Source organism: Ambystoma mexicanum, chromosome 14, assembly GCF_040938575.1.
Source record: "Ambystoma mexicanum isolate Mex_15411 chromosome 14, UKY_AmexF1_1, whole genome shotgun sequence".
Lineage (NCBI taxonomy): Eukaryota > Metazoa > Chordata > Amphibia > Caudata > Ambystomatidae > Ambystoma > Ambystoma mexicanum.
Genome location: NC_090940.1, coordinates 93,459,460 through 93,747,817, shown reverse-complemented (window position 1 = coordinate 93,747,817; position 288,358 = coordinate 93,459,460). Strand labels below are relative to the sequence as shown.

The following is a 288,358-nucleotide window of genomic DNA, read 5'->3' as shown; positions in this document are numbered from 1 at the left end:
CCAACAAAGATGATGGTGCTGGATATCCTGCTGCACCCTTAGGGTTAAATGAATGTATAGTGTCATGACGCGCACGCCATGGAAACTATGGAGGCAATGGAAGAAGGGCTGATTCCATTCCACAGTCAGCGGTCTAGTCTTCCACGCACACACGCGCGTAATGACGCATTTAAATAAGCGTCACACAAGGAAGTCGATGTGTTGCAACCTTGCTTTTCCCCACCAGGTTTACACGCTGAGTTTCCTTCATCCTTGTTCCTACCTTTGCCACCATTATTCCTCCTTGTTCCTCCGTATCCCTTCCGCTTGTTCAGCATTCCCGGTTCCGAGCCTCTCTCCCTCCGGCTCGGCTCCTTTGTTCTCCGCGTCTCCCGAGCCTCCTCCCACCCCCCTGCTCGGCTCGAGAGATTCTTTCCAGCTTTCCTCTCCGGGGTCTCTTTCTGCCCTTGCGTAGCGGCCCCGGCACGCTTCCTTTTCCGCTGCAGCCTTCAGCACTCCCGCTGCAGTCCTCTGTACTGAATCCCTCCTGGCTGCCCGCTCCTGTTAAATCTCGACAGAGATATTTCCACCTGCTTCCAGAAGTGCATCCTGGGAACTGGAGTCTACTCTTCAAACTACACCTGCAAGCCTTCCTACCGAGGTATCAACAGTGCTGTCAACATCCCAGCACTCCAGGGTTTTTTAGCCACGCTTTTCCCTGGTTTTGGGGGCAGGCTCCCTGAGGGCCCTTTTGCTTGGCTGTTTGCCAGCTTGCAAGGTGGCCTCCGGTGGAGCTCGTCCTAAACTCACAAAGAAAGGACCGGACAACCTTTGGAGAGAAAGAAGAGCAATTCACACGGATAGTTCCTCTGAAGAACCCAGTACAGGTGAGGAGGAGGAGGGGACTAAAGAGGGCATTGATCAAGAACACATTTATTCATCGCATGAGATATAGACTGGCTGTACTACCAGTCACAAATTCCACGTGTGCATTTGTTTCTCATGAATCCTGCTGCTCTTTCTTTCTGCTCTCTTTGTTTACTTCTGTTCTTCTGTGTTTATGTTTGATTTTATTTTATGTGATTTCGGCATTAGGCATTGTGAGGTTCACACGGCAGAAGGCCGCAGAATAACTCTGTGTACCTTGTTAAAGACGTGTTCCTCGTGCCAGTAGCTTCAGAATACACTGGGAAAGTCCATGGCCTGAAGCAAAACCTGCATTCCTGGCTAGAAAATAACATCCAGGAGAAAACAAAGGGAGAAAAGGAACGGGAGACTACACAAAACCAAGAGAGAAGAGCGGCAGGAGAAAAGGCAGTCTATTATTCAAGCAGACTCTGTATTCTGGTGTTGATCTGGGGTGGGGGTTCATAGTGTGCCCCACCGGCCACCTGCCTTTGGCACACCCAAGGAATCAAGCTGCAGAAAAAAGGCCACAGGTTTAGCTCTGCAGTGCAAGGCACACACATTAGAATAACCTGCAGGCTGTCAATTAGGACAATGAGGAATGGTGCCATCTCCTCCAGCTGCTCTGTGTCATGCAGTGGTCCCTAGTTTGGCATCACTGGTACAGGATCCCCCGCCAGGCCAAAGTACTGACTATCAGTGCTTTTGGGGTGCATTTAGGTGTTCTGCTTTACCTGGTGATTGAGTGCCCTATAGCCATAAAGTGGATCCACCTGCAGGTGCCCTGTAACCTTACATTATTTACACACTCCTGTGACCCCTAAAAGGAAAGGAAATGTCCCTTCTCAACCAGCCTTCCATGTACTGGGGCACTAAAGACTAGTGGGGTGTGGTGGGTTTCATCTGTCTGTGCATACCATGCTTTGTACTGTGATAGAGGGATGCCAGGGCCCTTTGAGGGCGAAACCCCCTTCGTCTATCCATGATGTGCACTCATGCGCTATAGTTCTATGTGGCAATGACATATAGTGTTTCCAAGGTTCATACCTGTCCCTCCACCCATGCCCCCTTTTCTATCGGCTACTCAAGACCCTCCTTTTCTCTTCTTCCTTCCCTCTCCCCCTTCCCTGCTAATTCTCCCTTCTGCCGCAGTGACTGGCTGCTTGGTTCCCTCTGAATCCCTGTCCACCCCCCTCCTCGCAAGTAGCATGTTGACACTCACCCTCTACCCCATGCAAACCCTGGCACTTGCCCTCCTGGCTTCCTCTTAGCACTTGTCTAGGCGCTGTGGCCTTCACCCACCCCCCCCCCCCCGTGTCCTCCACCACCCTACATCCTTTTCGCTTGCACTCACTCCTCTTTACCCTGCACTTCCCTTCCCACACTAGTACTTTGCAGTTAGCACAGACCGGCATGCCTCCCTCCCTTGCATTTCTTGTTACTGCACTTGCACGATCCGAATGTCACAAGGCCGAGTAGGACCGATATTCTCATCTTTCTCCCTTGTCCCCACCACCCTTTTTTTGTCTTGTGGCACCTTCAAACACCATTTGTTGTATAGGTGACTTACAAATATCCAATAAATACAATTTAAATAAGAGGGTCGGTGCCAGGCTGAAACTAAGAGGGATTGCCATTTTAAGGGCCCCTCCAGTGCCAGTGCTCTGCCCGTCTAGCCTGTGAGTCCTTGCTAATTATTCAGTAAGTCCAGGTGTTATCCGCCCTCACAGAACCTCTTGCAGAAGGAATCCATGTAAACGATTCTACTGAAATGCTGTTCAGTCTGGGATCCAGGTCTAGCAGACCATGTGGCTTTCTGATTCAGAAGTCCTGTGTGGAATGCTCCACCTGCTTTCCTTTTTTGATCTATAACTCCTGTCTGGTAGTGACACCTAGAACCTATGAGACATAGATCTTTTCCAGAATCAGGCCACAGCATGTGCAGAGCTTTCTTTTCCATGTGGCTTATCTAGCACCAACGCATAACATGATCAGTGCTATTTCATTCATGCACCATATCTGGAACCCAAGTGGAGAACCTGCATGGCTCATCCTTTCCAGAATTCAAGGCCTAATAGGTACATGTGTTTCAAGAAGTCTGCTCTAGAATCCAATTCTATAACATGCAGTGCTTTCTGGCTATAGGGTGTATCCAGAATACAACCCTACCTCGTGCATTCTTCTGATCTGAAGATCTTATCTAGAGCTCATTACTAGCACATGCAGTGCTTTCTGGCACACAGGGCATACACATGCAGTGCTTTCTGGCACACATGGCATCTAGAAGGTACCCCTACCTCGTGCAGTTATCTGATCTGAACACTTATCCAGAACCTAATCCTAGCACATGCAGGGTTTACCAGCACACAGGGTGTATTTAGCATGCAACCCTAGTTCATGCAGTCCTCTGAGCTGAAGATCTTATCTAGAACCCAGTCCTAGCACATGCAGTGTTTTCCGCAACACCAGGTGTATTTAGAATGCAACTTTACCTCATGCAGTCCTCTGATCTGAAGATCATATCTAGAACCCAATCCTAGCACATGCAGTGCTTTCTGGCACACAAGATGTATTTAGAATGCAACCCTACCTCATTCAGTTTTCCGATCTGAATACCTTATAAGGAACCAAATCCTAGCACGTGCAGTGCTTTCCGGCACACTGGGTGTATTTAGAATGCAACCCTACCTCATGCAGTCTTCTGATCTGAAGATCTTATCTAGAACCCAATCCAAGCACATGCAATATTTTCAGGCCCTCAGGGTGTATTTAGAATGCAACCCTACCTCATGCAGTCTTCTGATCTGAAGATCTTATCTAGAACCCTATCCTAGCACATGTGGTATTTTCAGGCACACAGGGTATTTCTAGAATGCAACCCTACCTCATGCAGTCCTCTGATCTGAAGATCTTATCTAGAACCCAATCCTAGCACATTCAGTGCTTTCCGGCACAGCGGGTGTATTTAGAATGCAACCCTACCTCATGCAGTCTTCTGGTCTGAAGATCTTATCTAGAACCCAATCCGAGCACACGAAGGGCCTCATTACGAGTCAGGCGTTAAGGGGTTAACAGCGCCGTAAACGGCGCCGACCCTTAACGCCTGATTACAAGGTCACTTAGCGCCATGGTGATTTTAACGCCTGCTTTTTGCAGGCGTTAAAATCCATGGCGCTAAGGGACCATGGTGCTAATTACGCCACCGTAATTTACGGTGGCGTAATTAGCGCCTTCCCCCCTCCCATTATGCCCTATGGGGCAAAAATGGGAATGGGGAAGGGTAAAATGGGAAATGGGGATTTACCGCCCCACTCACCTTGGAATAGGGCGGTAAATCTGCCATCCACCATGGTGTAAACGTAGTTTACACCATGGTGGTAAGGGTACGACCCAGGCGGTAACTTACCGCCTGGGTCGTAATGAGGCCCGAATAGTTGTTTGGCTATTAGATCCATCTGGAACCTTACCCTGCCGCACTCAGTGCTGTACAGTTCCTATACATTTGTAACCCAACCCTTGCATGTGAAGGACTTTCTGGTACACAGATCGTTTCTAGAACCAGACTTTGGCACATGCTGTGTTTTGGCCAAGCCCTGCAGGGTTATCCCAGATCCCCTGCCTGATGCCAGAGCAGCATATTAAGCCCATGTGAAAGTCGCCATTTTTACTGGTAGTTAACATGTGGACTGTGGTTTACACTCTGTTGTTGCCTAGGGGAGTCCAAAGCAATGCAGTTAAAGTGTCTCCGCGCCTTTTCCCGTTTGTATGGCCTCAACACGCTTTGTGGTAGGAACGCCCTCTGGGACCAAAGTCCAGGTATGGGAAAGTTCTAAGTGAAGGATTAAAATGCGTGTGTGCCTTTGGCCAAGATTAGGATTTAAGGGGCCGGCTAGGCTCCAGTCAGCAACCCAGGAGGTCTGGCATGTGGATGTGTGCTGAGGGAGGTCAGGAGACTCAGGGCCTCATTACGAGATGGGCGGTAGCCCTTAAAAACGGGGTAACGCTATTACTGCCGCATGTAAGGGTCCGCGCAAACATCTGTATGGCGTGTTTGCCCCCAGCTCAGAGCTGCTAATTGAGTGCTAATTGCACCGAAAATTCCCCATTGGATCCACTGGACCCAATGGGGAATTAGCAATTACAGTTACCGCTATTAGCGTGGGCAGTGACCCGGTGGTAATACCGCCGGGATACCGCCCAACTCATGATGAGGCCCTCAATGTGTACCCAGCTAAACTCAAATTTGTCGTAGGTTGTCGCTGTATTCTCGTGGCAGTGGTGTTGAGGCAAGTTTGGAGTTTCAGTGCGATAAAAAGGTTATGTGACCAGCTAGACCGAATTTGCCCTAGTCATATCTCCATTGTAAAGTGCGTGGATGTATAGCCATGCCTGTGGGAGATGTCCACCGAAGTGGTGCATTTATGCATACCTTGAGCTCAGATGGAGCTTATCTTTGAATTTGCTTTGTCCGTTCTTCTGTGGACCATCAAAGCCCGCTACCTTCGCAGATCATACTGGGATTTTGGGCAGGCTATCCACGGGTCAAAACCAAGTCCAGTTGACTGGCTGTCCTAAACCTCTTCTAGGGGGAGCAGGCAGGCTTCCAGAAACTAGGGTAATGGGATTCTCTAAGCACAGGAGTCTGGTTATCTTTTTAGACTTACATCTCTTCCAGGTTCTCCAAATGTAAACTCAAGGGGTATACTAAGTGCGATTTCAAGGAATAATTGCCTATGACTGCTGTGCGTTACAAAGGTTAACCTAAGTAGTTATAACTAGTTATAAGTGCAATGGAGGGTTACCAGCCTGTGGACCTCATTACGAGTCTGACGGTAGCCCGCCAGTGCTACCGCCGGGTTACCGGCAACATTCGTCTTACCGTTACCGGCGCCCAATATCCCAGTGTTATCATATCTTGGAGTGGTAAGGCGGGCTCCATTTTATGAGGTGTAAATGCTCTAACACTGATGTTTGATCATCTGCAAGGCATGGCGTTGGGTTGAGTTAGGTGGGCGGCCCATGTATATGAGAGATTTCCAGTGATTGATGTGTGTAAAGATATGTGTGTAGGGCGGGCCGGCTGGCATCCGCCATATGGTTTGTGTTAGAGAGGTTTCAGTGATTGATGAGAGAAAGACGGGCCGCTGCAACAACAGCCGGCATCCACTTAGTGGTGTTTCGGATAGAAAATGAGGCTGGCGCATGTGTGAAGTCTATGGTGATTGCAATAATTTGGGGAAGAGGATTTCAGGTTATTCTAGGGGAAGGTTTTGGTTATCAATGCGGCAGATGTGTAGAGGGAGCGAATTCCATATGGTAGGGGCTTGGATGGAGAAAGAGGACCCGCCCAATGTGGTAGAGTTGTAATGGGGGATAATGAGGGGAAGGGCAGAGACGAGATCTGAGGTTTCTGATGGGCTGATAGCGTATGAGTTTATCTTGGAGGAATTCAGGTCTGGAGTTGGGGAGATGTGAGAAACCTGAAGGTGCCTCACTCGCTAGTCCCCGGGGATCTATCATCCAGGTGGCCAGGACACGGCCATCACTTTTGGATCCTGTTCCTGGGGGTGGACCATTGCAGGAGGATCACCTGGGTGAGGGGTCTTCATGGAGGGGGAGTGGGATACCGTATGGCGAGTCACAGTATCCCCTTCCCTGTAACACCTTTACCCCCATCCTACCAAGTATGATACTTAGGAACTCAACCTCCCCCCTTTCCCAACATGAACACTTTCTCCCGGACAGCCCACTGTGAGAATAAATGGACTAGCACCTGAGCCATATACCTAACATGTCCCAATACAATGATCAGGCATGGTCAGGCCATTACTGACCATTACACACACCTGACTTCTAGCACACTTCCCCACACAGATAAAATGCGGAGCACGAGAGCACACTCTGAGCAAGGCAAAGCATGTAAGGAAGCAGTAGTTCCAAGATGGCAGTTTAATACAAGGCGAAAGACGGCAAGACCGCAGAGGATCGTAAGGAGGGGTGTTCCCATTACCTTTTCAACAAAAGACAGTTAGTTTCATGAGCCTTTGAGAAAAGGAAACGTAAGAACAGGAATCAATGCTGAAGATTCCTGCAATGTGTGTTGGAGGTACCCGGACTCTCACCTGTTGATAGTCAAGGTGGGGTGAATCGCTTGCCGCCATGGTACTGTACTTGGCTCCTACAACAAAGCAGCACCAGTGAAGTCAGCACAGCTGGTGAGTTGGGGAGACTGATACCAAACCGGTCTGTGTTGAAGCCAAGGTTGCAATCGGCAACATTCTATAGTGAAAGCTGAAGCGAACAGTGTATGAAGAGTATGTGGTAATTGACACAACCAAAATAGAACAACCAATGAGTGATTAAACTTTGAAGAATAGACGATACCTTTGACAGAGTGGTCCGGCACCATGTGTGTTCACATTCATAAGTCTCTGCAAGGTATTCAACTGAAAGATGGCCAAATCGAAAGAGTGAAAAGGAATTGTGAAATCGAAGTGGTCCTGCAATGGGTCAAGCCAAACCCTGTACACATTCGAAAGTCTTTGATATTAATAGCGTAAAGAAATCTGAGAACAAAATAGATGAAGTTCGTCCGAGCCCAGCAGAGGGAGATCAGCTGAGAACTTTTCGTTAAAGAAATTTGTGGTAAAAAGTTAATTGGTCCGAGCCCGGCAGAGGGAGATTAATTGAACAGTGTGTTAAAACGATCTGAGCCTGGCTGAGAGGGGTTATGGAGTGAACAGTGAAACACCCAAGAAATTGGATAAGTAGAAATCCTACAAACATTGTGTTAAAATGGATCTGAGCCCGGCAGAGGGGGATCCGAGGTGAATCATGAATATCCTATGAGAATTGTGTTAAGACGATCTGAGCCCGACTGAGGGGGATCCAAGGTGAATAATGAATCGCCTGAGAAAATGAGTATTTGTGAAAGCCTAAGAAGAAAATAACGTATTGTTTGTTTGTCGCATCAAGCCCTCTGAAAGAAGAGACTTTGAAAGGCAAAGAGACTTGGGCACGAAAGGCAGTGATGCTAATGATTGAACTGTATCCTCATGCTAGAGAAGCCACAGACTTTGCTAAGCTCGAGTGCACCACCTTGTCCCATGCTGAAAAAGTGGGGAAGGGAGGCCTGAGCATTCTGACATAACATTTTCTTGAACACTTCTTTCTGTTTGTAATACTGTTTCCCACACTATTTGTATTTAGAAGTAAGGACTGGCAATAGTTTTATTGGCATAGGCCCTTTTATTTTGACAAGACAAAACTATGCGTTATTATCATTTGATGGGCGTAGCTTGCTCCCATCTGTAGGCTTAGGTTTAGATGGGCATTTATCACACCCTATTTTAAGTTCAATAAACACCCTTGAACTGTGGGCACTTGTGTCTGTCTTACTGTTGATATCATGCCTTCCTTACAGAGGGCACAGCGAGTGATGCACATGGCTTTAAAGGAAGTCTGTCGACCGATAGGGAGCCAGTGCAGCACTCTGAGTTTTGGGCTGATATGTTCTCTCAGTTAGAGGCCAATGAGGAGACGGACGGCAGCGTTTTGGATTCTTTGGAGTTTCCTGAGGTGGAATGCCAGAGCTCCTAGATAGAGTCAGTTTGCATAGTCTAAGCGGGAGAGGATGATGGCGAGGATAGTTGAGATTTGGCGAGGGTAGGTGAGGTACGGGAAGATTTGCCTGAGGATGCGTAGGTGGAAGAAGCATGTTCTGGACCAGAGTTGATCTGTTGGGAGAGGGATAGGTTTGAGTCCAGCGTGCATCCTAGGTTTTATATAGATGTGGTTGTTGCAGGGTGGGGCGGGTGCTAGGGAGTGTGGACAGGGGATCAGTTGGGGAAGGAGTGCGGATTTGCTCCATACTAGTATTTCAGTTTTGCCAGGGTTGAGGAGGAGGTGGTTGGTTGTCATCCAGCAGTCAATATCAGAAAGGCAGGAGGAGAGGTACGGGACGGCGGAAGCTGACGATTTTGGGATCTTGATGCCATTGGGATAAATGGCATGACTTACCTCTCAAGTAGTCAATTTTGGCACCCCGTCCTATTTGCCCAGATACTGAACTCCTCGGGCAAGTTGAGGACAACAAGGAGCATGGGTGGATTCTAAGGCCAGACCCCTAATAACTTCAAAACAAGCATTGGCAAAGCCAACAGTTTGAGCTTTTGGGTAGGCATGGGTAGGCATTTGCTAGGCACTGATATAAAGGTACTGCATGGTCATAAGATTGCAACAGCTGAATAATGAAGTGATTACCTGGGCATATGATTTTAGTTCCTAGCAAATAACTATGCAATGTCTCAATATCTCTGTTGGCTTTGTCATTGCTTGTTTTAATAGGACTTCAGTGCAAGGGACAGGTATACATCGAGTGGCTGAAGGCACATTTGGTTAAGACTTTTGTTTACTGCACCAGTAGCCATTTACAGCTGCTATTAAGCCATTCACTCTCAGCAGATTGCTTAGAAAAACACTCCTGGCTAAAGCTTGATGTTACTGCTTGATAGAGTGACCTCAAAGAGATCCAAGGGGGATGTGTTTTGTGCAGGGAGGGGCAAGGAGTTGGTGGGAATGGCCATAGGGATTAGCATGGCTATGGGTAATCAATGGGTGTTAAATAACCAAACAACAGCGACAAGCTGTGTGTCCCTCCTCAGATGTAATCTCCCTCCTACCTGTACTGCAATGCAATAGTTTTGGCTTATAGATGGTGCTTAAGCTCCACCTAATAGCACAAACTTATGAGCCAAACTTGACCGAAATGTCTCATCAGGAAGCCAAGTCAGATCGGACACCCTGCCAGTGGCACTTCGTGAGGGACAGTTTTGGCTAGTATCTGGAAAGAGTCCTTTTTTGTTTTGACTCATCACTTTGGGGGATTCTTGATGCTTGCTGGGGGTGGGTTATTGTTTCTGCCAAGAGCTGATACCGGGTCTTATATGCCACTCCAGGCAAAGTGTCATTTATGTTATGTTAGTATGCTTTTATAGTGTGCTAAATCATCAGGGTAGTAGTTTCAACGCACCTTGCCTTGCGCTTGGCGTGGTGTATTGTGCCCTCATCACAGGGGTCCTGAGCGTGGTGTGCAGGAGGAGAGAAATTGAGGGAGGGGAAGATAAAAGGGTCGGACAGCGAGAAACAGATGCTATGAACGCAAGAAGGGAGTGATGCAGCAGGGGAAGATGTTTTGTGATAGCATGGGTCTGTGTCAGTCTTTTTTTATTGGACCATGGTTCTGCAAAGGGAAGGAGGTGACGGATATGTCCTAAAGTGTTCTGGTAATTAGACTATGATTCCATTGCAGAGATGAAGAATTTAAAGTTAGTACAGAGTGTAATAGTGGATGCTGTGACAAATCGAAGGTATTCATCCCTTCTTCTCCAGCTGTAGCGTCCATCTTTGAGGCTAGGGAGGTGAGTCCACTCCGCAAGACCCTCCCTAGGGGTCTGGACTAGTGGGACCCCTTAGGGGACACGGACTCCCGTTCCTGTGAGCAGCTCCCTAAGCCACACAACCTAGTAGCATACATGGGACTAATTGCCCCAAAGACTACTGTACTATTTACCTGTTTGGCTGAACTTAATGCTGGAATCTACCAGCGTGAAGAAGGAAATGAGAATATCTCTTTAAGAGAACATGCATACTTAACTGGGATGAGTGGAGGAAGCTGGAGAGATGAAGAGTAGCCTATGCCATGGAAGCCCCCTGACGTGAGCACACCTGAAGGAGGTGGATCAGAGAACAACTTTGGAGTCTGCACCTTTTGAAGAGTGGCTGAATGCCAGACTGAGATGCTGGAGGCCTAGCGAATCCATAATGGGAGAACCGTTGCACCACAGGAAAGCAGAGTCCTGTTGCAGGTGGTAGCAAGACCATGTCTCTACCGTGGGGGGCAGGGCGCCCAACCAAACACGCTGAGACCATCAAAGAAGACAATGGGTAACGTGAGCAGCTTCCAAGCAGTAAAGCCCATAGACAGTGTAAGAGAAGCTGATGAAAACTGATAAACACAAAGAACGAGAGAATCATTGGAAACACAAGCAGCTTCCCAACCTTCCACTTCATACATGGCAGAAGGACAGCCAAGGACGAGGGCGCGACGAAGAGAAGGAAAGAGAAACCCAGTACCCGGAGAAGAGCACCCAAGTGAACGCAAAGGCCTGTGACGTTCCACAGCCTGCAGTGAGCTAACAGAGAGAATGGGAGTGGCGGGAGGTCACCGGGGCAACGGAAGACGAGAAAGGGAGCTTGTCCCAGAACTCATGAGGAGTTACTGAATGTAAACCTATGTGATAGGAACTTTATAAAGCTGAGAAGGAGGGGATCGCATAACCCTTACTGGAAAGTCTATTAAGGGTTAAAACCAGACCCTAATAATAAAGGGAAAATACTATATGAGCAACCCGCTGCAAAGACAAGAAACTGACATAAAGACTTGTAAGAGAGAAGGACAGACAAATTTGTCAAGTACAGAAAGTGGCAACAAAGAGAGAATCCATAGGTGGAGAAATATTAAGTGTGCAGAAACCCCAGCCAAGCCGAGAGAGCATGGATCAATAGACTGTGGGAGGTCTAAAACCTCCAACCAACAAGTAAGGAAGTATCACAAGGAAGGTTGGCATAAATACTTTGCTAAAGAGAATATCAAACCCAAGAATGTTGTAGAGGAATTGCAAGAGCTACGGCACGAGATAAGAAGATCCTGCTAGATAAATAGAAACAAGAGTAAAGACATTGGGGTCATTCCAAGTATGGTGGTATCCCGCCGGTAATTCCAGTGGGATACCACCAAATGGTATTACTGTTTCCACCAAGCAGCAGAAATACCGGTAATTCCCAATTCCATGGAGTCCCATAAGGCTCCATGGGGTAATGGCTGGAATTTCCAGCACCGTTAGGAAAAACTGGTTGTTTAATGCTGGTGGGGACCTGAGTTACCTCCAGCTCTTGGCTGGAGGAAAGTCATGTAACCCCCACCGGCAAAGATGTAGTTTGCCGGTCTGGAAAAGTACTGGTAAACATGCACTTTTTTTCCCGACCAGCAAGCTTATAATGAGGCCCATTGATACAAAGAGGCCATCGAAACACACTGGTACATCAGGAGAATCAAGCCAATCTCCTGGGACAGTTTAGATTTAGTTTCTTAGGGTCAGGGTAGAACTAGATTTTGACGTGCAACTTCTCTTTCTTTGAAACTTCCTGACGACAGACGAGCACCTTTAGTTCCTTTAGATAGGTGGGCAAACCCTTTATAAAAGGGAAAGCTAGGCCGTTCTCTTATCATTGAAATAAACATAATTTGGAAAATGTCCTGAAAGCGTCCGACTCCTTCTTCCGACCCACCACAATGCATAGAGCCCCGCCTCTCATGAAATGTGGCCAGGTTGTATGTTTATGGGGCCAAAATGCTGCTCTCTGCGGCCCCTCTCAAGGCAGACACCTAGAAGTGCCTTACCGTGGCACTGTTACTGTCTATAGGTGGACATACCGTAACAGGTGTGTTTATACAGCACACGTTTACAGAATCCGGACATCTTGGCACTGATAATATCGGTCTTTTCCCCAACTCAAAGAAAATCAAATGAAAATGATGTAGAACCGAAGCAGCGTCGGATTCCGCTGATCTGCTCTAAATTTCACAACGTCTACTTGGTGCTATTCACAGATGATACTGGCGACAAGGTCAGTAATCTCATCTTGCCAAGAGGGGATGGGGACCTCTGGGATTGGAGGCCTGCCAGGGTGGAAGCCAGAGCCAATCCTACTCCACAGTGCGAAGGTGGCAGTTGAGAGGGCTCCAGGTCCTGTCCTCTGCCCATGTGCCTGCACGTATCTGAACATTGCCACTGTGAATCACTGCACGCCTCTTCAACCAAATGCTTGCCAGTCTCCTTTTCATTTTAGGCAGCAACATATAGCAAATGCCTGAGCGGACCGCCCACAAGTTAACAGTGCATTGGAGCCTCTAGGCAGACTACTCCAGTAGTCAGATCGCTCCACTCAGCACGAAGAGAGAGAGAGCCGCTGAGAAGGCAACAGAGAACCCACCCAGCCTCAAGGAACGCTGCGCGCCAACAGCACATGCCACTCTGCAGCAGCCACAATCAAGCGCAACAACATGGACCATTACAAACATGCCACTGTGCGGCTTCTGGGAAAAACAGAAATCTTCCAAACCCTTGCATGAACGTAGCCACGGTGCAGCCTGCTGACATAAATGGAACACTTCTAGCACGGGCCGCCATTTCCCAGCATGTGACAAATGGGTGGGGAAGACAGAGCAAGATTGGCCAGAGGAAGAAGAGCAATGCTTGAAGGAGGTGAGGATTAGAAGGGGGGCCGGAAACAGGAAGCTGTGGGTTGTTCGGTTGAGGTCATAGGAGGAGATAGCAGACCAAGAGTACAGAAGGAGGAAGGACAGTGGAATAGAGTGTGGGGGCGGTTTGGAGAAAAGGTGAGGCTTTGGTTGGTGAGAACGAGTGGTACTGTAATGTGAGCACACGTGTAAGGTTAATGAGTGAGAGTGTTAGGCAAAAGTGTTGAGGGTGAGTGGAAGGTGATTGAGAGAGTGAACAAATGGTGACTGGGTAGAAGGTGGGGTGGAGCAGTAGTGGAGTGCAGAGTGTAGAAGTGGTGTGGAGAGGGGAGAGTAGTAGTGGAGGGTAGAGCAGTCAGAGAGTGTAAAGGGGGAGCAGTAGTGTGGAGGGAGTAGTAGTGCTGTGGAGTGAGGAGTAATAGTGCGGAGGGAGGAGTAGTAGTGCAGAGGTGTAAGTAGTAGTGGAGAGGAGGTGGTAGTACTAGTGCAGAGGTGTGAGTATTAGTGGAGAGGAGGTGGTAGTAGTAGTGCTGTGGAGTGAGGAGTAATAGTAAAGAGGTGGTGTGTAGGGCGGATTGGTGTAGTTTTGAGAGAGGGGAGTAGTAGGAAGTAAGACTGAAGGTTGGCTGTAGACCACAGAGAAAGAAACATTGGAGGCACAGAAGAGGAAGAACCAGGGAGAGAGAGGAGGGAAAGGGTGGAGAAGGAGGGAGGAGGGTAGGATGAGGAAGGGAGAGTGACAGAGAAAAGGAGGGAGTGTAACATCAGAGCGCAGAAGGACCAAGAGAGGGGGAAGGCCTATGTGTCTGGAAGGCACAATCCTACATCCACTTTGAGAATTAACTCAACGGGAATGAACTCAACAGTAGGGTAGGCCGAGCCTGTGACTTCCCAAAGGGGAGTGAGACAGATGAGGTAGTTGCCTTTAGGCCCTCACTGAAAGTGAGTCAGAACTTAGATAGGCGAGGTTAACAAGCACTAAGTATTGATTAATCTCGGGAGTAGGGATGACTGGGTTATGGAGGGTATTGCTTCTTCTAGATGATATAGCGAGCATCGGGCCCTTCAAGCTCTACCAAGAATGTTTTCTTTACAAACCCCTTGAACTATGCAAATGCAAATGGTTCCACATGCTGTTTTTCTGCTTTGAATCGTGTATATGTTACTGCTTCTATGTTCCATGTTTGATGTTTTCTGGTTGTTATGCTGTAAAGCGCTTTGGAGTACAGCGCTATATAAACAATAAAATACAAATACAAATACAACTATTTCTAGGAGTTGGCGTGTTCTTAAGGTCTTATGTGACCCACTGCAGGGGGGCTGAATGAATCCCTTTTGAGATGTCTGACCTGAAATCCGAGTGAGCACACCCACCTTTACCTGTCTTTGATAGGCAGTTGATGAGACAGGGCCGCCTATATCTCAGGTGTGCTCCACAATGTGCGCAAGTGCTGAGATGAAGCTATAAATTCTAGACTGGGTGATGGGATTGGGGAGACTATGGGGAGGGGGGTTGCAGGTGCCACCACCTGCTGCATGATGCAAGCCCCGGAGTAGGTAAAATGAGGTATTCCCAAGTGCCCTAATCCATCACCGGCCTGAGGATTTCTGCCCACTGCAGGCCACTTAACAAGTCTAAGGGCATGGCACCCCAAAGTTCCTTAAGGTGGAAAGCACGCTAACACTCTTGCCACCCTTGTTGAGGAAGACAGGAACCCGGTAGCTATCTGGCACCAGTGAGTCACAAAAGAGAACCCAGGAGTAGGGGGGAAAGGCCTTGTTACATATGAAGAACCCCCTTGCCTGCCACAGACTGCATGCAGCACCAAGGGGAGGGTAAATACCCCATCCATTAGCCAAGCTCCACTTCCTAAAATACCCATTGTATGTTTATATCATCAGTGAGACAACTGCCCTAGGAGGCAACTCAGATGCTGGAGAGAGACTTTGCCCAGAATGTCCCCCCCCCGCAAGACCCCTCCTCCTGCCCCCTTAGACAAGCAACCACAGTCATCCACAAACAACCTGGTTCCAACCCCCAGATTGGTTTGCCAAAAGGAACTGTCAAGAGGTTGGTCCCTCTCACGCAGGCACCTGCGATCCGGGTGCAGCACGGTTTGGGGGAGTCAGTGTGGACTAGACATGGACCGCTCATCCCTCATTCTATACCAGAGCTTTCATTAGCGCTGTTTGCTTGGATTCTGTATTGCTTGGAAAGTAAATGGCCGAAGTCATGCTTGGTTAAGGTTTATTACACCAGAAGATGCTTGATTGCAGCAATTTACTCATTACTTTTCAGACAGATGCTTCTACAGGCAGACGTTTTTGTTCTAGATCACCTTTGAGTGTCAAGAATTCCGACAAGGAACATCTGAACGGTTTGTGAGGGGCCAGGAATGTGAGGCGAACCACGTTCTGAAGTTTTCTCAACAAAGGCCATTTTTTTATATTATAAGGTTGGATTAACGCCTCACTATCCCTACCCTGATGAGGATTTCCCTGCCTAAAATAAACTCTAACAAAGGATATCTGTCCTTCACACTTATACATATAACAAATAATCAAGGAAATGCATGGTAGGTACAAACATTAATGATTGAATTCACAATGTAACCACAGTCTCTCTTCATAACCTGGGCGAGCTCCCCTTCCCCAGGTTTAAACGTGATTCTGCTTCACAGTTCAAGAAAAGAACACAAAGAAATCCTGATTCGTAACCAAGTTCCAATATAGGTTGATGCAATTTCAACTGGTCAACAGAAGTTCCAACACAGAAGATATTGGAACTCTTCCTCCTTAAACAGGTTCTGAGTTCCTCAATAATAACAATCATTGTCTTGGCAAGGATGACAGGCCGCTCTGACAACTCAAAGAAATACAACTTCTTTGTAACAGCCTTGCACAGCTCTTCCTTCAGTACTACTAACAACATAAAGTGTCTCTGTCAGGACCACCTTGTAGCACTCCCTCAACTTCCCCCTGGTCTGCTTCCATGCCAGGCCTACAGTCCCCAAAAGGCTTGCCATTCAGAAATACTCGCCTGCCCGAACGTTTCACAACGGCAAATGCTTTTGTGGTCAAAGTCAACTGACAAGAGGTTTACAACAGCTTCACGGCATTCAACAAATTGTAGCTTCAAAACTTTCAACAACTTTTCAGGGAAAACAAGATTCACATTGGTGCTCTTTCATAGTTTACTGCAAATAATGCTCCTCTCCTTCTGGATATCTTTTCCCAGAAGGGCAGCCTTTCTGACACTCTTGTTTCCGCACTACATATGCAACCAAAGACTGATGGGGATAGGGTCTCTTCCTGCCTCTCCCCTTGTTTTTGCAACGTGTGGGTATCCCACCTTGTACCACATGTTGTATAAAATATGGGCAACTAGTTTCAGAGTTTATAGACCTTGCATTAGCCCCCTTCTGCTGTTGGCAATATTGGCTAGATGGTGTTTGCCTTGGTTTCAGTTTGTATTGGCTTGGGCAATATTTATTGATATTAACTCTTAACAAAGTCGCCCACACGGTTGGGTGGGTTCTCACACTTTCAAGGTTACAGTCATTTTGCTTAGATCTACTAGGCTTTTGCTGGTTTTCCCTAGTTCGGTATTCAGAATTAATTTGGGATTTACTTTCACCCACACGCGAGTGCTGCTTTTTCTGTTTTATAATAGTTTGGTATTCTAAAGTAACGCGTGAATCATTATCATTCACACACAAGTACTTCTTCTGCACCTTTGTACTCGTTCTGCTTCTACGTGAGGGCACTGGATCAGACGTGCGCCTCTTTTCCCCTTGCCGCTTACAGGACTTCCGCTGCTGTGGCTCCTCACCACCCAGCAAACTACTTTGGTAAGTCTGCCTTCGCCCACGCCACTTTCAATTGGAGCTCCTCTTGCTCCTGAGGCCCTCTGATGCAAGCATGCCACCGGAGACAGCCTCAGGATCCTTGGGTGCACGCCAGCCACCTGGGAAAGGACAGCCTCCTGCACGATTCCTGCTGTGCAGCCTCTGCAGAACAGGTCACAATGGGGGAAGATTTCCTCCTGTACGCTTCCCGCTGCACAACCTCTGTACTTCAGATATCTGGGGGCACAGACCCTCTCAGCGCCAACTGAGAGCACCAACTCTATGCTTGCACCTGAGGGGGCCTGTTAAGCCTTTCTGTCTCCCTCAGGTGTGGGCCATCTGCATTAATGAGCTGACTACTCCTACAACATTGTGCCCCTTCAGCCCTCTTCTTCGTCCCAGTACCTTGGGAATTATGGGACTTGAAGTCCCTAATGGAAACATTTGATTTTCTTATGTCTGTTTTTTTTTTTTTTACCTCAGTTTGTTTCTTATAGCATTCTTTAAAGGAACATCATAATAATTAGTCATTAACCCTGATTGCACAGGGAAAGGCAATTCTCTTACACTGGTGTTATTCACAAATTTCATTTCACTGCTCCTTAGGGTGTTAGGGAGGTTTTCAGCTTTACAGGTCTCCCGAATGTTATAAGTGTTTTGACTTCTCCCCAGGCCTAGTAGTGTATGATTGGGTTCACCCCTATTTGTATATATATCTGGTGGAACAGCAAGATGGTTATTACAACAAGCCAGTGCATACTTTGGCATTGTGAAACCATCCTCCCTAGAGGAAGACAAATACTGTATCTGATCCCACGGATTCCTCTCACTCCCCGGGGCCTTTTCTCCTCCCAGGTGATCCTCCGCAGAACACCACCCCCAAGGTCAGGAAGCGTCGGCCTTTCCCTGGTGCCCTTGGATGAGACTTTAGGCTGGGAATTAGTGAGGAAACTCTAGGATTTATCACAGGTTGCAATTAACCCATAACATTTCAGAAAAATCAATTTGGGACCAAAAATGTCTATTTTAAATCACGTGCATGTGATACGAATTTAGAGAACTCTGAGAATTTGATACTAGTCATGAAACTGGCGTATATGTATTCCTCGAAAATGCAATGCCAGAAAACGTGCACATATACTTTCTATACAAATAGATTTTCTCAAACAGGTGTCTATCGCCAGGGCTCAAGTTGAGGGATCACGTTTATCCACTTTTTTGAGAGGGTGGATGCTGTCCCCCTTGAGTGTTTAAGACATTTTAAAATAAATAAATAACAGGGTACAGAGCTGCGGCCGGGAATCAAACACAGCAAAACAAAAGCGGTGATGGCTGGAAGGTGTAGAATTAATCTTAACCTCTGGCATTGCCCTGGGCAACCCTCCAGACCATCGTTCTTCGCCTGCCAAGCCATTACAGAAGGGGAAAGACCATATGCAAATAAGGTCTCCATATCTCTCAACTCACACGCTTTTGGCCGGTGTCACCCGCCTTGTAAAGAGCTGACTCATGTGCCAAGCCTCCTGAAATAGGCTCTCACCCGCCAAAAACAAAATCTGTTTTTTTCACCCGCCTTCGCGACACAAATAGTTGAGAGCTATGGTCTCTCAACCCAAAACGGGCAGGACAGCCCGAACACCTCCCTTCTGCACAAGGCCACAAACATCCCCAGACATGTTTCAGCCTTGTTGGGCCTCATCAGTGAGTAGTAGCTTGGATTTCTAGGCCCAGCAGATACGGTACGTGGTATCCAGTCAATATGTTGAAAAGAAAAATTTGAAATACCAATACGTTGAAACAAAAGTGACACATTTTTTTTTTTCGGATTTTTTTATTTTTATAGGGTTTACTTTTGTATAGTTAGCAAAAAAAAAAGATGTTTAAAAAAAACGGGGTGCTGGGGTATTCGAATTTTTTTTCAGAACTTTTGGTTCGACATATTGGTATTTTGAAATAGTGACTGTCGAAAAAGTCACTATAAACCGCGGTACATACCCATGTCTGGGCATCCCTGTCCCACTCGGGGTGACTACATCATATGGCCTTTCCCCTTCTGTAATGGCTTGGCAGGTGAAGAACGATGGTCTGGAGGGTGGCCCAAAGCAATGCCAGAGGTGAAGATTTATTCTAAACCTTCCAGCCATCACCTCTTGTTTTGCGGGAATCAAACACTGGACTTGCATCTCAGAAATCACACACTTAACCAAAAGACTGCAGGAATCGCTCCTTCTAGGCTCTATCTAACATGTCTTATATTCACATCTTCCCATACAGGATCTCTCTTGCTACAGGGTCTTGGATTTAAAAGGTGCACACATTTTATACTTAGGCAGCAAATATAATTTAATAATGTGTTCTCTTGGCAAATGCTTCTTTGTTGTGTGTGGGGTTTTCCAACCTGAAAGACTGCCTGAGTGGCAGTTGCATAATTCACGTTGACGTCCTGTGACATCACATCCCAATGCGCGTGAGAGCATTTCATTTAGGACTTTAGCCCCGTCTATCACCACCTCTATGTGCCAAGAAGACTAAAAAGCGCTTTAACAGCAGGGGTCTCCATGAGCGCAAGGAAAATTAATGATAGATGTGTTCTCCCTGTGTGTATTCAGGATAGAGGGTCTTTCCAACACACGAAGGCACAACATTCACAAAATAGCGATTGCAGTTATACTGGATGCTATAGAAACAATGGCACACGGGAGTGCCTTTAGGCCTTGCTTACGTCACAGATATGTATATTTTTATACATTTGCTGTTGTTGAACACAAGTGTTTCAAGACGCGAAGCCTTGCAAAATAGGTGACCATTACAGCGCCCTCAGGGAGACGAATGCTTCTAGCGCATAGAGATAAAAGCCCCGAGCTCGGCTCCTTCCTGGGCACGTATCGTGTTTCATCCATTAAAAGGCTCTGATTGGCCCCTCTTGGATTTCCTTTCAGAGAACAGGGGTGCTCTTCACCCAGCCATGGAGCACCTGCAGCCACCATGCAATGCAGACCAGTCACTCAATCTCCCACGGTGTGCAAAGCGTTCGCGGGAGTGTGAGTGTGCACGCGCACGAAGGGCACGTTCGGGTGCTATTTAGCTTCTGCTTCTAACCTAGGAGATCATCTTTAGATTAACAACAACCGGAGCCAGGAGTGGACTGGCTTATAGGGCGATGTCCTGGTAGGCCTCTGAACCCGGTGGGTAACCAGTGCTTTAAGCGGAGTAAGAAATTGAGGGGGGCCCTCATTTGGGGGTTTGGTGGGCGTGGTCTAATACTTGATGGGCGTGGCCTAAAAGACGACATGTAAAAATGTCCCAGGCACCAATAAGAATGTGGCCAGCAATCAGAAATGGTAATTTGTTACTTTTCATGACAGTGTGAGTACTACCTTTGGAGGCATTTTAGTAAAATATATGTTGTCACTAGCGTATTTTTTAATGCACGTTTGGTCAATAACATTGTTCAAAATTAGCAGCTGCACAGTAAGTAACTCATTAAACTGCCCCGCTTGGCCCACACTACCCTAACCAGACGTATGTGGGAGAATGTCACTATCAGCCAGTCCTGGATTTTTAGAAGACATCACTTTGGATTCTGGGACGTGTAGTTCTGCTCTACCATTATGCATAAAGACGCACAAATGCCAGCAGTATGTGTTTGTTTGTTTGTTTAATTTATTTGTAAAGCGGTCCGGACCCAGGGGTATATGGGCGCACAAGAATATGGTTACAGAATACAGGTTAAACATTTAGTACAGTTATACAATTTACAACTACATTTTTTATACAGTTACAGTTTGCTTAGGCGATATACAATGGCAATAATATATACACAAGAATGATACAGAGGTTAGTGCCCGCAGATACATGGAGGTAGTGAATGAGAGCTAGGAAGGGTCGGTGTGTGAGGTGTCCTGAGTCACCTGTAGTGGGGTTAGTTTTTATTCAGTAGCCAGGTGATAACCTGGGTTCTGAATGGTTGAAAGGTAGAGATGGTTTTGATGTCCAGTGGAAGTGTATTCCACAGTTGGGGGGCTAGAACCGGGAAGCTGGTTCCTCCGGCTCCTTTTAGGGTGTATTTGAGCACCATCAGGCATAGTGTGTTGGTGGATCTGGTAGTTCTGATATTAGGTTTCAAGGTGAATTTGTTGGTTAGATAGGGAGGGGCAGGTGAGGCATAAGGTTTTGAGGTCAATTTTTTGTTGGATGGATAGCCATTACATGATTTTCTGATAGCAGAAATGTGTTCTCTTCTGGGAATATTAAGCGCAGCTCGGAGTGCGTTCTTTTGGAGGACCTGCAATTTGTTAATTATGGATTTGTTTGCGCCTGCATATAAGCCATTGCAGTAGTCCAGTTTGGACTGTATGAGTGAGTGAGGCTTACTATTAAAAACAATCAGGGTGGTATAAGAAAATGAGTGATCATGGGTGGTCCAGTGAGATGGAGAGCTGATCAGAAAACCAAGGAGAGCCAATTAACTCAAAGTGGTGGCACATTTTCAAGGTCGTCTGGTGGGTATTAATCAAGGCTTGACCCACCAGAATGCATCGGGACATTCGTTTAAACCGAGGGATTGTCCTGCAACCTCATCCTTAAAACATGCTGATTTTTGTTCGCCTTTAACAACCTTTTCTTTTACTTGAACCACACCCGGCACAGCTCCAGCAGCTCCCCTCTGAAAGCAGTTGAGTGCTGCCGTTCTGCATCATGTGGAATAGTTTCAATGTTAATAGGGGTATTTATTTATTCATGCAATGTTTGTCGGATACCTGTATATTTATTTATTTATGCAATGCTTGTCAGATACCTGTATCCAGGATATATTATATAAGGGTATCTGTACCGACGAAGGTCCTCCAGGTAAATAACAGGAGAAAAAACACAAATGGACCTTGGCTGGGAGGTTGGAAAGATAATTCTAACACACTTTATACTACAAATATAAATTTTATTACAAAACATATACACATGATATTTGCTCATAAAAACCGAATATGGTCCCGCAAAATTAACATCAGCAAATTAATTCCACCATTCATACACATACTTTCTATCACACATTCAATGCTGAATCTACAATAACCAGGGTTGTCAAACACATAAAACCCTTTCACTAGGAAACACAAACTGATTCAATTCTTAACACACTTGTAGATTACAAGTGTGTATATCAGTTAAATCACACACAATCGCTTATTAACATTATCTATGACAAGATAATGTTAATAAGCAAGGCCATATTTGGTTTTTATGAGTAAATATCATGTGTATTTGTTTTTGTAATAAAATGGATTTTTGTATGTATAAAGTGGTTTAGAATTATCTTTCCAACCTCCCAACCAAGGTCCATTTGTGTTTATTGTCCTGTTACTTACCTCCAGAAGTTTATTGTCGGGATACCTGTATCTGACAAACATCGAATAAATAAATAAATAATCCGGGTCCATATATCCAACAAAAATTGCATAAATAAATAAACCGGGTCACGGCTGAGGACTAACTTCCTCTTGTGACCCCTTGCATGGGATCACAAGAGGAAGTTACAGCTTGCTTTTCCTGCAGCTATGACTGACAGAAGTGCAGGCCACAGCATTGCGCTAGTGCTTTTTTCAGTCACAGGTGCTCCTCCCTATCTTCATTATGTCGGCGGGCAAATGTCCTGGCGAGGTTGCAGCTGTGGTCGTGGCTGTGGCAGGGCCGGGGGTCCCAGCTGAGCCCCGGCTCAGCTCCACTTTTTGGAGATTGCCGGGGCGCGGCCATGGCTAGCCCCTGCCCACTTAAAGTACTGGTCGTAACCTATTTTATTTATACATTTTCACATAGGAAAAGGGTTGGGCTTGCTGAAAGTATGTAATGTGGGGCCACTTTGACATTAGTTCCAGGGCCTCTTTTCGTTCCCAGTCCACCCATGCCAGGAGCTACTTTTGGCTCCCAGGTCAACTGGTAACTTCCAAGCGTGCATATGTGACTTTAACTTGGAGTGTTTAAAATGTAAGAAGAATTAGGAAACATCTAGGAAACATTTAAATATAAGTGTGCATCTCATATGGAATTTATCTTTGCGGTGCGCTGTGTACTCGCGCTTGGATCCCGAGCTGTAGCTCCTGCTTGCTGGCTATGCCAGATACCCAATTTTAAACCCTTGGGGTGTGTGTGTGCTTACAGGTCGGTATAAAACGCAGCTGGCTTATCGTAAGCAACAATGTGTTTTATTCTGTGCCTTCCCACAATCCAGCAACTTATTAAGGATTGTCTACACACAGCATCGCCACTGCTATTACAGCAGAAGATATCACGGACAGTACCAAATCCTGTGTCAATCCTGCTGAAGGCCAACACCAAAGACAGGCTCCAATCTAGCCCTCTATGGCCGAAACACTCCTGTGTTAATCCCCCGTGACACAACTGTATAAACCCCTTTTGTGTATGTTCTGTAGATAATGTTGTGTACACCCTTCTGTTAACCATGCCCTGGACCATTTTCCGTCCTGGGCGCACTCTCTTCAACTATAGGTCTACCCTACTGTCATGTGCGACTGTGCCCTTTCGTGGAGTTTTTTCCTCAACACTATAGAGGTTGATACTTACCTGTATTTGCACTGTATATAAATCACACCTGTCCGTTGTCACTTTCGTGCTTATCGAAAGTTTTGTAAAATAATAGAAAATTCAACTTCAAAAAAACATTGTGTTTTGAAATAAATTTATATGTTCAGAACCACGCAGCTGCTTGTAGGATCTCTCATCCTGATTTTTTGATATTTACATGTCCAACTGGAGGACACAGGATTCCTGTCTGGGTTGGTCCTCTGTTTGCTGTGAATCCCAATTCAGGGACTCAAGGATACGTTTTGGTCCTTGTTTTCATCTTCCCAAGCACTAGGGAGGCTGGTCCCCAACTGCAGGAGTCCTACCACATGCTAAGGTCTGGGTACTGTTGTGACCGGCAGAAAAGCAGGGCTGGTCCCAGCAGCAGGTCACCCCCAATGGTACCTGGGGCTGGTTAGAGGATGGAGCTCACCTCTACCCTGGACACAGAGTCTTCACTTCACTGATGAGGGACTTTGGAGGGATCAACTCTCCCAAAAGAGGTCCAATGAAATCTTCTTGAAAGGTAAAAATCCAAATGATTATTCGAAGATGATTCAAAGAAGTGGTGTAAGACCCCTTCCGTTAAAAGTAAAAGTCCACAGGTGATTGGACTAAAGCTAGCCAGTCTTAGTGGGCCATTCTCTGTTCTTGAAAGAAGCAGAATTTGCCCTTCTGATATCACATGAGAGGTGCTTTGCTGTAGCAGGGGTGGAGGGGAAAGGAAGGATAGATAGAGACAGAGAGAAACAAGATGGTGGAATCTTCCTTGATGTGTACAGAGCACCCCCTTTCTACATTAACCCCTTTCCTTATCAATACGATCAAAGACCCTATGAAATGCAGCAACCTGGTGTGAGACCCTTTGTTTCCTGTTCCCAGGCCAGATTCCTGTAAAGTGGCTGTATTTTGGGCAAGTATGACATGAGACAAAATGAGAATACCCTTGCTAGAGAACAATGCTCAAAGGCAAATAAATGATTGGACCAGTTCAGGTATTTGGGCTGGTCCAAACGGTTCAATAAAGGAGGTTGGTCTGCTTAGTGGCAGGTCCAAACAAGGAGTCAAAGAAATGTACAAAGTGCTCACTGTGTTCAAAGGAATTATGTACAAAAAAATTCAAAAGCAAAGATTTATTTGCTCATACAGACTAACATATAGTGCATAAATTATAAACAATGCTGTGAAATACAACATACAGATGCAAAAGCAACAATATTACAGAATGACATGAAATAACATAGAAAGAATGTAATATATACAACTTGGTGAGAATGGAGACCTATATGTTGAGTATACAGGTAGAGCTCAACAATTCCATTGTTGTAAGACAGTATGCAAGTCCTTATAGAACTGTGAATGTTTTTTGTAAAAACAATCAAAAATTGAAAAATTCGAAAAAATGGAAACAGGAGGGGCTAAAGGGCTACCCAAACTTCAAAAGAAAATCCTCATTCATTGGAGATTTCTTGTTTCTAATATGTATTTCTTCTGGTTATGACAATGAATGTTCCAGGGTCATAGAAAAAACGAGATATCTATTAAGCCTAGATATCTTTTAAGCCAAACTTCAAAAGAAAATCCTCATTCATTGGAGATATCTTGTTTCTAATATGTGTTTCTTCTGATTATGACAATGAATGTTCCAGGGTCATAGAAAAAACTAGATATCTATTAAGCCTAGATATCTTTTAAGCCAACGTGGCAGAAACTGAAAGTGCAGAGACTGGTGTGACTGGGAACCTTTCAAAGCAGGTCTTCCCAGCTCCTATCACGTTTCGGCGGAGATGCATGAGATTGCGTCCGCCTTCATCAGGGCTCCGTGGGGGCGACCCTGTAAAGTATATGAGAGGACTCCAGTGAGTATAATTATGGAACATGAGGAAAACCTTCAGTAATGCTCAAAACACTGTGCTGGCAGCTTACCTGCCGGTGCTTAAAATCCCAAGTTCTCGGTTCTGATTCCACTACGAGGCCAAGGCTGAGGAAAGGACCTTCTCCAGCTAGGTCCTGCTGGAAGCTGCGGACCCTAGTTACGGAGGGTGAACTCTACATCATAGGGCTGTGTAAAGAGTAAAAACAAACATAACGCTGTATGAGGCAAAAGGAAGCCGGACTATATTGCTACAGTGCTCCGTCATGAGAGGAAGATGCATAGTTCTGCATGACAGAGAATTTGAAAATAATATATAAGGGTACCCGTCGATCAGGCAACGAATGAACCGATGCTGGACATTGTTGGTAAAGCGTGCGGTGATGATTCTTGCAATCAACCAACTGGGAACTTGGGATGAATCCTGCATGGGTCAGGAAAACTGGGAAAAGTGAAAAGAAGGGGTAAGAGAACCGCGATGGAATGGGGAATGGAGGCGAGAGAGAGAAAGAAAGACAGGAGCATAGATGAGGCTAGGCAAGGGATATTGGCCTTCAAAGTTCATAGTGCAGAACATTATTGTGGGCAGATCCCTACTCAATCTCCCAGGATGAGGACCTCCTGTGTGTAGCAAGCGTGTCGAATCCCACGTGGAGCCCGCTGTGTAATGTTACTACGAACTAGTACAAACAGCGTTGGTGGTACGGGTGATGTGCCTAGGAGCGGAGAAAGTGGTGCACCCGGCCTTAGAGGATGTCGCCTGGCATGTGTAAATCATTTAAAAAGTACGGGGAGAAAGTGTTCAATATTTATTTGAGGAGAAACCCTGCTCGCATAAAAATCCTGTTGCCAAGTGGAACATGGAAAGGAGGTACAGTACCTGTGCTGGGGGCTCGGCCCAGATAGAACACCAGAGCAGGAAAAAACGCGCAGAAAGACTTGCATGGACAGCTTCTGATCATGTTCAGAGCGTACGCGAGCGCTGGGAGCCAGAGACTAAATGTAGGCATCCCTAGCGACCGTGCGTGCGTGAAGCAGGAGGTTCCACTGCACGAGCCAACCATGAAGGACCAGGAAGTACGGTCCGATGCGGATGCGGACGCGCGCTTCCAGCTGGTTGGTTTATCTGCAGATCACCATGGCGACGCGTGTGGAGCACGGGTCTGCAGCATATCGGACGCTGAAAGGGCGAGACTGCTGCGTGTGGTGGTGTGTGCCATAGTATCGAGGTACCCACTTTGTGCTGTATGTAAATCCAGCAGGTAAGTAGGGAAATAATGCGAACGGACCGAGGGGTGCGGTCCGGTGCGCGAGCGGACACACGCTCTCAGTGGCGAGCGGCCATGCAGATCACTATGACATCCCGTGCGAAGCACGGGTCTGCGGCGTGAAGACCGCTGCACAAAGGAAAACCCAGTAATCGTCTGTCATAGCAGATAAGCTATAGTCACGTCTGGGGCTCCTGTGCTGAATGGTATATATCGGGGTGCAGAGTGCACATGTGTTGCTGCGTGGAACCCTGCATGAGAGTTATTATGGACGTTGGACAAGGCAAGCTCGTGGGGGGGAAGGGGGAACAAAAGGGGGCAAGGGGATGCCGGGGCAAAAACTAGTTAGAATGAAAGTGTGCAAAGTTCCGCAACACATGTGTGTGGAAAGCATATCTCACAGACCACAAAGTCACGGAAGCGTTCAGAAGGGTCTGGGCTACTGGTGCCTCATAGAAAAAGAAACAATTTAAAGAAGTGGCTGAAAGATCTCATTTAAACCATGGTGGTACGTATCTAGGCGGTGAATCCACCTAGATTCTCTTTTCAACAGGCTGTAGTGAATGTCGGGCCCACCTTTGATTTTCTCCACCACCCACCACAAAATGTCGTTGGGGGTGTGGTTCATGGTCAGGTAATGCTCCACTAAGAGGGCTGTCAGAGTTTTGCATCTGATTTTGGAGCGATGTTCCAAAATGCGTGTGCTGACTGTACGCATGGTTTGGCCTATATACCTGAAGTCGCAGGGGCACTCGATACAGTAAATCACATTTTGACTTTTACATTTGGAAAGGTCTCGAAGGGTCCATTGTCATTCACCGAATTTACAGGAGATGCAGCTACCGCACGGGTGGTGACCTTGTATTGGGCGGAGAGTGCGGGAGCCAGCGTACACTGTATCGGGCTGATACAAGGAGTGTAACAAGTGTTCTTTTATGTTTTTGGCACGTTTGTAAGCGAACCTTGGGGGTTGTTCGTCTGGTAAGTTCAGGCATGCAATGTGCCAATATTTATTGACATTTCTCTTAAATTGTGCCGTGTGCTTGCCAAAAGTGACCACACATGTAATGCAATCTTCTGCTGGTGGTGAATTTTCAAGCTCTGGATGGATGAGGTTATCCCGATTTGTGTTACGGGCCCGTTTCTTGGCCTGTGCGAGTAGTCTTTTCGGGTAGCCCCTAGCTTGTAGACGGGTGAATAGTGCTTCTGCATGATTTTTATAGTCCACAACCGAGGTGCAGTTCCTCCGAATATGGAGGAATTGTCCGTAAGGCAAATTGTCCTTTGTGTGCGCTGGATGGTTACTAGTGTAATGCAATAGAGTGTTCCTGTCTGTGGGGTTACGGTATAGATCACATTGTAGGGAACCCTCTTTGTGTCTGATTATTAAGTCCAAGAAGTTAATATCGGCATCGCTATGTTCGAAGGTGAATTGTATGTTGTGATTACAGGTATTGAGCCATGTCCAGAAAGTCTTGAGCTCAATGTCGGTCCCTGTCCATATAAAGATCACATCATCAATATATCGGTACCAATTGGTGATCTGTGCCTGCCATTGGTTTTGGTTAGAGAAGATGTAGTCATTCTCAAATTTGGCCATATACAAAATTGCTAGGCTGGGGGCAAAAGCCGCACCCATAGCTGTGCCTTTAGTCTGTAAGTAAATTTGTATTTTGGTCAAGGGCATTACCCACCCTTACAAAGGAACATAGAGAGGCAATCCCGCAAGGCTACAATCCTGCCTGGGGTAGCAAAGTCCAGCCTTTCTGTTAAAAATACACATAATGTTTCCACAGCTGAGCATGGGCTCATAGGGCTGGCACATGTGTCATATCAAATTGCTGTGACTGTATTAATTCTGAGAATACCATAACTCAGACATGTCTTATATTGAAAGATTATTCTGCCTCCATGAGGCAGACTTATAATTACAGGGTTTTGGAACAGGGGTACCTATCTTTAATGCAGCCTGTGCACTGCAGAGACTTGTGGGATGGATCCTGCGTAGCCCTCACAAAACCCTATCTAAAGTCTCCTCCCAGGGGGCCAGGGAAAGGCAGCCGCTACCTGATCCAGACCCTGGGGGTGGTATTACCCGGGAGGATCACCTGAGAGGAGAAGGTCCCCCTGGCAGCGGGAGGACTCCGTTGGTAGAGACGTGGTATTCTTCTTCCTGTAATACCTGAATATGTAATGGCCTGCTGTCAGAGGGAGCTCTTCGTTCCCAACACTATGCATCCTGATGATGGTCAGATCTGTTCTCACCAATCCTATATTGGGAGTAAGAATCTTCTTCCCAAAGAAAAGCACAAATATAGAGGTGAAAGCTCCCATGTTCAGCAGGGGAATATTAAAGTTGAATCTTTAAATGTTGACTTATTAGATTCTGAGAGTCCCAATTCCCCCTAGGGAACAAAAGCATTTAGTAGAATCTTGTGACACTCCTTTTAAAAAGATAATTAAGAATCAAAGAAGCCGTGAACCCGAAATCAGCGAGCCGAGCGGATGCGCACCTCAAACCCGGTGACTTCACTTGTGTGTTGTGACCTCAGGGCGTTCCGTTACAGCCCGCTGGCCCGAAACAGGTCTTTTGAATATCAAACTAATGGAAAAAGAGTAAAGTGGCAGAAACATGTCAAGTATGTCGAACTGATGTAAAGCAGAAAGATAATTATTTTGCATACCCAGCAGACATAAAGTGGAGAAAGTAGCAGTATAAGAACTTGGCAAGTAGACCAGCAGAATATCATTGTGAATTTAAAGGTCAGAACAATTACCGACAGTCCACGGGGGCTTTATTGCTAGAAACAAACAACCATTGCTGAAGCCAAGAGGTAACTGTTAAGAAACAAGTTGTTTGTAAAACCTTTTGTCAGAGGAAGAAAGAAGCAATAGGAGGATCAGACCTAAATAAGTATTGCCTATGCCAAAGAGGAGCAGAAGTGAAGAAAGGCCATTGTCAGCACTTGTTTAATGCAAGAAGGGGAAAACAAGAGTAGCAGGAAGGCTGCCCTTCCGACAAAAAGTGTTCAGTAGGAGAGGAGCATAACCGGCATTGCGTGTGTCAATCAAAAATGTGGAACAAACAGCACCAATGTGTCTCATGTTTTCCCCGAAGAAGTAGCCTAACTTGTTGTTGATCAAATGATAAGACTCTTTGAGTTGAATGGAGACACAACTAACCCACAGGAGTACTTGTAGAAGTAGTAGTAGTTGTGCCAGTCCAGGCAGGAGAGTACACCAACACAAGGGTTCCATGTAGTTTTGGCCTGGCAGGTGAGTGGACCAGGCAGAAGTCATTGAAGTACTGTGGTGTGGTTACCAGTGTTGAAGAAGAAGTGGCAAGACCTCAAAGCCTGTTGTGATTAGTTGTGGAATCATCCTGACAAATCAATATTGTTGGTGCAAGTATTTTATGAACTATTGCAGAGTTGTCCTGGCAGAAGTATATTTGTTGATGCTGATGAAATGTGGAAGTACATTTATTTTCCGAGAAGCAGTTATGTGGAACCAGTGGAGAGATAAGAGACTTACTCAACATTTTGAACTCTTGGTCCAGTCTAATTGAAAGTATTATTGGAACTATATTGGAACATTGTGGCAAGACAGGATTTCCTTATTCTTTTGAACTGTTGGTTGAAATCCTGATTGAATCTGGGGAAGGGAGACAGACCCACGTTACAAGGATAAACAATTATTGATCTTGAATATAACTGTTAATCATGTATCTGAATCGCCATATGTTACCTTATTGAGTTTGTTGCATGTACATGTGTGAGGGACAGATTCCTTTTGTTAGAATGTTTCCTTTCGTTCATTTCAGGCAGGGAAATCCTCGTCAAGGTAGGGATAGTGAGGCGTTTATCAAACCCTTTTTGAGTTTAATGAAATGGCATCTTTTGAAACACCCTCACAAAGTTGTCCGCCTCATATTTCTGACCCCTCCACTTGGCTGTCACTGCAGCTGTCAATTGGACACCTGTGACCTCTGAACCTGCTCTGTGTCACTGGTAGAACAGGTGCTGCAGATCAGGCTACTGATGCAGCATGACACAGATGCACCCTATGCCTTTGACATAGAGTTGATGACAGGGGAATCTGATCAGCAGATTTCACTTTGAGAGATGCAATTACACACATAATTGTATTCATGTCATGAAAATAAAAAAAGCCAGGACATCTACACCTTTGCCAAATGGCAATCCGCACACAGTAACATGAAACAGATGCGTAGTTTAGGAGAGTGCATTAGCGCAATTTGAGACAGTTGCAGTGGAGAGGCAGTGCACGAGTGAAATAAGAGACAGTTGCGCATCAGAATATCAGACTACATCAGGACTGCTGTGCAGGGCTGAGGGAAGCACTTTTGGTTCCCCAAGCAAAGTGCCATTTTGGTGCCTTCCCTTACAGTGAGGCCAGATGTGATGTTTTCAGGGCCAAAATGGAACCCCTGTAACCCCTCTGCTGTTTGCACCATAAGCATCTGCAGGCGATTTCCTTATTGAAGCACTGCCCCTGCAGCTTCTGTGCCAGGGTGCTAGCTTCGCACATCAGCAGCGAGGGGGCAGCAGGGTTTGGGGGCCGTTTATGAGAGCTGCTGGACTCACTGGTTAGCTGGGATATGGTGTCAGAACAGGTAAGTCCTTCTGGGTGGGTCAAAAGAGAAGGCAAGCCATCACCTCCGGGCACACCCGCAAACGTACTCCGAAGCTGTTAGAACCCACCATCTCCTCACACCTCACGACACTGCCTGACAGTGACGACCCAAAGCCATCCTTTCCTCCTACAAGGCTACGCTCCAACTGACTATCGACCACCACGGACCTTTCAAAACCACCTCCTAGAAATAGACCACCATCCACAATTGGTTCACGGACGAGCTAGTCACCTTACGCAAACTCAAACGCGCACAAGAACACCTCAGGAAGAAAATCCCTCCACTGAACACAAGGAATCCTTCCTTTCCACAGCCAAGGACTACAAAGCTGCCAGTATCGCCACCAAATCCACACGTTTATAATACCCGAATCAGGGAAGCCGCTCTAACACCAGTGAACTCTTCAAAATCCTTAAAGAACTTGAATCACCAGCACCCCCCACTGCCAACTTCCCACAGGACAAAGCCTTGTGCACATCCGTCCAAGATGCTCTGACCGACAAACCTGTCATGCTTAGAAACAAAACCATCCTAAAGAAGTCCCTGCTCGGTGCAAAAGATGTACGTCCCCCACTAGCTGAGCCGCCCAGCATCACACACCCCTTTCCACTTCTCCCAAGTCACACCCTCAGAAATTCAAACTATCATCCAACACCTCAAACCATCAAACTGCAAAGGCGACATTTGCCCCGCTCACATCATACAAATGTGCGGCAACCGTCTGGCACCCATCAGTGCCAAATTCATCAATGCCTCCTTTGCTTGCAGCTATATCCCCAGAGCTCTCAACGGGTCACCTCCCTACTCAAGAAACCCTCACTTGACCCTCCCCTCCCCACTGCCACCCCATCAGCACAGTTCCGTACCTTTCAATATCCTCGACCGTAGCTCATATTCACAACTCCAAGCTAACCTGGAAGACCACAGCCTGATAGGTGCACGCCAGGCCGGCTTCAGACCCAGACACAGTACAGATGCTGCGCTCCGTAACATTAAGATCCAACTCGACAGCATACGTGACTCTGGAGAACTCGCCATCCTCCTATTATTTGACCTTTCAGCTGCCTTCGATCTTGTGGATCATAACATCCTCTGTCAACACCTCACCACCAAAATCAATGTCTCCCCAAAGTGGCCAAATGGGTTAACTCCTTTCTTAGTGAGCGCTCCTCAAGAGTCTTTTGCTGGCCTCTAAGCAGCCGACCCATCCCAGTACCACACAGGGTCCCACAGGGCTCTTGCATGTCGGCCACCCTGAACAACATGTACACCAAACCCCTTTTTAATCATCTCCACAATCTCAAAATCCCCTACACCAACTTTGCTGATGATGCACAAATCCTACTCAAACTCACCGGCAACCACTCTCTTGACTCTGCCACTACAGCATCATCCAGGCTTGAACGGTGGAACACCCCCTATGCCTTAAGGGTGACAAGATCAAACTCCTCATTTTTGGCTCCCCTCATTGGCTCAAACGCCTGGATCCGGCGTTCACCTCCTTTACCATTGATGGCAATATCACCGTATCTACTCATGTTAAAACCTTGGGCGTCCACCTTGATGCAGAAATGAATTATCAATGCAGAATCACATCAAAGCCATTGCATCATCTGCCGCATACTCAACAAAACTCATCAACCTCCGCAGAAAATGTGTGTCTCCTGACAACTGCCTCACCCTTGCCAGGGCACCTCCTCCAAAAACATTTCTAAGCTCCAACAGATTCAGAACAATGCCCTCTGACCCGCCTGGGGCATACAGAGAGCTGACCACATTTCCCAAGCAAGACAGGAGGCCCACTGGCTTTCAGTTAAAGCCTGCATCGAGTTTAACATCCTAACGATAACTCATTGATGCGTCCAAAACACCGCCCCAGCCTTCCTCAACCAGCGCATCACTTTAAAACCCACACTATGCTGCCTACGTTCCTCTACAGCCCTGGCCCTAGCCACACCCAGATACTCCAGAAAGCGAGCAGGGGGTGCCAGTTTCACTGTCATGGCCCCCACACTATGGGACACCCTCCCCCCGGACATCCAAGTAGAACCCTCCTAGCTAGCATTCAGAAAAAGACTAAAGACGTGGCTGTTCATCAAACCCAACTAAAAACACTCGGTGATACTCAGTAAGACTCGCACTAACCTTATATCTATCGGTTCCATGTAAAAATGTCCCCACAAAAATGTCTCCTGACAAAAAACGTGGCTGTTCATCAAACACAACTAAGAACCCCCACCCCAGCCCCCACGATACTCAGTAAGACTCGCACTAACCTTATATCTATCGGTTTCATGTAAAAATGTCCCCACAAAAATGTCTCCTGACAAAAAACGTGGCTGTTCATCAAACACAACTAAGAACCCCCACCCCAGCCCCCACGATACTCAGTAAGACTTGCACTAACTGTGTATCTATCATGTCCCTTCAACATTCCTGCGTTTCTTATTTTTCCTCTGGTTCTGGTTTCCCTGCATCTAATCAGTGCATTTTGCTCCTAGTGCAGGGTCACCTGTGGGCTGAGGCAAGGGGTCCCCCACCACTGTAGACCCCCTGAGGTGAAGGCCACCCTGCCCGTGGGCCACTAGAGCTCCACATGCCAGAGAAAATACAGTCTCTCCTCAGCTGGTGCAGGCATTAACTCGTGCACTGTGTCAATCAGCACAGCAGTCATCCTAGGCCGCGCTCTGGCGCCCCCTGCTGTCCAGCTGCCATGCACAAAATGGCATATTAGAGTCGACATGCCCCTCCCGGGAAATCCAGAGGTAGGAGTCTAGCACTGAACCCCAAAGTTTCCTTATTGTAACTTCCTAGAAGTGATTGTAGCATAATGTATTAAACTGTCAAGGGGAGGCAACAAGCAATGGATATGGGCGAGGAAATGTTCTCAGGATAATACAGGGAGTCAGCATTAATCAAGAACATGCTATCCGAAATCAATGCTGCGTACAGACTAAAATCCAAAGGGAACAATGGAAGAATAACTACAGAAGTACTAAAAGGGGCGTGGAGTAAGCAAACAGAAGCAACTGGCCATCACACTGGAGCTCAGCAAGCTCCTTGCTTCAATTGCTGGAACATGCCACTTATAAGGCAAGCAAGGGCAGGGCCTGTGATGTTGACAAGTCTTGGGGCCACATTTAAGGTAACTTAGCAACACTCAAAGGGCGAGGGAAAGGCGAAGGGGACTAGTAGTGGAATCAGGAATACTCTCCAAGAGAAAGCTGAAGAAATGGGAGGGTTCAAAGGAAATCAGTGCTAGGTCAGAAACAAGCACTGCACGGGTGCTCGCTCAGGAACAAGAGTGCACTAAACAGGGTACGCGCAGGAATCAAGGTAGCACTGCAGAGCTTTGCACATCTGGAATTCGTGAATTCAGAAATATTAGGAATCGAGAACTGGGGCTGGGGGTCAGGCATTTCAGGGACGCTGCATGGACGGCACAGGCTAAACGGATGCTTTAATGCTCCCTAGTGGGCATCAGGTGTATGCAGGCGCTAGCACTACCAACCTCAGGACTTCCACTTTCACCGACCAACCTTAGCCTGCACAGGCGCAGATGAAGCTGTGTGTAATAGATTGTGGCAACTATGATCTTTAGAATGAAATGGCGCAGGGTCAACCACAATTCCCGGACGTGGATCGAGATGGAAGTGTGGGATCTTACCTGCGATCCCAGGAATGTCAGATCACCACAGCCGCATGACACAGGGTGGCCTGGAAGCAAAGTCCAACACTGCAAAGAAAGGCACTGAGGGGCCAACCCCGAGCTGTGGGCTCTCAAAGTAGCTAATCATGACAAGGACTGCACACAGCTGAGCAGGTAGCCAGCCAGTTTCGCCTAAAAACACTTGCTGGCACATAGTGCGGCGAACAGGTGGCTCCCTCTTGGCCACCAATTGTGCAAATGAGTGAGATCCGTTGCTGAAATCTGAATGCTTTGTGGAATTGAGCAAGTGGTCATTTCTTGTTCTGTTTCGAGGGCTTCTTGCTGCACAGGAACCACATGCATAAAACTCATTGCCTCCAGGCCCACCCTTCCTCTTCCCAGTCCATACATCTTGAAGGCAATCCTGCTTCCACCAGTTTTTCCCTTATTTTACTTGGTTGACCAACCCATCTCTGCGGGTATATACTATTCAACTTGCCCATAATCCTCCTGTTTGTTTGCTCACCACTATCAGCTTTTCCATGGAAGTGGCCTGCAAGGTTGGTCTTCTCCTCTTTGGAATCTCACAGCGGTGAGCACCGACTCCCACGACCCCTGCCCGGCTTTGGTTGGGATTAAGAGCAGTTGGATGTTCCAAGCGCTGGTTGAGTCGGGGAGAACCCATTGAACTTGTGCTTGGCAGAGGGCTCGGGGGAATCCCACAAGGCTTTGAGCTTCCATGCGCGGTGGAGACCTGCTAATGGAGAGGTCTTGCCATTTTTGAGAGGGGAACGGATCCACTGAAGACTCGACGTTCACCCAAATCTCTGCATCCCGGTCATCGGGAACCAGGTGTTGGAGGTTGGCAAGTGGGTTAGATTCAGATAAGGGGCACATTAGCAGTGCTCTGAATGCTTCTCTCTCTCGCTTGCATCAGGTACCAACGACACGACCCCTGTTTGCGCTTCTACGTGCTTCCATGTTTCTGGTACGGCCAACATGGTTCTATGGGCAATCTTGGCTCTCTTGGGAAGGCCCTTGGAGAAACACATGTTTCCTGCGCTCTCCTCAAGCTTTGATTTTTGCAGCTCCACATTCACCCCGAGAAAGAGGGTGGTTGAGTCGGGGCACAGATGGAGCTCTTCGCATTTCAAGTCTGCCATCTAAGAGTGCCCCCCCCCCAAAAAAAAGAAGGAAAAAAAAGAGCTCAGGGGCTGATCCAGGGGAAGCAAATTCAGGGTATCCCTTTTTCCTCCTTGGTCCTTCTAGTCATCCTCCTACTCACCCTCTTCATTCACTTCAGACGAGGGCCTTGAGAAGGAACCAAGAAATAGTTGCTGTGGCGTCAATACTGTTGGATACGTGCCCACTCAGATGTCAGACGGGAAGCGTCCGCACCCCTGAACCCAGTGCCAAGCCCACGGTGAGGCTGTGCAAACTGTTAAAAAGGGGGCACCCTCTCTTCCAGCATCTCAAACCTGAGGACAAAATTGGGAAGGGGTAGAAGGAAAACGTTCAGATCCCTCTAGTTAGAGCTCTACCGCCAGGGTTCTCCAACTCCAGGCCTCGAGTGCCGGGATCCTGATGGGGATTCAGGATATCCCTCATTAAGATCTACCCAATCGGGGAGAGGGGGGATGTGCCTTCCCTCTTCTCTGAAAGTGCACTCCCTTCTCTCAAGCTGAACCGGCCCCCCCTCATGTCCCATAAGAAGGCTGTGGTTTGTGATCTGGAGGTTAAGAAGGTAAATGGTACCCTCCGGAAATATTAAGATGGCGCCTTCCTGTCTCTTTGTTCCTCCATGCAGGCCTCTCACACCGCGCACTAGTTGCTGGACGTTCTTCTGTATTCATGAAGGGGAGGAGCTGACTGTAGCACCACCTGGACATCATGCGTACCCACACCAAATGTTGTCATTCTTGGCATTTAGTTGGGGTTATACAGCCCCTCTCGCCATGGACACTTCTCTATGGACGTCCCCTTTAGGGGTTTGGATTGGTAGGTGGAGGCTTCTCGTAAGGAAGTGGCTTTACAACTTCCATTCCTAGGAGCAAGGCTCCTTGGGGAGCAGATGGCGAAGAGGGTTTACTAAGTACATAAGGAGAAGAACCACCTGGGCACACTTCGAAGGAAGTGGGTGTCTCATTCATTGAAGACCAGACTCTTCTCATCAAGCCTACCAAGGACACAGATATATGGAACATGGGCAGTCATATTTCGGGGGAAGGTAGACGGTTCCCTTCCAGAGGAACAGGGCTTCCACTTCTACAAAGACAGCCCACTCTCGAGGGGTGTCATCAGCTCCAGTACGAGCAGGGCTTTTGCGGATGTTTCAGGGATGATTCCAATCCACTGCAGAGACTTGGCTCCTCGGCTTCGTTCGGACAGGATACATCACCGTGTTTGACTCGTGCCAGTGCTTCTTTAGGGCCTTGTTTGGGAAGATGATCTTCTCCTTGACCCAAGCATCGCAGGGCCCCCCCTCCGCATGAGCTGGAGACTCTTGAGGAAGAGCACCATTGGTCCAGTTCATATAGATTCCAGGGGATGGGGATACTATTCAATAATAATTCTAGTCCCCAATTCTTTGGGGGACCACAGGTTTGTCCTGGACGTACAGAGGGTGAATGGCCATAGGTCGAGAAGACTCTCCAGTGCATTCTTTCCCTTGTGTCTACCGCAGAGTAGCTGACATCCTTAGTCCTCGGGTACACGCACAGGCATATTCCCTTCAGATCCTCTAACATCAGAGGTTTGAGGTTGGTGATAGGGGACCAGCCCTTTCAGTTTACCCTCCTCCCTTATGCATCAGTGATCATCTACCTTTTCTTGGATGGCCTTCTGATCCAGGGCCCATCCCAGGCGAGCATCGAGTTCAGTGTGTCCAGGTCTCGGGGCTGCTTCACTGCTCACTGATGCATTTGGGACCTCAAGAGATCACTGCTGGCTCTGGATTAGGATCTCCTAATAACCAGGGCATGGGGCAAGGTTCAGCACAACTATAGGATGAGCACTCCTTCTGTAGGCAAGGGCTGGGTGCATCAGGTCTATGATGTCTCCCCGCAGGCCTATTTCAACCAAGCCTAGTTCCGCTAGACTGGTTTCGGTGCTGCAGGGAAACATCATTCCTTCCTAGCACCCCCTCGCCCTCCCTTCTGTCACCCACTCTTGTGTGTTCAGTGGAAGACACTCTCTTTACCCCAGACTCCCATCCTGCCCTCCCGTTTCCCCGCCACACACACATGCATCCTACATATATACATATGCACATACCCACATATACCTACCCCACCCCAAACCTCCTGCTTACCTAACCGACAGTGCTGCAGTTTGTTCCGCTTTCCTCGAAGAAACAACCACTTACTGTATGCTCAGTAAGCACATGTGGTGTTCAGGCCGCCGTTCGGGGAAAATGGCCTTGAAGGGATATTTTTTAGAGGAAAGTGACACAAACTGATGCATCACGTGGGAGGATCTCACTCTTCTGTCTCCTGGAGGATGCAGCAGCACAGACATGGTGGGGATTCAGGGGCTGGTGGCAGTCTCTGTCTTTGTCACCCTAGGGCCCGTCTTCATCTTCTCCCCATTCTGCATCACCTACACCATTTCTGGTTCCCAACTGTGGAGGATTTGGAGATATTAGTCTTGGCCTTTCCTCAGAACAGGCCCACTTTGCACCGGCAGATTAATCCAGTGCACCTCCTGAAGAGGTACCTTTTGAGCCCTCCTATTTCAGCTCCGAAAACAACAGTGGCGATCTCCTTGGGCTAAGTGGGTGTACTTGACAAGAATAACTGCGCCAGGATACTAACCCCTACAGAAATCCCTTAAATCCTCGAAGAAGAACCTTTTATCCCGGTAAGAAGGCACATCATGAGAATGAAGAGCTAATTCATGAAACCCATAAGCAGGTACTTCCCTTCTTAAGCATGGGGGCTGGCATGGATTCACATGCTCATGAATATTCCCCTCCATCAGGCTGTGAATCCCCCGTAAAAGAAAAAAATCAGTTTCACTTTCACTTTAAAACTGTATTTCTCCTCTAAACCAATCACTGTCCTCTGGGTAATACTGCCCCCATCCAATGACAGTCTTCTCCCTAAGCTCCGCCTCTGGCAGCCATCTTCAGATTTTTACTGCACACTTCAGGGTTGGGACCCCTCGAGTTGCTCTCTGAGCTATTTCTAAATTTATTGTGTATATTTCGATGGAAAAAGTTACATTTTTGTTTCGAAGAGCCTGTGTGCTCTTTTCTTTATCTGCCGACAGTGGGGACCCGTTGTCGGTGAAGGTCCGCACTCTTCATGGGCGAAGATCCATCAAAGATTCTAGAAGGTCACCTTGGGTCTACTGCGCCCCCTCTGACCATGATGGAGAAGAAGGAGGTAAGGTCCCTCTTCAGGCCCTGCACCAAATGCGGGCTACAGAATGTGTTTGTAGAGGACCAGCACCTACAATGCCACTACGGCCTGCACCCGGACCATAAGGAAGTAGAGTGTGAGATATGCCTCTGTTTCTCTAAGAAAACAACAAAGGGCAGGCATAGTAGGCTGGTGGCATGACTTATCACGAACAAGGCCTCTCACCCGTGCTCCGAGCAGGTTCATGCCTCGTCCAGGACCGGCCGGTCCGAGGAGCGGTTTTCCAAGTCCTTTGAGGGTGCCTCATCTCTGGGGGCCCAAGAAAAGGCCAAGATCTGCAAGTCCGAGTCCACTGGGTTCGCTGCTGAAGCAGGTCCCAAAGTGTATAGGGTGCGATCAGCATCACCTTTTGCCTCCATTGCCAGCCCACCATGAAGCTCTTCTTCAAAGAGGAAGTCATCTACTCTGGATAAGCTACAGAAGAAATCTGCAAAGCCACAGACAGAGGAGAAGAAGGCCGAGCAGGCTTAACCGGCACAGGCAAAATCCTTGTCTGCGACTCAGTCGACGGCTACTTCTAACATGGCAGCCATGGGAGCTGATCCTACAAGGGTAGCTCCCATGGCGCAGAAAGTGTCCCTGCCACCAAGGCGCAACACCACTGCAAAGACTTTGGCAAAGTCTGCATACACACCAGAAGAGGTGAAACCGGCCCAAGTCCCGGTTCAAAATCATCGCTGGACTTGGTGGTATCATCAGCCGCGAGGAAACGGTCGACTAGCTCGTCATCTTTGGTCCTTCCGGACAACAAGGGGAAAAGAATGGGCGTCATGGGGAAGAAGGTGATTTACACTGCATCGTCCACAATCAAGGCAGCCAATGCACTGGAAATCCTGGCATGGTATGACAGGGAATCGCGGTACAAGCTACGACCGATTCTGGAGTTCCTCCCCGACGATAAGAAGATGGAAGCCCTCGCTCTCTTCCAGAAAGGGGAGGTGGCGTCAGATCACTCCATCACAGTGGCAGTGGATGTCGGCGACAAGGGGTTCTGGCAAATGGGGAACAGTGTCTGCCTTCGTCGACAGGGATGGATGGAAGCCACTAATTTCCGTCAGGAGGTCCAAGTGAGGGTGCTGGACATGCCCTTGAATGGGAAAAATGTTTTTGGGAAGGACGTTGAGGAGTTCCTCCAGGCCATCAAGATGGATACGGAGACAGCCCATTCCCTCTGCTCCCTCCAGCAGCACTGCTCCTCTTCTTTTTGCTCCTCCAGAGGAAAATCGAGCAGGTCTTCAAAAGGGTCCTCCGTGTTGTACAGACAGCTTTCCTGATCTTCATAGCCCACTCCCAGGCCTATGGTAGCGGAGGACAGCGCCACCGTCGCCCCAGGGTAGGACGCTGGCACCCAAGCAAGCCTGAACTGGCCAGGATGTCGGGTCCCCACTTGTGCACCCCGGTGGGAGGCCGGCTGACACGGTTCATCAGCGAGTGGAGAAAAATCACCACCAACAGATGGGAGCTGGACGCACTCGCCCAAGAACACACTTTGGAGTTCCAACGCAGGTGAACCCTAGGGGCCCTTTTACTCAAGGTAACATGTCGTACCTATGGATGGGACGGAGAATAACTTCTCAAACTACTCAAAAAAGACGGACTCAGGAAGTTGTCAAATAACACGGTTTTAATGTCAATTGTGTAAAACAGGGACAACAACGGACATCAACTGACATCGTAAAGAATAATCTCAATAGGTTTACAAAAAAAATCACATTTCTATACTAAAAGTTTGTCATACATGACGTCATACTATGTGGCAAACTGAGAAAACCTAGGGGAGATTGTGGTTGGCTCTAAGGGGACATCTAAGTATACTTTCTATATAGGGTAGGATCGTGATTGGGTCTCTATAGTCAGGTGAGCACTCATGCCCTCCCTTAGTGCGAGTCATAGTGCAAGTCATCTTCAACAGTAATTAAATACACAACACTTCACTGGCTCTCAAACTATAAGGCTCCTTGTTATACAGCCTTCTATAATTGGTTGGCACGCTTGTACCCTTCTGGAACATTCAATGCTCTAGCAGCATGTAAGCTGGTAGCCCAGGCGCTGGTGGGTGAACTTGACTGTATCTCCCCACCCACTTAGCCTGCCATCTCTCATCACTCATGCCATCTGCCATTCACATTGTCTTTGAACTCGGCCTTGTAGTAGCTTCTCATCTCTGGGAATATAAGGGAGTGCAACCACTCGCTATCTTCAATGTGGTGCACCATGCTCGTCGTCTATTTTAATCCTCAGCTCACGTGATCAGAAACCGTGAATTTGCTCATATTCTATCATTTAATAGTCTTAAATGAAGAAACTTGGCACTCATGGTGTTCTCTCTTTGCAACTTAACAAGGGATGCCTCGGCTTCTCACGTTTTACTCTTCTTCGCAGCTGATAACAAGTTCTTGGCTGCTTCCAGTCTTTGACACCAAGCCAATCAACCTTTTTAACCTTGCTTCGAATTTGAGCCTATTCTTTGCTGCAACACACATAGCTTCCAATCAGTCTTCTTTCCATGGAGACTCACTTACTAAATGGTATCATTGAATGTCCAGAACTCTATATACATATATGTTGGCAGCACCGCCTGCAGTCTATATATTACGTATAGCCAGCCTTATGAATACTTGGACTACTTGCTTTACAGCATCTGTACAATTGTAAAACGGCTTGTGCAATCTTCATTCCGTTCATGAAAGTCTTCTAAATTCTTTACTTTGCCATCAGATTCTATATCATCCATACAGTTTCTTCTTCCTTCCCAGTGCGTCACTCATCTTTCCGTGACTTCACCAGTTTCTTCTTTTCACGTCTTCACACTTCTTCAGGCGCTCCTCTCAGGAGACCATCAGTCTTTCAGGGTTATTTCTCATAGGGTCTTCTCAACGGATATCTTGTCTCAAAGATTCTTTGTGGTATGGGTACCATTACTGGCATTGCATATGTCGCAATTTCTGGTTTCCAGCATATAAGCAAAATTGGGGCGGGACTTCCTGTAGAGGCATTCGGCTGCTCCTCTACACAGGTGTTCGCAGATCCCTCCTGTTCCCCGTCAGGAGCAGCACATCCCTCAGGTGCTGGAAGAGGTATGAGCCATGCTACAAAAAGGAGCGATGGAGCTAGTTCCCCAATGGCTCTGGCGCTCCGTAGTCTATTCCAGATACTTTCTAATCAGAAAGAAGACAGGGGGCTGGAGACCCATCCTGGACCTATGATGTCTGAACAAATACTTAAAGTCCCAAAAATTCAGTATGGTCACGTTGCAGCATGTGCTCGGCCAACTGGAAAAGGGAGACTTCTTGACGTCATTGGACTTGGAGGATGCCTATTTCAACGTCCCCATTCCCAAGAAACAGAAATGTCTGTGTTTCGTGGTGCATGGCCAGCACTACCAGTTCAGGGCCCTACTATTCGGTTTGAAGTCGGCTTAAAGTAGGCACCAAGAGTGTTCCCGAAATGCCAGGAACCAGTGGCTGCCCAGTGGTGGCCCATCAACGACTGGCTGATATGCGCCGGCTTGTGGGAGCTGGCCGACGAACACACGGAGATGACCGTTCGCCTATTGATGGATCTTGGATTCTCTGTCAACTATCCAAAGTTCTGCTTAACGCCATTACAGGACGCACTGTTCCTAGGCGCCAGACTCAATACAGTGTCTTGCCTGGCGTCGCCCTCGCAGGAGAGGCTAGCAGCCATTTAAGGAAAGGTGCAACGGCTGTCATCGACGAAGATGGCCACAGTGTGGGCATGGTGTCATCCTGCATCCACCTTGTCCGTCTCTGCAGATCGACCCCTACAAGAATTCCTGGACCCCCGTTGGATATAGGTGTCTGGAAGCTTCACATACAAGATCCCTCTCAATGAAGAGTTCTGACTGGTGATAGAGTGGTGGGGCATTTGCTGCAACATCGCCCAAGGCAAGGAATTTCAAAACCCCCATACCAGGAGATGGTCACCACAGACGCCTCCCTGCAAGGTTGCGGAGTGCACACCAGACATCAGAAGCCTGTGGCTGCCGGAGCAGAAAGATCTGCATATCAACATCCTGGAGCTATGGCAGTGTTCTGGGCCATCAAGTCGTTCCTGCTATTTCTGAAAGGCAAGGTGGTCAGGATCTTCATGGACAACACCACCACTGTGTTCTACATCAGGAAGCAGGGGGGCACTTGATCCCCGGTGCGCTCCAAGGAAGCGCAGGACTTTTGGCACTGGGCTGTTGGATGGGGATGCTCCTCGTCCCTCTTTACCTGACAGGAGAACACCATTGCAGCCTCCTTCAGCAGGGAACTGCGCTCCTGCCATGAATGGGAACTTCCTCAGGATCAAGTGGAGCGCCCGTTCATCAATTGGGGCAGGCCCCAGATCAATCTTTTTGAGATGGCCACAAACTCTGAATGCCAGAAGTTTGCCAGCAGACTCCACCAGCTGAGGAGCCTGGGTGACGCCTTCTCCTGTTTTTGTACGTGTTTCCTCCGTTCCCTCTCCTGCTATGAGTTATCAACACAACCAGACTGTGGGAATGCAAGAAGATACTCATCGCCCTGGTGTGACCGAAGCAGATTTGGTAACCGGACCGCCTCAGCCTGTCAGCGTCGCCTCCAATCAAGTTGCCGGTGGTTCCGGATCTTCTCACCAGAAAGGGAGGCGCAATCCTTCATCATGACCAGGATCGCTGAACCTGAAGACTTGGCTCCTGCAGCCTTAGAGTGTGGAGGTTATGAGTTGCCAATGGACTGCAGGGAGGTCCTCAACAAGGCCAGGGCGTATTCGACTTTAAAGTGCTACGGCCATAAGTGGAAGCGTTTTACTAAGTGCCGGTCACAGAAGATTACCCCCTGAGGGTCACTGCTCCACAGCTCCTTCCATACTTGCTATCCTTGGCAAAGGCTGGTCTGACGCACTCCTCCATCAAGGCGCATCTGGCGGCTATCTCCCGCTACACTAAATCCCCAGGAAGATCCTTGCTTTGGTCCCACAGACTCGCCAAGGAGTTTCTCAAAGGACTTTTCCGATCTTTCCCACTGGTGAAGGCTCCTGCCCCGGCATGGGACCTCAACGTGGTTCTAACAAGGCTCATGGGGGCTCCCGTTAAGCCTATGCACCAGGCCCCACTCAAGTTTCTTTCGTGGAAGATGGGTTTCCTTGTGGCCCTCAACTCTGCCAGACATGTAGGTGAGATCCAGGCCCTATCTTGCAAGCAACCGTACCTGACTTTCCACGAATCAAAGGTGGTACTGCATACGCACCCCTCTTTCATGCCGAAGGTTCTGTCGGAATTCCACCTCAACAAGCCTTTTATTTTACCTATTTTCTTCCTGAAACCTTTGTCGCCGGCGGAAAGGGCCTTGCACTCGCTGGACGTTGCTCGTGCTACATGACACGCACAAAGAGTTTTTGGAAGACTTCACAACTGTTCATGAACTTTGGTCCTGTGAACTGGGGAAGGCCTTGTCCAAGGCTTCCATTTCAAGGTGGCTCTCCGGCTGCATCACGCACTGTGTCATCGGTTGGCGAACCAACCGCTTCCCGGCTGTCCAAGAGCCCACTCCACCAGAGCGATCGCTGCGACAACAGTGTTCCTGTCTGGTGTGCCCCTGCTGGACATCTGCAGGGCTGATATGTCGAGGTCCATGCACACCTCCACAAAGTTCTATTGCCTCGACAGGGATTCCAGGGAGGAGTACGGCAAGCAGTGCTACGCAACCTGTTTGCTTGAGGTGAATCTGTTCCAGAGGTAAGTGTTAATTGCTTCTGTTGAGCCTTGCCACCTCCCTAGGTTGTGTAATGTTGTACTGCTATGTATTCGTTATTCATGAGCATGTGAAGCCATGCCAGACCCCATGCTGGAGAAGCTTTAAGTTACTTACCTGTAACTATTGTTCTCCAGAATGGGTCTGGCATGTATTCATATGCAAACCCTCCTTGTGGCCCCTCTGTGGCTCTTCTTGGTCATACTGCCACTTTACATGTTTACCAAATCTGAAGATGGCTGCCATAGGCAGGGCTTAGGGAGAGGACTGTCATTGGGTGGGGGCAGTATTACCCAGAGGACAGTGGTTGGTTTAGAGGAGAAAACAGTTTTAAAGTGAAAGTGAAACTTTTTTATTTACCGAGGATTCCCAGCCTGACGACGGGGAATATTCATGAGCATGTGGACCTGTCAATTTCTTCTGCGCTTTCAGAACGGTTACAGATCACTTCAACCTTCCAGAGATGGAACCTTTTGCCTCTGCATCCAGCGCTAGACTCCCCCTCTTTCGTTCAAGGCATCTAGACTCAGAGCTCTGGGGTCGGGTGTTCTATCCATCCCGTGACTGTACTTGTTACTATATGTCTTCCTCGCTATCCTTCTGATCCCCAGGGATTTGAGCCAGATCAGGGATGGCAGGACTTGGATGATACTAATTTCCCTGCAGGAATTTGTGGATCCTGGTTTCTAAAACTAGCCACTTAGGAATATTAGAGAATAATGAGCAAAAACAGGTGAAGAATCAAGAGGCCAAGCTTCAAGGATGACTTACCAAATGGCCATAGATGGATAATAGGTAACAAAGTTGTTAACATTGTGAGTATGAGTTTGGGTTTGGATTTGTGTGAAACGGCAAAGAGATACACGGACCAAAATAGCCATTATAGTTAATAATGCCATCATGTTTGTGGCGTATTGATGCCATAAGCGGTACGTATCTTGGTGATAGCATCACGATACAAAATGTAAACAATACTTGTATTAAAAAATATGAGTAAGGTACTTTTTCATAGAAAAAGATAATAGGTAACAACATTTCGATATCTCATGGTTACAGATTTCATATTGGCACTTGGGCTGATAGTAAAACCCTGGTCTTCAGGGTAACGCTTTAATTTGTAATTGTAACCCATGCGAGTTAAAGCAGCAAGGTAGGTGCTGCACGCACGTGGTTTGCAGCTGATAAAAACTACGAATTCCAGCAGGATTGTAGTCCCGGAGCCTATTATCCCTACAAACCCTGCGCGAACGTGCAGGCGCGGAAGGGCAGTCTGTGGCAGTCCATGGGCAGACCGGGCAGACGGGCGTGCTGTGAGTAAACTCTTTCAGTATATCAACTGTGGCTCTGGCCCCTTTTTCCATCTACTTACATGCTACTAAGGTGCAATTGTTAGAACAAAGAACAAATTGATACATTTCCCACTGTTGTGTTATAAGTTGTAAGAATTTCCCGGGCTCACACTGGTGTAAACAAACTCTTAGGTATCCACAATGCATCATACTAAACAGGAATCCTCTAAACCCACACCAATTAAAGTCTTTAAAAATGTTGGATCTACCAAGGGGACTCCGGCTCCTAAGAAACGGAAGGTAGCCTTATTAATTACAAGATCTCTGGTAAAACACATGGTTGATATTCATGATTTCTTTTTAGGTAACAATGTGGATATTATGTGTGTTACGGAGACTTGGCTTACCGACGCACACGGCCCCACTATAGAGCAGGTGACACCTCCCCGTTATGCCTTTTTTGGTAAACACCGAAAGGCGAGCACTGGAGGTGGTGTGGCAATTATATGTAAGAAGGAACTAGGCATTTATCAATGCAAAATGGACTGTGTAGGCTGCGATCTCCTATACACTAAATTGCTTATCGGTCCTAACCATAGTATTAATCTCGTCCTAATCCATCGCCCTCCAGGCGAATACTCTAATTCTAACGACAACATTGTAGATATCACTACACCTCTGTTGACTACAAATTCTACGGTGGTGATCTTGGGCGACTTTGACCTGTGGAAGGGACATGTTAAGGATAGTAAGGTTATTGAACTTGAAAAATCTTTTAACAGCCATCATATAACAATCCACAACAATGACCCTACACATATAAAAGGACACATTTTGGACTGGGTGGGAAGTGGAAACATTTCGATTGACAACATGACCACTAAGCCATGTGTCTGGTCTGATCATTTTTCCATCTGTTTCCAGTTGACACTTCCTATTAGCCCCCCCCACGTCCCCCCGGAAGCACGACCCGATGCACAAAGTGCATAGTAGGAATATGAAAGCTGTTACCCTACCCATCCTCTCAACATGCTTGCAGGCTATAATGAACAAAACCAACAACTCGGACAGCCCAGATAGGCTTATGAACACTTATAACGATGACATTTTAAAATGTTAGATCTGGTTGCCTCTCAAAAAATTAGAACGGTCAGAGACATTCCAAACCATCACAGATCGTTTACTCCCGCATTGACAGAACTGAAAATAGCTAAAAGACAGGCTGAACATATTTGGCAAAAAGACAACACCCCAGAAAATCTAGAAATCTGGACAACCAAGGCCAAAGATTATAAGATGAAAATAGTAGAAGCAAAACAGAACTTCTACAATAATCGAATTGCCCAAGCTGGAAACCAAACCAAAGAGCTCTTTGGACTCTTGAGGTCTTGTGAAAAGCCTGCTAGCATAGGTTCAGTCATTAAACTTACCAATGACGACTGTAGGAAAGTGCAAAAAGCATTTAGCTGATAAACTAAAAAAGGATCAAAAGAAAATTCTCCAAGGATTAGTAAAAATAACTCCCACTGCCATACATAACGATTTCAGCCATAATAACACCAAGAAGACGCAGTCTAAAATTAAGACTGCCTCTAAATTTCCAGTCGATGGAGAACAACCTTTTCAATTACCCCAGGCTAAATGTAGCTTTAAAGAACACACCACGACAGAAATGTGTAACATCATGCGGGCCATGCACCCCACAAGTTGCCCGGGCGAACCGCTACCGTCAAAAATCATACTTGAACATAAGGACCTTTTCGCCCCCTTTCTCTGTCGGTTTGTAAACTCCTCGTTCTGCACAAGTCATATCCCCGCTTCTATAAAACATGTAGCTTTCACTCCACTGCTAAAAAAGGCCAGATTGGACCCTAATGACGCTGCCAACCTTAGGCCGATTACCAATACTCTTTTCTTCTTAAAAATAATGGATGAAGTAGCAACGCTACAATTACAGACACATGTGTTGGGAAATTGTATTTTTCATGAAAAACAGTCAGGGTTTTGTAGTTTCCATGGCACTGCGAGTGCCTTATTGGATCTGCAGACATATATGCTATCAGGTTTGGAATCGAGCAAGTCGGGGCTGCTGATGTTATTAGACCTATCGGCAGCTTTTGACTTGCTGGATCATGGGATCCTATTGCATCGGATGTCTACTGTGGGAGGTCTCTCAGAAGAGGCAACAACCTGGTTTAAGTCGTTTCTCGAGGGACGTAGCTGCCATGTGCATTGGGGCGAGAGTGCCTCTGATGCCGAGATTACCATGTGTGGAGTTCCTCAGGGGGCTTGCCTTTCCCCTCTGCTTTTTAACATTTATATTATCCCACTTTGCAGGGATCTTGATATCTCAGATCTCTTCTTCTGCAACTATGCAGATGACTTTCAGCTGGCACTGGAGATCAGTGGAGACCATAATAAAGACCAACACACTCTGGATCAGGCTTATCAAATGATGAAAAGCTGGATGACAACTAACTGGCTCTGCCTTAATGCCACAAAGACAGAACTAATGTTGTACCTCCCTAAACAGGTTAGAGAGAAACTGGACCCCCTGTACAGCTGTTTCCTGGTTGATGGAAATCAGATACCAGTGGTACACAAGGTCAAAACCTTGGGCACTTACTTGGAGGCCAATGTAGAGAACAGCGCCCACGTAGACGCAATCATAAAAAGTACTAATTCTCACCTGAAAGTACTCCGTCAATTGGCCCCTCTAGTTTCAGAAGAAAACCGTGCAAAATTGGTCTAGGCTATATCACCAAGACTGGACTATTGTAATGCTCTTTTGGGAGGAGCCAAGAAGATGGATCTTTAGAGACTTCAGAAGATTCAAAACTCTGCAGTACACGTTGTTTTCCAGATGAAGAGCCTTGAGCCCACATCAGCAGCCAGGAGGACTCTCCACTGGCTGCCAATCTCGGCCAGAATTCAATTCAAACTTCTGACCATTTGTCACAAATGTGTCTACGGTGAGGCACCTGTATATCTCAAAAATAAGTTGAGATTATATATTCCTAAAAGGCCACTTAGATCAGCCAAAGACTGCCTCCTGCAAGTCAATCGTTTTAAAAGAGCTGGCGGAAACCGTTGTGCTTTTCATGTGCGGGCCGCACAGGCTTGGAATGCTCTGCCGGCTCCTTTACGTAACACAGCAAACCTCCTAGCCTTTCGGAAACAGTTGAAGACATTCCTGTTTAATTAGACTTTGACTTGCCATCTGGCTTATATAGTGTCTATCCTTTTTCTTCTATGGCGCCTGAACGCCTTCGGGCTTTGGCGCCTTATAAATAAAATAACATAACAATATAACTTGATGTGTCATAAATACAGCAACAAAAAAAAGTGATTGCATACAACTGTGGCAAGAACTTCCAGGATAATTAATCAAGGCTGAAAGATAGAATTACACTATACCAGAAACAGAAAACAGGCAACTTTTCTTGTATCTATTGTAGTCATTGTAATAACATCATCGGAGGTGACTATATTAGGCACCCACAAACAGGGCGTAAAATTAAACGGCATGATTATGCCACCTGCAATTTGCACAATGTGATTTACGCTCTCAGTTGTCCATGTGGCTGATACTATGTGGGCCAAACTACACGCAAAGTCAGAGAACGATAGACAGAACGCAAATCTAACACTTGCACTGGGAACCTCAAGTCCCCTGTCACAAGACATTTCAAAGTGCATAAACATTCTTTTGCAAAACTGAGGTGTATAGTATTGGAAATGGTGCACCCACTCCCTAGAGCCGGAGATTTGTCTAAAAAATGAGCACAAAGTGAGCTATATTGGAGAGATACATTGGAATCTATTTATAGTTATCTTCTCTAAACTGCACCGTGTTTTACAATTCCAGTAGCTTGCAGACATGGACACCAATTTAGGGATAAGGCTCTATATCCAGCAAATTACCCCCATTCACTTTTTTGCTGCATTTATGATATGATATGATATGGCATTTATAACGCGCCTATACACAAGTGTTTCGAGGTGCGACGAGGCAAGGGAGGGGGAACGGAGGGGAGACAGACAACGAACCGACTAGGCCAGGTGTCATTCAGATCGCGCAAGTGCACGGGCATGCAAGTGCTGTTACGACGTCTGTAAGCATGAGATATCGAATTGCTGTAACCCATTATCTTTTTCTATGAAGTTCTACCCTACGCGTACCTTTCAGTGCAAGTGTTGTTTACATTTTCTATTGTGATGCTATCACTGACACATGTACCGCTGAGGGCGCCCTTACGCCACATACGTGATTACGTTATTTACTTCTAACGGCTATTTTGGTCTTTGCATCTCTTCGCTGTTTGACAGAAAACTGAACCCATACTCACAATGTTAGCGACTTTGTTGCCCGTTATAAATCGAAGGCCCTTTGGCAAGTCATCCTTGAAGCTTGGCCGGTTGATTCTTCACCTGTTTTTGCTCATTATTTTCGAATATTCATGATTGGCATGTTTCATTGATAACATTCCTGACATCTTTCAAGGAAGTTTGGAGCATCTCCTTTTGGACATTACATTAACGGGTACCGGAACTGTTTTTGTTACATTATTTCTCTGAAATCGAGTCCATATATTGGACTAGAACCATTAACATAAGAGGTTTTTATCTTTCTTTCAGAGAACTGGAACAGACCCTGGGCTTCATTACACGGTAGGCGGTAAGGGTTTACTGGTACCGGTAAGGGCACCGGTACCGGTAAACCCTTACCGCCTTACTACGAGTTCCCTTTGCGGGACCCGACCTTAACGGCAGGTTTTACCCTATGGGGGCAAAAATGGGAATGGGGAATTGCCTTGGTGAATGGGGAATTACCGCCCCCGCTCACCTTGGAGTAGGGCGGTAATTCCGCCATCCACCAAGGCGGACACGGTAAAATACCGGTGGCAACCATGGCGCTAATAGTGCCATGGTTACCGCCTACCGTGTAATGAGGCCCCCTGTGTCTACTTTTTCCCGAATAAACAATGCAACATATTATGCAAGGTTTATCCCTGTTATTTTGTGATATAATATTTCCATAAATATGTTAACTTGCATTTTTTGTATAATCTTTCTTATACCTAACAGATAATATACTCTATGTTCCTGATGAAGGGATTTTGTCGCGAAACACATTGAGCAAACTTTGGACTGGTGTTTACACTATTACCTAATGGAATATTCTTATGTAATCTTTTATGTTAAATTGCTCTGATAAGTATTCTTTGTCAAAATATTTGTATTCCTAAATATATAAAAATTGTACAAAAGAACAAGTTACTTTCTTACCTCGTAACGTTCTTTCGATGGGATGGTCCGACGACGTATTCCATATCTATGACGGGTAATGTCCACAGCTGTGCTGCTTCAGAAAATCTTCGGCGTCTGCATCCTGCGTCGATGACGTCGATGCGCCATCCCCGAGGACCTCCACCGACGGTCGACGTCACCCGATGTGATAAGTAGGACGCACGACGCCCGTAGCGTCAGTTGTAGTTTTTTCCCCCAGAACGTGTGACACCAGTTTTCTGCCAGTGGGACACACAAGTCCTTGCGGAACGCAAGCTGCAATTGCAAAAGAAATTCTGCAGCGGGGAAGGTAGGGAGCGAGCGATATGGAATACGTCGTCGGACCATCCCATCGAAAGAACGTTACCAGGTAAGAAAGTAACTTGTTCTTCGAGGGGATTGGGTCCTCCGACGTATTCCATATCTATGACAGACCCCCAAAGCAGTACCAAGCAAGGAGGTGGGAAAAGAATTTAGAATACAAATTTAGCATGCCCAATCAAATTGCGGAATAAAGGACTGCCTTGCCAAAGGCCAGATTCTGCCCTCGGATGCAATCGAGGGAGTAGTGACGTACAAAAATATGTACTGAAGCCCAGGTGGCTGCATCACAGATGTGACGAATAGGAACACCCCTCTGCAGGGCAGTAGACGCAGCCACTCCCCTGGTAGAATGGGCCCGCAAGCCAGCCGGAGGGTCCTTACCCACCAAGCGGTAACACTCGGAGATAGCTAAAATAATCCAACGAGACAAAGTCTGTTTCGTCACAGCTTGTCCCAAACGCTTTCCAGCGTAACCAATGAAAAGTTGATCGTCCACTCTGACCCGGGACATGCGCGAAATATAAAAGCTCAACGCTCTCCTAGGATCAAGCCTATGGAGCCTCTCCTCTTCCTTACCAGGATGTGGAGGAGGATAAAACGCCGGAAGAACCACATTCGGAAGAAAGGAAGGACGAACTCTAAGGACAACCCTGTCCTTATGAAATTCAGTGAAGGGTGGCTTAACTGAAAGTGCCTGTAACTCAATCACTCTGCGAGCGGAAGTAACCACAACCAAAAACACAGTTTTCAGAGTTAACAGTCTCAAAGGGCAAGAATGCAAAGGCTCAAACAGAGCACCCATAAGAAACTTAAGAACAAGTTTCAAATCCCAACCGGCCACCAGAAAAGGTGACGGAGGGAACACATTAGTGAGCCCTTTCAAAAACTGAGAAATTAAAGGAATCTTAAAATAGGAACATTCTTCAGACGAGCGCTTAAATATGGACAGCACCGCCAGGTAACGTTTAATGGTCCCCACTTTCAAGCCCCTGTGGGCCAAGGAAAGCAAAAAAGACAGACCGATGGGAATGTCACACTCAAAAGGATCCACATTCTTAACTCTGCACCATTCGCAGAACTTTCTCCAACAGTACAGAGACTTTGTCGCTGGTCACCTGGCCGAGAGCAACACCTCCATCACGTCTTCAGGGCGGTCCCAATCCTTATACCTCAACCTTTCAGAAGCGTAGTGTGAAGGTTGAGGGATCTGACCTCTGGATGGAGAACCTGACCCCCCTCCATTAAGAGCAGATCATCTCGGTAGGGAAGACGACGTGGAGGGCAGATGGACAAGTCGAGAAGGTTCGGGTACCACGTCCTCCGGGCCCACGCCGGAGCAATGAGGATCATCCGGGAACCGAACCTCTGCAACCTCAGCAGTACTTGCGGGATGACGGGGACTGGAGGAAACGCGTACAGCAGTGGGAATGACCACTTCACCACAAACGCGTCTCCTAAGGCTCCTTTTGGAGGAAATTCCCGCAGGCAGAACCTTTCGCACTTCCGGTTAACACTGGAGGCGAAGAGATCCACTTGAGGGGTCCCCCAAAGGGCGAAGATCTCCATGAGAATCTCCTGAGCCAGCTCACACTCGTGAGAGATCGTGCTCTGCCTGCTCAGAGCATCCGCCGTCTCGTTGTCGTCTCCGGCCAGATGAACAGCCGAGATCGAAACTTCCTGCGGGATGGCCCAGAATTCGAGCTGCATCGCCTCCCTGCACAGAGGAAGTGACCCTGCCCCCCCTTTTTGTTAAGGTAGTGCATGGCCACTGTGTTGTCAGTTAGAATCAGGACACTCTTTCCTCGCACAGTCGGCAGAAAAGCCTTCTGGGCAAGCCTGACGGCCCTCATCTCCAACAGATTGATATGGAGTCTGGACTGTCTTCGACGGCCCACCACAGAAGGTCCTGGGCGACCGAGGGCGGCACCTGAACAGGGTCCGACAGCCTGCCGGAGGACTGAGACCACTGGAGCTTGAGAGCCCACTGCATAGATCTCATCCGCAGATGAGCCTCTGGCACCAGAAGAATGCCGGATGCCATGAGGCCAAGCAGTCTCAAGAACTCGGACGCTGGGAGATTCTGGGCAAGTTGAAACTTGTACACCATCTGCTGAATGTGAAGAGCCCTCACCTGGGGAGGAAAACACTGCCCCAGGGATGTGTCGAGCACTGCTCCGATGTACTGGAGCCGCTGTGTTGGTGTCAAATGGGACTTCTTTAAATTGAGGGAGAAGCCCAGCTTGTGAAGGGAGTGGCAGGGGACGGACAGATGATCCAGGACTTGCTCGGGAGAGCTCCCCCTGATCAACCAATCGTCTAGGTAGGGGTAGACGTGAATCCCCCCTTTCCTGAGATGCGCTTCCACCACCACCATGAGGTTGGTGAAAACCCTCGGGCGGAGGTCAATCCGAACGGCAGGACCCGAAACTGAAAGTGCGAGTTGCCAACCGCGAACCTGAGGTACTTCTTGTGCTTGGGATGGATCGGCACATGGAAGCAAGCGTCCTTGAGGTCGAGAGACACCAACCAGTCCTGAAGATGAAGGGCCCGGAGGACTTGAGAGAGAGTAACCATCTTGAACTTGTCCTTCCTGAGGAGTTTGTTCAAACCGTGCAAGTCCATGATGGGTCTCAATCCCCCGTCTTTCTTTGAAAATCAAAAAATAAGGGGAATACCATCCCTTGTTCCTCTCCGCTACAGGCACCAGTTCTATGGCGCCTTTCTCCAGCAGGGCTTGAATTTCCTGCACAAGAAGCAGATCCGGACTCTTCAAAGAGAGGTTCCCAGGTGGATTGTCGTGAGGCCTCTGCCAAAAGGGAAGACAGTAGCCGTGGGTTATGATCTCCAGAACCCACACATCTGAAGTAATGGCTCGCCATTCTACAAGATGCTGCGCCAGCCTTCCCCCAACCGGCGAACCATGGGACCTGGCCTCATGACTGAGTGGTAGCGGCTGCATCGTTGCCTGAGGGCAAAGAGGCAACTGACCGAGTGGCCTTGGCACCTCGAGTACCCTGTTTTCCACCTCTGGCACTCTTACGGTGGCCTCTTTGACTGCTAGCTCCTTTCGCTTTACTGAAGGACGAGTAATAGCGAAAGGAATCTCCCCTCCATTGTTGTCCCCTAGGATGAAAAGGCGGAGGTTGTCGAACTGCAGTGCCCAACGACTTCGCTGCAGCTTTGGAGGTCTGCAACCTCTCAAGGCTCTCGTCAGCCTTGCTGCCAAAAAGATGTTCACCGTCAAAGGGCATGTTGAGGAGCTGGGACTGCACATCAGGAGCGAACCCAGACTACCGCAACCACGCAAAACTGTGTATTACGGTGCTCGCCGCCATGGACCGGTTGACACAATCTGCCATGTCCAAACCCGACTGAATGGCCTCACACATGGCATCCTTGCCATCCTGAACCATAGCAAGGAAACCATCCCGTTCGTCCCCTCCGGGAATATGTTCAGCTGCGCTAATTCAACACAGTTCCACAGAGTGTGTGTGAAACGAGACAAGGCACATATGGAGTTGGCTGCCTGAAGCGCCATACCCCCTGAAGAAAACACTTTCTTCGCCCAGCCGTCAAAACATTTGTCGTCCCTATCCGGAGGGATGGTAGGATACGACGCCTGCTTTGCCGAGGCCGTAGCCGCCTGCACCACCAAACTCTCCGGAGTGGGGTGCCTGGACAAGTAGCAGGGGTTGCTACTGGCTGGACGGTATTTTCGCGACAAAGACTTGCCCACTGCCGGGAGACTCTCCGGAGCAGTCCAAGCCGCCGCCACCCTTCTCTGCAGAGCCATATGAAACGGCAATACCAGGTCAGTGGCGGGACCAAGATCAAGGATGTCCGTAAGATCATCCTGAACTAACTCCCCTGGGGGAGCCGACCAACCCAAGTACTCGGTGACCCGAGACATAAGGCGCCGGTATGAAGAATCGGCATGAGTGCCAGGCTCCAGCCTACAAAACTCCACCTCTGGAGAGGTGTCCAGTCCACTGGCATCATGCAGTGACTGCCTCAGGGCATCAAACTGACTATGGCCCGAGATAAGTTCATCTGGTACCGTAACCGGAACCAAGCCTTCATCAGAGTCTTCATCACCCTCTGAAATGTACTCCAGGCAGTGAGAGGAAGACACCTGGGGACCAAAGCTGTGCCTGACCTTAGCCAGAGCCTTTCTAGGGGCTAATCCCGTGCCACGGGGCCTCTCCGACACCACCACCTCGAAAGGCGTCGAGGGCGCCGAACGAGTCGGCGCCGGCATCGAGAGAATCAGCGTTGGCGTCGACATCGAGTGAATCGGCGTTGACATCAGCTGCAGTGCCACCAGCATCGACGGCGTCGACACAGGCCTCGAAGCCAGAGCTCCGAGCGTGTCTCTCGACGACCTAGGCGCCGACAGTATCGATGACCCCCTCGGAGGCAGAGCCTCGAGAGAAATCGTCGACAACCTCGGCGCCACAGGCGTCGATGTCTTCCTCGAAGATGGCACAGGATCACGCGGTCTCGAGCGCGTCGAGGACCGGGACCTGGAACGGCATGGCGAGAACGGCTAGCCTTGTCCGAGCAGGACCTCTCCCGCGAGCCGTGCCGACCACCCGAGCCCGAAGCCGTATGAGCGGTGTCTCTCGCCCGATGCCGACTGACCCCACTCGGAGGCGCGGACGGACCGGTGCCCTGTGATTCAAGAATCGCTAACATCTGCTTCGCGAAGGAAGCCCATTCCTCCGGTGTCGCTTGCATGGTGGGATAAGCGACCCGCCGATGGGTGGAATCCTCGGAAGAGGACGGGGAAGGCGACCGATGCCGGCGCTTCCGGGAATGCCTTGAAGAGGTGGAGGAGTGGCAAGACCGACTCCTGGAAGGAAACCCACTGGACTTCCGACAATGACGCGGAGAGTCGCCTCTCGAGTCATCCGTCGAAAGCCCCGTAGACCTCGACTTACGGGGCTTAGACACCCGACCTACCGACAGCTTCTTCTTGCGCTCCCGCAAGGCCTTGGCCGTGAGTGACTGGCAGTCGACACAGTCGTCCGTATCGTGGGCCTCCCCGAGGCACCAGAGGCAGGCGTCGTGCGAGTCCGTGACCGACATCTTGGACCCACAGTCCCCGCATTTCTTGAAGCCTGGACGCGGGGTTGAAGACGAAGTAGACATCGCCACGAACAGATCTTCACAAAAACCGAACAGGTTCAACGAACCGAGAAGAATACAGCAAACTCCAAAGAGTCGAGGCGTACCGAGATTCACGAAGCGAACACGTTCGCGGAAAAAACGGAACTGAGGCTACGGGCGTCATGCGTCCTACTCATCAAATCGGGTGATGTCGGCCGTCGGAGGAGGGCCTCGGGGACGGCGCATCGACGTCATCGACTCAGGATGCAGACGCCGAAGATTTTCCGAAGCAGCACAGCTGTGGAAATTACCTGTCATAGATATGGAATACGTCGGAGGACCCAATCCCCTCGAATAGTGGATACCGTGATTGTATTAAGAATCAATGGACTTGATCTATTATTGACTGTGTCGAGTATATAGGTGTGCAGGGGACGGGAGTATCCCGAAGTTTAGGATAGCATTCTTTTTGCTTTGCTTGTTGACATTTCTGCCAGGGTTGATTAACTTCCCCTTCACCCCCACTTCTATAAATCCATGATACTATGAGTACATGTGATTTATGAAGAGACAGGAGAGCTGAATAGTACTATTTAGTTTAGAGCTTTCTAGGGAACCAGCAATGGGGGATGGAAGCAGAGATGCAGGAACATTTCAAGACGGGGAAGTTATATAAAGATTTTTGCCTAAAAATGCAGAAGTCATTTCAATGTTTAAAGTCTAATTACTTTCATGCTAAAAAGGTGGCAGAAAATAGGTGTCTAGTAGCTAACCAGAAGAGACCTCTTACACTTAAGTTGTTTGGACCTAATTATGGTTTTGGGGGTGCCAGCTGCCACTTACTTTCACCACCAAATTCCAAGTTTGGATGTAAAGTGTAAGACACGCGTCCAATGCTTGCCCTGGAGTTACCTGCTCCACAAAGTGGAGGAACTACCGACGGCTAAAAAACAACCCGTGGTAATTCCTCCAAAACCCCCACAGAGTTCTAGGGACTCCAAGAATGGGTATTACCACCATCATTCTGCTCCTTGACTATCCTGGCTAAGGATGATGGGAGTTGTATGCTAAAACATTTGGAGAGCCTCAGGTTGCCTGCCCCCTTTTTTTTGCGACAGACAAAACATTGAGGAAAGCAAATGGCTTCTGTGACACAAAATAATGCCAGTCAATGGTTGGGTGGGGTGTCAGGTGGAATCAGCCTGCCTGCACATTTTCCAGCGTGATGACAGATTGGAAGTCAGAGTAGCCAATCAGATTTGAGTGTTCATAGAATGCAGAGGGCGGGACTCAGGGAGACGCTCAAGGGAAAATACTTATGCTGAAGTGCATTTAAAGTAAGTTTTTCACTTCCTGGCTCTCTTTTTTTTTAGAGTTTTCTTTTTTTTAACATTTTTGGGATTTCCACAAAGCTGTTACAGTATTAGTCATCTCTTCCAAATCAGCTGTTATTTTCCTGCATATGTACTGTGCAGTCTTATCATGTAACGTTCTAGGATCCCCCATATTCCCAGGCAACCCCGAGAGCTTTGAGGCCATGCCAGGGTTAGTTGGGCTCTATAAAATCACCACATAAGGGGACATATCATTGTCTGGGCGATCTGTTAAAGTATTTTGGTGTTGGGATAAGCTTCTCAAGAGCGCTTACTACCAGGCCCTGGCAGCTTTAAAGCACTGTAATGAGCAGATATTGCTATATCTACTCAATGGCACTCATTTCATCATCCGCAGATTGGTGATATGCTGGGTGCGCCAGACACGAATCCACTGTGATGTTAGGCTGCACACAGATCTGATCCAGGCTGCACAAACTTAATCCAGGAAGCTATTTTACCAGTATCCCCGCCGCTCTAGCCCACCATCTCCCAGGGTCCAATTAGACCCAGTTTGTACCAGTACCTCCACCCCTCTAGCCCAACATCTCCCTGTGTCAACTTAGAGCCGGTTTGTTTTTTGCTGATTAAACACCCTGGTGTAAAAACCACATGCACAGCTAGTGGTTTAGGCGTTTGCCAGTGAAGTGAGTGCAGTGTTTGAACTTCTCGCAGCCTTCCTAAAGCAGATCCGTCCCAATTATTCTAAATGCTCCTGCCTCGGGACAGTGTCACAAACAGCAGGCACGTGAGAAATAGACGAATTAACCCAGCTCGGCCCCTGCCACGTGCAGGAGGAGGAGGTCGCCTTAATGAGTTTGGGACCTTGGCAGAGGCAGGCTGTGCATGTAGTTGGCCTTCATTTGTTCACCCCTCGAAGCGTTTATCTAAAAAATGATGTATTCCATGGCGCTTTGGGGGGAATGCCTTAATGACGCACGGTAATCTCCATTTCTGCGAGCCCTGCTCATCCTCGCCCCCTCATTACTTATCGGGGGATGGCGGGGTGCTTCCAGCGGGAAAAACTCGACTGCGCGATGCGCTTTCATCACCTTCGCAGCTCTTACCGCTCACAATGTGACCCCCTTCGCCAGGCAAGCCCCTGGCGATCCATCCTTCCGGTGCAAGGAGAAGGGAATGGACTCCGCTTCACGGAGGTGTTGTGTTCTGTTATTAAGGGTTTCTAAAGCGCACTGACACCACGATGTTTGACTACCTGACGCTAAGTAAAAAGTGAAAGGGCATGAAATGCTCACCAGATCCAAAAACGTTTTCAGGTGTTGTCTAAACTGCAGGTGACCAGTGTAATTCTGACAGATAATTGCGTCAAACTTAGCAGCTCGGTAATTATGCACCAACCAGAGACACCCTCAAATGCAGGGAGACTTGGCCGGTCTCTTCATAGGGCAGTAATGTAATCTGCGAGGATCCGCCACCCATTTGGGTTGTGGGTGGGACTTGGGTTGTGGGTGGGACTTGGGTTCTGGGTGGCACTTGCGTTGTGGGTGGTACTTGGGTTGTGGGTGGTACTTGGGTTGTGGGTGGCACTTGCGTTGTGGGTGGCACTTGGGTTGTGGGTGGTACTTGGGTTGTGGGTGGCACTTGCGTTGTGGGTGGCACTTGGGTTGTGGGTGGTACTTGGGTTGTGGGTGGCCCTTGGGTTGTGGGTGGGACTTGGGTTGTGGGTGGGACTTGGGTTCTGGGTGGCACTTGGGTTCTGGATGGTACTTGCGTTGCGGTTGGGGCTTGGGTTCTGGGTGGGACTTGCGTTGTGGGTAGTACTTGGGTTGTGGGTGGCACTTGGGTTGTGGGTGGGACTTGGGTTCTGGGTGGCACTTGGGTTGTGGGTGGCACTTGCGTTGTGGGTGGCACTTGCGTTGTGGGTAGCACTTGCGTTGTGGGTGGCACTTGGGTTGTGGGTGGCACTTGGGCAGTAGGTGGCACTTGGGCAGTAGGTGGCACTTGCGTTGTGGGTGGCACTTGCGTTGTGGGTAGTACTTGCGTTGTGGGTGGCACTTGCGTTGTGGGTGGCACTTGGGTTGTGGTTGGGACTTGCGTTGTGGGTAGTACTTGCGTTGTGGGTGGCACTTGGGTTGTGGGTGGCACTTGGGTTCTGGGTGGGACTTGGGTTCTGGGTGGGACTTGGGTTCTGGGTGGCACTTGGGTTCTGGATGGTACTTGCGTTGTGGTTGGGACTTGGGTTCTGGGTGGGACTTGCGTTGTGGGTAGTACTTGGGTTGTGGGTGGCACTTGGGTTCTGGGTGGGACTTGCGTTGTGGGTGGCACTTGGGTTGTGGGTGGCACTTGGGTTGTGGGTGGCACTTGGGTTCTGGGTGGAACTTGGGTTCTGGGTGGAACTTGGGTTCTGGGTGGTACTTGCGTTGTGGGTGTTACTTGCGTTGTGGGTAGTACTTGCGTTGTGGGTAGTACTTCGGTTGTGGGTAGTACTTGGGTTGTGGGTGGGACTTGGGTTCTGGGTAGTACTTGGGTTGTGGGTGGTACTTGCGTTGTGGTTGGGACTTGGGTTCTGGGTGGTACTTGCGTTGTGGGTGGCACTTGGGTTGAGGGCGGGACTTGGGTTTTGGGTGGTACTTGGGTTCTGGGTGGCACTTGCATTGTGGGTAGTACTTGGGTTGTGGGTGGCACTTGGGTTGTGGGTGGCACTTGGGTTGTGGGTGGTACTTGCGTTGTGATTGGGACTTGGGTTGTGGGTGGCACTTGGGTTGTGGGTGGGACTTGGGTTCTGGGGGGTACTTGCGTTGTGCGTAGTACAGGAGTGAACCCACTTGCTCAGATCATGAGGGTGGCGTGAGGGGTCAGGTGGTTGGAGCAAACATCCTGTGCATGTTGGTAATTACATTTTTGGCAGTGTGGGAAAATTGTTGATAAACGTGGCGGTAATTCCATTACCGCCACTTTTCCTGCACTGCCAAACTACACGTTTGCCGGCGGGGGTTACTTGATTTACCTCCAGCCAAGAGCTGGAGGTAAATCGGGCCCTCACCGGCAAAAAACAGCCAGTATTATCCGCACCGGTAATACAGCGTTGGTAATAACGGCTATTCCCTCCCGTGTAATCCTATGGGACTCCATGGAATGGGGAATGACTGACGTTGACGGCACCTGGAATTTCCCGGTAATACCGGGATATGAGACGCTGGTAACAATAGGTCATTTTGCCGGTATCCCACCAGAATTACCAGCGGGATACCAGCAAACATATAATGACTGCCATAACCTTAACTTACTATTGAGCAAGGAGGGTTGAAGTCTACGGCACTGTTTGCACTGTTGCATCGCTCATCTCAAATTACAGAAACCTTGCACCGATGCAGTGCAGATTTGCACCGTATTAGTGATTTTGCGCAAATCTATCAAGGCAGGGCTTATTTGCAGTGTGCAGTATTTGCCCCTTCGCAACTGCCTATGCCAAACTGCGCTGCACTGGTACAATTTCTATAACATGCACCCTGGAAGTTGTTCTTCATTCTTTTGCCACATACTGGGGCTCATTACGAGTCTGCCGGTCCGGATACAACAGCACTGGTAACAGAGACGTCTTTTAGGGAGGGCAAAAGGGGCACTTGCCTCTGGCCTCCACCTTGGAGGGGGGCCCCTCAAGGCTGCCTGATGTAAAGAAATCTGTTTCCGTTCACCGAACATAAATGGCACACATCAGGATATTTTATGGCATGCTGCTGAGGCCAAACCTATCGCCTGTCTGTTGTTGACAGTTCCACTCTGCTAGGATTCATTAATTCTCTAATGCTTTCTGTGTTCACTGTGGTATACATAGTTTGTGCATTCACTCCTGCACAACTCCTGTAGCATTCTGACCTTTCTGTGGGGATCATAGTGATCATGTGCAATAGCCAAAGTTGAAATGCATATTGATACATTCGATTGCTGGGATGGTTCAGAATATAGCTCAGTGTGTTAAGCACTCATTGCAGAGATCTGTGTTCATATGCAAGATTACAAAACCAAGTTCCATGAAGGCAAATTCAGACATTCCTATGTCTGAGGTTGACAACCTGCATCTATATGTACTTTGTTTGGTAGCACATCAGGTGCTATTATCAGAAATGTACCTGCACCAGATAGCGGCCGATATAAAAACAAACACAACATCAATATGGTGAGGGTCCAGAAATTGGTCTTATTACAGCAAGACTGTATAGGATAAAGGGATTAACCATGCTTATTTTGATTGCTGCGAGCCTGAATATCAAGCTATGGGTGGTCATCGCGAGAGGGGTGTGACCGGATATTTGTATCCCTCAATCCCTTTGGTTTGGTGCACAGGGCCCCAAAAGTGCTTAAGATGGCCCTGACCGGTAAGCTTGCTGGTGCCGTTGCATCCGGACAGGCAGACTATGAGTTGTGTTCGCAGTGCCTTTCTGCACGCCAGGTCGGCCTGGCGGGCAGAGCAGCACCCGCAAGCACAGCATGTCGGATGCCTAGGCATCGTTTTAGACGGTGCCGGTCCATCCGACCTCCCCATTCCCATTGAGCCCTATGAGGCTCAAATGGGAATGGGCAGTTCCTTATTACCGGCACCCGGCAATGGGGACGGACCGGGTCCGCCATACTCAGAATACCAACGTTCATCCCCATTGGCGGGTGCTATTAAAATCACAAGTTTGGCGGCAGCAGCGCTGTTTTTAACGGCACGGCTACCGCCAAACTCGTAATGAAGCCCACTGTCTTTTATGTTGTTTTGAGGCCACATTCTCTTCCTCTTCCTCCGCGTCCCATATCTTCTTTCTCCCTTTTCAAGACTCGCCTTGAAAACTATCTTCTTACTCTGTAAATCCGCTGGTTTTTAATGACCTTCTCGTGTGATTTGTACTGCTGGTTGCTTTGTACAGTGCTTAGGCATTAAGCGCTATAGAAATTCAGTAAAAATACAAAATACAGATAGAATCTGGTAAGGAAAAGGGAACTTAAGTTGTTCCAGAAAGAAAATTGACATTAAACCATAGGCTGGTGCTCTGTAGAAAAGCACCTGACAGTACTACACTCAACAAAGAGAAAGGTTTGCTTAATATTTCTCAAGCAATTATCAAGCAGTTGGAATGTTCAAATAACTGTTCCCAAGCATTGCTAAGCACTCCGAGCAGTTCACGTATTCTCTAAGCATTCAGTAACCCACCTAAACGTGCCCACTGGCTGATTATTTCGCGAATGTACATTTTCTGTGCCGCATGCGTGCCTGCGTAGGGCTTAGTTATGGCGTGTAGCATTTTGGAAGCAGTTTGCCTGCTGTGTCAATGCTTTCAACACTCCTTTCATTTTGCTTAATGCAAGCACGACTAACCAACGAGTCAAGAAGATATTGCCTGCTGCGCGCTCCGAGACTCCAAATGCATCGCGGTCAGCCCACACTTTGCCCCTGCGACCTGACCTCCAAACAAGCACCTCCCAACCTCCCTCAGAGCTCCCACCCTAGGAGCTCCCAACCTGCCTCCCCGTTTGTGCATTATCTTTATTTATTTATTACATTTGTTAAACGCCCAGACCCTTAGGTATCACGGCGTTGTTTCAGACAGCTTATAATACAGTTTACACAGTTTTAGATACAGAAAACTAAGCCATTGCAAAGGTTAATACATTTACATTATTCACAATATCCGCTATAGGTCTACCCTGAAGAGTCCAGTGAAAAGGCCTACGATGGGTAGATGTTTCATTTTGTGTGTATTTGTCTACTACTGCTTAAAGAGCCAAGTGTTTAACAATTGTTTGAAGCAGAGGAAGGATACTTGGTTTTTGATGTTAAGTGGGAGCTTGTTCCAATGTTTCGTGCCCATAACTAGGAAGCTACTACCACTTGCTCTAGAGCTTTTGAAGGGGGGACGTCCAAGAGGGACTTGTGGTTGGATCTAAGTGTCCTCTTTGACACATTTCTGCTTATTGATTTATTTAATATGGGCGCATTGTTGGTAAGACATTTGTAGGTTATACACAATGGGCCTCCAAACCGGGCTCCTTTTCCGGGTTCCTGCAATGGGGACTTACTGGGTCATTCTGACATAGGATGACCCGGTAAGTCCTCCTTGCAGGAACCATTCCCCATTCCAATTTGAGCCTCCATAGGGCTCTATGGGAATGGGGATGGAGGTAACAACGGGCACATTATAAGTGTCCCGTTGTTACCTCCTTCTTCCCCTCGCGGGACCCGGAAAGCACGCCTGGTTTTACCAAGCGCCCGATCCAGGTCCCGCGATGGGAACCCTGTAATCAGCCCTGACGGAATGAAGGGGGCCGGTCCCGTACCGGCCCCCTTCGTTCCGTGAGCGCAAGCCTCGTAATGAGGCCCAATGATTTGAATATGATTCTCGCCTTAATAGGTAGCCAGTGGGTCTCTTGCAATCAATAACAGGACACACCAATTTTTGTGGGTAGGAAAGGCCACGGCTGCTTTTTTAGGCAGGAGGTAACTTACAGGTGATCCATTTCTACCGCGCATACTCAGGGTTCTACACGGAGCATGGGGTCCTTACAATTACAGTACCCTCACCATAGGTTACCTGTACTTCTGCGTGGCTTACACCCCTCCTCAGTTTCCCAGCTCACCCAACCTCCGCCGCCCTCGCTAGTTTCCCATATATCCCACCCCCTAACGATCTTACTCAGTTTTCCCCAGTCCATCCCACCTCTTCGTCGTTGCTTATTTCCCAGGTCTTACACCCCTTACACCATTGCTCAGTACTCCCAGGGCTCCCGACCTGTTACACCATTCCCAGTACCCTAAGCTTCCAAGCCTCTTACACCATACTAGGTTTCCGAGGTCTCTGGCCCTCTTACCTAAGTCCTTGGTTTCTGATATCCTGCCCCCATATCTTCCATTTACTTAGTTTCCCAGGTCTCCAGACCTCTCATTCCCTTACTTGGTTTCCCAGACCTCATTGGTGGTCTACTCATTCCCCCAACTGCTTTAAGTATACCATTGTCCATTTTCCCAGCTCATTTGACCTCCTCCATCCACAACTTCCCTGCCCATGCCCTTTCATTCGTTTGTTAGATTTCCTGCCCTCTTCTCCAATTTGTTTGACCTGTTGCTCACCCCAGGCCCAGCTCTCCATAATCCTTGTTTCTCCCCACTTTACTTTCCCCACCACACCATGACTCTCCGATGGCTACTGCTGTCAGGGAGTCCCCCCACCCTCTTCTAGCAGGTCTGGGGGTGGGGAAATATGCTGAGTTTAATTCCTTGATGCTCCTCCTTTAAGTTATTTATTTCCCTCGTCCGACCTCCTCCCTCTTGTATTCTTACGCCATCCACCATTGCTTAGGTACTTTGATCTCTTACACATTTCCCAGGTCTCTTGACTTCTTACAACCACTCCCCATTTCCCAGGTGCTTTAACCTCTTACACATTTATTCATTTCCCAGCACTCTTGACCTCTTACAACCCTTCTCAGTTTCCCAGGTGCTTTGACCTCTTACAGTTATTCATTTCCCCCAGGTACCTTGACATCATACCCATTTCATAATTTCCCAGGTCCCTTGACCTCTTACACCATCACCTTCTACCCGGTGCGTTGACCCCTTACTCGGTTCCTTATTTCTCAGGTCTCTTGACCTTTTACACTGTCCTCCATTGCCCAGGTGCTTTGACCTATCATTTTCCAGGTCTCTTATCCTCTTACACCATTCCCTTTTGCCCCACTGTCTTGACCTCTTAATCATATCCCCATGTCCCTTGACCTCTTACTCAGTTCGTCCTTCCCCAGGTCCCTTGATCTCCTCCACATTTCCCTGTTGCCTCGGTGTCTTGCCCTCCTGCCCCTCTTACTCATTTCCCCAGGTGCCTTGCTCCCTTACTCATTTCTTCCTTTCTCAGGTCTCTTGACCTCTTACACAGTTCCCTGTTTCACAGGTACTTTGACCTCTTACCTAGTTATTTATTTCCCCAGGTCCCTTGACCTCTTACTCACTCTTTTGCATTCCCTGTTTGCCCCAAGCCGACCAGCCCTGTGATGGCGTTCCTTCAGATCATTTGTTTTACCTAGCACATGGAGTCCATAATCACCACCTTGTTAGCACGTTACCCCATTTGTGTCATCCTTCTAACCCTTTGCTCTTAGGAGAGCATCAGACATACCTAGCCCTGCCCTTTCCTGGGTACCTCTGCCGCGCCCCAAACATTCCTTTTCCTGCCCCACAGCTCCACCCCTCCCCCAATCCCTCCCCTTACAACTCCTTTCCTATGGTCCCCGTGCATCCCTACACACTCCGAGCTGGAACCCCAGGGGCGGTGTGCGTCGCGGCCAATGCGGCATACACTTAAGCATCGTGCTGCTCCGTGCATCCACCGGCACAACGTTCAGTAGGTTCACGCAGTCAGCGGCTGAGAGCTTCCTGAACACAGAGGGAGGGTTTGGGCCTCAGGTCAACACGGAACAGCGCTCCAGCAAGACAATTTTTGCCAGAGTGCAGCTCATCTTTTTCTGGCCTAGTTCCTTCCCAGGCTATGCTATATTAGCTTATGGATTTATAAAGTGTGAAACTAGCTTGGAATCAGTGGAGTGTTGTAGACTGGTGGGGGTCGAAGATATAATAGTTATATAGGATATTGACAGAATCTGAATTTTAGATAACCCCTGTATTTAGGGAGGAGATATTTAATCAAGAAGAGTTTCAAGTTTCTCGGTTGCACGCATGCGAAAGCTATCCAGTCCTGTTTCTTTTTCTTGGAATTCTAGGACTTGTACTTTTATCTTGTACATTTGAAATTGTAGGAATACAAATCCCAGAATTCTAAGAACAAAACGGGATTGGATGGCTTTCTCATGCATGAAATGGGTAAACGTGAGAGCTCTAAAAAGCACTCTTTAATTCCAAGCATGTGGCTGCTCAGGTGGCATTCAGCCGTGTAAATGGCTTTCCAAGACTGGAATGCGATGCGGTCCTGAAAGACGTAGCCGAAGGCGTCAGAGGCTTGTGATTTTTCAGAAGTTGGTAAAACTGTTGATTTTTCACCTAATGAAAATATAATGGGCCTCATTACGTCTGTGGCAGTAAGGCAACAACGGCGCCTGTAGTGCTACCGGCGCCGTTGTTACCATGCCGCCACATTACGAGTTCTGCTCGCGGGTGGCGCTCTACACACGTGATCAGCCAAGGCGTGCAGAGCGGCACCCGCAAGCAGAACAGGATGGTAGCAATGGGGGCTCAAATGGGAATGGGGACGTACCGGCTCCGGGTCCCGCGAAAGGGAAATTACCAGGCCCTCCGTGGTCGGAATGGCCTGGTAATTCCCCTTTCACGGGACCCGGAGCCGGACCCGAGTTTGGGGGGTAACCATGCCCTTGTTAAGGGCATGGCTACTACCTCCAATCTCATAATGAGGCCAAATGTGTCTTGATACGATCTTATTAAGAGAACAAAGGTAGGCTAGGATGGCCATATTAAGCTAGCACTGGTCAGGTCCAGTGGTGAAGGCCCTGCACCTTAAGGCACTCTGTCATTTCCACCAGATCCTTCTCAAAACTATAAGGTTAAACGTTCTACTTCAGTTGAATGTGACACACGCAGTGATCTTCAACGTGTGGGTGAGTTGGCTAACATCTCCCATCACCCCTAGCCAGCAGTCATTGGTAAGAGGTACTCACTACTACTTATAATCTTAATAACCTGGTCTTGTAGAGGCGGCTTCTGCCATTAGTTGTTGGCCTCCCTGTAGGTGGCTCTGTAAGGAACAGTGGGAGGGTTGTTAATGGCATAGTGGAAGAGGCAGATGTGAGGCTGGCACTGCTGATGAGTTCAAGTCGAAGTACCCAGGTCCAGTGCGTAGTGTAGTAACGTTGCTGAAAATGTTGGGGTAAGGAGGCACTTGACATCGAAATGAAAGGGGCCCAGGCCAAATGAGTGGGACAGAACAGTGTGCACAAAAGTTGGGGGGGACAAACACCCTTGCCCCCCCTAAAATGACTCTCACGCCTGTGCGCCTGTATGTCCCTATGGGGTTTGAGAGGTTCCTTGGGGTTATGTTACCTTGAAGAGAGAGCCCAAGATCTGTGAGGCTAAACAAGCTTTGGGTAAAGTTACCCCCAGTTTGGGGAGTGCAAGGGGACTAAACATGGAAACGTTGCATAGCTCCATAATGTTAATGTATTGTCAGCTCACCCTGTCCACCGTCTTCGGGGGATGGGAGTGTGTAGTGAGAGGTGGTAGGAGACTTTACAGTGAAGCTGGTTAGTTAGGAGGAATAGACAATCAGGGGGATACGAGTAGTGTAGAGAGATTTAAATGTTGGGAGCCCTGCGGGGGTGAGGAAGTATGCGCCTACTACTGAAGATAAGTGCTTTGTTGGATGTTCGTGGTGATAATTGTTCGATCCTGTTTCGGTTGGGCAGCCTCTGACCCAAGTGAGGATGCTTCTTATAGGCTTGGCAAGTGAGCATGTTTCTGATAGGCTTAGCAAGTGAGCATGTTTCTGATAGGCTTCGCAGTGGGATGTATATGGATTTCTCATCATTTTCGTAGTTTAAAGAGCCCTTTCCTTGAGGGGAGTTTGAGGTCAGTAAATGTTTAGTTGTGTAGGTTCTGGTGTTGGTCTCATTATGAAGTCCGTTGGAAAGCCAGATTCTTAGCTGCTTTCTCAAGGTTAGGTGGTCCTCTTTTGTATAGAGGTGTTTGGGTATGGACTTCCATAGCCTGGTTGCCAAGAGAGCGAACGAGGACTCTCCATCTATTTTCTGGTGGAAGTTTGGCACCCTTACTGGTGCATCATTGCTGGTTTAGAGTGCTCTTGAAGGTGCATGGTTTTAGATTTTCCTTGTGGTAGATTCCAGGACTGTGCCGTGGTAGGCGGGGTGAGCCATACATAGGGTTTTGAGGTGGATTCTCTTTTTGACTGCGAGTCAGTGAAGCATGCCGATTGAGGCAGTGATATGTTCTCATCTTTTCAGTATTTGGAGTAATCTGGCTGCTGCGTTTTGGACTTTTTGTAATCGATGACCAAGGTCATCCCTCTACTAAAACAACAAGGGACTTGTCCGAATCTACGGGCTAACTTTCGCCCTGTGTCTCTCCTTCCGCACTACTCTAAAGTGCCTGAAAGGGTTGGGTTCAACCGTATTCCAAATTCTTAGACATTCACAACCTTTGAGACCCCCTACAAGCAGGTTTCTGCTCATGTAATTCCACTAAAACTGCTCTCATGAATGTCTCCAACTTCCTCTTCTCTGCTAAGCACTCCAATGTATTCTCTACTTCCATTTCCAAAGCTGCAATGGCAGCTCGATTCAACCTTCCAAAAATTAGGAAAGTCAGGCACCTCCTTCCTTTCAACACTGCCAAGCATCTCTTAACCACTCTTGCATTCTCTAAACTTGACTACTGTGTCAGCATCCTCTTTGGTCTCCCCAATTATGCTTTCTGTCCTCTCGATAAGGTCATTAACTTTGCTACCAGGACACTCTTCGATCTCCCTCACTCCACACCTACTTCCTCATTTCGTCACCATGCTGGATGGCTGACAATGCAAAACAGGGCCAGATTAAAAGGTCCATTCCTGGTTTACAAATCTATCCATGGAAAGGCATCACTGTATCTATCCAACTCTGCAAGCCTTCCCGTAATCTCTGCTCTGCCTCCTCGACTACCCTTGTGGCTCCTCGTCGTACCTGTGCTTCCTCTCGCTTCCACTCTTTCTCCCTCTTGCTCCACTTGTATGGAATTTTCTTCCCCCTCAGACATCCGAGAAACAGTACACAACAATTTGTTCAAAACTAAACTAAGAGCCTACCTCCTCATCGCCGAGTTACTCTTTTAACCTACCGCTCATCTGCCTTCTAGCTAACATTTTCACCTCGCCTTTATCCTGTCCCGCACTTTCGACTGCCTTCACTCTAGCACTTCGACCATCATGGTCACATCCCTAACACAGCTCGCTGTACCACTTACCTGCACTTAAAATGTCCTTCATCTATGTATGTCCATCCATGTATTGTTCCCGGTGACTGTTCCATTTGCTCCCCTCCACAACCTGTTCAGAATGTCACTTAAACTCCCCTCATTGTAAGAAACTCACTGCTTTCCGTCAAATCTGATTTCTTATCTATTGTATATTCTTTTGTGATCAAAAGAGCATGCTCCGTCCCTGTATATATAAACAAAAAAATAAATAGAGATATTCCAAGAGTCCAAGGTAAAGGCTGTTGACAAAGTTCAGTCTTGATAGTACTTGAGGGATGGCCCTGTGCATAAAGGTCATATATCACATGATGTGCTGTAAAATGCAGCTTTGAAAGAATCAGCCCCTTATGATGGCTTTAGCCTGTGGTTCTAGTGAGAGGTCACCGTCTATAGTGATTTCAAGATCACTCAGAGTGGAGGTAAGCAGTGGACAAGGCCTATTATGTCTAACCAGGGGATTGCTGCAGGGGTAATTGTTTTTTCACCATGGATCGAGAGTTCCATTTTGGAAGGGCTGAGATTAAGGGCCTCATCACAACTTTGGCAGTAACCCTTAATTCCGGCGGTCGCGCTATTACCGCCGGATTTAAGGGTCTGCCAAATCAGGACTTCGGCGGATTTCGCCCCAGCTCTTGGCTGGGGGAAAATCCACTGAAAATTCTCGCTATTACTGCCGGCGGGAAATCCGCCGGCGGTAAGAGCGTGAATTTTCCCCATTGAGCCCAATGGGGAATGGGGCATTGCCGAATGGGCTCAATGGGGAATGGGGAATTACATTACCGCCAAACTCGTGATCTGGCGCTATTAGCGCCGGGGAGTTCGGTGGTAGGGCTAATACCGCCAGCATTACTGCCGAAAGTCGTGATCAGGCCCTTAGAATGGAGGCATGTACATTTACTGTTCTCTGTTTCTGTTCTTTCATTCAGGGACGTTGCAATCCAGGGGGTTTTAATCATGTCAGCCTGAGTCGGATGAGTTTGCCCCGAGACATGGGCTGGGCCTCATTAGGACCCTGGTGGCCGCAGAATGAACGGTGCTGGTAAGGGACCGGCACCGTTCATTCCGGGCCGCTTCATTACGAGGACTGCTGCGGGTCCCACTCAGGACGCCTGGCCAGACCAGGCGACCTTAGCGGGACCCGCTAGCAGACCAGGATGGTAACAACAGGCCTGTCATTAATGGGCCCGTTGTTAGCATCCTCCCCATTCCCATTGAGCTCTATGGGGCTCAAATGGGAATGGGGATTAATTTTTACCGGAGCCAGAAAAGGGCAATTACCGGGTCCGCCAAGGACAGCATGACCCGGTTATTGCCCTTTTCTGGGCTTCGGTAAAAAATCATTACCGGCGGGAGCCGTTCCCTTAATAAGGGCACGGCTACTGCCAGTGTTGTAATGAGGCCCACTGTGACGAAATTGCAGAAATTCATCCCTACTCCCCAAAAGGGATCCCTCCCCTGTGAGATTAGGGAGGTGAGTCTGCCTCATAATACCCTCCCTAGGAGTAGAGGCAAGCGGGAAACTCATGCAGAAAGACTCCCCCTGTGGGGAAAAGGACTCCAGTTCCTGTGAGGTACTCCCTAAAGAGTCTCCTAAGTTTGCCTCTTCAATCAAGCTGCACAAGGACTCTTACAAAGAAGGAACCTAAATTGTGAAACTACAATTGAAAATATTCCTTTAAGGGAAGAACTTTTATCTACTGAGACAAAAATGATGAGCAACAAAGACAAAGGGTTTCAAGAAGCCACGCAAGAGAACAGGAGAGGAGAAGCTAAGCGGGGAAGGCCCACGGCTACACCACCTCTTCAAGGTGAGGAGAATTGGAACTCTGGAAGCCTGGGAGTTTCAAACAGGCTGCCAAGCAGGGGTCGTGGAGGTGGATGCGCGGCATCCTAAGTAGTGGAGAGAGAGTGAAGCAGTAAGTGGTGGCGTGGCCAAAGCAATCCAGTGGTGGACTGGAGGGTCTGTCAAGCACGCGGATAGCGCTACGCAGATGACACCACAAAGCACACCAGACGTGGATATACTGAGCACCCACCAGAAAGGACTAAACCGAGAACGAGAGGACGCAAGAGAGAATGGCTGTGGATGATTGAAGGAGAAATCCGAACGAAACGGAAACCCAGTGATGATATTCCCGAAACAAGCAAGGTTACGGGGCAAGCGGGAGACCTTGGGAGGAGACAGTAAATCATTTTATGAACCTTGATACTCATTCCAGTTGATGTAATGAGAATATACCATTGAGAAGAGAAGAAGAGAAGTGAATGCATATCATTATATGAACATTCATGCTCGTCCCAGTCAATACAAGGAGTATATACCAGTAAGGAGAGAAGTGAATGAAAACCATTATGTATACATTCATACTCGGCCCAGTCAATATAATGGGAATCCAGCAGTAGGAGAGGTTAATGAGGATCATGATAAACTTATTTTGATTCAAACAAGTCAAGATAACCCGGAAATAGCCAGGAGAATAAGAAGAGGAAAAGAAGATTATCAGAGTACTCTGTGAGGAGTGAGAAATGAAAGTCAGACACAAAGTTGCTATGTTTTTGGTAAAAGACTTTTATTAACAAAGAAACATGTTGGGAAAATGCCTCTCCGTCCCTGCTCTAAGAGGATTTCCCCTACCTAGATCCATCCTTGCCCGGATGTCAAAATCAAAACTGACCTTGTGCCCAAACGTACTATCCTGACCCTCACACGATAAACCAAATCATAAGGTGTAATGGGAAATGTTTTTAACCTGCTGATTGCAAAAAGAGTTCATGAAGGAAAAATAGAACAGCTCCAACATAAAAGGTCTCCAAGGTAAAAGGACCTTGGTTCCAGAGGGTGGTTCCCTTCCCCTGGATTCTTCAGGACTATGCCAATGATTCTATGTCTGATAGTTCTCTATCTCTCTCTTGATGCACAGCAATCCCCTTGGTTACAAAGCTCCTTAGCCTTGTAGTTCCTTCTTTCAAAAGCTCCTTCTGTGATTCAACAAACACAGTCCTTTCTTGGGACTTCCTGTAGATTTGCACTGCCTGGTATACACCCCTGCCAGGACTTCTTATGCACTTATAATTACCTGCTACACTCGGCTGCTAGGACTTCTTATGCACTTGTGATTGCCTGCCAGGACTTCTTATGCACTTGCATCTACCTGGTTTACTTGCCTGACATGTTTTCTCATATGCATCAATAAACAGTTCATCTTTTAATTTCACTATTGCATATATCTTCTTTGTGTCTAGGAACATGATTGTGTCAACATTCGCCCTTGGCTTTCCAGAAATCTGCATTCCATGTTCTCATGTATGGCTGGGGCTAGTACTTGCAATATCCCTTCTTGGTTTGAAAACAATCTCCTTAATGTCTTTTTTCTGTTGCTTCTAAGTTTACCAATTGTGGTTGGCGCAGTCGCTGAAAAGCCCCGGGGTCCCCACTCTGCTTGGGCTGACTCACTGGCTCTGTGTGGCGTCTTCAGTCCTGTTTGGGCGTACACTGCCAAGCTTTGCTGCCCGCTTTCCACTCTGGACTGCTTCCATGTCGTTTTGGTTCCTCTCACAGCTTCCCATCAGCACCTGCCTTCCTTCAGGTCCCGGTAAGTGAAGCGTTGCTTTCTCCAGAAGCTGAACACCCAGGAATCTTCCTTTGGTTCCTGCCATGTCTGTGGTCCACCCTGCTCGCACAACGTTTCTCTGCCTGCTTGATGGAAATGGCCATTTTAGGGAGGGGGGGAAGGGTAGGAGGTTGTGGGAAGTCAACATAGATAAAGAGAAAAAAGAAAAAAGAAATAGATAAATCAGTGGTAAACATGATGTAGAACATAGTTTAAATATGCAGTCACATTGCCTTTGGATGACTGTCACTTATACACATCACACCAGGTTGAACCTTACTAGCGCATCTTACCCAGTCTTTTTGATGCACTAAATATTCTTCACAGCATTGTCATCCAGTCATGGGATAATCCCTGTTTTCCTATGGGAGAAGCCCCCACACAGCATAAGTAGACTTATACGTATTCAAGTATTGACACACAGAAACTATAATGTTTTTCTACATTGTTTTCCCTCATGCATGTGTTCCCTTGTTCGGGAAGTAAAACTCTTAAACCCTAATTAACCGTAATTGCCTTATAGTATTTCATTTCTAACTTGTCTCGTGTTACTTCGAGTGCTTGTGTCAGACTACAAGTAATTATTTATAACACTGTTGTAAAATTATATTTACCATACAATGTCTGCACGGAACTTAATTGAAATGATGGTTTACCCATTTCTCTGTAAATGAAATGGTGGCCGTGGGGCTGAGGCCACGATACGCGCGTGCAAGAAAAGATAAAATATGGGGAAATTTATTTCCTCATGTGATTGTTTACGGGCAAGGTCCACGAGGGTCTGCATGCACCTAATTCGTGTGAAATACTTTGAAAGCGAATCATGAGGTCCGTATAAAACTTACTTCCGTCCTCCTCGGTCTATACCTTTCTGTCCTCGTTCGGGTTTGTCCATTGGCTCCATGTTTGTTATAGGGTTGGGTCGCTAAGCAACCTAGTCCTTCTACTGTTTCAAACTTGGCCGCCATGTTTTGGGCTAGTGTGCTCTGTTTCTTTTTTTTAACTTCTTTTTATTAATTTTCAACAAGAAATACATTTCCCAACTCCCACAACAACCCACCCCCCCTGGAAGCAACTGCATTATGTCCTTGGTCCAGTACTTCCATGGATCACTTGGCCCTACATATAAACCAATTACACTCCCCAACTTCCCCTCCCCCCCTCCCCTGAGAGCAGTCTGACGTAGTCCCTGGTCCATTATCTCCATGGACCGGTCGCCCGTGTTCATTGCAGGTCTAACAAACGCAAGCGTTGCGGGTGCCACCCAATTCAGAAGTCGTCCCTAAGGAAATCCAGGGTCTCCTCCCAGTCCCTTGCGAAAGATTGAATATTGCTATGCATAGCGTATGTTGCCCACTCCAGTGCCACGATTTCCCAAAGTTTCCGCAACAGGTCCTGCATCAAGGGAACCTCCTTACTCTTCCACCTCTGCGCTATAACAGTCATAGCCGCAAGTATGAGAATTGCTCTTGCCTTTTCCCGAGATCTAGGTTGCCCTTCCAAGGTGTCCCGTCTAAGTCCCAGAAGAACCTCCTCAGGGGATCTCTTATTTCCCATTCTGTATGCCTGTTCCTGTACTTTCTCCACTTCCTGCCAAAAGGGCCTAATTTTTGGGCACGACCACCAGATGTGTTGTGCCGTACCCTCCATCCTGCATTCCCGCCAACAGCTACCAAAGGTGGCAGGGTATATCTCCCGAAGGTGGATAGGTGTGTAATGCCACCCAAACAGGACCTTATACCACATTTCCTGTAATGCAGGCGCTTTGACCAATATCGGGATTATCCTCCACAACCTCTCCCACTCTTCCCTCTCAATTGCCCTTCCCAGGACCTGTTCCCACCTCCGCATATACGGCCACTGGTCCCTAGTACATGCCTCGCCCAAGATTTTATATAGGTTAGATATTAGGCCCTTAGATCCATTGTTAGTTGACAGGAATCTCTCAAACTGTGTCATTCCCCTTATTGCTGCCTGCTTGATTGCAGGGTTTAGGACCCAATGGCGAATCTGCGTGCAGCGTAGTCTTTCCTCCTCCTTAATCCCGAACTCCCTCTTACACTCCTCAAACGAAAGAATTCTGTCCCCCCTAAACATGTCACCCAAACGCTTGCAGCCCCCCTCTTGCCATTGCTTGAATGCCCCCATCTCCAACCCAGGGGTAGAATCTCTGTTGCGAAACAGGGGCGTGAATGGGGAGGGGAAAGTCGTAATTCCCTTTGTTCTCACCAACTTGTCTCAGTTCTCTGCCATCAGTTTTGTAATGGTGCTCTCGTACACATGTTTAGGTCTAAGATGCCTTGGAAGCCATAAAACCGCTGCTAGGTTACGATGTGCTACAGCACTATCCATTGCTACCCATCTTTTGTCTTGCATAGCCTCCCCCTCCCGGAGCCATTCCCTAATTACTCGCAATTGGGTGGCCTCATAGTATTTTTGAAAAATCGGCACAGCGAATCCCCCCTCTCCTCTGGGAGCCATCAACAGTTGGCTACTGACACACGCTTTTTTCCCTTCCCACAGAAATTCTCTAGTCAAAAATCCCAACTCCTTAAAAAAGCCTGCAGGGACTGCCTGAGGTATTGCCTGGAAAAGGTATAACAAACGGGGGAGTGTTACCATTTTGATCGCAGCCATCCTGCCCAGCCCGACACCCTCAGGCCCCTCCATCTACGATAGTCCTGTTTGATGTCCCTTAGGATCGGTGGACAGTTAGCCTGATACACCCTGCAAGAGTTGGGGTAATTTTCACGCCTAGATATTTAATTCCCCCTGGGCTCCATGTAAATGGAGAAGCCACCCTCACTAACTCTTGGTCCCCTGCCTTTAAGGTCAGGTTCAAGAGCTCTGATTTACTAAAATTGATCTTGAGACCAGAGGCTTTCCCAAATTCCTCTAGAATGTTTCGGCTTGCGGGAATGGATTCAGTCGGCGCTGTTAGTGACAATAACATGTCATCCGCAAACGCTGCTACTTTATGTTCCGCCCCCCCAAATGGTATGCCCTTTATCTCCTCCATCTCCCTCATAGCCTGCAGGAGAGGCTCCAAGTAAATTGCATAAAGCATAGGTGACAGGGGGCAACCCTGCTTAGTGCCTCTACTAAGTTTAAAGGACCTAGACATAACCCCATTAACTGCTATTCTCATAGTAGGATTCTGGTAGTTGGCCTGAACTAGACGCAGAAACCCCCGCCTGTTCCCATCTTCTGCATAACCCTAAATAGAAAGGACCACTCCACGCTGTCAAATGCCGTTTTTGTGTCTAAAGATAGGAGGACCGCGGGAGTGTCCGTTCTATGTGCCTTTTCCATCAAATGAGACACTCTTCTGATGTTATCTGCCGTCTGCCGGCCTCTTATAAAACCTGCCTGGTCCGGGTGGATCAGGTCCGGAAGATAACCCTCTAGCCTGTTCGCCAAAACTTTTGTAAAAATCTTGGCGTCGATATTAATTAACGCTATGGGCCTAATGTGCTCTGTTTCTAATTGATAATACGTGTTTCCACCACCATTTTTACTAATGCGTATTCCCATAAGGTGCTGCGCACATTCTTAGTTTAGCCTAAACATGTTCGCATGACTTTTTTTTAAAAGTTTTTATTATTTTGAAAACAAATAAACAATACAAACCAAACTTGCAGTATTATTTACAACAAACTCGTGAACATCAATTAATGCACATTACTGCTCCCCAATCCCTCCCCCTCAAGAGCTTGTTTGCGTTTCTCGTTCTGTATCTGCTGCGTGTGGCCGGGTATCGCTTCCTTCCGAAGCTGCAGAATCCATTATTGTGCCAAACAGTCCTGTTATTAACACTCTCCATGCCATCAGGTTACCCACTTCTTCCCCGCACTTGCTACATGCCTCCTGCCATACTACCGTTTCAGCCTCCGCCCATTTTTGCAAATCCCACCACCATACCTCGATCCGTGGCCTATGGCACTGCTTCCAGCCCATGGCAATCCTTTTTGCAAGCACATATGCCAGGTCCCTCAATTTCCCAACATGTTTAGTATTCCGTGGTCTGGGAAACCCTCCCAACAGGCAGGGCCAGGCCGTATCTATGTTGAGCGTGACCCCTTTATCTGCTAGTTTTTGTGACACTTCCCCCCAAAAACCTTCAATCACTGGGCAAGACCAGAACATGTGTGTCATATCAGCATCTTCTTCATCGCATTTTGGGCATGCTTGTCTTCCTGCGTTTACAAACTTAGATATTCTCTTCGGGGTCATATAGGCTCTATGTGTTATGTATAACTGTATCTGCTGCAATCTGGCGTTTCTGGACACCTTCTTGTGGTATCCCATAGCACGCTCCCACATCCCATCGGTCATCTGTGCCCCCACCTCTGCTTCCCAGTCCAGCCTCAAATGAGTCAAATCCTTCCCCACCCGGGTCATCACCATCTCATACAATCTAGAGATCTCATGCCCTCCTTCTGATATGTCATATATTGTTCCCATTATGACGTCTGGCTCCTCCGCCAGTACAGTCTCTGGCCAGATTTTACGAATAATCTGCACTAGCCTAAGATACGTGACATATTGGCCTCTGTGCAAGCCTGCCCCTTCTCCCAGTTCTTCGAAATCCTTAAAGATCCCCTCTTGCCATACATCTCCTAATGTGACCAGCCCGACCGATTCCCAATAGGTCCTGATTATCATTCTGAGTTGGCTGTCTCCCCCAGCCAAGGCGACTAGTGGCACCTGTGGGGAACACGGGTACGGGTTCTCCATCAGTCGGCATACTCTGCGCCACATCTTCCACCCAAGCAAATCATACCCGGGCGTTCTTTCATTTAAAGTCTAGGCACCCAGATAATCTCCTTTAAGTAAAACGGAGTGCAGTCCTGTCCAAACAGCCTAAATTCAGGAGTTACCTCATCAGAAAGCCATTTGGTTACATATTGCAACTGACCAGCTACAGAATAGGCCTCAAAATTTGGCAGCTTAATGCCCCCTCTATCATGGAAGTTCTGCAGTTTCCATAGCGCCACTCTATTGCGAGTGCCGTGCCATAGGAAGTCCCTACACATGCTGTTCAGTTTGACAAAAAACTTTTTTGGTATCAAGTATGGTATATTACTGAAGAAATGTAACAGCCTGGGCAGGACCACCATTTTGAGCATCGCCCCCCGTCCCATCATCGCCAGCGGCAACTTCTCCCAAAACTTCATACTTGTTCAGATTTTTCCCACAGCCACCCTGGTATTATGCAAGTGCTCCTCCTCCACCGTATGGTACACATCTATTCCAAGGTAGCGGAAGGAATCAACCGCCCATGGTACGGACAACACCGGCAACCGCTCCAGAGGGGCTCCTCTGTAGCTTCCCAATGGGAACATGCTCGATTTTTGGGGGTTCACCGCTATGCCGGACAGTTCTGCATACCTTTCCATAACCTCTAGAATATATTAAAGATTTTCCTCCGGATATTTCAAGTATAGTAGTAAATCGTCAGCATACAAGGATATTAGATGTTTCTCTCCCCCTACCTCAATACCAACCATGTCATATTGTTGTCTGAGGTACACTGCCAGGGGCTCCAGGGCTAGAATGTAGAACATCGGGGGACCAGGGGCACGCTTGTCTGGTGCCCCTACTGAGTTGCCATCTCTCAGATATCACCGATCCTGTGCGCTCCTTGGCCAGTGGTTCACTGTATGGTAATTTTGCCCACCTAACATAGCCCAGCCCCATCCCGTATTCTTTAAGGGCCTCCAGCAACCATGGCCACCTCACTGAGTCAAAAGCTTTGACTGCATCTAGGGACATCACTGCCATTTCCCCCTCGCTCCTGTTTCCCTCTTCAATCACCCGGTGGAGTCGCCTATGGTTGTGGGTTATATTTCTGCTGGGGACATAACCTGTCTGGTCCGGGTGTATCAGTTTGCTAATAACTCTACGCAGCCTATTGGCCAGGACCGCCGTCAATATCTTGCTATCCTGGTTCAACATTGACAAAGGCCTATAGGAGCCGCAGCTATGCCCTGGCTTGTTGGGCTTAGGAAGCGGCACAATTAACGCGTCTCTAAGCGATTCCGGCAGCCGGCCCATCTCAAAAGACTCATTGAGCATCTCTAGCATAGGGGGGGGGGGGGGGGGGGGGGAGTACTTCCTCTCTATAAGTTTTATAAAACTCGCCAGGGAATCCGTCTGCGCCCGGGGTCTTACAGGTGGGTAGCTGCTTCACCACCTCCTCCAATTCCTCTAAGGTAATCGGTGCGTCCAGCTCCTCCCTTTCTTCAGCACTAATCTTAGGTAATTCCATGTCTTTTAGAGTTTCTCTAATCTCCTCTCGATTGTCCCCTCTTCTGTCCTCATATAATGTCCTATAATAGTCTAAGAATGCCTCGTTGACTCCCTCTTGGGTATCAACCACCTCCCCGTCTTCTCTAGTTAGTTATTGTCCTAATTGGGGGCCCAGGGGTTTCGCTCTTATATAACCACGCCAACAAGCGGCCAGTTTTATCCCTACCTGCATGTTGCCGCTCAACATATTTCTTATAGTTAAGGTTGCAGAGCCTTTCCCAAAGCTCTGCACACCTCTGCTGTAGTTCAAGTACAAGTTCCGCATCCCCGCCCGCCCTGTTGCTTTCCCGATCCAGTTTCTATTCCGCTTCCTCTAGCTCCGTTAGGACCCGCCCCTGTAGGCCTTTTGATTTAGCAATAGCAGCACCCTGCAATACCACCTTAAAGGCTTCCCAGAGCGTGAACGCTGAGTCCACACTGCCTGTCTTTACCTCAAAGTACTGTGTGATCGCATCCCTGATAACTTCCCTGAAGACCGGGTCCCGGAGCGCCTCCGCCCGGAGGCGCCATGTCGGTATCCGCGCCCTGGGGCGGCAGCACTGCCAACTCAGAACCAGAAGCGAGTGGTCCGACAGGACCCTCGCTCTATAGTCTATTTGGGTGGTCTCTATCACCACATCTGGCGTGGCAAAAAAGTAATCAAGTCTCGTGTGCAGTTGCTGCGGAGCTGAGTAATGCGAGTACTGTGTTTCATTAGGGTGTTTCAGCCTCCAAACATCTGCCAACCCGAAGTCGTCTAGTAATGTCTGCAATACCCTGGCTGCTGGGGTGGGCCTATCAATCTTATCATCAGATCGGTCTGCCTTTGGGTTGAGCACGCAGTTGAAATCCCCTCCCCAGATAACCGCTCCTCCCATACACGCGCCCAGATGAGTACACAGGGTTGTAAAATATGCCGCAGTATTTTGGTTGGGGGCATACGTATTTATAATGCACACCTCTCTATTCTCCACCAAAGCCTTTAATATGACCAACCTCCCCTCCGTGTCCACCACTTCTTGTGTAAGTTGGAGCGGAACGTGCGGTGCCACCCAGACCAGCACTCCCCTAGCGTAGGCAGAATACGGAGAGCCTACTACAGTACCTCTCCACTTCTTCCCCACCAGTTCCAGTTTTTGCCGGGTCAAATGTGTTTCCTGCAACAACGCAATATCAATCTTCTGTCTTTTCAAGTACATCATGACTTTGTTTCTCTTTAAGTAGCTGTTAAGTCCCCTGACATTCCATGTTACGATCTTAAGGTCCCCCATGGCTCCTGAGTGTCTTCTTGCCTTCCATGTAGCGAATCCCCCTTGCCCACGTGATACAGATACAGCTCTCCATCTTTACTTGTAGCTTCTTGTACCAGCTCAAACTATCCATAACTATGTACACAACAAATTCCCAACTTCCCTCCCCTCCCTCCACCCGTCCCTTCCCCAACACCACACACCCCAACTGCTGCCCAGCTCCGTACTCCGAACTCAGGCACCCCCACATCTAACCCTGCAAGCACCAAACAATGCACAGAGCTCAGTAGGGTGAAGTCACCCTAATGGCCACTTAACTAAGATTATTGTGGGGTAAAGAGATCCGCTCTGTAAGGCTCCCATTACTTCAATAATAATTACAGTGCTCATAACATCTAGTGCAATAGTCTGACCTTCTCTACTGAAGGCTGGGCAAATTACTATATTCAAGTCCCACGGGTCCGTGCCGCGCCATCTTGTGGCACCTTCCTCGTGCATTACTTATCTCTTCCGTGCTCTCTCTCCGTCCGAACTTCTGACTCCTGGGGACATCCCTGCGCATCGAGCCATCCCATGGCATCCTCCGGGGTCTCAAAAACAAAGTTTTGTGTTTATGTATAACTTTCAATTTTTCCGGATACAGTAACATGTATTTGTGGCCCGCCTCTCTCAGTCTCCTCTTTACCGTCCCAAAGTTCATGCGGCTACGCTGCACAGACAGGGTATAGTCTGGGTAGGCTGTGATGTTTGCCGCTCCTCGTATAATCGTTCCTCCCTTGCGGAAGTGTTCCAATATCCTCTCCCGTTCCCGGTAATTAAGAATTTTGGCTATCACCGGCCTAGGCGGGTTTCCTGGTGGCGGCCTCCTTGTAAGAGCTCTATGTGCCCTTTCCACCGCAAATCCTTGAGATAGGGCTCCTCCGGGTATCTCTTGCAGTAGCATAGACTCAAACTCTGTGGGATCGTGGCCCTCCAATCCCTCCGGCGGCCCACAATGCGGATGTTGTTTCGTCGGGCGCGTCCTTCCGCCTCCGCTCTGTTCTCCAAGTTGCCGGCTCTCTGTATCAGGGCATGCAATTCGGCCTTATGGGAGGCCCAATCCGCGGTATTTGGGCTAACTTCCTTCTCAAGGGACTCCGTGCGCTCCGCCAAGGCCCTGACGTCCTGTCGGAGTAGATTAACATCCTACTGCACCTCTCCGACCTTAAGGTCCAGTGCCGTTTTCAGTTCAGTGACGGCTAATTCGAGTTTAGATTCCCAGGCCGCCTTTAGGTCTGCAATCGCTATTAGGACTTCTTGGTTAGCGCCCGTTGTCGTCATGCTGCCTGCAGGCGGCTTATCCTTGCTCTTGGTATTGTCTTGACCAGGGGACATCTTAGCGAAGTCATCCAGGGTGGGCTGTTTCGGCTTCGGCCTCACCGTTATATTCGACATGACCCAGAGGACCTGTGTTCTGCACAAATGACAACAGCGCGCCCAGTACGCCTCTTTCGCTCGATCACCGTGTGGCCTGCTCCTTCCTTTGTTCCGGACATTGGTCGGCCATTTTGTGTCGTATTTTGTCTCCGGCGCTCCTTATCCTTTCCGCACAGATCTCTGCCGCCGTTCTTCCTACACCTTCCAAAAGTTCACTAAGCGTGGCCCAATCATTCACACACCGACATGTGTATTTTCAGCAGTCGTCGGCCCATCATTGCGCACTTTTACGCCCGGATCATTTCAGGATCTCGGGAGCTCCTCCAGATCACGTCCTCCTACATGGCCCTCGTAGCCACGCCCCCACATGTTCGCATGACTAATGAGGTGATTTTCATATGCAAACCGTACTTAGAAACTCATTATCTCTGCCAAATTAAATTACTGAAATGCAATGCATATTTTAAGTATTTTCCTCATCTTTATCTCAGTGTATGTTTGATTAATAGGAGAAAGTTAGTGCCCAGTAATATTGTTAAAAAGATCACCCTAAAATGTTTCATATAATTCAGATTAGCCCCAAATGTATGGGCAGATGATCCAATTGGATCCAATTATTATTTTTCAAGTTAACCCCTCTCAGGGATGATTTGGTCAAGGTTAGAAGACCCACGATTAGTGCGAATTACCCTTATTCTTTGGTAAATCAATAAATCCTCATATTCTTGAGTCTGAAATCTTTAAATAAAGTAGTTCACGAATTGATTCTCAATGGGGCCAATTGTTAGGTGATTAATAAGAACTTCTTTAAATCGAACAAATGTTGAGCAAATGGAATTAATTTTAGTGTTTCTAAGCTCGACTTATTTGTACATTTCGGACTACAGAATTTGGCCTAAATCAAGACCATGAGATGATACATTTTCTGTAAATGCTAACCCAAATGAACTGTTATTGAAACAAACGCCTGTTGTTAAACAACACTTACACTATGCGAATTTATATCTAGACAGGCCAGAACTACCATTGTGTCACTTTCCACAATATGTTCATTCTTGTAAACTTAAACTACCTTTTGACCTGAATCATAGTCCAGATGCCACACTCCACACAAATGCAAAATGTTAACTTTGAAAACAAACACTTGATTAGAAAGTGCAGATGCAGAGTAGACATCCTCCAAATATCTACAGAAACATACTTGAAATAATTCCTTACTGAAACATAGAATTAGATCTCTTCGACCAGTTTTACCAAAACATTTTTGGTACTAGTCAAGTTACTCCCCACACAATGTACTCCACACTATGAATCAGCACGGAGCTAAGGTGCACAAATAGTGGGGTTCACACAACCCCTAATAAATACCGTCACAATATAATAACTACGTCGAACATAATTACAGTTTCCAACGTGATGGGAGCACTTTGGGGTTCTCCCCTTTCATTGCTATGCACACTATGACAACCTAGCCCAAGACATGGCGCCCGGCTTTCCAGCTACGGGCTCGGAGCCATAGAAATTAAAGTAGGACAAGTGTTGCAACACTTGTATATATGATACAGCGCGGTCAGAAACCGCAGCCGACGCGTGGTGATTCAGTGCAACTTTACAGGTAAGCCCGTGGAACTACGATTGCCCGATTGAGCGGGCTTTCCAACAAAGGTCTACGTATCCCGTGGACCCTCGTGCCCAGACCCCACTGGGATTGAAATTGTAACTGTATGTATATTTCAGAACGTGAACCAGATGTACGGATAAAATATACATTTAAATGCATGCGAGTTCCCTAACCCCGTGGAGGTAAACTAGGGACTCATTCAATCACTGAAAAATGAATTGACTCCGATTCTCTGCAAATAATACGCGCAGAATCCAAAAACCAGTGTTCAGCTTGAAATAAGGATGAGGAGATATTCGAGAGACCGTACTTATAACTGCACGACATACCAATCTTACAATCAATTACATAATACATCTATATACAAACGGCCCTCTGTAATTTGTGTGCACCCAATAAAATATGCTAATTAGAGGGACACACCAAAATGCTCCCAAAATCTAACACTTGGTTTTAGGCAGGTTCAAACCAGCCAAAACAAACAGGGAATACAGGAATGTAGAACAGCTATTGACTCATGATTTTCATGAATTCATTTTCTCAGGGGGATGTAACCCGTGAATTATTGGCTCCTCAGATTGGAACATTTCATATGGAATTTAGGTAAGGCCCTGCATGGGCAGTAATGTTGGACAACAAGCACTCATATATTATTGTGAAAAGACCTAGGATTTTGGAATTGCAAAACGGACGTAGTGTTCTGTTTATATCCTTTTTTTCTCATTATTTTCACAACCTTAAAACCTCCACCCCTTTTACCCCTCCCTAATGTCTGTGATTTAACAAAGAATACCATAGATGTGATTTCAAAAAAATTATTTTGTATTTTATTATGTTTTTGTTTTGGATGACTCACAATTGATTTGGATTGAAACATGTAAAAGGAAATGTATTTTTTACTAGCCCTGATTTGAAAAGGACACTTATGCGTTGAAACAAGTGTTATCCTAAAGGGCACGGATTGATTATTTACCTAAATGAACCAGATTACAAAAATCCAAACAAGTTCACCTATACAAGTGTGGCGCAGTTTTTTTAAGTGTGTGGCAATTTACTTCTCTCTTTCTTTGTAGGATATTGGATGCCAGAGGTAAAACGAAGGTTTGTAATAAATCACGTTTGAAATAAAAAAAGTGCACATTTTATTCCCCAGAACGAAAATAGAAACATTCACATTTTGCTGTATTACAGGACTGCTGACTGGAAATAGGGGGGGGGGGAGTTGCTGCCTGCCCTAACGCCATCCCCTCCCTACGTCCCCAAGACTTGACGCCCTTTTCATTTGAAACGGTTGAAAAGTCATGATGCCGTCCTTGCCTGGCAGAATAACAAGGGGTTAAACCAGACAGACACAGACGCAACTGCAATCTTGGAAATAATGTCACTTGATCCACGTTTAAATGTCCCAAGGCGATGCCAACCACCAAGAAAGAAGTGTGGGTCACTTACCCCAAAGACTGAGTGACCCTTCATCCACCCGGAAGGCCAAGCCTGAGGAAGTGAGGGAAAGACGGAACTGCGGTCAGTGGCCTCGGTTAAACCTACGCCCTTGGTTTTCTATCTGCCGGACTAATCCCCCCCCGCTTGAATTATAGCCCTGGGCTTCAAGTAATCCGGCGACCCCTCGCCCGTGACCTTACCCCATGCTGTGAATATTCCACTTCTAACTAGGAGGCATTCTGTTGTGGCCTAAATAGATGACAGGACGCTGTAGGGTTTCTAACAGTCTTTATTGACTGGCAACAAGTGAAGAGGTTCTAAGGCGGCCTGGTGGCACGGGGCGCTTACTCACTGTTCAATGCGACCAAGTCCTGTGCTTCCCCAGTTGCTTCACTGTGGATGGGTTGTGCTCACCGGTGGCACGCTGTAAACTCCTAGGGCCCCCATGAAGCCTCCAGTGGCTGTGGTGTTATGCCCTAGGAGCTGTGGTGAGAGTTCTGCAACTCACTCTCCTTCTCATGTAGTCAGGAGCAGTGCTCCTGCACGACCGCTTCAGCTGGCAGGGTCGCCAACTCTGAAGCGGGAACGTTTTCCCGCGGAGCGTGGGCTCGCGAGATCCCGTCTCGCAAGATCTCGCGAGAACACGCTCCCGCGATCACGTGATGTCCCCACACACCTCCTCTGCTGGAAAAAAGAATGGGAGGTCACTCCATGATGAAGTCTGCATATTTCCTGGGTTTCCTTCTCTCTCTCTGGGGCCTGCCAGGATCCGGGTATGGAGTGGGATCGATGAAGTGTCCTTGGGAGGGTGCTGGTGATTCGGGTTCTCTTTGTCCAGCTCCTTGCTGTGATCCCCTGGGTGTAGTTGGGGGAAGGGAGCTTGGGAAGTCGTTGTGATGGTGCGGCTCTATGATGTCTCCACTTGGGAGGTGATGGTTCTCGTATGGCTCTTGGCAGACTTGATCTCCTCCAGTGTCTCCTGGCGAGTGTACAGTGTCTTCTTTCCTGCGGTACATGGCTACCCTCTCTAGATTCCATCTCCTGCCATCGCTGGTGCAGATGTGGTTTGTCCCTCTCTCCATGACTTCTAGGGGACTGCTGTATCTGGAACCTGTGGAGGTGTCCTTGTGGGGAAGTCTTATCTTCACCAGATCCCCTTTGTTGACTTGTGTGTGTCGAGCGGCTCGGCGCAAATCCCCCTGTGCTTTCATTGCTTCTTTGTTGCGCTGCATGCGGCACGTTACGTCAACCATGTCAACGTCTTCGTCGGCCCTCACTTGCTGAAGCCATGGTGGTACCAGTGAGGATGCCGCCCTTCTCCCCCTCAGCAGATGGAACGGTGAAACACCTGTGACGGCATTGGGGGTGAGACGGTGGGCCGCTACAGCTTCTTTGACCGTCTTGTATGGGTCTAGGCCCGAGGCTTGAGCCAGTTGCAGCGCCCCTTTGATGAAGCGGTTGGCCCGCTCGACTAGGCCATTTGCCTGTGGGTGATATAGGCTTGCTTTTCGCTGTTTGATGTTGTTGAGCTTGAGAAATGTTTCCATTTCTCTGGAGACTAGTTGGACTCCGTTGTCCGTGACGAGTTCTTCGGGCAGGCCCTCCCGCTGGAATATGGCGGTGAGTGTTTCAATGACTGTTCCCGTGGTGATGTCCGGGGTGAAGTCAGCTTCCACCCATTTGGAAAAATAGTCGACCAAGACTATCCCGTATCTGTGCTCTGGGGGCATGTTGTCCAGCGGCCCTATGAAATCCAGCCCCAGTTTTCGCCACACCCCTTTGGGGACTTCGGTGGGCAGCATGGGGGCTTGCCTCACGGCTAGGCGCTTGTCGCTGTTGGAGCATTCGTGGCACCTATCGACCATCTGCCGAACGTCCTGGTCCATACCTGGCCACCAGTATGCATCGCGTATCCTTCTTCTGGTCATGTTGCACCCTAAATGGCCCGAGTGTGCTCTGTACAGTATGACTTTGCGGATTCCGCTGGGTGGGATGATTTGATCACCTCTGAGAATGAGACCGTTCATGGCGGTGATTTCCTCGTTCACCTTCCAGTAGGGACGAAGGCCTTCGGGGATCGCTCTCTCGTTGGGCCATCCATTTCGAACCCAGGTGCTTACGTGCCTTAGAGCGTAGTCCTGCTCGAACTCTTCCTGCCAGTGGCGCTCGCTCATTTCCATGTACTCGACGTTCCTCAGGTCGCCGATGGACGCAACAACACATTCGTCTTCCAGGAATGTGGTGCCGGGGGCGTTTTGGTTGAGGAGCCTGGGCATGCAGTCCGCTTGTGCGTTTTTCCAGCCCGCAATGTGTTGTATCTCATAGGTATATTCTTGGAGCTTCGCGGCGATCCTGGCCAGTCTGGGGGTGGCCGTCTTGGTGCCGCCCAGGCTCAGCATGTGAATTAGGGGCTTGTGATCGGTGATCAACTTGAATCTTGTCCCCCATACGTATGATCTGAAGTAGTCGACGGCCCAAGCGCATGCCAACATCTCTTTCTCTACCGTAGAGTAATTCTTCTCGGATGAGGATAATGCCTTGGATGCAAACGCCACAATGTTCTCCGTGTCGCCCTTTTTCTGGGTCAAGGTGGCCCCTAGGCCGTATGCGCTGGCGTCAGTGGTGATGTAGGTGTCCCATTCAGGGTTGTATGGTTTAAGGCACGGCGCGTGTAGAATCCTATTCTTGATTTCGCCGAAAGCCTCATCTTGTTCTGGGCCCCAAGAGTACGCTGCCCCCTTCCGCTGCCCCCTTCTTCAGGAGCTCCCTCATGGGAGACGTGGTCTCAGAGAACCTGGGGACGAATTTGGCATAGTACTCAGCTAGGCCTAAGAATGAGCGTAGTTCCTCTTTGGACATCGGCGCCGGTGCCTCAGTAATGGCCTCCATGAGGTTCCTCTTGGGGCTTAACCCATCACTCGAGATGCAGTACCCAAGATACTCTACTTTGTTCACCCCGAAGACACACTTTTCATGGCGTAGGTGAATGCCTTCCTCCTGAAGTCTGCTTAGGACTGACTTGAGTGCCTTGTCATGGGTCTCGTTGTCCTTGGCGTATACCAGAATGTCGTCTTGGAAGAATGAGACATTGGTGAGGCCTTTCAGTAGGGAGTTCATCATCCTCTGGAATGCGGATGCTGCGGACGATAACCCGAAAGGCATGCGGGTGTATTGGAAGGTGCCAAAAGGAGTGATGAACGCCGTCAGGGGGCGGGAGGACTTGTGTAGGGGAATCTGGTGATAGGCATCACGCATGTCCAGCTTCGAGAAAATGGCCGCCTCTTTCATCATGAGGAAGATCTCATTGATGCTGGGGAGTGGGAAGCTATCCGTGATCACCTCCAAGTTCAGGCTTCTCAGGTCGATACAGATCCTGAGGTCGTTGCTGGACTTTTTCTTTACTAGTACTACCGGACTCAGCCACTCCGAGGATTCCACGGTTTCAATGGTTCCTTCTTCGACCATCTTCCTCAGGTGGGCGTCCAAAGCTGGTCTTGCGGTGGCAGGTACTGCCCTTACTTTGTGCTTGACTGGAGTGGCGTTGGGTTTCAGCCGAATTTTGTGGACGAAGTTTTTCACTTTTCCCGGTTTCTCGGAAAACAGGCTTGGAAAGATCTCCTTGTAGTTTTGCACTGCTCCTGACGAGATCATGAGCACCTGTTCCGGAGTGCTGGGATCTAGTTTCATGCTGAGTTTGTGTTGGTCATCCCACCCCAGCACGGCTGGACCTTTGGGAGAAAAATACACTTTGGTGGTGGTAGACCTCCCCTTGAAATCGATACGGGCCTTGATGTAGCCCAACAGGTCGACCGTTGCCCCTCCAAACACGGTGGGTTTTTGCCTGGTTGATCTAATCTCCACTTTTTCTTGTCCCATCATCTCCATGTACGTGTTGATGGGCAGAATGGTGAGGTCGGAACCCGAATCAGCCATGACGCGCGTTTCCATTCCGTCCACTTTAATGGTGCAGTGGGGCTTTTCTCTTCTGGCATGGGGGACATTGACCATGACAACCATGGGTCTGTCCTGCAGTTCATCCTCATCGGTTGAGGTGCAGTCACCTTCAACACGGGACACAGTTTTCTCCCGCCACATGCAAGCTGGAGCCACGTGGCCAATGCGTCCGCACGTGGAGCACTCCTTATTCCTGGCGGGACAGTCGCGGTCGTTCGCCATGTGCTTGAGGCTGGCGCATCTGTAGCATTTCGGTGCCTCCTTTTTCCTGGGACTTTTGTCTTTGGGGCCGTCGCGGGATTGCTTGTCTCTGCGACCTCTCCATTGTAGCGCCGCCATTTCGGGCACGGGCAGGTGACTTCCCGCCTCCTTGCGTCTGCTGGAGGTTTCTTCCTCCGCCCTGGCAATCTGGATGGCTTTATCGAGGGTGACCTCCTTTTCTTGGATGAGCTTGTCCTGTACTTTCCTAGAGTTGGTGTGGACAACGAGCATGTCGCAGATGACCTGTTCTGCATTTTCTCCGAAGGCGCAAAGAGAAGCGAGTTCCCTCATCCTGGTGATGTAGTCATCCACGGGTTCGCTCCCTTCCTGTTTGCGAGTGTAGAATCTCAACCTGTGCAGTAAAATGTTCTCCTTGTTGGTGAACCTCTTCATGATGCGACGAGTGGCTTCTTTGTAAACGTCGTCGTCTTCGGCGTCATCGTCGGCCGCAGGTATTTCTTTAAGGCCGGCAAAGATACGCTGACCTTCAACCCCTAGCGCATTCAACAGCATCGCCCTCTTCCTGATGGGGGCATATCGCGTGCCGCCCACCACTTCCAAGTAGGTGGAAAAAAGGGGTTCCCATTGCATCCACGGAATCGCCGGTGTCCCTGGCAAGGGGAGAAACGCAGGGGGTGGTGTGGCGCCTTGCATGGTGGGTCCGTGGGACTTCAGGTATCCTCGTCGCCAGTTAGGTTGTGGCCTAAATAGATGACAGGACGCTGTAGGGTTTCTAACAGTCTTTATTGACTGGCAACAAGTGAAGAGGTTCTAAGGCGGCCTGGTGGCGCGGGGCGCTTACTCACTGTTCAATGCGACCAAGTCCTGTGCTTCCCCAGTTGCTTCAGTGTGGATGGGTTGTGCTCACCGGTGGCACGCTGTAAACTCCTAGGGCCCCCATGAAGCCTCCAGTGGCTGTGGTGTTATGCCCTAGGAGCTGTGGTGAGAGTTCTGCAACTCACTCTCCTTCTCATGTAGTCAGGAGCAGTGCTCCTGCACGACCGCTTCAGCTGGCAGGGTCGCCAACTCTGAAGCGGGAACGTTTTCCCGCGGAGCGTGGGCTCGCGAGATCCCGTCTCGCGAGAACACGCTCCCGCGATCACGTGATGTCCCCACACATTCTCTATAACCTGGTGAACTGCATGGATGTCTGTGCATTGGGGACAGGTTTTGCCACCTTACTCATAAGAAGGCCCTTTGCGGGACTGTGATAGCCGTATTGCTCAGGTGTATCTGTCAAACCCTTCCCCGGTGCCTTGCAGGAGCTATTTGTTATTGTGTTCTATGCTATGTTGCGCGCAGCGTTTTGCATTTGCGCAGCCTCTTTGCGCTGAAATGGATGACCTAACCGCCGTAAAATGCAAGACGCAGCTGGGAATGGGCTTTTCCTTGGAGAGAGCTTGTCGCCGGGACGGAGGAGGCTTCTTAGAAGAGCACGCCTGAATCCCCTTTCCAGAGCCCTTGTTCCAGACGGGCGGGCAAGAGGTTTAACCCTGCAAATCCCCGAGGAAGCTGCTCGCATGTCGCTGGCTGTCAAGAGCACGACGTGGAGCGCTGTAAATGGCTGAAGCGGAGCCTGAATAATGCTGAGATCAGAACAGTAAGCGGGCGCTTGAGATATGCCTTGCGGGGGGATTTCTATTAACTCTATGTATGCTGGTGGGAAGCTACTTCCAGTAAATGCAGCTTGCCCTAGAAGCAAAGTAGCTCAGAAGGTTGTATGCTCGGAACAGATCTAACCTGCTGGTCACAGGTTTGACTCAGTTGTAGGCCCTGTAAAAATCCTATATACACACATATAATTCTTTAGGGATGTCTGTGCATTGGGGACTGGACATGCTTACACTGAAAACCAGCCCTTCCTCTTCTAAAATTCTCCAGAAACAAGAAGTATGCCAGCACTAGGACCCGACACGATTTCCAGATGTCACAATTATATTATCCTCCCATCGAAATAGTTAGAGTGCCTGAATGAGTCTATAATGGTTCATAGTTAGAAATATTTGAATGTCATGGTGAGAGTTGCGAAAAATTCATTTGTGCGTTATGTACCTAATGATTCAAGAATGAAATAGTTTTAACATAGATATATTTGACAAAAATGAAGATCTGTGGTCATTCCTGCAGCCCCATAAAGCGATTTTGATTTAATGAAAAGTAGTCAAGAACCCACATTGGTGCTATTTGTCCCTTCTTCTTTCTCATGAGGTTATTTTGAAAGAATACAGACTGTTCACCCTGGAATGATAACCTATTAGAGAAAAATGAAATTGTATATCGTAGGACTTAATGATGTGCTTTGCCAAGAAAGACAAGTGTTACATTCTTGTTATAACTACAGCATACACCAGAAGACACCATTAGAAATTAACATTGTACAATTTTAAAAATAGCCAGTTTACACTTTTAGTACAATTTACTAGTTTCCTTTTTTATGAGCTTATTTGCAAACAAATTCACTACCGCCCTTTTAAAGAAGTCTATGTTTTTGGAGTGGCTCCACCAAACAGAGACCCAATAACGTGACCCCTGACCGGCTGACTAGAGAGGAAGAAAGAGAAAGAGCGAGGCAGGGAGAGGAAAGAAAGACACAATGAGAGAGAGAGAGAGAGAGATGGAAGATAAATACAGAGAGAGAGAAATAGAGAGACAGAGGAGAGAGAGATAGGGAGAGAGAGGAAAGAGACTGTCAGAGAGAGAGAGCAAGAAAGCTAGAATGATAGAAACAGAGAGCAAGAGAGAGGGAGATAGAAAAGAGAGAGAAAAGGAGAGAGAGAGAGAAAGGGAGAGAGAGGGATGGAAGAGAAATACAGAGAGAGAAAGAGAGAGATGGAAGAGAGATACAGAGAGAGAGAAAGAGAGAGACAGAGAAGAGAGAGATAGGGAGAGAGAGGAAAGAGACTGTCAGAGAGAGAGCAAGAAAGCTAGAATGATAGAAACAGAGAGATATCAAGAGAGAGGGAGATAGAAAAGAGAGAAAAGGAGAGAGAGAGAGAGAGAGAGAGAGAGAGAGAGAGAGAGAGAGAGATGGAAGAGAAATACAGAGAGAGAAAGAGAGACAGAGGAGAGAGAGATAGGGAGAGAGAGATAGGGAGAGAGAGGAAAGAGACTGTCAGAGAGAGAGAGCAAGAAAGCTAGAATGATAGAAACAGAGAGCAAGAGAGAGGGAGATAGAAAAGAGAGAGAAAAGGGGAGAGAGAGAGAGAGAGAGAGAGAGAAAGGGAGAGAGAGAGAGAGAGAGGGGATATTTTTTTTTATATTACTCATCTGCCAGAGCTCATGGTTTGCCTGGAGATTGGTTTATAATTAATCTGAACCTCTGGCATTGCTCTGGGCGAGCCTCCAGGCCAGCAATCCTGAGCCTGCCAAGCCGGAGCAGAAAGGGGAAAGGCACGTGCAAATCAAGCTTGGTCCCAAGCACCCCGCAAGGGGCAGTCCAGCCCAAACTGCCAGCTCACATCTATTCTGCACGAGACCACAAGCATCCCCCCCAGACAGGTTTTGGCCTCATTGGAAGTCATCACTGAGGTATAGCTGGGGTCTCTAGGCCCAGCAGGCTCAGGGACATGCGTCCACACAAACTCATTCCACTCGGGGTGACTACAGCAAAACAAAAGAGGTGATGACTGGAAGGTTTAGAATTAATCTGAACCTGCGGCATTGCTCTGGGCTACCCGCTAGACCATCGTTCTTCAGCTGCCAAGCCATTCCAGAAGGGGAAAGACCATATACAAAATGGATGTGACCAAGTAGTTCAGGCTGCACTGCCCCCTTTTGGGTTGGGGACAAGCCTGATGTGCTTATTGTCTTTCCCCTTAAATGATGGCCCCACCAGCATTGACACGTTGCTGCAAGACAGCGACTGAACGTCCACTCCTGCCATGTGCATGAATCGTGGACATGCTGGGATTCCGTGCTCCGGTTGCTGTGCACGGGGTATGCTATTCTGTGATGTTTCAATTACACATGTGCAGCCTAGGCGGGGGTGGGGAGAGGGCAAACGCTACTCACAAAGCAAAGGTCTAAGGCTGCTTTGGGCTCTGAATTCCAGCTTAAAGCAGATAGAGTGTGGTCATGCCCCCCCCAACCCCATTCCTTGCTTCTCGTATGCTGGGGCGAGGTCAGTCGGACTCTCTGATCTCATGCCACCATAACCGAAGTGGGTAATAGGGGCGGGGTCACCAAAGTGCAGTCAGTGGAGTGGATTCTCAGAAACTAGTGCAGAAAATGCGCTGGTTCATTTGTGCTACGTTTACAAATATGCAGGTCACCTTGTTCTCAACGTGACCCGCAAACATCAGGAGGGGCTGGGTAGCAGCACAAAGGTGCGCTGCAGCCCCCTTGCCTACATTACTTTTGGGAGCACGCTCCCGATACTAATGTGTGACATGGTGGCTGGGAGTGCATTTCACAGAGGTAGGCCCTTAAGGTAGAGGAGGAGCTGTTGGCAGCGGTTGTCATGCCTCCGGAAGGATCGGAAGCCCATTGACGATGGCGGACTTCGCCTCTATGTGCATGCCATATCCAAAATGGCAGATCGGCGGGGACGAGGCGTGGCGCCACTTCCGGTTTCGTTCTGCTACTCATAAGCATCTTGCAGTCAGAATCTGTTGCGTCACAATGTTTCCGGTTTCCATGGCGCACCTTGCTGTTTCACGCTGACTCCATGTTCACTGTTCTTGCCTCCTGGTGTCCTGCTCACGCCCCCCCTTCTGCGTCTCTTCTCTTTTGCTACCCTCGCTTCTCCTACCTACATTTCTCTTAGTTCCTGCCGGCTACATCATACCGTGGTTCACCTGTGTCTCCAGTTCCACTTGAAACATCTGTGAGATAATTGTTGCGATCCTTTCGGTGTCCAAGAATTTTGCATGCAGGCTTTTTATCAAAGACATACCGGTCCACCTGTTACCTTGACCTCTGGGTTCTCAGCAACTGTAGTGCCTTCTGGGACCGCCTGCCCGTACCTAGGTGAGATCTCTTCCAGATGCAAGGTAAGAGCACCAATGTGGCCTACTCTTAACAGCGTCGGGAGAGCGAGGGGCAGGAGAAGCAGCTAGCCTACCCTTGCAGAGAGGGTACAGAGTAGGTGGTGAAGCAGGCGCTTGGAGGAAACACCTGGTTTGCTTGTTTTATCACTTGTGCACGTGGAGACGAGAACTTGCCTTCAACAATAATCGAGGTTAGGGCACACACAAAGGGTTCCCTGTCCACATTGTCCCAACACATACCAGTCAGGGGCCTGCAACCTTTGGCTCTCTGCATGTTTTGAACTACAACTCCCTTGATCCCTCATCATTGGCTATGCCAGCTAGGGGTGATAGGACTTGTAGTCCAAAACATCTGGCGTGCCAAGGTTGTAGACCCCTGCTAGGTAATGTAATTGAAATTGCAATGGGTTATTTATAACGCGCTTACCCAGAGGTTTCTAAGTGAGTACCCGGGGATCGAACCTGTGTTGCTCTGTGACGTCTTGCTTCCAAGACAAATGCATCCCCCTGAGCTATCCTCCCAAGACTAGGTAGTCTCTACCTGTCCTGCTTTTGTATTGTGCTATCCTTCCACACTACACATGTATGCCAACACACCTGTTGCTACTCACTATGTCTGCAATTGGATTCTACAGCGTCATGGAGGCACACTCACTGGATGTCTACATGTGTGATGCCTCCACAGTAGCGTGAAGATGGCTCCTCAGTGTGATCATGAGTTAGGTTAGGTACGCTGGATGTGGTGCTAGTCCTGTTGTGGGTAGTGTTTTGCTGGTTGCCAATAACCTTCTCCAATAAAAAAAAACATGAAGATGTGGAAATCAAAGAATGCCTTTATTACTAAAGGCGCCCTTTATGTTGACACATGTTTCGACCTATTCCAGGTCTTTTTCAAAACTCGCCACTAGGACTAGTTGCATCATAGAAAGCAATAACACATTGGGCCTCATTACGAGGAAGGCGGTAGAAGGTTAACGGCGCCGGTAGAGCTGCCGGCACCGTTATCCCTCTACTGCCTCATTACGAGGTCTGCTCGCGGATCCCGCTAAGGACGTCTGGTAAAACCAGGCATCCTTAGCAGGACCCGCTAGCAGACCAGGATGCTAACAACTGGCCCGTCATTAACAGGCCCGTTGTTAGCATCCTCCTCATTCCCATTGAGCACTATGGGGGTTCAAACGGGAATGGGGATGTACCGGGTCCCGGGAAATGGAATTACCGGGCCCTCCAAGGTCGGAATGGCCCAGTAATTCCCTATTCCTGGAACACGTACCCGGTACCCGGTATGGAGGTAGCCATGCCGCTAAAAGCGGCATGGCTACCTCCATACTCGTAATGAGGCCGATTGTGTCGTGTGTGTTCAAATCACATTTAACATATATCAGTGATAAAACAAAACGCAGTAAACAATGAATAAACAGAACCCAATTATGCGTAACAATGTAGAATAATGGGATTTCAAGGGTGTGGTAGTGGGATCCGGGTGATGCTGTCAGTTGACCCATGCATGTGTGGTGCAGTTTCCATGTCACTTAATGAGGTCAGCAATGATCAAGTGTTACCTTCTGTGATGAATCCTGCAGACATCACTAATCCCAGCCTAAAGTCTCCTCCCATGTGGCCAGGGGAAGGCAGTGGCTACCTGATCCTAATCCTGGGGGTGACGTCATGAGGGAAGATCACATGGGAGGAGACGGCTGTCAGGGGGAAGTGGTGACTCTGCTAGGAGAGACGCAGCATTCATCGTCCTTTGAGGATGAAAACCCCCAAATACCCAAATATCTAAGGGCATGCTGTCAATGTACCCACCCTTCTCCTAGAATTATCCAAAGCACAGACTATGGAAAATCTGTTAAACAACCTAAAGTTGGTATATTGGGGGCTCATGAAGTAAACATCACAACCTCTAATTGTAATGATTCAGCATTGTGCAAAGATTCCAAAACCCATAAAAGTGACAACTCTCAATTTACAAATCTGTTAAATCTAACTATAGATAAGAAGACCAAAAACATTATGGACTTCAGAGCCCATAAAGCCTGGGGTACTGGGATGAGGAGTTAATGAAGATTAAAAGTACAGTGAAACATAATGAACAGTCTAGTTGTTGTAACAAGAAGCACCCGATTCGGACATTTAAAAGCAGGTCTAAGGTTCAGGTGGAGAGGGGAAACGTTGATGCAATAGTAGAAGCCGTAGCAGAATCAGATGCGAGAGAAGCAGAAGAAGCAGCAGTTGAGGCCAATGCGAGAAAAGCAGTGTGGCCTTGCAGAGAATGCGCAGCGGGAAGCGAGTGAACTGGATGGACCCCAGCCGGCCCATAAGACTGGGGGTCTCCAAACAGCCCTTTAAGAAAGATGAGCAGCAGCACCTTTGAGATAGATGGGGATGCAGATTCACACTCTTGCACCAAATAATAATGACAAATCAATAGTTTGGCAAAGCCGGCCCGTTTAATGACAAGTAAAAAAAATTGGGAGTTCAATGAACATCAGCAACTGCTTGATCTTCCTTCTTGCTTAAATTCCACTTAATTTCAGAAAAAAACACAATATTTATATCAAAAACTCGTCATCACTGACGCGCAATCTTAAAAACCTAACATGCAATGTGATTGGTTATAGGAAGGTAACTATAACATAGGTACTATAACTGTATGTGGTAACGAGGAGAGGGGATTGGATAATCAATGTCAGGTGGGATAACTAAGCCCTTCCTTCAAAATGGCCACTGTAAATGTCACTAAAAGTAAGACGTCTCATTGGTTCTACTTACTATAGGACCCTAGATTACACGGTCCTCTATGCTTGGGTTGGCATCAACCCCACTCATACTTTTCCACTCAAGTCTAGCAGCATGCAGAACAACCAGCCAGGTGCAGGGAGTTTGTCTGCAACCCAGCTTCCCTCCAATTATGTTACAATCAATCATCACCTCAGTGGTCATGTGTCAATTACTTCTTTGTAGTTTGGCCTTGAGTCTGCTTCTTGGTCTGAGAAAGTTAAGCAGTATGGGTATGGCAAGGATCCATGCATAGGTGTGAAAGTCTCATCCCTTCCTGGCTGCCTTGCAACGTCATTCAGACACCGTGAAATCGGCCTCTTCTCCATGCATTTTCGTGTATTTGATTTAATTCTACCAGTCTTCAACCATCTGTGGCTTATCTTGACCTTTCTGAACAGGATACTCTGTTCTTTTCTCTTTAATTTTATCCACTGTTGGCCAATTCCAGCCCGATATGACCTTGGCTTCTTGGCATGGTTACCTTCAGCTGGGTTTCTCTCCGTCTTAATTCTCGATTGGTTTGCTGCAACGCTCTCCTCTTAAGACCTTTAGTAACCTCTGTTCTATTCTGCCCATGTGCATAGTGGATTTTCACTCATCTAAAAGTGCTTTTGAGGTATATTTATGTATAGTTGGCGCTTGACGCAATCTATTTTACTACTAAGCATAAGCAAGCTTCACAATTTCTTTGCTTCTTGCGGTTTCTTGTATCTGTACACGTTTAAACTATTTTAACATCTTCATCATGCATATGGCATACGTTTCTGCATCTCTGACATCAATTTCTTCATCTTCGGCTCAAGAGGTCACTTATCCATGGTATTTCATCTCTCTGTCAGTATTCTTAGGTCATTATATCTTCTATATGTGCATCAGTCCGATTTCTCATGATGTCACCATTCATCTTCCTTTAGTATCTTCTTGGCTTCTTCGGGTATTACAATCTGACAACCGTCATTTTGTCTTGCTTGTAGATATGGTTTTCTCAATGGATACCTTACTGTCCAGGATTCCAGGTTTTCTTAGGTGTCGGTACTTCAATAGGTGCTGTTATTCTGATAGGCACTGGGCAAAGCCAAATTGCGCCTCTCTGCTGGTTTATCTGTTCTCCATACACTTGTGTATAGGCGCGTTACAAATGCCATATCATATCATACGTCACATATTTTGGTGTGAATGTACCTGGTACTTCGAAGGGGATGGCTGGAGTGTGGATGGTGCTTGGCACTTCCTCTTTACTCCCTCCTCTGGGCGATTCATTGACCACTCTTACTTCTTTCTTTGCATTCACTTTTCTGTCATCCTCTGGATCTAGACATCTAGGTTTGCAGAAATGTTCCTTTGGGGTCCATATCTTTATCACTCCCTTCAAACATCCTGCTGTTCATACATGCTCATCTTTGTTCCATGTCATTAGTTGACATTCTTCACTTGGATTGCAATAGATCCATTTTCCCACATATTTTCTATGTTTCTTCGGATATCGAAACCTTGTTCCTTCTGGTGCAAAAATGCTGGCCTTCACAAAGTCTCTTATTTCTTCATCAGTCAGGTCCTTAGGCTTCCATCCTGACTCGACATCAATCATGATTTTAATCCCTATGGCCTTTTTGGCAGTTTTCTGGCACTCAGAGATTATTAGCTTGATTATACAGAACCCAAGCAATATCATCACCAACAGGGCTCCTAGGAACTTTAATGCATCTGCCATCCATTGTGGAACCCGTGAAAACAGTGATACAAACCAACTGTCATCATCATCTTCGTTAACTTCATCTATCATCTGGTTCTGTAGTTTTGTCAGCATACCTATGGCTTCTGTTAAGGTTCCATTCTCGTCATCGTGTGACAGTATATATGTGCAACAGCATTCTCCAATTTTTGCACAAACACCTCCATCCTTAGCTGTGATCATGTCTAGGGGCCTCATTACGACCCAGGCAGTAAGTTACCGCCTGGGTCGTACCTTTACCACCATGGCATAAACTACGTTTACGCCATGGTGGTTGGCGGACTTACCGCCCCATTCCGAGGTCGGCGGGGCGGTAAGTCCCCAATCCCCATTTACCCTTCCCCATTCCCATTTTTGCCCCATAGGGCATAATGGGAGTGGGGAAGGCGTTAATTACGCCACCGTAAATTACGGTGGCGTAATTAACAACATGGTCCCTTAGCGCCATGGATTTTAACACCTGCTAAAAGCAGGTGTTAAATCCGCCATGGCGCTAAGGGACCTCGGAATCAGGCGGTAATGGGGCGGCGCTGTTTACGCCGCCGTAAACCCCTTACCGCCTGGGTCCTAATGAGGCCCTGGGACATATCTGCTGTGGAGCGTCATTAGTCGAATGGCTCTTAACTCTTCCTTGATTGCATTAAATCAATTTATGGTCGTGTTGATGATCTGCAGTAACTCTCATCTGGTTATCTGCAATCATTTAGTATTTGCTCCAACCTGAACTCTTGGCATCAAGATCAAGGTGAATACTGAAGAAGTCAGACTGAAGAGTCTATGCACATATGGGATAGCATCGAAAGCTTCTATGGATTTTGCAGAAAACTAATTTTTCCTCTTTGTTCTCTTTATAAGCTCCATAGATATCTTCTTTCTTAGGTGAGCATCTGCTTTTGGGAAACTGTCAATATTCAGATCACTTTTTGGAATCAGCAGCGCTGGAACATGGACATTCACCAATGTGCATATACCTCCCCAATTCTTTGGCAATCTGAGGTATGCTTTGGATCCACATGCCCAATAATGATCCATGATTACTGCAGTACCATGTACCATTCCTGCAACGTCAAAAACTTGACCACAATTCTGATTCTCTCCCATTTTTCTTGTGCCATTATTTCGGAAGCAGAATTTTGGACTCTCCAATGGTATAATGGGCAGCAGGTGCAAGTGGATCTAGGTCACCTGGCCTAAGACCCACCCACCTGGTGCCTTCCTGCCTGCCGCTCTTTTCCACCACTTAGCAAGCCCCACCCACCTGCTGCCTTCCTGCTTGCCGCTCTGTTTCCCTACCTAAGGAGCCCTCCAGCCTCTTTTCCTTTGCAGATGGGGAGCAGGTGCAAGTGGATCTAGGTCACCTGGCCTAAGCCCCGCCCACCTGGTGCCTTCTTGCTTCCCGCTTTTTCACCATGCGGAAAAGCCACGCCAAACTGGTGCCTTCCTGCTTGCCGCTCTGTTTCCCTACTTAAGGAGCCCTCCATCCTCTTTTCCTTTTCAGATGGGGAGCAGGTGCAAGTGGATCTAGGTCACATGGCCTAAGCCCCACCCACCTGGTACCTTCATGCCTGCCACTCTTTTTCACCACTTAGCAAGCACCGCCCACATGGTGCCTTCCTGTTTCCCGCTCTTTATCATCACTTAGCAAGCCACGCCCACCTGGTGCTTTCCTGCTTGCTGCTCTGTTTCCCTACTTAAGGAGCCCTCCATCCTCTTTTCCTTTTCAGATGGGGAGCCGGTGCAAGTGGATCTAGGTCACCTGGCCTAAACCCCACCCACCTGGTGCCTTCCTGCCTGCTGCTCTTTTTCACCACTTAGCAAGCCCCGCCCACCTGGTGCCTTCCTTCACCATCACCGTCTTGTGGCCAATACTGGATTTGACTTTTATGGACTTCATTCATTCACGGTACGTCACTCTTTCTCAACTCTCATGCTGGACTTCTTTTGCATCTTGTACTCATGGTGGCCCTGAATCATTCTATTCCCATCTTCATCTTGTATCCTGGCTTGCAACATTATGTGTTACTACTGACTTCTGCAATTGTATTCACTCTCCACTCTTTTTGACTGCTTACTCTATGTTCTCTCCTCATTTCCCCTCTCCCTTTTCCTATCTCCTCCCCTTACTTTCTTCTATGCACTTACTCCATCAGAATTGTCCCTGGACCTAATATGATAACAACCTCGTCTGTTTCCTCCACACTCCCATTACTGTTTTTTTCCTCCCCACCACCCCTCCAGCACTATCTGAAATGTCGTCAGGCCTAGTATGATAGTCGCTTGTTTTGTTCCTCCCCTCCCTTTCTGCACCCCTCTCCCTCACCTTTTGTTTTTCTCCGGCTCTACCAGAAATGTCGTCAGGCCTAGTATGGTAGTTGCCTGTCTGTTTCCATTTCCTTCCAACTCTCCCCCCACCGTTCCTTATCTATGTCTTAGCTCTTGCACTATCTGAAATGTCGTCAGGCCGAGTACGATAGTTAATTTCGCTTCCTTAATGTTCATGGCCTGTAAGAATGTGGTTGTATTTTCCCTTGTTCCTTCCCTTGCCTTGAAGCGCTTTGCAACACATTGTGTATAGGCGCTATATAAATAAACAATCATATCATATAATCTGCAAGGGTCCTCCTCTCTCCTCGACCCATGTCAATAGTTTAGCAAGCTTTGGCCATAATGGCTTGCATCCATTCTGTACTATGTCAATGGTAGCCTGGTAACGCCCCATCACTACCCATGCTCTGTAGATCACTACTCCTTTCTCCCATCCGTCTAGTGATAGCACTGCTACCCATATTTGCATTTGACCTCTGTTCTTCCATCTTCGAGCTTCTTCTGGAGTTTTTCCTGTAGTCTCCAATTTCTTGTTTACTTCTCTTCTGATCTCTGCTCCTTTTACTCCAGGTTTTTAATATATCATCACCACATTCTTTGGTTTGGCATTGTTTCTTGTCTTTATGTCTTGAACATAATCATCTTCATCTGGGTCAGTTGCTTTAGTTGCCCATTTGAGAGAAGCATCAAATCCCATGAACTGACTTCTGGTCTTGCACATTGCTATATGTGACAGACAGTGTGCTGTCTGCACATCTATTTCAACAGTTACAAAGATTTTTGACTGCCCCATGCTGTAAGGTAGGAGTGCACAAACAAAGCATTCTTCCTCTGAAGTTCGTCTTCCAACTTCTTTCATACGTTGATACCATGGGCCTCATTACACGGATGGCGGTAAGGGTTAACGGTCACCGTTAATGGTACCGGTGACCGTTAACCCTTACCGCCTTACTACGAGGTCCCTTTGCGGGTTGGAGACTTTAACACCTGCTTTTTGCAGGCGTTAAAAACCACCCCGCAAAGGGACCAGGGAGCTAATTACGGTACCGCAATTTGTTGTGCCGTAATTAGCACCTTCCCCATTCCCATTATGCCCTATGGGGCAAAAATGAGAATGGGGAAGGGCAATGGGCGAAGGGGGAATTACCGCCCCATCAACCTTGGAATAGGGCGGTAATTCCCCTTTCCTCCGAGGCGGTGCCGGTATTTTACTGGCATGAACCAAGGTGGTAATAGCACCTTGGTCCACCGCCGTCCGTGTAATGAGGCCCCATATGTTGTTTCCCCAAGTGTGCTGTGCTGTCCAAGTAATCGTTCAATTCATTATTGTCTTCTTGTGTGCCACCTCTAATTCTTAAGGTCTTCCTGTAGTTTGCTATAACCACATCCTTAAACACATCCGTATAGCTTCTTCTTGCTGGAGGATTCTCAGGTATCTCCATCAATGATCTGGGCGTGTCCTCATGTATTATTTTTGCAGGAGTCTGCGCAAGCTGCTTCATCTTTTCAATATACCAATCAGGCATGAAAATGTCTCTTATAATTTCTGTTAGTGTCTTCTCTCCAGGTGTCAGGATCCATGCCCCTGACCCCCTCAGGTATAACAGCCACCTGGCAGCAGTGGGGCTAAAGCCCTTCACACTGGCCCCAAGGGCCTTAAAACTCCATCAGAACCATACATGGAGTCAGTTCTGGCGCCTTTGGCGCCAGGCTTATTATCAGGAATAGAGCAATACCAGTTTTGGACCTTAGTCCAACATGGAGGCCTATTACACTGTTCAGTTCTTTAGAACCAAGCCATGCGGTCTAGTGTTTTGGGTGTGTCTGGGCCTGGAACTACTTGGCCTAGAACTACTTCACCTGGGCTATTTACACCAGACCCAAACAGCAGAACACACTTCGCGTTATTCTGCACTCCTGCAGCGTAACGCTCACCGTGTCCAGCTCATCTGTTCTCCGGCTGCCCGATCTTGTAGCCCTAGATCCAGATTCCATTAATAACTTGGAAGAACAAGAACAGCATTAGCGAGCCAGAACACTTACCTGTGAAGTAAACAGTCTTGAATCCATGCTGTGCTTCAATTACTTCGCCCATCTCCGGAGTTCGCTGCAACCTGCAAAGGTAAAGAAACAAGGACAGCATTAATAACAATTCGTACCTGGGCAAGCAGCGAGTCCTGGCAGCACCCTGCGCTTCTCTTACCTCACCCATCTCCGGGTTTCACCACAACCTGCAAGGGAGAAGGGACAAGGGACAAGGACATCATTAACAAAGCACTTACCTGGGCAAGCAGCGCTTCGATTGCTCATCACTCCGGAACATCACCGCAACCTGCACAAAGAAGGGAAGAGAACACAGGTTAGCAATTAACACCAATAAACAGCGCAGTTCTTCGCGCATCAATAACTCACCGTGGTCTTCACCATCGGCCCGGAAACTCCGAGATCACAACCATCCTGTGAAAACAAAAAGAGACATTGTTAGAGAACAGCGTAGTGGAGCAAGATGCCGAGAAGACAGAGAAAACAAAGGGAAAGAAAGAGACAGAATAAAGACAGAAAAGACATTATAACTCACCTGGAAGACAGCAAGCAGAGTCGGAGTTACAGCCGGTCTGGACCCGACATAAGGGCACACGGACCAGTCAAGCAACTAGGTCCACGGAATGCTTGCACCACCCCCGCAACCCTGCACAGAGATGCAGGTCGGAGAGTTCAACTCACAAAAACCTAAGGCGCTACCCAACGTCTGGCACATAACCAAGCAGAGAGGGGCCCGGATAGCGCTTAGACCTCCATCCTGTATCATGTGGCGTCCCTGTGGATACCAGGTGAGCGCAACAGAACGCGAAGTCTCAATTAAAACATCCACCTGGGCGTCATGGAAACGTCAGAGACTGACCAACTAGAATTACAGGCTGAGGTGCACTCCGCCCGGCAAGAAACCAACGCCCTTAGGAGGGAGTTGATTGTCACCAAGGACTCCACTGATGAATTAGCCAGACAATTGGTCCAAACACAGGCTGGGCAGGCTCCGTTGCCAGGAAGTATTCCGTCAGTTCCAGCCACATCCGTCAATCCAGTGCAGGTGGTCCTCTCTGGGGCAGTTCCTTTGGCCCCACTGGAACATTTTACCGGGGACCCAAGAAAATATGCAGTGTTCATGAACCAGTGCCGCTTCCATTTTCTTTGTAGACCTGGATGGAGCCTTTCCTAATGATCAGTCGCGGGTTGCCTGCGTTCTGTCATATCTGAGTGGCAGTGCCATGGATTGGTCCATACCGTTACTAAGCCAGGATGACCCACTCCTGTGGGATTTCAGGGGGTTTCAACAGGAGATGGAGAAGCTGTTCGCCCGACATACCCATGGCCAAGCTCTGGATAACAAATTTCTCTCCCTCTGCCAAGGCAGCCAAGAGCTGTTAACATATATCGCCACTTTTAACAGACTTTTTGTTGAAACTGGGTGGCCTGAGGAGAAACGAACAACGTTATTCCATCAAGGATTACGGGGGGAATTGAAAGACGTCCTAGCTCATGTGGTAAACCCGCCAAAAGACTGTGCAGAGTTCATCAACCTAGTGGTGCAGCTAGACCACAGGCTGCAAGATCGAAGGACAGATCGAGCCAGAACGGAGAATCGGACTCTGTATGTACGCTCAAAGGAGAACATTCCGCGTTCATCAGAAAACACTTTGGAACCCATGCAAATTGGGGGGTATGGAGCCCATTAACCAAGGCCGAAAGAGACAAAAGGTGACAACAGCAATTATGCCTGTACAGTGGGGAATCAGGTCGCTTCCTCAGAGAATGTCCCATAAAACCCCCTAGGAGAACAGTTGGAGCTACAGAGAAAGGAGGAGGAGAACAAGAGTCGGAAAACCTCCAGGCCCAGCAAGCGTAGAGGTCAGTTTGTTGAGCCACAGACCTCACACCTTGCCCTGCCTGTGATGCAGTCACCGACAACCATCTCGGATGCATGCTGTTGAGGCATACATAGAAGCAGAGCTGTTGGTAACTACATAGACCAAGGCCTGGCAACAAGGATGGGGCTTCCCCTCTGTCAGAAAACAACAACTGAGAAGGTCACCACTGTCGGCGGCACAGAGATAGCTTCTGGTCCTGTAACTCAACGCACAGCAGAATTGATCCTTCTGTGCCAAGACGCACATCAGGGAGCCATTGCCCTCGACCTTATCAAGACCCCTCAGTTCCGGGTGATTCTAGAGATGCTGTGGTTGGTGGCTCACAATCCTAACATCGACTGGCGAGCCAAAAAATTAGCCTTCTCCAATGAGTGTGCTCATGCGTGCTACCAAGTGGAAATGCCATTGTCTGACCCAGAGACACCTGTCCAAGATAAAGAGGCATTGGTACTAGGTGTAACAAGTACACTCCCAAACAGATACCATGATTTCCAAGACGTTTTCCAAAAAGAACAGACTAATACCTTACCCCCTCACAGGCCATATGACTGTCAGATCGACCTCGTACCTGGTGCACAAATCCTGTGTAGTCGAATTTATGCACTCACCAAACCTGAAAATCTCCACTTGAAATCATATCTGGACCAATACCTGGCAAACGGTTTTATCCGCCCGTCCAAATCCTCGGCAGCCTCGCCCCTTATTCTTCATACCCAAGAAGGAGGGGGACTTGAGAACGTGCATTGACTACCGCGCACTAAGCCAGGTAACAGTTAAAAACCGTTATCCTCTATCCCTTATCCCAGAACTGCTGGACCAAGTCAAGGATGCCCACATTTACACCAAATTGGACCTCAGGGGGACATACCATCTCATGCGTGTAAAGAAAGGAGACGAATGGAAGACTGCCTTTCATAGTAAGTATGGGCTGTACGAAAATCAGGTGATGCCCTTTGAGCTTTGCAACGCTCCTGCCGCGTTCCAGTACTTCATGAACGATGAACTACAGGAATTGATATACGTATGTGCCCTAGTTTACATTGACGACATCTTGGTGTACTCCTCTTCTAAACAGGACCATGTCAGGCACGTTCGCTTCATCCTTGCAAAACTCTGACAGCACCAGCTATACGTCAAACTTGAAAAATGCTCCGTTCATGTCACCGAAGTCGAGTTCCTTGGTTTTGTGTTCACTCCCAGAGGCGTCCGGATGGATATGCACAAAGTAGCTGGCCAACACCATCTTTGTCAAAGGTGTCCAAAGTATGCTCGGCTTTGTGAACTTTTATCACCGATTCATCCCGGGTTTCTCCCAGATTGTGCACCCGATCACTTCTTTATTACGAAAAAACAACAAACTGTTCCAATGGACAGAAGAGGCGAAAAGGCCTTCCAGGAACTCAAGAAAATATTTACCTCAGCCCCGGTGCTACGACACCCCCGCCCAGATCTCCCATATGTAGTGGAAACAGATGCCTCCAGCATGGCAATGGGGGCTTTTCTTTCCCAAAGGGATCCCGAAACAGGCCAGTTACATAATTTACTACACCTGAACTTAACTATGCAATAACAGACAAGGAACTCCTAGCGATCAAGGCAGCCGGCTTGGCGGCATTACCTCCTAGGCGCCAGACATACCATCACCGTAATCACCGACCATCGCAACCTACAATACCTCAAGAAGGCAAAAGCTCAATCATCCCGTCAACTCCGATGGGCTTTATTTTTCGCAGAATATGATTACATAATCACGTACCGACCTGCAGTCCAGAACGGGTATTGATGAGAACTCCAAAAGGAAATTCGGCTCCTAATGAACACCGTGCTTTACAAGACTGGACCACTCAAGGTGAACATTACACAACAAAGAACCAACTTCCGTATTTCAGAGGGCGTTTATATCTACCGAATAAGGCACTACAAGAACAAGTAATTTCTGGTTATCACGACCCCCTGATAGAAGGACATCCAGGAATTGCGAAGACCCTAGCCAAGGTGAAAAGAAATTATTGGTGGCCGACCTGGTGAAAGGACATTTCACAGTTTATTCTGTCATGTGGCATTTGTGCACATAATAAATCCCAGAAACAAAGACCTACGGGCCTTCTTCAACCCCCGGAAATTCCACCTGCACCTTGGCACACACTCCCTCGATTTCATCACAGATCTGCCTCTCTGTCAATGGTTCAACACTATCCTAGTGGTTGTTGACCTATTCTCTAAAATGGCCCATTTCATTCCACTTAAGGGTCTACCAAATGCATCCAGTCTGGCAAAGGTGTTTTTAGAGCAAATCGTACGATTACATGGTTTCCCCTCCATCCTGATTTCTGACCGAGGTAGTCAGTTAATGTCTAACTTCTGGAGGAAGAGTTGTGCAATTGCCCAAATCGATATTCGTCTGTCCACTAGTCACCATCCCCAAACTGATGGCCAAATGGAGCAGACAAATCAGACACTAGAGCAATACCTACGGTGCATGTTACATCAAGTGGAAGAAAGCTGGAAGGATGTGCTGTGGATAGCCGAATATGCCTACAACAACTCGCTACACACCAGTACCGGACAGAGTCCATTCTATACCGTATATGGAAGGCACTCATGTACATCCGAATTAGATACCCCCATGGCCTTAGAAATGCCCGTGGTGAAGACTTTACATATGACCATCACTCAAGCCTTCAAAAAGGTAGCAGAATACTTGATCCAATCCAAAGAAAGACAGAAAAGATTCTCTGATCAACACCGAAGAAAAGCCCCAGACTACCAAGTCGGAGATGAAGTCTGGTTGGCGTCTAAGCATGTGCCCATAAGAGGAACTGGAACATTTTGTTCCAGATATCTAGGGCCCTATACCATCAAGGCTATTATAAATCCTGTGGCAGTAAAACTAGCTCTATCACCAAATTTGCAGATCCATCCCATATTCCACGTGTCACTCTTAAAACCTGTTCAGCCTGGAACTCGGGTCAAAACACCACCAAATCTGATACTGGTTAACGGAGAACCTGAATTTGAAGTCAAGGACATCCTAGATTCTAAACTCACCAGGTCCAAGTTACATTACTTAGTGGACTGGAAGGGATACGGCCCTCAGGACAGGACATGGGAATCTAGCGAGCACGTTCATGCGCCTCGCCTGGTAAGATGATTTCATCGGAACCATCCAACCAAACTGGGGCCAGATGGAGGAAATACCATGAGAGGGGCCTTGGGGGGGGGGGAGGGTGCTGTCATGATCCATGCCCTTGACCCCCTCAGGTATGACAGCCCACTGGCAGCAGTTGGGCTAAAGCCCTTCACACTGGCCCCAAGGGCCTTAAAACTCCATCAGAAACATACATGGAGTCAGTCCTGGCGCCTTTGGCTCCAGGCTAATTAACAGGAATATAGCAATACCAGTTTTGGACCTTAATCCAACATGGAAGCCTATTACACAGCTCAGTTCTTTAGAACCAAGCCATGCGGTCTAATGTTTTGGGTGTGGCTGGGCCTGGAACTACTTGGCCTGGAGCTACTTTACCTGGGCTATTTAAACCACACCCAAACAGCAGAAAACGCTTTAAGTTATTCTGCACTCCTGCAGCGTAACGCTCACCGTGTTGAGCTCCTGCTCATCTGCTTCTCCGGTGGCCTGATCCTGAAGCCCCAGATCCGGATTCCATTAATAACCTGGAAGAACAAGAACATCATTAGCAAGCAAGAGCACTTACCTGTGAAGTAACCGGTCTTGAATCCATCCTGTGCTTCGCTTACCTCGCCCATCTCTGGAGTTCGCCGCAACCTGCAAAGGTAAAGAAACAAGGACAGCATTAATAATAATTCTTACCTGGGCGAGCAGCGAGTCCTGGCAGCACCCTGCGCTTCTCTTGCCTCGCCCATCTCCGGGTTTCACCAGAACCTGCAAGGGAGAAGGAACAAGGACAGCATTAACAAAGCACTTACCTGGACAAGTAGCGCTTCGATCGCTCATCACTCCGGAACATCACTGCAACCTGCACAAAGAAGGGAAGAGAACACAGGTTAGCAATTAACACCAATAAACAGCGCAGCGCTGCGCGCATCAATAACTCACCGTGGTCTTTGCCATCAGCGCGGCAACTCCGAGATCGCAACCATCCCTCTGAAAACAAAACGAGACATTGTTGGGGGACAGCGTAGTGGAGCAAGACGCCGAGAAGATAGAGAAAACGGAGGGAAAGAAAGAGACAGAATAAAGACGGAAAATACATTATAACTCACCTGGAAGACAGCAAGCAGAGTCAGAGTCACAGCCAGTCTGGACCTGACATAAGGGCACATGGACCAGTGAAGCAACTAGGTCCACAGAACGCCCGCACCAACCACGTGCCCCTGCACAGAGACACAGGACGGAGAGTTCAACGCACAAAAACCTAAGGCGCTTCCCAACGTCTTGGACATAACCAAGCAGAGAGGGGCCCGGGATAGCACTTAGACCTCCATCCAGTATCGTGTGGCGCCCCCATGGATACCAGGTGAGTGTAACATTAGGCACTGCCCTGATAACATGTCTCCCAGGATCAGGTGTGCTTGCAGGCGTTGTCTCTATTTGCTTATTCTCTAAAGCCTTTCGTCTCTTAAAGGTTCAGCTTTCTCCATTTGTCTCTCAACTTCTCTTGGTGTGGAGCTTCTCATCGTTGTTTGTCCAAGCTTCCCCCACTCTCTGGAATGTGATTCTGAACTTATAGACACTAGACCAGGTGTGTATGTACTCATTATTTGTGTACGTGTCTCCTTCATCAACCCTTTCTCAGGTTTACTTTGCCGACCCGGTCTACGGCTTTTCGATTCATCTGTTATCACAAGTGTTGCATGTGTGTCATTGTTTATCAAATCCATCTCAAGTTCAGTCACTCTATCATTCTTTCTAGGAACTGGAATGACTATGTAAGGTCTGGTACCTTTGTAGGGTTCATGCGTACATCATTAGCTGGGTGCACGGGAACTTGAGCGCTTTGTGCACCAATGAAAAATGCAGTTCTTATCATCAATGACAGTAGTATGAAAATGAATATTATGCATGCGTAAATAATACACTTAAAAGTTAACTTGCAGCATTTGTGCCTGGGCCAATATGAATGTCTTTCCTCATGAAGGAGGACGATGTTACTGTTCTGGTTTCCCATCCCGATCATCTAAAGAAGCAAAACTAACTCTTTAATACATGCTAAACACAGCTACTTTATCTGGATTCTGCTGCCTCTGCTTGCAGGTCACAAATGCTGAACTAATTATCCTCTTTGTCCGAATAATAGACTGTCTCTTGTCTCAGGAAACAGTTCTTTTTCCATAAACGAAAGTTCCAATTGAGGCAATAAGTTCGGCAAATCTTAATTTTCATGTTCAAAATAGACCAGTTCACAGTCAATGCCTCTTATCTGTTTCACTCCAGACAACATTTTGGTTCTTTTCAGCATAAACAAAAGAGTCCTTGGCAACACCTTCACGATCTGTCCCTCGAAGGAAAGTTTACACTCTTCTCCTGTGATTCTGATGCTGACTAGAAAGTTCAACCTGTATCACGATTCCATGCAAGAGCATACTCAACTGTGTAGAGTTTGGTGGGTCTCTGATGAAAGTGAGGATGTCAACATTGGCATGTCTCCCCACAAGTTCTGGAAAGACTCCAGTTAAGTGACAAAATATGTTACTAGCTAGTCTGCTATCTTCTTGTGACAGGGACATTTGTTTTGTCCTCGCTGTACTCCGGGAGCAAAAGAAACTGCTCTGCAATCACTGTGAGCAGCCTCCTTATTGTCTCAAGTTCAGTCACTCTATCATTCTTTCTAGGAACTGGAATGACTATGTAAGGTCTGGTACCTTTGTAGGGTTCATGCGTACATCATTAGGTGGGTGCACGGGAACTTGAGCGCTTTGTGCACCAATGAAAAATGCAGTTCTTATCGTCAATGACAGTAGTATGAAAATTAATATTATGCATGCGTAAATAATACACTTAAAAGTTAACTTTTGTCTTTTTGTTTTCAGGATTTTGAAGAAACTCTGTTATGCTTGTGATTCTTCCCATCGGCAAAGGTTTGTATTTCCAATCCTAACACTTCCCCTGTTGGCGGAGCATCCCATCTAGTTCTATTTTGAGGCATGAATGGCGTGTGCATCCTCCTGCCTCTCACGATTTTGTGCAGTGTGAGATGGTGGTCAGAACCAGGCTGGTTTTTGAGTGCATAAAGTGCTAGTGGAAGACAGTGCAGCCATCCCTTCTTCAGAGTAAGCTTCAACTTGGGTATCCTTTCCTTTAACATGCTGTTGAGCTTCTCGCATATGCCATTCCCTTGAGGATGATATGCTGAAGAAAACTTGTGCTTTATACGAAGCAACAAGCTAATCTGTTCAAATACTGCATTAACAAAATGAGGACCATTGTCTGACCTCATGACTTCACACACTCCCCATCTGGGAAACACCTCCCTCACCAGGGATTTGGCCGCACAGGTAGAGTCTAGGTGTGTACATGGACCTGCTTCTATCCATCTAGAGAATGGACACACCACAACAGTTAGATACCTGTACCCGTTACATACTTGAATCATATCGACATAATCAATATGCAAGTGCTGAAAAGGCCCATTAGGCCTTGGGATAACTCCTCTAATCACATGTAGTGTATGCCCAGCCATGAACTGCTGACAGACTATACAGTTTACCATAAAAAATGCAACATTTTCTGCCAAGTTAGGTATGAACCAGTCTTCAGCAATTGTTGCTGCTAGATTCTCCTCTGTCATGTGCGCTGGATAGTGTAACTGTTCCAGTGATATTTTTAATAAGGCTATAGGCATCACCGGTTTACCAGTGCTGTCTTGTCGCCACAAGCTCTCAGAGGGGTTTAAAGAACACCCTTGTCACTTCCATAGGTTCTTCTCTTCCTGTGTTTCTTCTCCTTGAAGCTCTATTAACTGAGTTTTTGCCATATTGCTGTTGCTCACTTCGTGCAACAATCATTCTCTCATGCACATCAATTATTTCCACATTCATTATTATTTCGTCTTTGGTTGCCACACGCTTGGCTTCAGTGTCTGCTGCTTGATTTCTATGTGAGATAAAAATCTGTCCCTTTCGTGTGGGCAGCACATTTCACGACCACTAGGCCCACTGGGAGTTGTAGTGCCTTAATGAGCCTGTCCAATAAGGCTGCGTGTTGCATTGGCGTGCCATCTGCTTGCAGGTAGCCCCTCCTTTTCCAGCGCGCTAGGCCTGCGTGCACTGTTTACGTCACATAGGTGGAGTCACTGTACATGTCACTTCCTGGTCTGCGTGATTCTCGAGTGCCAGTATCAACACCAATAATTCTGCAGCTTGTGCTGAATAATGTGAGGGTAATCGTGCACTAATGAGTACTCGAAATTCCCCATTTGCCATATGTTTCACCACAGCGGCACCTGTATATCTCTGTCCATCATTTTGATCGATCCTCGAGGACCCATCAATGAAGACAATGTCTCCCTCACCTAATGCATTTTCCTTAACTCGGGAAATCTCATCATAAAATTCTTCATAGTTCAGCAAATCATGTATTGGCTCTCCTTCAGTGACTGGCTCTGCTATAAACATAGCTGGGTTCACTATTTTGCATCAAACTATCTGAATCGTTGGATTTGATATGACCACTTCTAAAGCAGAAGCTCTCTGGGATGTCAATGTGTCTTTGGTTTCTCTAAAATGGCAAATAATGCATGCTCAACAAACAACGTCATTGGGCATCCCATCACAATGGTTGTAGCCTTCTCTATGGTGAACGCTGCGGCAGCCAAACATTGTTCGCATGGGAAGTGACCACTCATCACTGGTCTAAATTCCCACTGTAATGTGCAAGGGGCTTGTACCCCAACGTGGTTTTCTGTGTGAGTACTGCTGTCATAACACTGCCATTCATGTGTGAAAACAGGTAAAATGCCTCTGCATAATAGGGAATCCCTAAAATAAGTGCCGTGTAAGGAACAAGTTACTTACCTGTAACTGTTGTTCTCCAGCATGGGTCTGGCATGGATTCACATGCTCATGAATATTCCCCGTCGTCAGGCTGGGAATCCTCGGTAAAGAAAAAACCAGTATCAGTTTCGTTTCTGATCTGTCTTTCGTAGTAATAACCAATCACTGGTCTCTGCGTCATACTGACCACAGCCAATGACTGCCCTCTACCTAAGCACCGCCTCTGGCAGCCATCTTCAGATTTGGAAGCACGTGAAGTGGCAGTATGACCAAGTGAAGAGCCGCAGAGGGGTAGGCGGGAGGGTTCGCATGTGAATCCATGCCAGACCCATGCTGGAGAACAACAGTTACAGGTAAGTAACTTGTTCCTTCTCCAGCATGGGGTCTGGCATGGATTCACATGCTCATGAATAAAGAATACATAGGAGTACACACATGCACAACCACGGGAGGTGGCAAAGGCTCAACATTAAGCATAGCATCAAACTCAACATTAAGCATCTTACCTCCTCACCAGGCTCACCTCAGGCGAACAGGTTGCGCAGCACTGCTTGGCCGACCCTGGACTCCTCCCTGGAATCCCGGTCGACGCAGTAGAATCTCGTGAAGGTGTGCGTCGACCTCCACGTAGCAGCCCTGCATATGTCCAGCAGGGGCACACCAGAAAGGAACGCCGTGGTAGCTGCGATCGCTCTGGTGGAATGGGCTCTCGGACGGCCGGGCAGCGGTCGGTTTGCCAACCGATGACAGTACATGATACAGCCGGAGAGCCATCTGGAAATGGAAGCCTTCGAGAGAGCCTTCCCCTGATTGACAGGTCCAAAGTTCACAAAGAGTTGTGACGTCTTCCGAAAACACTTCGTGCGGTCCACGTAGAACTTCAGCGCTCTAGCTACATCCAGCGAGTGCAAAGTCCTCTCAGCCGGCGACGAAGGCGACGGGAAGAACACAGGCAACACCAAGGGTTCGTTGAGATGGAAGTCCGACGGTACCTTGGGCATGAAGGAGGGGTGCGTCCTGAGCACTACCCTCGTGTCGTGGAAAGTCAAGTACGGGGCCTTGCAGGAAAGGGCCTGGATCTCTCCCACTCGTCGTGCGGAGGTGATGGCCACAAGAAAAGCAGTTTTCCACGATAGAAACTTCAACGGAGCCGAGTGCAGAGGCTCGAACGGAGGTCCCATGAGCTTGGTCAGCACCACGTTGAGCTCCCACGCCGGGGCCGGAGCCTTCACCGGCGGGAACGATCTGAACAGTCCCTTCATGAACTCTTTCACCAGGCGATGAGACCACAAGGACGTCCGCCCCGTGGTTCTGGTGTATCGGGAGATCGCAGCAAGATGAATCTTGATGGACGCGTGTGCCAGGCCAGCTTTGGCCAGCGTCAGCAGGTACGGCAGTACTTGGGGAGCCGTAATCCGTAGAGGGTTAATCTTCTGTGCGTGGCACCAGACAGAGAACCTCTTCCATTTGTGTCCGTAGCATTTAAGAGTCGAGGACGCCCTGGCCTTTGCAAGAATCTCTCTGCAGTCGGCCGGTATGTCGTATCCTCCAAACTCTAGCGCTGCAGGAGCCAGGCCTGCAAGTTCAGCGACTTCGGGTCGTGGTGGAGGATGGCGCCTCCTTCCCTGGAGAGTAGATCCGCGTCCGCCGGTAGTTTGATCGGCGGGGACGCTGACAAGTCCAGAAGGTCCGGGAACCATATCTGCCTCGGCCACGAGGGTGCGACGAGGATCATCCTGCACCGTGACTTCTTGAGCAGGTTGACTAGCCGGATTAGCAGAGGCAAGGGAGGGAACGCGTAGAGGAACAGGCCCTCCCAGGGGAACGAGAAAGCATCGCCCATGCTCCTCGTCTGGGGAAACCTGCTGGCGAACCTCCGGCACTTGGTGTTCGTCGCCGTCGCGAACAAGTCGATCTGGGGTGTGCCCCACCGTCGGAAGAGACGATCCACCAGATCCTGCCGTAGTTCCCACTCGTGGCACGAGCCCAGCTCCCTGCTGAGTGAGTCGGCGATGGTGTTTTTTATCCCTGCCAGATGAAACGGCACCAGAAAAATCCTTTGGGCGACGGCCCAATGCCACAGGTCCTGCGCCTCCTTGGACAGCGCTGGGGACCTGGTTCCGCCCTGTTTCCTGATGTAAAACATGGTGGTGGTGTTGTCGGTGAAGATCCTCACCACCTTGCCCTTGAGGGACGGAAGGAAAGACCTGAGGGCCCAAAACACTGCACGGAGCTCCAGGACGTTGATATGCAGGGACTTCTCCGTCGGGAGCCAGAGTCCCTTCGCGTGCAGATTTTCGGTGTGCGCTCCCCACCCTTCCAGGGAGGCATCCATAGTCACAGTCTCCTGGTGGGCTGGGGTCTGGAAGTCCATGCCCGCCGTCAGATGCGCGCGGGTGCCCCACCACCGTATCGCTCGTCGGAAGTTCTCGTCGAGCTTGATCCTTTCCTCGAAGCTGCCCGTCGTCTGGATCCAGCGCGCATCCAGGAATTCTTGCAACGGGCGCATCCGGAGCCTGCACATGGGAATGAGGTAGATGCAGGAAGACATCATCCCGAGGAGGGACTTGATGGACCTCACTTTGGCCGCGTCGGCCACCAACATCCGTTGCACCTTGCCCAAGATGGTCCTGGTCCTCTCCTCCGACGGGGAGGCCAGAAGGGACACTGTGTCGAGCCTCGCTCCGAGAAACAGTGCGACTTGCGCGGGCACCAGGTGGGATTTGGCGTAGTTCACGAAGAATCCCAGGTCCGTGAGGAGTTGGACGGTCCTTGCCGTGTGAACCACGGCGAGTTCCCTCATCTTGGCGCGGATGAGCCAGTCGTCCAGGTAGGGGTAGACGTGGATCCCCTCGCGGCGCAGCTGCGCCGCCACCGGTGCGAGGCACTTGGTGAATACCCTGGGTGCCGACCGTAGTCCGAAGGGGAGGGCTCTGAACTGGTAATGACGCCCTTGGACCACAAACCTGAGGAATTTTCGGTGCCCCTTTAGGATGGGAATGTGGAAGTAGGCATCCTCCAAATCCAACGACGATAGGAAATCCCCTTCCTTTACCTCCAGGAGAAGTTGAGGGACGTGAAGTTCTTTCCTGGCCACGGGGGGGACGCGCGGGCACCTTTGAAACTCGAGCGCGTGGCCCCGGGCCAGGGCGTCCAGCACCCAACGGTCGGTGGAGATGGACTCCCACACGCTGACGAAGCCCGCCAGCCGGCCTCCCACCGGGGTGCTCCGGTGGGGGCCCGACCCCACAGCCGGTTCAATCCTGCTTGGACGCGGCCTTGCCGCCTTGACCTCCTGGGCGACGACGGCGGGGTCCGCTAGACTTGCCTCGTCCTCTGTAGGCCTCTTGCGACGACGAGCGGGCCGCTTGACGGTAGGAAGCGAAACCGCCGCCGGAACCTCTGGAGGCGCCCTTGCCTCCGCTGCTCCGAAAGGGCGTCCGACGTTGCTGCAGAACTCCGAGGGCCCGGGCCGTCTCAGTATCCGCCTTGATGGCCTGAAGGGAATCGTCCACTGTCTTCCCAAACAGGTTGTTCCCGTCGAAGGGCATGTCCAGGACTCTGGTCTGGACGTCCTGCCGGAAATCCGTAGCTTTGAGCCATCCACGACGTCGAAGGCAAACGCCGTTGCCCAGCTGGCGGAACCCAGTGTCGGCGATGTCCGTCGCCACGGTGATGGCGTGGTCCGAGGCCACCTCACCTTCCTGCAGGATCTCCAGGGCCTCCGCCCTCTTGTCGTCCGGCAGAAAATCCAGCAGGGGAGCTATCTTGTACCAGAGCTCCCTGTCGTAGCGAGCCACGATAGCCAAGGCGTTGGCCGCTTTAATCGTCGTCGCTGCCGACGAGATGACTCTACGTCCCATAGCATCCAATTTCTTTCCCTCGCCGTCCGGCGGGGAAGTCGATGTGGAGGCCGCACCCCCCCCCGCTTTCTTCCTGGCTGCCGCGGAGACGACGGAATCCGGGGTAGGCTGTGCCCGGAGGCACAGGGGGGCCGTGTCCGGGACCCGGTACTTCTTCTCGTACCGGTCTCTTCTAGCTGGCGTCGTGGAAGGGTTCTTGAGGAGGGAAAGGCCCTCATCCCAAATGTCGTCCAACAGAGGCACTGCGAGGACCGTCTTCCTCTTGGCCTCGCGCCGCTGATAAAGGAAGCCTTCCTTTTTCTTCTCCTCAGGGCAGAGTTGGAAAAGCTCGGAAGCCCTGGAGATCATGGAGTGGAAAGATCCGATCTCGTCGGGCGGAGAAGCCCTGGCGGGAGGCGACGACGGAATATCCTCGTCGTATGCCTCGTCGTCCGTACCCGTCGCTGCCGTGTCAGTCCCAGTATCATCCCCTCGGGTGGACGGGGGAGAGGGCTGGACGGGGCGCGACGGTTGAAAAGGAGGTGGTGGATGGATCCTTCTTTTCTTGGTAGGGGGAACACCAGAAGGTCCCGGTTCTGGGTCCCCCGACGGGAAAGGTTCTTCCGTCGGTAACGGTAGTCTCGTCCTTATCTCGGAGCATAAGGACTGTATGGCCAACAAAATGGCCGCCGAGTTGTCTTGCGGCGCTGGCAGAGGGGAATCCGACGGGCGAGCAGGGGCCCCGTCGGTATCCTCGACGATGTCGTCGTCGTCGTCACCTGCGTCGGGGTCCATTCCGACGGGCTGGCCTTCTTCCACGCCTAGGCCGTGGCTTAAGACCTCGATCAGCTCCTCTTCTGAGGTTGAGGCCGAATCTACGACAACGCCCTGCCCCCCCTTCTTCTTCCCCACGGGGGGTTTCACGGGGGTCCTATCGATGGGCACAAAAGAAGACTCCCTCCGAGGAGGCAGGGAGATTCTGGGCCCCGAGGTCGCCACCACTGGCGCAGCCTCCACAGGCTGAGCCAGGGCCGCCGCGACCGTTTCGATAGAGGGCTTGGTCGGATGGATCAAGGCCTTCACCACCTTAGGTGCGCTCACCGCCTTATCCTTGAGGGAGGGGGCACTGCCACGCTCCTCCTCTGACTTAGAGCTCGACCGGGGCCTCTCCAGGAGTTTCGCCGGGTGCTCGGCCTTCCTCTTACCCGACCCAGAGCGTTGGCTCGTGGTTGATGGTGCCGGGGAGGGTGCGCCCTGCCTGGCGCCCGTAGAGCCCGACCGTTCGGCGCTCCCGGTGCCAGCGGACTCGCGGTGCTTAGCCTTATGTTGGGCCCCCGTCGCCGGGGCGCCCTCAAAGGTCTTAGAAGACCGCTCGGGTTTCTTCTTCTTCTCGCCAGACGGGCTCTTACCCTCCAGCCAGTTGGCGAGACGTTGATGGCGGTCCTTCATGGTCCGTTCCGACATGTTGCCGCAAAACGCACAGTCCTTCTCCACGTGCGTCTTGTCCTCATGAAGGCAGTAAAGGCAGAAAGAGTGTTCGTCCTCCTTAAAGACGTTCTGCAGCTGGCATCCAGGGCAGACCCTGAACAGCTTTCCGGGCGTCGAGCTTCCCTTCTCCTGGGCCATCTCCGAGACCGGGCCTGAGAAGCTTCTGGAGTCCTCCGAAGTGTAGCTCGACGAAATCTTCACCCTTGAGGGGAGCAGACGAATCCGACACGGGTCCCCGTTGATCGGATGTAGGATCGGTGGAGCTTGAGGCTCTTTTGACCGAAAGAAATCGAGTTTTTGTGAAAAACGCGAAAAAATAGCACTAACGCTCGAGAGCAATAGCACGAGGATCCCAACACATGAACGTGCGGTAAAAATCTGAAGATGGCTGCCAGAGGCGGTGCTTAGGTAGAGGGCAGTCATTGGCTGTGGTCAGTATGACGCAGAGACCAGTGATTGGTTATTACTACGAAAGACAGATCAGAAACGAAACTGATACTGGTTTTTTCTTTACCGAGGATTCCCAGCCTGACGACGGGGAATATTCATGAGCATGTGAATCCATGCCAGACCCCATGCTGGAGAAATGGGCTTTTTTAGTTCAACAAACCCTTCTTCCATGGTCTCGGTCCACACAATTTTTTCTTTCGTTGCCTGTGCTTTCTTCAAGGCTTGTAACAAGGGCCTGGTGTAAGAACTGTAGTCAAAGACCTATGCCCTGGCGTAATTACATAATCCTAGAAAACTCTGCATTTGTTTTATCGTGTTTGGCTTGGCTGTCTTTGAAATGGCTTCAGCTCTTTCAGGGGTAACCTTTTTTCCTTCATGTGAGATCAGCTGGCCTATGTACAGCACTTCTTGTTAACAATATTGTAACTTCTCCTTGTCAACTTTATATCCTTCCTCAGCCAGTATAGTCAATAGCTGAATAGAATTGTGTCTGCACTTTTCCTCTGTCGTGCTGCAAATTATAATGTCATCCACGTATTGCAAGACAACACTCTCTAATGCAATATTGCTTAAGTATATCTGCAGGGCCCTGTTGAAAATCGAAGGAGACTCACAGTACCCTTGAGGCAGCCTTGTGCTTTTCAGATGAACTTGTCTGAACATAAACAAGGTCAAATCTTGTGAATCTTTGTGCAATGGGATTGAGAAAAATGCATTTTTCAAGTCAATCACTGTGAAATACCCTGCTTCAACGGGTATATTACATAGGATTGTGGACGGGTTACGGACTAGAGGGACCTCGGCCTCGACTATCTGGTTTATCTGGCGTGGATCTTGGATTAAACGCCAAGACCCTCCCTTTTGATTTTTTAATTGGATAAACGGAAGTATTGCATGATGACTCTGATGTTACTAAGATGCCCTGCTCCATCATGGCAGAAATTGTCTTAAAAAAACCCTTCTTCCGCCTCCCTAGACATGGGATACTGTCGTACTTTTGGTAATATTGCTCCTGGTTTCAATTTAATCTTCACTTCTCCGACTCCTTTCAGTAACCCTAGGTCATAAGGGCCTGTAGTCCATACTGAGACAGGCACCTTTGCTATGTCGTCATCAAAATATTCAGGACGTTTTTGTGCCAGCATCATTCTCTGAGGCACTTTTCTGTCGATCGTTTTCACCCAATAAATGAGATTAACCTCAACTGTCATCTCATCTTCACTTATTTGCTCTTCAAACAGATCGTCATCAGTGACGTCAGTCACTCTGTAACCTTCCCCAATGGCGATTACCGCACACCATTGTCTGCCTTCATCATCATAACCACCAAGCAATGCCATCTCTCCTCGCACTATGGTTGCTTGTATTGTTAAGGGAAACACTCGTCCCTTTTCCTCATGCATAGGTATTCTTGGTCTGAACACAAACTCATCTGGGGTTCTCATTGTTTTGTCTGCAAGGCCTGGTAGCCATGACATTAATATGCGCCCTCCATAAGGGAATATTGCAGGTTCCAATGGAATAGCTCTCATAGCCATTTGTCCTGCGTATGCTCTAATCATTTCGTACACGTTTAAATAATGCATTCCGGGAGTTGAACATACTATGCCCTTCTACGTAAACGAGATTGTCATGTTTAACTTTTGTCATTAGGTCTCGTCCCAATATACTCACTGGTGTCTGCCTTAAATATAGCAGTGGCACATTAATGTCACATTCTCCTATGGAAACTGGAAGTTCTTTTGTAAAAGGAACACAACTTGTTGCTCCCGTAAAGCCCCGAGTATTTATGGCATCGCTGGACAAAGAAAACTTGCCTTCACGTATACACAAGCGTGTCGCACCTGTGTCAACTAAGAAAGAATATTCTTTATCCCCTATACAGACATCTACCCTTGGTTCCTCGTGAGGGTTTGGTGTCACTGATAGGATAGAAGACATCAGGTCTCCCAGTGAGCGGTCCTAGTGCATGTATAATCTTGTCCCATTTTGAGTGAATGGATTTCCCGTTACTTGTGACATCATCTATTCTAGAATTCAGTACCTGACCTGTGCCTGTTGTTTATAACAGTTGCATTGGCACCTGTTGAGACTGCCCCTGTGGAACATTTGTGACATTCTGATGCAGCTGCAAGCTTTGCTGTACTCTTGGCGCTTGCTGCTGCACAGTTTGATTCTGCGCAACTCCATTTCCACCCTGCTGCGAGAAAGCAGATGGATTCACCATCCCTCCTCTTGTGAATTGGTCATTTTGCACTATTCCTCGACTTCTGCACGTGCGTGCTAGATGTCCTGTTATTCCACACATCCCACATATTGGCAGTGGTCTGATTAATTGCCCATTTTGCATGTCCTGGATTCCATCTTGCATATTTTGAAACCCTCCTTGATTGTTTTGAAAACCTCCCCGATTACTCTGCAATCCTCTTCCTCGAAAGCCTCTTCCCCTTGGGTAAAGCCCGTTATTGCCTTGATCAAACTGCCTTTGATTATTAATCTGCTGTGTATTAGATCTATCTGTGTTAGTATTCATTGCTCCCTCAACGGCAAACTTTGATAATTTTCTCTGCACTTATTAAGCCTCTTCACCTTTCCGTGCAGCATCCTTTTTGCAATTCTTTTCTTGTAGCAGCCTGAAATAGTGCATGATGGTCAACTGTATTTTAGACCATGGCTTAGCCTCGATCCCTACCAATTTCTTGAGCTGCTTCTGTACTTGTTCTGGCAGCCATTGGCATAATATATGGTAAAACATGGGTATAGATTTTCCCCAAGATTCACGAGTTTCCAGCACCCAGGCATCTTGGAAATTCTGAATGTAAAGCAAAGGATTATCTGACTCCTTCATCTTGCGTGTAATTATAGCTCCCATATCAGAAGTGTCCTGGTATAGCACTTGAATCGCTTCCATACCGTGGTTCTGCAATTGTTAAACAGCGCTCCGTCATGCGCAGTATTAACTATAGTCACTCCAGGGTAACCTGCACGTGTCCACACATCGTCAGCTCTATCACCAAGTATGGCGATTAAAAGACCCTTAATATCCCTTATAGCTAACGTGTTCCCTCCTGTCATTTTTCCTAACTAATGCATCCCTTTTCCGGCTCCCGATGTCAACAGTGGGAGCTTATTTTTCAGGTTTTCTCTCTCCATCTGTGGCCAAAGTATATACTGTGGCCTCCTTCCTCCTTTTTCTAGTAAGGGGAACTGTGACACATGACACTCCTTTTCCTCTCTCATCATTTTTCTGTCCACCGCAGGGGTAATATTCCTGCATCGCCGTCTACCTGGCAATGTCCGTAATCTGCTCACATAGGGTGGTGGGGACACCCCCCTCTGCCCGTATGATACTCCTTCATGCCGATCTGATTGTATGGCTGACTCCGATGCCTTAGGTTCAGACCCACTACAATCTGACCATCTTATTCCCTTTCCCCTAGAGAAGCGTTTTTCACGTCTTCTTTTTCTTCACATTCTTCGCTTTCTGCGTCCGATATTGTCTGTGCCCAACTCGCGCAACTTCTCTCATCCTCCTCATTTCTGTTAAGAGTCAGCTTATCTAAGGACAGCTCTCTATTTCTGCTACTTCGGGAGGCCTCCTCAGTATCGTACAACTGAGTGCTCTCAAGACGCTCATCCTCTCCTCTCCCTTGGGTACTTTTTCTAGCCCCATCTCATCATATATTCTACGATCGTCTCTCCAATGCTTCTGGTGTCGAAGTCATCTTCTATATTTGCCCTAGACGTGCCTGGTACTGAATCGTACTCTGGAAATAATTCTTCTATATCTTCCCAGTCTACTACTGGATTGGATTTTTTAACCTCTCTTTCCAGATATTCAAGATCCTGTGCTCTCTGTCTTTGCTTACGTTCTATGTCATCAAACTCTCTGCGCTTCCTCGCTTCTTCTCTGACTTTGTCTTCTTCTTGTTTCTTCGAATCTCTTCATTCATTTGCCCTTCGTATTTCCTCATCTCTGTCTTTTTATTCTCTTCTCCCGTATTTTTTGTTCTTCTTCTTCTATTCTTTTTTGTTCTTGTCTATCCTGATCATCAGCTGTTCTCTGCTTAGGATTGCATTTTCTTTGTTCTTCTGCCTTTTCTGACCTGCTCATCATGATACAACTGCTCTCGTTTCTGTCTATCCTTTTTCTTAGCCTCTTCGTCTCTTAATCGGTTTTCTTTTTCCTTCTCTTTCCTTTCCAATTCATCTTCTTCCCTCCTTTATGTCATATCCTCAATGCCTTTATCATAGAGTTTGAATAAAATCTGACCTCCCATCCATTCATTCTGTGTGAATGCTATCTCATCAGTTCTGTCTTCATCTCCTTTCCATCTCTTTACCTCTCTTCCTGTATTTAGAGATGTACTTGCTTGCGCTTGATCATTTTTTTCCTTTTTGCCTGTATCCTTGTCCTTCGGGACTTTGGAGGTAATATCCCTTTCTCTGTCTTTCTCTGGGCTTTCGTCACTACTCATATGACGGGTTGCTATATCCTGTGTCTGCTTTAAGTTCCCTCAATGGGTATAATCCTTTGTCTTTACTAGCTTTGCTTTTGGTTTCAGACGGGACGGGTGGCGCAGAAGGCTCTTTACCCCCCTCTGTGCATCTATTCAGTATCCAATCTAACAGTGGCTCCTCCTCTTTTTCCTCTTGTTACATCTTCCAAAGTTCTAAACTAGCTAGGCGTTTATCTAACTTTTTGCCAGTATACGTGGCGTGCAAATATGTCGTCATTTGCTGCAGGACCGTTTTAGATAGCGATGCTCCTTGGGGCGATGGCATAAAGATTTTGTCTGCGGTCCCTTTCACCCATTCTGCACTGTAATGTTTAAGTTTAGGTGCATGCTTCGGCATCTGTTTGCACATGTGTATCAATGGGGTAATGTCTTCCATGCTTAACCGGTTTATCTTATCTTTGTATAACACTTTCTTATACTTTATGTTTCACAAACAAGATCAACAATATGGGTGAACACCAATCGTTGCAAGCTCCAATCCTGTTTTTGAACAAAAATTTCACTTTTACTTTTGTTAACTACAACCATCAATCCATGCCATGCAACATCATATCATAACAATCGTGCAATTTTCATTCCAATTTAAAAGAGTGTTTTACCTTATGACGTCATAGACAAAAAAAAAACAAAAAACAGACAGACAGACTCCGGCTGGCTACACAAATCATGCCATCTGCTTTCTCACATGCATTCTGCCCCTAATTTGTATTCCAACATGGAATTTAAGCCAGTTTCTTTCGGATCGTCTTTAATCGATCTGTTCGTCTACGTCATCTGATTAATTTGGGACCTTAAATTAAGGCTTCTTCTAGCGCTCTTTAAAACCTAGGAAAGTGGGTGTATACGCTTATCTCGGTCACTCCCAGTATCTCTCTATATTGCTCGGCCACCCTTGAGTCAATATCTTCTCCGTATATCTACATTATACTCTTACACTGATGCTATTTTTGTCCCTCCTCTCTCCGTCACCTTCCCTTTACTTGTTTTAAGACATGCAATTTTTTGTTAAAGCATTCAGTCTTTTTTACTCACCATTCGCATGTTTTTCCTCTCCGGACGCTCGGGATCACTGCCTTAGTTACTGCCTTTCCATGCCGCTCGTTCGATAAGCTGCTCGTAGACGTGGGAAGGGGCTCTTGGGAGAAAGCAAAGGTCCCTTCACACCTAACCTGCAGGGTTTTTACTTAAAATAGCCACTATCTACAGGGAGCTTCTCGTTCTTTCAGCCGGACGGCAAAGGACTCATGATATTGCTGAGGACCCAAAGTTACTTATGTTGACGGTCAATGGGTGTCTTATCTAATCTAACCATCCTCTGCTACCAAGCGAACTGGACGGACCCCAGCCGGTCCATTAAACTGGGGGTCTCCAAACAGCCCTTTGAGATGAATAGCAGCACCTTCGAGATAGATGGGGATGCAGATTTGTACTCTTGCACCAAATAATAATGAAAACTCAATAGTTTGGCAAAGGGAATCCATTTAATGACAAGTACAAAAAAACAGGGAGTTCAATGAACATCAGCAACCGCTCGATCTTCCTTCTCACTTAAACTCCACTTCATTTCAGAAAAAACACAGTATTTATATCAAAAACACACCATCACTGACGCATAATCTTAAAAACCTAACATGCAATGTGACTGGTTATAGGAAGGTAACTTTAACATAGGTACTATAACTGTATGGGGTAACGGGGAGAAGGGATTGGATAATCAATGTCAGGTGGGGCAACTAAGTCCTTTGTACAGGAGGTCCCAAATAAACCCTGCACTCCAATCATCCATTTTGAAATTCCAGGAACATTCACACCGAGATATGTGACGTAGGATGAGCAAATAAACCAGCAGAGAGCTGCAGTGGGGCTCTGCCCAGTGCCTATAAGAAGAACAGCACCTATTGAAGTACCAATACCAAGAAAACCATGGGCCGTAAGGTATCCATTAAGAACGCCCTACCAACAAATGAAACGAAATGAAGATTGCCTAAGTACAGTTCCGGAAGAAACCAAAAAGGTCTTCATGAAAGACGAATGGTGATGTCACAAGGACCCGGACTGACTTGCAGATAGAAGAAATGACAACCAGAGAATGACAAACAGAGACGAAACGCCATGAATGAGGATATTGCGAACCTAAAGTGAAAGGATGTCGAAAAGCAAAGAAGCTTAAAGTTGTAAGCAAGATGAAGATAGTCGACAAGTTTACACCTGTAAATAGGCTTGGAACCGCAAGAAAGCTAAGAAAACAGTGCGGCTTGCTATCCTTAGTAGAAGAATAGTGCAGCAAGCGCCATTATACATAATCTACCTCGAACGAAGCACAGTATTACAAGTACATTTCTATTTGCACAAAAAGCAGAATCAACCCAGGTTACTAAAGGCCAAATTAGAAAGATTCATATTTAGCAAAACGAGAAGAGCCAGCTGAATCAAAACTCGGCAGAGGCAACTCGTGCCAGGAAAGCCAAGGTCATACTAATAAAAGAGTCAAACAGTAGCTACATCTAATTGAAACTGAGAACAGAATATCCTGCCTCTGAAAGGTCGGGATAAGAAGACGTAGGCAGGTGGCGGGCTAAATGAGAATCAAATACACAAAGTGAGAGAAAAGAGACAAATTCACGGTGTAGGAATCACGTGACCAGCCGAGCAATGAGAAGCGAGGGTTCACACCTACGCTTGGAACCTGACCAGGCAGAGATATCAGAACTTTTCCAGACAGAAAATGCATTCTCGAGGCCAACCACACTGAACTAATTGACACATGGATACTAAAGTGATTATTGATTGTAACCATAATCGGAGGAAGGCCGGGTAACTAAGGGGCACCCCGCACCAGGCCGACCATTCTGCGTGCTGCTAAGCGAAGTGGAAAAGTATGCATGGGGTTGGTGCCAACCCAATCACAATGGACCAAATAATCTAGGGTCCTATAGTTATTAGAACCAATGAGATGTCGTACTTTTAGTGACGTCTACAGTAGTAATTTTTGAAGGAAGGGCTTAAATGCCCACCTGACAGTGTTTACCCAATCCCCTCACTCTGTTTCCATATACAAATATAGTACCTTTAGTAAAGTTACCTTTTCCTAACCAATAGAAATGCATATTAACTTTTGAGTGTTACATGTAAATGATGACAAGTTTTGAGTATAAATGTCACAACTTGTATGAAGTTCGTTGGAGTTTGAAGTGAGAAGGACGATCGCATCACTGCTGATATCCATGACTCCCCGTTTTCTGTACTTGTCATTAAACAGCGTCCCTTTGCAAAACCATTGAGTTGTCCTTATTGATTGAGGTTGGAGTAATGAATCGGCACCCCCATCCATCGCAAGGGTGCAGCTATCTCGTCTGAAAGTACTTCTGAGCAAACCGCGGCTCTATGGCCGGCCGAGGATCTTGGAGTACACTTGGTAGCAGAGATTGATGGTTATCGATTATCGATTAGAATAAGACACCCATTGACCGTCGACATAAAGTAACTCTAGGTCTTCAGCAATATCACATGTCCTTTGCCATTCGGCTGAGTAGACAGTGAAGCTCCCCGTAGACAGTGGTAGTGTAAAAAATAAACCTGCAGAACAGGGTCTGAAGGGACCTGTGTTTCCCCACGTAACCCCTTCCCATGCCTACGGGCAGCTAAGCGGGAGAAAAGCCAAAGAAGGCGGTACGAAGGCGGTGATCCCGAGGGTCCAGAGAGGAAACATGCGAACGGTGACTGAAAAAGACTGAGTGTTTTGGCAAAAGTGCCTGCTTTAGAACAAGTAAAGGGAAAAGGTAACGGAGGGAGGCGGGAAAACAAAATATAGCTAGAAGTAGAGAAGAATGCATATATCTAAGGGGAAGGGAATAATGACTCAAGAGTAACTGAGAAGTAACTAGAGGAAAGATACCAGGGAGGACACCCGAGAAGAGAGAGGTTACTGGGGAGGACACCCGAGAAGAGAGAGGATTTGCCTTATTCCTACGCTACTATAGTGGCTAGAATAAACGTGTATCCAGAGTCCCAAATAAAAGGGGACTGAATAGACTACCACAGCGATTAACCCTTTAAGTGCCATGGGTATTTCTCCCCAGTGCCAGAGCCTTTTTTGGTGATTTTGGTATGTGGCCATTCAATGGCTTGTAACTTTTTTGTTACATGAGATATCTCGGCCAAATTTGGCTCCTTTTCTTCCCACATGTAGGCGGTCGTAACGCCACCCAGGAATCCCAGGTTGCTGTAGGGGGGTGAGAGAAAATAAGGAAAATGTGCGAAAATTTTGGGTTTTTTCAAAAAATGCCAATAAAATGATGCACAAAGAAGCCAGTGGTTTTTTCCTTGTAAGAGCTAGGAACAAATGGTTTGCTGTGCTGAGTTCCCCAATGTGTTGGCTTTCAGGAACAGGTTGAGTGGAAATGGAAAAAAATTATTTTGATGGGGATATCAACCGTTTTGTGAGAGGTAGGCGATTTTTGCCATTTTTGCCAATTGGACATGCATGGACGGAATGGAAGAAAAGGGCAGGAAAGCCAAATTGGAGGACAGAAAGGCATATATTTCTGAAAAGTAGACAAAATTCCAAGTTTAGGAAGGGGTGATTTGTATAGGTCAGGCAACAACTAGGTAGGGGAAACTGCCATCGAATGGGGGAAAAGCGGGAAAATGACTGAAAAAAAAGGTATGTGTTGGACATGGTTGGCTTGGTACGGCAATGGCTTCTATGAATTTTGAGAAAAGCAATGCTCCGCTACATTCCCCCGACTCTTGCAGTTAGGAGAGCATACCATTTTTGTAGTGTTTGTACAAAACAAGCAATACCACAAGCCAAACACTGAGCCATGGTACACAGGAGTTTTACGCTCACGGTCTGACCAGACGCACTTAGCATGTGTAAATTGGGAAAACCAATGTGGTGAGGAACGGCAGCCATACATTTTTTGAAAGAGCACAGGCAGACCTTTTCAAGGGTAGGTGACTTGTGCAGGTTACAAAAGTGTATGGTGGCTAAAGCAGCGACTAAATGTAGGTCACATTTGGGAAAAGAAAGGGTTGTGAGACAAAGGGCTCCAGCAAATGGGTCAAAACGTTATGAAAACCACACAAACACAACACATGGCCTACCGTCCCGCGTTCCCACAGGTGTCCCGATGAAAACGGTACCTCACATGTGTGGGTGCACCTACCTGGCCGCCAAGGGGAAAGCCCAAAACACAAGTAACCCCAAGTCTGTTTTCACACCGGAAATGTCACACTCTCCCATCATACAGATATGGGCCTCGGGTGTCCAAGCCACCGAGGAAAACAGGGAACCCCATGCATTTCCGAAAAGAGGACACCCGTGGGAATCCGCAGAGGTATGATATGCCCAAATTGCCCCAGAATTTATTACCCAGACACCCCTGCAAAGTCGGAAATGTGGGGAAAAAAACGCTTTTTCCGTAAATTTCGCTCGACGCACCCATCGAAACACGCCCCCAACAACACATGGCCTACCGTCCCGCGTTCCCACAGGTGTCCCGATGAAAACGGTACCTCACATGTGTGGGTGCACCTACCTGGCCGCCAAGGGGAAAGCCTAAAACACAAGTAACCCCAAGTCTGTTTTCACACCGGAAATGTCACACTCTCACATCATACAGATATGGGCCTCGGGTGTCCAAGCCACCAAGGAAAACAGGGAACCCCATGCATTTCCGGAAAGAGGACACCCGTGGGAATCCGCAGAGGTATGATATGCCCAAATCGCCCCAGAATTTATTACCCAGACACCCCCGCAAAGTCCGAAATGTGGGAAAAAATACGCATTTTCCTCACATTTCGCTCGACTCACCCATCGAAACACGCCCCCAACAACACATGGCCTACCGTCCCGCGTTCCCACAGGTGTCCCGATGAAAACGGTACCTCACATGTGTGGGTGCACCTACCTGGCCGCCAAGGGGAAAGCCTAAAACACAAGTAACCCCAAGTCTGTTTTCAGAGGGAAAACTCAGACATTCTGCCGACCGGCACAAGGTACAGATATGGGCCCCGGGTGTCCAAGCCACCGAGGAAAACAGGGAACCCCATGCATTTCCGAAAAGAGGACACCCGTGGGAATCCGCAGAGGTATGATATGCCCAAATTGCCCCAGAATTTATTACCCAGACACCCCTGCAAAGTCCGAAATGTGGGGAAAAAAACGCTTTTTCCGCACATTTCGCTCGACGCACCCATCGAAACACGCCCCCCACAACACATGGCCTACCGTCACGCGTTCCCACAGGTGTCCCGATGAAAACGGTACCTCACATGTGTGGGTGCACCTACCTGGCCGCCAAGGGGAAAGCCTAAAACACAAGTAACCCCAAGTCTGTTTTCACACCGGAAATGTCACACTCTCACATCATACAGATATGGGCCTCGGGTGTCCAAGCCACCAAGGAAAACAGGGAACCCCATGCATTTCCGGAAAGAGGACACCCGTGGGAATCCGCAGAGGTATGATATGCCCAAATCGCCCCAGAATTTATTACCCAGACACCCCCGCAAAGTCCGAAATGTGGGAAAAAATACGCATTTTCCTCACATTTCGCTCGACTCACCCATCGAAACACGCCCCCAACAACACATGGCCTACCGTCCCGCGTTCCCACAGGTGTCCCGATGAAAACGGTACCTCACATGTGTGGGTGCACCTACCTGGCCGCCAAGGGGAAAGCCTAAAACACAAGTAACTCCAAGTCTGTTTTCAGAGGGAAAACTCAGACATTCTGCCGACCGGCACAATGTACAGATATGGGCCTCGGGTGTCCAAGGCACCGAGGAAAACAGGGAACCCCATGCATTTCCGAAAAGAGGACACCCGTGGGAATCCGCAGAGGTATGATATGCCCAAATTGCCCCAGAATTTTTTACCCAGACACCCCTGCAAAGTCCGAAATGTGGTGAAAAAAACGCTTTTTCTGCACATTTCGCTCGATGCACCCATCGAAACACGCCCCCAACAACACATGGCCTACCGTCCCGCGTTCCCACAGGTGTCCCGATGAAAACGGTACCTCACATGTGTGGGTGCACCTACCTGGCCGCCAAGGGGAAAGCCTAAAACACAAGTAACCCCAAGTCTGTTTTCAGAGGGAAAACTCAGACATTCTGCCGACCGGCACAATGTACAGATATGGGCCTCGGGTGTCCAAGCCACCGAGGAAAACAGGGAAACCCATGCATTTCCGAAAAGAGGACACCCGTGGGAATCCGCAGAGGTATGATATGCCCAAATTGCCCCAGAATTTATTACCCAGACACCCCTGCAAAGTCCGAAATGTGGGGAAAAAAACGCTTTTTCCGCACATTTCGCTCGACGCACCCATCGAAACACGCCCCCCACAACACATGGCCTACCGTCACGCGTTCCCACAGGTGTCCCGATGAAAACGGTACCTCACATGTGTGGGTGCACCTACCTGGCCGCCAAGGGGAAAGCCTAAAACACAAGTAACCCCAAGTCTGTTTTCACACCGGAAATGTCACACACTCACATCATACAGATATGGGCCTCGGGTGTCCAAGCCACCAAGGAAAACAGGGAACCCCATGCATTTCCGGAAAGAGGACACCCGTGGGAATCCGCAGAGGTATGATATGCCCAAATCGCCCCAGAATTTATTACCCAGACACCCCCGCAAAGTCCGAAATGTGGGAAAAAATACGCATTTTCCTCACATTTCGCTCGACTCACCCATCGAAACACGCCCCCAACAACACATGGCCTACCGTCCCGCGTTCCCACAGGTGTCCCGATGAAAACGGTACCTCACATGTGTGGGTGCACCTACCTGGCCGCCAAGGGGAAAGCCTAAAACACAAGTAACCCCAAGTCTGTTGTCAGAGGGAAATCTCAGACATTCTGCCGACCGGCGCAACTTACAGATATGGGCCTCGGGTGTCCAAGCCACCGAGGAAAACAGGGAACCCCATGCATTTTCGAAAAGAGGACACCCGTGGGAATCCGCAGAGGTGTGATTTGCGCCCATCGCCCCAGATTTTTTTACCCAGACAGCCCTGCAAAGTCGGAAATGTGGGGAAAAAAACGCTTTTTCCGCACATTTCGCTCGCCGCACCCATCGAAACGCGCCCCCCACAACACATGGCCTACCGTCCCGCGTTCCCACAGGTGTCCCGATGAAAACGGTACCTCACATGTGTGGGTGCACCTACCTGGCCGCCAAGGGGAAAGCCTAAAACACAAGTAACCCCAAGTCTGTTGTCCATTCTGCCGACCGGCGCAACTTACAGATATGGGCCTCGGGTGTCCAAGCCACCGAGGAAAACAGGGAACCCCATGCCTTTTCGAAAAGAGGACACCCGTGGGAATCCGCACAGGTGTGATTTGCGCCCATCGCCCCAGATTTTTTTACCCAGACAGCCCTGCAAAGTCGGAAATGTGGGGAAAAAACCGCTTTTTCCGCACATTTCACTCGCCGCACCCATCGAAACACGCCCCCCACAACACGTGGCCTACCGTCCCGCGTTCCCACAGGTGTCCCGATGAAAACGGTACCTCACATGTGTGGGTGCACCTACCTGGCCGCCAAGGGGAAAGCCTAAAACACAAGTAACCCCAAGTCTGTTGTCAGAGGGAAATCTCAGACATTCTGCCGACCGGCGCAACTTACAGATATGGGCCTCGGGTGTCCAAGCCACCGAGGAAAACAGGGAACCCCATGCATTTTCGAAAAGAGGACACCCGTGGGAATCCGCAGAGGTGTGATTTGCGCCCATCGCCCCAGATTTTTTTACCCAGACAGCCCTGCAAAGTCGGAAATGTGGGGAAAAAAACGCTTTTTCCGCACATTTCGTTCGCCGCACCCATCGAAACGCGCCCCCCACAACACATGGCCTACCGTCCCGCGTTCCCACAGGTGTCCCGATGAAAACGGTACCTCACATGTGTGGGTGCACCTACCTGGCCGCCAAGGGGAAAGCCTAAAACACAAGTAACCCCAAGTCTGTTGTCCATTCTGCCGACCGGCGCAACTTACAGATATGGGCCTCGGGTGTCCAAGCCACCAAGGAAAACAGGGAACCCCATGCCTTTTCGAAAAGAGGACACCCGTGGGAATCCGCACAGGTGTGATTTGCGCCCATCGCCCCAGATTTTTTTACCCAGACAGCCCTGCAAAGTCGGAAATGTGGGGAAAAAACCGCTTTTTCCGCACATTTCACTCGCCGCACCCATCGAAACACGCCCCCCACAACACGTGGCCTACCGTCCCGCGTTCCCACAGGTGTCCCGATGAAAACGGTACCTCACATGTGTGGGTGCACCTACCTGGCCGCCAAGGGGAAAGCCTAAAACACAAGTAACCCCAAGTCTGTTGTCAGAGGGAAATCTCAGACATTCTGCCGACCGGCGCAACTTACAGATATGGGCCTCGGGTGTCCAAGCCACCGAGGAAAACAGGGAACCCCATGCATTTTCTAAAAGAGGACACCCGTGGGAATCCGCAGAGGTGTGATTTGCGCCCATCGCCCCAGATTTTTTTACCCAGACAGCCCTGCAAAGTCGGAAATGTGGGGAAAAAAACGCTTTTTCCGCACATTTCGCTCGCCGCACCCATCGAAACGCGCCCCCCACAACACATGGCCTACCGTCCCGCGTTCCCACAGGTGTCCCGATGAAAACGGTACCTCACATGTGTGGGTGCACCTACCTGGCCGCCAAGGGGAAAGCCTAAAACACAAGTAACCCCAAGTCTGTTGTCCATTCTGCCGACCGGCGCAACTTACAGATATGGGCCTCGGGTGTCCAAGCCACCGAGGAAAACAGGGAACCCCATGCCTTTTCGAAAAGAGGACACCCGTGGGAATCCGCACAGGTGTGATTTGCGCCCATCGCCCCAGATTTTTTTACCCAGACAGCCCTGCAAAGTCGGAAATGTGGGGAAAAAACCGCTTTTTCCGCACATTTCACTCGCCGCACCCATCGAAACACGCCCCCCACAACACGTGGCCTACCGTCCCGCGTTCCCACAGGTGTCCCGATGAAAACGGTACCTCACATGTGTGGGTGCACCTACCTGGCCGCCAAGGGGAAAGCCTAAAACACAAGTAACCCCAAGTCTGTTGTCAGAGGGAAATCTCAGACATTCTGCCGACCGGCGCAACTTACAGATATGGGCCTCGGGTGTCCAAGCCACCGAGGAAAACAGGGAACCCCATGCATTTTCGAAAAGAGGACACCCGTGGGAATCCGCAGAGGTGTGATTTGCGCCCATCGCCCCAGATTTTTTTACCCAGACAGCCCTGCAAAGTCGGAAATGTGGGGAAAAAAACGCTTTTTCCGCACATTTCGCTCGCCGCACCCATCGAAACGCGCCCCCCACAACACATGGCCTACCGTCCCGCGTTCCCACAGGTGTCCCGATGAAAACGGTACCTCACATGTGTGGGTGCACCTACCTGGCCGCCAAGGGGAAAGCCTAAAACACAAGTAACCCCAAGTCTGTTGTCCATTCTGCCGACCGGCGCAACTTACAGATATGGGCCTCGGGTGTCCAAGCCACCAAGGAAAACAGGGAACCCCATGCCTTTTCGAAAAGAGGACACCCGTGGGAATCCGCACAGGTGTGATTTGCGCCCATCGCCCCAGATTTTTTTACCCAGACAACCCTGCAAAGTCGGAAATGTGGGGAAAAAAACGCTTTTTCCGCACATTTCACTCGCCGCACCTATCGAAACACGCCCCCCACAACACGTGGCCTACCGTCCCGCGTTCCCACAGGTGTCCCGATGAAAACGGTACCTCACATGTGTGGGTGCACCTACCTGGCCGCCAAGGGGAAAGCCTAAAACACAAGTAACCCCAAGTCTGTTGTCAGAGGGAAATCTCAGACATTCTGCCGACCGGCGCAACTTACAGATATGGGCCTCGGGTGTCCAAGCCACCGAGGAAAACAGGGAACCCCATGCATTTTCGAAAAGAGGACACCCGTGGGAATCCGCAGAGGTGTGATTTGCGCCCATCGCCCCAGATTTTTTTACCCAGACAGCCCTGCAAAGTCGGAAATGTGGGGAAAAAAACGCTTTTTCCGCACATTTCGCTCGCCGCACCCATCGAAACGCGCCCCCCACAACACATGGCCTACCGTCCCGCGTTCCCACAGGTGTCCCGATGAAAACGGTACCTCACATGTGTGGGTGCACCTACCTGGCCGCCAAGGGGAAAGCCTAAAACACAAGTAACCCCAAGTCTGTTGTCCATTCTGCCGACCGGCGCAACTTACAGATATGGGCCTCGGGTGTCCAAGCCACCGAGGAAAACAGGGAACCCCATGCCTTTTCGAAAAGAGGACACCCGTGGGAATCCGCACAGGTGTGATTTGCGCCCATCGCCCCAGATTTTTTTACCCAGACAGCCCTGCAAAGTCGGAAATGTGGGGAAAAAACCGCTTTTTCCGCACATTTCACTCGCCGCACCCATCGAAACACGCCCCCCACAACACGTGGCCTACCGTCCCGCGTTCCCACAGGTGTCCCGATGAAAACGGTACCTCACATGTGTGGGTGCACCTACCTGGCCGCCAAGGGGAAAGCCTAAAACACAAGTAACCCCAAGTCTGTTGTCAGAGGGAAATCTCAGACATTCTGCCGACCGGCGCAACTTACAGATATGGGCCTCGGGTGTCCAAGCCACCGAGGAAAACAGGGAACCCCATGCATTTTCGAAAAGAGGACACCCGTGGGAATCCGCAGAGGTGTGATTTGCGCCCATCGCCCCAGATTTTTTTACCCAGACAGCCCTGCAAAGTCGGAAATGTGGGGAAAAAAACGCTTTTTCCGCACATTTCGCTCGCCGCACCCATCGAAACGCGCCCCCCACAACACATGGCCTACCGTCCCGCGTTCCCACAGGTGTCCCGATGAAAACGGTACCTCACATGTGTGGGTGCACCTACCTGGCCGCCAAGGGGAAAGCCTAAAACACAAGTAACCCCAAGTCTGTTGTCCATTCTGCCGACCGGCGCAACTTACAGATATGGGCCTCGGGTGTCCAAGCCACCGAGGAAAACAGGGAACCCCATGCCTTTTCGAAAAGAGGACACCCGTGGGAATCCGCACAGGTGTGATTTGCGCCCATCGCCCCAGATTTTTTTACCCAGACAGCCCTGCAAAGTCGGAAATGTGGGGAAAAAAACGCTTTTTCCGCACATTTCACTCGCCGCACCCATCGAAACACACCCCCCACAACACGTGGCCTACCGTCCCGCGTTCCCACAGGTGTCCCGATGAAAACGGTACCTCACATGTGTGGGTGCACCTACCTGGCCGCCAAGGGGAAAGCCTAAAACACAAGTAACCCCAAGTCTGTTGTCAGAGGGAAATCTCAGACATTCTGCCGACCGGCGCAACTTACAGATATGGGCCTCGGGTGTCCAAGCCACCGAGGAAAACAGGGAACCCCATGCATTTTCGAAAAGAGGACACCCGTGGGAATCCGCAGAGGTGTGATTTGCGCCCATCGCCCCAGATTTTTTTACCCAGACAGCCCTGCAAAGTCGGAAATGTGGGGAAAAAAACGCTTTTTCCGCACATTTCGCTCGCCGCACCCATCGAAACGCGCCCCCCACAACACATGGCCTACCGTCCCGCGTTCCCACAGGTGTCCCGATGAAAACGGTACCTCACATGTGTGGGTGCACCTACCTGGCCGCCAAGGGGAAAGCCTAAAACACAAGTAACCCCAAGTCTGTTGTCCATTCTGCCGACCGGCGCAACTTACAGATATGGGCCTCGGGTGTCCAAGCCACCGAGGAAAACAGGGAACCCCATGCCTTTTCGAAAAGAGGACACCCGTGGGAATCCGCACAGGTGTGATTTGCGCCCATCGCCCCAGATTTTTTTACCCAGACAGCCCTGCAAAGTCGGAAATGTGGGGAAAAAACCGCTTTTTCCGCACATTTCACTCGCCGCACCCATCGAAACACGCCCCCCACAACACGTGGCCTACCGTCCCGCGTTCCCACAGGTGTCCCGATGAAAACGGTACCTCACATGTGTGGGTGCACCTACCTGGCCGCCAAGGGGAAAGCCTAAAACACAAGTAACCCCAAGTCTGTTGTCAGAGGGAAATCTTAGACATTCTGCCGACCGGCGCAACTTACAGATATGGGCCTCGGGTGTCCAAGCCACCGAGGAAAACAGGGAACCCCATGCATTTTCGAAAAGAGGACACCCGTGGGAATCCGCAGAGGTGTGATTTGCGCCCATCGCCCCAGATTTTTTTACCCAGACAGCCCTGCAAAGTCGGAAATGTGGGGAAAAAAACGCTTTTTCGGCACATTTCGCTCGCCGCACCCATCGAAACGCGCCCCCCACAACACATGGCCTACCGTCCCGCGTTCCCACAGGTGTCCCGATGAAAACGGTACCTCACATGTGTGGGTGCACCTACCTGGCCGCCAAGGGGAAAGCCTAAAACACAAGTAACCCCAAGTCTGTTGTCCATTCTGCCGACCGGCGCAACTTACAGATATGGGCCTCGGGTGTCCAAGCCACCGAGGAAAACAGGGAACCCCATGCCTTTTCGAAAAGAGGACACCCGTGGGAATCCGCACAGGTGTGATTTGCGCCCATCGCCCCAGATTTTTTTACCCAGACAGCCCTGCAAAGTCGGAAATGTGGGGAAAAAACCGCTTTTTCCGCACATTTCACTCGCCGCACCCATCGAAACACGCCCCCCACAACACGTGGCCTACCGTCCCGCGTTCCCACAGGTGTCCCGATGAAAACGGTACCTCACATGTGTGGGTGCACCTACCTGGCCGCCAAGGGGAAAGCCTAAAACACAAGTAACCCCAAGTCTGTTGTCAGAGGGAAATCTCAGACATTCTGCCGACCGGCGCAACTTACAGATATGGGCCTCGGGTGTCCAAGCCACCGAGGAAAACAGGGAACCCCATGCATTTTCGAAAAGAGGACACCCGTGGGAATCCGCAGAGGTGTGATTTGCGCCCATCGCCCCAGATTTTTTTACCCAGACAGCCCTGCAAAGTCGGAAATGTGGGGAAAAAAACGCTTTTTCCGCACATTTCGCTCGCCGCACCCATCGAAACGCGCCCCCCACAACACATGGCCTACCGTCCCGCGTTCCCACAGGTGTCCCGATGAAAACGGTACCTCACATGTGTGGGTGCACCTACCTGGCCGCCAAGGGGAAAGCCTAAAACACAAGTAACCCCAAGTCTGTTGTCCATTCTGCCGACCGGCGCAACTTACAGATATGGGCCTCGGGTGTCCAAGCCACCGAGGAAAACAGGGAACCCCATGCCTTTTCGAAAAGAGGACACCCGTGGGAATCCGCACAGGTGTGATTTGCGCCCATCGCCCCAGATTTTTTTACCCAGACAGCCCTGCAAAGTCGGAAATGTGGGGAAAAAACCGCTTTTTCCGCACATTTCACTCGCCGCACCCATCGAAACACGCCCCCCACAACACGTGGCCTACCGTCCCGCGTTCCCACAGGTGTCCCGATGAAAACGGTACCTCACATGTGTGGGTGCACCTACCTGGCCGCCAAGGGGAAAGCCTAAAACACAAGTAACCCCAAGTCTGTTGTCAGAGGGAAATCTCAGACATTCTGCCGACCGGCGCAACTTACAGATATGGGCCTCGGGTGTCCAAGCCACCGAGGAAAACAGGGAACCCCATGCATTTTCGAAAAGAGGACACCCGTGGGAATCCGCAGAGGTGTGATTTGCGCCCATCGCCCCAGATTTTTTTACCCAGACAGCCCTGCAAAGTCGGAAATGTGGGGAAAAAAACGCTTTTTCCGCACATTTCGCTCGCCGCACCCATCGAAACGCGCCCCCCACAACACATGGCCTACCGTCCCGCGTTCCCACAGGTGTCCCGATGAAAACGGTACCTCACATGTGTGGGTGCACCTACCTGGCCGCCAAGGGGAAAGCCTAAAACACAAGTAACCCCAAGTCTGTTGTCCATTCTGCCGACCGGCGCAACTTACAGATATGGGCCTCGGGTGTCCAAGCCACCGAGGAAAACAGGGAACCCCATGCCTTTTCGAAAAGAGGACACCCGTGGGAATCCGCACAGGTGTGATTTGCGCCCATCGCCCCAGATTTTTTTACCCAGACAGCCCTGCAAAGTCGGAAATGTGGGGAAAAAACCGCTTTTTCCGCACATTTCACTCGCCGCACCCATCGAAACACGCCCCCCACAACACGTGGCCTACCGTCCCGCGTTCCCACAGGTGTCCCGATGAAAACGGTACCTCACATGTGTGGGTGCACCTACCTGGCCGCCAAGGGGAAAGCCTAAAACACAAGTAACCCCAAGTCTGTTGTCAGAGGGAAATCTCAGACATTCTGCCGACCGGCGCAACTTACAGATATGGGCCTCGGGTGTCCAAGCCACCGAGGAAAACAGGGAACCCCATGCATTTTCGAAAAGAGGACACCCGTGGGAATCCGCAGAGGTGTGATTTGCGCCCATCGCCCCAGATTTTTTTACCCAGACAGCCCTGCAAAGTCGGAAATGTGGGGAAAAAAACGCTTTTTCCGCACATTTCGCTCGCCGCACCCATCGAAACGCGCCCCCCACAACACATGGCCTACCGTCCCGCGTTCCCACAGGTGTCCCGATGAAAACGGTACCTCACATGTGTGGGTGCACCTACCTGGCCGCCAAGGGGAAAGCCTAAAACACAAGTAACCCCAAGTCTGTTGTCCATTCTGCCGACCGGCGCAACTTACAGATATGGGCCTCGGGTGTCCAAGCCACCGAGGAAAACAGGGAACCCCATGCCTTTTCGAAAAGAGGACACCCGTGGGAATCCGCACAGGTGTGATTTGCGCCCATCGCCCCAGATTTTTTTACCCAGACAGCCCTGCAAAGTCGGAAATGTGGGGAAAAAACCGCTTTTTCCGCACATTTCACTCGCCGCACCCATCGAAACACGCCCCCCACAACACGTGGCCTACCGTCCCGCGTTCCCACAGGTGTCCCGATGAAAACGGTACCTCACATGTGTGGGTGCACCTACCTGGCCGCCAAGGGGAAAGCCTAAAACACAAGTAACCCCAAGTCTGTTGTCAGAGGGAAATCTCAGACATTCTGCCGACCGGCGCAACTTACAGATATGGGCCTCGGGTGTCCAAGCCACCGAGGAAAACAGGGAACCCCATGCATTTTCGAAAAGAGGACACCCGTGGGAATCCGCAGAGGTGTGATTTGCGCCCATCGCCCCAGATTTTTTTACCCAGACAGCCCTGCAAAGTCGGAAATGTGGGGAAAAAAACGCTTTTTCCGCACATTTCGCTCGCCGCACCCATCGAAACGCGCCCCCCACAACACATGGCCTACCGTCCCGCGTTCCCACAGGTGTCCCGATGAAAACGGTACCTCACATGTGTGGGTGCACCTACCTGGCCGCCAAGGGGAAAGCCTAAAACACAAGTAACCCCAAGTCTGTTGTCCATTCTGCCGACCGGCGCAACTTACAGATATGGGCCTCGGGTGTCCAAGCCACCGAGGAAAACAGGGAACCCCATGCCTTTTCGAAAAGAGGACACCCGTGGGAATCCGCACAGGTGTGATTTGCGCCCATCGCCCCAGATTTTTTTACCCAGACAGCCCTGCAAAGTCGGAAATGTGGGGAAAAAACCGCTTTTTCCGCACATTTCACTCGCCGCACCCATCGAAACACGCCCCCCACAACACGTGGCCTACCGTCCCGCGTTCCCACAGGTGTCCCGATGAAAACGGTACCTCACATGTGTGGGTGCACCTACCTGGCCGCCAAGGGGAAAGCCTAAAACACAAGTAACCCCAAGTCTGTTGTCAGAGGGAAATCTCAGACATTCTGCCGACCGGCGCAACTTACAGATATGGGCCTCGGGTGTCCAAGCCACCGAGGAAAACAGGGAACCCCATGCATTTTCGAAAAGAGGACACCCGTGGGAATCCGCAGAGGTGTGATTTGCGCCCATCGCCCCAGATTTTTTTACCCAGACAGCCCTGCAAAGTCGGAAATGTGGGGAAAAAAACGCTTTTTCCGCACATTTCGCTCGCCGCACCCATCGAAACGCGCCCCCCACAACACATGGCCTACCGTCCCGCGTTCCCACAGGTGTCCCGATGAAAACGGTACCTCACATGTGTGGGTGCACCTACCTGGCCGCCAAGGGGAAAGCCTAAAACACAAGTAACCCCAAGTCTGTTGTCCATTCTGCCGACCGGCGCAACTTACAGATATGGGCCTCGGGTGTCCAAGCCACCGAGGAAAACAGGGAACCCCATGCCTTTTCGAAAAGAGGACACCCGTGGGAATCCGCACAGGTGTGATTTGCGCCCATCGCCCCAGATTTTTTTACCCAGACAGCCCTGCAAAGTCGGAAATGTGGGGAAAAAACCGCTTTTTCCGCACATTTCACTCGCCGCACCCATTGAAACACGCCCCCCACAACACGTGGCCTACCGTCCCGCGTTCCCACAGGTGTCCCGATGAAAACGGTACCTCACATGTGTGGGTGCACCTACCTGGCCGCCAAGGGGAAAGCCTAAAACACAAGTAACCCCAAGTCTGTTGTCAGAGGGAAATCTCAGACATTCTGCCGACCGGCGCAACTTACAGATATGGGCCTCGGGTGTCCAAGCCACCGAGGAAAACAGGGAACCCCATGCATTTTCGAAAAGAGGACACCCGTGGGAATCCGCAGAGGTGTGATTTGCGCCCATCGCCCCAGATTTTTTTACCCAGACAGCCCTGCAAAGTCGGAAATGTGGGGAAAAAAACGCTTTTTCCGCACATTTCGCTCGCCGCACCCATCGAAACGCGCCCCCCACAACACATGGCCTACCGTCCCGCGTTCCCACAGGTGTCCCGATGAAAACGGTACCTCACATGTGTGGGTGCACCTACCTGGCCGCCAAGGGGAAAGCCTAAAACACAAGTAACCCCAAGTCTGTTGTCCATTCTGCCGACCGGCGCAACTTACAGATATGGGCCTCGGGTGTCCAAGCCACCGAGGAAAACAGGGAACCCCATGCCTTTTCGAAAAGAGGACACCCGTGGGAATCCGCACAGGTGTGATTTGCGCCCATCGCCCCAGATTTTTTTACCCAGACAGCCCTGCAAAGTCGGAAATGTGGGGAAAAAACCGCTTTTTCCGCACATTTCACTCGCCGCACCCATCGAAACACGCCCCCCACAACACGTGGCCTACCGTCCCGCATTCCCACAGGTGTCCCGATGAAAACGGTACCTCACATGTGTGGGTGCACCTACCTGGCCGCCAAGGGGAAAGCCTAAAACACAAGTAACCCCAAGTCTGTTGTCAGAGGGAAATCTCAGACATTCTGCCGACCGGCGCAACTTACAGATATGGGCCTCGGGTGTCCAAGCCACCGAGGAAAACAGGGAACCCCATGCATTTTCGAAAAGAGGACACCCGTGGGAATCCGCAGAGGTGTGATTTGCGCCCATCGCCCCAGATTTTTTTACCCAGACAGCCCTGCAAAGTCGGAAATGTGGGGAAAAAAACGCTTTTTCCGCACATTTCGCTCGCCGCACCCATCGAAACGCGCCCCCCACAACACATGGCCTACCGTCCCGCGTTCCCACAGGTGTCCCGATGAAAACGGTACCTCACATGTGTGGGTGCACCTACCTGGCCGCCAAGGGGAAAGCCTAAAACACAAGTAACCCCAAGTCTGTTGTCCATTCTGCCGACCGGCGCAACTTACAGATATGGGCCTCGGGTGTCCAAGCCACCGAGGAAAACAGGGAACCCCATGCCTTTTCGAAAAGAGGACACCCGTGGGAATCCGCACAGGTGTGATTTGCGCCCATCGCCCCAGATTTTTTTACCCAGACAGCCCTGCAAAGTCCGGCCCCGGCCTGGGGGCAGATAGGGGGGGCCCCACCTCATGCATCCCTCCCTGGGGTCAGATGCCCCTTCCTAGGAGCAGATATCTGCCCCCAGGGAGGGTTGCATGAGGTGGGGCCCTCCATTTGGGGTGGGGGGGGGTTGAGGGCCACCCCCCGTTGCGGTACATCATGCGCTGCCAATTTAGGGTGCCCCTCAGCCCCCCCTAAAAAGCAGCCTGTGTTTTTGTATATTTTTTTTTGTTTACCCAACTTGGCTTGGTGCAGATGGGCCCATTAGTGTGGCTATCTGCCCCCAGGGTGCCCAAACCTTACTGCCCCATCTATTGGGGGTCCTGCCCCAGCTTTTGGGGTGCCCCCCCCCCCACCCCACCCCCAATGGCTGGGGGACACACCTCATGCAGGCCTCCCTGGGCCTCCTCCAAACGGCTGCGTGAGGTACACCCCACCTCCATTTGGGGTGAGGGGGGAGAGGGCCACCCCAAAAGGTGGGGCTGGACCCCCAATAGATGGGGCAGTAGGGTTTGGGCACCCTGGGGGCAGATAGCCACACTAATGTGGCCATCTGCACCAAGCAAAGTTGGGTAAACAAAAAAAAAATTACAAAACCACAGGCTGCTTTTTAGGGGGGGCTGAGGGCCACCCTAAATTGGCAGCGCATGATGTACCGCAACGGGGGGTGGCCCTCAACCCCCCCCCACCCCAAATGGAGGGCCCCACCTCATGCAACCCTCCCTGGGGGCAGATAGGGGGGGCCCACCTCATGCATCCCTCCCTGGGGTCAGATGCCCCTTCCTAGGAGCAGATATCTGCCCCCAGGGAGGGTTGCATGAGGTGGGGCCCTCCATTTGGGGTGGGGGGGGTTGAGGGCCACCCCCCGTTGCGGTACATCATGCGCTGCCAATTTAGGGTGCCCCTCAGCCCCCCCTAAAAAGCAGCCTGTGTTTTTGTATATTTTTTTTTGTTTACCCAACTTGGCTTGGTGCAGATGGGCCCATTAGTGTGGCTATCTGCCCCCAGGGTGCCCAAACCTTACTGCCCCATCTATTGGGGGTCCTGCCCCAGCTTTTGGGGTGCCCCCCCCCACCCCACCCCCAATGGCTGGGGGACACACCTCATGCAGGCCTCCCTGGGCCTCCTCCAAACGGCTGCGTGAGGTACACCCCACCTCCATTTGGGGTGAGGGGGGAGAGGGCCACCCCAAAAGGTGGGGCTGGACCCCCAATAGATGGGGCAGTAGGGTTTGGGCACCCTGGGGGCAGATAGCCACACTAATGTGGCCATCTGCACCAAGCAAAGTTGGGTAAACAAAAAAAAAATTACAAAACCACAGGCTGCTTTTTAGGGGGGGCTGAGGGCCACCCTAAATTGGCAGCGCATGATGTACCGCAACGGGGGGTGGCCCTCAACCCCCCCCCACCCCAAATGGAGGGCCCCACCTCATGCAACCCTCCCTGGGGGCAGATAGGGGGGGCCCACCTCATGCATCCCTCCCTGGGGTCAGATGCCCCTTCCTAGGAGCAGATATCTGCCCCCAGGGAGGGTTGCATGAGGTGGGGCCCTCCATTTGGGGTGGGGGGGGGTTGAGGGCCACCCCCCGTTGCGGTACATCATGCGCTGCCAATTTAGGGTGCCCCTCAGCCCCCCCTAAAAAGCAGCCTGTGTTTTTGTATATTTTTTTTTGTTTACCCAACTTGGCTTGGTGCAGATGGGCCCATTAGTGTGGCTATCTGCCCCCAGGGTGCCCAAACCTTACTGCCCCATCTATTGGGGGTCCTGCCCCAGCTTTTGGGGTGCCCCCCCCCACCCCACCCCCAATGGCTGGGGGACACACCTCATGCAGGCCTCCCTGGGCCTCCTCCAAACGGCTGCGTGAGGTACACCCCACCTCCATTTGGGGTGAGGGGGGAGAGGGCCACCCCAAAAGGTGGGGCTGGACCCCCAATAGATGGGGCAGTAGGGTTTGGGCACCCTGGGGGCAGATAGCCACACTAATGTGGCCATCTGCACCAAGCAAAGTTGGGTAAACAAAAAAAAAATTACAAAACCACAGGCTGCTTTTTAGGGGGGGCTGAGGGCCACCCTAAATTGGCAGCGCATGATGTACCGCAACGGGGGGTGGCCCTCAAACCCCCCCCACCCCAAATGGAGGGCCCCACCTCATGCAACCCTCCCTGGGGGCAGATAGGGGGGGGCCCACCTCATGCATCCCTCCCTGGGGTCAGATGCCCCTTCCTAGGAGCAGATATCTGCCCCCAGGGAGGGTTGCATGAGGTGGGGCCCTCCATTTGGGGTGGGGGGGGGTTGAGGGCCACCCCCCGTTGCGGTACATCATGCGCTGCCAATTTAGGGTGGCCCTCAGCCCCCCCTAAAAAGCAGCCTGTTTTTTTGTATATTTTTTTTTGTTTACCCAACTTGGCTTGGTGCAGATGGGCCCATTAGTGTGGCTATCTGCCCCCAGGGTGCCCAAACCTTACTGCCTCATCTATTGGGGGTCCTGCCCCAGCTTTTGGGGTGCCCCCCCCCACCCCACCCCCAATGGCTGGGGGACACACCTCATGCAGGCCTCCCTGGGCCTCCTCCAAACGGCTGCGTGAGGTACACCCCACCTCCATTTGGGGTGAGGGGGGAGAGGGCCACCCCAAAAGGTGGGGCTGGACCCCCAATAGATGGGGCAGTAGGGTTTGGGCACCCTGGGGGCAGATAGCCACACTAATGTGGCCATCTGCACCAAGCAAAGTTGGGTAAACAAAAAAAAAATTACAAAACCACAGGCTGCTTTTTAGGGGGGGCTGAGGGCCACCCTAAATTGGCAGCGCATGATGTACCGCAACGGGGGGTGGCCCTCAACCCCCCCCCACCCCAAATGGAGGGCCCCACCTCATGCAACCCTCCCTGGGGGCAGATAGGGGGGGCCCACCTCATGCATCCCTCCCTGGGGTCAGATGCCCCTTCCTAGGAGCAGATATCTGCCCCCAGGGAGGGTTGCATGAGGTGGGGCCCTCCATTTGGGGTGGGGGGGGGTTGAGGGCCACCCCCCGTTGCGGTACATCATGCGCTGCCAATTTAGGGTGGCCCTCAGCCCCCCCTAAAAAGCAGCCTGTTATTTTGTATATTTTTTTTTGTTTACCCAACTTGGCTTGGTGCAGATGGGCCCATTAGTGTGGCTATCTGCCCCCAGGGTGCCCAAACCTTACTGCCTCATCTATTGGGGGTCCTGCCCCAGCTTTTGGGGTGCCCCCCCCCACCCCACCCCCAATGGCTGGGGGACACACCTCATGCAGGCCTCCCTGGGCCTCCTCCAAACGGCTGCGTGAGGTACACCCCACCTCCATTTGGGGTGAGGGGGGTGAGGGCCACCCCAAAAGGTGGGGCTGGACCCCCAATAGATGGGGCAGTAGGGTTTGGGCACCCTGGGGGCAGATAGCCACACTAATGTGGCCATCTGCACCAAGCAAAGTTGGGTAAACAAAAAAAAAATTACAAAACCACAGGCTGCTTTTTAGGGGGGGCTGAGGGCCACCCTAAATTGGCAGCGCATGATGTACCGCAACGGGGGGTGGCCCTCAACCCCCCCCCACCCCAAATGGAGGGCCCCACCTCATGCAACCCTCCCTGGGGGCAGATAGGGGGGGCCCCACCTCATGCATCCCTCCCTGGGGTCAGATGGCCCTCCCTAGGAACAGATATCTGCCCCCAGGGAGGGTTACAAGGGGTGCCCCCTTTCTACTTTGGTTGGGGGGGCACCCGCCCCTATGGGGGGACACCCCCTCCCTTTCATTCAGTAAAAAATCCATGGTGGCTAGTGGCCCCCACCCCTTCCCCCAACCCTGTTTCCCATCATTTCATTTTTGTTTTTTATTTTACATTCCCTTGGGGCAGATGGTCAGCCATCTGCCCCAGGGTTCACATACACGTGCCCCCATGCTTTGGGGTCGGGAGGGGGGAGAGGGCTGCTTACTTGAAGCAGCCCCCTTCCCACCCCCCACCTCACAAAGAGATCCATGGTGGTCTAGTGGGTTGCTGGTCACGGATCGAGCGCTCTGCGCCGATCCGTGACCAGCAATGCCTCATATGTGGTGTCCTTGGAAAGGGGAGAAAGTCCCCTTTCCAGGGACACCACTTTCTGTTCAATCCCTGGTGGCCTAGTGGGCCCCAGGACCCCAAACCCCCTCCCACCTCCCCCCATCCCTCAGATTATTATTATTTTTTTTATATATATTTCCCTGGGGGCAGATGGCCAGCCATCTGCCCCCAGGGTACATTTTCATGTGTCCCCATGCTTTGGGGGCCGGGGGGGGGGAGAGGGCTGCTTACCTGAAGCAGCCCCCCTCCCCCCCAACTCGCAAACAGATCCATGGTGGTTCAGTGGGTTGCTGGTCACGGATCAGCGCTCTGCGCTGATCCGTGACCAGCAATGCGGCATATGAGTGGTGTCCCTGGAAAGGGGAGAAAGTCCCCTTTCCAGGGACACCACTTTTAGGTCAATCGCTGGTGGCCCAGTGGGCCCCAGGGCCCAAAACCCCCTCCCACCTCCCTCCTTCCCTCGATTTTTTTTTTTTCCCCCACCCCCGGGGGCAGTGATCATCTGCCCCCAGGGGTCCCTGGCGCTGTGGCCCCATGCTTTGGGGCCACGGGGGAAGGGGGCCGCTTACCTAGTAAGCAGCCCCCCCTCCCCCACGCGTCACAAAAGGATCTTCGTTTGATCCGTGACGTTGCTGCCCGCGGATCGAGGCGCCCTGCGCCCGATCCGCGGGCAGCAAAGTCACACAATGGGTACCGTTGGAAAGGGGAGAATCTCCCCTTTCCAACGATACCCGCCTCGATCTCCGGCTTGAAATACAGCCGGAGATCGAGGCGGAACTAGAAGGGCACTCACCTTCTCTCTCCAACGCAGCAGCCGAAAATGGCTGCTGCGGTGGAATTGCTTTCAGTTTCACGCCGACGTGCGTCACGCACGTCGGCGTGAAACTGAAGGAAATCCAACCCCCGGGCAGTGAGGGGGGACCTCCCCCTCACATAGCCCGGGGGTTGGATTACAGTTTTGAGCGATCCCTGCTTTGCAGGGATCGCTCAAAACAAGGTGCCGAAAAGGACGAGCTATCTCGTCCTTGGCACTGCGTGTGCACTTCCAAGGACGAGATACCTCGTCCTTGGCACTTAAAGGGTTAAAGGCACCGCGAAAGGGATACATTTAAACTCCATATCGGGGTAATTTTTAGAGGCAGAGATACATGTGACCAGCTGGTGTTCGTCTAGTCTGTTAAACGTCTGTCTTACATGTTGCTTGTTGTGATGTCATAAGTTGAACATTTTTGTTGGAAGAACTAACTTAAATTTTATATTATAGTATACAAAGTAAAATAGAAGATATACAATTTTGTGAAAGAATCGGGATTGGAGCTTGCAGTGATTGGTGCTCGCTCATATTGTGGGAATTGTTTAAAGTCACGTGAAGCCTTAACAAGTGTCATATAAGGAGAAAAAGAACAGATTTAAACATGGAGGACATAACTCCATTGGCACACCTATGCAAATAGTTGCCGAAATATGCACCTACACTGAAAAAAATATAGTACAGAGTGGGTTAAAGGAACCGCCCACAACATGTTTATGCCGTGGCCACAGGGCGGGGTCGTTATCTAAAACTGTTTTGCAACACATGACGACATACTTGCACGCCACACACACGGACAAAAACAAATGCCTAGCTGTTCTAGAGCTTTGGAAAATGTATGAACAGGGAAAGGAAGAGGAGCCGCCAATAGATTGGATACTTAATGTATGCACAGAGGGGGGTGAGATGCCTACCGCACCACCTGCCCCTTCTGAAATGAAGAGTGAAGGCAATAAGTAGGAAGGGTTATATCCACTGAGAGAACTTAAAGCAGCCACGAGGTATAGTAACCCAGCGTATGAGTCACCTACGCAAAGTAGTGATGAAAATCAAGGTAAAGATAAAGATAAGGATATCACCTCTACAGTCCCAAGGAGCGCCGCAATGACGAGAGAAGGGACCAGACACAGAAAAGTGCATCTCTCGACAAGGAGAGAGAAGGCAAAAGATGGAAAGGAAGCAAAGTGAGAACTGATGAGATAGCATTCGCAAAAGACGAATGGATGGGAGGGCACATTTTATTGAAACTCGATGGCAAAAGCATTGATGATGCAAAACAAAGGGAGAGACTAGACCATGTACAGAGAAAAGAGAAAGAGAAAGAAGTAAGAGACGAAAGAATAAGAAAGAAAGATAGACAAATGCGAGAACAGCTATATCTCGAAGATCAAGAAAGATAGCTCAATCGCAAACAGAGAGCAGCCAATGATCAAGACAGACAGAAGCAGCAAAGGTCAGAGGAAGAGCAAAGAATACGAGAGAAGAGAATAAAGAGACGAAGGGATGAGGAAATCCGAAAGGCTGATAAACGTAGATTGAAAGGAAAAAGGAAGAAGATAGGGTCAGAGAAGAGGCAAGGAAGCGCAGAGAATTCAATGATGATGATGTAGAATGTAAGCGAAGACAGAGTACGCAATCTTGAATATCTGGAGAGAGAGGTTAAGAAACCTGAGCCAGTAGTAGATTGGGAAGATATAGACAAATTCTTTCCTGCATGCGATTCAATAGCAGGCACGTCTAGGGCAAATATCGAGGATGACTTCGACACCAGAAGCATCGGAGAAACGATCGATAGAATATATGACAAAATGGAGTTAGAACAAATACCCCAAGGGGAGAGGGAAGACGAGTGCCTGGAGAGCACTCAGCTGTACAACACTGAGGATGTTTCCCGAAGTAGTGAGAATAGAGAACTATCCCTGGATAGACTAGAAATAAGTACGAACAAAGAACTCGTGGCACGAGTTGGGCACAGACAATGTCCGACTCAGAAAGGGAGGAGCGCAAGGAAAATGAGGAAGAGAGAAGGAGAGAAAGATGACTCCCAAGGGAGAAGGGGGTAAGGGGGTCAGACACTAGCAAGTCTGCACCGAGGGCATCAGAGTCAGCCATACAGTCAGACCGACACGAAGAAGTATCTCACGGTCAGATGGGGGCGTCACCACTGCCCTATGTGAACAGGCTGATGTCATTGCCAGGCAGGCGGCGCTGCAGGAATATTACCCCTGCAATAGACAGGAGAACAATGAGCGAAGAGAAAGAGAGCTATTCGTCCCAATTTCCGCTACTCGAGAAAGGGGGGGGGGGCGAGACCACACATGGATCGAGAACATTTATTTGAAAAACAAGCTTCCAATGCTGATATCGGGAGCTGGAAAATGAATACATGAGTTAGAAAAAATTCCAGGAGGGAACACGTTAGCTATAGGGGTTATGAAGGGTCTCCTAATAGCCATACTTGGTGAGAGAGCAGACGATGTGTGGACAAGGGCAGGTTACCCCGGTGTGACCACAATTAACATTGGGCATGACGGAGCTCCATTTAACAATTGCAGAGCCGTGGTATGGAAGGCACTATGAGTGCTTTGCCCAGACACTTCTGATATGGGAGCTATAATGACATGTAAAATGAAGGAGTCTGAGGATACGTTAATTTACATACAGAATTTTCAAGATGCGTGGGTACTCGAGACTCATGAATCTTGGGGGAAAGAAATTGGTAGGAATCGAGGCTAAGCCATGGTCAGAAATACAGCTGACCATCGCACACTATTGCAGGCTACTACAAGAAAAGAATTGCAAAAGGAAGCTGCATGAAAGGGTGAGGAAGCAAAATTGGTGCATAAGAAATTGTCAAAATATGCTCTTGAGGGAGCCATGATAACTAGCACAGCTGAATCGAGCATGCAGCAGGTCAATAATCCACAACAGAATAATCAGGGCAATACAGGGTTTTACCCAAAGGGAAGAGGATTTAGGGGAAGAGGATGGCAGAGCAATCAGGGAGGTTTTCAAAATAATCAAGGAGGTTTTCAAAATATGCAACATGGTAATCAAGATATGTCAAATGGGCAAATGATCCGACCACCACCAGTATGTTGGTTGTGTGGGATGACGGGGCATTTAGCGCGCACCTGCAGAAATCAAGGCATGATGCAAAACGGTCAAGGAATAGGAGCAGGTGTGACAAATCCACCCACCTTCGTACAGCAGGGAGTTGCACAGAATCACACGGTGCAACAACAAGCGCCAGGAGCGCAACAAGGTTTGCAACCTCAGAATATAGTGAGTTTTCCGCAAGGGCAGTCCCAACAGTCATTGCTGCAATTGTCACAAACGATGAGCTCAGGGCAGATCATGAACCCTGGAATGGGAAATAACACTGCCAATTAGGGAAATCCATCAGCACATGGTGGGTTCCAAGCTATATATGGATTAGGACAGCTCACTGGGAACCCTGTTGTGTTCAATCCTATCAGTGACACCAGACCCTCACCGGGAACCTAGGGTGGGTATCGTTTTAGGGGATAAAGAATATTCCTTCTTAGTTGACATGGGTGCAACATGCTCGTGTATACGTGAAGGCAGGTTTTCCTTGTCCGGCGAGGCCATAAATACTCAGAGTTTCATAGGAGCTACAAGTCGTGTTCCCTTCACAAACGCACTTCCAGTGTCTATAGGAGAATGTGAAATGAACATGTCTCTATTATATTCACGACAGACCCCAGTAAACATTTTGGGTCGAGATCTAATGACAAAGGTAAATATGACAATCTCGTTCACGGAGGAGGGCATAGTATGTTCAACTCCAGGAATGCACTATTCAAACGTATGCGAAATGATTAGAGCATACACAGGACACACAGCCATAAGGGCTATACCATTAGAGCCAGAAATATTCGCGTATGGAATACGTGTGCAGGGCTGCCAGGCCTTGCAGACAGAATCATGAGAACCCCAGATGAGTTTCTATTTAGACTAAGAATACCTATGCATGAGGAGAAGGGACAAGTATTTTCCTTGATGATACACACAGCTGCAGTACGAGGGAAAATGGCCTTGATAGATGGTTATGACGAGGAAGGCCGACAATGGTTCGCAGTGATCACCATTGAAGAAGGATACCATTGACTGACGTCACTGATAGATCTGTTTGAAGAGCAAGCAGATATGGGAGAGACAATGGTGGAAGTGAGTCTCACCTTTTGGGTGAGAATGATCAAAAGAGAAGTGCCTCAGAGAATTATGTTGGCACAAAACCGTCCTGAATATTTTGATGACAACATGGCCCAGGTGCCTGTCTCAGTGTGGACCACAGGACCCTATGACGTAGGCCTATTGAAAGGGGTTGGAGAAGTGAAAATCAAACTGAAACCAGGAGCAATTCTACCAAGAGCCCAACAATATCCCATGTCCAGAGAGGCGGATGAAGGGATTTTTAAGACAATTTCAGCTATGATGGAGCAAGGCATCTTAGTGACGTCAGAATCGTCATGCAATACTGTAGTTTATCCGATCAAAAAATCAAAGGGAGGGTCTTAGAAGCCAATTCAGGATTTACGCCCAATAAATGATATTGTTGAGGCCGAGTTCCCTCTAGTCCCAAACCCGGCTACAATTCTATGTAATATCCTTTTGAGGCAAAATATTTCATGGTGATCGATTTGAAAAATGCATTTTTCTCAATCCCGTTGCACTGTGACTCACAAGATCTGTCGTCATTCACGTTCAGACAGATATATCTGAAAAGCATGAGGCTTCCCCAGGGGTACTGTGAGTCTCCTATTTTTAACAGAGTCCTGCAGATGGACTTAAGCAATATTGCAGTGGAAAGTGTTGCCCTGCAATACGTGGATGACATCTTAATCGGCAGCACGACAGGGGAGCATTGCAGGCACAATTCTGTTCAGCTATTGACTATACTGGCTGAGAGAGGATATAAGGTTGACAAGGAAAAGCTACAATATTGTCAACAAGAAGCGCTGTACATATGCCAGATGTTCTCACAGGAGGGAAAAAGAGTGACCCCAGGAAGGGCTGAAGCCATACTGAACACGGCTAAGCCACACACAATAAAACAGATGCAGAGCTTTTTAGGCCTGTGCAACTACGTCAGGGCATGGGTCGTCGACTATAGCTCTTACACTAAGCCTTTACTTCAGGCCGTAAAGAAGGCCCAAGTCACGAAAGAAAACATTGGATGGTCTGAGACCATGGAGGAAGGATTTGCTGAACTCAAAAAAGCTATTTGCACAGCACCAGTTCTAGGGATTCTCAATTATTCAGAGGAAAATGACAGCGTTATGACGGCAGTGCTCACACAGAGAACCACATTGGGGTACAAGCCCATGGCATACTATAGTGGAAATTTGGACTCAGTAATGAGAGGCCATTTTCTGTGTGAACAAAGTTTAGCTGCCTCAGCTTTCGCCATAGAGAAGGCTACAAACATTGTGATGGGTTGCTCAATGACGTTGTACGCCGAGTACTCACTATTTGCTATTCTAGAGAAACCAACGGGCACATTGACATCCCAGAGAGCTTCTGCCTATGAGGTGATCATATTGAATCCATCGATTAAAGTAATCCGATGTAAGATAGTGAACCCAGCTATGTTTATAGCAGAGCCAGTCACTGAAGGAGAGCCAATACATGACTATGCGAACTATGAAGAATTCTATGATGAAATTCCCAGGGTGAAAGAAAATGCTTTGGCAGAAGGAGAAAGTATCTTTGACGGTTTTTCAAGAATCAATAAAAATGATGGGCAAAGATATGCAGGCGTTGCTGTAATGAAACACACTGCAAATGGAGAATTTTGAGTACTCCTTAGCGCACGAATACCATCTCACTATTCAGCACAGGCGGCAGAATTATTGGCGTTGATACTAGCCATTGAGAATCACGCAGACCAGGAAGTAACGGTGCACAGTGACTCTGCCTATGGGATGTCAACAGTGGTGGTCAGTCAAAATCTCGAAAAAATAATCGCGAATAACAATAAGGTCGAAAAAAAAAGACAGAAAAAAAAAGTCGCATTTTTTTTAATTATATATTTATTTTGGGGTCCGGGATTTTAAAAAAAATGGTTAAAAAAAAAAAAAGGGGGGGTTGGGGGGGAACCCCCCCCATTTCGAATAAAAAACGTCATAAAAAAAATTTGACCTTTTTTTTCGGCCTTTTTGTTTCGAGATTTATTTTTTTGAGATTTTTAAATTCGGTATTACGACCATAAACCGTCAACAGTGCACGCAGGCTTAGTGCGCTGGAAAAGGAGGGGCTGCCTCAGAGTGGCTGGCACGCCAGTGCAGCAGGCAGCCTTATTGGACAGGCTGATCAAGGCACTACAGCTCCCACTGGGCATAGCGGTTGTGAAATGCGCCGCCCACACGAAAGGGACATATTTTTATCTCACACGGAAACCAAGCAGCAGACACGGAAGTCAAACGTATGGCATCCAAGAATGAGACGATCATGGAAGTGGAAGTCACCCATACCAATGAGAGAATGATGGTTGCATGAACTGCACCTGAAAGCTATAACAGTCCAGGGCAAACACAGTTGATGGAACTCCAAGAGGAGGCACCACAGGAAGAGAAAAATCTATGTAATTGGCGAGGGTGTTCTTTAAACCCCTCTGACAGTTTGTGGCGACAAGACAGCACTGGTAAACCTGCGATGCCTATAGCCCTGTTAAAAATGAGCGCTGAAGCAACTACATTATCTGGCACACATGACAAAAGAGAATCTAGCGGCAACGCTCACAGAAGACTGGTTTATACCGAATTTAACCGAGCACGTTGGATTTTTTTTTATAGTGAACTGTATAATCTGCCAACAATTCACAGCTGAGCACACATTAAAAGTAATGAGAGGAGTCATCCCCAGGCCAGTTGGGCCTTTTCAGCACTTGCACATTGATTACGTCGACATGATTCAAGTCTGCAACGGGTATAGATACTTAATTGTTGTGGTGTGTCCATTCTCTAGATGGATAGAGGCAGGTCCATGTACACACCCAGACTCTACCTGTGTGGCCAAATTGTTTGTGAGAGGTATTTCCCAGGTGGGGGGTGTGTGAAGTCATGAGATCAGACAATGGAGCTCACTTTGTAAACAAGATTTTCGATCAGATTAGCTTGCTGCTTGGTATAAAGCACAAGTTCTCATCGGCGTATCATCCGCAAGGTAACGGCATCTGTGAGAAGCTTAACGGCTTATTAAAGGAAAGGATCGCCAAGTTGAAGCTTACTCTAAGAAAGGGATGGTTGCACTGCCTTCCCTTGGCACTGTATGCACTCAGGAACCAACCCGGCTCTGACCATCATCTTACGCCACACGAGATAGCCACAGGAAGAAGAATGCGCACTCCTCTGACACCCCAAGATAGAGCTAGATGTGATGCTCAGTCAACAGGAGAAATCTTGGGGTCTGATTTGCAAAATTACCTGAATTGCATGACATCTTGCCTTACTGTAATTTCAGACCAGCTGCAGTGACGACGAAAGGGGTGCAGGGCTTCACGGAACACAGAAGGAGATACTACTACAGGCACAGCTCAAGGACTTTGTGTACCATCCATTTTCCCTGGAGATACCGTCCTTGTAAGGAACCATACAAGGAAACGGTGGGACGAGCCAAGATTTAACGGTCCCTTTACAGTGGAGGACTGCACTCCCTCCGCAGTGAAACTACAAGGCAGGAGAGCTTGGATTTTCCTGCGCGATATCAAATCCTACATCGGAGAAGGCCCCCTGCCTGCACCCCAGCGCGAGGAGACTATGAGCGATGGGGAAGAACCAAAGCACGTACAGACGAGAGCCATGACGAAGAAAAAGGATGCATGACCAGCCAGACAAAGACAAAGAACTTTTTAGCAAATTGTGGCTTAAAATTGGACACTTCCTCTGAGCAAAAAAGGAGATAAGGATATAAACGAAGGACACTTAGTGCATCCTAGTTGCAGGGTGAAGAAGAAAATTGCACGTATAAGCCACAACATAGTCTGTTGAACTTGAACTTTGGATCGAGACACATTAAAACTGTGATGAGGAAATAACATGCCAAATTTTGATCAAGGACACGTAAATTGGAAGAAAATAGAGTATCCAGACTCATTCCACCCCGAGACCCTATTCTGAATCACTTATGGTGTCCCACAGTAGTGACATCACCAAAGATGTGGTAACATATTTTAATCTAGTGCTAAGATCATACCCTTCATTGGTGGGAAGGCTCACCAGTGTCACTGACTTTCTTCAAGATCCTGAAAACGAAAAGACAATAAGAAGATTGCTTATTGTAATTGCCGAACAATTTCTCATACTTAATGAATACAGCGAGGAGAAGCCAAATGTCCCAAGCAGAGAAGGAAGTAAATGAGCTTGTCAATACATTGTTCTTTTGAATAATTGAAGACTGTCCAAATCTTATCGGAAGAACAACTGTTGTACTCACGTTTCTTTGAGACTAAGCAAATACAGAACATCTAAGCCAACTCCTAAATATAATTGTGATCTTAGTTGCACTCCACGCAAACGGACACTGCAGACATTGTTTAGATTGAAGTGAAAGCATACAGTCCTGAACATCAGCAAAACGGGACAAATGTCCCTGTCACCAGAAGACCGTAGATTGGCCCACAACATTCTCTTTAGTTTAGTCACTGATTTTCCTGAGCTAGTGGGGAGACCGATCAATGTTTACGTCCTCACATTCATCAGAGACCGAGCCAATATTTCTCAGAATCTGCAAGTTTATCACTCACACTTTCCTTACCACTAGCCCACTCCTCACCTGATGATTCTGTGTGTGTCTTTACTGATTCGCCGGACGAGCTTTCCAGCTTTTCCCTCCAGGCAGTTGTCGTCTTGGTCTTGATGGCCTTGTTCTTTCGTTTGACGAAATAGGGGCGAGCTCCACCGGAGGCCACCTTGCCTATATACAGCTATTAGCCCAGCAGCGGGGGACTCCAGGGAGTTCACCCCAAACCAGGGAAAAGCTTTGCCGAAAAACCCTGGAAGATCTTGTAGCTGAAGTAAGCAGTGGTGGTTGTAGTTATCCAGATAGATAGTTTTAGGTGTGCGCTGGTATCCGGACTCCAATACACAGCATACACAAGTAGAAATGTATAGTTCCAACGTACTCAGTTGCAGAATGTAAGGCACTGGGAAGCAGAGCCGCAATGTCCAGCTCCGACGTGCTCGAGTTCAGAGAGTACGGGACCACAATAACCAGCATGCACTGGTAAGTCTTCGTTATGGATTAATGAATAGAGATCCAGTGCGGAACAGCACAAGCAGTACAGAACTCCGGTGTACTAAAAACAAGTAGCGCTTCCAGCCAAGAGCGTCTGATGGCAGGTGAGACGCCAAGGGAGGAACGTGTGCAGGAAGGCAGCGCCGTGCGTGGCACAATAGCGGCAAGCAGAACACACAGGTAAACAATTAGAATGGAAGGAACACCGCGGGAAGTGGTAAAAGAAAAAGACGGGCTGACAAACAAGGAAGGAAGGCAAGGGATCACAGAGGAACAACAGGAGGTAGAGAACAAGCATTGTGAAACTCACGTAGGTAGCAAGAAAATTGCAAAGCACAGGTGTTCTCATTTCTCAGGTACTTGTAGGTGCAACAACAGAAAGACTAGACCGCACCTTGCAGTGACTGAGTTTTAGTCCTTCTTCCACATCGCCCATATGCTCCATACTTTCCATGGGCAATATATGACAGTATGACCCCTTCTCAGCTGTCCTCCTCCCGGTTTACCCAGGTGTAACCGGTGAAACCTTGTGATAAGTTGGGCTGCAGATATATGACTGACCGGTTCCCATGAACTCTCAGACCTTGGGTACCCTTTCCATAGCACCAGATACTGTAAGGTGCCTTTCTTGTATCTCGAGTCCAGTAATCTGGATACATCGTACCCCTTCCAGGTTTCAATGGGTAGGTTATCGGTTCCTCTCTTCCTTCTGTTGCGTGGATCTTCCACATATTCTTTTAGCAAAGAGGTGTGAAAAACCAGATGTATCGTTTGTAGCCTTGCAGGGAGAGCCAAGCAAAAGGCGACAGGATTGATCTTGGCAGTAATCTTGAAAGGACCGATAAAACGGGGAGAGAACTTTCCTTGATGTACCCATCTAGGTAAGAACTTGGTGGATAACCATACCTTGGTACCAATGTCCCATTGTGGATTGTGTCTTCACTTGAAATCAGCCCACCTCTTGTTCTCTAGACGGGAGGTTTCAAGATTAGACCCGGTTCTCTTGTGAAGGGACTGAAGGGTGTCCAAAAGATGGTCCACAGAGGGTATGTTAGTAGACACTGGACCAAACAGAGGGACGTGTCTCGGATGAAAACCGTACGTACAAGAAAAGGGACTCATGCCTGTCGAGGAATGACTTGTGTTATTATATGAACATTCTGCCATGGGAAGCAAATGAAACCAATCGTCTTGTTCCTGATTACAGAAGCACCAAATGTATTGTTCTAATGTTGCATTAACACATTTGGTTTGTCCATTGCTCTCCGGATGAAATCCTGAGGACAATGATCTCTTTATACCCAAAGCCTTGCACAAAGCCGTCCAGAACTTAGAGGTGAACTGTGAGCCTCTATCCGAGACTATGGATTGGGGAAGTCTATGTAACCTAACCACATCTTTCAGAACCACCTCCGCAGTGGTACTTGCTGTTGGAAGACCTTTCAATGGTGAAAAATGTGCTAATTTGCTGAAAGAATCAACAGTGACCATTATGGCTGTATGTCCATTGGAAATTGGTAAGTCTACAATAAAGTCAGTGGAAATGGTTTGCCACGGCCCATTTGGTAGAGTGTCCTGTTCCAGTAAGCCTAATGGTTTACAATAAGCATATTTGTTCTGAGCACATATGGGACATGTAGCCACATATTCCTTGACATCTTTTTTCATAGTAGGTCACCAAAACTGTCTTGACACCAGTTCTATGTTGGCAAGTTGACTCTTGTGTCCTGCTGACGGTATATCATGGCACCAAGCCATGGCCTGTTCTTGTAAATCCTGAGTGGGCAGGAACAACGCCTCTTTCATAAACCACAGATCTCCTCATTGGGTCATTCCCTTGTCGTCTCTCTTCATGTTATTCTTTTGGGCTTCCTGTACTTGTTGAAGAAATGTGTTAACCATATTGATGAACCTTTTCCCTGCTAGAAGGATTTCTGGACCTTGGTATCCTCCACAGTCACTCCCTTTACTGCGGGAAAGGGCATCTGCAAGTGGGTTATCTTTTCCTGGTAAATATGTGATAACGAAATCAAATTGAGAAAGAAAATAGGCCCATCTGGCATGTCTGGAATTTTGGCATTCCATTTTCTGTAACACCTTTAAATTCTGGTGATCAGTACGAACCTGAAATGGACAAACTGCTCCTTGTAATAAATGTCTCCACTCCTCGCAGGCCTGTCTTATGGCCAGGATTTCTCTTTCAAGCAGTGAGCAGTTTTGCTCACTGGGACTAAGGGTTCTAGAATAATACGCTATAGGGGGTTCCAATCCATCCTCTTTTTTTGTAACAAAGCTGCTCCAATCGCACCTCCTGAGGCATCGTTCACCACAATGAATGGTAAAGATTGATCTGGTTGTCTCAGGATTGGAGCTGTCACAAATGCTTCTTTAAGTCTTTGGAATGCTTGATCCGTTTTCTGGTCCCAGAGAAACTTGATTCCTTTTTTAAAGAGGTTTGTAATAGGAAGTATGATGTCCAAAAAGTTTGGTATAAACTTACGGTAAAAGTTTGCGAGTCCCAAGAACATTTGTATGTCCTTTACTGAATTGGGTGTGGACCACTGTGTTATAGCCTGAATCTTGGCTGGATCCATTTGTACCCGATCTGCGGAGAGGATAAATCCTAAGTAGGGTACCGAAGTAGCCTCAAAAACACATTTTTCAGGCTTGGCCAACAGACTATTGTGTCTTAACCTGTGGAGGACTTCTTTGACGTGTTGACGATGTTCAGTCAGAGTGTTTGAGACTATGGGAATGTCATCCAAATAAACCACCACTGAAGTATACAGCATATCTGCAAATATCTTGTCCATGAATCTTTGGAACTGCGACGGTGCATTTACCAGACCGAAGGGCATAACCCTGTACTCGTAATGTCCCAGGGGAGTCCTGAAAGCCGTTTTCCATTCGCCTCCTTCACGTATGCGAAGCAGGTGGTATGCCCTCGAAGGTCTAATTTGGTGAAGAGATGTGCTCCTTGGACTCCCTCAATAACGTCTTTCATTAAGGCCATAGGATACCTGTCTTGTATAGTCAGACTGTTCAGACCGTGGTAATCTATGCATGGCCTTAGTTCCGTGGTACCTTTTTTGGAGTGAAAGAAAAGCGGTGCCCCTGCTGACGATGAGGATTCCCTTATGAGGCATTTTGCAAATTGGTTGACAAGTATTCCTTCAATGCCTCCTTTTCGGGTAGTGATAAAGGAAACATCCTTCCAAGGGGTATTTTAGCCTCCGGAATCAGATTGATTCTGCAGTCTTCCTTCCGATGAGGAGGAGATTCCTCGGTTGGGTGTCTAGGAACCATAGTCCTGATACTGGATAGAAATTGTGTTGACACTGAGGACGGTATTTTGTATTGTTGGGAGTACACAAGATAAGGCGTATTCATTAGTCAGACACTGTTGAGAACAATGTGTGGATCTGAACTCTACTGTGTTGAGTTGCCAGTCAATTGCCGGGTTGTGTTTTCTAAGCCATGGTATGCCTAATATGACTGGAAAATGAGCCGCACGAATAAGATCAAAAGATAGATATTCCGAATGATTTGACACTCGGACTCGTAGTTCCTAGGTTTCCTGGCTGATGGGTCCAGATGTCAAAGGTGTGCCGTCAACGCCTTCTACTGGAATTGGTCTGATTTTGGGGCATCGAGGTAAGTGGTGTTCATCGTCCCATTTATCATCTACAAAGTTGCCTGCAGCCCCACAGTCCAACATAGCCAAACATTCAATGGGTTTGGTACGAGAAACCTGGAGTGAAAGGAGCAGAAGCAGATGGGAAGTAAAACAGAAGCTAAATGTCCAAGGAAAAACTCCAGAAGAGGCTCAAAAATGGAAGAACAGAGGCCAAATGCAGATTTGGGGAACAGTGCTTTCACCAGACGGATGTGAGAAAGGAGTAGTCATTTGTAGCGCCTGGATGGTCACTGATCGGTACCAAGGCACCATCAACATCGTATGGAATGGATGCAAGCCATTGTGGCCAAAGCTTGCAAAATTGCTGACATGGGTCGAAGACAGAGGAGGGCCCTTACAGATAGTACCACTGGAGAGCCCCAAGTTCTGCTTCAGGAACAATGACACAAAAAAAATGGGAGAGAATCAGAACTGTGGACAAGTTTTTGACGCTCCAGGAATGCAGTGATTATGGATCATTATTGGGCATGTGGATCCAAAGCATACATCAGACTGCCGAGAAACTGGGGAGGTACATCCACCATAGTGAATGTCCATGTTCCAGCACTGGTGATCCCGAAAAGTGACCTGAATATTGACAGTTTTCCGAAAGCAGATGCTCACCTGAGGAAAAGGAGATCTGTAGAACTGATGACTCGATTGAAAAGGGAAAATTACTTCTCTGCCAAATCAGAAGAAGCCTCTCATGCTATCCCATATGAACACAAGCTGTTCAGCCTCACCTCATCAGTGTTTGCAACAATTTTCATGCCAAGCTTCCAAGTTGGAGCAAATACTAAATGGTTACAGATAACCAGATGGGAGTTACTGCAAACCATCAACACGACAACAAAAGGATTCAATGCAATCAAGGAAGAGTTAAGAGCCATCCAACTGATGACTCTCCAGAACAGATATGTGCTTGACATGATCACAGCTATGGATGGAGGAGTTTGTGCAAAAATCGGAGAATCATGTTGCACATTTATACCTTCTCCCGATGAGGAAAATGGGACCCTAACAGAAGCCATAGGTATGCTGACAAACCTTCAGAACAAGATGATTGATGAAACTGACGAAGTTGATGATGACAGGTGGTTTGGATCACTATTCTCATGGGTCCCACAATAGATGGCAGGTGCATTCAAGTTCCTGGGAGCCCTGCTAGTGATGATATTACTAGGCTTTTGTGTTATCAAGATAATAATCTCTCAATGCCAGAAGACTGCGAAAAAAGCCATAGGGATGAAGATCATGATTGATGTCAAGCCAGGATTGAATCCCAAAGACCTTACTGATGAAGAAATAAGAGACTTTGTGAAGGCCAGCATTCACACACCAGAGGGAACAAAGTTTCTCTACCTCAGGAAACATCAAAACTATGTGGGAAGATGGGTTTACTGCAGCCCAAGTGGACAATGTCAATTGATGACATGGAATAAAGTCAGACATGTAAGGACAGCAGGAAGCCTGAAAGGAGTAATACAAATATGGACTCCAAAGAGACACTTCTTCAGACCATCATGTATAGATCCAGAAGATGAAGAAGGAATGAACCCAGGCAATGAAGTGAAGATGAATGCAGAAGAACCGAGTAAGATGAATGCAAAGACGGAAGTGAAAGTGGTCGATGAATCGCCCAGAGGGGGGGGGGGGGGGAAGTGTACAGGAGGTCCCAAATAAGGCCTGCACTCCAATCATCCATTTTGAAGTTCCAGGAATGTTCACACCGAGATATGTGACGTATGATGAGCAAATAAACCATCAGAGCCACAGTAGGGCTCTGCCCAGTGCCTATCAGAAGAACAGCACCTATTGAAGTACCAATACCAAGAAAACCATGGACAGTAAGGTATCCATTAAGAAAACCCTACCAACAAATGAAACAAAATGAAGATTGCCTAAGTACAGTACTGGAAGAAACCAAAAAGGACTTACTGGAAGACGAATGGTGACATCACAAGGAACCGGACTGACTTGCAGATAGAAGAAATGACAACCAGAGAATGACACACAGAAATGAAATGCCATGAATGAGGATATCGTGAACCTAAAGTGAAAGGACGATGTCGAAATGCAAAGAAGTTTAAAGCTGTAAGCAAGATGAAGATAGTCAACAAGTTTACACCTGTAAATATGAGTGGAACCGCAAGAAAGCTAAGAAAACAGTGCAGCTTCCTATGTTTAGTAGAGGAATAGTGCGGCAAGCGCCATTGTACATAATCTACCTCAAACGAAGCACAGTATTATAAGTATATTTCTACTTTGCATAAAAAGCAGAATCAACCCAGGTTACTAAAGGCCAAATGAGAAAGATTCATATTTAGCAAAACGAGAAGAGACGGCTGAAACGAAACTCGGCAGAGGCAACTCGTGCCAGGAAAGCCAAGCTCATACTAATGTATGGGAGCGAGGGGTCCTCAGGCCCCCTCGCGTCGTACGCTCCTCAGTACAAGGCTTGGACCACATGCCTCCGATAGTGGGATTGCCCCTTGCCCTTATGTAAAGTTAACCACGGTTGACTGCTGCATAGATGGGACTACTGAGCAGGACACTGGGCATCCATCTTTTGTGCCCCCTTTCGACTCCATCTTGGGTAAACAGGCCTCACTGCGATAGTACAGCAATGCTCAGCTTCCTTTCCACCGCAGCAGCCAAGGACAGAGACACACACACACAAGGCGCGCAGGCAGCTGGCTGGCCCCCACCCTTGCACTCCCCCTGCGAAGGAAAGCTCTGCGCTTCCATTCTCACGCTGAAGCTGGAGAAAGTTGCAACAATCAATATGCTACAGTTTTCTTCCTCTGAGATCACTGTTCGTCTGAGAACCGGCATGTGAACCAGGATGAGCTAAGCACTTTCTGCTCGATTCGTCCTCATAAACGTGCAAGCCACCCACCCCCATTAGAACAATTTATTGCCATCCTGACCCTGGACCCCCTGTAAGGTATTTCTTTCAAGTGCCAGACCCTCGCCTGTGCTGCGAAACCCACCCAATACACTCCTTACTAACCTTAAGCATTTTTACTACTATATATGTTTTTATTTGTACTAATGAGTTTTGAAACCTAGGAAAAGATGCGAAACACAGCCTGATTCTTCTACATGCACAATAAGGTCAAGCCCTCCAATTAAAGCCACAAATGACCCAATAGTACTGACAATAATCATTGTGTGTGACTTATGTAGAAATGTGACAAGTAGCATAAAATGTTTTAAATAATTTGTTATTTAGTGTGTAACATATTAGCTTAGGTAGTGACCACAGTGACCGGACCCTGACCTGCGTGGAGCACAAGATGTTTGACATCCGTCATCTCGTCAGCCACTTAGCCAACCAGGAGGAAGAGATGCCACCCACACCTACAGCACCACACCGCCTGGCCAATCGGGTCCATTTAGCATTTTTTGTTAGAGTTATTTTAATTAATATAAATATAAGTGTGATGTAATGAGGGTTGGAGGGTTTTTTGGGTTATTTCCTACCTGGAGAAATAAACCATCCTTTGAACTCTTGCAGTCGGGTCTCAGTGCCTCCTTCCCCGACAAAGGGGTAGTGTCGGTTATTTTATTTTCTCTCACACGTAGTAAGCGGGGAAAGGCACCTACATTTTTGGTGACCCCAGTGACGTGATTTAGAGAGGTGCCTTGAGGCCTGAGCCGCCCGGCAGCGAGATCCAGGGCGCCCCCCAGCAGAACCATCCCCTCCGCGGTTGACCAGACTGTGCACACCAAGATGAAAGGGTCAAGGGGTCCAGGTTGACGAATACCCGATCGAAAAAGCTGCTCGCCAAGGCAGGCCACGGCTTGGTTGGGGGACGGACCTGAGCGAGGTCCGGCCGTGAGCGGTGACCCTCGCAGTACCTGACTGAACACGTGGAGTCCCGGTTGCAAAGACCCCAAAGGAAGGTAAGGGGAAATACGGGAAGAAGCGAATTAGCAACAAAGGGAAGGTAGCTAAGAATAGGGTCTGCGTGAGTGACGGTGAGGCTTTTCTGATCTATCCTTTATATGGCCATTAGGTGTTGTAAGAAGTGAGAAGAAGAGAAGTGGTATCCTAGCCCGTACGGGGTAGAAGGCGGCGCCGCGTAGCATTTGTCCCGACCAAGTGCAGAATAGAGATAAAGAGAAAAAATAGTAGGGGTCTCGTGTAGGCTGAGAGTAGTTTTTTAGAATATTCTTTTTCCGTGAAGGTAAGAAATCTTGAGATATAATAAAGGTGAAAGAGGTGGGGAGTGAATGCGAAATAGTAGGAAATATAGGGAAGAAGAAAAACCAGGGACAGTAACGGGAATAGGGAAAGAACAAACGCGCGCAGGCAGTGCATGTGTATGTTGCATGATTATATGTTTGTTGGTCTGCTTTTGTGTATATGTCTTGTTGAACATGCTAAAGTATTTCAGTACAAGTAATTTGTGATTGATATAAAATAAAGCAAAGAAATAAATTGTGAGAGGTGATCAGGTAACACCTCTCAGAAAACTAATGCGACATATGGTAATTGTGAGCATTGATAAAGAACTTATTATTTCCACATATTGTAACTGACATACCAAGTGAGAGGTGGGAAGAGATTCAAAGGTACCAGAATACACAAGAAAGGAAAAGAAACATTGCCATGGGGGGAGTAACGCCACTAGCACATATTTGCCAGCACCTTCCACTATATAGCGACAGAATACAGAAGTATCACGATCAGTGGATCACTGAGATAAAAGGAGACGGGGTTACACCAATTTGGCCAGAAGGAGGGTCGTTTGACAAAAGAGTATTGGATCTAGTATCAACACATTTACTAGCACGATACAAAGGGAAACAGTTACAGAACCGAAGAGAAGTGTTAGATTTATGGCAAATGTTCGAAGAAGTTTCTCCCACGGCAGAGGTAGGTACAAGCCAAATGACAGAAAAGCAGAAAAACCCTGAAGAAGAAGGCGGGACACCAAAAGGGGAATGCTCAACAACTACAACCGAAAACGAAGTAACAAAAATCTATTCCTTAATGACTAGGCCAGCGGTAGGGTTTAGTGAACCCCTGTATATACCACCCACCGCCACTGCTCAGCGCGGGGCAACAGCCCCCAAACCTCCACCATATGACAAAGGAGGCCTGTATGGCCCCACGAGCGCACCTCCTGTGGATATAGCACGTTTAACAGGTGATTTGAACCGTCAGTTAGCACACGTACAAATGGAAATAACACGGTTAAGAGCTTTATGTGACAAAGGGCAAATGCTGCCAGGGGGAGGGGAGGTACCCCCGCTGTCACTGGCAGATCTCACACCTCCGATCGGGGCAGCAAGCAATGCAACCCCAGCAGCCTCGATATCAGGACAATCTATAGCATCACAAGGGACGTCATTGCAGCAGAGGCAAGAACAAGAGTGGCAGTCAGGACAGTTCCTGTTCCAATTGAATAACAAACCAGTGAGAATTATACGCCCAGATACACCGGAGAGTCAACAAAGTGGAGATGAGGGTGAAAGACAAGGAAGTGAACCCAAGGAAAACTGGGAGGATAATAATGAGCTGGAGTCAGAAATAGAAGAAATATGGGACGATTTAGATGAATACGAAGAGGCAGCTGCCACAGAGTGTTCCCCACTGCCAAACCGTTGTTACCCAGACACATTATCGCCACCATTATGGCAAGGTAGATTAAGACAACGAACAGGGAGGATGGGAAACATACTGGTAAGTAAAACAAAAAAGGGAAGACAAGCAGAACGGGAAAGAAACAGAAACTACAACTCCACTGATACATAAAGGAGCAGGTAGACCAAACTACATTCCGTGGGCCCAAATGGACAAAACCAACTTGTTAAAAATCCTCCCCCCGCTGACGGGAGGGGCAGGTAAGTGGATACATGTATTTGAGAAGAACACGGCAGGCGTGCCGTTAGCTATAGGTGATGTGAAAAGTCTATTAGTATCAGCAATCGGGGACCAAGCAGACACAATCTGGGAAAGGGCAGGGTTCCCGGGAGTAACGATGAGCTGTGACCGACACGATGAATCACCATTCAACAATGTTCGAGCACAAATGTGGGATGCATTACGGCGTGCATTTCCAGACGTTCCAGATTTACATGGAGGAGAATGAGGATCCTGCGCAATTCATTTTGCGAGTGCAAGACTTATGGAGAAGCGAAACTGGTACGGCATGGAATCAATCAACAGCTTTATTCTATTTTATCATTAAAAAGGGGTTGCCGAAACAGGTGCAGAAGGCCTTGGACAAAATAGCTGGGATTGAAGCCAAAGGGTGGCCTGAAATTCAGAGCATAATAGTACACCACTGGAGGAAGATCAAAGAGAAGGAAAAGGAGGACACGCAAAAGAGGCTGGCTGACGAAGCAAAATTAGTACAGATGAAATTAGTGAAGGTCGCCACCATTACTGCCAGGGCAACAGCAGACAGAGGAAACGAAGGAGAGGAAAATGTGGGAGGAAGGCCCGTTGGGATAGCAGCGCAGTGGGTTGGAGAGGACCAAGGACAGTGGAAGGGAGAGCAACAGCCATGCCAAGGATCGCAGTGGCAGAACAGGCCGGCCCAAGGAAGAGGTGGGTACTGCGGGCAGAGGGGAGGATATGGAGGAATGGGAAACAGAGGGTATGGTGGGCAAGGACCAAGGGGAGGACAACAGGGGTCGTGTTGGAATTGTGGAAGATGGGGACATTATTCACGAGATTGTAGAATGCGACCATCAGGTTATTTTTAAGGGCAGCAACAACAGCCCATGAACAATGAACAGGGGTGGGGCTGCCCACACCCAGGTAGCCCTTGTGGAGCTCCAATGGGGATTGGGGGACAACAGGATCAATACTGCTATGACCCCCAAATGCAACAGAGACAGCCAGCCCCACAACAGCAGCAACAGCAGCAGCAGCCACAACAGCAGAACGCACTACAGCCCATGGCGAGACAAAACCCAGTAGGGAACATAAACAATTACCCTTTTGCAGCGGCTGCAAACGGTGCCCCTGCACCATTCCGTGGCGTAACGGTCGTGGGTGACAGTGTTTTTTCAGTGCCGAGTCAGCAAAGATACCAAGACTAGGACAGGCCACAGGGAGCACTTGCGTGTCCAGTCATATCCACCACACAAAGTGCAAATGAGGAACCACTAGTGGCGGCAGAGATAGGAAACAAGAAGTTTATCTTTATGGTAGACTCTGGAGCAGAAAAATCATGACTCACAGAAGGGCGGTTTCAGCTCTCGGGAAGAAATTTGGAGATGCAGGGGTTCTCTGGGGCTATTTTAAAAGTTCCTTATACAAAAATCTTGATGTAACAGTGGGGGGAAAAACAGTGCGTGCACCCTCATTGTATTACGAAGACGCGCCAATCAATTTGATGGGACGAGACTTGCTCAGTATGTTAAACAGGACCATAGCCTTTACTGAAAGAGAAATAGTGTGCTCGACGCCAGGGGTATGCCCCGTACGAGCACTCTTGATAATAAGCACGATTACAAAGGAAGTTGCAGTAAGAGGGATTCCCATTGACATGGACATGTTCGTCTATGGAATACAGGTATTAGCCCAAGTAGTGCCTGAAATAACACAAAAAGAGTGGAGAATACCATCCGACTTCATATTCCGCCCAATCACACCAACAGATGTAGTGCCAGGCACAATTATGTCTATAGACATTGAGGCAGTTCAAGTTTCCAACAAACGCATTGTGGTCATAGGCCTGGACACGCAGGGACTTGAGTGGAGAAGTGTGCTATGCATAGAGCCAAACATAATGCTAAAAGATGTAACTGATGAAGAATGGTTTACTGATTACGAAGGGGATGGAGAAATAATAATGGAAATAAGCATACCATGTGACATTATGATCCAATACAGAGAAATGCACAACCCACTCATGGCTAACATAAAGGCCCCACCGACAATATTTGAAGAAGACATGGCCAGGGTAGCACCTGAAATTTGGACTACAGGGCCACACGATGTGGGATTGTTGCACGAGGTAACTCCCATAAAGATAAAACTGAAACCAAGTGCCCTCCCACCCAGAGTGAAACAATACCCAATATCCAAAGAAGCAGAGGAAGGTATTAGAGAAACAGTGAATGCACTCCTAAACCAAGGTATCCTAGTGCTATCAACTTCACCATGCAACAGCGATTTTTCCGATTAAAAAAGCGAAAGGAGGGACGTGGAGAATGGTCCAGGACCTCCGCCCACTCAATGACATCATCCAAAAAGAGTTCCCTTTAGTGCCTAACCCGGCATCAATATTGTGCAGTATACCAAAAGAGGCAACTTGCTTCACTGTCATTGATCTGAAAAATGCCTTTTTCTCTGTGCCACTCGCACCAGAGTCGCAGTACCTTACAGCTTTTACATTAGGAAACGGCAGATATGAACATCGCAGACTCCCACAGGGGTATTGCGAGAGCCCAAGCATTTTTAACAGAGTACTACGAGAAAGCATTGGCAACAGAGATGTAGGGAGCACCATTATACAGTACGTAGACGATTTACTCGTCTGCAGCAAAACAGAAGAAGAGTGTAGAGAAGACTTGATAACATTGCTTAACATATTGGCTGCCAAGGGATACAAGGTGGACAAAGGAAAGTTACAATATTACCTTGCAGACGTTGTATATCTCGGCCAGCAAATATCCAAAGATGGAAAAAGAATACTACCAGACAGAGCTGCTGCCATTCGACACATTATCATACCAAAAACAGTGAAGGACATGCAGAAATTTCTTGGAATATGTAACTATTGCCGAGCATGGATCCTCGATTATGCAGAGTACACACGGCCAATGTTACAAGCACTGAAAGAAGCACAAAAGAACAGAGCCCCAATAAAATGGACACAGGAGACAATTGCTCAATTCTCTCGATTAAAAGACCTTATTTCAGACACCCCAGTCCTTGCAAATCCAGATTATGAAAGGGAATTTTTCCTGTTTTCACACAGCAATGGAACATTAATGACAGCAGTATTGACACAAAAGACATCGCTAGGCCACAAACCATTAGCGTACTACAGTGGAATATTAGACCCAGTAATGCAGGGACATTTTGCTTGCGAACAGGCCCTCGCTGCAGCGGCCTTCGCCATTGAGAAAAGTGCCACAATCGTAATGGGATGTTCAGTGACGCTATATGCGGAACACTCGTTATTTGCTATTTTGGAAACATCAAAATCTACTCTCACAACACAGAGAGCCTCTGCTTATGAAATAATAATATCAAGTCCAAATGTACATGTGGTCAGATGCAAGACAGTGAACCCAGCCACATTCATCACAGAGCCATGCACAACTGAGGATTTACAGGAACACGATTGTAGCACATATGAGGGAGAGGGCGATGACATTCCCAAAGCAAGAGAAAACACCCTTACAGAAGGAGAAATTTATTTCATAGACGGGTCAGCATCCATAAACTCAGAGACAGGAGAGAAACATGTGGGGATGGCGGTAGTGCGCATGGAAGAAGACACATACGAAGTGATTGTTCAAAAACGCCTCCCCTCACACTACTCTGCACAAGCAGCCGAACTGACCGCACTAATCAGCGTGTTACACACAGCCAAAGATTGTGCCGTGACAATATATTCAGACTCAGCTTATGTCACCACCACAGTTCCCTCAGGGCTATCACGATGGCGAAGGAGAGGGTTCAGAAGAGCAGACGGGTCCCCCGTACAACATGCCACGTTGCTAAATGAACTAATAGAAGCTTTAGCAGAACCATCGGTAGTAGCGGTGGTTAAATACCAAGTCCATACTAATAACACAGACGCCATCTCATTGGGGAACGCGGCAGCCGACACAGCAGCAAAGGAAGCCTCGTACTTCAATAAGACACCAACATCAGAGTACATTGTAAAAACAACCACAGCAGAACAACCAGCAGAAGCATACAGTAATACGCCCATAGCACAATTGATAGAACTCCAGAGAAGGGTCCCACCGGAAGAGCAGGAGTTGTGGGCCAAACGAGGGTGTAAGCAATCAATCACAGATCTCATTTGGAGACAGGAGACGACAGACAAGGTAGTGATGCCTGTAGAATTATTAGACGTAGCATTCCAACAACTGCATTTCCCAGCTCATGTTGTAAAACAACACATTGCCTCAGATATTCAAGAGGATTGGTTTGTTCCTAATCTGCACGAATACTTGTCAAAATGTGTGATTGAATGTACTACATGCCAAACCTACAATTCGGGAATGACATTACGAACTCTGCGTGGCACTTTGCCACGCCCTACAGGTCCATTTAGAGAACTACATACCGACTACGCCGATATGGGAGAAAGATGTAATGGAGCAAGATACTTGATTGTGGTGGTATGCCCTTTTTCACGGTGGGTAGAAGCGGGCCCCTGTCCCCATCCTGATGCAAAATGTGCTGCCAAGTTCCTTGTGCGAGAAGTATTCTCACGGTGGGGAATCTGTGACGTGATCCGTTCAGACAACGGCACACACTTTGTGAATGACCTCTTCAAGGAAGTAACCTCCCTTCTGCGGGTGAAACAAACTATGTTCGATTTATCATCCAATGGCCAATGGAGTTGTGGAGAGGATCAACGGGCTGCTCAAAAGCAATTCATCAAAATTATGCAGCACGTTGAAAAAAAATTGGGTATATTGTCTGCCCCTAGCAATGTTCCAACTCAGAAATCAACCATGCAAGGATCACCATTTAAGCCCGCACGAAATCGTGACGGGAAGCATGCACATGCCGCTCTCCCCTGTTAGGAGGGCGTCTGATCCGCACAGGGCTGCCACAGTGCTGGGAGAAGAGTTTAAGGAATACCTATCACATCTAACGCGCGCGGTATGCAGCATAGCAAAACAAATTGTTTCACCATTTACTGAAGATGTAGCAACAGACATCTCCATGCCGACAGCAGAAAGCCCGGAGGGGCCTTTAATGCCAGGGGAGCATATTTATGTCAGAAATTTTGTAAGAAGGTGGAATTCACCAAGATTTCATGGTCCATACACAGTAGTGTACAGCACCCCAACTGCAGTTAAGGTAAAAGGGTTAACATACTGGGTGCACCTCTCAGATGTGAGAAGGGCACACAGTGTTGCACCTCCCCAAAATGAAACCGACTGTGTGGATGCCATCACTGGCACAGGTTGACATGATGAAAACTGCAACTTAGACAGGGAAAGTATAGGGGAAAAGCAAAAGGTTTTACATATTTTGTCTCTCTCTCTCTCTCTCTCTTTTTCTTTTCTTCTCATATAAATCGTGTTGTCTTTTCTATTTTTCCTCATTATTTCCATGATAAGATGAAAAGGAATTGTTAAATGCCTAACTGAGTAAAGAAATGAAAAAGAATGAACAATTGCAAATATGTTACCTTTCATGATGACTTAACGAATTTGTCTCGCCCACATAGGTTCAACATGAGCCAATGCGACGAAATGGCTGAGCAGGCTGAAATGTTAGATAGTAATAGGGATGCCACTAGGGCCAGTAGATTAAATAATGAATATGTTGCCATACTATTTGCAATAATGATGTTTTATCTTATTTGGTATAATGTTTTATATGTGGCAAATGAAATTAATAAAGGGGGAAGCAGAACTGATATGACAAAACCAGGGTCTAAACTAATATGGACTGAAGCAACAACTATTTTGAAGGACACTTATAACATTGAATCGAATAGTATAAATATAACATCACCCTTTGAACAATTGCATGTAAACAAAACTGCTATTCCATTGTTGAATAATACTGTGGCCAAGGAAATAGAGCTTGGATGGAATGTAGATAATGATTACTATTGGTTGACCAACTCCAGAAATACAAGCATACACACACACACTGCACCCGAAACCACTACTGAATACACACGTCACCATGAACAACATAGATGAAGTATGGTCTAGAATATTCCCACTGCAATATCCACAAGTTGGTACCCAACTAAAAAACACAAGGAGGAGGAAAAGGGGGTGGGGTCTTCACCCCCATCCATCTCAAGGATGCAGCTATCTTGTCTTAATGTACTTCTGAGCAAACCTCGGCTCTATGGGCCGGCCGGGGGTCACGGAGTACATCTTCATTCAAAATAGCCACTGTAAACGTCACTAAAAGTACGACGTCTCATTGGTTCTACTTACTATAGGACCCAAGATTACACAGTCCACTATGATTGGGTTGGCATCAACCCCACTCATACTTTTCCACTTAGGTCTAGCAGCATGCAGAACAACCAGCCAGGTGCAGGGAGTTTGTCTGAACCCCAGCTTCCCTCCAATTATGTTACATTAAATCATCACCTCAGTGGTCATGTGTCAATTACTTCTTTGTAGTTTGGCCTTGGTTCTGCTTCTTGGTCTGAGAAAGTTAAGGAGTATGGGTATGGCAAGGATCCATGCGTAGGTCTGAAAGTCTCATCCTTTCCTGCCTGCCTTGCCACGTGATTCAGACACCGTGAAATCGGCCTCTTCTCCATGCATGTTCATGTATTTGATTTAATTCTGCCAGTCTTCGTCCATCTGCGGCTTATCTTGACCTTTCTGAACAGGATACTTTGTTCTTTTATCTTTAATTGTATCCACTGTTGGCCTATTCCAGCCCGATAAGACCTTGGCTTCTTGGTATGGTTACCTTCGGCTGGTTTCTCTCCGTCTTAATTTTCGATTTGTTTGCTGCAACACTCTCCTCTTGAGACCTTTAGTAACCTCTGTTCAATTCTGCTCATGTGCGTAGTGGATTTTCACTCATCTAAAAGTGCTTTTGAGGTATATTTATGTATAGTTGGTGCTTGCCGCAATCTATTTTACTACTAAGCATAAGCAAGCTTCACAATTTCTTTGCTTCTAGCGGTTTCTTGCATCTGTACACGTTTAAACTATCTTAATATCTTCATCGTGCATATGGCATACGTTTCTGAATCTCTGACATCAATTTCTTCATCTTAGGCTCAAGATGTCAATTTTCCATGGTATTTCGTCTCTCTGTCAGTATTCTTAGGTCATTATTTCTTCTATATGTGCGTCAGTCCGATTTCTCATGATGTCACCGTTCATCTTCCTTTAGTACCTTCTTGGCTTCTTCGGTTTTACATTCTGACAACCGTCATTTTGTTTTGCTTGTAGATATGGTTTTCTTAATGGATACCTTACTGTCCAGGTTTTCCTAGGTGTTGGTACTTCAATAGGTTCCGTTATTCTGATAGGCACTGGGCAGAGCCCAACCGCGGCTCTCTGCTGGTTAATCTGTTCTCCATACGTCACATATTTTGGCATGAATGTACCTGGTACTTCAAAGGGGGCGGCTGGAGTGTGGATGGTGCTTGGCACTTCCTCTTCACAACACTGAGGAAAGCTGTGCTATGTAGGAGAGGAGCTCCCAGCATACTGTGAACTGTTCCACCCAGAAGAAGGACCGGAGACCACACAGAGCTGTCGAGGCTTCCCCGAAGGACTGCGCTGGTCGCAGCAGTCATTCCGGAGCTGGCAGCTGTACAGGTAGACATGAGGCAAACCTCTGCAGTACCCATGAGTGAACCGGAGACACAAACGAAAACCAGTGAGTTGTCCTGAACAGCCAGGTGACCCCAGTTAGATCTTTTAATGGGACTCATGACTTTGAATACGGAACACCTGAAGTAGGATGAAGGTGCTGTTCTCCTGATAAGGGATTCCAATTGGGAGATATTTGTAACCTGCATTGCTAGAAGCCAAGTGGCAATAAAAGAGTGAAACGAAGGCAGCTAAGCCGCAATACTCCTAATAAGGGAGGCCGATTGGGAGACATTTGTAACCAGCAATGCCAGCATGCCCCCTCCCTCTATGGGAAGAAACCTATAACCTGCCTAGTCAGCAGCCAAACGGCTATAGTAGAATAATCCAAAAACTACAAGGGCACACCTTCCCTTTTATAGGGGTACCAAACTGGGAAGATTTGCAACCCACTTTCTCAATAGTCAAGAGACTACAAAGAGAAGCAGCTATTGTCCACCCCTCCTCACGTAGGATGTTGGTGGGGAGAATCTTGGAACAAGTATTACGACTGAACTCAATTGTAGTAGTAGGTGTTTTTATCCTGGCAGGCGAGTATAGCAGGAAAGGGACCAATAGTAGTTAGTCCTGGCAGGCGAGTGGACCAGGAAAGTAGTAAAGTACTGGTTGTGGTAATAAGATGTGTTGGAAAGAACTTGTTGATTTCATTTTCTATGGTGAACTGTTGAATTGGTATGCTATCCTGACAAGAGTGTTTCCCTTGAAGGAGAAATATGATTTGCTAAGGATTACTTGGCCTTTTGAAAAGAAGAAGCATTTTGATTTATGAACTTGTTTCATAAGGAAGAAACCTTTATGCTGTCAAGCAGAAGGCTGTGGAAACTAACAGTTGTTTTGATCTGCAACTAAGCATTTGTGAAGGAGAAATTTTCTTTGCGAAGCGGAAGAATACAGTGAATGGAAAAGACTTTGTGCTTCCTTCAACATAACTTTATTTCAAATAACTTTATTGAATCCAAACCTTACTGAAGGTATTCCTGAATTGATCCAGGGGAAGGAAGTCTAACCCTGGCCACAAGGAGTACTTTCTAAAACCTTTAAGTTTGACTTATGTTATTTTATGAACTTGACAATTGCCAAACATCCCTTGTATAATTTTGTTGTGTGTATATGTGTGAGGGTCAGATACCTTTTGGACATTAGATCATTTTTTTAAGTTTTAGTTTGCCAGGTAGGGCTATACTTGCTAGGTTAGGGAAAGATATGCACTTATCTTACCCCTTTTTATTTAATAAAAATGGCAACTTTTGAGAAAACATTCCCTTTGTGTCTGTCTCACTTTTCTGACCATCACACTTCCAAGCAAGTGTCTGTGTGACACTGTATACACTATTGTCTTATAATGTAGAGTTTGTCTTGCTATGTGCCCAGAAGTCCCAGTACTAGCTCTGTTTGATGGGCCGGCGGTTTAGCCCACGAAGGGTTGGAGTTCAGACTTCGGTTTGTGAAGATCAGCAACTACTGCTCATGTCCTGTAGGGGCCAAACTAACAACACTGCAACCACACAACAGAAGTTAGGCACTCAAATTGATCAGTTCTCAATTTCTTCAATATTTTATCCAAGATGTCATGTCAGCCGGCAGGGTGTGTGTCTGCCTAAATAAAGTATTTTTCAATGCACACACCTCGATATTTAAGGAACGTTACCCACAAGACTTAGCAATTTACAGATATGTTCATGACACTTTCAATGATAGTTGAAATGCTTTGGATAATCAAAGTGCATGTATATTTTGTCATACATCTGAGATCTAATTATTCAGCGCAAAATGCAAACCAAGGTGCCAGGTGCTGAGAAATTGCTCAGTGCAATAAGCCATCACTTGATAAACCAGATATAGATCAACACACGGATTGATAAAGTGCTCCGTCCATTCCCAAAGTGTGCAGCCTATAAGGTGACATGCGAGAACCTATAAACAAAATACTTCTTAAGGATATGGTGAAGCTGAAACATGTTTGGGGATGCTTGTGTTGTTTTGCAGAAGGGATATGACCAAGCAGTTCGGGCTGGACTGCCTCGTTCGTCGTGGGATGAAGCCTGATTTGCATATGGTCTTTCCCCTTCTGTAATGGCTTGGCAGGCAAAGAATGATGGTATGGAGGGTTGCCCCGAGCAATGCCAGTGGTTAAGATTAATTCTAAACCTTCCAGCCATCACCTTGTTTGTTTTGCTGGAGACTTTAAATAGACCATAGTAGAAAACACTGGGATAAATCACACATTCCTGGCCTCAAATCCTGACATTGCCTATCCATCAAAAGGTCAGATAATTTGTGACTATAAATAAACAAAAAGGAATTCATGTAGATCTATTGGAACATTACTTCTTGTTGTCACATTAACATCTGATCTCAAGAGCATTATGATGAAAGGAGAATACATTAACATTGATGCCTAGGATTATTCTAGCCTTGATAAAGACCTGTAAGGTTAAAACATGTGTCGGCACATACTGATCCCCAGTTGTGAGAGAGAAAGGCTATCTTGATCGAGAGAATGAGCCAGACCCTGACCTTCTTAAAATTAAGACCAAGTATACTGTCCCTTTGGGAAAGGTAGGAGCTTCTAACACTCCAGTGGTCAGAAAAAATCCCTCCCCAATAAAAAAAGAAAACCTTGATATTCCTGAGTTTCCAGGACTTCTATTGTTCTATCAGTGTAAATGTTTGCTACAGCCTAAAGAGACCAAAGAACAAGAATAGGCCTTGTTTTCTTGTTTTGTACCACGTGTGAGGAGACCATGATTTGTCCATTCTGTCATCTTATCTATCTTAAAAGATGCAGAAAGCATAAGCAAGATGGAACAACCAAGTCTCCAGAGGCCACGAAAAGTAATAGCACCCAGTATAATTGAATCAAATAGCACTAGTAAAACTTCATTCCAGTAGGGCTGTTTTTAGGATTTCCCAGAAATGTGACAACATCAATGTGTCATCTCACAAAAGCTGGATAGGATCGAAGTATGTATATGAAAACATCATGCAGAAATGTATGTAACATTTCAGGCAACATAAAGTTGCACGCGCAATCTTTGTGCTCTTTGTTGTCTAGCGCATTTTCTCTCTAACCTGATTTAAATAGTTCTTCCAATGCTCCATTTGCTTATTTCCCTTCAAACTTGGGAATAGTCCATAGTTCAATAGTTTTTGTTTCCTGTTCTTTGTTTTGGCTCTTGGTAGCTGATCTTGTTTGTATGCGCGGATCTTCTTTTGCTTCACTGTCAGTGGGTGCAGGAGGGGTCAGGGTCTCTCCTTTGTGAGGCTTTACATCATTCAAGTGCAGGCAAGCTCTTATTCCTTTGAGTTTTACAGCAGTAGGAGTGACCTCCTCTGCTAGGTACGGTCCCTCAAAGCAGGGCTTATTCCAAGTGCATAAAAAACTCTTTACAAGCACTTGCTTCCGTGGCCAAAAACTAGGTGCTTTTAGCAAGTCAATAGGATCAACTGTTTAGCTGGCTTCATCAATCTTCTTTGACCTTTCCCTCCGATTTCTGACCCGTTCAGAAATAAAAGAAACACTAGCGCTCATATCTGTTAAATAATCATGCACCTCATTCCCTAATAGTTTTGCTACACTATCGGCATCAGTTTTTATTTGAGAGGGAGGAGCAAAGTGTACTCTCATGCGGCGACCAGTCACCAACTAATTCAGGAGTTAGGTGATGATCTGAGCCAGGTTGGTTCCTCAGTGCAAACAGGACAAGGGGTAGGCAATGTAGACATCCCTTCTTTAAGGTCATTTTGATGTTGGCGATCCTTTCTTTAAGGAGTCAGTTAAGCCTCTCACAGATACCATTCGCCTGTTGGTGATAAGCAGACAAGGTCCTATGCGTTATGCCTAATAAAAGGGCTGTCTGTTCGAAAATCTAATTTACATAATGTGGCCTATTATCAGACCACAGGACTTCTCGCACACCCCATCTAGGAAACACCTCATGTATGAGAAGCTTGACAGCACATATGGCATTGGGGTGCGTACATGGGCCTGCCTCAATCCATCTGGAAAAGGGACATACTACCACTAACATGTATCTGTAGCCATTGCAGGTTTGCAACATATCCACATAGACTATATGCAGGTGCTGAAAAGGACCTTTGGGTCTGGGTATTGCTCCTCTCACTGTTTGCAAGGTATGCCCTGCTGTTAACTTCTGGCAGACAATGCAGTTCACAATAAACTGTGCAACGTGTTCTAATAAATTTGGTGAAAACCAGTCTTCTGCAATCATAGCAGCACGATTCTCTCTGGTTGTATGCGCAGGATCTAGCACAACCTTCAATAATGCTAGAGTCATTACTGGCTTTCCACTGCTATCCTGTCTCTATAGAGCCTTGGTGGGGGATAAAGAACAACCCTGTCTGTTCCATAAATCCTGCTCTCCCTGTGATGCTCGACCTTGCAGCTCAATTAACTGTACAAGGGATAACATAATAAAACCTTCCTGTACCAGCATACAATGTTCTGACATTTGCTTAACATCTTCAATTTCAAAATTAGAAATATTTGGAAAATATGCTGCTCTTTTGGCTTCAACATCTGTGGCTTTGTTACAACGAGAAATCATGTTTTCCCTTTTAGTATGGGCCGCACATTTCACCACGGCGATAGCCAATGAGAGCTTTAGTATCTTAATAAGATTATCCAATAGAGGCGCATGTTGCACTAGTGTGTGGTCTGCAAGCAGAAAACCCCACCATTTCCAATGTGACAACCCACCACGAAAAATGTGGCCTGGATGCACAGAATCAGAGTGCACCCAAGCACTACTTACTACCCTACTGTCTCCACTGATCTGGACTACAGTCCCCGAGGGCGTTCAACACACAGTGCTTTGAGATCATACCAATGGTAAAAAAGGCGCTATACAAATGCCAAATAACATATCATAACATATGTAAAGTTGATTGGCTGTTAGGTTACGCCTTTAATTACACATTCCACTCATCTTTTAAAGCTTTAATAGCCCACAAATATTGCATCACTACTCGTTAGAGCCCCCTCCTCGATATCTTATCCCACTTAAAGCACTGGTAATATTACTTTTTCTATTTTAAACTTCTTTTTTTCACAGGAGATTGGGCATAAAGTAAACACTCACCCCATCTCCTGTTGGAAAAAAATACTTTCAGACTATTAGCACCTCAGTGGGCTCCAGGATGCTAACAGCGATAAATCCCACCATGGTGGGTGACATGGCCAATAACTGCCCTGAGCCCTCGCAAGGCCCTTGCGATGTCTGGGCCTTCCTGGTTCTGGAAATAATATGCATTTCGATGATGCTACCCCATATTTGTTCCTCAGCATGCTGCATGCGCAAACTGTGAGTTGCATGTTTCTGAGAGGATAATTGCATGAATATAGGGGAGTTCTCTGCTAGCATGATGTTGACGCCCCATGGTTGGGCATGATTCCACCTTCTGCAGCGTGTCTCTGTTCAGGATAGAAGCCTGGTGCTTGGCTACTGGACAGGCGAGGTGCCTGGGCCCCTGGCAATGTGAAAGTGGGTATGGTGGAGTAGCCAAGACAGAGAAAGGTAAGGTTGGAGGGGAACTATGTTCAAATTTGCAGCAAGGGTCCTCTCACTTGAAAATGCTGATTGAACTTTCAACTTCGGGCTGGGCCTTGCCTGCTCAGGCCTACCGTGTCTACGCCTCTGAGAATACGGGTATCATTCAAGCAAATACCTGGCAGTGGCTGAGTTTGGAGCACATAAGAATGTAAAGGCAGGCATGGTTGGTGTAGGCGGGTTACATGTGCATGCCACTTGGGCCACCTGGGCTATGGCAGGGGGTTTAGGTATACTCTGCTTACATGCTGAATGCATTGCTTCTTAGGTACCCAGTGATTTTAACTGACATATTTCAGAGAATGATTTTATAATGAAACAATTATACCGACAAAATATTAATATTTTATTTTTTAGATATATATGGTGGGTGGGGTATGGGGTTAAAACAGGTGGCTGGTGGGGTTAAAAGTATAGTGAAACAGAGGGCTTGAGAGGGGGACCCCTCCAAATGAAAAAAAATAAAACATTTGATATGTTTTTGTTATAATTTTTTCTTTATAAAATAGCTCTCTGAAAATTATTTTGGTAAAATTACAAAGAACCTTGCTCTTAACCAGCATTTTAATGCCAACAGACTCCTATTATATTTTTGGAAGGTTTAGAGCAAGGGTCTACAATCTTTGGTTCTCTAGATGTTTTGGGCTACAAATCCCATCACTCCTTGCCAGCATAGTTAGTGGTGAGGGATCATTGGATTTGTAGTCCAAAACATCTGGACAGCTGCAAGTTGTGGACGCCTTCTCTCGAACTTCCAAATATATCATCAGAGTCCTTTGGCGTTAAAATGTTGGTACACATTTAACTTTCCATTCAAAGATAATGTAAAGGTGATTTCTAGACAGAAAATGAGTGCAAAATGTTGTCTGCATTTGCTGGAGTCCTTCCGGCCGTCACATCTCTCGGGGTATACTGAAGTGTCATCACCTCCTTGCCTTTTCACATCGGTACCTTCACATTAGCCACTTGCTGACAAAGAAGGATGTATAGCTTTTCAGTGGGCATTTAGTGTTTCAGCTTCCTGCTGGCTGGCTGTCTTGTGATAATCATCAGTTATTAATTCTGGCTTTATTTCTTTGTCTCCATTATAATGCATGAACCCCACAGCTGCTTTAGACAGTTTTCTGCTCTAAGCAAGGTGGGCCCCCAACCATCATGTTGAAATGGGCCCCCACACATATTCAGCCGGGCCGCCATGCTTCAGGGGAGTGTGACAGCCAGTCCCTTAGCACCAGTGCTTTAAGTGAGCCGGGCCCTGCCGGGACCAGGCCCCGGCAGTCTCCAAAAAGTGGGGCTGAGCCGGGGCCCTGCCGTTGCCCCCGGTCCCACCGCAACATTGGCGGGACACATTATCCCGCCGCAGCCGCAACGGGAGATGCGCCCGCCATTAAGTCCTTCAAGCTGACAGAAGTGGTAGCCAACCACAGCGACGCTGTGACTAGCTGGTACTTCCGTCAGTCATAGTAACTGCATCTGGTGACCCATCGCGCGAGCGGTCATCGGAGGCAGTTACTGTTCCCTTTGATTCCCCACCGCCTCTCCAGGTCGCCGAGGCGTCTTTAACCCTCGGCCAACCTCGGGATTCCTCAACATATTTCGAGGTTTTAAAAGATGGCTTGGATTGTGCACTTTTCAAGCCATCTTTTATAAACCCCGAAATGTTTAATAAGATGGCTTGATAACTACACAAACCATAGTAAGGTACGCACATAAATATATAAAATATCTATATATATGTGTGTGCGTACCTTACGGTTTGTGTACTTTTAGGCCACGCCCCTCCCACAAGCCACGCCCCCAAATGCCCCCCCCCTGATTTCTTACCCCACTTATAGGCCTGCTTAGCACCCTCAGGAGAGTGACCTGCACCGTATTCCTGAGTGGACTCGCTCCCATGGGCCATGTACCCTTCACACTGAGCTCCCAAGTTAGCCCTAATTCACTCTTACACCCAGTTATCTTCTCGCCTCCCCCAATTTCCTCTGCAACCCGTGTTGGAAAGAGACAACATGTACTCAGGGACCCCCCTTCCTACTTGGGGAAGGGAGAGTCAGTGATATGGGGAGGGCTGAGGGAAGGAGCCCCAGCCCAGGTCCAACTGATCTCAGTGAATGGATCAGGTGGCGCGGGGGCTGCACATGGAGGATTGACTGAATCCTGGTGATTTGCATAAAACCACAGAGCACTCTGGGAACGCAATAATGACCACACAATTTTATATTGTAAGCATACCTATGATAGTGATTGAAGCGTGAAGCCCTTCTGGTACGCAAAGCACCCCCCAGGGCTCTCTGCTCATGCCATGTGTGAAATGCTCATCCTAACAGAAAAAGGAGCCACATCTACCCACTTGGGCAGTCTTGGCTACGATGAGTGTCTTGGGCTGCCTTGTGCAGCGCTCAGTAAGCTCTACCTGGCACACCTAAAGGCAGTGCTTCTTAGAGAGGATGTGCATTTTACATTATCCAAATAATACCAGTAATTGGCTCTAACATAGCAGCTGCTGTCAGCGATTCTTGATTCATGGCGCTATAAAAAACGGACATTACATAGATTCTATTTTCAGTGAAACACATTCTGTGTCGTTCTGCCCTGCGGATAAGACACAGGCTACAGAGGGAAGTGCATTAATCTACTGAGCTAATGTTCTGAATAAGCACGTGGCAGAGCGCACGTAATTCGCACATCTGGCGTGCCCTGAACGGAGGAAGGTCGTTCTGGGGACGAATCGTCATCTTTCGACGCCCCTCGGAATGTGCATCCAGTTTGTGAAAGGCGCGTGATCTCTGCACTGCTCACAGTGTTTGCCTTGACACTGTGGTGTGGGCGAGGGAGCAGCGTTTGTGTGCGCAACTCTCACACCACAGGCACTGTGCACGCGCGGTCCAAGCGGGTGAGGTCATGAGTGCGAGGCGTCAGGGTAAGGTCATCCTCCCAGAGGCAGTGTAGCCTAGAGAAACATCTGGATAGTTCTCGGGGCTCTCGGGGCAGTGGTTGTCCAGCACCCCACCCAGCGCATGTTAATCTATTTTGCTGTGTCACGTTCTTGGCTTACACGACAAGACGGCACTGGACGCGAGTCCCACAACTTCAACAGCAGATAGGCTGCGCCCCATCTCTGACGGCCCATTGTTTCAGCTGGCATTGCCCTCACATCCCCTCACACTCCCCCCTCACAACCAGAGCCGGCCTTAGGGGGGGGGGGCGAGCCGGGCGACCGCCCGGGGCGCCACGCCCCCCAGGGCGCCTTTTGCCCCCGCCACGCCAGCTCGGAGGAGTTTTTAAAGGGCTCTCCCGAGCTGGCGTTGTGGGAGGAGGCGCAGCAGGTGGCCTTTTACTGTAAATTGTGCCCGCGGCAGGGAGTGGATTTAAATGCGCCCCTTCTGCTGCGGGCACTTTTCTCAAGAAAAGGCACCAATAGCCCCACACCGCGCCAGCTCCGGGGAGTCTTTTAAGGGCTCCCCCGAGCTGGCATGGTGGCAGGTGTGGCAGGCGCCTCATTGCCATTGAATGAACCCGCAGCGGCGGGCTCATTCAATGGCAATGGGGTGCTAACGCGCCCTATTTAACCTCCTCCTTGCCCCGCCCCCTTCCGCCCCGCCCCCTGTTAACCAGGGGGTGCTGTGGGTGAGGGGGGCGCCAATTTGCCCGGGGCGCTGCTGCCCTTAAGGCCGGCCCTGCTCACAACCCATGAACTGCCATTCCACTCACCCTCCTCTCCGGGACCATTCCACCGGCTGCCATTGCCCTCCCCTCTCATGGCCCTTCACGTCACCTGACATGTTTCACACTCTTTTCACAGCCATGGGCTGCCATTTCCCTCACGGCCCATCACATCAGCTGACATTGTACTCTCCCTTCTCTCACAGCCAGTGGCGTAACACAATATTTGTGGGGGCCACCTCAACTCGGCAACAAATCACGGGTCGCGCCACACTCTGGGCTGGCCTAGATTACCACGCATGCACCTACGCACGAACGTGCTGCTGCAGGAGTACCCGCACACTGCACTAGGAGAAGGATATAAATATGTGTTTTAATGCATTATACAGCACACTTTCTGAGAAAAACTGGCTAAAAGGCCAGAGCGTGCGCAATCGCTTTGTAGGTTAACATCAATCCAAAAATCCAATACATGCAAGTCACCAACAGTGCACAGGAACATGAATGCTTTAATTAATATAATGCTGTGCTATTAAAAATGCAATGCCACAATGTAAACCTGTCCAACTGGCTGCACAATGTAGACCAGTCTAGACACGTAATAACATATTACAGTAAAGCATGCCAGGCCACATTTAGACATACCTAGACTGGTTGCACCAAAATGCCAGTCGAAGCAATAACACTTATCATGGTTATTTTATCACAGATACCCAGAAAAATATACAATGCTGCAGTAAGAACCGGCTAGACTGGCAGCACCCAAATGCCAGTCTAGCCAGGTAATTACACTTAGCAGGACTGCTTTATCAGAGATGTCCAGTTAAAAAAAAGTCAAGCCAAACAAAGAAATGACTAGACTGGCTGCACCAAAATGCCTCTCTAGCCATTCTAGCCATTAATACCACATATCATGCCTGCTTAGCCTGGACCATTACAATCTATCGCACAATACCCGTTCCTCCCCACCCTCTCACACATGCCCTCTCACGCCCACCCCCTTCCCCCAACCCCCAAAATCATCTTCTCGGCCCAGAATTACCCTCACATCCCTTTTCCCTGTCCCAGTGATTGTGTATGAGGCTCCTTGCCTCAAAGATAAGTACTGGGACGAGGAAGAGAGAGACTAGGAGGATTACAGGTAACTAAGCCAGGCATTACCTCCATGTCGCTCTACCTCATCCGAGTACTTGCGTATGAGTCAAAGTGCCTCATACACAAGTACTGGGACGAGGAAGAATAGGGCTATGAGCAATGAAGATTACCAATAAGTAACCAAGGGATTAAACACAAGTAGTGGTGCAACACCATTGAGCTGACTGGGCTTCAGGCCTCTTCCCCCTAACCCCCCTTGAAATTTTGGGCTATGTTGACTCGACCTGACAGAGCCAGACAGAACAGGACACATAGGTTAAACGGCACCTGGGTTTTGCTGTTAACAAAGGCCAAGCAATTACTAAAGTAAAGCATTTCACTGTAAGTACCTGCCTTCAAATGCATAATTCTTTAGGCAATTGAAATCTTGATGTGGGTTTAGTACTTGCATGCCAGGGGGAATTGATTGGAAGGGTAGAGAGGGGACAGGAGACCGCTTATTCTCACATCAGGCCATAAGTGGGTGCTTTCAGACTTAGAGGAGAGAGTTAACTGCTTGTAACATTGAAGCTGCACTAGAATAGCCTCTTTAGAATGCATAAAGAAGTTAGATGCTCCACAAAAATACGTTTGGCCCTCCCCCACCACCCATGATGTTAGCACCTCTCCCAACATTTGAAGGGTTAGCCCCCCCGAAATGTAGGTTTTGTTGTGCCCCTGAACACAAGCACACACACCATTCACCATACACACACACACATGCACACCCAGCCACCCATACATGTAAGAGTGTACCCTTTCAACATACAGGTACACCCAGGAGGCCAAAAGAAAAAGGGATCAGAACTCAATCTGGCCCTAGGTGTGCTCTCCCCTGCTCTCCAAACGGAGCTACTCAAATTATGAATCGGAGGTAGTGATATTTATTTCAAAGTCATCACTCAGTACTCATTGGTAAAATCATGAAGAATCTTGTCTTCCGTTTTATTACTGAGGCTTAGGCGTCCTTTATCCATATAGCGCCTTTTAGTGTGATATGCCAATGCATTCCGTACACAGTCCGTCATCAGGGCTCTAAGAGCTATCGCCATCATGTTATATTATTATACAAAAATGAACCAAAAATTAACCGGCAAACATTTATCATGTCCAAAAAACTATTTTTGCCACAATCCGTTGTTGTATTCAAAGGAAATTTTAAAGACATTCACATCATGTCATTGTTGTCCATAAGCACATATGCACCCATATTGCAGTGTCAGTGGTATTTAAGTCGTAATAGTTCAGTGATCAGCATCAAGTAAATGTAAACACATACCATTTTTGCAGATTCAGTTATTTCAAATCCCAGGATGTGAATCACCACAGATAAACAAAAATGAAAAGCAAGTAAGCTACATTGTCGAACACATGTTTTAAGTTAATGGTGCTCTTCAAATATGTTGTGTACCTGTTGTGGCACTATTGGTCTCCCCTTCTGTGTCACTCCGTTATGCCTCAGTATCATACTCTCATGGGTAACCTGTGAAAAATCACCATATTCATGTTTATGTGCCCCACGTAACTCTGAGCCTCTTGATTATCTTGCCAGTAACCTTCCTTACCTGTGTTATCCATACGCTTCGCGCGATACTCCTCGCTACGAGAAACCCGCGTCCTCGCTAGACGCTGGTTTTCTTTGTTTGGCTCCTGTTACTAGGCGACTTTCACTTTCTCGCCTTTGCCGCGCGCCGGCGTTGCCGCCAGCTTCTGTTATATTTAAAGTGTCAGCGTTATCATTCTATTCTATCTACATGTGGTAGTGATGTGTATAGTTGTATTATGGACCCAATGTAAGTAAGCTACATGCAATGCAAAATGTTAAAAGGTATTTGTACCGCACACCGTCACCAACGGAATTGGTCCCCAGGAGCTCTGGCTGATCTGTAAATGATAAGGTGGGATGGGTTAGTAAGGTGAAGAGGGAGTAGGATAGTGAGAGGAGTGGTGTTCTGTTGGCAGCTTCCTACTCGGTACACACGAGATGCTGAGCTTTGGTGCGGGTATTGGATCGGTGTCAGTCCGCGTGTGCTGTTGCTCCGGCTTATGTGTTGTTGCAGTGTTGTGAAGTGCTTGCGGCTTGTTGTGCGAGAGATGGTTGTGTGAGTTTTCTGAGTGAGATAAGTATGCAGAGTTTGAGCTTATATTGGTTAGTGGGTTACCTGACATTTAGCATGCTAACATTCACAGTTCTGTCCAAGTGTGGCACCTGCCGACCCTCACAACTCTATCTGGATGCGGCGCAGGCCAATGCTTAGGATTCCATCTAGGTGTGGGCATGCCAACATTCAAAGTCCTATCTAGATGCAACGCAGGCCAACATTCAAAATTCTATCTAAGTATGGACATGCTAGTATTCACAATTCTGCCTAAGTGTGGACATGCTAACATTCAAAGTCCTATCTAGATGCGACGCAGGCTAATATTCACAATTCTAAGTGTGGACATGCTAATATTCACAATTCTATCTAAGTGTGGACATGTTAACATTCAGGTTTCACCTGCGTGCGGGCATGCTAACATTCAAAGTCCTATCTAGCTGTAACGCAGGCCAATGTTCACTATTCTATCTAAGTGTGGACATGCGAATATTCACAATTCTATCTAAGTGTGGATATGCTAATATTCAAAGTCCTTTCTAGATGTGACGCCGGCTAAAATTCACAATTCTATCTAAGTGTGGATATGCCAATATTCACAATTCTATCTAAGTCTGGACATGCTAATATTCACAATTCTGTCTAAGCGTGGGCATGCTAACATTTAGGTTTCACCTAAGTGCGGGCATGCTAACATTCAAAGTCCTATCTAGCTGCAACGCAGGCCAATATTCACAATTCTATCTAAGTCTGGACATGCCAATATTCACAATTCTATCTAAGTGTGGACATGCTAACATTCAAAGTCGTATCTAGATGTGACGCAGTCTAATATTCACAATTCTAAGTGTGGGCATGCTAATATTGAAGTTTCATCTGAATACGGCGCTTGTTGACCGTGACAAGTATGCAAGTATGATATGCAAGGCAACTTCGACAATCCTGTCATGAATAAGTTCAGTCTGGTGGTCACAAATCTTTCTGAGTGTACCTGGTGTGAGTCTATGGCAGTCTATGTTATTGGGAGGTAAGATAGAGTGGCAGGGGTTTTCTGGAGTAGAGTAATTGCTCCACTCCCGACCCATGCCACACTCACAGTTTTTGTTGGTGTCTGTTGACTGCTGGCTTCACTGGCTTCCCCTGCGGACACCTGCAGACACATCTTGGAGCCGCCAATGTCGGAGCCGCCCTTAGCCACAGGGGCTGCCGGGCAGAGGGCTGCCCTGGGAGGGTTCATGATATGTGCCCAAGACACCAATGAGGGTGCAGGGGGAGGGTTGGGAGGCGGGATTGGGCTGGGGAAGGAGGGGGGAAGGAGGAAGGGGACTGGAGAGCCGAGCGCGCAACGCTGCTATTTTAAACACTTTTACAGTGTTTGAAAGAGTTGTAGAGGCATCTGGGGGCAGACTCACCTTGGCCAGGTCTTCCTGTGTAGTGATGGTCCTGGCGAGGACGCCACGCACCGTGAGTTTGTTTTCTTTTTTTTTTTTGGGCCCAGAGCACCAATCAGGGTGCAGGGGGAGGGTTGGGAGGCGGGATTGGGCTGGGGAAGGAGGGGAGAAGGAGGAAGGAGACTGGAGCGCCGAGCACGCAACGCTGCCATTTTAAACTGGTAAAGGAAGTATTCATGGGCAATTCGCTGTTTAATTACCAGATCCCGTGGATAAGATACGAGGTTCCCCTCTCTGTGTGTGTTAACCAAGTGCTTCATTTCAATGTGAAAAATCCACACATTATGTTACGCAAAGAAACATTATGAGCTGTTAAAAACAATTAAATATTCCAAAGCAAAAAAGCGTAGCAATCTCATATTATGAAAGTATATCATTCACAATTCTAGGGTGAGCTATGGCAGGAGACGCTGTCCCTGCCTTAGGTCCCCCTTGAGATCAAGTCTGGAACGGGAAGGACACTGGCAAGATAATCAAGGAGGCTTAGAGTTACGTGGGGCACATAAACATGAATATGGTGATTTTTCACAGGTTACCCATGAGAGTATGATACTGAGGCGTAACGGAGAGACACAGAAGGGGAGACCAATAGTGCCACAACAGGTACACAACATATTTGAAGAGCACCATTAACTTTAAACATGTGTTCGACAATGTACCTTACTTGCTTTTCATTTTTGTTTATCTGTGGTGATTCACATCCTGAGATTTGAAATAACTGAAAATCTGCAAAAATGGTATGTGTTTACATTTACTTGATGCTGATCACTGAACTATTACGACTTAAATACCACTGACACTGCAATATGGGTGCATATGTGCTTATGGACAACAATGACATGATGTGAATGTCCTTTGAATACAACAACGGATTGTGGCAAAAATAGTTTTTTGGACATGATAAATATTTGCTGGTTAACTTTTGGTTCATTTTTGTATAATAATGTAACATGATGGCGATAGCGCTTAGAGTCCTGATGATGGACTATGTCCGGAATGCATTGGCATATCACACTAAAAGGCGCTATATGGATAAAGGACGCCTAAGCCTCAGTAATAAAACAGAAGACAAGATTCTTCATGATTTTACCAATGAGTACTGAGTGATGACTTTGAAATAAATATCACTACATCCGATTCAAAATTTGAGCAGCTCCGTTTGGAGAGCAGGGGAGAGCACACCTAGGGCCAGATTGAGTTCTGATCCCTTTTTCTTTTGTTTATACTTTACCTTGTGCCAGGGTTTCAAGGTGTGCCCCACATACAGAATACATGCATATGGATTAAGTTTATAAAGGAATTTCAACAAGCACAGCAGTGCCCACCCCTCGCAATCCAATCAACACCCAGGAGGCCACCCATAATTTAAGTGTGCACCCTTTCACCATCCAGGCACACCCAGGCAGCCACCGATACATTTAAGTGTGCACCCTTTCACTACACACTCGACACGCACACACCCAGCCACCCATACATTTAATTGTGCAACCTTTCACCATACACTCACACAGGCAGCCACCTAGAAATTTAAGTGTGCTCCCTTTCACCATACACTCACACAGGCAGCCACCTATACATTTAGGTGTGCACCCTTTCATCATCCAGGCACACCCAGGCAGCCACCCATAATTTAGGTGTGCACTCTTTCACCATACACTTGACACGCACACACCCAGCCACCCATACATTTAATTGTGCTCCCTTTCACCGTACACTCACACAGGCAGCCACCTATACATTTAAGTGTGCACCCTTTCACCATACACTCACACGCGCACACCCAGCCACCCTTACATTTAATTGTGCACCCTTTTACCATACACTCACACAGGCAGCCACCTATACATTTAAGTGTGCACCCTTTCACCATACACTCACACAGGCAGCCACCTATACATTTAAGTGTGCACCCTTTCACCATACACTCACACGCGCACACCCAGCCACCCTTACATTTAATTGTGCACCCTTTTACCATACACTCACATGCGCATGCATCATGGGGTTGAGTGGAGCCCTATTACTTCAAAAAGAAATGGTTTCTTTTTGAAGTCACTCGGACTTCATAAAGAAATTATTTCTGTTAAGGACCAAACCATAATGGGAATAATTTCTTTATGAAGGCAGAGTGAGTTCAAAAAGAAACTATTTCTCTTTGAAGTCATAGAGCTCCCCCCACCCCATGACATGGTAGCCTCCGGCCTAGAGGCTTGCATGTCATGGGGTGGTGGGCGCCCTCAGACTTAAAAAAGAAATAGTTTCTAAATGTAGTCCCTCTGCCTTCATAAAGACATTGGGCCTCATTACGAGTCCAGCGGTAACCGAGGCAGTAAAACCGCCTGGTTACTGCCGGACTCGTATTACCATTCTGCCTCCGTGATTCCCGGAATTACCGGGGCATTACAACCCCGGTTTCCCGGGAATCACGGAGGCGGAATGGGGATCATGGAAACACCGGCAGCATCTCGTAATGCTGCCGGTGTTTCCTCGTCCGCCTGTAGGTGGGCAGTGTTAAACCCGCCAGGTCAGACCTGGCGGGAACATGACCTCCCGCCTGCAGGAGTTGTGATCGCCCGGCATGGAAACAACGGTGGCGGCGGGTTTACCGCCACCGTTGTTTCCATACCGGGTGATTTGTAATGAGGCCCATTGTATCTTTTATGCTGTAACAGAAGTAATTTCTTTATGAAGGCAGAGAGACTACAAAAAAAGGTATATATATATTTTTTTTTAGTCCAAGGGGGCCCCCTCACAGGACATGGTGGCGGGAAGGCAGTGCAGTGGGTGTGGGGCCACCCGTTACGCCAGTGCTCACACCCGCTACATCAGCTGGCATTGCCCTCACTCTTCTCTCACAGCCATCAAATGAGCTGCTATGACCCTCACCCCCCCCTCACAGCCCATCATATGGGCACATATTAGCCTCTCACGGCCCCTTACATCATCAGACACCACTCCAAATCTTCTCTCACAGCCCATCACATCTGCAGCAATTGCCCCCACCCTCCTCTTACTGTCCATCACACACACCATAGCAGTTATTGCCCTGACTTTCATCTTGTGGCCCACAACATCACCAGCCAAGCCCTTGACAACCCTTATAAGCCATCACATCAGCAGACATTGCTCTGACCCACCTCTCATGGCCCATCAAATCAGCAGCCGTGACCCAGACCCCCTCTTATGCCATCACATCAGCAGGCATTGCCCTGACCCTCCTCTCATTGCCCATCACATCAGCAGACATTGTTCTGACGCTCCACTCATTGCCCATCACACCAGCAGACATTGCGCTGACCCTACTTTCATGGCCCATTACATCAGCAGCTGTGACCCAGACCCTTAATCCACCATATCAGCAGACCTTGCTTTGACCCTCCTCTCATGGCCCATCTTGTCAGCAGATATTGCACTAATATCTGACCCTCTTCTCATGGCCTATTACATCAGCAGACATTGCTCGCACCCTCCTGTCATGGCCAATCAAATCAGCAGACATTGTCATCAGCCTCCTCTCATGGCCCATCACATCAGCAGACATTGCCATCACCCTCCTCTCCAGCACCCTCCTCTCATGGCACTTCCTATCAGACATTGCCATCCCCCTCCTCTCATGGCACATCACATCAGCAGACATTGCCCTCACCCACCTCTCATCGCTCATCACATCAGCAGCCATTGCCCTCACCTTCCTTTCACGACCTATCACATCAGAAGGCATTGCCCTCACCTCCTCTCATGGCACATCACATCAGCTTGGTCTGACCCATCTTGTCAGCAGACATTGCGCTAATATCTGACCATCCTCTCTTGGTCCACTGCATCAGCAGACATTGCCCTCACCCTCCTCTCATCGCACATCACATCAGCAGACATTGCCCTCGCCCTCCTTTCATGACCTATCACATCAGAAGGCATTGCCCTCACCCCCTCTCATGGCACATCACATCAGCAGACATTGCCATCACCCTCCTCTCGTGGCCCACTGCATCAGCAGACACTGCCCTCGCCCTCCTCTCATCGCACATCACATCAGCAGACAGTGCCCTCACCTTCCTTTAACGACCTATCACATCAAAAGGTATTGCCCTGACCCCTCTAATGGCACATCAGATCAGGAGACATTGCCATCACCCTCCTCTCATCGCACATCACATCAGCAGACATTTCCCTCGCCCTCCTCTCACCGCACATCACATCAGCAGACATTGCCCTCACCTTCCTTTCACGACCTATCACATCAGAAGGCATTGCCCTCACCCCCTCTCATGGCACATCATACCAGCAGACATTGCCATCACCCTCCTCTCATGGCCCACTGCATCAGCAGACATTGCCCACACCCTCCTCTCATCGCACATCACATCAGCAGACATTGCCCTCGCCCTCCTCTCACCGCACAACAGCAGACATTTCCCTCACCTTCCTTTCACGACCTATCACATCAGAAGGCATTGCCCTCACCCCCTCATGGCACATCACATCAGCAGACATTGCCCTCACCCCATCTCATGGCACATCACATCAGCAGACATTGCCATCACCCTCTTCTCATGGCACATTGCCCTCACCTTCCTTTCTCTGCCTATCACATCAGCAGACATTGCCCTCACCCCATCTCATGGCACATCACATCAGAAGGCATTGCCCTCACCCATTCTCATGGCCCATCTCGCCAGCAGACATTGGCCTGACCCATCAGTTTAACAGACATTGCCCTCATCATCGTTCCATTGTTCACCCTTTGATGCCGTTTTAGGGACATTTCCGTTGCCACTTCTTGTCAGGCATATGACATCCAATTCTTGACAGTATCCGACTCTTTTAATTTACCTGAGCACTTCCCCACAGGGGGTCCTTTTGATAACCTCAGTGAGGCGAGTGGGGCTGTCACAGAGCTTGGTAAGCTATTTTATTGCACTGTGCTATAAGAGCCGAGAATGGGAGACGTGAAAACCCTCCCTTTGAGTTTGTCTGTGGAGGAAATAGACATGTGGATGAGGACCACTGGATGCAGCTGGGCTAAGCTAGAATCCTTCTGTTGGTCCATATGACTTACCATCATAGGTTTTTGTGGGGTACATCTAGAGACGGAACACACTGGAAATCTTGCAGAGTTCATGTTGTGGTCGCGCAACATATGCAAAACAAACGAGGTGATGGCTAGAAGCTTTGGAATGAATCCTAACCACGTGTCATCTTCCACCAGTATCGAGGGTCATGAACCATGAGCCACTGGCACAGCGTAGATCCAGCAGCCCCTGCGGTACAAGGGGCCCAGCCGTCCCATGCCCAGGAGTGCCTGGCCTAAGTCCTCACTCTGATTAAACTCCGGGCTAGGACTCGGCTGACTGTCCGGGCTAGGACTCGGCTGACTGGAAGCGTGGGATGGGACCCCTGCACATGGTCAGACAGGATCCCTCCCAGCTTCCTGGTTCCAGACTGCGAGGAGTCTGGGAGCCAGAGGCCTGGAGTCAAGATGGTGCATTGAGTCCTGTCTGAAGACGGGTGGGAAACAGATAAGAAAGCCTTTTTGTGTACATTATGCGTGTGGGGGCATTGGATGTGTACGCATGTACATATGCGTGCGTGCATGTGAATGGTGTGTATGCATGTAGGGGTGTGAGTGTGTGTGTCATGTTAATGTGTGAATGTTCTGGGTGTGCGTGTGACTGAGAAAAGCTGTATGGTTGAGTGACTGGGGGCGAATGGGCATGAATGTGATGAGAGCGCCAGGGGACCACTCTGGTGGTGATAGTGCGCGGTACAAATATCCTTTAACATTAACAGTAGCATGTGTGCATGGGAAGTGCTGTGGGGCTCAAGGGGCACTGGAGCACTGACATTTTCTTAAAGTGACATTGCATGTTTTACTGACATTTTTGGGAAAATGAACTTGATGAGTGTTATTACGTGGAGGAGGGGCGGGGGCTTTCAATGGAGCACACAGTCTGGACATTTTTATTTTATGGCATGTTGGTCTTTTACTCTCATTAAGGTCAAGGCCTGGGCAACATGTATGTTCTTATATTGAGAATAGGGGGGCATTTGTTAATTTCCCTACTGTAGCCTTGCATTTTTTACTGGCGTTAATGGCAAAGTCAACATGAAGAGTGGTCAGGGAGAGTATGTGTAACTAGCAAGGAGATTATGTTTTGGTGTTGTATCATGTTTTTTGTTGTTGCTGGCGTTATGACACAGGGCAACGGCAACATGATGATTGTTCTTACATTGTGGGGGGCATTTGTGCAGCCATCAAGGAGATGCTTTCTTACAGAGGCATTGCTTATTTTTGCTGGCCTTAAGGGCAAAGTCAACATGGGTGTTATTACTTGGGGAGGGGCATTTGTGCAGGCAGCTAGGAGATGCTTTCTTACAGAGGCATTGTTTATTTTTACTGGCCTTAAGGGCAAAGTCAACATGGGTGTTATTACTTGGGGAGGGGCATTTGTGCAGGCAGCTAGGAGATATTTTCTCATTGTGGCATTGCATTTTTTATTGGCCTTTAAGGGCAAAGCCAACATGAAGAGTGTTTTACAAGGTAGGGTGGGAAGTAATTGTGCGGCCAGCAATAACATGTTTTATTTCTGTGGCATCAAATGTTTTACTGGCAATAAGTGCAAAGCCAACCAGATTATGTTCTTACATGGGGAAACTAGCATATATTTTCTTATAGTACCATAACTGTGCCATCTCTGGCCATGCATGGAGGTGGCTGGCACATTGGGTGCCAGGGGCCAGGCACCATCCCCTAGTTTCTACCCTAGATGAAAGCTTTTGAGCTTTAATTACAAAACATATTTACATCTTTCACTTAGTGCAGTGCGTGATGTGCCCCTGCAGCAACATGATTCATCGTAGGCATTGCGCACGTGTCGTGGCGCATGCCGACCCAGAGTGTGGCAAGGTCCGCGCTTTATTGAGGCGGTTGGGGGTGGAGGGGTGTCAGCATGGCTCACAGGGGAGTCCCCAAATTTTGTGTTAAGCCACTGCCATGAGACTATCTTGTACACTCTAGCCAATTGAAATCTTCCATCACAATACCCCGGCCAGAAGCCTTCCTTATTTCACGTATGTTTTGGCTTTCCCTAGTATTCTATGTATCCGCAAGAGTACAGGTGGAGAGTAGTATTTGTCTATATAGGCCAGACAGGGTAGATGCCCCAGACCCGGAGCTTATATAGAGTCAACTTGATAGTTATATGTTTCTGCGCCCCATCTGTTAGGAGGTGATCAAGGCACCCTTGGTAGGTTTTGGGGGTGGCTATGTAGATATAAGAGGATAGACAAGCGCATACAGCAGTTGGGTAAACAAGACGGAAGAACAAACACAGGAAATCAGAACAATGTAACAGGAAGAAAGGGCAGACCTCGATGGTGAACAAGAAGGGATGGGAATCATGCACTGGACAGTTGATGAGCAATCCCACTCGGGGTGTACACACAGGCTGGACTTGAAACTACCCATAGAAATAAGGGAAGCTCAATGCTTCTGTGCAAGTCACACTTACATGCACCACACCCTGAATGCGCATGGAAGGGGGCAGCTAGAGTGGCTTCTGTATTTGGACTCTACGGCGCACACACAAGGAGCATACTTACATGAGACAAGCCGGTATGGGCCCAGCCGCAACATAGAGTGGACACCTTCTGTGGGAACAGAAGGCAACACACTGTTACATGAAATATGATGTCATTGTAAATAGTCTTCACTGTACACAGTTCAAGTTACCATTGCTTCTGTGCTCTCATACCATTCTGCATAGAACACTTCCCTTGGTAACAATTCGAATGTAGAGACATTAGAATGTTACTGTAGGAACTGAATGAGTTGAAGTGCTGGCCAAAGGGAGAGAGCTGCAGCCTTACCCGAGTTCCTGAATAAAGCTTCATCACCCCATCCAGCTGTGTGGACATTTACGTGGAATATAATATTGGCGACAAAGATTAACCATTGCCTGGGCTGCAGCTGATGAAGGCATGGTCTGGTGAACCCCAGGCAATCCGAGGTACGTGCCAGCCACATGCAAATGAGACACAAGAGTGGCCAGTGACCCGGACACCTACGTGAAAATCCAGCGTGTCACGGTCTCAACGCCCGGCATGAAGGTGAGTGCCTGTAATTCACTGAGTTTGGGGGAACTGGGTGTGAACACGAGTGATAATGCCCTGACGATACGCGCTTTGTTCATACAGCGCAAGTGATCAGAAATGGATGGTTACTCAATGCAGTCCATTTGAACAAATGGAAGACATTTTGTTATTGATACCCCATTTTCTGTTTTGCTGGATAACACAATTATGCTGCAAGCCTCACCTCTGCAGAAAGCAAGGGCACACAGGAGGCTGAACAAAGGCAGTATCCCATCAAAAGAACTGCGAATACCGTAGAGCATCGACATCATGGCAAATATACCAGGCCCAACAAGGTTCCTTCCCCAGGGATGTGGTGAACTAAGAATTTAATGGAGAGAATGGAAGGAAGCCTTCTTGAAATTTACCCTGGTTAGATATGGTCCGAACGGTATCTGGACTTTGCATCTAATACCATTACATTGAATGCATTTCCATCGAGGGATTTGCATTAAAAAAAAAATCATTGAATGCATGTCTTTGGGGGTAAAGGGTTTATTTTTATTATAGGGAAAGAAGCCCTCCTGTCGCGCTTCTCAAAAATAAGTTGTCATCATAAACAGTAAGTTTCAAAAAATGAACGATTTTGTATTTGGAATTATAGGCATAAACACATATGAGTCCAGAGACTGGTTAGTTGAAAACATAAAACATTAAAGCACAAATGGAAAGAGAGTCATTATGTTAAAATTAGATCTAATCGATGCAAAAAATATATATATATATATTTGTATGATGTCCTTGGTTATTATCACCAAGTCTGTGGTGGCGTCCAATCAATGCGAAATTATAATGTTCTTAGTTATATTCACTAAGTCTTGAAATTAGGGCCAGATGATCAAAAAAATGATGCAGATTGGCTATGGCCTTAGTTGTTTATTGTTGATAGATCCTGATTTTTGATTGGCTGTGGCCTGAATGGTAGTTGCTGGATCCCGATTCTTGGTTTGTGAGGACAAAGTTTCCAATAGTATTAGGAAGTTGTGACCTCAGTTGTTGTCACTGGGTCAAGGAATCCTTTGGTTGGAGGTAGTGACCTTATTTAGATTCACTAGGTCTGTGCGAATACAATTGGTTCAAAAGAAGTTCAAGATTTATTGAAAAAAAGCAATTCCTCAACACGTGTTTCCCCACCACAGGGTCGCGGCGGTTCTTCAGGAGGAGTATGAGGTATGTTGAGACAAAGGTTATATAATTGCTAGGTCAATGCTGTAAATGATGTTGCTTCAGATCGGTTAATGAAGCATGTGATGGTTACAAATGGTCCAATCGCTTGGAATTGGGAGGTCCTTCTCGTTCGAACGCCAGGTCAGCCTCTGTGGCATCCCTCAGTTGCAGCATCTCTTCTACCACCACCATATACTTTTCTAACATTCTCCACCTGGAGCGTCAACACTCTCTCGAAGGCTGATCTTTTTTATTTTTTATTGTGGTGGGATTTAAAGGGTTAAAAACTGAGGTTTGGGAGGGACCCATCAAAAAAAAAAAAAAAAAATGCATTTGATGCATATTTTTTCGATGTAAAAAATTAGATGGAAATGTCATGAAATGTCATTAGATGTAAAAAAAATGTGATGCAAAGTCCATAAACCGGTCCGAACTATTCAGTGGACAGGAAAGATGCCTTGTTGTTTCACTGTCTTGGACATGGCGGACAGGAAGTGTTAAAAAGGTTACCAGACCCACCACAAGAAGGTGGTCACATGCTCAATGCATTTGATATCAGCATTTTGAAAGTAGACAAACATTTTGAAGTCACAGAAAATAAGATTTTAGCGAGATACAAGTTTGAGACAAGAGAGCAAAGAAAGGGAAAGTCAATTGAAGAGTTTCTAACAGCCCTAAGGTGTCTGGCTGTAAAGTGCCAATTCAAAGTCTGTTGTAAGGACGAATACTTGAGAGAGCAACTCATGATAAAATGCATGGAGGATAAGATTCGAGAAGAACTATGGAAAGAAAAATATCCATACTTGGACAGGCCTATTGAGATAACAAAGAAAGTTGAACATACCTCCATCTGTATTAAGCAATTAGCCTAAGAAGGGAGAAACCTTGAAATCGACAAAAAGAATTCCTCAGAAGGAACAGAAACAAGTTTTGTCAGTAGCTAAAAGAATACATGGAGGATTATAACTCTCAATAAGCAGAGTGCTGAAGAATTCAGTTACTGTGGAAGAGGAAGAGGTCTTCAAATGTACAACAGAGGAGGAACATCAAGCTTTCAAGCACATAGAGGAACGTTTAGGGCGCACAATTCAAGAGGAGGCAGTGGATGCTACAGATGTGGCAATATCAATCATTTCGCTAGATACAAAGAGTGTATGGCCAGATTTGTGGAATGTAGACAATGTGGCAGAAGAACTAGTTACTCTTACCTTGTAACGTTCTTTCGATGGGATGTTCCTCCGACGTATTCCTTATCTTAGATAGAAATCCTTCAGCTTTGCTGGCCTCGGAAAATTTTTTTTCGCCAGAGGGCGCTGCGCGTCGATGATCGCCGAGTCGATGACCCTCGACGGCCTCCGTGCCGACGTCGACGTCATCCTGCCTATAAAGGCCGCGCGCAGCGTCCGTTGCTCAGTTCCGTTTTGTAGTCCCCAGTAATGTTTTTGGATTAGACTAATCACCTTGAAGGAGCATAGGCTGCAAACCCACAGGAAGTCATACTGCGGGGATGGATGGGAGGGTCGATAAGGAATACGTCGGAGGAACATCCCATCGAAAGAACGTTACAAGGTAAGAGTAACTAGTTCTTCGAAGGGATTGTGTCCTCCGACGTATTCCTTATCTTAGATAGACTCCCATAGCAGTGGTATTGTGACTGGAGGCGGGAGTAATAAAAGTTATGTTACCCTTCCAGAATGGACAGAGTGTAACACAGCCTTGCCGAATCTAGTTTCTTGACTAGAGGAGGAATCCAGGCTATAGAATTTGGTAAATGTATGTGCGGACGACCATGTGGCAGCCGCACATATATCTCGAATTGGCACCCCTCTTTGAAGGGCTGAGGATGTTGCGATACCCCTGGTAGAATGAGCCCTTAGATTTTGAGGAGGCTCCTTTCCTGCCAATTTGTAGCACTCCAGAATGGCTAAAATAATCCATCTGGAGATGGTTTGTTTTGTTATTGGAAGGCCCAACTTATGTCCTGCATAACCTACAAAGAGTTGGTCTGCTTGTCTGATCTTAGCCAATCTGCTGATATAGAAGCTCAAGGCTCGCTTAGGGTCCAGCCTGTGCAGTCTCTCTTCCTCCTTCCCCGGATGAGGAGGAGGGTAGAAAGAAGGTAATATAATCTTCTGAGTGATGTGAAACTCCGAGACTACCTTCGGGAGGAAGTTAGGCTTCACCTGAAGAACAACTTTGTCCTTGTAAAAGATTGTATGTGGAGGTTTACACGATAAGGCTTGCAACTCGCTAACCCTTCTAGCAGATGTCAATGCTATTAGCAAAACAGTTTTGAGGGTGAGAAGCTTCAATGAACAAGAGTGTAGTGGTTCAAAAGGGGCACCCTTTAGGAAGTTTAAAATTAGGTTTAAATCCCATAAGGGAACTTGAAAAGGTTTCGGGGGATAAACATTAGTTAATCCTTTTAGGTATTGTATTACCAATGGAATTTTGAAGTATGAAGGCTCCTCTGCAGTGCGCTTAAAGATTGATAGCGCTGCGAGATAGCCCTTAATTGTGCCAACCTGTAGGCCTGAATTAGCCAGGTAAAGTAAGAATGACAACACCATAGGTGTACCACAAGAAAAGGGTTCAATATTCTTTTCTCTGCACCAGCTGCAAAATTTGTTCCAACGGCAGCGGTATAGAGTTTTAGTTGCCGGCCTTCTGGCCGAAAGCAACACCTCCATAACATCATCCGGAAGGTCCCAATCCTTGTACCTCAACCTTTCAGACACCAAGCGTGAAGGTTGAGGGTCTTGATGGCTGGATGGAGAACCTGACCTTCCTTCTGCGAGAGAAGATCCTCTCTGTATGGCAGTCGAATTGGAGGGCAGATGGACATGTCTAGAAGGTCCGGGTACCACGTTCTCCTGGCCCAATCCGGGGCAATTAGGATCATGGTCTTCCGAAACCTTCTCAACCTCCTGATCATTTGAGGAATGACAGGGACCGGAGGGAACGCGTACAGAAGTGGGAACTCCCAGTCCACTACGAACGCATCTCCTAGAGCTCCTCTCGGGGGAAATTCCCTTGAGCAAAATCTGTCGCACTTCCTGTTGATACTGGTGGCGAACAGATCCACTTGAGGGGTTCCCCAAAGGGCGAAGATCTCTTGAAGGACTTCCTGAGCTATCTCCCACTCGTGAGAGACTGTGCTCTGCCTGCTCAGAGCGTCCGCTGTCAAGTTCTTCTCTCCGGCTAGGTGAATTGCCGATAGAGAGATTCCTTCCTGAATTGCCCAAAACCAGAGCTGCATCGCCTCTCTGCACAGTGGTAGTGAGCCTACGCCTCCTCTTTTGTTGAGGTAGTGCATGGCCACTGTATTGTCCGTCATTATTAGGACGTTTCTTCCCCGTACAGACGGCAGAAAAGCCTTCAGCGCTAGTCTGATGGCTCTCAGCTCCAACAGGTTGATATGTAGTTTGGACTCCGATGGAGACCAACGACCGCTGATGGTCAAGTCGTTGGCGTGAGCTCCCCACCACGTGAGTGAGGCATCCGTGACTACTGTTATCTCCGGCCATGGTTGCCAAAACATTTCTCCTTTCAGGATGTTCTCCCGACAGGCCCACCACTGAAGGTCTCGGGCTACTTTGACCGGGATCCGAAGGAGATCTGTCATCCTTCCTGAGAACTGTGACCACTGAGTTCTCAGTGCCCACTGGAGGGATCTCATTCTCAGGCGAGCCTCCGGCACGAGGAATATGCAGGATGCCATGAGGCCTAGCAACCTCAGAAAGTCGTAGGCTGGGAGATATTGGGCATTCTGAAATCTGATGACCATCTGCAGAATATCTCGAGCCCTCACCTCTGGTGGCAAGGCTTTTCCCAGGGAAGTGTCCAGGACTGCTCCAATGAATTGGAGTCTCTGTGATGGTATCATCTGTGACTTCTTTAAATTGAGGGAGAAGCCCAGCTTGTGAAGGAAGTGGCAAACATAATCTAGTTGTCTCTGAGCCTGTTCCGAAGATACAGCTCTGATCAACCAATCGTCTAGGTAAGGGTAGACATGAATCCCTTCCCTCCTTAGACTTGCAGCCACAACCGACATTAGCTTGGTAAAGACCCTCGGGGCGGAGGTTAGCCCAAATGGCAGAACTCGAAATTGATAATGAGAGCTGCCAATTGCGAACCTCAGGTATCTCCTGTGCCTGGGATGGATCGGCACATGGAAATAAGCGTCCTGGAGGTCTAGAGATACCAACCAGTCCTGAAGCTGGAGGGCCTGAAGGATCTGAGAGAGAGTCACCATCTTGAACTTGTCCTTTCGGAGGAATTTGTTCAATTCCCGTAAGTCTAAGATGGGTCTCAGTCCTCCGTCCTTCTTCGGTATTATGAAGTAGGGGGAGTACCAACCCTTGTTCCTTTCCGCTACAGGTACCAGTTCTATGGCACCTTTCTCTAGCAGGTCTAAAACCTCCTGCAAGAGGAGCGGATCTGGAAGCTTCAAAGGGTTGTTCCCCGGTGGATGACTCTGAGGGATATGTAGGAAGGGCAGGCAGTAACCTTGGGCCACTGTCTCCAGAGCCCAAGCATCTGACGTAATAGCCTGCCATTCCGTCAGATGGTGAGTTAACCTGCCCCCTACTGGTGTTCTGTGAGGGGAGACCTCAGAGTGGTTTTGAAGCGGCTGATGCAGTTGCCGAAGGTAAAGTGGCTCCTGCTCCTGCGGGTGCGGCTTTCTTTCCCCTACCCCGTCCACCACGGGTAAATCTTCCTTGGCCTCTTTGAGCCGGTCGTCCCCTGCCCCTTCCATATGAGGAATAGTAACGAAAGGACCGTCCTCTCCACGATGATCCCGAAGGACGAAAGGTATTCTGACGGATAGCAGCTCCCAATGACTTGGCTGCTGCCTTGGACGTTTGCAGTTTCTCCAAACTGTCATCCGCCTTCTTTCCAAAGAGGGTAGAACCGTCAAAGGGCATATTCAAAAGCCTGGTCTGCACGTCAGAGGCAAAACCAGACTTCCTCAACCACGCATGCCTGCGGATTGTGGTACTTGCCGCCATGGCCCTGCTGATACTGTCAGCAGAATCTAGGCCAGTTTGTAGGGTCTCGCACATCGCATCTTTACCATCCCTGATGATGTTTAAAAATGCGTCCCTTTCCTCTCCTTCTTGGAGGCAGTCAGCCGCTGATGAAGCGCACTCCCAAAGGGTGTGGCTGAACCTAGCGAGCGTACAGGTCGCGTTAATAGACTTTAACGCCATGCTACAGGCAGAAAAAACCTTCTTAGCCATGGCATCATACTTTTTGTCATCCCTATCCTGCGGAGCAGTGGGGTATGCAGATGTGCTGCCTGATGAGGTTGCAGCCTGTACAACCAAGCTCTCAGGAGTAGGGTGTTTTGACAAATATTCAGGGTCAGAACTAGCCACCCTGTATTTTGTTGACAGTTTTTTATTTACTGCCGGGATAATTTCTGGCGTTTCCCAGTTTGTCAAAATCCTTCTCTGTAGAGCAGAGTGAAATGGAACCACAGGATCCTCCTGTGGGCCCTTGTCCAGTATGTCAGTGAGGTCATCCTGCTGAAAGGCAGGAGAAGGTGCAGACCAACCCATAAATTCTATGATTCTAGACATCAGAGCTCTATATGGAGTCTCCGCATGTTCTCCTGGGTCTGGTTTGATAAATTCTGCTTCAGGAGAAGTGTCCAAGCCACTAGCTTCCTGAAGTGCATCCTGAAGATTTTTTAATCTTCCTTCCTCAGAGGCGAAAGTCTCTGGCTCTGGTGATGTGGTCCTCTGTAAATCAATATCTTGGTCTGAATCCTCCCTTTCCTCAAAAATCGAGGTTAAAGGGGGATACATTGGTTTTTGGAATGGTATAAACCCCATTTCCAATGCAGAAGGAGCCATCATCACAGGCCTTGAAAACGTCGATGTCGTCGACACCGACGTGAAAGTACTCGAAGGCGCCGTGAAAAGCGTCGAGAAATGTGTACTAGGCCTCGAAGAACTCGAAAGGATCGGAGTCCTGCTCGAGAACGACGTCGACGTTCTCGGCGTCGAGTCGGAGGTCTTTTGTCTAACCGTTGGCTGTGGAGTAGCCGTGGTTATTTCCTTCACCGGCGTCGATATCGGCGTCGACGTCGGCGTCGACTCGATCGACTGATGCGCCGATGAATCCTTCGACAACGGCGTCGATGGCGCCGACCTCTGTTTCGAAGGAGTTTTCGACGATGGCGTCGATGATGCTTTATCTCCCGATGGCTCGAGGCGCTTTCGGGTTGACTTTTCCGCCGGGTACTGCGACTCGCGGCGTTTAGATTTTTTGGGTTTTTTACCCGGGGTATCACCCTCAGCTGTCTTCGAGGGGGACGAGGCCGCTTTCTCGAAGACGCTTAGCATCTTTTTCCTGAATTCCTCCCACTCAGCTTGCGAGCTGCGTTTTGTGGGGCAATGAACTCTCTCAGGAGAACTCGACGAAGATGACGAAGGGGATCTCCTACGTCTCTTCTTCGAGTGTCTCGATGTCGACGAGTGGTGGGAGCCACTTCGTGATCTAGATCGAGAGTGTTTTTTATGGTGAGGAGACGAACGTCTCGACTCTACCGAAGAAGCTTTCGAGGAAGTTAAAGTTGACCTACCTCTCTCGAGCTTCCCCCTACGCTCCTTCAAGGCTTTCGCCGTCATGGAAAGGCATTCCTCACACTCCGAACTCTGGTGCGTGATTCCCAGACACCACAAACAGACCCTGTGAGGGTCCGTCAACGACATTTTCTTCCCGCAGTCTCGGCACTTTTTGAAACCGGACCGAGGGGTCGTCGGGTCGGAGGAGGATGCCATCGATATCGAGGTAAATAGTAGTTATTATATACGTTATCTTGACGAGAACTGAGCAACGGTGTTCCGAGGCACAACGAAGCGCGGAAAAACGGAACTGAACAACGGACGCTGCGCGCGGCCTTTATAGGCAGGATGACGTCGACGTCGGCACGGAGGCCGTCGAGGGTCATCGACTCGGCGATCATCGACGCGCAGCGCCCTCTGGCGAAAAAAAATTTTCCGAGGCCAGCAAAGCTGAAGGATTTCTATCTAAGATAAGGAATACGTCGGAGGACACAATCCCTTCGAAGGGGACACATTTCTAGATGTTGTAAGCTTTGGAGTGGTGAAATGGGAACTTTCGAAGTGGATGGTGAGGATGATGCTGAAGTGTGTAAAGGGTCAAACATCATACAAGTGCTTGATGCTGTCTCTGCAATGAGTGAAATCAAAGCCAGGAAGCCCAGAGCCATTATTGGGATAACTGGGACTGGAATTGAAATGTTAGTAGACTGTGGGGCAGATTGAACGTTGATAATTAAGAGGTCTTGGCAAGATAATTTGAAAAGCTGCACATTGAAAGAGGCTAAAGTCAAAGCCAATGCTTATGGTGAAAGCCCCATTGTTGTTATTGGAGAACTTGATGGACATGCCAAGCACAGTTAGGGATGAAGTTAGATCCCAATCGAGATGAACAAGTGTATAATGAATGCAATTGCATAGATGTACAATCTGTGAAGGGAATGGGTGAGAGTGGCAAAAGTATTGAAAATAGTGAAATAGAGAGGTGGGCACCCAAAGTATTTCAGGATCGTGTTGGATGTTTGAATACGTTTGTTCATAAGATTAAGTTGAGCAGCAATGCACTTCCCTTTGCTGCAAAGGTTAGGCCTGTACCATTAGCATGCAACAAAGAGGTTGAGAAAGAAATTGAGAGAATGTTAAAAGATGGTGTAATAGAGAAAGAAAAGGAGGTTGCTTCAGAGTGGGTTAGCCCCATTGTCATTGTTAAGAAGTCTAATGGACCCATTTGTTTGTTTATAGACCTTAGGGAAGTCAACAGAAATGTAATTATGGAGGGGTTTCCTCTTCCCAAGATTGATGAGATGATCACCGATCTCAATGGTTCCAATATATACTCTGTTAGATTTATGCACAGCCTATAACCAAGTCAAATGCATCCTTCTTCGTATCACATTCTCACATTCATAACACATGTGGGTTTGTTCAAGTGTGTCAGGATGCCCTTTAGCCTTATTTCTGCCGCCAGTGTTTTTCAACGTGCCATGCATAGTATTCTGGCAGGTTTGTGTGGGGTAAAGTTTTATCTGGATGACATCTTGGTGTGGGGTGGGAATGTCAACATGACGAGAGACTCAAGAGTGTGCTAAAGAAACTAGAAGAAATAGGTTTGATGCTAACCTTAGATACGTGCAGGTTCAGAGAGAGATAGGTAGATTAGGCTACAGCATTTCTGGACAGGGGGTAAAACCAAAAGAGAGCACAGTGAAGGCAATTGTAGACATGCCTGCACCAACCAACAAGAATGAAATGTCTTCAGTGGTCGAAGTGGGTGGGAGCGGTGCTCCTTTTCTTTTTTTAATTAAGTGTTACTGCTCCTATACTTTTATTTTGAAATGAAACCATTCTGGAATGGTTTTATTTTAAAATAAAATTGTAGGAAACAGTTGAAACTTGGGGATGTATGGTGCGTGGGAGGGGTCATAGTGATGGGGTTTGTGGGGAGCGGGGCAGGCCAGTAGGGAACATAGTTCCACTACTTCTTTTCATACACTTCGACCACTGAGTGTCTTCATTTCTCAGTCTCATTGAGTACAATGGAACGTTTACTCGAGGATTAGCAAGCAAAACCACCAATTTGAGAAAATTGGCGAGAAGAGGAGTTGTGTTTGAATGGAATGAGACGTGTGAAAAGGAGTTCAAAGTGGTAAAAGAGGGCATAACGAAGGCGCCCCTTCTACAAGGTTTTAGAGAGGAAGCCAAGACCATGATGTATATGGATGCATCAAAGAGTGGGCTAGGTGGTGTTTTGATGCAAGAGGAGGGCTCAAAACAATACACAGTAGCGTATGCCTCCAGGACTCTAAAAGAGGTGGAATGTTGATATTCAGTTACTAAGCAAGAGGCTTTGGCCATTTTATGGGCGATTTTAAAATTCAAGGTGTATTTATTTGGAAGGAAGTTCATAGTTTGCACTGATCATAAGCCACTAACAGCCATTTTTAACAAGAAGGATTTGCATGGTGTATCCAAACGCATTTCAAAATGGATCACAAGGTTACAAGGTTTTTTAGTTTGTTGTGGAACATGTGAGTGGTAAAAACAATACAGTCACAGATGTTTTATCCAGGAGGCCAATAGTTTCAAATGATGATGTAGAAACACTAGGTGAGGAATAGATTAGTGACATATTTGTTGTGGAGGAATGTCTTCAGGAGGAGGAGTGGTTACCAACATGTGTGGAGGATGCTGACTATCGGGAGGCCATGAGAAAGACGCTGGTCAAGTGGAGTTGTAACATTGAAGAGGATGTAAAAGGGAAACTAAGAGAATATAGGAGAGTCAAAGATGAGTTATGTGTCATACACAACATGTTGTGTAGAGGACATTGACTGATTGTACCTGAAGGCATGCAAAAGAAAGTTGTATATCTTGGTCATAAGTCCCACATGGGAATCAGTAGGACAAAAGCGCTGATCAGAATGGATTTCTGGTGGCCAGGGATGGACGCATTTATTGAAACAAGGATAAAAGAGTGCGAGAAATGCAGAGATAGTGGCACAGTGTTAAGAACGAGAACACACCCCATGGTGATACCAGATAGTCCCAAAATGGTGTGGGATACCATAGCGATTGATTTGTTAAAACCATTACATTTTCATGGCACGCAGGAAGTATATGTTATTGACGTGATGGATTTAATCACAAAGTGGCCGGAGGTTGGGGTAGTCAAAGACATCACGTCCAAGAATATAATTACATTTTTGGAAACAATATTCTGGGGGGGAAGGTTGGCCTGCGGTTATTGTGTCAGATAATGGCCCTCAATTCGCTTTGGGTGAATTTTGAAGTTGGTTGGTCAGGAATGAGGTCAAACACAAGAGGACAGCGCTTTATCATCCCCAAAGCAATGGGCGTGTAGAAAGATTTAATAGGACACTAATGGGGGGAATACGCATGGCAGTGCAATTTGGTGAAAGAAATTAGTTGCAGAGTATTTCAGTATAGGAACACACCCCATCCTGTGAAGGCCAAACACCCTGTTGATACCTGGATGGATGGGACATACTAACATTGTGAAAGTTGATAATCAGTCAGTGAAAGAGAAACTGAGACAAAGGGGTAAGCAGAGTAATAGGTGGTATGATGTGAGACATGGTTGTAGTTTGAAGAATGCCAAGAAAGGGGATGAGGTAAAGATAAAACTCCCAAGGTGGACCAGAAAAACTGATAATAAATTCTCCAAAACCAAGACAGTGTTAGATGATCTTGGTAATGCAGTTTGGCTGGAGAAGTATGGAATAAGTAACGTGTTTTGAAAATGTAATTTGTGTAGATATCCTTAACAAGTTTCCTCTTTCATGTTCAAAAGGAAGGATGTGTGATGTAATTGTAAATAGTCTTCACTGTACATAGTTGAATTTACCAGTGCTTCTGTGATCTCATACTATTCTGCATAGAACACTTACATTGGTAACAACTAGAATGTAGAGACACTAGAATGTTATTGTAGGAACTGAATGAGTTGCAGTGCTGGCCAAAGGGAGAGAGCTGCAGCCTTACCTGAGTTCCCGAATAAAGCTTCATCAACCCATCCTGCTGTGTGGAAATTTACTTGGAATATAATAAAATACACTATAGACTACAGATAGGACAAGACAAAGTAAGGGGCAGAGATTGCCTCCTGGGGTACGGGAGCCAATCTCTGCTCAAAGGAATACGTAGAAGCAAGGGTGCAGACACCATAGAAAATTTACCAGACACTAAGAGCCCTAAAAGGGAAACAGGAATTCAGAACAGAAAAGCAAGCCCTAGGAATGCAGAAAACTGTAGCATGAAACTGGTACAAGGTGACAGAGGCAAGGACCTGGCACAAGATAATGTTGGCAAGGATCTGGCACAATGTAATAGAGGCAAGGAGCTGACACAAGGTAACAAAGGCAAGGATCTGGCCTAAGGTAACAGAGGCAAGGAACTAGTACAAGGTAGCAGAGGCAGGGAACCGGTAAAAGGTAACAGAGGCAGAGAACTGTGTGGTGAAGCCAATGGAGTCATCACAGATTACCCGGCAATGACCTCATCCCATTTGACCAGGGAACGGCAGCCGCTACCTGATCCTGACCATGGGGGACAGCTGGATGAGGGAGGATCACATGGGAGGAGACAACTAGCGGGGGGACAGTATGACTCCATTGGACAAGATGCGGTATCCACCATTACCCATGGGGAAACCCCTGTTGTGCCCAATACCTTGATGGCCTATTGTCGTGTCTCTGTACCCCCGAGGGATGATGGAGAAACCTTTTTCCAACACTTTTTCCCAAGCTCCCATTCATTACTCAAGGGATACATTATCCAAGAGAACCTTTTTTTGTTCTAATTTCCCTTCAAGAAGAACTAATTTGTCAGATGAATTCATTAAAGGAAATTCCCCAAGCATCATATTAAGTAACAGCTATGGACTTCAATTCCCATAATCACCTAAGTACTGGGACAAGGAGGAGGAAGGAATCGATGCAAAGCAGTGAGGGCTTCAAGCCTATTGAGCATATTAGTTGTTTGGGAAAAGCACAGGAGCAAAGGACCTTTAGAAATGGCAACCGAACTGTAAGCAGAGGCACAGGGAAAGATGTTGAATCTCCTGGAGAGGCAAGAGAACGCTGGAGACGCAAGCCGGTGCGACGAGAGAGAAGCTTGACCGCAGAGAAGGGAAGCCACGCTGGGTGAGGAGAGAGAACAGTGGAGATGCTGGGAGTCGAGAGGGGGTTCCCAGGTGCTCAGCAGCTCACAGAGGAAGCGTTGTCGCTACAGGGGCCTAACCAGAAGCAGGTGTGCAGAAGCGAAGCCTCATGGAAAGCCAGAGAGACATCAAAATGACGCATAGTTTGCAGCAAGCGGCGGAGGAACACTCTAAGCGCAAAATGGACCGAAGACACTGTGAAGGACTGGTGCATCAGCCCAGACCAGGTGGGGACACTGGGGCATATCAGCGAACGCGCCAATGAGAAACTGAATATTGAAAAGCTACAGAAGCAGAAAGAAGCAGAACTGTGTTTGCAAGTAAAAAGGGCAGTAAGTCAAACAAGACCCTATAAGACAATATCATATGAGCATATGGTTTGCAGATGTGGGGGGAGCCTAAAACAGATATATCAAGCCAATGAGGGTATATGTAAGAGTAAAAGTAAAGAGAAACTGTGAAGCACGAGAGAGAAGCCCAGCTGGCATTTGAGAATATACAGGTGAGGTCCTGGCAAGGATAAACCAGGCATGTGAAAATACACAAGAGAAGTCCTGGCAGGAGAGTATACCAGGCATTTGGAAGTATCAGAGAAGTCCTGGTAGAAGAGTACATCAGGCAGTTGAGAGTGAAAATATTTTGAAAGAAGCAGAAACTTGTGTTAAAGAAAGGCTGATAAGGATAGAGTACTTTTTGCCTAACAGAAACATTTTGGGCCATGAAAAGACACAAGGAACTGTTGGACACAAATACATTGTTCAAGCTTTGAAGAATCCAGGGGAATGGCGACACCCTCTGGAGTCAAGGTTTCTCCACCTTCAACATTTAAGTTGGAGCTATTCTATTTTTATTTATTTAAAAATATTTGCCAATTTCAGGTTGAAGACATTTCCCTTATCACTGTGTTGTTTTGTTTCAGTGTGAGGGTCAGGATAGAATGTTTGGACACAAGGGTGGCTTTTGATTTCAGGCACCCTGACACAGGCTGTTCCTTAGTTTTTGGTTTTTAGTTAGAGAAATCCTCTTAGAGCAGGACTAGAGAGGCATTTCCCAACTATTATAATTCAATTAAAGTCTTAACCAAAAACATGATAACTTTGTGTCCAGTCTTCATTTCCTACACATCACAACTGGTACAAGGTAACTGAATCTAGGTAACAAAAGCAGGCTGGAAATAATGTACTGGAAACTGTCACATTTGTGCCACTGGAACATCAATAGACATCGATTGTTGACTATTTGGGACTCCTTCATCACCATAATCCTACTATTCATGTGTTTTACTTTACTATTTGGAAGACATTGGTACTTCCCGATTTAATTTCACAAACTACATATCACATAATGCACCTTGTGGCAGTTATCATTACCTGGCTATTCATATGCAACAGGCTTAGCAGTACAATCCACAGAAGCCTTAGAGATCAGGGCTGCTTTCACTTTTTCAGGACCAGAGAGGGAGGAGGCAGATTACCTTCAGGTGTGGTGCTCCAGGTGCTGCTAACAAGCCTACTTCAGCACAGGGCGGTTCAGTATTTAAGCGCACGTGTGTAATTTTAGGGGGGGACAGAGGTGTTTGTCCCCCCCAACTTTCATGGCACTCCATTTTGTCCCCATTCATTTGGCTGGGGCAACTTTTCTTCAGATGCCATGTCCCCCCAACATTTTCAGCAAAGTTACTCCACTGTTTAACTGGTTGCCTGCAGGAGCACAGGGCTCTTGCACTGAGTTCGGTCCCAGCCCCTTGTGCTTTGATCCTTGGATTTCTGCTGTGTCCTGTTGCTTCCATAACCTGCTCCTGTTCCAGTGTCCTGTGCACCCTGCCTTGCATACATGTTAGTCTGCCTTCACTCCCCAGCCTTCTGCTCTGCACCTCTGTGCTTCCTGCACTTCGCACCTGCTCCTCTGCATGCAGTCAGTGTTACCTGGCTTTAGCGTCCTTGATTGCAGTGCTGAGTTTCCTTGTTATCTGTCTGCAGTCCTGCCCTTGTTATTCCTGTGCATAGTTACAGTTCCCTGTTACATGTCTGCAGTTCAGTCCTTGTTATCCGAGTCCAGAGTTTCGGTCCTGTATTTTCTTGTTCCTGGTCTATAATTCAGTCCGCTATTCATGGATTCTGGTCCTTAGTTTCTAGTCTGCAGTTCCAGTTTCCTGTAACCTTGCCCTTAGATTCTTGTCTTCATGTTTTTCCTCTATCTTCCGGTGAACCTTGCTCACTTTGACTTCTTACTCTTTCCCTGGATATTTCTGTCATTGGTCTTTTCCTCATTTGTGCTTGTTTAATTCCTTTGTACAGAGTTTGGCTGCTGGGTTTCCCGACAGGCAATCTCTACCCCTTTACTTGGTCGCGTTTCAGTATTGTACCTTGTGCCATATTGTTAACGGTGTTCTGGTTCCTGTTTCAGGAGGCAGTCGCTGTTCGGTTTCGTTTGGACCAGTACAGGCTTCAGTCTTGTGTGTACTGTTTCCTTGTTCGTGCCTTAGGGTCCAGACACAGACACCCAATCCTGCTGCTCCTTTCCATGAGCATTCAGAGCACGTGCCTGTAATAACAGCCAGCTCAAAAGGCTAGAGTTTCCCCTGACCCCATGGGAAACTCTTTCCCCATTCTGTAGACACCACAATCAGAACCTAATGTGTTTGTCTTACTTGTACTCCCAGCCCCTTTCTGTTACTGCCTTTGTTGCCCGTCTAGTTATTGCCTATCCTTTCTTGTCTACAGGACTCCTTATAATGTCTCTAGTGTACTTTTCTTCCCTTGGCTTTGTGAGCACGTCGCTGCCCTCAAGCCGCTGACAGAAACACAAACTATGCAAGGCAAGGCTGTGGAAAACAGGACTTGAACTAAGGGAAACGTTGAAATAGGCCTGGGAAACAGTCTGGCAAAGCGGGGTAAAGCTTGAGACTAAATAGACTTGAAAGAGCAAGAGAATGGAACAGAGATGGAGACTGAAGGAAACAGCACCAGAAACGGGGATTAATGTCTGCAGGGACACCACACAATGAAAGGAGAAAATACACTGGCAGCGTGCAGAGGGAAGAGGACTGGGCCCGCAAGGCAGGGCTAAACGAATTTGAACAAGGCAACTCCGTAATGGGGATGGTCAGCAAGGCAGAGAGTGGTTCCAAATGGGTTGCAGCTGCAAGAGATTCAGAATTCAATGCAAGAAAAGGGAGTTTGAGGGCGGGGCCGCTTATAGGCAGTGCTGGCATGGAGGAAAGCCAAGGTGGAGCTATAGGATTAGGCTGCACACAAGCAGTCACAGGTGTGGTTCATGGAAATCCCTGGCATGGACTTAGGGAGAGGGTCCAGTGCTGACAAACACCAGGAGTTTTTCTATTAAAACAAAAGCACAATAATTGCAGTGTTCGTTTTTAATTTTACAATCCATTGAACTGAGTCGGTCTCCTTCCAGTCATGTTGAAACCAGTGTGCGTGCAATTCAGGCTCCAGCTCCAAAAAAGGTGCTGGATTCGGCTGCTGGGTTTTCCAGATATCTTGCAGGTACATTATGGGAAGGGAAGTCTATGTTTTTGTAAATACAGATTTATGAAAGGCAATATTAAATAATGATTCAGGGTCTTCTCTGCTGAAGGTTGACAATGCCCCGCAGGTCTGCAGACAGCGCCATCCAGAGGCAGAGATCCAGAGACGTGACACTACCATTTTGAGTATTTTGATGTTACTGTGTCCTAGATTTTCCCTACTAGGTAGAAAGGTTGGTGTTATGTCATAGTATTGTATTTAGTGCTTTAAGCCTGACCCCTGCTACTAAGCTCTGTAAAGATAGATGTTAGCATTATGAAATGCAATAGTACTTAATTCAACAACCTCAGAAGGATGAAGGGCTGGTTTAGCCCTGCTGAAGTATGAGCTTGGAAATTGCAGGCTGGCACATGTCAGAGCTGAGCTTTTAACTCGCTGATCTAGCCAATCGTGACACAGTTTGCCATTTAATCAAGTATGCCATTAAAAAGAAACTTTGGGTAGGTTATCTAAACACCACCCTCTCCTGTCCCCTCTGGTCCCTTTTAAAACAAAATATGAAGCTACTAGTATTACATTTACTGTGTGCAGCCTGCTGTTGCAGGTTCGAATCCTGGCAGGGTCAACTCAGCCTTTCATCCTTCTGAGGTCGATAAAATGAGTACCACTCTGTGGGATGATGTCTTCTGTTATTTGAGCACTCTGAGACCTATGGGTGTACCGCTATACAAGAAATACATTATTATTACTATTATAACCCCCAGAGCCAATGCATTATTGATGCTGTGGTATGCACTTTTAATAGGGAAACAGCCATCAAGGTAGTTAACTGGGTTAAGTGCTTACTGCTGAGATTTGTGTATGATCTGCAGGTCACAGGCTTGCATGCTAGCAAGTCGACTCAACCTTTCATCTTTCAGAGGGGAATACATGAGCACTAATTTTGGTTGCAGGGTAATATTCATTTTATATAACAATGCTTTATGTAAAGTGCTTTGGTTGAAAGTGCTATATAAGTAATGGATTATTATACATGCCTAAATGTTAGCATCAATATGTCCTACCATAGTCTGGGGAAAATATCATACTATTAAGTTGGTGTTGCTTTAAGTGTGACTCATGTGACCTTTATTCAGCTTCAGACATGCATGTATGAGAATCATATCCACGTGTGTCTTTGCTTGCTTGAGCTATGTGGGAATCTTATTTTATTTTGCCATGTCTGAAGCTGAATGAGACTGGGGTATGTAGAGTGCACAGTTTGATAATGTTATTAGCAACTGCACGTGCCCCCCTCCCCAAATATAAATCCTGGACACACCCAATCTCCCCCGACCGATTTGATGGCCAGGAACCACCCGAGAAATACCTACAAAATGACTCCTCTGGGAATGCTTCCTCCTGAGAACTGGACCAGGCAGTTGGGGTGGGTGTCACAGACAGGAATGAGGCCAGAGATCATACAGGAAGCATGCCCAGCTGGGCACAGCCGAAAAAGGGGCACAATTGGAGTTGCAGTCACACTCCTTTTGTAGCCAGTCTGCACCGTACCTTGTCGGAGTTGGGACGTAATAAGGGGTGATAATGGCCAAGGAGTGAACATCAGCCTGGTGGTGCCAGCACGGCCCCCGTGTAGTGTACACACACAGAGCTAGGTGTTAATGATTCTACACTTCCAGTGCTGTATGCAATCCTTCTGCCCCTCCCCCGTGATGTATGACCTGCTCTAGAACCACATTCGACACCGACAACTATAGGGTCCTCTACAAGGCGCCTGCAAGTGTGAGGCCTGGACCAGCCACTCCCCGCCCCCAATCTGGTGACGGGCCTGGAGGCGAGTGGTGGCTTAACCTCTGTGAGTTCCTCTGATGACTTAGAGTAACTGGTGGCCTCATCATGTTGAGTTCACAGAAGGGTTTATAAACTCCCTTGTGCTGGGGTCAGACATGCAATCCCAGTATGGTCAGACACAGTGGTAGAAGTGTGCCAAGAAAAGTAGTGGAACTGTACCTCTGGCGGGAGGTGGGGTGGGTGGGAGTATGCAAGGTGCAACACCTGTAAGGGGTTGCGGATGAGCCAGGTTGATAGCCAAGTGGGTGGAACCGGCCAAAGAAGGTGGTCCTCTGTGTTATCAGCAGGAACATACAGCCTTTGTGAATCCGTCGCCTCTTCCCGCTGATCGTAACTCTGCCGGAACCCATACTCACCTGCCTGAACAGCAGCTGCTTCAACAGGGGCCCGACACTAGAAACATGTGTGTTGTCATGGTAACTTATTACAAAGCCTGGATCCCAAGACTGAACATTTTTCATCTCCTCTGGCCTGGCAGAAGCCGGGGGATGGGTAGTCTGCAGTCACGAATCACCCCACAGGTGTGCATTACAGTACTCCAAGCGACTTGTCACTAAGGCTCCTACTATAACTGCACACCTGTCCAGTGGCGTGAAGGGGCAAATCCCATGTAGTCACTTAATGCTTAAGGTCAAATCCTGTGGAAATGGCCTGGGACTTTATCACCTGTAACATCTAAGCATTTTACGTGGATAACAACTTGACACGTTTTCCCAAAATCCGGGGAAGATAGGGTGCTGCGAGAGAGAATTTCTTAGTGGAATCAGAACCGCCTCCAGCTTCCGATAGTTCATTCTGGCTGATATGCCATTCCGGCTTTGGGAATGCTCGGGGAGACAGATTTCAGTTTAGCTCGGTGCGCTCACTTCAAGCACTGGTCAGACATGCATTCACCCCGAGGGTAGACATGCCATCAGCATGGGGTCAGATGCTCTACCATCCTCAGGCAGGATGCTCGACCACTCTGAGGTAAGGTGCACCCCCACCCTGAGGTCAGATGGGGTCCTTCATCCTCAGGTCGGGTGCACCTTGTCCCGGAGGACAGGTTCTCCATCTCCCTGAGGTCAAACACTCCATCATAGTGACGTCAGACACTCCATCACCTTTGGGATCCGCCACTCCCCACACCCCTGCTCAGAGAGTCCTTTACCTTGAAGTCGGATGCTCCTTTACTTCATCACTCTGAGGTCAGCACTCACCCAAAGCAAGCACGCTCACAATTATGTGAGGCAAATTGGCATTCCTTTTTAATTTCTCAGGAATTAAGGAATCGCCTACAGACTCTTTTCCACTAACCTCTAATTCCCACGCCAGAGTGTCTCCCACTCATCCTTCAGGGGGGGATAAAGAGGGCATCGCTAAACCTACTATTACAGCGCTTTGAGTCCGGAATAAGGTGTGTCATGAAACGCGATTACTATTATATACTCAGTCGTATTGGACTACCTTTTTTTAAAGTTTGGGTAGTGAACAGTTCCTCTGCAGGAATAACACATTCCCCACTTTCTCCTCATCCACTGCTCCAGGTAGGGGAGCCGACTTATGAATTTCCCGGGGGGGGGGGGGGGAGCCAAATACAGGAAGTGACATCACTGGCAGTTATAGGACTGCAAATTTGCATGTAGTCGCCAACTTGGAGCACGGCGCGCTTGGAGCAACGGTGCGCGGGGGGGTGGAGGCACGCGCAGCGCAGAACAGTGGACACATTGGCTAGCATGTACTGCATATACTAAAGTCAAGTAAGAAGGAGATTTAAGCCTTCGAGTTGCATTCCAGTAGGCCATCACTGCCCCTAGTCCACCCCTCTATAATCATCCAGGTTGTAGTAGCCCTCAAAAGGCAGAGCAACACAACTAGGATGGGAGTACGAAATGTTGTCCCATCCTGTGAGTGTGTCAAAACGTCAGAGCAAAGACTGTGCGTGTGCCTCCTACCTTGGAGCACAATCTCACTAATTTGGTGCAAATCTCGCAAGTGGGAGCATGGGAATCCCCTGCGTGTGTGTGGGCTGCAGACCCCGTATCACATCCTCACTTCTTCAGTGTGAAACTCTGGCCAAGGCTCTTTGGGCAAGCATTCAGGATGGGTCTCACACCTTTAAACAGTGTGATATATTGAGTGGGCACCTCACTCCTTGGAGCATAGTATCAACCGTTGCTGGTAATCTCACAACTGAATGTACAGTTTCACTCTTGGTCAACTCAGTGACCCCATGTATATTAATGGAGTCAGTCTCCCATCTGGGAAGACAATTATATTTCTGTTAAAACACTCTGAATTGTCACTCCAGTTTTCTCGATCTATAGATCCATACCATATTCATTCAATGTGTGTGCAGGGGTGATAACTTGTGTCTGAGAGAGCTCATTCTTTCATTCAGGAGAGTAAAGGGGGCACAACCCCCTGTATGTGGGATCAGGCTCATGTTGCCCCATGGCCCCTCCAGAAGGAGTGAGCAGGTTTGAAGACCCTGCTGATTCTGCTATCCGATAGGCTCGAGCCTTCTCTCCCTTGCCCCATCACAGCTCCCAACATCCTGAGTGGTAGCTTATGGACAGAAGGCAGCTCGGGGCATGCTTGTTGCCAATTGAATGTAGCTAGATCTACTATTCAGACACTGGGAGAGTGCCATGAATCCACAATGGTGGTGAAGAAGCACTCAACATACAGAACACAATGGTCTAGTCTTGCAGTCCTGCTGAGAAATGACAATTCTGAGCATGTGAGCAGTGGGCTGGATCAGTGCTGCCCCATAAAAGGTGTAGAAGCCTTTGTGAGAAGTGGCAGTACGGTCCCAACAGTGAAAAGTGTCGTATTTTCACATTAACTATGCTTAAGAACTTCGGGTTATTGAATAGTGCTGCTACATTCTGAGTAATTCCCTCCCTTTAAATATATGAGCTCTTGTATAACCACGACCGTGTTCAGTTATTCTGATGATGACAGACTTGCTCAATAGTTCTGGTAAATGTACTTCAGATCTTTAGAGTATCGGAAGGGTAGCTCAGGGGCAACGTGCTCGCCTTGGAAGCAAGACGACACAGAGCAACACAGGTTCGATCCCTCGGTCCGCGCAACACAGGTTCACTCCATCGGTCCGCGCAACACAGGTTCGCTCCCTCGGTCCGCGCAACACAGGTTCGCTCCCTCGGTCCGCGCAACACAGGTTCGCTCCCTCGGTCCGCGCTTAGAAACCTCTGGGTAGTACACGCATTATAAATAACCAATTAAAATAAAAAGAAATACATCTGTTGAGAACTAGGGCCTTGTCAATTAGAGTGTAGCAGCTGAACTGAGAAGTGCTGATGTTGTCCCATCAAAAGTATAGCAGCCCCACTAAGATGAACTAGCGTTGCCTCAACAAAAGCATAGTATTACCGCTGAGAAGATTCAACAATTATAGAAGCCCTGTTACAGCAGTACTATCCCATCAAGAGTATAGCCAGCTAACTGAGGAGTACCAGCACTGCCCCATTTCAAATATGGCAGCTCTACTAGAAAGCGCTGGCTCATACGCCTCCGCTCCCCGCCCATAGCATTCACCCTCACCACGTGCACACTCAGAGACATGCAAACAGTCTCATTTGCCCTCTCCCTGCCCCTGCTCCCTGCCTGCTCCCTCACTTTTCATCTGTACCTCCATTTCTAAAAATCCTTCTGGGTTGGGTGTACCTCTACATCTGTTCACCCTTCTTGACAAGAGGGGTGCACAGATGTACAAATACACCAAACCCAAAACGATTTTTAGAAATTGAGGGACAGACTTGCTTTGCATCTGTGCCTCCATTTCTAAAAATCCTTCTGGGTTGGGTGTACCTCTACATCTGTGCACCCCTCTTGGTAAGATGTACAAATACACTAACCCAAAACGATTTTTAGAAATTGAGGGACAGATGCAAAGCAAGAGCCTCTTGCTTTGCATCTGTCCCACAATTTCTAAACATAGTTTTCCTCGGCTTTTACCCGGGCCGCCAGAGAGAGACACAGTATGGATGGAACAAAGGGCCATCCATCCTGTGTCTCTTCTCTCCGCGGGGGAGGGGGGATGGGCGGGGCTCAGCCCGACTTCATTCTGCGGGGGAGGGGGCGGGCCCCGCAGCCCCCCCGTACTCGGCGCCCCTGGGTCCAGGTGCTTTGAAGAATAGTAAGATAGCTCAGTGGGTGCAACCAGAAGCTGCTGAAGCGCTGGCTCACCCTTTTCACTCCTTGGGGGTCAATGACACGAGTGCTATAGAGTGGGTAATAGCACCACCTGTAATTTAAAGCGCACAGATGAGAGTGCTTCATGAATGACACAATCACTGCCACCGTTTGCTGAAGTGCCAGAAAGGGAGTTCAGTTCGGCAATTAACCATCACATCTGATATGAGAGAATGGGGCCAACTTCTGCTGCACCACGCTTTGCATTATGGTACTTTACTTGTTATTTGTCTTTTCCCCATAGTACTACAAATACCAGGATGCAAAGCGCCTCGAGTTATTATAAAAAGGCAGGACAGGCCGAGAACCCGAGACTGTCGGCGAACCTAGATCGGTTTTGCTTATAACAAACACGACTGCGTTTGGCACCTGCGACGTTTCTTTGAGTAGATGCTGCTTCTAAGAGACAGAGTGCAATGGGAATGCGTGAGTCACGCACGCCGCGTGACACATTATCATCCAGACTCCCTCTCCGCCTTTAGTGCCCACCTCAGTTCTACTTTGAAAGCCCATCCCGATAGCGAACATACATCAGTTGCACATGGCATCATTTCAGATCAGGCGTGCCCGGGTTTCTATTTCTGCTCTGCAAACATGAGCTGCACTCCTGCAAGTATGCATAATTTAGAATGTTACTGGAAAACTGCTCAGTGATTGCATGACGTCATTCCATTTACTGGCCTTGAAGCCAGTGTTGCTGCTAGGCCGGAAGTAGTCTCAGACTGGGGGTGTCTAATTCTCCAAACGAGGTGCCCACTGCTCACCAGCTCCAGGCCTGGCAGCCCCAATTTTGGAAAACGTGCCTCAGTGTTCCAATTTAGTTGGCCCAGCATGCATTTCTCACATTTTACAGAATGCCCAATTTAGGGGCATTTGGGGGTGGTGGTGGTGGTACCCACTATGGAAAGAACTTTATGGAGTTGTATGGGGCAGAGGCCTGCCACCTGGAAGGGGGGGGGGCATGTGTGTATTCGTGTCAGTAGCAAAGGCACATTTTGTGGGCACCAAGAGCGACCTAATTTAGAACTGGGGACAGTGCAGACATATCATTGTATTTATTTATTTATTGGATAGTTGCAAGGCGCCTACACAACAAATAGTGTTACTAGACAAAAAGAGGGCAGGGGCAAGGGAGAAAGCTAAAAATAACGGTTATGGGGTGCAGGTGGAGAGGGTTCACATGCTAAGTGCAAGGAGGGTGGGTGGACTGGGTGGGGGCGGGGTGGCTGATGCCCTGTAGAACTCAGAAGGAATCAGGCAGTCTCTGCAGCAGACAGGGGTGTTAGCAGGGGAAGTGGAGAGGGAAGGAAGTAGATAAAATGAGGGTCTTGTGAAGCTTCCGAAACATAAGGAGATCCGGCTCAAGCCTGAGAGGGGCAGGGAGACCATTCCAGAGGGAGGCTCCTGCGGAGGAGAGAGATATACCCCTCACTCTCTGCTTGGAGAAGCATCTGATCTGCAAGAGTTGGAGTTGGAGAACCGAAGGGCTCTAGCAGGGAGGTATTTAGGGAGAGAGTTGGATGTTGTGGGGTACCAGGCCCCAGAAAGCCTTGTGGATAATGCAGAGGGTCTTGAACTTGATCCGTGCAGAAACCAGGAACCAGTAGAGAGATATTCGGGCAGGAGAGTTGCGGTCCCTGGGCTTGAGGCCAAGGATAAGACTTGCAGTCCTTTTTCTGGATTAGTTGATGGGGGCGAAGGGAGAATAACGCAAGATTGAGGAAGAGGCTGTTGCAGGAGCCAAGCCTAGAGAGGACCAGAGCTCTTGAGACATTGCGCTTCTGGGGGAAGGTGAGGAAAGGGAGAATGCCTCTGAGGAGGTGCAGCTGAAAGTGGGCCTTCTTGGCAAGGAGGAGAGAGAAGAGTCCAAGATGACACCAAGGTTTTTTGCCTCACAAGAGGGGGAGGGCGGGGGGAGGGACCCATAGAGGGCGGCCAGAGGGTAGGAGGAAAGGAGGGAGTTGAGGTCCCAATGAGCAGGATCTCAGTCTTACTGGCATTAAGGCAGAGATCTTTGGCAGCACCCCATGCCTGAATAGCAGTCAGACAGTCTGGGATGAGAGAAGAGGAAGAGGAGGAGGTCGAGGGAAGCTTGAAGGAGAGCTGCGTGTCATCAGCATAGCACTGGAAGTGAGGAGAGGAGGAGGAGATCAGAGGGGCGAGGGAGATGATGAAGAGCCACGGCAAGAGGACAGAGGCTTGAGGTGCGCAGCAGGTGGAGAGTAACACGGGAGAGAAAAGGGCCCCACTGAACCTGGGAAGGTCAGTTGGAGAGGAATGAGGGCAACCAGTCCAGTGCCAGCCCTGTGATGCCAAGGGTGTGACAGAGACAATTTGTCACGGTGGCATGATTGACCTTGTCGAAGGCTGAGATAGACTGCAGGATTTGATTTGGGCACGAGCAACACAAAAGGGGCCAGAGCAGGCATATATTAGTGAGACAGGCCTCATGTTTTTTGGGCACTAGCAGAATGAAAATATAAATATGTATTACAGTGGCAATGGTGGAATGAATGGTTGAGATAAACCTCTTTAGTTCCTTTGGACAAAACTAGCATGAACGGGGGACAGACCTAATTATATGATTTGGGTAAAAACTGCTTGAAAGTGGGGAAATGCCATATATTACAGAGACAGGCATCATAGTTTTCTTTGGTCACTACCAGAATGAAAATGTGTGTTACGGGGCAATGGTGGCATGTATGGTTGAGATAAACCTCTTTAGTTCCTTTGGACAAAACTCGAATGAAAGGTATGATTTGGGCAGAGCCTGCCTGAAAGTGGGGCAATGCTGCCATATATTAGGGAGACAGGCTTAATTGTTTTTTGAGGGGGGGGGGCAGCCAGCATCAACATGTGTTGCAAAACGCTCATATTTACTGTCGGTGATGTGGCACTATTGGAGTAATTCATGTGTTGCCCTGAAGAACCAAGTGCTCTATGGATTGTTACTAATTATTCTAAAATCTGTGCTGCAAAATACATGATTTCAACTCAATATTTTAAAACATTTCTCAGGGGAGGAACTGGCCAACATCTTGGTGGATTAGTGCAAGTGCGTTCACTGGGGCCAATTCAGGGAAAGCGCTTGCACCCCTCCTCTTCCAAGTTCAGCAGCGGCCACTGCTCTAGGCTGTGATGTTAGTGTCAGACTGGGGCATACAAGCATAAAGAGATGGCTGGTTATGTCTCCTCCTATCTTGGACCACACATTGGGAGAAACCGGTTCTGGGTCTTTTCCATAGTTTGCCTCCCACTCCTGCCATGCGGGATACTCCCCTGGTCAGTGGTAGAAGTGTACCGAAAAAAGTAGTGGAACTGTGGTCTCGGCCGGGGAGAGGGTCGGCGGGAGCATAGTGCAACATGTAACAAGGTGTTGCGGCTGGGGCACTGCAATAGTCTAAGTGACTACTAACTAAGGCTCACATTGTAACTTTACACTTGCCCAGGACATTCATGGACAAATCCTCTATATAGAATGGTGAACAGGGTTGTAAAAAGTAGAGGAATGGTAAATCGAAAAAATAAAAGTAGTGGAACACCGTTCCCGACCGTTTCTGCTCACTTCGCTCACTGCCCTTGGTATGGGACACTTCTTCAGAATGAAATTAGTTGCAGCGCAATAGAGCGTTGTACAATAGAGGGGAGGTATACAGGAGCTGATCCAGAAAACAGGGGTAGAGTAGTTAATCACAGCAGAACATAGTAGGGGGAGGCAAGGGGCGACCCAGGCGCGCAAGCTCTGCGATCAGCAGCTGACCAGTTACATTTTAGAAAATGGGTGGTCGCCATCACGTTTCCGTAAATAATTTGCATTCTGGGACTTGTAGTTTTGATTTCCATGTCATCAATCCAATAGGTCAAACAGCAGCATGAGTTGAGCCACTCGCTTCAGCCATTTGGCCACTTGTTCGTTGTGCAAATCTGTTTTGTGTCCAATCCTTGCACTCAGTGCTGAGAGCGCCAAAAGGGTGTGCCCATCAAGTGTCCTGGTGCATTTCATGGTGTGACCACTTGCTCAGTGGAAACACAGAGTACATGCTAGCATGCCCCTCAGGGTTCTGCATCATCTAGCTCTCCAGATGTTAACGACTCGCATGATCCCTCACCATTGACTATGTTGGCTACGGCTGAAGGGAGATGTAGTCCACAAATATCTAGAGAGCCAAAGTTTTAATTCCCTTATGTAATTCGGGAGATACTCATCCAATCCTGTTTTTTCTTCGCACTCTGGGACACATAGTTTTGTTTTTATTTTGGCCACCATAAGCATGGAACTTCAAGTACAGTATGCAAACTGAAAAAAGCCAGGGCTGGCTTGAGGTGGCAAGCATCATGCCATTTGCCTTTTGGCAGTTGTGAGAATTCAACCATAAATGCATTCTCAAAACATGGGGATTAACTCTGTCACCACCACTTGTAATCAGGCGGTAGTTCTACCAGACCAAGTGGTGATCACGTGAAGAGAGGGACCTAAACATAGCCCTGGTCACAACCATCCCGCTCTCACCCTGTCGACAGAAAAACAAGAGATGTACTTCGCTCGTAGCCCCCTCCTCTCCTTCATTGTTGATGTATCGTAGGCGTGAGAGACTTTCACTTAGGCTGCCATTCAGACCATACTCAGATGATGTTACAGAGGAGACTAGCCTGCAATTAATAGAGCAAGTCCATTGAGCACAGCTACAAGGAGGAGATGATGTCACGATTGACCTCATGGCATAGATACGTTAGACATGAAGTACATATGCTTTTGTGCCCAAAGTTACGCAGTCATTTTAGTTCATTGCAGTTAGACACAAAGGATATGCTATGACTCACATAGCTAGAAGACACACATATACTCTTTTGCTGAGCACTAAACCGCAAGAAGCACGAGAATACATATGAACAGCTTGCTGATGCTTAATGCAATTAACATGGACAGCCATGGAAATCAAGATGGAAGCCACAGGTACAGTGGAATGAATGGGAGAAGCTTTGAGAGTTCGAGACTCTCGAACTCTCCCATCACCCATCCCTATCATGGTGAGAAACATGCGTAAACTCACACTAGAAAACCTGACCCCGGTCCTTTCCAAACTACTGGAGACACAGCCCATCATGAACTCCATTCCAGATAGCAATTCCCTCATCTATCACTCCTGCCTCAAAACAGCCATTGCACGCAAATCAAAAATCCCCAGATCAGCCAAACAAAGCAACTCCTGGTTCAATGAATAACTCATCATGCTGAGACCAAAAAAAAGAGCATTAGAACTCCTAACAAAAAAAAGACCCTCAACCGAATCCATCAATGAACTTCAGACAGCCACCAAAACGTACAAATCTACGGTCATTGCCCACAAAGCTAATTATATGATACTTTATTTATATCGCGCTCGTACACAAGTGTTTCAGAGCGCGACCAGGTAAAATGGGAGGGGAACAAGCGGGAACAAAAAATATAACAGTGATCTTACTAGGCCCAGTGACATCTAAGAAAGTGCAAGTGCATGGAGAAGGCAAAAAGGGGGAAGTGCATGGGGGACTGAAAGTGCAGAGCCGAGGAGAGAAAAACAGACATAAATAAATAAAAGGGCGATAAAAACCCTGGTAGTGCAACCAGCAAGTGGCAGGTGAAAGTTGGTCAGATAAGGTATAAGTACAGAAGAAAAGTGGGAGGCGACTGTATGTATCAACAATGCTACCTTCAATAGTAAAGAACTATTTGCTATTATCAGAGAACTGGAAACATCCATCTCCCCCTCTAGCCCTGTCAGCCCTTGCACAGCATGGTGTACAACCATCCAGAATGCTCTAGCATCCAAAATCAACTCTCTCCAAGAGAACATATTATTGAAAAGAAAACTCCTGGCTAATACAACGGAGGACCCCCTTAACCTCTCAACCAACAATACAGATACAGTGACCAAGTTCAATTTCACTATGGTCTCACAAGGTCAAGTTCTCTTGACCATCGCTTCCCTTAAACCATCCAATTGTAAAGGGGGCAGCTTCCCCATCAAATTAGTCAAGCTCTGTGCCCCCACCTTAGCACCCATTTTACTAATTTCATCAATGCCTCTTTCAGCACCAATTCCATCCCTGCCATATCAAAGAAGCCTGGGTAACTCCCCTTCTCAAAAAAACTACTTTGGATCCCACTATACCCTCCAATTACAGACCCATAACCACGGTACCCTTCCTCGTCAAAATAATTGACAAAATTGCATATTCCCAAATCCAAGCACATCTAGAAAATAACCACCTGTTAGGGGACAGACAATCTGGTTTTCGTCCCAAACACAGTACACAGACAGCCCTACTAGATCTTAAAAACCAAATGGACTCCATTAGAGACACAAGGAAACTAGGTATCCTCTTTTTACTTGACACCTCTGCCGCGTTTGATTTGGTGGAACATGACAGACTATGCACAGCACTATCAAACAACTTCCACCTCTCAACTGAAGGGACCGCTTGGGTCAAATCATTTCTATCTGAAAGCGCCTCAAGAGTAGCCATTGGTGAGGAGACGGCTGAGCCTATACCAGTACCACTAGGAGTACCACAAGGTTCGTGTCTCCTTCCCACTCTACATAATGCCTACACTAAACTCCTCTTCGCAGCATTAGATGCCATGGAAGTGTTTTACATGAATTTCGCGGATGACACTCAGATCCTCATCCCTATCATAGGCGATCTTGAGCAAGACTCCACTAACATTAATAAAATCTATTCCCTCATTCAAAATTGGAAGGTCACAAACAGTTTATGCCTCAATGGTGAAAAAAACAAGATCCTCATCATAGGATCTACAGCTCGATAAAAAAGGCTGCACCCTGAATACACCTCTGTGGTCTTAGATGGTACTCCCATTCCAATATCCAAACGGGTCTAAACACTAGGAGTGTATTTGGACTCAAACCTCACTATGAACAAACATTTCTTTTAATTTTTTAAATGTGTTTATGGTTTTTAAAACTTTTACAAAATTCCAATGAATACAAAATTGATATCATATAAAACCTAACAATGATTCTAATATAAAAATCCTGATAAAAAATGTCAAAGTACAAATCTAACAGAGCATTTTTTCCATCATAAATTACCAAAGACAATCAAATCACTGTTATATATAAAATAAAGCAACAAAAAAGAAGAAAAAAACCCACAATTTGCAACTAACAGAGGTATTGATTAACAATCATAAGTCTTGGTACAGCTTATGAAGTTCCTATTGCACACTGCTCTTTCACTGTGCAAAAATACAAAGTGCACGAACAAACCATCAACTCGCTCGCATCCTCTACTGCCTACATGACCAAACATATTGCCCTTAGTAGACAATTCCTCCCCCCAAGAACTGTATTACTCAAGCTAGGGCCCTTAGACTCTAAAAGTTGGACTACTGCAATGTACTTCTATTAGGGACCACAAAGAAGAACCTAGTTAAACTACAACTATTGCAAAACAAAGCCCTAAGAGCAGCTCTTGGGATAAAAAAAAGAGATCACATCCCGCAGACCAGGAGAGAGGTGCACTGGCTCCCTATTCAAGCAAGAATAATCACAAAACCCTCACCATCACGCATAAATGCATCGCACAAGAAGCACCTACTTATCTGAATCACTGTGTTGCCCACAAAATCAAATCCCTACCAGGTCACTAAGATCCAGCTCTTGCACCCAGCTACTCACCCCCCGATTCAAGAACGCCAGAGCAGGGGGAGCTAGCTATCCTGTTGCAGCGTCAAGAATGTGGACTTCGCTCCCGCAGAACATCAGTAATGAACCCTCCCACCCACGATTCAAGAAGCTGATAAAAACTTTGCTCTTCAACAAGTTCTAACATCAGCTATCACACAATTTATAGTGTACAGGAGCATCACTGTTTTTCTGCAATTTTAGGTCTTCTATGATCCTTACAATGGTCAATGTATTGAAATAAATTGATGTTTTCCCTATGTTTCTATCCTATACTTATTTCATCCTATGTAATCAGACAAGTGCCACTGTATTTTCATAACCCACGCTGTGATACCCATAGGTTTGGCCGTATAACAAATGCAATAAATAAATAAATAAAGCCGGCAGGTCGACCTAGTTGATGCTGGCAGGACAGGCTTCCAGTGCAATCACTGTGCACAGATAGCCAAGGACACAGAGAGAAGAAACATTTCCAGATAAGCAGAGGGACGGAGCACCTGCAAGAAACCCAAGCTAAAATCCCCATAATTACAGGCAGCGAGGCTTCATTTTGTAGTCCCTACGCATGTGACTTGCACCTGCCAGATAGTGCCTATTCATTCATGTCGCTGAAGGCAGTGGGATACAAATTTAACACAAGTTCAAAGGCAAATGTTCTGTCTCATGGCAGGGACGTGATTTAGGGGACCCCGGAGGTCTCTCTTGCTACACCTGTGGTCTCCCTTCCTACCGCAAAAAAATGTTTTTTTTTTGTTTTTTTTTTTTATTACAAATTGAAGCTCCTGGGCTGTGGCCAATGCCATGTGGCTCTTTGTTTCTAGAGTGTTTGGCTTTCTTGTTCAGGCTTCTTAAAAAAACAAGTGGTTTCCCAAGTGTAACACTGAGTAATGACCCTAAATAAGAAAGAATAGGAAAAACAAGTAATTTGTTTTTCTGGAATTCTAAACAATACTTGTTAAACTCATTAAAGGTTTATTTCAGGCGCACTTCAGGGGGCGGTCCCTGATTTAGTCTGTTCTTAAACACCTCAAATTCACAAAGCAGCCAAAAATCCTCCAAAAAGCATTTATAGTAGAATATGCATCCATTTCGGACTATGTATTTTGCTTTTTGCAAGTTGCAGTTATAGCATGTTTTTTTCTGTCGATACATTTGGTGATCCATTCTTGTATGAAATGTATATGAAGTTACATTGATATTGTAACCATATTTTTCATAGTGTACTTAGAAACAATGGTATGTGTGACCACTTCCTGTTTTGTCAAGGGGTAAACGGTCCTGTTCCATCGCTTCCCGTGATGTCAACTCGGGGTGGAGCCCAATTAAATCACTTTCTTTGATGTCATCAGAGGTCAAGGGTCATTTAAAGTCACTTCCGCTACCTGTGGCATTTCGGTGAAATTACGTCCCTGTCTCACGGCCTAGGAGATCTGTGAAGGCAACTTAATGGGAACACGCAGCACCTTCGGAGTCGTTCCCACTACCTTGAGTTGTTGCACTCGACCTAGTGTCTGCCCAAGGCTCCAAGGCTGAGAAGACCCTTTTGTCCAATCCCTGTTCATCATTCACACTAAGCTTACACTATGTTGCATTGTCCAACCACCATTCACTCGCCTGTAACTCTACATTTGATACTTTCAGAGGTGTTCTCAGGAGGAGCCACTAGATATGGTTTATCCAATAAGTATACAAATCCATTATAGAACCTATAAGTAGTTCGCCTAATTAACCAATCGCTTCCCTGGTTAGGATTCTGGGATGTAAACGCATTTTGTGACATCATTTGTGAACAAAACCAGCTGACAATCGCCGAGACACAGAGCATGTGGAGAATGTTAAGTTGTTCGTGCTGCAATCCCTGTCATTTTAATGAGCAATAAAGACAGTTGGACTTTGCTCTATGGCTGGGTCTTCCGCTCTTGGTGCTGGGGATTAACAGGCCCCAGTTCCTCTTGCACGTAAATCTGGCGGCTGTTAATAGTCCCCGGGAACACCTTTACAAACAGTAATTCCGTACTGCCCAAGTCGTAATGAGGCCCAGTATGTTTCATTTAGTGTCACCACTTTAATGATACACCATTTTCAAGCTGATGGGCTGAGTCGGCCCTGCCAGGATTTGAATTTCAGTTCTGCCTGTGGAACACGGATGTCTGGGGCAATGACCTAAATCTTTTTCCGGAAGGGCCCGGCATGCATAAGCTCTAGCCATCCTCTTCCTCGGACTCGCACTTGGCCTGTCAAAATAATGGCGCGAAGGCACAGAGATCAGCCGCGCACTGGGAATGTTGCATTGAATGGATGATATGTGCGCAGAGGCATGTTAAGTAGCCAGCTTTCTTAGTAGGCCGACTTGCCGCAGACTTTGGCATGATGCCACCAGGGCATTTGAAGGGCTTTGTGTAGTCCCACCCTAACCCCCCCCCCCCTTATGGGCCATCAGTTTTTTCATATAACGCTCAATACTGGACACGTGTCTAATCGCTCCCACTCTTGACAGATATAGGAACAGAGGGGGGAGGGGATTGAGCAAAGTACCTGCTCAGGATCACACAGTTTGGCTAATTGGGAAAAAAAACAGGATTTTGCTCAGGGCGCCCTGGTCGACAGTCGCCAGTTTAAAAAGCAGAGCACGTTTTCATCGGGTGCGGGGGAGTTTCCACAGAGTAGGAGGTAGGGGCATTTTATGAAACATCAATTGTATGCACGTGTCCAGGGGGCAGTGGTGAGGGGGTGTGGGGGCTTTCGCCGTCATGATGCAAACGCCGGTTTCCCCGCCGACCTGCTCGGATTCGACTGCAGTGCTGCAGAGCAGAATATGGTATGTTTGGGTCTATGTAAGGTAGTGGGGGCACTTGTCCCCGCAGGGGCCTATATCATGTATCCACGCGACATGACACACACATGGCACACCTTCTTGTAGGGTATTACGCCATTTAAAATCTCCAGAAATCCCTGTCCAGCAGAGCAGAACACTTTCTGGCCATAATTAAGATAACTATGTAAAATGGAGGATTGAAATGGTAGACTTCTCAAAATGTCGAATGAAAAATATATAAACACACAGATTTCTTACGTGCCTGGGGTGCAGTGGTCAAGTAAAGAGTAAAAGCGAGGCAAGCCCGCTTTCCCACTGACGTTTTCCACTCAGCCTCGTGGAGAAGTCAACACTTTGCAGGCGGGGTTTACAATGTGTTCCCATGTGATCTGCTCGGTTTGACCAGCTGCAAAACCGAGGCGGTTCGTATGGGAATCCATTGGTTGTATTTTTGCTTGAACATCTCATGGCCGTGTACCGCGAAACGCACCGATTAGATGAAGGCGGTTTGCATGGAGAAGTGGGTTACATGTCTTTATACCGAAATATTTTATAAAGAATGAACATATATCGAATATTTTATAATGAAAACTTTCATAGAGAATGCACGTTTTTTTGGGCCCCCACCCAAGACCTAGTTTCTGACCCCTAAAAACCCACCCCAACTGTTTCCCAAAAATATCTAACCCTTTACCCCACCCTTAAATGCATTCTATATAAAATGTTTTGTTATAAAATATTCGATATATGTTCATTCTTTATAAAATATTCGATATAAAGACTGCATACCGGTGGAGCGCTTATCTCTTCTCCGTACCCCCCTCCATCTTATCACCAGGGACGTCATTTCACCAAAATGCCAGCGGTAGCGGAAGTGACATCACATGACCCTTGACCCCCTGATGACATCACAGGAAGTGATGTTTTTTGACCCCACCCCGAAGCGATATCGCGGTAAGTGATGGAACACGACCTTTCACCCGTTGACAGAACAGGAAGTGGCATCACATAGCATTGTACACTACAAAAAATATGGTTACGATATCACTATAATGTTAGACTTGTGGCACTCCTGTTCTTATTTTTCTTCTTTTTTTTAAAGGGGCCTGAATATGAAAGCCAGCCACTCCAGAAGTAAAGAGCCACCTGGTGCTGGCCACAGCCCAGGAGCTTCAATTTTAAAAAAAAAAAACGTTTTTTTTTTTTATTAAAGGTCGCAAGGGAGAGCACAGAGGTCGCAAGGGAGAGCACAGAGGTCGGACCCCTAAATGACGTCCCTGCTCATCACTACTGGAAAATTGGGCAGAGTGTTAAATGGCAAAGCTCTTTTCTCCGCCCCATGCGCTCCTCCACCGCATCACTGCTGGACAACGAGGCAGAGTGTTAATGGCAGAGCCCTTTCCTGAGCTCCGTGCCCTCTCCCACCTCATCACTGCTGGACAATGAGGCAGAGTGTTAAATGGGGGAGCTCTATTTTCCCCTCTGCCCTCCTCCACCTCATCACTGCTGGAAGATGAGGCAGAGTGTTAAATGGCGGCACTCTTTTCTGAGCTCCGTGCCCTCTCCCACCTCATCACTGCTGGACAATGAGGCAGAGGTGTTAAATGGCGGCACTCTTTTCTGAGCTCCGTGCCCTGCTCCACCTCATCACTGCTGGACAATGAGGCAGAGTGTTAAATGGGGGAGCTCTATTTTCCCCTCTGCCCTCCTCCACCTCATCACTGCTGGTAGATGAGGCAGAGTGTTAAATGGCGGCACTCTTTTCTGAGCTCCGTGCCCTCTCCCACCTCATCACTGCTTGAAAATTAGAGTGTTAAATGGCGGCACTCTTTTCTGAGCTCCGTGCCCTTTCCCACCTCATCACTGCTTGAAAATTAGAGTGTTAAATGGCGGCACTCTTTTCTGAGCTCCGTGCCCTTTCCCACCTCATCACTGCTTGAAAATTAGAGTGTTAAATGGCGGCACTCTTTTCTGAGCTCCGTGCCCTTTCCCACCTCATCACTGCTTGAAAATTAGAGTGTTAAATGGCGGCACTCTTTTCTGAGCTCCGTGCCCTCTCCCACCTCATCACTGTTTGAAAATTAGAGTGTTAAATGGCGGCACTCTTTTCTGAGCTCCGTGCCCTTTCCCACCTCATCACTGCTTGAAAATTAGAGTGTTAAATGGCGGCACTCTTTTCTGAGCTCCGTGCCCTTTCCCACCTCATCACTGCTTGAAAATTAGAGTGTTAAATGGCGGCACTCTTTTCTGAGCTCCTTGCCCTCCTGCTCCTCATCACTGCTTGAAAATGAGAGTGTTAAATGGCAGAGCTCTTTTCTGAGCTCCGTGCCCTCCTGCTCCTCATCACCGCTTGAAAATGAGAGTGTTAAATGGCAGAGCTCTTTTCTGAGCTCCGTGCCCCCTTCCGCCTCCTCACTGCTGGACAATGAGGCAGGGTGTTAAATGGAGATGTTAAAACGTTCCGCCTCACTTTAACGCCTCCATTTAATACCCACCTCATTTAGAATGAGACTGAAAATCAATCATGACTTTGAAAATGCAGATTAAACAAAAACAATGCTGTTTGATTGAGAGCAAAAGTGGTGAGGCCGCCAGTATTTGTGGGTAGGGATTCAGTGAGCAGAACTGTGGGGCAGGGGTTTAAGTTCTAGTTTAGAAGTCAACCTAACACGAGGCAGGTAGTTAATCACTATTTCCCACCCAGTGGAGCGCAAAATGACAGCGTAAAAGCAAGGGGTATTGCTTTTACGTTTCCATTTTGCGTTGCGGCTCATTTTTTGCCTTTAAGAGCCGGGGGGGGGGGGGCTCCGCTTTGCTTTCTTCCTCCATCTTGGAAGAGCAGCAGGTTTTACGCCTGCAAGAGCTTTTCACGCAGGCTTAAAATCAATGGATTCGTATGGAATCTGCTTTGCATTTGCACCTGCTACCGAGCAGGCGGATCCCATAGGAATCCATTTACAAACACTGCCTCCAAAGCATATTTGCAGGCAGTCTTTACTTTTTTTACAAAGAGGAGAATAAAAGGGAAGAGTAAAGGCAAATTCACCTCTTTTTACTATTCACAATTACACACGGCTTTGTACATGTTTAAAAGTGCATGCAGGGGACACCACAGAACGTTAAGTGCTAACGTTGGCGGGCCCTTAGATGCAATGTGTATTTCATAAAAAATGTGACCTCCTATGTGTCTAAAAGGCTCATTACATGACACTCCATTTTCATTTTTTTAAACCCTTGCTGTTTAAATAAATGTTCGATTTAATGCACCTACAACGTAATACATATCAGTCCAGATTTACGCATAGTGCTGAGGACGAGTATGTTCGTACTATTTGCATAGAAATGCATAATAACCCAGTAATTAAAGGGTTAACATTCATGGTTTTCACATAGAACTGGTAAGGAACACTATTGGTAGCGCCAAGAAAGCAGCATCATGTTCAACAAAGGAAGGCGCTTTATCAAGGCGCGGGGGAACACCCGCTTCACTGGGGCCTGTTTTTGTTTTGGTTCAAAGAAAAACTATTATGTTGACTAAAGACCCTTGATCGCCTGGACACCTGGAGCCTAAACAGTCTGGCCCTACATCCCCTTAGGGGTAAATCTATGAGTGGCTGTGAGAGGATGAGGCCCATAGCAAGTGACAGGCGTGTTCCAGACACCTAGGTATTGGGCAACAGAACCACATGGGTGGAGAGGGGGGGGAGCCACAGCTCCCCCGGGATCAGTGAGCGCTTTCGCAGTGATGGGCGCTTCAAAGATCCGTCATACATTTCCATTTTGAGTTCAGAGGTGTAAGAAAGTGCACATGTTCATGGCAAGCCTGAGCATTTCTATTTAGGTGTGAGCAGGTCCCTGTCAGCAATGAGTTTTCCCCTGTGCCTAGTGTGATGAATCCTGTCGAGTCATCACTGAACCTCAGCCTAAAGTCAACCTCCCATGTGGTCAGGGGAAGGCAGTCGCTACCTGATCCTGATCCTGTGGGTGGTATTATGATGGAGGATCACATGGGAGGAGATGGCTGCCGGGGGGATGTGATGACGCCATCAGGAGAAACATGGTATTCTTCCATTCATTTTGAAGATGACCCTATAATACCTAAATTCCTGATGGCATGTTGTCATTATACCAATCCTTCCAGTGGTAAAACCCCAAAATCCCTTCTGGCTAAACACCCTAGGCAGGATACCATTCACACTTCATATGCACATAATGCTCACCTAACATCTCCTGTTAATGTTTTTTTGATGTGAACAAAAACCTAAAGCAAAATAGCTTTAAAAGGTCCAAAATTCCCTGGACTCCAACTCCCATAAAACCTTCAGTACTGGGACGAAGAAGAGGAGAAAGGAGTTAATGTGGAGCAGAAAAAAACACCAATGTGCAGGTTAGTTGTTGTAATGCACATCTGCTGTGCGGGATATTTAGAAATGGTGTGCCTTTTCATGAGAGCAGCAAAGGAGGATAAGAGCAACGCAGCGCGGGCGCAGTGGGACGCAGAACCGAAGGCAGGCACATCCGAGTGAACAGTGTGGAGGAGAGCAGGCGCTTCCACCGGGAAGGTGAGAAATGTGGGAGAAGCAAAACGGGTGCCACAGAAGAACCACTGACAAGCCGGCAGCAGTGGAGAGGCTGCCTCGGACGCAGTCATGGTGAAAGTCAGAGGTTCCATTGGCGCAGGCAGAGAAGCCGGCAGGACAACCGCGGAAAACGCTTCCCCGAGGCACAAACATCGCTACAGCCATGCGCCGTGTGTCGCACATGCCAGCAAACACTGGTGTGTCTGCCCAAGAGCATTCAGAGCCGGGGAGGGGTGCCAACAGGCTTACAGACAATTGGGAACTGGCTTTAAATATTAAATAAGTGACAAAGCAAGATTGAATTTACAGAAGTCTACATATATGAGATGTCGATATGGAGAAAGGTGGAGTAAATGTTGTTGCTTCCCTGCACTTCTCCACAATGCACTTGCACGGCCAATGCCACAAGGCCTAGTAGTACCACGACTGTATATTAATGTTTTTGCCATTGTTATTATTTCCCCCGTTCCCTTCCCATTTAGCCATGTGGCGCTTTGAAACACAATTCTATTGGATAAAGAGCCTTACAAATGCTCAATAAAAGAAAGAAATAAAATAAAAAATAAATATAAAACGGGCTTTCCTGGTATAAGGGCACAATGCTTCAGCAAAATGTAGAAGAGATGCTAAGGACGATTTGCAATAAAAACTCGGGGGAGGTCCTAATCAAGAATAATGACACCCCTCAAATGGCCCTCCAAATAAATAGTGTCCGGAGTAGACTTGGGTCGAACACTTCAGAAATCTATGCTCTGATAAAAATAACCACACACAGAAGGAGAAAAAAAAAGTGTTGGTTCAATGGTACGTCCCCCATAACACACAAGACATATCGGCTCTAATTACGAAAGCAAGCACTTCCCGAGCCCCGGGGCCTGGCGGCCTAACCAATGCAATGTTAAAACATGAATCGGAAACATGGGCCAATTTTCTACATGTCCTATTCGAGCAAATAGAAAGCTCATGTAACATACCTGACTCTTGGAGGAAAGCAATTATAGTGCCGATTTCCAAAAGGGACAATAGGAACAATCCCAAAAACGATCAGCCTATTGCCCTTTTGGTTGTTGTTAGGAAAATCTTTGGGTTGCTCCTACTCTCAGGGCTGAACGAGTGGTCGGCAAGGGAAAACCACCTTGATATCTTCCAAACGGGATTTGTACGGGGTTTAGGAACTAGCCCAAATATTGCCATGATATCTGTGTTAACGGGTAGAGCCCTGGAAGGTAAGTCACGTAGACTTTGTAGATCTGGTACAGGCCTTGGACAGCATCAACAGGTCGTGGCTATGGGCTAAACATGTTAAGTGGAATTGCCCAGTCAACCTTTTGGAGCAATTGAAGGCTCTGCAGACGGGGACACGTTTGAGGGTCAGGTAGAATGCTGCAGGGTTGTTATCAGAGGAGATAAGCACTTTCAGGGGGCTTAAGCAAAGTTGTCCCCTAGCCCCAGCATTCTTTAACCTCTATATTTCAGATCTGGGTGAGAAACTAACCCAGGCGCAAAGCTTTGCTGCAAGACTCGGAGGCAGCCCCATCAGCTGGCTGATTTATGCATATGATTTAGTCCTGATGGACCAAACAGCGATTGGACTCCAGCGCTAGTTGAACAAAATGGATGAATATGTTGAAGAAGATGAGCTGGTAATAAACACAGAAAAAAACGAAGATCATAGTTCTAGGGCCAACTCGGAATGAGTAGGTGGGGGTCGTCATTTACTTGGGAGTGTCATTCATATAGTCCCGGGAGGGTAGCTTAGCGGCAACGTGCTCGCCTTGGAAGCAAGACGACACAGAGTGATACAGGTTCGATCCCCGGGTCCACACTTAGAAACTTCTGGGTATTAAGCGCATTATAAATAACCTATCATATCATATTAACATGAGCAAGATAGAGGTTAATACTGAAAAATGTGTCACAAACAAGCTAAAAATGTTGCCAAATCAGGGAACGGTGCTTGACAAAATATTCATCCGTTTCTATATCTTACCGGCGGTGGAATTTTATAAGTTAAAGGTTACAGTTGCATTGATATATGGTTCTGAATCTTTGTTTTTTTTCCCACAGTGTCTGTGGCCTATTGTCAGAGGTATTTTCTGGAAGAGGGTTTTTGGGCTGCTGAGATCGACCTCAATCCAAGTGATCAGATGAGAGTTGGGGCTGATCTCGTTAAAAGCAATGATCGAATGGAAATCGTTAGCTTTATACAGGAAATGTGTTTTGGAAGCACCATCACTGATTTTTGACATATTAAAAAAAGAAATGGAAATGGGTTGACACTGCCCTTTGGGGAAATAGGAATTGCAATGCAGAGCCTCGCTAGATAAAGTGTGTGCCTCAGATGACGACTTAAGAAGAAACCCAAATAGGGGGAACTTAATCTTTGGAAATTGGACTGGATATCAACGTCAGAGGAGGCAAATAAATATACATTATTTTATCACTTGACACATGAATCGAGGGCATTTGGTACTGTGCTCTAGCACCTTGAAGCATCTGTGCGCTAGATGGAATTACCAATAAAATATCTCAGACTAAATAACCAGACAGAATCAAAGGAGATGGTAAAATATTGCTTTAATCTCAAAGGAGTAAAGCAGGGTGAATAAACACTCATCAAATCGATTTATGCAATGTCACAATGTCTTTTCGATTATACTCAAGTTAATATAATGCTAGATGCGTCATCTATGATGGCATCCTACGTGGCAAACTGTAAAACCTATCAAGGGGTGGGATTGGATATGGGGAACATGTGAATATATACAGATAAAACACGTTTTAATAACTCATTGGCGGTCTCTCGTCTGTGAGACACACCCCGAGTTACTTTTATGCACATGGTGCAATATATATGATATATATCGTCCTAGCAGAGAAGAGGACTGCGGAATAATACTTAGGAAATTTCATAAAAACGTGCACAGCAGGATTCTCTGATTGGTTGGCAACCAAAATCTAACCTTGGACATTCGGCTCGCTAGCAGCACGTACACAGAAACGAAACCCAGGTGCTTGGAGACACGTCAGCTCTCCCCTTGCTTTCCCAATTAGTCTACCCTCTCTCATTGGTAGGCCTCATGCCAGTGTCTTCTGTTTGTAGGCTGATCTTGCCAGTCTGCATTGTCTCGGGACATTCGAGGGAGTGTAGGCACACCATTGTCTTAGCTTCAGACGTAATGAATAGCCCTTGTTCGGGAGCTCTGCCTCACGTGTCAAGAGACCATGAAATTGTCCATGTCGGAAGTGCATTTAACACCATTTGATTCAATTAAGCTGCATGCAGTTGCTCCTCTTGGCCTTTATAGACTTGCTCACTCTATCCCATATAAACATCGTGCCCTTTTATTTGTCCAATACTTGGCATCCATAAATGTTCTTGTGTGTCCTAATCTTAGAGAAATATGTCCTTGCACATGATCTGCTCGTTAGACTCCCTTCGTGCTTTTCTTCCATCTCTTGAAATAGCATCCTTGGATCAAAGCCAATGTACTCCTCTATTTTGCAAGGGAAAACAACTTCTTCATCATCTTTCCACTTTAAGATCCTGGGCTCGTATTTTGCGGTAGCTGGGTTCATTGGCATAAGCCGTCATCCGCCTTCTTCTAATGATTGTCCTAAACATTGACTATATACCTCTCATAAGCAAGCTTCTATGTATTCTTTTCACCTTGCGTTTCAGCATATTTACAGTCACTGATTAGTGAGTCACTTCATTCTTCTTTGTGTTCATGGTACTTCATCATGGAGAATATGTTTTTCTTAGTATTTCAGTTACATCGTCATTCTTAAGTATCTTCATATCGTTTCAGCATAGGTTCTTCTTTATGACATTCTTTTGCTGTCGTCGGACTGTGTTTTAATGCACATCCTTTCTGTTCATGGCTGAATTTCAACAGCTCAGCAAAGTGCATCCTTCTTGGTAACTTTCCTCCACTGTGTGAGCTTGAGGGTACACTGAAGGGTTGTCCGAGTGCATATTGTCTCTCATATACTCAACGTGGTACAGGAATAGTGCAAGGATTCAGACATAGGTTCCCCATCATGGCTCTTCATCTGTCATCCCAATATGACGATGGCAAGGAGGCAGGGACTAGGGAGAAGACAGGTACCTCCTCCTCTACAGTGCTATCTCAAAATACTTGACTAAATTCCACAACAGTTTCTACAGAACTCAGTTCATGAGGATTTGGTTGAACCTTTTCCCAACTAAAGGAGTACTGTCCGTCCGACTCCATACGAGGCTGAGAGATGTGCAGTGCTGCTATTTTGCACAGCATTAACGCACTTAAGAACTATGCCCTTTAAGACTTTTCTTGATAATTCAAGCACTTTAATGCTTGATGATTGGTGGGTTCTTTTATTAAGTGGGGAAAAGACATTGCTGGTTTTAGCAATGCTACATGTTTTGAAAACTGTGTTTGATAGAACATTTTAAAGGGAACTTTTATGTTGAAATGTTTATATTATTAGATGATGCATTTTTATTTTCTAATATATTGAGAGGTATAAAAATATTAAAATGGCCTGTAATAAATAAAATGCAAAAAGGTTTATAATGAACCAAAAATGCATAAAAAAAGAAAGCCAATATGCCATTTGCAGCTTCAAGTGCCCCAATAATGCCATTTTATGGTTGATAAAGTCACATTGGGCCTCATTACGACCCAGGCGGAATGGGTTTAACGGCGCCGGTGCCATTAAGCCCATTCCGCTCTATTACGAGGTTCCCTTGCAGGACCCGCTCTGGACGTCTGGTCAGACCAGACGTCCTTTGCGGGTCCCGCAAGGGGACCAGGGAGCTAACAACGGGCCAGTTATTAACTCCCTCCCCATTCGGCTCAAATGGGAATGGGGATGTGTTCCCTAAATGGGGAAGTACCGGGTCCTCCAAGGTTGGAATGGCCCGGTATTTCCCCATTTCGGGACCCCGGACCCGAGTTTGGAGGCAGCCATGGCTATCTCCAAACTCGTAATGAGGCCCATTATGTAGGTAAGAGCCCCCAAATTCAAACTCCAATGACCCAACACGACCACCACCCAGACCGCAAGCCCCATACCTGCCATCCTGTCCCCTCACACCCCAAAGCACAAGCCCTATACATGGCATCCTACCCCAAACCACCAAGGTTGCAATCCCCTTACATCGCATCCTGCCCTCCACTAACTAGGGCACAAGACCCATACCTGGATTTCTGCCCCACACTACCCAGAGCCCTAGCCCCATGCCAGGCATCCTGCTCCCCACTACCCAGAGCCCAAGCTCCACGCCTGGCATCCTGCCCCCCACTACCCAGAGCCCAAGCTCCATGCCAGGCATCCTGCTCCCCACTACCCAGAACACAAGACCCATAGCCAGCATCTTGCCCCCAGATTACAGCCCCTATAGCTTCCCCCTGATCCCCACAACCCAGCTCACAAGTTTCACACCTGGCATCCAGCCCCCCACCACCCAGACCGCAAGCCCCATACGCCATCCTGTCCCCTCACACCCCAAAGCACAAGCCCTATACATGGCATCCTACGCCACACTGTTAAGACGGATTTCTGAACTCTGTCCTGGTGGCGCAGAAGTTCAGAAGGCCAACCTAATTACTTGGAACAGGGTAACCTCTGGACAAGCCAGACCAATCAAGGTAGCGATCGCGGCGGTCAAGACTAGGTCTCAAGAGGGGTGAGGGTGACTGAAGGCCCGCAATGAGCACACAAAGCAAGAGCGCTAACAAACTACTCCAAACAGTTGTTATATCAAAAATAGATACACATTTATTTTAAGGCCTTTAAAACAATGACCGTAGCGAGAAAATCACAATATCACAATATTAAACCAACACATACCATATCAACACAATATATATACAAATACACAGTCGCAAGCGTTTAAAGCACGAAATATGTAGTCCACCTGAAAGGAAAGGAAAACAGGCAGTGCGATAACGCTTTAGACTCAGTTCGCCTTCATAGGCACCTAACTAGATGGAAGTCCGAGCCCTGCGAAGAGTGGAGCCTTGTGCTCAAAGTACCTGCCACGCCGGTGCCGACGGGCACAAGGGGAAGCTCTTTGGAGGAAGTCAGGCGGTTCACGTTAGTGCACAGCAGAAGAAGAACAGGTTCCGCAGCTCAAGCGCAGCCTCCACAGCGGGCAGAAGCAGAGCGCGAGCGCGGCAATAGGGTGCTGTTTTTACACAGCAGGGAAAAGCAATGGGATACTGCAGGAGGGCGACCAGATCCTAGATATACTACTCACCGGTCCCCGAAGCAAGCAGACCCAGGCTTCTCCACGATAGTTTCAGCAGCTGGCAGGTTCAGAAGAGCAGGGAACGCTTTGTAGTCGTGTAGAGCAAAAAGACGTCCCAATCGACGAAACCGGCACAGTTTTGTTGCCGCACAGGACAACGGAGCGGCCGTGTGTATTCGAGCCAAATGAACCCTCCTCCCTTCAGACCTGGGGACGCCAAGCGTACGAAGCGTGGGAGAGGGACAAGGACTCGCAATACAACACAACCTACTAGCGTTTGCAGAGCCAAACTCCTTTGTAAGCTGGTCAGTCAACTGGATGGCCCAGAGACGCTTCCGAAGGCTTACTTGGCAGGAGATGGTTGAAGATGCCGGGAATAGCTGTTCCTGCTATTCCAAAGGTCGAAGCACCAGTACAGGCCTTCTGGTTCGATCAAAGGAGGACAGGGGCTCTCCGGACGACAGCAGTGCAAAGGAGGATTCCTTCAGCGGGTCACCAGCGATTCCTCGGTCCAGCCTCGTAGTTGCAGGATACTTGGCTCCTGTATTCCTTCGTTCGTGAGAACTCAGGAGATCGACATGGTAGTGGTGTTTCCAGCCCCCTCTTATCCACGGTTCCCTTCGCGCCAAAACGGAGGGGAGCCAATGGGAGATCCGCTCATCAAAACACATACCATACGTGGACCAATCACGGACCACTGTGGTCCCAGGCATTCACACCACCCTAGACTCTCTGGCACCCAGGATGTGTATTGGGACCAGACATCCCAGCCCACACCCTGGAGGCACACAAACGACATGTAGAAGCCCGCGAAAGCAACCACGTTTCGCGGGAAAGTACATGCCCAAATAAGGAAGGCCCCGGGTCGCCGGACCTGGGGAAGGTGAAGGGAGCAAGACGGACAGTGGACAGGACAAAGGAGCCTCGCGGCCTGGCCATTTTGGGAGCCAGGCCACCATTTTGGGTTCAGTGCAAAAACGTGCTCAGAACGCCAAAAGGAGCTCAAAATAAACAAAACGATCGCTGCCACCAGTCCAGTCCCTGAATGACTTGCACCGATCAAATACCATCCTAAAAGAGTATCTAGGGCCTGTAGAAGGCTAGAGACCCAAGAGAGCTGTAACTTAGCTTACAGTGCCCTCTTGTGTCGTGTTGCACTAAAGCTGCGACACGATAAAAGAAACTACGGGAAACCACGTTCCCCGGTACTGACTGTCTTAAGGGCATGTCAGTTTCCCCGTAAGAAAGGAGCGAAAGCCCAGAGAAGTGCGGTAGAAGGCTGTACTTCTCTGGCAAAGTCAAGAACAAGGTTAAAAACAATAGCAAAAAGTTTAGGGGTTGCCACATGGAAGGAAAATTCCCTACAATTACGAAATCTTTCCTAACACTCGCCCCTCCCAGACTATGGACAGGGGGAACTAATCCACCCCTGGATGAGTTTCTTGTTCAGGTCGGTTAAACATTCTGGACAACCCATCAGCATTGCTATGTTGGACACCTGGCCTATGCTCAATAGTGAAGTCGAAGCCTTGTAGACTTATGGACCACCTAAGCAACTTTGGATTCTCCCCCTTCATGTTCATTAGCCACTTTAACGGCCTATGGTCAGTCTGCACAATGAAGTGGGTCCCATAGAGGTAGGGCCTCAGCTTCCTTAGGGCCCACACAACAGAGAAACATTCTTTCTCTACCGTGGACCACCTGCGCTCTCTGTCCTTAAGCTGGCGACTAATAAAACCGATAGGGTGTTCCTTACCCTTCTCATCTACTTGTGATAGTACAGCTCCTATCCCAGTGTCAGAGGCATCCGTCTGCACGATAAAAGGTCTTTGATAATCAGGGGCCCTTAGCACAGGCGCCTGGCACAAGGAGTCTTTTAAGCCATTGAAGGCCTTCTCACACTCGTCGGTCCAAGTTACCTTCTTGGGTTTCTTCGGAGTTGTGAGGGCAGTCAGAGGAGCAGCTATGGTGCCATAGTCTGCCACAAAATTGCGATAATACCCCGTGAGTCCTAAGAAGGCTCTCACTTGGGTTTGCGTAGTGGGGGTAGGCCAGTCTTGTACTGCTTGTACTTTACTGGGTAGAGGCTGTATCCTCCCTCCACCTACTTCATGTCCAAGGTAAACCACTAAGCCTTGTCCAATCTGGCACTTACTAGCCTTTATGGTCAAGTGGGCTTTCTGAAGAGCCTGGAGCACAATCCCGAGGTGTTTCACATGGTCTTCCCAGGTGGCACTGAAAACTGCTATATCGTCCAGATATGCAAGACAGAATTCGTCCAACCCATTCAACACATGATTCACAAGCCTCTGGAAAGTGGCAGGTGCATTCTTCAACCCGAACGGCATTACCCGGAATTGGTAAAGGCCGTCTGGAGTAGAAAATGCTGTCTTCTCCTTGGCATGTTCTGCTAAAGCTATTTGCCAATAGCCAGCAGTGAGGTCAAACGTGCTGAGGTACTTGGAGGCACCCAAAGTATCCACCAGCTCATCTGTTCGAGGCAAGGGGTGGGCATCTGTCTTGGTGACAGCATTCAGAGCCCTGTAATCCACGCAGAACCTCAATTCAGAAGTGCCTGCCTTTGGAACCAGAACCACAGGACTGGACCAAGGACTACTAGAGGGTTCAATCACCCCAAGGTCTAACATTTTGTTGACCTCGGTCTTAATATAAGACCGTACTTTATCTGACATCCTGTATCCCCTACTTTTGGTAGGTACACTGTCTCCTGTGTCAATGTTATGTTTGCACCAAGGTGTCAAACCAGGGGACTGTGAAAACAGGGGGGAAAACTGCCTAAGCAAACTTTTCACCTCAGCCTGCTGATCAGAAGTCAGGTGAGGGGCCACTCGGACACCCTCAACGGAGCTATCTGAAGGACCGCTCTGGAACAGGTCGGGGAGAGGTTCAGACTCCTCTTCCTCAACGTCTGACGCCAGCAGCAGTGCTGCGATTTCGACTCTTGGGACGAAAGCCTTCAGCCTATTCACGTGGAACACTTTTGGAGCCTGTCCAGGCCTTCCAAGGTCCACTAAATAGTTCACCTCACCCAGGGGCTCCACCACTGTGTAAGGGCCTGACCATTTGTCCTGTAAAGCGCGAGACCTTATTGGATTCATGATCAGGACTTGCTGACCAGGTGTAAAGTTGATGAGGGAAGCTTTCTGGTCGTACCAATGTTTCACCAGCGCTTGCCCTGCCTTCAATTTATCACTAGCCAAGCCCATCAGAAGTACCATCCGTTTTCTGAGCCCTAGCACATAGTCAACTACATTGGTAGTAACAGGGGGAGTGGGCATCTCCCATCCCTCCTTGACAATGGCTAAGGGTCCCCGTACGGGATGACCGAACAGAAGTTCGAAGGGGCTGAAGCCAACACCCTCCTGTGGTACCTCTCGGTAGGCAAACAGCAAGCATGGTAAAAGAAGATCCCATTTTCTTCTCTGGGGCTCCTCCAGAGCCCCAATCATGCTCTTTAACGTTCTGTTGAAACGTTCCACCAGACCATTGGTCTGGGGGTGGTATGCAGAAGAGAACTTGTAGGTGACCCCACATTCTTTCCACATAGCCTGCATATACTTCGACATAAAGTTGCTGCCACGATCTGACACAACTTCTTTAGGGAAGCCAACCCTAGTAAATATGCCGAGTAAAGCTTTTGCAACTGACTTGGCAGTTACAGTTTTCAATGGGATGGCCTCAGGATACCTGGTTGCATGGTCGACCAGCACCAGGATAAACCTATTGCCCGAGGATGTTTGCGGGTCAAGGGGACCGACGATGTCGATCCCTACCCTTTCAAATGGTACCCCCACAACTGGGAGCGGTACCAACGGAGCTTGGATTGTCGCGCCAACCTTACCAGACAACTGGCAGGAGGCGCAACTCCTGCAGTGACTTTCTACTTGCACCCCCATCTTGGGCCAGTAGAAGTGCATGGATAACCTTTGCTTGGTCCTCTTCATACCAAGGTGACCAGCAAGGGGAACTTCATGCGCCAACTGCAGGAGGAAGGGTCTAACAGCAAGGGGAACCACCAACCTCCTATGGTCTCCTTCTGTAGACTCTGTGGGCTCACTATACAGGAGTCCACCTTCCCAATAAATCCTATGCTTCCCAGGAGGTTCACCCTCAAGCTGGGAGCAGGCCTGTCTCCTTAGGCCTTCCAGAGATGGGCACTCACGTTGGCCTTTACTGAATTCGTCCCTATCAGGACCTCCTTCAACTAACAAGTCTTTTAGTTCAGGATGATCGTTGGGGTCGAATACTTCAGGCATCGCCACCTCCTCGTCAGGCTCGGGCGATTGACCAACTTCCTCCACCGCAGTGGTAGGCGAGCTCGGGGGAATATTCTCTTTCCCCCGTCTTGACTTGTAGACTCCTTTCGCCTTGGGTTGCCCCTTCGGCTGGGGCGGCGTATTGGACTTGGCCAATGCTGCCCGTGCTTGAGACCGTGTGTAGGGTCGTTCGGCAGTGTCTCCTACGAGCCCTAAAGCTCTGAGATCATTACCTAATAAGACCTTTCCCGGGACGTTTCTCTGAATGCTCACTGGAATCCTGACTGCTGTACCATTTAAAGTTAGATTAACAGGGGTCACGGGAAACATACGGAGGGGGCCGTCAGCCAACTTAGTGGGCATCAGAGTAGCTCTGGCAACTTCCTCTGAGTCTACCAAGGTAGAATCCACTACAGTTCGACTGCACCCACTATCCCTAAGAGCTGGAGTATCCACTCCATTGATCAGCACACTGTCTTTAAAGTAGTGCTTGGTATTATCCGGAATCCTAGCATACGCCTCTGCGACTTTAGGCTCCCAGGAACCCAGGGACACTAAAACTACCTCGGCCTCTATTCCGCTGGGAAATGAGTCCGAGGAGAAGGATGCTCCTGTAATCTCTTCTTCCTCGTAGGAGGAGAAGGCCAGATTAGCGGAGTGGACCCCCAAAGGTCTAACCTTACAACGGGGATCCCCCTTCACATGGTCAGTTGCTCCACAAGAAAAACAAGCCCCAGTGGGTCTGTTTACGTAGGGAGGCTTATTGTAACCAGAGTTCTGTTTCGGAGGCGCACCTCCACTACCCTGTGAGTTCTCTTGTGTCTTACCCTTGTTTTTCTTTTTGTGGCCCTTTTGGGAAGAAGATTTAGCAGATTCCCCACCCTCCATATCTTTGGACTTTTTCCCCTCCTCCTGCTTACCAGGATGAGTTTTGTCCTTATGGGACACTCGATGTGACACCCATAAGTCTGCTGCAATGGCCAGCTTCTTAGGATCTATCTCCTTCGAATCGGCCAAATGCTGCTTAAGCTCCGGGGAAGAAGATGCAAAAATGTGTTCCAGCATGACAAGATTTATCATGCCGTCGAAGGTAGAAACCTTATAGCCTTCGACCCAGCCAGTTAAGTTTTTCAAAGATTCAGTGACATAAGATACCCAAGTACCACCTTCCTTTTTCTTATACTCTCGAAAACGCTTTAAATATTGGGCCGGAGTCTTCCCAAACTTTAAAATGAGAGTCTGCTTTAACATTGCGAAATCAGCCCGCTCAGCCTTCGACATTTCCATAATGGCACTACAGCCAGAATGGGGCAGTCTACTGAGCAACCACGCAATTTTATCAGCATTGTCAACTTCCTGGACCTCGCATGCATACTCAAACGCATTCAGCCAGTCCATAATGTCATTCCTCTCTTCATACACACTGAGCAGATCTTTTGGAAACCGTGGATGAGAGGAGGCCCCAGACCCATGTCCAGGACCCTTGGATCCATTTGCAACCTGAAGCTTGGCCAGTTCCAACTGGTGATCCCTGTCTTTTTGTTTTTCTGCCTGTTCGATTTTTAGTTTGGCTATGCTGAATTCAAGCTCCTGCTGCCTAAACCGCAGCTCTTGCTTCTTGAATTCAAGCATAGCCTCCCCATCAGCACTGGCAGAGGAAACATTAGACATCTCGTCCTCCCTGTCCTCGTGGTCGCGATGGATCAGTGCAGCGGCAGAACCGTCGGTTCTACCAGTGAGAGCAGCCCCACCACCTTCTGCACTGTCCTCGGAAGTTATAGCGTCAAGCTGCGCTTCCTGCCACGCCACGATTCTCTGGATCATTTCCAATTTAGTGCCTTGAGAGGAAACACCTCTCTCCGCACACATCTTTTTCAGCGTTTCTGATTTGGAAGCATTTAAAGTTAACAACGTACTTGTTTCCATACTGTTTGATAGGACTATGGCCTTTTTAAAGTTATACTATAACAATTCACTACGTGTACTGTTTGGAATAACCTGAAATGCCTTAGTTCGAGCGCAACACTGGATACCTTCAGTCGTATCCCACCGCTGTACACCAATTTGTTAAGACGGATTTCTGAACTCTGTCCTGGTGGCGCAGAAGTTCAGAAGGCCAACCTAATTACTTGGAACAGGGTAACCTCTGGACAAGCCAGACCAATCAAGGTAGCGATCGCGGCGGTCAAGACTAGGTCTCAAGAGGGGTGAGGGTGACTGAAGGCCCGCAATGAGCACACAAAGCAAGAGCGCTAACAAACTACTCCAAACAGTTGTTATATCAAAAATAGATACACATTTATTTTAAGGCCTTTAAAACAATGACCGTAGCGAGAAAATCACAATATCACAATATTAAACCAACACATACCATATCAACACAATATATATACAAATACACAGTCGCAAGCGTTTAAAGCACGAAATATGTAGTCCACCTGAAAGGAAAGGAAAACAGGCAGTGCGATAACGCTTTAGACTCAGTTCGCCTTCATAGGCACCTAACTAGATGGAAGTCCGAGCCCTGCGAAGAGTGGAGCCTTGTGCTCAAAGTACCTGCCACGCCGGTGCCGACGGGCACAAGGGGAAGCTCTTTGGAGGAAGTCAGGCGGTTCACGTTAGTGCACAGCAGAAGAAGAACAGGTTCCGCAGCTCAAGCACAGCCTCCACAGCGGGCAGAAGCAGAGCGCGAGCGCGGCAAAAGGGTGCTGTTTTTACACAGCAGGGAAAAGCAAATGGGATACTGCAGGAGGGCGACCAGATCCTAGATATACTACTCACCGGTCCCCGAAGCAAGCAGACCCAGGCTTCTCCACGATAGTTTCAGCAGCTGGCAGGTTCAGAAGAGCAGGGAACGCTTTGTAGTCGTGTAGAGCAAAAAGACGTCCCAATCGACGAAACCGGCACAGTTTTGTTGCCGCACAGGACAACGGAGCGGCCGTGTGTATTCGAGCCAAATGAACCCTCCTCCCTTCAGACCTGGGGACGCCAAGCGTACGAAGCGTGGGAGAGGGACAAGGACTCGCAATACAACACAACCTGGCGGCGGTTGCAGAGCCAAACTCCTTTGTAAGCTGGTCAGTCAACTGGATGGCCCAGAGACGCTTCCGAAGGCTTACTTGGCAGGAGATGGTTGAAGATGCCGGGAATAGCTGTTCCTGCTATTCCAAAGGTCGAAGCACCAGTACAGGCCTTCTGGTTCGATCAAAGGAGGACAGGGGCTCTCCGGACGACAGCAGTGCAAAGGAGGATTCCTTCAGCGGGTCACCAGCGATTCCTCGGTCCAGCCTCGTAGTTGCAGGATACTTGGCTCCTGTATTCCTTCGTTCGTGAGAACTCAGGAGATCGACATGGTAGTGGTGTTTCCAGCCCCCTCTTATCCACGGTTCCCTTCGCGCCAAAACGGAGGGGAGCCAATGGGAGATCCGCTCATCAAAACACATACCATACGTGGACCAATCACGGACCACGGTGGTCCCAGGCATTCACACCACCCTAGACTCTCTGGCACCCAGGATGTGTATTGGGACCAGACATCCCAGCCCACACCCTGGAGGCACACAAACGACATGTAGAAGCCCGCGAAAGCAACCACGTTTCGCGGGAAAGTACATGCCCAAATAAGGAAGGCCCCGGGTCGCCGGACCTGGGGAAGGTGAAGGGAGCAAGACGGACAGTGGACAGGACAAAGGAGCCTCGCGGCCTGGCCATTTTGGGAGCCAGGCCACCATTTTGGGTTCAGTGCAAAAACGTGCTCAGAACGCCAAAAGGAGCTCAAAATAAACAAAACGATCGCTGCCACCAGTCCAGTCCCTGAATGACTTGCACCGATCAAATACCATCCTAAAAGAGTATCTAGGGCCTGTAGAAGGCTACAGACCCAAGAGAGCTGTAACTTAGCTTACAGTGCCCTCTTGTGTCGTGTTGCACTAAAGCTGCGACACGATAAAAGAAACTACGGGAAACCACGTTCCCCGGTACTGACTGTCTTAAGGGCATGTCAGTTTCCCCGTAAGAAAGGAGCGAAAGCCCAGAGAAGTGCGGCAGAAGGCTGTACTTCTCTGGCAAAGTCAAGAACAAGGTTAAAAACAATAGCAAAAAGTTTAGGGGTTGCCACATGGAAGGAAAATTCCCTACAATTACGAAATCTTTCCTAACACACACCACCAAGGTTGCAATCCCCTTACCTCGCATCCTGCCCTTCAATAGCTAGGGCACAAGCCCCATGCCTGGCATCCTGCCCCCCACTACCCAGAGCCCAAGCCCCATGCCTGGCATCCTGTGCCCCACTCCCCAGAGCACAAGACCCATACCTGGCATACTGCCCCCACCACCTAGAGCACAAGTTCCATAAATGGGATCCTGCCCCCCATCACCCAGAGCACAAACTCCATAACTGGCATCCTGCCTCCCCCCCACTACCCAGAGCACAAGCCCCATAGCCAGCATCCTTCCCCCAGAACACACGCCCCATAGCTGCCCCCTACCACCCAGATCACAAGTCTCAGACCTGGCATATAACCCCCCACCACCCAGAGCACAAGTCTCATACCTGGCATCTAGACCCCCCCCACCACAAGTCTCATAGCTGGTATCTAGACCCCCCCCACCACCCAGAGCACACGTCTCATAGCTGGCATCTAGACCCCCCCCACCACCCAGAGCACACGTCTCATACCTGGCATCTAGCCCCCCCCCCCACCACCCAGAGCACACGTCTCATACCTGGCATCTAGACCCCCCCCACCACCCAGATCACAAGTCTCATACCTGGCATCTAGCCCCCTCCCCCACCCAGAGCACAAGTCTCATAGCTGGTATCTAGACCCCCCCCACCACCCAGAGCACACGTCTCATAGCTGGCATCTAGACCCCCCCCCCCACCACCCAGAGCACACGTCTCATACCTGGCATCTAGCCCCCCCCCCACCACCCAGAGCACACGTCTCATACCTGGCATCTAGACCCCCCCCACCACCCAGATCACAAGTCTCATACCTGGCATCTAGCCCCCCCCCCACCACCCAGAGCACAAGTCTCATATCTGGCATCTAGACCCCCCCCACCACCCAGGGCACAAGTCTCATACCTGGCTTCTAGCCCCCCCACCACCCAGAGCACACGTCTCATACCTGGCATCTAGCCCCCCCCCCACCACCCAGAGCACAAGTCTCATACCTGGCATCTAGCCCCCCCACCACCCAGAGCACACGTCTCATACCTGGCATCTAGCCCCCCCCCCACCACCCAGAGCACAAGTCTCATACCTGGCATCTAGACCCCCCACCACCCAGAGCACACGTCTCATACCTGGCATCTAGACCCCCCCCCCTCCACCCAGAGCACAAGTCTCATACCTGGCTTCTAGCCCCCCCCCCACCACCCAGAGCACAAGTTTCATACCTGGCATCTAGACCCCCCCACCACCCAGAGCACAAGTCTCATACCTGGCATCTAGCCCCCCCCCCCCACCACCCAGAGCACAAGTCTCATACCTGGCATCTAGACCCCCCCCCACTACCCAGACACAAGACTCATACCTGGCTTCCAGCCCCCCACCACCCAGAGCACAAGCCCAATACCGGGCACTCTGCCCCCCACCACCAAGATTGCAAGCCTGATACATGTCATTGTGCCCCCCACCACCGAGAACACATGTCCCATACCTGGCATCCTGACGTCCCCACCACCCAGAACACATGCCCCAAACATGGAATCCTGCCCTCCAACAGCCAGAGCAGAAGCCCCATACCTGGCTCATGCAGTGGGCAGCGCTGGCTGACGTCAGCCCAGAAGTGCGTTCCCCTTCTGCTCTGCGCTGCCTTTCTCCATATAGAAAAACAAAAGAAAGTAGAACTGCTACCATCGAGGCTACTACCCAATTCTTGTCAGTGAGTGAAACAAAAATGGAAATCGGGGAGCCTGATTGGATTATGCTAAGGGAATGAATCCCTAGATTCGTAACCCAAGAGTATGTCCAGAAAGAAGAAAGATCGAATAAGGAGACTCACACGTATCAAAAGTTGTGAATGTAAAAAGTTTGTATTGAAACCAAACTCAAAGGAACACATTTGGAAACAATATGAGACAAATTTGTAAGGGTTGTAAACATAGAAGGTTTAAGTCAAAGAAAAAACAACATCAAGGAAATACATTTAAAGAAACAATGTGTCAGAGACAAATTTCAATAATCTAGACAATGAATAACTAAGTATACATTTAAAGAAACAATGTGTCAGAGACAAATTTCAGTAATCTAGACAATGAATAACTAACTAGAATATTTGAGAATATCAGAATAACATCTGAAGACAATATACGAAAATAAATTTCGATAATCTAGACAGCTAATGGTTCTAGATTTAGGTCATGCTCCATGTGTGGTGCATGTATGAGTCAAAAAAGTTTGTGGGACCTGTAAGTATCTAGGTCCTGGAGTTGCTTCTTTTCATGGAAGCATCTCATCTTGCAGGTGCCAACGTGACAGGGGGAACTCGGTCAGCTTATAAAGTCCAATTGCTGGCCTGTGAATGTCTGTTCAATAGATATTGGTCTAACATGTAAATCAATACAGCCCCCTTGCACATGGTACACGTTTCGGCGGGAGAGATGTCCCATTAGGAAAAACTTCTGAGGGACACATTCTGTTCTACATGAACCGCCTTCATCAGGGCAAATAGAAGGCCCCACAGACAACCTTGAAGAAAATCTCGCTGTAGGGCGGGCCCTCCTGGTAGGTCGGGCCGGACAGGTCGCACTGGGGGTGGCCTGGTAAAGTGGAAGAGTGGCTGGATTCAGTTCACAATATTGAATCCTGCCGGAAACATCATTCTGTGCTGCGTATTGGATCTATGTAACATGATTTACATCACTGGCGACGAGGATGCTGCTGCGGAGGGGGCAGCCTATGGAGCGTGACACCGCCCTCCAGTCTTGACATCCCACCCGGCGGGCGGCCACAGCAGGAGCAGGAGGACTGCCTTAGAGTCGGCGGTTCGTGGCGGCACTCCCCAATTCGTGGTTGCATCTAGACCCCCCACCACCCAGAGCACACGTCTCATACCTGGCATCTAGACCCCCCCCCCTCCACCCAGAGCACAAGTCTCATACCTGGCTTCTAGCCCCCCCCCACCACCCAGAGCACAAGTTTCATACCTGGCATCTAGACCCCCCCACCACCCAGAGCACAAGTCTCATACCTGGCATCTAGCCCCCCCCCACCACCCAGAGCACAAGTCTCATACCTGGCATCTAGACCCCCCCCACTACCCAGACACAAGACTCATACCTGGCTTCCAGCCCCCCACCACCCAGAGCACAAGCCCAATACCGGGCACTCTGCCCCCCACCACCAAGATTGCAAGCCTGATACATGTCATTGTGCCCCCCACCACCGAGAACACATGTCCCATACCTGGCATCCTGACGTCCCCACCACCCAGAACACATGCCCCAAACATGAAATCCTGCCCTCCAACAGCCAGAGCAGAAGCCCCATACCTGGCTCATGCAGTGGGCAGCGCTGGCTGACGTCAGCCCAGAAGTGCGTTCCCCTTCTGCTCTGCGCTGCCTTTCTCCATATAGAGGCAGCCAGCACAACAGACCTGGCCCACACCTTCTGCCTGTAGGAGGGGGGGGCACATTTTATAGAGGAGGCCCCCAAACCCCCCGGCCCTACCCTAGAGACGCCACTGCATCCAATCACTCATAGAAATGGGATCTCATTGGCATCAGTCCACTGGTACTGATGTGGAATGGTGCAAACACAGGTTCTTTCACATAGCCCCATGCTGAGTCGTGTTCCGGTAAGTGGAATCCTGGGTCCATTACATACAAAACAATCATTGGCAAAGCCAACAGTTTGGGCTTTTGTGTAGACTTCGGACAGGCCACAATTATACGACCTCGCTATAAGAGGGCAACAGCTAATATAACATGTATCCTGTGTAAGTGAAGTAAGCACGAAACTCATAGTGTCCAAAAGACAGATGTACAAGATTTCAGAAGCAAGTTGGACCTCAATGGGGTCTTTTTTCTATATACATTGGTTTTACTATCAATCAATGTCTGCGATTATGGCCTGGCTATTGACCCACCAAAGATTAAAATGTACTTGGGTTTTCAATATGACAAAAAAGCGTACAAAGTATATACATTTTCTGCATCACACATATATGTAACATTCTCGATGGAGGTCCGTGCATCAGGAACTGAGCATGTGCTCAGCCATCCTTACCCTGCGACAGGGCTAAAATTATGTGCAGTGGCGCTTGGACCCCCAGCGGCGTGGTTGAATTCACAAGTGGTTTATCCTCACATCCAAATCAACCGGGAGTCTAATATATGGCTCAAAGCTACAAAAACGTTATTGTTATGGTGAATAGTGAGTATTGTGAAAAATGAAATGCACACCAAGCCCAGTGTGCATTATATACTTATATACTTAGTGCTTGAAGTATATAACCCTTTTCTGTAGACATAATTGTTAAACGTAAAGATGTGTGGTCATTCTTATGCTCTCAAATCGCTCTTTGATTTTATGCAAAGCAGGCTGGAACCTTCACTGGTGATATTTGTCCACTGCCCCTTCCTCATAGGGGTATGTCTAAAGAGTACAATAGGAGTGTACCAGAATGTGCAACTGTGAATGATAACCTTCTGTCAGATGATAATTTACATGGCTGTTCTGGGGTTGATAACGTACTTTGAACAGTACAACAAGTGTAACACTCTTATTTTGAATGAAAGTGGCCATTATTAATACATACTGTAAAAATGTTTTTAGAAAGACAGTTTACAATGCAAGCACTATTAAATAATTCCCTTTCTTTGCTTTTTCAATAGGTGCATTTGCAAGAATCCTACCTCCCTGCCAGATATCCGTTTTCATTGAATTGAAGGACTGTCAGCAACAGCTGGGGTAGCTTTAGGATCTGCACACCTAACGCCACTCTCATTCACATACAAAGAGACATGGAGTGAGAGAGAGAGAGAAACAGTGAGAGAGTGCGTGGTGGATGCAGGGGTATGCTGGCCTATAGGGAACTCTGTCGATTTTCCGGCAGGCCTCTTCACCCTGGGCCTCTTTTGTGTGGTAACCTATGTTATGTCTGGCAGGACTGGTCATTGGGCCGGGTCTCGCCGGATCTGAGATCCGGCACCAGATGTATAGCCGGATCTCGGGATCTGGCCAGAGTCAGCCGCCCCAAACCCCTGCTCTGCACTGGGGAGAAGGAAACAAATAATAAAAGCTTTCAGAGGGCAGCTGCAGGAGCTGTGCTGGGTGTGGTTCAAGTAAAGGAAAACATTGCTTATGGCGAACAGAAATCACCCTGTTTGACTAGTACCCAAGGGGGAGTTTTTTGGAATGCAAATTGTGCATTTTAAAGAACATTTACTCAGCAACACTGGTGACAGCTATTATCTGCATAGTGAAGTAACTCATCACCAACCAGTGCCATGGAAGTGGTTAAAAGTGGAATTGATATAGTTTGGAAAAGAAGCAGCATGAAAGAAATAGCGCCGTTTAAAACTGTTATTTTGGATGTTTCCTTTGATCCGAGGTCAACTGGGAGCTCCGCCCCCATTAACCCTGCCTCGTCGGGCCCTGCCCCTGACCCTGGCCCTTGAACATTACTACCTGGCCCTATTTTGGTTCCCAGTCCACACCCCCTCCCGCCCAGTAGATGTACAGCTAAAACATAAAATGTGGCCATCGACGGGCTTTACATTTCCCAAGGCCAGCCCTAACAGCACAGATCACATGACACGTCTGGAGGTTGCTGCCCTAAGCGCTTACACGTGGTTCTCGTACAGTAAAGTCGCACAGGACGCCATTCCGATCCGCAGACCTCATGTTTGTACAGATGCTGTGCGCCTGCTCCTCTGGGACTGCTCCCCGCGCTGCTTCACGCATGGGGCGGGCATGGGGCACGTCACGCACATTTCCCCATTCTCACAGTGAGGAAGGACGGCGCCAGGTGCTCGAGCCATCGGGCCTTCCCCTTGAAAGCGAGGCTCATGAGGAGCATGCGCCGTGCCGCGAGATGCACGTAGAGCGCCCCCAGTGGACAGTCGAGTTACTGCTCGGAGGACTAACAGCACGTGCGGATCGTATTAACATGCAATTTTCGGCGGCAGACAAGAAGTCTGGACGTCAAGGGGATACATCAGTTTGTCCAGGTTCATGTTACTGTGTGAACTGGTCTACCTGGGATCAGGACCCAGGTGTCCTGGTTCAACTTTCATCAACTTGACAACGCCTCTCTTGTGTGTCATTCTGGTTCCTCACTGGCAAACCCTGCTCCGGATTCTCCATGCCGCAGCCAGCTCTTTTTCTTGAATCGCACTTGTCCCTCTCGCCTGTGATTGGTCTGTGGTCTGCGCCGCTCGGAAGAGTAGAGTGTTCTATTGCTTGTGGGATCCTCATGCTAAGGAGTGCTTTGGAACAGCTGAGCATGGAGGCAGCAGACTACTTCTTCCATAAGGGTCTTGCCATTTCTGTGTGCGCAGTGACGCAGTCCTGCATTGGTAGCTTGTTAAGTGCACGACTATATAACACCTGTCAGGTTTATTTTTGGGGGTAGAGTAATGGATGTCTTTCCTATAGCCATGCTGTTCTTGCCTGGTCTCACTAACAGGTGGCAAGAAGCCCTCCACTGTAACAAGGTGCCCAACAGTTATGGGAGAAACTAAGAGGGCTAAGGAATCAAAATCGAAAGGAGCATTGCCGGGAGTGTTGGTTGGGTGCACCGAAGTGTCCATACGCCTTGCCTTCATCATTGTCTAATCCTAAGGCAGAAATCAGAAGCGGCGGCACCAGCGGGCACAGGATTGGAAGGGGAAGCCTCAAGACCAGTAGCAGGTTGGACGCCATCTTGTGGAAGGCTAATGTAGCCCCTGGTAGCCACGGGGCACTTCTCGGTTTGAGAGGAGACGTGCACAAGCAAACTCAATAGCATCTAAATGACCACAGTCCGGTTGTGTAGTTGTGTATTAATCCCTACCTTTATGTCCCACAACATAGCAGCAGGATTTTGTTTTGGAGCATGACTGTCAACCAAGCAACGCCGTCGTCTGCCATCAGCGGAATCCCCCCCCCCCTTGTGTGCTACGAGCAGATTCCTCCAGAATGATGGCCTTCTGCTTGGATATAACCTAGGAAGATATGGACATCAGTGTTGATCCAGTATGATGCAATTTCTCTGCAAACCAAAACCATAACCACCCACGCCCCCCTCGCCCCACAGTGCCTTGCTCTTGGAAAGAGGTCAGCTTTAAACACAAATGAATTAGGACCCCTATTAAAGCCCCAGGATGTCAGACTGCTGATGGAGACTGTGGTTTCTGCTCAAATCATTCATAGTCGAATGAAAAGTGTACACAAGTTTGCTTCCGTCTTGAGCTCCCACACACAGTACAATGTATGTATTTATTAATTGGGTATTTATAAGGTGCCTATACAGTAAAAGGGGTTTCCAGCTGCCACACAAGACAAGACAGGGGGGGGCAGGGGAGATAAATAACAATAGCAGTCCTACTAGGCCATGTGACATTCAGAATGTGCAAGTGCAGTAACAAGAAGTGCAAAAAAGGGGGGTGCAGGGGGGAAATGCATATAATGCAGGTTGGGTCGGCCCAGGCGCTAGGCAAGTGCTGAGGGGAACCAAGGGGTGAGGAGGGGTAAGTGCCAAGGGATGTCGGGGGGGTGCCCAACCACCCAAGCTAGTCAGGGAGGGGGGCTCGGAAGGGCAGTGCTGATATGGGGGAGTGCTGGTATAGACTGGTCAAGGAGGGGCTGGTAGCCTGTAAGACTCATAAGGGAGCAGGTCGCCAGTCGCAACTGCAGATGGGGACATTAGCAAGGGAGGAAGAGAGGGAAAGAAGTAGAGAAAATCAGGGTCTTGAGAAGTTTCCAGATGTTAAGGAGGTTCGGCTGAAGTCTGAGAGGGGCAGGGAGGCCATTCCAGAGGCAGGCACCTGCCGAAGAGAGAGATCTACCCCCCACTCTCTGCTTGGTAAAATGTCTGATCTGCAGAGAGTTGGAGCTAGTGGACCAAAAGGCTCCAGCAGGGAGGTATTTAGGGAAAGAGAGTTGGATGTAACGGGGTCCCAGGCCCCAGAAAGCCTTGCGGATGTTGCAGAGTGTCTTGAATTTGATCCCTGCAGCCACCAGGAGCCAGTGGAGAGATTTTGGAGCTGGAGAGATGCGGTCCCTGGGCTTGAGGCCAAGGATAAGTCTTGCAGTCCTACTCTGGATTAGTTGATGGGGGCAAAGGGAGGAAAGAGTCAGATTGAGGAAGAGGCTATTACAGTGGACTATCCCAGAGAGGACCAACGCTCTAGAGACATTGAGTTTCTGGGGGAAGAGGAGGATGCCTCTAAGAAGGTGAAGTTGAACGTGGACCTTCTTGGCATGGTCTTTGATGTGAGGGGAGAAGGAGAGTGAAGTCAAAGATGACATCAAGGTTTTTGGCCTCATAAGATATTGAGGGCAGAGGCCCCAAGGAGGATGGCCAGAGAGTGGGGGGAGGGGGAAGGGAGCAGGGGTCCCAATGAAAATGATCACAGTCTTACTGGAATTAAGACAGAGATTGTTAGCCGTGCACCATGCCTGAATAGCAGACAGGCAGTCAGGGATGAGAGAGGAAGAAGAAGATGAGGTAGTGGAGGGAAGCTTGAAGGAGAGCTGTGTGTCATCAGCATAACACTGGATATGAGGAGAGAAGGAGGCGATCAAGTGAGCAAGAGGGGCAAGGTAGATGTTCAAGAGCCACAGCAATAGGATACAGCCCTGAGAAATGCCGCAGGTAGAGAGTGAGGTGGAGGAAAGGAAAGGGCCCAGTTACACCTGGGAAAGATCATCCGATAGGAAGGAGGTCAGCCAGTCCAGTGCCAGGTCCATGATTCCAAGGGTTTCGCAGAGCCGTTTAATGAGGATGAAATGATTGACTGTGTCAAAGGCAGAGAAAAGATCGAGGAGAGTGAAAATGTAAGGAGAGTTGGAATCAAAGTGTGTGGGAGCGAGGGGCCAATGGGCCCCTCTCTACCATCACTTCTCAGTACAAAACCTGGACCAAGTGCCTCTAGTGGTGGGTACGCCCCTCGCCCTTATGCAATACTAACTTGTGGTTATATTCGCGTAGATGGGACAACCGAGCAGGACACAGGGCATCCATTTTTTTGTACCCCCTTTTGACTCCATCTTGGTAGCCAGGCCTCCCTGCGATAGTACAACACGCATCTCTCCCTTTTGCCCGCCATTGTAGCTCAGAGCACATGGCCCCCACCCTCGTCCCCACTCCAACTGGAAAACTCTGCAGCTCCATTCTCACGCTGAGGCCGGAGCTGCTTGCAACAAATAATAAATGTAACACATCCCTTTTTCTCTGAGATCACTGTCCCGCATGTGAACCAACATGAGCCAAGCACATAGCTCGTTCATTTCCACAAAAGTGTCCTTGCCCTCTTACCCTCACCAATTGAAACTTATTGCCATTCCAGCCCTGTGTCCTTGCGAGGCATCCCTTTCATGTGCCAGACTGCCAACCATACGATGAAACCCACCCAGCAGACCCCCAACTAACATTAGACCCCTGTCCAGTATATCGTGCCCAATACTAACAAGTGCCACATACCTGAGATTCTTGTGAGACTAACCCTATAGTTCAATGACAGTATTATAGTGGTCAAGGCCCTTACACCTGTGACCTGTATAACCCAAATGTGTAGATGGTATAAACCCTTGAGTGATTTGTATAACAACATGATACACTACTTAGAGTCCTTTGATCAGCTATTATTTAGTGCATGCATTACTCAGAATGTATTTTCTTAGCTTAGATAGTGACCACCGTGTTTCACAGCGACCTGACCTTCACTCATCCGGAGCACAAATGTCTGACGTCAATCCTCCCGCCAACCAAGCAACCAACCCGGAGGAAGAGATGATGCCCACACCTAAGTCGCCACCACAGCCGACCAATCCTGGTCCAACGTAGCATCATATGTTAAAAATGTAGATGTACTATATAAATGTGTTGTAACCTTGATGTGGTCAGAGCGCTCTCAGAGATCTAGATAAACTTTTCCTTGAACTCTCGCAGCCTGCTCCTTTGTGCCTTATTCCCTGCCCAGGGAGTGTCTGTTTTATTCATTTCACACGTGTGAGTCAGGGTGGGCACAAACATTTGGTGACCCCCTGCAACGTGATCGGAGAGGTGCCTCGAGGCCGGCGCCGAGCGGCGAGATCCGGGACGCCCCCCAACGAAACCATTGCCTCCACGGCCGACCGGCCAGTGCGTACTATGAAGAAGGGTCAAGGGTTCCCGGTTGACGAATACCTGACTGAAAAGCTGCTCGCCAATGCGGGCCACGGCTTGGTTGGGGTGCAAGCCTGACTGGGGTCGAACTGCGAGCGGCGACCCTCGGGTCACCTGACTGAACACGTGAGTGCCGGTTGCAAAGGTTACGAAGGAAAGGTAAGGGGGAAATAGGGGGGACAGGTGGTAATGGGTAGTAGGGAAGAGTAGGGCCTGGGTCAGTGATGATGAGGCTTTTCTGATCTATCCTTTATATGGCCATTAGGTTTTGGTAAGAAGTGAAGAGAAAAAGAGAAGTGGTATCCTAGCCTGAACGGGGTAGAAGGCGGCGCCGCATAGCATTGTCCCGTCCAGTGCAGAATAAATAAGTGAAGTTACAGAGAAAATAGTAGGAGTCTCATATATTGAGTAGACTCGGAGTAGTTATTTAGAACATTCTTTTTCTGGGTACGAAAGGATTCTTGGAAAAGAGTAAGAGGGTGTAAGAGGTGGGGAGCGAATGAGAAGAGTAGGCGAAACGGGAATGGGGTGGAAAAAAGAGCAACAGGGAGAAAACGCACGCAGGTAGTACATGTGCATGATAAGTGTTATATGTGCTTTTGTGTTCTGTCCATTTTTTGTCAAGGATATCCAAGTACTGTGATTAATTTGTGATTAAAGTGGCAAAATATGCAACAATGAACTGTTGAATTTGAACATGCAATAACTAAAAGGTTAACGTGGAAAAGGGGGTTGATATATATATATATATATATATATCTTGATACATATATGTGCATACAAATTACAAGTAATTGATAAGACTTGTGGTATATTATCCCACTGGTGAAGAAGTGATTAAGGGGAAAGGGAGGTCGAAAGGTAAGTACAGACAAAGGGAGGAAAGGAAACACATCGTCATGGGGGGAATAACACCACTAGCACATATTTGTCAGCACCTTCCCTTATACAGTGAGAAAATACAAAAATACCACGATCAATGGTTGACGGAGATAAAAGGGGACAGTGTGATGCCAATCTGGCCAAAGGGTGGGTCATTCGACAAGAGAGTATTGGATCTAGTATCTACACACTTGTTAGCAAGGTATATGGAGAAACAACTGCAAAACAGAAGGGAAGTACTAGACCTATGGCGAATGTTTGAAGAAGTTACACCTGCAGCAGAGCTAAATAAAGAGAAAGTGAATGAAACACAGAAAACGCAGGAAGAGGTAAGCGGAATGCCAAAGGGCGAGTGCACAACCACTACAGCTGAAGGCGATACAACTAAAATATATCCTCTAATGTCCAGACCAGCAGTGGGATAAGTGAGCCCCAGTACGTACCAGCATGTCCAACTCCTACACCTACAACAGGAGCAGTTGCCACAGCACCACCCCCTATGATAAAGGAGGTTTTTATGGCCCAACAAGCGCACCCCCCGTGAATTTAGCACATATCACTGGAGAATTAGACCGCCAGCTAGCGCATGCACAGATGAAGATAACGCGGCTACGAGCGTTGTGCGACAGGAGCCAAATGCTGCCAGGGGGAGGAGAGGTGCCACCATTATCCATAGCGGATCTAACACCAATATTGAGCACAGCAGGGGAAGTGGCGCAAGCGATCTCAGAGCCAGCACGGTCAGTATCATCACAAGGAACACGCATACCACAAGGGCAAGAGAAAGAGTGGCGGTCAGGGGAATTCCTGTTCCATCTAAATTACAAACCCGTGAGGATTATACGCCCACCCACCCCAGACAGTGAGAGTGGAGAAGGATGTGAAGGGAACAATGAGCAAGAATCAGAACTAGAAGAGGTGTGGAGTGACTTAGACGAATATGAAGAGGCAGCTGCCGAGACCGGGTCCCCACTGCCAAACCGCCGGTACCCAGACACACCATCGCCACCACTATGGCAGGGTAGACTAAGACAGCGGGGGGAAATATGATGGTATGTAAAACAAAAAAAGGTGCGGTAAGTAAGGTAGGGAAGAAACACAAGTTACAAATGCCATTGATACATAAAGGAGCGGGTAGGCCACATTACATTCCGTGGGCTCAAATGGATAAAAACAACTTACTAAAGGTCCTCCCCCCTCTGTCGGGAGGGGCTGGGAAATGGATACACGCCTTTGAGAAAAACACAGCAGGAGTGACGCTAGCGATAGGGGATGTGAAGAGCTTATTAGTGTCAGTAATTGGTGATCAAGCAGACACAGTGTGGGAAAAGGCCGGATTCCCCGGAGTAACGATGAGTTGTGACCGCCACGATGGATCGGCGTTCAATAATGTTCGAGCACAGGTATGGGATGCATTGAGGCGGACGTTTCCAGATATTCCAGATTTACATTTGGTGATGCAGTGCACAATGGAGGAGAACGAGGATCCTATGCAATTCATGCTACGGGTGCAGGATTTATGGAGAAGCGAAACTGGCACAGCGTGGAACCAGTCCACCGCCTTGTTTTATTTTATCATCAAGAAGGGGCTCCCGAAGGAGGTGCAGAAGGCCTTGGACAAATTAGCTGGGATAGAAGCCATGGGCTGGCCTGAAATACATAGTATAATTGTGCACCACTGCAGGAGGATCAAAGAGAGAGAAAAGGAGATAGCACACAAAAGGCTAGCAGACGGGGCAAAGCTGGTATAGAACAAATTAGTGAAGGCCGCCGCCGTCAACGCCAGTGCAACCACAGACCGAGAAAACGAGGGGGACGAAGGAGTGGGAAACAGACCAGCAACAATAGCAGCACTGCGGGCCGCAGGAGCACAAGGACAGTGGAACGGAGAAGAGCAATACGGTGGGAAACAGTGGCAAGAAAGACCAGCAAGAGGAAGAGGTGGGTACCGTGGCCAGAGAGGGGGGTTTGGAGATATGGGAAAAAGGGGATTTGGCGGCCAAGGAATGAGAGGCGGACCACAAGGGTCATGTTGGAACTGTGGGAGATGGGGACACTACTCCAGAGATTGTAGAATGCAGCCTTCAGGGTATTTCCAGGGGCAACAGCCCATGGAGAACGAACAAGGTTGGGGGTGTCCACACCCAGGTAGCCCCTATGGACTACCGATGGGAAGTGGGAGACAGGAAGACTACTGCTATAACGAACCTCCGGTACAGCAAGGACAGCAACCACCACCACAACCAATGGCAAGACAAAATGCAGTGGGAAGCGCAACCAATAATTGTTATGCAACATCTGCAAACGGTGCGCCCGCACCGTACCGCGGTGTGACCGTGATTGGGGACAATGTCTTCGTCTTCTCAGTGCCAGGGCAAGAAAGACATTCAGATTAGGACAGCCCACAGGGAACACTTGCGTGTCCAGTCCTATCCATCACCCTATGTGCAGAAGAGGAACCACTAGTGGGGGCAGAGATAGGAAATAAGCAGTTTATCTTTATGGTAGACTCTGGAGCAGAGAAATCATGCCTTATGGAAGGGAGGTTTCCGCTCTCAGGCAGGAATTTAGAGATGCAGGGGTTCTCTGGGGCTATTTTAAAGGTTCCTTACACTAAAGATCTTGATATAACGGTGGGGGGAAAAACCGTGCGCACACCCTTACTGTACCACGAAGACGCGCCAATAAACCTGCTGGGTAGAGATTTATTGAGCAAATTGAATATGACGATCGCATTTACAGAACGAGGAATAGTGTGCTCAACACCAGGAGTATGCCCAGTACGAGCAATGTTGATGATCAGCACAGTGAAGAATGAAGTTGTGGTGCGAGGGGTACCCATTGATATAAGCATGTTCATATATGGTATCAAGGTGTTAGCACGAGTGGTTCCAGAGATAACGAGAAAAGAATGGAGAACACCATCAGATTTCATATTCCGCCCAATTGCACACACAGACATTGTACCAGGCACGATAATGTCCATAGACATTGAGGCAGTTCAAGTATCCAGCAAACGTGTTGTGGTCATAGGACTGGATGCGCAGGGGTGCGAGTGGAGGACTGTGTTATGCATAGACCCAAACATAAAGTTACGAGATATAACAGATGAGGAATTATTCACTGATGGTGAGGATGATGGAGAAATAATAATGGAGATAAGCATACCATGCGACATCATGGTCCAGTACAGAGAGGTACCTAACCCACAGATGGTTAGCATTAGGTCCCCACTGACTATATTTGAGGAAGACATGACAAAAGTAGCACCTGAAATTTGGACCACCGGGCCCCACGATGTAGGGCTGCTGCATGAGGTAACACCAATAAAAATAAAACTCAACCCAGGTGCAATGCTGCCGAGAGTAAAACAATATCCCATATCAAAAGAAGCGGAGGAGGGAATTAGAGAGACCATAACTACACTCCTGAAACAAGGCATCATAGTGCCATCAACCTCCCCATGTAATACAGCGATTTTCCCGATCAAAAAAGCAAAAGGAGGGGCGTGGAGGATGATCCAAGATCTCCGCCCACTCAATGACGTCATTCAAAAAGAGTTCCCATTAGTGCCTAACCCGGCATCAATATTGTGCAGTGTGCCAAAAGAATCAACATGTTTCACTGTAATTGACTTGAAGAACGCTTTCTTCTCCATACCACTTGACCCAGGATCCCAGTACCTGACAGCGTTCACAATAGGGAACAACAGGTATGAACACCGCCGACTCCTGCAAGGGTATTGTGAAAGCCCCAGCATTTTTAACAGGGTGTTACGGGAAGACATTGGAAAAATAGACGATTTGCTCGTCTGTAGCCATACAGAAGAAAAGTGTCGAGAAGACTCGATAGCACTACTGAATGTGCTAGCTGCCAAAGGATACAAGGTAGATAAGGGGAAGTTGCAATACTGTCTTGCCGAGGTTGTATACCTCGGACAGTTAATATCAAAAGATGGGAAGCGAATACTCCCAGGCAGAGCAGCTGCTATACGCAACATAATAATACCAAAAACTGTGAAAGGCTGTCATGATCACTGCTTCCAAGGAGTCAGGAACAGCCCAACATCCTTGGAAGCAGGCCCCTAACCATTATCTTTGGCACCAGCCGGTCCCCACTGGGACCTTTTGGACCTTGTCCTGGCGCCGGTGCCAACAGGCTCATCAAAGTCATCGGTCCCGGCACTGGAAGCGCCGGGCTCATATTATGTATGAAGGTGCTTGGGTGGACTTACCTGCAGCAGACCATGCTGCTTACTTACCAGCCACTTAGAAGTCCTCTGTGAACAGGAACTACTTTCTTACCTGGGTGGGGCAAGCTCCACTCCCTGGATACAGCACTGGAACTCTTCTGGAACTGGAACTCTTTTCTTACCTAGGCGGGGCCGTGGAGGAAGACGCCTCATCACTCCAAGGCTATTTAAACCACACCCGATAGATGAAACGTGCTTCGCGTTATTCTGCATCTGCAGCAGAACGCTCACCGAGTCTGTTCCAGCCTTTCTTCTTTCGATCCTGAACCTGCAAGAATTATACTTACCATTCCTGTATCCAGTCAACAACAGCACCTGCAAAGACAAGAAACAACAGGTTAGCAAGGCAACCTTTACACGCAGTGCTTACTCACCTGATCCATCGGCTGCGGCCATTTCTTCATGCTGCACCTCCGCCTGTGAAGACAAAAGCATTGTTATTACTTACCGGCACTCCGCGAATTCCGGATTTCTTCACGCTGCATCGCACCCTGTGAAAACAAAAGAAGAGACATTAGACAGGTATTTACTTACGCCCATCGCGCTCGTCACAATAGAACGCCTGCAAATACTCCGGCGTCTCTTCAGCACGAACTAAGCATCAAGGGAAAAAGACAGTTTGAGAGCTTGCATTTACTTACTCATTTCCAGGCGCTTCACTCCATCTTCCATCTCCAGAGTCCTGCAAGACAAAAATCGAAAAGCATTATACAGAGTCCTGTTCAATATTAACGTGCCACGCACCTAAAGACTATAAAGACTAAAAAGGTGTCCAGAAACTCACCGCTCGTGCAGTTAACGACGGTAACGATCCTCTGAGTTGAAGAGGCCTATGTTTCACCAGTGAAGGAACTGGCAACGGCACCCTGCACCAGACGCAGATGGAGAGTCCAGCATTCACCTATCTAAGGTGAGCACGTTGACCTGGGGGCTCTACGGAGAAGCTAGGAAGAGAGGGAGAGGGAGAGGGACATTCAACAACCCAGACCCTTAACCCCCATATTCTTTCACCTGCAGAAACCTCACCCTTCGAGTTCGACACACAGTGAGAAGAGGTTCGACCCCAGAAGCCAATCGAGTCCTGCACATCACTTTTCGAGTCGCAGACACCTTCCTGCCAAGACCAGCGCCTCCGTGGGAATCAGGTGAGCGTTACAGAAGGCGAAGCCCACCGCAAAACTCCTACCCAGGCGCAATGGAAACCTCAGACACTGATCAATTAGCCCAGTTGCTCGGGGAATTAAGAGCAGAAGTACATGCAGCTCGTCAGGAAACAAACTCTCTAAGAAGAGAGCTGATAATTTCCAAGGAGCGAACAGAGGACCTCGCTAGGCAATTGCTACAAACGCAGGCAGGACAGACACCTTTGCCCGCTCCAGGAGGAAGTTATCCTTCTGCATCATCTTTAAATCCAGTGCAAATCAATCTACCCGGTAATGTGCCATTGGCTCCGCCCGAGCGCTTTTCTGGTGACCCAAAGAAATTTGCAGTGTTCATCAACCAGTGCCGCCTACACTTCTTATGTCGACCAGCTGCATTCCCAACAGATCAGACCAAGGTGGCTTTCGTGCTTTCTTATCTCAGTGGCAGCGCAGCAGATTGGTCGATCCCTTTACTCACCCAGGATGATCCGGTTTTACATGATTTCCAGGCCTTCCAGTCCAGCATGGAGAAACTGTTCGCAAGACATGCACAAGGGCAGGCCTTGGACAATGAACTTCTTTCATTACGACAGGGTAATCAAGACCTCTTGACTTTTATAGCCTCATTCAACAGACTTATAGTGGAAACTCAATGGCCCGAGGATAAGAGAATAACGCTTTTCTACCGAGGCTTGCGTGGAGAGCTCAAGGATGTGTTAGCTCAAGTTGTGAATCCTTCACAAGAATGCTCAGACTATATTGACTTAGTTGTCCAATTGGACCACAGATTACAGAACAGGAAGGCTGATCGTTCCAAATTTGATACCCGAGTGTTTTCTAAACCACAGACCTCTACTAGGGGAGCTGACACTGTGGAACCCATGCAAATAGGGGGCATGAAAGGACCTTTAACCCAAAAGGAGCGGGAAAGAAGAAGACAGCTGCAATTATGCCTCTATTGCGGAAACTTAGGGCACTTTCTTCGAGACTGTCCAGTGAAACCAGCTAAGAAGGCTGTAGGAGCCGCAGATACCTGTACCACAAATTCTGAGCAGGGAAACGACCTAGCCCAACAAGTGTAGAGGTCCTCTTGCCGAGCGTTAAGATCTGTCCCGTGACCTCGCATTTCGTGGTGCCCATGGTCCTCATTAGTCCTGATCGTCCGGATCGTTTGCATGCAATTGAAGCTTACATCGACAGCGGAGCAATCGGTAATTATGTGGACCGTGAAATGGTATCAAGGATGAACCTACCCCTTGTCCCTAAGGCAGTAAAAGACGTCATTACTACAGTGGATGGCACGGAGATAGCCTCCGGACCAGTAACGCACGCCACCCAAGAAGTGACGCTGGTGAGCCAAGATGGACACCAGGAGAAAATCGTGTTCGATGTGATCAAGGCCCCTCAGTTCCAGATCATTCTGGGAATCCCTTGGTTAGAGAAGCACAATCCTCAGATCGATTGGCGAGCAAAGACGGTTCAGTTTCCAGAATGTTTTACCACTTGTTATCCTCGGCCTGATGTTTCACTGGCGGCAATCTCTTCTGAGGTTCCCAAATTACCTCCCGAATACCAGGAATTCCAAGACGTCTTTCGGAAGGATCAAGCTAACACCCTGCCTCCTCATAGGTCTTACGACTGTCAAATAGATCTGATACCCGGAACAACTCCTCCTTGCAGTAGGATTTATGCCCTCACCGAGCCAGAGAATCTTCACCTCAGACAATATCTGGACCAATACCTAGCCAACGGGTTTATCCGTCCTTCAAAATCTCCAGCTTCCTCGGCTTTGTTCTTCGTTCCGAAAAAGGAAGGAGACCTTAGGACTTGTATAGATTACCGCGCCCTGAATCAAATCACTGTTAAAAACAGATACCCGTTACCTATGATCCCTGAACTCCTGGACCAAGTCAAAGACGCATGTATATATACAAAGTTGGATCTCAGAGGAGCCTACCACTTGGTACGAATAAAAGAGGGCGATGAATGGAAGACGGCCTTCCGCACCAAGTATGGGCTGTTTGAATATCAAGTTATGCCCTTTGGACTTTGCAACGCTCCTGCCGCCTTCCAGTATTTTATGAATGATGTCCTTAGAGAACTCATAGATGTGTGTGTTGTTGTCTACATTGATGACATCCTGGTCTATTCATCATCTAAAGAAGAACATTGGAAACATGTTAGAGAGGTCCTCAAGAGACTACGTCAACATAACCTTTTTGCTAAACTCGAAAAATGCGTTTTTAATGTAACTGAAGTTGAGTTCCTGGGATTCATATTGTCACCCAACGGAGTCCATATGGATTCAAAGAAAGTCGATGCAATTATCAAGTGGCCTTCACCAACCTCTATAAAGGGAGTCCAAAGCATGTTAGGCTTCGCTAATTTTTACCGCAGATTCATTCCTGAATTCTCTCGAATAGTCCAGCCCATCACTGCTCTGTTAAAGAAAAACAAACGTTTTGAGTGGTCTACTGAGGCGGAACAAGCTTTTCAGGACTTAAAAACTAAATTCATTTCTGCACCTGTTCTAAAACATCCTCGTCCAGAACTCCCCTACATCGTAGAAACAGATGCTTCAAGTCTTGCTATGGGGGCAGTTTTATCACAAAGAGATCCGGTCACACATCAATTACATCCTGTAGCCTTTTGGTCCCGCAAATTCTCGGCTCCCGAGATCAACTATTCAATTACAGACAAGGAACTTTTAGCTATCAGATCGGCCTTTAAAGCCTGGCGGCATTATCTTTTGGGAGCCAGACACACAGTCACCGTAATGACTGATCACCGCAACTTACAGTATCTGAAGACGGCCAAAGCTCAGTCTTCCAGGCAGCTTCGCTGGGCTCTGTTTTTGGCGGAATTTGATTTTATAATTACTTATCGACCTGGCAGTAAAAATGGAAAAGCAGATGCCCTTTCCCGGATGGGAATAGATGAACATTTGACCAATCCAGAACCAATACCCATAATCCCTGAACAAAGGATTTTGGGTTTGGTCAGCGCTCAATCCTTTGAAGACATCAAGACCACAGTCAAATCACTTCTAACTCCGGCCGACTTACAGGACTGGCAATTAAGGGGAAAAGAATTTTCAGTGGATCAAGACCTACCTTTTTTCCGAGGACGATTGTACTTGCCCAGTGATAAGATACAAAGACAGGTAATCTCCTGTTATCACGATTCACTAATGGAGGGTCACCCTGGCATAACCAAAACCATGGAAAAGGTCAAAAGACATTTCTGGTGGCCATCATGGAAAAAGGATATTAGAGACTTTGTAATCTCTTGCGGTGTATGCGCCCAAAATAAAAGTCTGAAGGAGAAACCAAGCGGTCTCTTACACCCACTAGACATTCCTCCCTGTCCATGGCATACCCTGTCCATGGATTTCATCACAGACTTACCTCCATGCTCAGGGTATAATACCATTTTAGTAGTCGTGGATCTATTCTCCAAGATGGCTCACTTCATTCCCCTGAAGGGCCTACCTTCAGCTTCAGTATTGGCCCGAGAATTCTTAGAAAACATCGTTCGGTTACAGACTTTCTTCCAGTCACCATCCCCAGACTGACGGACAAACCGAGAGGACAAATCAAACTCTAGAGCAATATCTACGTTGCATGCTCCAACAAACTGAAAACCCTTGGAAGGACATTCTTTGGATTGCTGAAGACGCTTATAACAATTCGACTCATTCTGGAACCCGAAAGACTCCCTTCTTCTTATTATACGGACACCATCCTAGAACCTCAAACCTGGATCCTCCCCAAGAATTCGAGGCACCTCCTGTGGATCACTTGCACTCGGAGATCACTTGTGCTTTTAAGGAAGCCACTGACCATCTGCAAAGAGCTAAAGCTCAATTCAAGAAAGGAGCAGATCAGCACCGTAAAGAGGCCCCTCACTACGTAGTGGGAAATCAGGTCTGGTTATCCACTAAGCACCTATCTCTAAAAGGACCCCGCACTTTTATCCCGAGATACCTTGGACCCTATCTTATCTCTGCCATAATTAATCCAGTGGCTGTTAAATTGGAATTGCCTTCGCATATGAAAATACATCCAGTATTCCATGTCTCCTTACTAAAACCAGTACAACCAGGAACCCGATTGACCGAACTCCCAGAACCTGTTTTAGTAGATGGAGAAATTGAGTTCGAAGTAAGGAACATCCTAGACTCCAAAATCTCCAAATCTAAATTATATTACCTGGTTGATTGGAAAGGATACGGCCCCCAGGAAAGGTCTTGGGAACCCTCAGAACATGTCCACGCACCTCGTCTGGTCAAGAAATTCCATTTGAATCACCCCGACAAGCCAAAACCCCCGGAGAAGACACGCTTGGGAGGGGCCTTGAGGGGGGGTGCTGTCATGATCACTGCTTCCAAGGAGTCAGGAACAGCCCAACATCCTTGGAAGCAGGCCCCTAACCGTTATCTTAGGCACCAGCCGGTCCCCACTGGGACCTTTTGGACCTTGTCCTGGCGCCGGTGGCACCAGGCTCATCAAAGTCATCGGTCCCGGCACTGGAAGCGCCGGGCTCATATTATGTATGAAGATTCTTGGGTGGACTTACCTGCAGCAGACCATGCTGCTTACTTACCAGCCACTTAGAAGTCCTTTGTGAACAGGAACTACTTTCTTACCTGGGTTGGGCAAGCTCCACTCCCTGGATACAGCACTGGAACTCTTCTGGAACTGGAACTCTTTTCTTACCTAGGCGGGGCCGTGGAGGAAGACGCCTCATCACTCCAAGGCTATTTAAACCACACCCGATAGATGAAACGTGCTTCGCGTTATTCTGCATCTGCAGCAGAACGCTCACCGAGTCTGTTCCAGCCTTTCTTCTTTCGATCCTGAACCTGCAAGAATTATACTTACCATTCCTGTATCCAGTCAACAACAGCACCTGCAAAGACAAGAAACAACAGGTTAGCAAGGCAACCTTTACACGCAGTGCTTACTCACCTGATCCATCGGCTGCGGCCATTTCTTCACGCTGCACCTCCGCCTGTGAAGACAAAAGCATTGTTATTACTTACCGGCACTCCGCGAATTCCGGATTTCTTCACGCTGCATCGCCGCCTGTGAAAACAAAAGAAGAGACATTAGACAGGTATTTACTTATGCCCATCGCGCTCGTCACAATAGAACGCCTGCAAATACTCCGGCGTCTCTTCAGCACAAACTAAGCAGCAAGGGAAAAAGACAGTTTGAGCGCTTGCATTTACTTACTCATTTCCAGGCGCTTCACTCCATCTTCCATCTCCAGAGTCCTGCAAGACAAAAATCGAAAAGCATTATACAGAGTCCTGTTCAATATTAACGTGCCACGCACCTAAAGACTATAAAGACTAAAAAGGTGTCCGGAAACTCCCCGCTCGTGCAGTTAACGACGGTAACGATCCTCTGAGTTCAAGAGGCCTATGTTTCACCAGTGAAGGAACTGGCAACGGCACCCTGCACCAGACGCAGATGGAGAGTCCAGCATTCACCTATCTAAGGTGAGCACGTTGACCTGGGGGCTCTACGGAGAAGCTAGGAAGAGAGGGAGAGGGACATTCAACAACCCAGACCCTTAACCCCCATATTCTTTCACCTGCAGAAACCTGCAGAAACCTCACCCTTCGAGTTCGACACACAGTGAGAAGACGTTCGATCCCAGAAGCCAATTGAGTCCTGCACATCACTTTTCGAGTCCTTCCTGCCAAGACCAGCGCCTCCGTGGGAATCAGGTGAGCGTTACAAAGACATGCAAAAATTTCTTGGCATTTGTAATTATTGCCGAGCATGGATCCTTGATTACGCGACATATACACGCCCCCTACTACAAGCATTAAAAGAGGCACAGAAGAATAGGGCGACAATAAAATTGACGCAGGAAATGATAATACAGTATTCAAAATTAAAAGACCTCATCGCTGACGCCCCAGTCCTTGCGAACCCAGATTATGAGAGGTAATTTTTCTTGTTTTCACACTGCAACGGGACACTGATGACAGCAGTACTGACACAGAAGACATCACTAGGTCGCAAACCATTGGCTTAATACAGTGGGACACTAGATCCAGTAATGCCAGGTCATTTCGCGTGCGAACAGGCCCTCATAGCTGTGGCCTTTGCGATTGAAAAAAGCACCACCATTGTCATGGGATGTTCGGTAACGCTATATGCGGAGCATTCCCTGTTCGCCATCCTTGAGCGATCAAAATCAACACTAACGACACAAAGAGCAACAGCATATGAAGTAATAATTTCAAGCCCCAACGTACACGTTGTGAGGTGCAAGACAGTGAACCCAGTAACATTTATTACAGAGCCATGTACGACAGAGGACGTACAAGAACACGATTGTGCCACATATGAGGGGGAAGGTGATGACATCCCAAAAGCAAGCGAGAATGCCCTACAGGAGGGAGAAATATCTTTCATAGATGGGTCAGCATCAATAAACCCTGAGACAGGGGAAAAACACGTTGGAATGGCGGTAGTGCGCATGGAAGAAGATGAATATGAGACAATTGTGCAAAAGCGCCTCCCATCCCATTATTCAGCACAGGCAGCAGAATTAACTGCCCTGATTGAAGCACTGCGCACAGCCAAAGGCTGTGCAGTGACAATATACTCAGACTCAGCCTATGCAACTACCACGGTGCACTCAGGGCTGTCACGGTGGCGTAGAAGAGGGTTCAGGAGGGCAGAAGGTTCTCCAGTACAGCATGCAACATTGTTGAATGAGCTGATAGATGCATTAGCAGTACCATCGGTAGTGGCAGTGGTGAAATGCCAAGCCCATACCAACAACACAGAAGCAATCTCATTGGGAAACGCGGCAGTCGACGCAGCCGCGAAGGAGGCCTTGTATTTCAATGTGACACCAACACTCGAATGCATCACAAAAGCAACCACCACAGATCCACGAGAGGAGGAATACAATAACACCCCAATAGCGCAAATAATAGAGTTGCAAAGAAGAGCGTCCCAAGAGGAGCAAGAACTGTGGAGCAAACGGGGATGTAAACAATCAGCCACAGATCTCATTTGGAGGCAAGAGACAACAGGAAAGGTTGTAATGCCCATAAAATTACTAGAAATAGCATTCCAACAGCTGCATTTCCCAGTCCATGTAGCAAAACAACATATTGCCGCAGACATCCAGGAACACTGGTTTGTCCCCAATTTGTAAGAGCACCTGTCAAAATTCATTGTAGAATGTATAACATGCCAAACATATAATTCAGGAATGACATTAAGAACACTGCATGGTACCTTGCCCCGACCAACAGGACCATTTAGAGAGCTCCACATAGACGATGCTGATATGGGAGAGCGGTGTAACGGAGCAAGATATTTGATTGTGGTGGTGTGCCCCTTTTCAAGGTGGGTGGAAGCGGGCCCATGTCCCCACCCAGACACGAAATGTGCGGCCAAGTTCCTCGTGCGGGAGATGTTTTCACGATGGGGGACATGCGATGTAATTAGATCAGACAACGGTACGCACTTTGTAAATGACCTCTTTAAGGAAGTGACCTCACTCTTGGGGGTAAAACATAAATTATGCTCAATTTATCATCCAATGGCGAATGGGATGGTAGAAAAGATCAACGGATTATTAAAGAGTAAGTTGTCTAAGTTGTGTAACACATTAAAGAAAAATTGGATGTATTGCTTGCCCCTAGCACTGTTCCAACTCAGGACGCAACCGTGTAAAGACCACCATTTAAGCCCTCACAAAATTGTAACTGGGAGGAGAATACACACGCCAGTATCCCCGATTAGAAGAGCATCAGATGCACACAGGGCTGCCACAGTGCTGGGGGAAGAGTTCAAGGAATACCTAACCCAGTTAACACGCGCAGTACGCAGCATAGCGAGACAAATAGCACCGCCTTTTACTGAAAATGTGATGACTGATACTACTACACCGGCCACAGATAGTTCAAGCGGGCCACTGATGCCGGGGGCACATGTGTATGTCCGCAGCTTTGTGAGAAGGTGGAATTCACCCAGGTTTCATGGCCCCTACGAGGTCATGTATAGTACACTCACTGCGGTGAAGGTGAAGGGATTGAAGTATTGGGTGCACTTATCCAATGTGAGGAGGGCACACAATAGTACAATCCCCCAGGAGGAGCAAGACAGCGCTACTGGGACAACAATAGTGAGGTTGAAAGAGTCAGTAAAAGAATATGCAGAGATAAAAGTGATGATATGTATTTTGTTCTGCACAGCTTACTTCCTCCTTCTTTCTTTTCTGTCTCTTCCCCCTCTCCTCTTCAATTGGCCAGCATATCGTCTATATACCTCACCTATCTCTCCCTCTCTATCTCCCACCTTCATTTTTTGATGGTTGTCTCTACAGCAAAAGTACATGAGCAATATAGTAACAGAACAAGCCTGACTGAAAATAATGATTAAATGTGAAGTCGAACAAGAATGTAAATATATGTATATACTGTGATGACTTAACAAATTTATATCGCTCCTCCAGGTGAACAAAGGCCCAACGATCGGAGAGAGCGAATTAATGTTAGATAGTGATAGGGTCGCCATTAGGGCTAAAAGGTTCAGTGATGTTGAATGCGTTTTGAAATGTGCTGTAATTTTGATGTCAGTTATGTTGTTTTTTGCAGCTTGGTACTATACCCTTTTATCTCTTGTTAATGACATGCAAAGGGGGGGGACGCGGGGCTAACATGATAAGAGAAGGATCGCAAATGATATGGACTGGGGTGAAGACTATATGGCAGGAGTCACATGAAATTAGTGTTAACAAAACAGATGGAATGCAACCCTCAGAATACATCACTGTGGTATCAACAAGTGTGTCAGTGTTACATTTCGATGTAAATATGAGTAATGCTTATGGATATAACGAATATGATGGAGATTATTATTGGACAAATGATTTAATTAACACTAGTATTAATGCACAGACAACCATACACCCTACCTCACACAATATTGCTGCTACTGATGATGATACATATGCCATATTGAATAGTAATGATACAACATGGGCTGGGATGTTTCCAATACATTACAAAAGGGTGGAAAACAATAGCATGGAGAGGAGGAGGAGGAGAAAAAGGGGGGCGGGAGGGAAAAGATACGACATCTATCATGACCTGGGGTTAGATGAAATAGAAGATCCCCGCCACCCTGATCAATCAAATAAATGGTATTCTGACATGAGTGCTATGGCGAAGCAAGCAACAAATGAGAGCTGCTACGTCTGTTCACTCATCCCGCATGCATCAGGAGCGCCGAAAATGTTAGTACCACAGGAAGTGCCCTTGTCGGAGGCCCAATGTTTAATTCATCTGGTTTTATGCAGAATAAAGAGCACATTCCAGGCGCACACAGTCACATTGAAAAAGCTAGAGAATGAGAAAACATGCACAAGCAGACGCCAAGGAGTAATTTGCCTCGAAGAACCATTTCTTGTTATCAAGGGGACACGATATGCAGAAAATAAATGGCATGAAGAAACAATACAATGCAAAGCCGAAGCGCTTCGAGGCCTACCAAATGACACTTTCCAATGGATAAAAGAGGTATGTGACCCCCATCTGGTCGCAACATGTCGAAAGCTAACGTGGGTCACAGCATTAGAAAAACCTATCAAAATACAAAAAGAAGTGCCACATGAACTGTGTTTCCGTGGGGAAGGGAAAGTGGACATGGGGGAGACAAGGAGATGTAACAAAACGGTAATAATACCCGACATGAAAAAAGGCACAGTTGCACTAATGGACATGTATTGGGTTTGCGGCAAGCAAGCTTACCTGCACCTCCCCGCATCGTGGAAAGGAACTTGTGCTTTAGCCACCCTCCACACAGCCCTGATGGTAATACCAGAGAGCCACATCCAAGGGTCAGCAGAGCAATCGGCTGGCATATCGGCAGCAGAGCAATCGGCTGGCATATCGGCAGCAGGGCAATTGGCTGAGCCGTCGACAGCGCCCCAACTAATAAGAACAGAAGCTCCAGTATATGAACTATTGTCAGAATATGAACTAAAGAAAAGATTGACACAAAATAAAAGATCCTCCAATTACATCTCATCCGAATCATCGAACTCCTTGCTGAGATCCCGCAGAAATACAAGCTCTTTTCATCAGCAGAGACATTCTTTGCCTCACTTCTTGCCCCTGGACTGCAAGCACGAGCAAACGCCAAATGGTTGCAGATAGTGCGCTGGGAGCTCATTCAACTGGCCAACGACACTGAAGAAGGGTTTAACGTGATTAAAATAGAGCTACGCGCGCTGCGCCTAATGACAATGCAAAACAGATATGTCCTAGATTTCCTCACGGCAATGGACGGCGTGTGTTTGCCGAACAATTGGGGGGGCGTGTTGCACATTCGTGCCAACTGAAGACGCTGATAACGGGACACTCTCCCATGTGATAAACGCAGTGCACAACTTAGGGGAGAAAATGAGAGCGGAAGGAGGCGCAGAAGAAAGTACATGGTTTGACATTTTGTTCAGCTGTATACCATCATGGGTAAATGTGGCAATGAAAATACTGATCCCCATCATCGTTTTTGTGCTCCTGTTGTTTTGTGTGTGCCAACTGGGACTACGGTGTTGTGAGAAAAGTATGCCAACCTCGGCTATGATGATGGTGACAATGGGCTGACCGACAACGGTAGCTACCATGATAGATGCACAAATACAAATAGGAGAGTACACCACACCACAATACAGAATGACAGCAATTTACAGGCAGTATGGGGATATAGTGGATAATTTGCATTACCCAACGATAAAGGAACCAAGAGAGTTGCCAAGAAGTATGGGTAGATCTAGATGGGGATGGAGGTATTTACTTGATGTGTACCCCAGATGAATATGCCAGAAGAGGAAACAGCCTTATAAGCGTTTGCAGAGCTTGGATGCCTATAAAAGGTACCCCCGCGTGGGACGAGGCGGTGGCAGAGGTTGAGTACTACCAAAGGGAGAATGAAAAGAATAAAAAGTAGAAGTATTCTTTACTTTAGATGTAACGAAAGGGGGGAATGTGTGGGAGCGAGGGGCCAACGGGCCCCTGTCTACCATCACTTCTCAGTACAAAACTTGGACCAAGTGCCTCTAGTGGTGGGTACGCCCCTCGCCCTTATGCGATACTAACTTGTTGTTATATTCGCGTAGATGGGACCACCGAGCAGGACACAAGGCATCCATTTTTTTGTACCCCCTTTCGACTCCATCTTGGTAGCCAGGCCTCACTGTGATAGTACAAAATGCATCTCTCCCTTTTGCCCGCCACCGTAGCTCGGAGCACATGGCCCCCACCCTCGTCCCCACACCAACTGGAAAACTCTGCAGCTCCATTCTCATGCTGAGGCCGGAGCTGCTTGCAACAAATAATAAATGTAACACATCCCTTTTCCTCTGAGATCACTGTCCCGCATGTGAACCAACATGAGCCAAGCACATACAAAAAACTGTGTTACTTTAGCTAGTATCATGCGCCCTTATCATGTAGGAGAAAAAGTAAGACAACCACTGCCTCTTATTCTCCAAGTTGTAAGCTTTGAGTTTTTAATTGAGCATTGATTCGAAAGATTGCCCTTTAAGATTACACGTGTTTCGACGTCTGCGTCTTTTTCAAATCAGGGCTGATCAAATTCCATTAACAGAAATATCATATTCATTACAGATGTAAAAAGAAAAAGGAATACACATTGTATACATGTTGGAAATCAAACACAAACAGTTTTATGCACATATGTTAAAAAATGGCCATTGAGGGAGGGGGTAGGGTGGGATTGTTAAGGGTGGTTGACAAACGAAAGAATGCAATAAGTAATAAAAACGAAACGGAAAAAAGAGAAAAACATACGTGAGAAATTTGGTTAGTTGACGATATCCTATTCCACTTTGCAAGCCATATATAATATACATTTTGTATTTTAAAACCAGAAAAATGTGGGTTTCGATTTCTTCTTACCTAGTCAGTTCGGTTTACAATTCATAAGTTGAATACTTAGATTGGATAGTCATGGGTTAAATCCCTAAAACAAAAACAACATGTGTCCCATTAGTAAGCTCTCCCGCTTACGGTTAATGAAGTACCTTTGGTCTATGGGGCTATACATTGTTTAACGTGCACATGAATTCGTGGGCGATTTTAAGTTTGCCGTTGTGAATTGTCACAAATGGCTAATCCGTTAACGGTTGAAGCTAAATAGAAAGGCAAGGGACCAGGTTCCCATTTTATCACCATGGTCTTCCAAACTGTATTTACACTCCAAGTGAGCGGGTGTATTGATTTTCCTAATGTTAACAATAGTGCTTCGCGGTCTAAAGTTTTGAACAATAGCGATCGTGTCACCACGTGTATTCCACGTGTCATTCCATTGTGTGAGTGAGCCCCCCTGCGAAAGCCCCTTCAGCACGCTTACCTGTTTGTCAGCGTGTGCCATTTCAAAGAGTCCCCGTTCGTTCTGAAGGCAGGTTACTATTGATATTGTAACCATAGTAACTAGACGGCTTAGTCCTACTACTATTTTTACCAGATTCGTCCAATTCCTTTTTCTGAAGTAGCGGATTTCAGATAATAAGGCATTCCAAATGCAATTAAAGACTTGCTCGCGTATTAGATGTATTTTAGGTGTTGAATTCCCAAATGTGATGAGTTTTTGAAACGAGTCTCAATTTGCTGGCGTATTGCAGGTAAATACCATTACCATGTGCTACATTGACATAATGCAAGTGTATAATTTGTGTTGTTTGTAAATACACATTTAAAAAGGAGTATGAGAAAATACAAAAATTTGAAAACGGATGCCTCAGCATCTCTAGTGGTCCTTTGTTAGTTTCTGATATCGCGGCCATATTTTGGGAGAACAATGGTTATTTAGTGTGAGAATCACGCTCTCTTAATGCATAGGGGCATGGTGCCGATTTGAGAAATGTTACAATGGGCATACGTTTGTGAGGGGTTTTTTTGCAGGGCGGGTTTCATTACTGACCTTTATATAAATTAAAATGAGGTCTGAAAAACTTGTTATGAGAACTTTTTTGCATGTTACACATGTGTTTATAAAAGGTTTTGAGCGAATTGCAGCATTGACCGGTGTTTAATATTGAATTGGTTCAAAAAACCCTTATGTTAAATGTTTTGACCTAGTGTGTGTTATTAAGCATGTTGCAAAGTTTGAAAAGGTGCGTGACTTATGGATGTCAATGTTAAAGTTCAAGACCTGGTATATGAAACATGCTTATGCGATTTAAACCCTTTTTAAGGAAAACATTTTTAGAAAATGGCAATGATGAATACAAGAATTGTTGACCATTTAGTGCTGATATGATTATGAAGATTGCTCTTTTAATTGTCTTTAAAGAAATGAGGCCATCTCATGATCTGAGTTCAAGCCTCTTCCCACTGCACGGAATTTACAAATTCATTTCGCTTCTTCTTGCCGCAGTTTAGCTTCAAGGTCTCCTCCTCTTGGTCCCAGGGTGACTTTTTTTAAGTCCAATAAATTTCAATTGCTTTTTGTCAACTAATTGGTGTTTGCGTTGCCAATGTTGGGCTAGAGGTAAGTTGGTATCTTGACTTCTGATGTTTGATATGTGTTCCCTTATTCTTGTCCTGAGTTCCCGAATGGTACTACCTATGTACATTTCTTCACAATGGCAGATAATTGCATAAACCACAAACTTGCTTCTACAGTTGATTTGATCCACTATCTTGTGGGATATGTCATGTTTGTCTTTGAAGGTCACTATGTTGTTAAGGGCATGTTTGCACATTGTGCATGTTGCACATTTACGAAACCCTATTGGTGGTGGCGGGAGCCATGTAGCTGGAACTTCTTTCTTCTCTTCTGGAAGAAGTGAAGGGCTCAAAATATTTTTGATAGTTTTGGCTCGTCTGTAAGTTAATGTGGGGTTTTCTCCTATGTACTTTCTCACATTTTCATCAAGTTGTAACAAATGGCAATTTTTCCTCAATATCTTTCTCAATACTTTATTGTCTGCACAGTAACTGGTAATGAAACTGATTTCTTGTCTTCCATCTTGTTTGGATCTTGTTGGCTTTAGGGTGCTCTCCCTGTCAACTTGGGAAGCCTTATCTCTGTCTTGTGCTATTGTTTTGTTCCCATAGCCTCTTGTTATAAATCTGCTTGTTAGTAGTTTGCATTCATCTTCAAAACTTCTTTGTTCAGAGCAGTTCCTCCGAGCTCTGATGAATTCTCCCTTTGGTATGTTCTTAATCACGGAATTAACATGGCAACTTGTGGAGAATAAGGTGGAATTTGCCTCAGTGCTTTTTCTGAAGGTTTTAGTTTTAAGATGGTTGTCTTCTACCTAAATGTTCAGATCTAAGAAGTTTATTTCGTTAGTGCTGGCAATTCCTGTGAATTCTATCCCCATCGTGTTCTTATTCGCTCTGCTTCTGAAGTCTTCCAGGGGTCCCTCCTCCCCTTTCCAAATTATAAGTACATCATCTATGTACCAAGTCCATAGTATTACATTTGCGTCATAATCTTTATCTGTATAAATGTATTTGTCTTCGAACATTGCCATCGCCAAATTGGCAAGGGCTGGGGCATACTTAATCCCCATTGCCACTCCTTGTGTCTGCTTGTAAAATTGGCCATTGAAGATGAATACATTGTTTTTTAATGTCAATAAGAGCATTTCTTTCAACATGCTTACAGATTGATAATTAGATTTAGTTTCCTTTGAAAAAATGTAGTCCATAGTTTCTATGGCGATATCATGTCTGATTGATGTGTATAGGGAACGTACGCCCCAGGTAGCCAGACGATAGCCTTGCTGCCATTCTATTGTTGCTAATGTATTGATTGTCTCAGTTGTATCCCTCAAATAGGATTTAGTTTTGGTCGCCATGGGTCTTAAGATGTTGTCAATATACTGTGCCAGGTTCATGGTTGCCCAACCTATTCCACTTAGAATGGGTCTTCCTTCTGGAATCTTTGTGCATTCTTTGTGTATTTTAGGTAAAAAATATACTGTTGGTAATATAGGTTGTTTTATTACCAAAAATGCATTTTCATCATCAGTGATTAGTCCTTGTCTGTGACACAATGATATAGCTTCTTTCAGTTCTGTTAGTATCTCCATTTTGGGATTCTTTTTGAGTTTGACATAGCAATTAGGTGTATTCAAATGAGTCATTGCCATCTCTACATAATCCACTCTGTCCATTATTACTATTTTTCCTCCTTTGTCAGCTCCTTTAATCACCAGATTGTGGTCTTTTTTGAGTTGAAAAAGTGCTTTTCTTTCCATCCTTGTTAAGTTGTCATATTGGTATCTTAATATAAATCTGTTTGCCGTTTTAGTGTCATTATAGTCATTTAAATCCTTTGTAACTGTTTTGTAAAAAGTATCAACTAAATTGTCTGGTATAAGCTGTGGCGTAAACTTAGATTTGGGTTTAAAGTCCTTGGCGGAAAGGCTGGTTTGTTGTATTTGAAGTTAATATAATGTCTCATGGATTGGTCTTTCTTCTGTTTCTTGTAAAGATCTAAGCACATAGCTCGTTCATCTCCACAAAAGTGTCCTTGCCCTCTAACCCTCACCAATTGAAACTTATTGCCATTCTAACCCTGTGTCCTTGCGAGGCATCCCTTTCATGTGCCAGACTGCCAACCATACGATGAAACCCACCCAGCAGACCCCCAACTAACATTAGACCCCTGTCCAGTATATCGTGCCCAATACTAACAAGTGCCACATACCTGAGATTCTTGTGAGACTAATCCTATAGTCCAATTACAGTATGATAGTGGTCAAGGCCCTTACACCTGTGACCTGTATAACCCAAATGTGTAGATGGTATAAACCCTTGAGTGATTTGTATAACAACATGATACACTACTTAGAGTCCTTTGATCAGCTATTATTTAGTGCATGCATTACTCAGAATGTATTTTCTTAGCTTAGATAGTGACCACCGTGTTTCACAGCGACCTGACCTTCACCCATCCGGAGCACAAATGTCTGACGTCAATCCTCCCGCCACCCAAGCAACCAACCCAGAGGAAGATATGATGCCCACACCTAAGTCGCCACCACGGCTGACCAATCCTGGTCCAACGTAGCATTATATGTTAAAAATGTAGATGTACTATATAAATGTGTTGTAACTTGATGTGGTCAGAGCGCTCTCAGAGATCTAGATAAACTTTTCCTTGAACTATCGCAGCCTGCTCTTTTGTGCCTTATTCCCTGCCCAGGGAGTGTCTGTTTTATTCATTTCACACGTGTGAGTCAGGGTGGGCACAAACAAAAGTCACAGAGATAGGGTAGAGCTCTGAGGAATTATGCAGTTTATCTATCAGCTCATTGGCTATGGAAACTCTTTAAACAACCCAATCTAACAAAATCAGCAGGGGCACCAAAAAAGGCACACATAGGAAAATAATCTGCATTTGAAATGAAACCCAAACCATAACAATGGCAGTAAGGAACTATACCATGATCAAGTAATTATGCCGGTAAGATAGCTCAGTGGGTTGAGTGCTCGCTGCTGCAATCTATGTGTGATCTGTAGGTTGCAGGCTCGAATCCCAGCAAGGCCAACTCAGCCTTTCATCCTTCCGAGGTCGATAAATGAGTACCAACTTCGGTTGGGATGATTAATGTATGTAATTATGTTCTATGTACAGCGCCTAGGCATAAGTGTGATATGAATAACACACTATTATTATTATAACATAACATCACTACCCTTTTTGTCTTAATTTCTCTACAGGTTGTGAGTTAAGTCTGTAGGTTTTTGTCTCCCTGACTTTTCCCACTCTTCCCACTCTTCCCGTTCCTTGCTCTCATTGGCCCAATTTTCTTTTGACCCCACAGACCATGGTCTCGATGTCAACCTGAGTGAAGACACAATTTGCCTCTTCAGGGAAAAAGGTTGGTGCTTTAAGACCACTATGGCGGTGATGTGCACAGTATAAAAGACACATAATACAACATCTAAAGCTACCAAGGCGCTGCAGGAAGGTAGAACAAGCTGGTCCATGTTGAACTTAACCATTAAAGATTATTTTACCAAAGAACCAAAGAAATTCCTGGTCAAGCAGCACAAATGAAGAAGCTGTATTTATTTATTTATTTATTCATTTATTTATAGGGTGCACCTAACCCGAGGGTTTCTTTGGAGAAAGAATGATTATAAATCTACCACAACTTGCCATTTCCTTTTCAAAGCTATACCACCCAGAGAGCGCAGGACAACCAGCAAGATTGGCACCATCAAATGGGCCAGCCAATAGGATGCAGCCACCGCTCTGTTCAACGTTCACAACAGCAATGGGTGGATTAGAATGGCCATCTAGTATAGTCCCCCCCCCCGCCCTCCACGTGACCACAGTCTCTGATTGAATGTGGAGAAATGTTGCCAAAGTCAAAATGCAAAAGTGGCATAGCCCCGTCGCCAGGGTGGCACCAGAGCTAGTGCTTGTGGGCATACAGATTCACAGGCAATGGGCCCTTGGCAAACCCTCCTGCTTTCTTTTCACATGAATAGATTCAGGTGCAATGGCCCTCCTGCCCCTCAGACAGTAATCCTTCATCAGCCCCCTTCATTTTATTAAATACTTTTCCCGAAGGCTTCTTGTCAAATATTGGCTTGCATAGGATATGATATTATGATGTGATATTTTATTTATAGCGCGCCCATACACAAATGATGTAGATGGAGGATGAAGAGATGCAAAAGAAATACTCCTAATCCTGGCATGCCCTAATTACTCTGTGTTATATGAGAGAAGGTATTGTCTTGTTGGCTCCTGAGATCTTTCGAAACGCCTTTTAGGATACACAGGAAAAACGTGGAACTCAAATGTAGCGAGGGTGGCAGTGCCACACTGAATGGCAGACAGGTGTAGGCGGGCACAGGAATATCATTCTGACACTTAACTTTAATCTCTTGACCAGCCTCTTACCTGTCTCCACCCCGCTCTTACCTCAGCGCTGGGTCCCCTTGGTGCACCTCTCTGGGAAATGAATGTGGGATGAAAGGCAAAGCTTAAGTGTGGATTCCTCAAAAACCCCAAGGAAGAAAACCCTGGGTTGAGGGGCGTGGTCTGGCACCAAGAAAGATGGCCCCCTAAGCGTTGGCTCCGTCTCCACCACAACTTAAATAAGGCATTTTCTTTAATTTCCTGGTGCTTTTCGCTCTACCTTGTGTCAATCGGAGCTCCGTTGATAAGCCCGTCGTTGACTTCTGTGGACTCGACTTCGTTTATCGATGTTTTGATGTGAGGCGGAGCGCGGGGACACACGAGCGCCTGCAGCCCTTCTCTACGCTGCTTCTCATGAGGTAACCTTCGGGTGCTTCCTGCTGTGATGCGCTGGCCGCGGTCTACGCCGCTCCACCCTCTCTACGACGACTTCGCCTGCTTTCACTCGAAGTGAGAAAGTTCAATTATTAGTTTAACGTTGCCGCTGAGTCTGCTTTTCAAACACTGATACAACATTGTTAAGTATTTTTATTAACACCACAGAAATACCGCTGAAGAAGGAATGTCAGATAGTGCTACAGTCCTTATACTTTCACCCTTTGCAGCCTATAATTACATCCTCAGCAACTGAATACGTTACCTTATAGGTGATGTAAAGCCAATACTAATATCAGAATACTTGAAACATATGATTCTACCTGCATGACAATTGTTAAAGATCTTATGATCTGATCCCCTCCTCCTCACTGGTCTGCAGCCTTATATGTTCTGCTTTCTGCCTTATTACAACACAGAATAGGTCTACACAAAGGTTCTCCAAGCAGTGGCTAAATAACTACCCTGGTCAATATTCCATATTGTCTACCTTCAACTACAGTGTGACTATGTCAATTGAGTTTTCTCAACAACTATAATGTTCTGATCATCGTCAGCACCAGCCACTTTTAATTTTAAAAAAGAGGGGTAAAAGGAAAAAAAAACCTCTATGGACCACATTCATTATCAATTTTCACTCTGCCTTTTACCCACATCCTTTATTAAACATCCGGCTGGCTGTTCACAATTGGTTCAGTTGCGTTTTGGGTTGATATTGTGGCTTCAGTACTTAGGCTAAATGGCTTCCAATGAAAATAACCAAAAAACCACACCTGCGTCAAAGGATTCCACGCTCTGAGTCACTAATCTGAAAAGGCCCAAAAGTGACTCACCGCCCCCGCTCAACATTTCTGATCCTGCCTTTCAGACAATTCTATCTGAGATTAGAGCATTGCAGCCCTTTATTGAGACCACAAATCAAAAGCTACAACAATTAGACGATAGGTGGAAGAGCTTTGAAGAGTGTATGGAAGAAGTAGACAGACGGGTTGGTATTGTGGAAGACATATCTCCCAGGGTGGTCATGTTGGAAAAATCTATAAAAGAACTCCAAAAACACAACGAAGACTTAGAATATAGAAGCAGGCGTAACAATCTTCAAATTTCTTGCCTGCCTGATGGATGTGAGGGATCAGATCCAATTGCTTTCTTACAAAAACTACTGCTGGCCATTCTTCGTTTACCCTCAGACACCAATTTCAACATACAGAGAGCTCATCGCGTTGGACAACGGAATGCCTCGGCTTCTTCTCATCCTCCTCCTAGAACTCTTATCTTCTATCGACTGAAATTTACACAACTTCCACTCATTATGACATCAGTCAAGGAAATAAGATCTCTAATCTGGCGTGGGAGCAAACTATACATCGCACAGGATGTGGCAAAGTGTACCGCTTTACGTAGGAAGGAATTTTTGACTTTTCGTCCAGCTTTGAAGCAACTCAACATCCGGTATGGTTTATATCATCCATGCTCTTTTAAGGTGACAGACAATGGTTGCTCGGCCTTGTTCGATGATCCGGCTGATTGAAAGGTCTTTATACATTCAATCAAAACTGAAAGTATGGATACAACAGCTCCGGTGGATCCCTCAACCTCTGTTGGAACATGTGTTTTTCTCTTTTTTTCTTTTCTTCTTGTTTAATCTTGAATAACTTTATCTTGACATTCTTTTTATCCTCATGTAATGGCGTGTCTATTTTTACATCGCTTAACTTTGGTGAGACAGTAGCTGGTGCGGTGCCCCTCTTTCACTGCATGCTGTCTTTTTCCTTTTGACAGCCCGGTAGGCGTCACCGGCTCCTGCTACATTTTTTCTTCCTTTTTTATCCATTTCCTGGCCCGATCCTCTTTTTATGTCTAGGCTGTGGTCCCTGCAGTATTGGATTAATATGTTTTTTTCTTTTGGCTTTCCTCATTATGGGTTGCTTAATATCGGGTCTCCCGTCCCTTCCCTATATTCCTCATGTGTTTCCCTCTTGTTTCTCTCCATTAACCTTGACACGTCTAACTGTCATTACATTTTTTGTGGAATGGTTGCTTTCATTAAATATTTCAGTTACAGGTTCATATCTGCTCATATTTTATTATGGTTTCATATTCATGATCTAATATCATCCTATTACATACATGACATTTAAATGTGTTACTTGGAATATTAAGGGCTGTAACAACCCCATTAAAAGATGTAAGATTCTTTCTCATTTCAATAAACCTAAACCTTTTATAGCATGTTTACAGGACACACATCTATCCACTAAGGAGGTCATGAAGCTTAAATCCCTGTGGGTTAAGGAGGTTGTGGCTAGCCTGGCGGTTGCTAAAAAGACTGGTGATGCAATATTGCTAAGTAAAAATCTACCATTTAAAATTCCGGATAGAGGTGTGGCTACTGAAGGACACTGGGTATGGGTCAAGCTCCTGATTGACTCTGTACAAGTTTCTATCCTAAACATATATGGACCTACTCAACCTGACCACCACTTCTGGACTTCTGTCAAAAAAATGATTCTCACAAACAACTTTAATAATCTAATTATGTGTGGTGATATGAATCGGGTGCTAGTTCTGTTTTTGGATAGGAAATCCAGTTGTGCATTTAAAACCTTTGAATCTTATGAAGCTTTTCTGAGTTGTCTTTCTGAAACAGGTCTTATTGACTCGTGGAGACTCTCGCATCCTACACAGCTTGACTATACATTTCATTCTCTTTCTCATAATACACTATCCCGTCTGGACTGCATCTTTATTTCCAAAACTCTCACAGGAACTATTGTTGACTCAACCATTTCTAATATTATAATTTCTGATCACTCCCCTGTTAGTACCTCTGTTATGTTTGATGCTATTAGTAGGCCCTCTCCTCGGTGGAAATGTAATAATTACCTATTACAGGATCAACAATTCATCTCTTCTGTCCAATCCTTCTTGCAACAGTTCTATGATGAAAATCATGATGAAGATACCTCAGTGGTAAATAAATGGGACGCATTTAAGGCTGTCCTTAGGCGTTATATTATGGCATACTTGGGTAGGAAAAAAAATATGTAAAAAACACCTTGATGAACTTTATTCTAAACTTTCATCTACTGAGCAACAATACTATCAAAACTCAAACTCCACTAATCGTCATCATGCTATGGCATTACGCTGCCAAATCAACAGCGAACATACTAATCTAGCAGCTGGTACTATAATCAAATATACAACTAAAATCTATCAAACTTCCAATAAGGCTGGTAAGTCTCTTGCCTCATATTTGAAGAACAGGAAGAAAAGGTTTTATATCTCTCAGATATAAGATGCCTCTGGTACTACACACAATCATCCCAAGGAAACCCTGGACTGCTTTAAAAAAATTCTATGAAAATGTGTATATGCCTGATACTCCTATCGCTACTGAAAATATCCAGTCTTTACTCAGCAAAATCAATAGATCCTCATGTCCACAGATTGATCTCTCCCATTTAGACAATGATATCACACTCTCTGACATCACACATGCCATTAGGGGTTTAGAAAGTAGTAAAGCGCCTGGTCCGGATGGACTCTCGGCTGAATTTTATAACACTCTAGCTCCTAAACTTAAGTCACTATTCTCTCACTTTGTTCAGAATAAATCCTCCCCTGGTTCATTTTCTGAAGCCCTGCTTATCTTATTCCCTAAACCAGATAAAGATCCCACATGCCCTAGTAACTATCGTCCTATATCCCTTATTAATGTGGAACGTAAAATCTTTGCTAAAATTCTCACCAACAAAATAGAATCTTCCCTCCCAGCCTTGATTAAATCGGACCAGGTGGGTTATGTAACAGGACGCAACATCTCCTGTAATGCTAGATTATTTCTGGATGCTATTCATATTGTATCTTAAGACAAAAAAGATAGACAGGGGTATGCAGCTATTGCCTTGGACGCACAAAAGGCGTTTGATCGCGTCTTTTGGGATTTCATGTTTCAATCTCTTCATTGGCATGGATTTGGGGAAACATTTATTTATTTCATTAAACTGCTCTATTCTTGCCCCAAATCCTCACTGTGTATTAACGGCCAGTCCTCCTCCTTCTTCTTTTTATTAATATGTACGTGACAAGGATGTCCTCTTTCCCCCATCTTATTCATCCATTCGTTGGAACCTTTACTGGAGCTCATCAGATCGAATAAAAGCATACCAGGAATCCCAGGTAGGTCAACACATTTTAAAATTGCAGCTTGTGCTGATGATGTTCACATTTTTATTAAAAACCCCAAGCTCCACATTCCCCACTTGCTTGACACGCTCCACCAATTCAGTCAAGTTTCTGGGTATAAACTCAATAAAGAAAAATCTGAAATTCTAGCTCTTAACTCCTTCTGTCTTAAACATGAATTAGATTCTTTTGGCCTAAAATGGTGTAATGACTCTATTAAATATTTAGGTATCAGCTTTGCCCCTACAATACGTGATACTATTAAATTGAATATGCGCATCTTGCTGGACAAACTTAAAGATCTTACTTCTAAATGGTCCCCCCTTTATCTTTCCTGGTGGGGTCGGCTTGATACAATAAAAATGATGCTCTCCCCCATTATCCTATATTATCTACAGCTTCTCCCGGTTTTACTTCCTCTTTCTTTTTTCAAACCTATCTACTCTATCTTACTTAACTTTCTATGTGG

General features: G+C 47.7%; 1 long non-coding RNA gene across 2 annotated transcripts; it reads right to left on the bottom strand.

Moving 5' to 3' along the window:
• Positions 1–73,105: 73,105 nt before the first annotated feature.
• On the bottom strand, positions 73,106–283,762 carry LOC138527448 (uncharacterized). 2 transcript variants are annotated; one of them, XR_011283926.1, is made up of 3 exons: positions 283,544–283,754; positions 277,329–277,392; positions 73,106–74,250 (listed from the first exon to the last, which is right to left on the bottom strand). It is a non-coding gene; the product is annotated as an uncharacterized lncRNA (long non-coding RNA). The 2 variants fall into 2 exon arrangements; XR_011283927.1 differs by lacking the exon at positions 277,329–277,392 and having other exon boundaries at positions 283,544–283,762.
• Between the last annotated feature and the right edge of the window lie 4,596 nt (positions 283,763–288,358).